General features: G+C 45.5%; 1 protein-coding gene across 6 annotated transcripts; it reads left to right on the top strand.

Annotated features, from left to right (window-relative positions):
- The first annotated feature begins 92,266 nt into the window (after positions 1–92,266).
- On the top strand, positions 92,267–220,243 carry Tox2 (TOX high mobility group box family member 2). 6 transcript variants are annotated; one of them, XM_021239065.2, is made up of 10 exons: positions 118,493–118,788; positions 118,946–119,062; positions 143,360–143,425; positions 174,372–174,617; positions 212,089–212,328; positions 213,810–214,037; positions 216,615–216,695; positions 217,409–217,804; positions 218,452–218,579; positions 219,288–220,243. In XM_021239065.2, exons 1-10 carry the CDS (start codon positions 118,657–118,659, stop codon positions 219,322–219,324), a joined length of 1,671 nt encoding a protein of 556 aa, XP_021094724.1. In that variant the 5' UTR covers positions 118,493–118,656; the 3' UTR covers positions 219,325–220,243. The 6 variants fall into 6 exon arrangements, with proteins under 6 accessions (XP_004858259.1, XP_012932557.1, XP_012932558.1 ...); XM_004858202.4 differs by lacking the exons at positions 118,493–118,788; positions 118,946–119,062 and adding an exon at positions 92,267–92,393; XM_013077103.3 differs by lacking the exons at positions 118,493–118,788; positions 118,946–119,062 and adding an exon at positions 92,908–92,966.
- The last annotated feature ends 15,013 nt before the right edge of the window (positions 220,244–235,256 follow it).

The raw sequence follows: 235,256 nt of genomic DNA, 5'->3' as shown, positions 1-235,256 counted from the left end.
TGTCAGTATAAGAAAATAGGGTGTTATCAAAGCTTTTGGTCTAAGAAATGGGAAAAGTAGAGGACCAACCCTTCCTGCATGGAGGAAATTCTAGGAGGAACCCACCTTGTGGTGTCAGAACCAGTAGGAACCAAGAGGTTAGTGTGGACGCAGTGTGTCTGAGGTGATCGTTAGATGTTAAGGTGAGGATTCCAGGTAGGGGACATCTGGGAATCCCACTGTGGAATCAGGAGGAGCTACAGGCCAGAGGAATAAATGTGAAACTCTTAGTGTCACTTTTCTCATTGCTGAGACAGAATACCTGACACCCACACCTTAATGGAGAAGTTTATCGTGGCTCACATTTACATTCCATAGTTGGCTGGTTCCCAGTCGGGATGGGATGGCAGAGGGGGATAGTGGAAGAGAAGCCGGTTATGTCACGGTGGCAGTGAAGGAGCGAGTGAAGAGTGGGGCCAGGAAGGGAGATACTCTTTTCCAGGCCATGCCTGGATCCATCACAGCAGCAACGCAATTCCTCTGGTGCAAATCTGTACCACTTAGAATTAACTAGAGGAGCAGATTTATTATAACATATTATTATAGAAAGGATTTACAAGTTAGGTGTATAATGGCTGCCTGTGGAATCGGGTGGGTGGAAGAATGTAAAGTGGCCACCTGCACACTGGAGAGCCTGAGAATCCAATTGAAAGTCAAAGACCTGTAGCTCACTGAAAAATCCAGTGAAAGTTCATTTTGGAAAGCCTGAAGGGTCTGCACTGGAAGCCTAAAGGAACTGGAGATGAACGTCCAAAGGCAGTGACAAACACTGGACCTCCGAGTCTGAAGAAGAAAAGGGAAGACTTTTTATTTTGTCCAGGCTACAAGTCTACCGGTTGGTGCCACCCACATCCATGGTGGGTCTTCCCTCCTTGGTTTGTGGCCTACGTGTCAGTCATCCACAGAAACACCCAGAGCTTTACTAATCTGGTAATCGTTCTTACTGAAATCAAGTTGACGAATCACAATTAACAGTCACATAATGTGTGTGAAAGTACTTAAGGCTTTTGAAACTAATTGTTAAATTCCTTTTCAAATAGTTTCATGAATTAACTCTCTCTAGGGGATAAAGAAATTCCTAAATTCTGAGTATTAACTTGAAAAAATCTATGCCATTTGAGAGGTGAAAAATAATGTCTCAATATTTTAATTTGCATAACTTGCATTTCCAGTGTGATTAGTTTCTTTTTAAATTTTTTATTGGCAGATAATTATGCATCTCTATAGGGTACAGTGTGATGTTTTAGAACATTTTTACTTTGTGTGTTGATCAACTCAAGATATTTAGGTTGACCATCACCTCAAACATATTATTTCCCGTGATGAGGACATTCAAATCCACTTTATTCTGAATCACGTGACATGGTATTATTGATAGCAATCATCCTTCTGTGTAATAGAACACCAAAACTAATTCTTCCTGTTTGGCTGTGAACTTGTTTCCCCAAGGAACTTCTTCATGTCTTTTGGCCAATTCTGCTTCATCTCCTGTGAACTGGAGGTCATGTTCTTGGTTTATTGGAAACAGTGACAGTGGGGTGTTGCCTTCACATTGATGGAGAAGAAATTTTAGGTATTATTAGGCAAATAGTTTCCCTGAATTTCATTTTGTGGTACTTCCTGATATATAGAAGGTTGGCATATTAATGTCAAATGTATTTGTGTTTCCCTTTTTGAGTTCTTTCTGCTCTTTACCCCTTTGGCTTGGAAACCCATTCTTCTCTTGAAACCAGAAAAACGTTAGTCTATATTTTATTCTAATTTTTATGGTTTAATTAAAATAATAACTCTTTGGTTCTTTTGAAATTTATTTTGATGTGTGGCATGAGGCCTTGAATTTTTTTTCCTGCCCCAAATTGTTAATGAATTGTTCCTGCATCATTTATTAAGCATTCCATAAAATTTCTCATTAATTTAAATGCCACTTGAATCAATATAAAATTCTTCCATACACTTAGGCCTGTTTCCAGGCTTTTTATTCTTTCATAGTTACGTCTGTTCTTCCACACTGTGTAGTTATTATAATTTTACAGCCCAGTTAATATCTGGTAGATAAAAATCTATTATTTATATTTTTGAAACATTCCTTTATTATTCACCATGTTAATTTTTCCATTCATACTTTAGACTGAAGGTTTTATAAATTTCAGAAAGTTGCCAGCCAAGCTTTAGTTGGAGTTGCATTAAGCTTACCTATGGCTTTGAGCAGAATCAATAGATTTGTAACATTGTTTTCCCACCTTTGAGTAGGGGGTACTCTGTAACTGTGGATCTTTTAAAAAATGCCTCTACATTTTTGAACTGGGTCTTTGAATTTGGGGGGTCTGATTTTTTTCAGTTCTTTATATATTCTAGATAGTAGTCTTTTGTCTAAGGTACAGCTGCTAAAAATTTTTTCCCACATTGTAGGTTGTCTCTTAGCTCTGTTGGTGGTTTCTCTTGCAGTGCAGCTTTTTAATAAGATGAGATCCCAGTTGTTGATTCTTTGTGCTAGTTCCCATACTGAGGTTTGTTCATAAAGTCTTTTCCTATGCCAGTGTCTTCAAGAGTTCTACCTAACTTATCTTCCAGCAAGTTTAGAGTTTCTGTTTTAATATTTAGATCTTTAATCCACTTTGATCTTAGTTTACTGCATGGTGATTGTATGGGTCTAGTTTTGATCTTTGGCAGGTTGAAATCCAGTTTTTTCAACACTATTTTTTAAATAGGCTATCTTTCCTCCAATGATGGTTGTTGGTTCCTTTGTCAAAGATGAGGTGGCTGAGTATGTCTGGAGTTGTTTCTGCATCTAATCTATTCCAGTGATCCTTGGGTCTGTTTCTTTGCCAGTACCATGTTGTTTTTATCAGACGCCCCCAAATTCAAAGAGCCAATTCAAAAATGGGCATCTGAAATGAACAGACATTTCTCAGACAAAGAAGTAAAAGCAGCAAATAAACATATGAAAAAATGTTCAACATCACTGGTCATTGGAGAGATGCAGATGAAAACAACACTGAGATTCTACCTCACCCTAGAAAGAGTGGCTATCAAGAAATCAACCAATAACAAATACTGGCGGGGGTGTGGAGAGAAAGGAACCCTTCTCCATTGGTGGTGGGAGTGTAGACTGGTGCAACCACTGTGGAAATCTGTATGGAGATACCTCAAAGAACTAGGGCTAGAGGTCCCATTTGACCCAGCTATTCCCCAGCTGGGGATCTTCCCCAAAGAATTAAAAGAATCATACCACAGCGATATATGGGCACCCATGTTGATAGTGGCACAATTTGTAATAGCTAAAGCTTGGAAACAGCCCAAGTGCCCACCAACTGGAAAATGGATAAAGAAAATGTGTTTTTTAAAAAAAATAAAATGGAGTACTATTCAGCCATAAAGAATGAGAAACTAGAGACATTTATAGCTAAATGGATGCATATTGAGGCCATCCTCTTAAGTGAAATAAATAGGACACACATGTGTAAATACTGAATAGTTTCTCTAGTACGAGAAACTGAAAGTGTAAATAAGGATTAAAATGAATAATTGATAATTTGAAATAGGAAGAAAAGGTCCAAATGGGTAGGGGAAGTGGGAGGGGAAGGGGAAAGGAAAGAAGGGAAAGGAACAATTCTAAGAAAAGGAAAAAATGGAAACAAAGATGTTGTAAATAGGGAAGGGAGCACGGGGAATGGGGAAAAAATAAGAACCAAGATACATCATGTACAGGTACAAGCTCCCAGTGATAACTGTAAACACATTGTATACCTTAAAATGTACCAATAAAAGAATTTAAGCAAAAAAAAAATGCCTCTACAAAATTTCCATGCTGCTTTAAATACTTCTGCTATATCTTTCTTTCTTTTTCCTTTTTTGCACCGGGGATCGAACTTGGGACCTTGCACTTTCAAGGGAGATGGCAGAACCACTGAGCTAAATCCCTGGCCCTAAAGCAGTGGGGAGAAATTTCTCTCTTTCTTTTTTTTTTTTTGGTACTGGGGATCGAACTCAGGTCCTTACGCTTATAAGGCAGGTGGCGGAACCACTGAGCTAAATCCCCGGCCTCTTCTGCTATATCTTAATGATTTTATTCCTAGATAGAACGTCTACCTACCTATCATCTGTCAATCAATCAATCTCTATCTATATCTGTGTTTTATCTGTATTTATCATTTATCCATCTGTCCTCTATTAGTCATCGATCATCTATCTGTCATCTATGCATGCCTACCTACCTATCCAGCTGTCATATCTATCAACCTGGCTGTCTGTCATCATCACAGTGGTTCCCAACTGGGTGCAATTGTGTCTCCCAGGGGACATTTGATGCTGTCTGGAGATAATTTTAGTTGTCACAGCTAGAGACAAGCTGCTGGTATCTAGTGAGTAGAGGCCAATGATGCTGTGAAACACCCCTGCACTGGAGAATTATCCCACCCCAAACGCCCGCAGTGCTGAGGTTCAGAAGCCACGTGTCTCCCCAGGCCTTGTCCTGCTGGGGCAGGTGTGTTGACCAGTAACCGAGGGAACTTGCTCAGTCCTCTTAGTGTCTGCCTTGGGCTCTGGGAAGTTGGGCCTCCCTCAAGAGGCTGCGTTCCTGACTTGCGTGGCGCCCAAGCACACAAAGTTGTGCAGTCCATTTCCGGTAACAGAAGTTAGCGAAGTGGTGGCTGAGGGGAGGGGTGGAGCCACGAGGGGACTTTTGGGGGATTATTTCAGGCACAGGGAGTTTGGATGTCAGATGGAGAATGTTTCTCCCAGAGGTTGGGAAGTAACTTCCACATCCATATTTTTGTATTTTCCTAAGCAATGGAGTCTAGCCAATTATTTCAACGTGGTGAAATACACATAATCTTAAAATTTTCCATTTTTACCATTTTAATTATCTATTTCAGTGGCATGAAACACATTCATATTGTCCAGCCATCACCACCATCCATCTCCAGAATTCTTTTGCGATGCAAAATCGAAACCTCTTAAACACTGACTCTTCATTTCTCCCTCCCCCATCCCCTGGCAACCAAGCTGCCATTCTACTTTCTGTTTCTATGATTTTTCTCTATTCTAGATAGCTCATATAAGTGGAATCATATAGTATTTGTCTTTTTGTGCTAACATAATGACCTCAAGGTTCGTTTATGTTGTAGTATATGTCAGAATTTCCTCCCTTTCGAAGGCTGAGTAGTATGCAGCTTGTTTATCCATTCCACCACTGATGGATGCTGGGGTTGCTTCTACTTTTTGGTTACTGTGAATAATGTTATGAACGTTGGTGTACAAATATCTCTTGGAGATCCTGCTTTCAGTTCTTTTACATATCTACTCAGAAATGGAATTTACCAGATATCACATGGTAATTTTAGTTTTAATTGTTTGAGAAACTACCATAGTGTTTTCCATAGTGACTGCACCACTTTATATTCCCACTTACATTGCACAAGGGCCCCCATTTCACCAATACTTGTGCACCTTGCTCTGCCTCTCTGTCTCTCTCTCTTACCCTAATAGGTGTGAAGTGGTATCCCATTGTAGTTTTGTTTTGCATTTTTCTGATGATTAATGATGGTGTGCCCCTTTCCAAGTGCCAGTTGGCCATTTGCATATCTTCTCTGGATAAATGTTTGTTCAAGTCCACTGTTCACTTTTTAATCTGGTGGTTTGTGTTTCTGTCGTTAGGGAGTGTGTTTTCAAACAGGACATTTCAAGTACCACACAGTATTGCTCATTCTGCATTTTTCCACTTCTATTTTTATCTTCATTTTAAGTGTTGCGTAGTGTTCTATGGTATGTGCGCACTTCTGTTCATCCAGTCTTATAGTGTGGGATCCTTAGGTGGTTTCCAGTTGTTTGCTGTGACAATGCTTCAGTGCACAACCTGCTGGTTTCTGTGTGTTTATTTTTTAACCAGTCATAATATTGTTTTTCAGTAGCCCATTTGAGTTCTGTAGAAAGATAATATTATCATGGACTGAATCCGATGCTTTGTTGCTTTCTCTCTCATGGTTGTGATTTTACATCTACTGTATTTCTGGTCCTTTCACCTTGCTTAGAAATTTTAGAACAATGGTAAATAGCAGCAGGAACAGTGACCCTTTTTGTTTGTTCCTGACATTAATGAGATGGTTTCCTGTCTGTCACTGTTAATGAAGATTTGGGCTTTTCAATTTGAGATAGATATTATTTATTATTTTAAGGTATTATCTCTTCATTTGGGTATTTTTTGATACCAGGGATTGAACTCAAGACCTTGCACTTGTAGGACAGGTGGGAGAACCACTGAGCTAAATCCCCAGACCCTATTTGTGTTTATTTAAATGAACTTTTACATTAATTTCAATAGTATTATGATTTGTTTTTATTCTTTGAATTATGATAGTAATAAACTTCTAGTATTAAAACAACCTTGCAGTTTTTTGGTGTATTACTCTTCTAATCTATTCCAAGATTATGTTGGCTTGTACTGTACTTTGTTTAGTAATTTTGCATATATGACATATAAGGCATAGTTGGCTTTTTCTGTGGGCAATCTTTTAGGTCACAGTAACAGGTTTTTTTTCCTTCTTAATAGGGCATTATTGAGATATAATTTGTGTGTAGTAAAGTGAACAAATTTTAGGTGTATGTCTTGATGAATTTTGGCAAATATGCACACCCTGGTGGCTATCATCAAAATCAAGATATGGCCTATTCTCAAGGATCTAGAAAATTCCCTCAGCCCCTTTTCCCTCATCCCAGCAACCACATTACTTTTTTTCTTATTTTTCGGTACCAGGGATCGAACTCGGGACCTTGCGCTTGCAAGGCAGGCTGTGGAACCACTGAGCTAAATCCCTGGCCCAGCAACCACATTTCTGATAGCTATCAGCAGAGAATAGTTTGTCTGTTCATGAACATCACATAGATGGGATCATACAGTTTGTGCTTCTCTGTGTTTGGCTTTTCTCACTCAACATAGCATTTTTTCAGTTCATTCAAAACATTATGTCAATAGTTTTTCTAGTTTTGTAAAACGCTAGATTTCATCTTTCTAAAATAATATTTTAATCTTTTAAAAAGAAAAATGTCCTGAAAGATTTTTTGTTAAACAAGTTATTTGCTCTGTGAAAGGCTGAACTCACCTATAAAATTATACGAAGCTGGAAGCCATTATAGAAGGCATTATAACAACTTTCTTTAAATTTTCCCTTTATTGTTTGTCTATTTGGGTAAACCAACTTTTCTTGAGGAAAGCTTGGTATGTAGTATTTTCTCAGAAAATCCATTTTGTTGAGGTTTGGAAAGTATAAGCAAGAGTTTTTAAATCCATGGTTTCTTTTTTGGCATTATATTAGGTATGTGTCTAAGGGTGGAAGCAAGGCTATTTCATGAACCAATTCAAAAATTTATTTAATCCTGCTGTTTTCTGACTGTTAAGATTATTAATCAATGATGTTTGCTTTTCACTATATTTTCCAGCTTCCTTTCCCTGGTTACTTTGAACTTTTATAAAAAACCAACTATTTGAAAGAATATCTACTTTATCTATTTCTATTCTTTTCTGATTGATCATAAAGACATTTAAGGTTGTGAATTTGCCTGTGTCTTAGTGACTTCTCTCATTTCTGGGACAAAACATCTGATACCCATAAATTAAAAGAGGAAAAGGGCCGGGGATATAGCTCAGCGGCACTGCACCTGCCTAGCAAGCACAAGGTCCTGAGTTCAATTCCCAGTACTGGTAAAAAAAATAAAGGAGGAAAGGTTTATTTTAGCTCACAGGTTTCAGCCTGTAGTTGGCTGGTTTCAAGGCAGGGTGGCATGGCTTAGGGACATGGCAGAGGAGAAATAGTCCATGGCTGGAAGAAGGCAGTGAGCAGCAGGCTTGCCTTCCCTCATCCCATCCAGGCTACCAGCCTTTTGATTGGTGCCACCCATACCCAGGTTGGGGCTTCCATTATCCACACCCTTAATCCTAGCATCACACCCATAATCCACATTCACACACTCTAACCTAGCCCCTTCAAAATTCCCTATGACTCATTGAGGCTTTAGGGGACATCTAGATGTCCTCAGCAGCCTGTAAACCTGGTTTGTCTCATTTCATGAGATTTCCTACATGATTTTCTTCTTTTCCCATTGTTTTATAATAGTTTGTTTGCTGTTTTGATTCTTGTGTGAATCTCACAGTCAACAAGCTCAGAAGTCCTAATTGCTTTTGGGTGCTTCAGTGTTAAGTATGAACAGAAAACCAAGAGGTACTTGGCATTTAAGAAAAGTCTCTGCTATGAAGAACAGAGGTCCAACAAACAAGCAAAGAAACAAAAGCAACTTGGAGGAGCTGGACTATGCAAGGAGAAGAAATCTTAAAAGCATTAACACTCTCAGAGAAATAATACAAGACAAAAAGGTGTGGCACTCATGAAATGAGTAAGAAATGGTAATAAACACAGAATGCAGAGAATATTAAAAACAACAGAAGTCCAAGGGCATGAAAAATGCTAAAAAGTGAAAAATTCAACAGAAGGATTAGATGAAGAAGTTGAGTCAGTACCTCAGAAATAGAATGATATATACAAAAAATATATAAACAGGACAGCAAAAGATAAGAAAATCAGAGACAGACTATGAGTTCCAACATCCAAATGATAGGTGAAGAATGAGAAGACACTGAAAATAAAAGAGAAAACACCATCAAAAAATAATTTAAGCCTGGGATTTAGCTCAGTGGTTTCGCTGCCTGCTGTGCAAGCGCAAGGACCAGAGTTCGATCCCCGGTACCAAAAAATAAAAATAAAAATAAAATAATAATAATTTAAGAAAAATTCCTAAAATTGAAGGATGTGGAATTCTAATGATGGGGCCCACCAAATGTTCAATAATATAGACCCATACCTTTGAAAATATATTTTTTAAAAGGACCATAAACCTGAAAAGTATGGCTTAGTTAGAAGAAAACTGATGCCAGAGATGGAAAATGTAAGTTAACTTGTGATATGCCTTTCGGGCCAGATGATACAAAAGGACCTCTGGCTGCACCTGATAACAGGATGTACTGGCATTGTGTCAAGAAAACAGACATTCCCCAAATGAAAAAATGTCATGCGGAAACAAAGCCTTCTAATTTTTCAAGTGTTTCAGATTTAGAGGAGGAAGAAAAAAAACACTACTTACCAAATAAGGAAGAGGGGTACACAAGAAACAAATAATCTAACATTTGTTCTTAGAGCCATATAATTTATGAAGCATTATTAACTTGTGTGTAATGAAAATTTTCAATTACTTTAACAATATCACAAGTGAAACATTATGACTCTCATTTCAAAGACAAGAATGAGGCTCAGAGAGGTTAAATGAATTATCTAGTTTAACAGAGTTTGCAGGTGGCAGAGTTGGGATTTAAATGGAGGTCTCTGATTCTCTTGACCTGTCCCTCGTGGTCACAAGATGGTTGAAGAATAGGATGAAAGTTTCGAGGTTGCAAGAAGCAAAGAGCAAAAGAAGACATGTTCTAGCAGAGTCGGTGCTGCCTTTGGTGACATTTCCCTAAGGCCCACACAGCAGCTTCTTCTTACACATCACTTGCCAGACATGCGATATAGCCACTCCTCTTGGCAAAGGAAGCTGGGAAATGTAGCATTTTAATTGGGCACATTGCTTCCCTGAGTGAAATCAAAGTTCTGTTAGTCAGACAGATTTGAGTAGGCAACTGGGAGTCTGTGGAAGCCAGGAGAAAAAGCAGCCAACACGTCCCTTTCCTTGGCTAGCTAGAAGCTGTTTACATGGGTGAATAAATTTCCTTTTTCTTGGCTTTGTTGATGTGAATTATTTTCTTGGACTGAAATCAAGTTTTCAATATCGTGTGTCTACTTAATATTTAAATACGACAAGTTACTTGCTTTTTTTCTCTTTATGACAAGATTGTTATGATGGTACCAATCCTGTTAAGGTTTAATCTGAGTTGTTCAGCTAATAAAAATGAAGTGATGGAACTTAGTGTCTTAAATAACCTGGAAGTAGCTTTTCTTTCTGTGCTATCTCCCTGGGCTCTTCTCCTTGCTTCCTATTCTTTTTCAACCAGCTTAATGCTGTTATCTCTCTGGGAACATCAGCTCATAGAACACCAGAGAGAACCCCTGGTTGAACAACTCATGTTGCAGATGGGGAAACTGAGGTCCAGGGAGCCAGGAAGGTCTGGGATAAGGAATATGTCTCTCCCATCCCCCAATTCTACCCCACTTTCTTGGAAAACCAAATGATCTTTATTCCCATTAGGGAATGTAGACTGAAAGCCATGAGGTAGGAAAGAGATTGGGAGCATTTGAGGATCCCCAAGCAGGCCAGTGTGGTGGAGACGGGGAGTGAGGAGGCAAAGGGGTGAGGGCAAGTCAAAACTGGAAGTGTTGTCAAGGACCATGGGACACCAAGCCGAGTGGGCTGTGGTGAGGATGGGGTGGTGGTTAGCAGGCAGTAAAGGCGAGGGTGTAATTTAGCTTAAAAGCTCAAAGGCTCCTCATGACTTCTTTGTGGAGACAGATAGGGGAGGGCAGGAGCCCTGGAGAGAAGGATAATCTGGATGAGGGCTGGGGAGTGGGCGGGCAGAGGCAGTGGAGTTGGACAAACAACCAGGTAGCCCTTCAAGGGTTTGGTGACAGATTGAGTGCAGGTGGTACCAGGAGGAGGTAAGAATGAGTCCTCGGGTTCTGCCTTCTTCACATAGGTAGATGGAAGAGCCCTTTGCTGAATTAGACAGGAGGAGCAGATTTGAACGAAAGATCCCAGATTTGCTTTTGCACTGAGGTTTCTGTGTTGTGTTCTCATGCAGATGTTTGCAAGGTAGCTAGATGTATTTTATGAGCCAGGCTTTTCTAGTATATGAATCGGCCATTGTTATATAGGAAAGTTATTGTTTTATACAAATGTCCTTTGTATTAGACCATTTTATACTAATTAGAGTGGCTTTTCTGTAATTTTTGAGAATGTTGGGATATATATATATATATATATAGTCTGCAAATAATCATATATTTGCCTCTTTCTGCCCAACAATTTTACCTCTTCTTATTTTTGGTACTGGGGATCAAACTTGGGTCCTTGTGCTTGCGAGGCAGGTGGTGGAACCACTGAGCTAAATCCCCAGACCACCTCTTACCTCTTACTTCTTTTTCTTGTTCTACCACATTGGCTGTAGTAGAGGCTCTTTTACAACTAGTTTTAAATGTGAAAATGATGCTATTATTTGAACTGCCATGAGGAAGATGACTTTGAGCAAAGGAAACTGAAGGCAGGGCACACAGCTAAAGGATTATGGCCAGGTTTAGGTGCGGTGTGATAGTATCTTTGAATAGGGTGATAACGGAGGGTATAGAAAGGAACAGAAATACCAACCCCTCCTACCCACACCCGGACAAGGGCTGTCTGGCCATAAAAGGTGATTGCAAAGCTCCAGACCTAAAGCACAGTGGTCTGGTCAACAGAAAATGAAGAACAGATAAACAGTCAATGTTAAAGTTGAGTACAGTGTGTTCAAAGAGAACAGAAAGGACATTTATCAAAATTCTTAGTTTATAGACAGTTCTAAAAAGATGGGTTCCAAAATTAACATATATATGAGGCATAATCTATTTTCTTCTAGAATATCTTATAACCGCTGCAATTAATGGAATGCAAGTGGACATCTAACATGTCATTTTGTTCTCCAATACACTGGTGACACGGGCAATGTTGCACAGTTATCCAGGGCTTGACATCCTTTAACATGCTAGATTACTTCATTTAATCTTATATTCCCAGGGCTCTCTCCCTTGCAATTCAATAAAAATCTATTTGCTTTTTGTTCTTTGAACACAATGTCCTCTGTTCCTTCTACTAAGCCTTTGTATGTGTGGTCTGTATTTGTTTCTCCTTTGAAATCCCACTCAGGTCCAAGGAAAGGCCTCTGTTTCACTGCAGGAAGGGAGACGTGGGGATAGCCATCGAGATCTCTGGAAGAACCCCAGCCAGTCAAAGGGACAGCACAGCCTCAGGTAGCCACTCTATTTGAGACTCTGTTAGCTGCTGGCCAAGGCTTTGCCACGGTCCCCAGCTTGAGGGAAGAAAAGAGAAATAAAATCCCTCTTTCTTCAGCCAAATGCAATTTCTTTTTGAATTTTCAGGTCCTCCCTGGGGAGAGTAACCAGTAGATTGTACCTCGGCCCATCTTTACCTGTCACTCTTCTTTGAGGCAGATGTCAAATCAGGTGTCTTATGATTTCAGGAGACCCAAGAATAGGAAGCTGGTGTCTGGGGGCTGTCACAAGGGGGATACCTCAAAACTCCAGATTCTAGACCCTCTGAGGTCCTCTTGGTGTGTGACTTAGGGTCTGGTGGAGCCTCCCCCTGGCTTTTCTGCCTTGTCAGTGTTCGTCACTCTTCTACGTGTGCCTTGAGTCATGTACTGTCAGGCCAGGCAATCACTGGGAATAGGGAGCCATCTGCTCTGCCTGCTCACCTGCAGTGCCATGTTTTGAGGCTGACACAGAGGGGTGGGGTACAGTGTGTGTTGGTTAAACTGAACCTACAAGTGGACCTCTTGCCTCGGCTCTTCAACCGTCACTCCATCACCGGTCATGCAGCTGCCTCCAAAGGAAGAAGAGGAGAAAACAATCCCAGGGGTCTTTGTGGGTTGAAGAGGTTTTGGAGCGCTTGCTTTGGAAGCTCAAACAAAACTCTCCCTGCTGTGGCCTGGATAAAGCATTCTGACAGCAAGCCTGGGTTTGCGTAAGACTGGGAACAAGGGAGAAAGGAGAGCAATGTTGTCACTTTAATTGCATTGGCATAAATATTTGATATTCAATAAATTAGATCTGGAGCAACAAAAACATTCTTGCAAATGGATTTTTTTACCTGGAGCCCAGCCCCATTAGCAGAGGAGTGGAGGACAGCCTGCCCCGGGGCCGCTAATTAACTCAAGTGGAGCAGAACTAAGCATTTTTGACAGCCTTCTTGGTCTGGAATTAACTGTCATCTCATAGGGAAAAAGAAACTGCATTGTCACATTATGGCTTTTCAGGAGGCTCCCAATGCCGCCTCTGGGCTGGTTTCGTTATGTTTCCCCTTCATGCCCTGCCATGTATTTTCATCATTAGAGACAAGTTTAAAAGCAACTAATGATATATTTTATAGCCACGCACCTGAATCACAGATTTCACCCAAAGAGGAGACATTAGCATGGTAATTCAATGTTTTTCCCCTTTTGGCACTTGTAATGAAACAAAATACAGTGGATGCTGTTATAAGTCACAACACTGTGATGTTTGAAGACAGCATAAGCAGGGGCTCTTTCTCCTCTCTGTATCAGCACTTGCTTATAATGAGCCACAGCTTAGCCCCTGTCTGTCTGGGCTATCTCCCAGGGCCCCACCCAGTGTTTACGAAAGTAACAATTGCTTCTGAGAAAAGGCAAAACCATTGGAGCCTGAAGCTCCTTCTAGAAGCTGCTGCACCTTGTTCTGTGGAAACGGATACAGTAGAAACTGAAGTTGTGTGGGCTTTGCCTTGCCAATGTGGATATGTTCATTTTTTTAAAATATAAGGTTGAAGGATCACTCAGCCAGACTCACTGCAGGCTGTGTGTGTGTGTGTGTGTGTGTGTGTGTGTGTGTGTGCAGGGCTGAGTCATACAGCAGGGTCTACACAGGTCAGACACATGGCTTCTCTCAGATTTTGTACTTCAAAATTTGTGTAATGACAACTCTCTGCCTTCATCACTCAATCTCAGCACCATCTCTCTTGTGTTCTCCCCTCTCCCTGGACCCTCCCTTCCTGCCACCCTGATCAACCTGCCCCAAGCTGGCCCTTAGTCCTAACCTGGACTCTTGCCTTGCCTGCCTCACTCCCCACACAGTTAAGGATCAACAGATGTGATCCTGTTCCTTCTCAGCTTGGAAGTCTCCCTGGGTTTCTTGGGGGGTTTTTTTTTTTTTTTTTTTTGGTACTGGGGATTGAACTCGGGTCCTTGCGCTTGCGGGGCAGGCGGCAGAACCACTGAGATAAATCCCTGGCCCTATAATAAATGGGTTTCTTATTGGTGCTCCAGCAAGGGGCCCCTGACCTTGGCTACTCACTGAAATCGCTGTTTGAGGCTGGCCTCGAACTAACAATCCTCCTTCCTGAACCTCCTGAGTGCTGGCATTACAGGCATATGCCACTGTATCCGGCTCAAGGAAAATCAGTTTTGGAATGGGAGTTCAAACTCCCTTGAGTGAATAGCCCGTAGCCTGCATCAGTGGCTCTGTTGCTGCCCCATGATAGGAAGATGCAAGAGCAGAAGTTGGCTGCCTTTATGACCCTGGGCCCAGTGAAGGTGCACCCAGTACAGCTGTGCACCTCTGTGGCTGCTGCCTGGCTTCCAGCACTTCAGGAGCGACTTATTGTTTGCTCCTCTCCCCAATATTTTATTGTACAATCATTTACCCGCAGTAAAATGCACAGATCTAAGTGTTCTGCTTGATGATGTTGTGTCTTTTTTTTGTTTTGTTTTAAAGAAGAGAGGTTTATCTTGGGTGACAATTGATGACTTTTTCTTTTAAACTTTTGGAATAAGTTTATATTTTCAGCCAGGCATGGTGGCACGTACCTGTAATCCCAGCACTTGGGAGGTTGAGGCAGGAGGATCACCTTGAGTTCCAGGCCAGCCTAAAGGATGTAGTGAGACCCTGACTTTAAAAAGTTTATATTTTAAAAAACACTGCAAATACAGCACAGTACAGAGATCCTATGTTCCCTACACTTGGTTTTACCTAATGTCAACATCTTGCCAGTACCATCAGATAGCTGTCAAAACTAAGGAACCAGTGCTGGGACGTGACTGTGAACAAAAACTTCGGACTTGAATTGAGTTTGACCAGCTTCTCCATTCATGTCCTCTTTGTCCAGGATCCCACAGTCCACCGAGTTGTCGGGTCCTCCTCTGGTCTCTGACAGTTTCTCAGGCTTTCCTATTAGTCAGGACTTCGATGGCCAGGTATTTCATCCCTCAATTTGGGTTTCTCTGCTATTTTGCATGTAATTAATTAGACTGAGGTTGTAGATTTGGGGGAAGGCAGCCAGAGAGGCAATCATCACATTACATTAGGGCACACATGATACCCACAGGACTTACTGCTGGTGATCATGACACTTAAATGCATATACAGCTGCTTTCTGCCACCCAAATCTAGATATAGAACACGTCCAGATTTCCTCTGTGCCCCTCTCCAGTATCTGCATCCCATCCCTGGATGCCCATTGTGCAGATTTCTATCACCATAAATTAAATGGAATGTGCCTGTGTTTGAACTGCATATAAGAGGAATCCTAAGCAGGGACTCTTATTTTGCCTGGCTGTGTTGTACAACATGACTTTTTTTTGAGGAAGGGTCTTGCTATGTAATTCAGGCTGTGCTTGAACTCATTGTGTAGCCCAGGCTGGCCTCAAAGTCATGGTGATCCTCCCGCCTCAGCCTTCTGAGTGCTGGGATTATAGGCACCTGCCACCAAGCCCGGCCCACAACAGTTTTTGAGATGAATCCATATTATTTCTGGTAGTGGTAGATTGCTTTTTCTGTGTTCACCCAGTATTGGGTTGTAGGACTACACACTGTGTATTTATGCATCCTGCCGCTGATGGACATTTGGGTTGTGTCCAGTCCGGGCTGTTATGGATTGAGCTACCATGGACATCCTGTGCTTCAGCTGGAGAGCCTAAATGGTTGGGGAAACTTTCACCTCATCTCTTCAGCTCTCGCTCCTGATGACTTTCTAAAAATACCTTTATTCACTCTCTCTACACATGGATGAGGGAAGAATAAAAGCCTCTAAAAGGAGCAGAGGAAAAAGCTCTTGCTATTTTGTGCATCAGCAAATCTCAGCTCAGCTCCAAGAGAGTTTGTAAATGTATCCACTTGTCTGTTTTTCTGGCTCCCGCTGGGGACACAGCCACATTCATTTCTTCCCTCCTCACTGATCTGAGCTTCTCAGCTCTATACTTTCTATCTTCCAGTCCGTTCCCTAAACACCAGCCTACCCCAGCTCATGCTATTAGGGCCCCTACAGCTTCCCTTTGTCTCAAGAGACACTTCAAACTCTCCTGCAAGTACCTCTGCCCTCCTGCCCAGCCTCCCCTACGTCCCCAGGAAGCGCTTCCCGTCCCCAGGAAGCGCTTCCCGGAGATCCTCCTGGCTGCTCCTTCTGTTGGAATGTGCAGTGTCACCTCTGTGGAGGCTTTTCCTGACCTCCCAGTTCCCTCCCCTCCTCACTACTGTTTTCTGCCTCTGGATATGCCTATTCTGGACACTTCACATACATGCTGCTTTTATGTACCATAGCATTTTCAAAGTTCCTCCATGGGATAGTAGAAATCAGTACTCATTCCTTTTTATGACTGGTGATAATGCATGGTATGGGTGGGTATACCATACTTTATCCATTCATCAGCTGACTGTTCCACTTTTTGGATTCTTATGAATGTGCTGCTGTGAATACTTGTGTACTTGTTTTTGTTTCAACATATGTTTTCACTTCTTTTGGCTATAAATGTAGGAGTGGAACTGCTCAACCACAAACTATCTCTGTGTTTAGATTTTTGAGGGGCTGCCAAACTCTTTTCCACAGCAGCTGCATGATTTTACATTTCCATCAGCAAGGTACAAGTGTTCCGATTTCTCCACATCCCTGCCAACACTTGCTGTTCTCTGTCTTCTTGACTATGGCCATCCTGGTGGATGAAGTCATATTTCACTGGGGTGTTAGTGTACATTTCCCTGGTGAATAATGATATTGAACACCTTTTTATGTGCTTCCTGGCCATTGGTATATCTTGGAGAAATGTCTAGTAAAATCACACACACACACACACACACACACACACACACATATATATATATATATATATATATATATATATATATATGTATGTATGTTTTCTTGTTTGTGCCCTGGATCTCTGTAATTGACAGGTTATGTCCACTTGCCCAGCCAGTGGCCATGCCCTAATCTCTTGCAATATATATAGATGTATATGCCATATATATCACACATCACACACACACATATATGACTTCTTGAGACAGGATCTCACTATGTAGTTCAGGCTAGTCTTGAACTCACAAAAATCCTCCTGCCTTAGCCTCTCTGGCATTACAAGCATGTGCCGCCATGCTCAGATCAACCATATATTTTTTTCTTAGTGGTTGCCTTGGGGATTATAATTAATACCTTAGCTTATAAGAATGTAGTTCAGATTAATGTCCACTTAATTTCAGTAGTATACAAAAGCTTTTGTGTTACTGTTTCCTCTTTCCTGCTCTATATTGTTTTTTTTAAAGAGTGCTCTATACTGTTTTTGTCTTTACAAACTATTTCTTTATATATTGTATGCATACTGGCACAATTTTATAATTATTATTTTATTTTGTTGACTTTTAAAACAAATAGGAGAAAAAAGTTAAAAACAAAAAGCCTCCCTAAAGGCACAGGAGTAATTATAAAAGGTGCCTTTATGGATGCCCTTCAATTTTCATGTTTATTCAAGGTGTTGCCTAGTGTCCTGTCGTTATAGTTTAAAAGGCTCCCTTAAACATTTCTGGTAGGCTAGGTCTGTTACCAACAAATTCCCTTAGTTTTTGTTTAAATAGGGGTTCTCAAGTTCTCTTTTTCTTTTTTGTCTGTTTGAGACAGGGTCTCTCTATGTAATTCAGGCTGGCCTTGAAGTCACTATGCAGCCCAGGCTGGCCTCAAATTTGCAGTGATCCTCTTTCCTCAGATTATAGGCTCTCTCAGATTATAGATCTCTTGCCTGAGATTATAGGCTCTCTTACATTTTTGAATGACAGTTTTGCTGGATATAGAATTCTTACATGACAATCTTTGCCCTCTGTGTTTCAAATACATCTTTCCTTTGACTTTGACCTCCACGGTTTTTTTTCCTTAATGTAGTGAGGTTTTACATTTATTACATGGTTCACAGTGGCCGTGAGGGTAGTGGTCAATATTTTTTGTATCCTCAGTTCCTCAGGCTGACATCTAGATCTAGGCTGTCCTATCAAAAAACCCTGGAGGATCTCGCTCCGGAAGAATAGAAGATAGCATTTTCTGATTGGTCCCAGGTGGAGGGCTTAAAAACTGTTTTTTTGCATGTTTTCTGTATCTCTGTGATTGACAGGCCATGCCACTTGCTCAGCTGTCAAGCTATGCCCTAATCTCCTGCCTCATTTCCTTCTGAGAAATGTAAATCCCCATAATTCCATATGGGATGCTGAGGGTGTTACAGTCTCTGCCTTCATATATCTACTTCTGGCTGTAAGGGGCTCTAGGTCCTACCTACTAAGGATTATGTTCTCTCCAACTACCTTGGGATATTGTGGCTCACTGCCTGGGTTGAAAAACCTGTCAGAAAACAATGAGGAAAGAGTTAGTGCCTATATGTGAAGAATTGTTGAGCTGGCTGTTCAATGGGAGAAACCTTGGTAAATTTGTCAGGAGAGTTGTGGGCTATAGTAGATCACCATCTGAAGCCTTGAATGGATAAACTTTATTATTATGTTTGGTATGCAGAGCCCAAATATGAGAAGGAGGAGATCAGAATATTTCTTGGTCTATTTTAAAAGGTGTACTATGACAGACCCATGAATTAGAAACATTAAGCTTTATTTCCATGCCTCCTGTGGTGAAGAAAGCATGGTGAAGAGGGATATTAGACTACCAAGACATAGTCATAGCCAGATTCCCCACATTATGGATCTAACTAAAAATAGAAGTTCCCATACCGATGCCCATTTAAGCTGTGGTGGATTAGGAGTCATTAGTGACTCTACTTACCTGCACCCAGAGCAGTACTGGAGTCTGGGTCCACTACCATCTCAGAAGATAGAAAAGGTCTGCCACGTAACATCTCCAATGGACTCATATTTAGCCTAGTTTGGGGGGTGTTTTGTGTCCTTATGAGGGCTATTGGCAATAACTGGAGCTAAGACTCAGATGCCTCTTGGGAAAGTTTTGCCAGAGTTTGCTTTAGGGTCTGGTTGGGTCTACCGACCTTTCCAGAGGACTGAGGTCTCCATGCAGAATGGAGATGGTACTTTATTCCTAAAGCCTTTGCCACCCCTTGAGTTATCTGAGAGGTTAAAAAAAAAGACCCATTGTTACTATGAAGGGACTAGGGTAATCCAAAATGGGGGACGATTTCTTTGAGGACCACATTTACTACCTCCATAGCCTTCTCTGAAAGAGTAGAGAAGGCCTCAGTCCAGCAAAGTTATCAACTAGGACCAACATCTGTTTAAATCCCCCACGTGGTAACATATGGCTAAAGTCTAATTGCCAGTCTGCCCCAGGGTAGGTCCCTCTCCTCCATACAGGTTCCAACAAAGGGGTGGTCTGGGCTTGCCAGGGTTATTGTAAGCACAGAGTGGGCAAGCTTTGCAGATCTGTTGGGTGGTCACTACTAGTCCTAGCTAGTCCTATGAAAATTTGAGTGATCATTTCCCAGGTAACATCTCTTTCCATATGGAAAAAAATGATGAAAGGTTTTTATAGCTTTCTACTGTGTCCCTTGAGGAAAGACCAGTTTGTTTTCAAATAGCACCCAAATCCATTTTTAGTTCTCCCTTGTCTCCTGGTGGGGGGGGGGCTGGACTGATGGTTCCTCAAGAACTGGGAATAAGACCAGGATACTGGGTCTCTCTGGGAAGCTAGCCTCTGGTGGAGTCCCCGGAGTCATTTGAAGGGAATAGAATTCATTTCCTGCTCTGCGGATTATAAGGAGGAGGTCAAGGAGACCACCCAGTGTGGTTGTTTTCATTAACAAATGGGAGAAAGCCATATCCCTTGAAAAACAGGTGGGCATCTGAGGACAGGATTGTCAATGATATAAATTTTGTCTGTCTTGCAGGCCTCTTTAAGTACTGTTGTTCTTGGGCCCTTCCAGAGATAAAGAGCCATAAAAACCTGAACATAAGGGATTTTACACCACTTTCCTTGCCTTTTGGAGAAAAGATCTAATTGAAGAATAGTATTATAATGTAGACTGACATTCTGTCTAATTTATACTGGACCCAAACGGTATTGAAATAGAAGGTAAGTTGTTATTTTTCAGATTTTCAGGATCAAATTGTTTCCCAATTTTAAGGGTACAGCACAAAGGCGAGATCGCTAGGACCTGCATGCTGTTTTCCCTGGTGTGTCATGGGCTTCCTGGCTGGCTTCACCAAAAATGTTACCAGGGTTCTAGCGTGTGGTGGGAGTCCTTCTAGAGATTCTTTCCAGGTTTTTGTCCTGAATAAAGAATTGGACAAGACAAGTGAAAAATGTAGTGATACTTTAATTTATTAAAGGTAGGAAAAGAAGGATCCTCTGTGGAGTGAGAATGAGCCACTGGGAAAGCTCACCGTGGCCAGTTTCTGACAACTTTTCAGGTGTTAATTTTATCAAGCGTCTTTTGTGTGCAGTGAGGCTCTGTTCATTTTCTTAATTTTTTTGTTTCTATTTCTCAGACTGGGTGAGCTCATATATCTTAAAGTTTTGTTTCTTTTTATATTTCCCTGCTCAAAAATTTTTTTCCCGCATTGTGGGTTGTCTCTTAGCTCTGCTGGTGGTTTCTCTTGGAGTGTGGAAGCTTTTTAATAAGATGAGATCCCAGCTGTTGATTCCCGTGCCACTGCGGTTTTGTTCATGAAGTCTTTTCCAGTGCCAATTTTCTGCAGGGTTTTTATCATGAATGGGTGTTGAATTGCTGGTTGTGTTATTGTCATTAGTTTCTTTCATGACGTTCTTGACTAATTCTGTATGTCTATATTTTTTGTTGTGTGTATTCACTGAAGTCTCTACTTGGGTTAGCTTTATTATCATCTATTGCTTACATAGAAATTTCCTTAAATCCCTGGAATCAGTAAGTTTCCCGAACTTTACCCAGAGGTTCTATGTGCATGTTTGGTCATGCCTTCAGTACTCAGCCAAACAGTTGACCTCTGGTTTAGTCTTTGCTTTGGACTTGGAGTGAGCCTCCGGGTCAGGGAGAGGTAGGTGCTTAGGGCCTTCTCTTCTCTTTCCACACTCCTGCACAAGCCTCCCTATATGTGGGACCCTTTTTTCAAAGCCCTATGCAATTTCATTCTTCAGCTATTTTAAGTTTTTTGGTTGGGTGTTACTTGCCCACATTGTTATCTCCCCTTGAGGCACCTACAATGTGAAATAATTCTGCCTATTGTTTTCAACAAAAGTCCCTAAATAGAAAAAAAAAGCCTTTTCACAATGGCAAACTCTGAGCCATGTCAAATAAATGCATGCCTTGCCAGTAGGGCTTTCCAGGGAGCTGGTAGACAAGTCAAATCCTGACAATTTTCCGACAGAATGGGGTTTTGAAAGAGCTCCAACTCTGCTCTGACTTCTTCAGTGGCTGCTAGGCACTTGGTTATCCCTGTGACTATGGGTTTTAGTTTTCAAGGGGCCCATAGGTTGAAGCACAGGGGATAGGAGTAGGGCAAGTTAAAATGCCACACAGGTCATTGTTCATATTGAGATTCAGTCTTTTTTGTTTTTAAATAAATGCCTCTTTGGATTCCTACAAGCTTTGGTTAATTTCTAGAGTTCTGAAGTAGTTGATTCTGAAAATTTTTGCTAGTGTCCTCATTGTTTTATGGAGGAAAGGATTTTGGGAGATTTTTCACTTTGGGATTTTTAGTATATGTACTGCCAAAGCAAGCACTCATTTTGGGATTTTTAAGATGATATTACTTCTGTACACACTGAGCATTTTCTTCTTGGTGATATCTCTTATAGTTTTGTGCTACTGTTAATATTTTCTAGCCAAATTCCACCATGAGTGGGCTTATAATTGAACAAAGTTGGGTTTACTGACTCCATGCGATGGGAAACTGCATACCCTAGGTCAGAGTGAGGCATCTCATGGGAGGTATAGCAGAGAACTTATTATAGGGGCTGGGCTTTATAAAATGATTTTGAGAAGGTTTTAAGAAAGTAGGGCTGATCTCTGAATTGGATGCTCTTTTGGAAGTGGAGCCAATTCTATGATTGGCTATTTTAATAAATCTTATTTAGATTGTGGGAGGAATGAAGTGAGATTGAAGCTATCATTGGTAAAGAAACAACAGTCACCCTTATTAGCTAGAATGGGGAGTGTAGTGGGTTGAATAATGGCTGTCAAAGAGATCAGACCCTAATCCTCAGGATCATAAGGTGACCTTATAGGAAAAAATGGTCTGCAACTGTGATAAAGTTAAGGACCCTGAGATTGGCACAGTTATCTAAATTATCTGGGTGGGCTCTATGTACACGGTATGATAAAAATATGTGTGTTTAAATTAAAAGCTATATCACCACTAAAACACCTCAAAACTACCCCTCACTTCAAACACACTTATTCCATCATTCTTGCCACTTTCTGAAGGAGCTTTTTCATAAGTGTGTTTAGCTAAGCTATCATGACTAATAGATTCAAAGCATTTACCATTTATGGTCATTTTAATTTTGGGAAAGAGCCAGAAGTCGCACAGTGCCAGATCTGGTGAATAAAGTGGATAAGGAGAATCTAGAATGTTTTTACATTCCTGTCTTTCAGTTGGATGGCACTAAGCAGAATTCACTAAATTTTTGATCATACCTGGTAAAGACACTTACAAAAGAGGCCTTCCAGAAATGTTTTCAGAAAGTGTCAAAAATGATGGGATAAGTGTGTTCAAAGAAAGGGGAAGTACTTTGAGGAGGGTTAATAGCAATGTGTTTTTTATTGTAATAATTTTTTTTTTTTGTATCAGGGATCGAACTCGGGTCCTTGCGCTTGCAAGGTAAGCGACGGAACCACTGAGCTAAATCCCCGGCCCTATAATAATTTTAAAAATTTAAACATTCACTGTATTTTTAGATCTCCCCTTGTACAATCTCAAGGGTCTTTATAAGACAGAGACAAAAAGAAACTTTACACTTTCTATCTTTCTTTCCTGGAGAACATGGTGTGAAGACAGAGCTGAGAAGGATTTGAAGACACTGTCATTGAAAGTGATCGGTCATTGTTCCACTGTCATTGGAGTGGTGTGGTCCCAGGCCAAGGAATGTTGGCAGCCATGGAACACAGAATCTGGAAGAGGCAAGGAGTAGACTTTTTTTTTTTGGTACCGGGGATCGAACTTGGGTCCTTGTCCTTGTGCAGCAGGCGGCAAAACCACTGAGCTAAATCCCTGGCCAAGGAGTAGACTCTCTCCTAGAGCTTCTGGAGGAATCACAGCTTTGTAGACAACTTGATTATGGCCTATGACACTGAATTCAGTCTCTGGCCTTTAGAGCTATATTGCTTTAAGGACCAAGTATATGGTAATTTGTAATACAGCCCAGGTAACTAACAAGGGTATGTTTGGTAATTTTTTTTTTTTGAGAAAGGGTCTTGCTATGTAGTTCAGGCTGGCCTTGAAGTCACTATGTAGCCCAGGCTGGCCTCCAACTTGCAGCGATCCTCCTGCCTCAGCCTCCCAAGTGTTGGGATTTCAAGTGTGCACCACTACACATGGCTTGTTTGGTCATTTTTAAAGCTTATAATGTCGTTATTTTTTGCCTAAGTTTATAAGTTATGGGTTGAACTGTGCTCCTCCTTCCCTGAAATTCATATATTGAAGTTCTAAGCCCCAGTACTTCAGAATATGGCCTTGTTTGGAAATGGAATTGTTTCAGTTGTATTTAGTTAACATAAGGTCAACAGAGTAGAACCCTAATCCAATATGATTGGTGTCCTTATACAAGAGAGGAAATTTGGACACCGAGATGCTCACACAGGGAGAACAACTTGTGAAATCAGAACAACAGAGTACAAGCCCAGGAAGCCCCAGAAACTAGGAGGCCTGGGACAGCCCCTCCCCATCCCTTCTAGAGAAAGCACGGCCTTGCAGATAACTGGATTGCAGCCTCCCAGCCCCCAGGACAGTACATTACATTTCTGTTACACGAGGCACTAAGTTTATAGTAGTTTGTCACGGTGTCCCTAAGAAATTAATGAGTTCAGATATGATCACAGAGCGGTCTAGCTTTTGTCTCACCCAGACATGGTCAGAGGGCCCTTGTTCGATGTTAGTGTTCTGTGACATTGTTTGTATCCAACAGGAAAACACTAGGGCCCAGGTGTGCGTGCCAGGCAAACTCCACACTATCAGGGGCTGCTTCTCTTTCTCACTACAGAGTCCTTACTCATCTGATAAATATTCTTTTCACATGGTCTTTAAGAGTTTAAACTCATTCCTTTTTTAAACATTTAAATTCTCAATACAGCTCACATTTATTTGGAAGCGGGGGTCGAGTGAGAGGTGTGTGACCGCAGGTGTGGGGCTTGAGGTTAGAAGTAGTTCCACTGGCTTTGCATCACACTGGAGGTCCTCACGGATCTGGGTTGTTGCCTGGTAGGTTGCACTGGTGTGAATATTTGTGTCCCCCTAAATGTGTGTGTTGAAATCGTCACTGCCGAGGTGTTGGTATTAGAAAGTGGGCCCTTTGGGAAGTGATCAGGTCATGGAGGAGATGCCCTCATGAATGGGAATAAAGACCCCCCAAAAGAGGCTTGAGAGATGTGGCGTCCCTTCTACCATGCAAAGATACTGTGAGCAGGTGCAGTATGATCTAGGAAGTGGGTGCTCAACAGGCCCCAAATCTGCCAGCATCTTGATCTTGGACTTCCCAGCTTCCAGAAGCCTGAGAAATAAATTTCTATTGTTCTAAGCCATCCAGTTTGTGGCCTTTTGTTCTGGCAGCTTGAATGGACTAAGACACAAGTGTAAGGCTGGCTTAGATCAATCATTTCTAATTCTGCCCAAGCCGGTTTGCACAGAGAACTAACCCCAGCACAACCATTCAGAGCATTCAAGGGGTGGGCCTTACTTTCTCCCTTATTGTTGTTGATGAAGGCAAAGTGCCAGGCCCTTGAAATGATAACATGTCACAGCTGTGAGTGCCTTTGCTACTGGGAGGCAGCTCATCAGCAGAAAGCCCTCCCAGAGCCCCATGTGCACCCGGCATCTTCTTGGTCTATTTGGATAAGTGCAGGCGGGGATCAATTATGGATGAGTCTCTATGGGAGATGAGTGAGTGTGCTGTTGTCTACTTTGAAACATTAATGGTATCTGATTAATACAGGAGATAGTCCTTTCTCCCTCAGCGCAGAGAGAGAGGCTCAGGTCTCTGCAGAAGCTCAGGGTGGGGCAGCAGCCCTGTGTCTCTGCTGCCAGGTTTGCCTCATAAGCTCTGCCCCTTTGCCAGATGAGGGTGCTGAGGGCCATCAAGTGTAAGCAATTTGCCCAAACAAGGAAAGGAAAGAGAAGAGTCAGCTCTGATATTATTTACAACTTTACAACTCTTTATTATGGAAAATGAAAAACATTTACAAAAATTGAGAGATTACTAGAATGTAACTATTCTCAAACATTTTGGTCTCGGGAATGCTTTATACTCTTAAATGATTATTTAGGACCTTAAGAAGCTTTTGTTTATATAGGCTACACCTATCGATAGTTAAAACTTAGATACATATATTTATTTATTGACACATTTAAAAATAACAATACTCCCATTGCCTGTCAACATAATATTTTATTTTGGACAGTTTATTTCTACTATAACCTTTTAGATAACAGTGATATATTATTCAGTAGACTTTTTTAAAATTTAATTTTATTGGTACATTTTAGGTATACAATATAATGACATTCATCATTGGAAATTAGTACCTTTACATAATCTCTCCTGGTTCTTATTTTTCCCCCATCCCCTGCCCTCCCTTCAACCTGTCCATCCCTCCCTATTTACAAAGACTTCGTTTCCATTTTCTCATATTAATTCCATTCTCTTTCCTTTCCCCTACCCCTCCCACTTCCCTTTTGCCCCTTTTCTTCCTAGTTCACATTATCTATTATACCTTTTAGTCCTTATTTACACTTTCAGTTTCTCACACTAGAGAAACTATTTGGTATTTACACATATGTGTTCTATTTATTTCACTTACGAGAATCGCCTCAATATACATCCATTTAGCTATAAATATCTTTAATTTCTCATTTTTTATGGCTGAGTAGTACTCCGTTTTAATAACAAAACCACATTTTCTTTATCCAGTCTCCAGTTGATGGGCATTTGGGCTATTTCCAAGTTTTACCTATTACAAACTGTGCTGCTATGAACATGGGTGCACATATATCACTGTGGTATGATTCTTTTAATTCTTTGGGGAAGATCCCCAGCAGGGGAATAGCAGGGTCAAATGGGACTTCCAGTCCTAGTTCTTTGAGGTATCTCCATACGGATTTCCACAGCGGTTGCACCAGTCGACACTTCCACCAGCAGTGGAGCAGTGTTCCTCTTTCCCCACAGCCCCGCTAGCATTTGTCATCCGTTGATTTCATGATAGCAGCCATTCTTTCTGAAGTGAGGTGGAATCTCAGCGTTGTTTTCATTTGCATCTCTCGAATGACCAGTGATGTCGAACATTTTTTCATATGTATTTGGTATTTCTACTTCTTTATCTGAGAAATGTCTGTTCATTTCAGATGCCCATTTTTGGATTGGGTCTTTCAATTTGGGAGGTCTGATTTTTTTAAGTTCTTTATAGATTCGAGATAGTAGACCTTTGTCTGAGGGACTGCTGGTGAAGACTTTTTCCCACATGGTGGGTTGTCTCTTCACTCTGTTGGTGGTTTCTCTTGCTGTGCAGCTTTTTAGTAAGACGAGATTCCACTTGTTGATTGTTTGTGCTAGTTCATGGGCAACTGAGGTTTTGTTCATAAAATCTGTTCCTACACTGATGTCTTCAAGAGTTCTACCTAACCTCTGTTCCAGGCTATTCAGCATTTCTGTTTTTAATATTTAGATCTTTAATCCATTTTGATATTAGTTTAGTGCATGGTGAGAGATATAGGTCTAGTTTTAATCTTTGGCAAGTTGAAACCCAATTTTTCCAGCACCATTTATTAAAGAGGCTATCTTTCCTCCAGTGAGGATGTTTGGCTCCTTTGTCAAAGATGAAGTGGCTGAGTATGTCTGGATTTGTTTCTGCATCTTCTAATCTGTTCCACTGGTCCTCAGGTCTATTTCTTTGCCAGCACCAAGCTGTTTTTTTATCACAGTAGCTTTGTAGTAGAGTTGAAGGTTGGGGATTGTGATACCCCCTGCCATGTGTCTGTTACCTAGAATTGATTTTGCTATTCTAGGTCTCTTCTTGTTCCAAATGAATTTTTGGATTGTTTTCTCAACGTCCATGAAGTATGCTGCTGGGATTTCAATTAGGATTGCATTGAATCTATAAAGAAGTTTTGGAAGTATGGCCATTTTCACTATGTTGATTCTTCCTACCCAGGAGCAGGGGATGTCTTTCCATTTTCTGATCATCTTCAATCTCTCTTTTCAGAGTGCTATAGTTTTCAGAGAAGAGGTCATTGATTTCTTTTGTTAGGTTGATTCCTAGGTATTTCAGCTTCTTGGATGCTATTGTAAAAGGAATTATTTGCCCTATTTCTGTCTCAGTGAGTCTGTTGTTCGTGTAGAGGAAAGTTATTGGTTTTTGTGTTTTGACCTTGTATCCAGCTACTCTACTGAATTTGGTTATTAAGTCTAGAAGACTTTTGGTGGAGTTCATGGGGTCTTCTATATAGAGTATCATGTCATCTGCAAATAATGACAATTTGACTTCTTCATTACCTATCTTTATTCCTTTTATTTCTTTCTCTTGTCTAATTGCTGTGGCTAATGTTTCCAAAACTATATTGAACAGGAGTGGTGATAGTGCACATCCTTGTCTTGTTCCTGATTTTAGTGTGAAGGATTTCAGTTTTTGACCATTTAGTATGATATTGGCTGTTGGTTTTTCATAGATGGCTTTTATCAGTTTGAGGTAGAGACCATCTATTCCAATTTTTTGTAGGGTTTTTATCATGAATGCATGTTGGATTTTGTCAAATGCTTTTTCTGCATCTACTGAGATGATCATATAGTTTTTGTCCTTGGCTGTATTGATATAGTGTATTGTATTTGTTGATTTGTGTATGTTGAACCATCCCTGCATCCCTGGGATGAATCACCCTTGGTCAGAGTGTATGATCTCCTTGATGATCTTCTGAATTCTATTTCCCAGTATCTTAGTAAGGATTTTTGCATCTATGTTCATTAGTGAGATTGGCCTATAGTTCTCTTTTTCAGTTGGGCCTTTCTCTGCTTTGGGGATCAAGGTGATGCTTGCTTCCAGGAATGAATTTGGGAGTATTGCTTCCCTTTCAATTTCATGGAAGAGTTTAAACAGTAGTGGCAGTAGTTCCTCTCTAAATGTCTTGTAGAATTCAGCAGTGAAGCCATGAGGACCCAGGCTTTTCTTAGTTGGTAAATTTTTAATTACCATTTTAGTTTCATTGATTGATATTGGGTTGTTTAGAGTTTTTAGGTCTTCTTCATTCAACTTTGGTAATTCATATGTATCTAGGAATCTGTCCATTTCTTCTGTGTTTTCCATCTTATTGGTGTATAGGTTCTTGAAATAGATATTGATGATCCTCTGGATTTCTGCTGGGTCTGTTGTAATTTTATCCTTTTCATTCCTAATTGCATGGATTTGGGCCTTTTCTTTCCTTTTCCTGATAAGGTTGACTGGCTCGGGTTTGTCAATTTTATTCATTCTTTCGAAGAACCAAGTCTTGGCTTCATTGATTTTTTTTGTATCGTTCTCTTAGTCTCCATTGCATTGATTTCTGCTCTGATCTTTATAATTTCCTCCCTTGTATGAGCTTTGGGTTTGTCCTGGTCTTCTTTTTCTAGAAGCTTGAGGTTCAGCATCAGGTTGTTTAATTGGCTCACTCTGTTTTCCTAATATGAGTATTCACTGCTGTGAATTTCCTTCGTAAGACTGCTTTCATTGTGTCCCATAGATTCTGATATGTTGTATTGTCATTGTCATTTAATTGAAGGAACTGTCTGATTTCTTCTTTAATTTCCTCTGTGACCCATTGGTTATTCAGAAGTGTGTTGTTCAATTTCCATGTGTTTATGAAATTTTTGGAGTTTCTTTTGCTATTGATCTCCAAATTCATCACATATGGTCTGATAATATACAGGGTATAACTTCATTTCCTTTGCATTTACTTAAATATGTTCTATGAGTGAATATGTGGTCTATATTGGAGACTGACCCATGTGCAGCTGAAAAGAATGTGTATTCTGATTTTGTGGGGTGAAACACTGTAAACATCTGTGAAGTTCATTTGTTCAAGAGTTTGATTGAGTTCTAGTATTTTGTTGCTTATTTTTTGTCTAGTTGATCTATTTGTGACAGTGGGGTATTGAGGTCCCCCACTACCATTGTATTAGTGCTTATATGATTTTTCATGCCCGTTAGTATTTGTTTTATATAGTTGGGCACACTAATGTTTGGTGCATAGATATTTATGATTGTTATCTCTTCCTCTTGGATTGTTCCCCTTACAAGGATGTAGTGTCCTTTGTCTCTCTTAATTAGTGTTGGTTTGAAATCCACTTGATCTGCAAAGAGGATAGTTACTCCTGCTTTTTTTCGGGTTCCTGTTGCATGGAGTATCATTTTTTACCCTTGAACTTTCAGTCTGTGAGTTTCTTTTTGAATTAAGTGTGTTTCTTGTATGCAGCATATTGTTGGATTTTGCTTCTTGACCCGTTGTGCTGGTTTATTTCTTTTGATTGGTGAATTGAGACCATTAACATTGATGGTTATAACTGATATGTATTGACTTATCATTGTCATGACTTTTTCTTTTTGTTGGATTCTCCCCCTTTGCGTTTAATTTCTTGTTGTGCCTGATGAATTCATTCTGCTGGGCTTCCTGGGGTTGTGGTCCTCATTGTCTGTTCCTAAGATATTGTCTAAAATTTTTTGGAGTGCTGGTTTGGTATTCATGAAGTTCCTAAGGTGCTCTTTGTCATGAAAGTATCTTATTTCTCCATCAATTTTGAAAGATAGTTTTGCAGGGTACATCAATCTGGGTTGGAGGCTGTTTTCCTTTAGGGTTTGGAATACATGACTCCAAGCTCTTCTTGCCTTGAGGGTTTGCATTGAGAAGTCTGCTGTGATTCTGATGGGCTTTCCTTTGTATGTGATTTGTTTCTCTTCTCTAACTGCTTGTAGAATTTTGTTCTTCTGTTGGGTTTCTGGAATCTTAACAATTATATGCCTATGCATAGATTTTTTTTCATCAAGGCTATTTGGAGTTCTATATGCCTCACTTATCTGTATGTCAAGTTCTTTTCCCCTCCTTGGGAAGTTTTCTGCTTTCCGTTCTGTAAACAGTTTTTTTATGTTGTTTGCACTCTCTCCTGTTTTTTCATTGACTCCAATCAGCCTTATGTTATTCTTCTTTGCATTGTCTAGAAGCTGCTGGATTGATTTCTCATGGTCAATTTAATTAATTAATTAATTTATTTATTTTTGGTACCAGGGATCGAACCCGGATCTTTGCGCTTGCAGGGCAGGCGGCGGAACCACTGAGCTAAATCCCTGGCCCCCTCATCGTCAATTTTAAAGCAATTTTTCTTTTCCTGGTCACTAATTGCAATGTTATCTTCTATATCTGAAATTCTGCTCTCACATTGGCTCATTCTGCTACATAGAATTTCAATGGAGTTTTTAATCTCCTGGAAATCTGTTTGTATCTGTTTTATGGATTCCATTTGTTTCCTATGTTGGGATTTCATCATGTTCCTCAGTTCCTCTATTTTTTTTATCTGTGTCCTCTCTAGATTTATTAATCATGTCTTGCACTATGGGCACAATGTCTGCTGTTATCTGAGAAATTATTTCTGATTTTATTTTTTCCAGATCCTCTTTTGTTGCCAGATCAGGGAGTCCAGGTGATTGAGTATCAGAGTGTTCCATCTTGTTTCCCTCTGGGGTTGCTGTAGGTGATCTGGAAGTCTGGTTTTGAGGCTTGTTTATGTGTCTTCTCATTTCCAGGGGATGGCGGGGGAGTGCTGCTGGCACCTGCATGGCTCACCTCCTCTATGCTGGGAGCGGTGCTACAGCTAGTAGATTCTATTTTTATTGTAGCATAATATGCGTAACAGATTTTATCATTTTGGGCACTTTTTTTTTGTACTGGAGATTGAACTTGGGACTTGCGCTTGCAAAGCGGGCAGCATAGCCAATGAGCTTAATCCCTGGCCCCTTTTTCAGGTACTTTTAAGTTTGTGGCATCAAGTATATTCACATTGTTGCTCAACCATTACCACCACCCATCTCTTTTCCCAACATCCCTTACTGAAACTCTGTGTCCATTCAATAAATCCCCATCCCTGACCTTCCCCTACTGCCAGCCCTTTGTAAACATTGTTTGATTTTGTTTCTATGATTTTCTATATTCTGTGTTTATCATGTAAGCGGAATATCTGGTATTTTTCCTTTTGCAAATGGCTCATTTCACTCATCATAATGTCCTCAGTGTTCATCCATAGTGTAGCTTGTGTCAGAATCTCCTTCCTTTTTAAGGCTGAATTGGATTCCATTGCTTGTATATCCTACATTTTGTTCATCCATTTATTTGTTGACAAAATTTGGGTGGCTTCCACATTTTGAATATTGTGATGCTACTATGAACATTAATATTCAAATATGTGTTTGAGTCCACACTTTCAGTTCTTGTGTGTAGATACCCAGAAGTGTCATTGCTGGTCATATGGCAATTCTATGCTTAGTTTGTTGAGGAACCACCATATTATTTTCCATAGTGACCATTTTACCATATTACATTTCCACCAACAGTGCACAAGAGTTCCAGCTTCTCTACATCCTCACCAACTTGTTGCTTTGTTTTTTTAAAAAACTATTCAAATGGGTCTTAAAATTTTAATAATAAAGAAATTATTATTTTCCCAAACCAAGAAAAAATAATGAGAAAAGGGGCATTGTTTTACATTTTGCAAATCTCATAGTGTCTATCTCAGTAGGCAGCTGGATTTGCCTGTCTGCTGCTGCTTTTCACTTGCTGTGTTCTCCAGGGCCATGTGGTCTCTGGAAAACTCCATAGTACCCTCGAGAGAAGCAGAGGGGAAAAAAGCAAATGGTGCATCAGTATTAGAATAGTTTTGCTTTGCCAAACTCAGCTTTGATTATCAACACAGGGTCTGTCAGTCTAGCTTCACATATACCCCTTACTTCCCTGCTCCCAAACCATCAATGATTACTGGTGCTGGGGTGGGTGCTTCCCTGCATCTGCTTCTCAGTTGTCCTAATGAATCTGCTTTACTGGCAGGTGTGAGTGTCTGGCTTCTTACTTGAGGAAACCAGGTCTCACGGATGTCCAGAGATCTTCTCCATTTCACACACTGGAAGTTGAGGGAACATGGGATAGAGCCTAGGTCTGAGCTTTAAGACAGAGTGTCTTCACTCTGACTTCAGATATGGGTGCTGTTGGGCTGCCTGTCTTTGTCCTACTGGACTTGGGGAAGGTTTCTCTTTTCTTCCCAGCCTTCTCCCCTGCATGTGGGTGACAAGGCCTTGTGTAGGCTGCTGGACAGAAAGCTGTGCTGGATGCTGCCTTTGGGCAGCATCATTTCTTTGGGCAAGAGCTGAGAAGCATATCCACTTCCCATCCTGAGCCCAGCCCTGGCTGTGGAAGAAGACAGCTGAAGGGTCCAGGCTGCCAGTGTTTTGCATATTCTGACCTGAGATGACTTAGAGATACCTCTGCTCACTGCAGAATCATGAGGTTCAGAGACGATGGGGCTCTAAGATCACCTAGCTCTGACTGCCAACCAAGAAGCCCCTTCGGAAATGCTCGACCCCAAGGTTGCCTGAACTCTGCCTGTTTACCTCCAGTGATAGGTACCCTACTATCTCCTTAGACCAGCCAGCCCATGGATGGTGCTTTCATTGTTAGGAAGCCCTGTACCCACTGAGTAACCTTCCAGGAACAACCTGGATTTCTGCCGAGGTGGGAAAACTCCAGCCTGGAAGGCAGAATTCCTGGGTATGAGATCAGGCTGGCTGTGGTTAAGCTCCATCTTCTTTGAGAGTTTCATTCTCCTGTGGGGAGGCCTCATTCCTGCTTCCTTTTGCCACTCACATTTTGATTTGTTATCTCATTTGGCTTCCTCTTCTGCAGGAGTAACCTTCAAGGGCTTAGAGAAGCGGAGGTCTTATGCAAGTGTGGACATCACCATCCCCTTCGGGGGCCGGTCTCACGCTGCCCGGCTAGCTGGCTACCTCTGGAAACACCCCGATTGGTTCCTGGCCCTCTCTGTGGAGCTTGACCCTGCATAGCCCTCCAAAGCTCTCCTGGACCCACAGGCCCTGCTGCCACCCCAGGTGCCACCCCAGCTGCTTCCTCCCTCTTCTGTGACACCCACCTCACCTGAACAAATGCTATCCTCTGATTTTACAAAGACTTAGGGACTGTGCAGTCCACAGGACTTTCCCTGCCCTGCATCTCAATTAACTTTCAGATAGTGAGGCACTGTGATAGAAAGAAGAGGAAGCAAAAAGGTTGGAATGACCTTCCTCCACTGGATAATTGAAGAAGAGCTGGGGCTCAGGCTGCCTTTTTGGTTTGAAAGGATATGGAGGTAACTAATCTGGCCCTGGCCTGAGAGTAATTCCAAGCTCTTTGGCTGGACTGCCCATCTCCATGGCAACTGTTGTTATTGGTAACTGAATAAGCATCTCTGAGAAGAGTGGCTAGAGCTGCTGATGGTTTTCCCTTTTAGTGGGAAGTGAGAGGAGCCAGACTCTTTGCTGATTGATCCTGAGTGCTAGGTTCTTTGCCTTATTTTGGGATCTTTCCTTGATAATGGACAAGCGGAAGCCATCCTTCTATTTCCCCCTGACCTCTGCTACCAAGGAGGGTGGGACAAACTGCCTAAGCATCTATTTTCGAGCTTCCCTGGAGAGGCTGAGAAATGCATTTAGGGACACTCAGCTAGCAATATCCAGAACTTGAGCCTGACCTATCTGATTTTGGAACCTGTGCTTTTTCTCTGAGATCATGCTGAAGCTTTATCAGCCCTCCCTCATGACACTATCAGTGGGCTTGATTATTTTCAGGGACAGGTAGCATCTCCCAGTGACTCGTGCTCTATAATGGCTGTTCTAGAAGCTGCCTCACTCAACACATCCTACAACAGGGTCAGTGGGGATATTTAGGGTTAGAATTTTTAGGTAAGAGGAGGCTCAGAGCCATGTAGGGAGTTGCTTACCCAGGCTATTGCCATGAACTCCCTGTTCTTCCTTCTGCATTCTCTCCCTCCTGGTGGGCGATGAACAGCCAAGCAGACCTGCCTGAGAGCCTGCAGGAGTGACCTCAGGGAGTGACCGTGTCCTGGGAGGACCGGTGGCCACTGCATTAATATTCCTCTCCCTCTCCCTCCCTCCCTTCTCATTCTTTTCCTCTCTCCTCCTTCTGAATACTTTTGTTTTGCAGAACATTTCAGGTCTATTTCCACTGCTTGATATTTTAGATAACTTCACAACAATTTTTGTTGGATTCAGAACTGATACTGCTGAGATTTTGAGAGGAGTTACATAAAGCTTACCACCTGTGAAGGCCCTGCCCCAGGGAAGCAAGAATAAACCCGGAGTTTGGCATCTGGCCATTTGGGTCCAAATTCTAGTGCCCTCCTTAAGAAAGACCCCCATCCTGACCTCTCAGGGGCTTTAGGCAGAACTGACTGCTCCCTGCATCTTAAGAATCCCCAACCCCACCTCCCCCGGCTTCTCCTCTTGCCCCTCGGCTGCTCCTTCCCAGTCCCCCTTGCTCTTTCTCCCCCACTTGACCTCCACATGTTGGAGTGGCCCCAGTTGTCCAGGGCCACATCCTCCCCACACCATGGCTTCGGTTGCCGCCCACATGCCAATGACTCTCAAGGGGAACTCCCAGCCCCCCGCCCGGCCCCGAGCTCCATCCTTGTCTGTATCTCTCTCTTTAGGCATTTTGTCATTGTGACTAACACACTCACCAAAATGTGTCTCTCTGCCCTTTTCCCATCCAAGATGCTGCATTGCAGAGACAGTGCTGCTCTCTCCTCAGCAGTCAAGGGAGAATGCCAAATGCATCCCTGACGCTCCCTCCCCCTCACCTGTACCTCATCTGCATCTCCCAAAGAGCCTCTAGATCCTTTTCATTTGGCTCCATCTCCACTGCTTTTGCCTTCACTCACCCACAGCTGCTGCTTGCCTGGTGGATTGCCTCAGCCTCCTGCTTCTAGTCTCTCTGCTTCCATTCTGCCCCTGATGATCTCTACTCTAGTCAGAATGCCCTTAAAATGCAAATCAGATCATACCACTCCGCTGCTTAGATCCTCTTCCAGGCACTTCCTCTCATCATGGACTCTGGTGGTTTAAAAATATGGCTGCAAATTATGCTCTCTGCCTTGAATCTAGACAGTGACCATTTCAATTTATAGAACATGGTAGTAATGATCCTGTGTGATTCCTGAGGCGAAGGCATCAATGAGCACGTAGCTTCCCTCTTGTTTGGTGAGACATCAACTTTTGGAGCCCTGAGTTATCATGTAAGATGTCTGATCACCCCATGGTGACTATGCTGTGAGGAAGCCCAAGCCACATGGGGAGCCCATAGATAGATGCTTTGAATGACAGCCACAGCTGACCCCGTGTTTTGAGTCACAGGAGCCCAGAAGCCACGCTGGGAATGAAGAAGATTCGACATGATTCTAGGCCTCCACCCTGGACACCAGGTCACTGCCAGTCACTCTGTCTTCCCAGACAGGACCCCAGAGGCTGAGGAGAGGCAGCAAACCATTCCTGCCTGCACTGTCTTTCTGCCCTACAGGAAGTGTGAGTACAGTAAAGTGGCTGGTGCTTGGTTGGCTGAGGCTGTAGTAGCACATAGCTGGACTGAGACCTAAGACTTGCAGGGCCCCACTGGCTGTCTTTGATCCAAGCACACACCCTAGGCCTCTTCGTTTGGGCCCTTTGTAGTGCTACCCCTCTGTCCTGAATGTTCTTCCCTCCTCAGCTGCCCACCAGACTCATCTTTCAATGTCCACTCAAACCTCACTTCCTCTGGGCACCTTTCCTAACCCTCCAGGCCAGGTCAGTCCCATGATAGGCTCCAATCACACACCCATGTTCTATGATGTGTCCTTGGGGACATTTGATCCATTCATTCTGATTCTTTCCACTAACTATGAGCTCCTGGAGGAGGGGTTCACAGCTGGTCCCCAGCCCCTAGCTGCCTGCCTGGCACACACTGGCAAGTAGTGAATGCTGGGTGAATGGAAGGCTGGACAAAGGTTCCATATTGCTGATGCTGTTTGGTGAGACTCTTTAGAAGTCAAGTGAGCTGTTGCTATGTTTCCACATTGCACAGTGCTCTCCTGATTAAACCTCTTATTGTGACCAGGCAGCAGAGAGGAAGGAAGGATCCGGGCCTGTGTAGGTTTCAGATGTTGGCGGCATTCAGGTGTGAGGGCGAGGAGAGTCTCCTTGGATAAGGGACGTGAAGATTGTGACTTTGAAGCCCTTTCTCTTATCCTGAGCAGGAAAAGGTGGGAATGGTCATGCAGGGTCGATATACCAGAAACAGGCTCTATGTTTTTTGTGTGTTTTGTTATTGTTATTATTCTTGCAGTATTGAGGATTGAACTGCACTACACCCCCAGCTCATTATTATTATTATTATTATTATTATTATTAATTATTTTAAGACAAGGTCTCAACTAAGTTTCTTGGGTTGAGCCTGAACTAGTTTGGGATCCTCCTGTTTCAGCTTCCTAGAATTCTGGGATTACAGGTGTTTGTCACTATGCGCACCTTCTATCTATTGTTTTTGTATGTAGCCATCCAGAATCAGCCCTTGTGGATGTGGGCAATGCCTGTCCTGACTGATGGAGAGTTTGGGTAAGGCTCATGCACCTTCTCTGGGCCCCATTTTCATACAGATGGTTTTGTTTGTTTGTTTGGTACTGGGGATCGACCTTGGGAACTCGCATTTATTTGTGCAGCAGGTGCAAGAAATACAGATGCTTTTGACGTGTGCGCCCAAGAGTCTTCCCTGGCTCCATGGCTGTGTGTAAAGACAGCCTGGCCACCAGGCAAGATGGTCCACACATGTCTCTGCAACCCAGGGAGAGTCGGCAGGGAGGATGGGATGTGTAATTAAGAAAAAAATAACAAATCACATCCTAGCACATTTAACTCCTAATCCCTTTGCAAGGATCTTTAGGCATCTCATTGACATATTTTAAGAGACATATTGCCGAGTTAGACATCAATTGACATCCTTATTAAATATCAATTAACACATTCCCTAACTTGATATTTAATTAGCTTGCTGCAGCTATTCTTTTAAAAGTCAATTAAGTGCTTGCAATATTCACGCACAGTGACTCCACTGACAGCGATTATGTACGCATTCCTCTCATAAGTCTGTTTCAGTGAATTGCAGGACACACTGATTCTGAATATATGGATCAGGCATCTCACTGACAATTTTAAAATCAATCATTATCTATCTAATGAGCCCTCTTCTCATTGATGATTGCTAATGAAAGACATGTTCTGCTCTTGGACTGTGATTTATTGCATTTTCATGATTGTAGAAAGTCTAAGTCAAACAAGCCAGGCCTCTGAGTTCAGGTAGAGGTGTGCTTTGTTTTGTTTTGTTTTGTTTTGTTTTGTTTTTCTCTAGTATCGGGGATCAAACTCAGGACCTTCCACTTACAAGGCAGGCGGGGCGCCACTGAGCTAAATCCCCGGTCCCTTATTTTTTAAAAATTATGATAAAAGGGGCCGGGATTTAGCTCACTGGTTCCGGCACCTGCTGCGCAAGCGCAAGGTCCTGAGTTCGCTCCCTGGTACCAAAAAAAAAAAAAAAAAGAAAAGAAAAATTATGATAAAATACACATAAAATTTACTATCTTAACCCTTTTAAAAATTCATGGCTCAGTAGAGTTAAGTACATTCTCCTTGTGCAACAAATCTCTGGAAATCTTTTTATCTTGTGAACCTCTGTCTTCATTAAACAGACTCCACCCTTCTTTCTGTGTCTATGAATTTGACTACTCGAGGTGCCTCATGTAAGTAAAAGCATACAGTCTTTGTTCTTCTCTGACTGATGTATTTCTCTTAGCATAATGTCCTTAACATGCACCCATGTTGTAGCATGAGTTAAGATTTTCTGTCTTTTTTAAGGCTAAAAAATATTCCCTGCAATGTTGATACCACAATTTGTTTACCATTCATCTGTCCACAGACACTTGGCTTGCTTCTACCATTTGCTATCATGAAAAATGCTGTTATGAACATGGATGCATAAATATCTTTTGGAGGCCCTGTATTTAGTTCTGGTTATACTCAGAAGTAGATCTGCTGGATCTATTTTTTTTCCATTAAGTTTATTGGTACATTTTAGGTATAAAAAATACAGTTACATTCATCATTGGGATCTTGTACCCCTACATGATGTATCTTGGTTCTTATTTTCTCCCCTTCCCCTGCCCTCCCTTCACCTTCTCCACCCTTCCCTATTTGCAAAGACTTTTTTTTTCCATTTTTTTCCTTTTCTCATATTTTTTCTTTTCCCTTCTTTCCTTTCCCCTATGCCTCCCACTTCCCCTACTCCTTTAGACCTTTTCTTCCTATTACACAATATCAATTATATATTTTAAAAATTACAATATCAAGATCTAGAAGACATTACCACAGATTTTACAGAATTTGAAAGGATATAGAAAGCATATTACAAAAATCTTTTTTGAAATAAATTGGACAACTTCTAAGAAGTACCTTGGAAGACAAATTAATGAAACTGTCTCTGGAGGAAATATAAAATTTGAATAGCACCTATTAAAGAAAGTATATTCCTAGCTTGAAAACCTACCTATATGACAACAACAGGCTCATATATATTTTCACTGATAAATTATATCAAACATTTAAAGCAGAAAGAAAAAGCCATATGACCCTGTCAGTAGTTGGAGAAAAAGTATTGGACTAAATTCTACAGCTGTTCATGGTAAAAGCTATCAGGAGACTAGAAGTAGTGCAGAACCTTCTGAACAGATAAAAGACATATACTCCATACTTCCAGGAAAAAATGCCTTATATGAATGGAGAAGATACAATGCTTTCTCCCTAAGGTGGGGAACAAGGGCAGATATGCCCACTCTTCATCTGTCCATTAAACTTTGAAGCATAGGCCCAAACCAAAATAGTCTGGCAATAAAATAACACAATGAGGATAGGATTGGCAAGGTAGAAGTAAAATCTTTATATGTAGATGAAATGATCATCTACAAAGGAAATACTAAGAAATCTCTAGGAGCCCCTAGAACTTTTATTTGAATTTAGCAAGATTAGAAAACACAAGGTATATATAAAAATTCAGGTGTATGTATACTTGCTATAAATGAAGAATTGGATATTGAAATTTAAAAGTTATGTAGGAGTACAAAGGACCTAGAAAAGTAAAAAGAAAAAGAAAACAGTGTTGGAAGACATTTAGCACCTAATTTTAAGACTTCCTCTAAAGCTACAGTAATCAAGGCAGTGTTGGTATAAGGAAAGGCATATAGATCGTTGGAATAAAACAGAGAATCTAGAAATAGAACCACACATATATGGTCCACTGAGTTTTGAAAGATTATTTAACATTAACATTTTATAGAACATAAACTCAATTCAAGAGCCGAGGAAAAGATAGTGTTTTCAGCAAATGGCACTAGAACACCTGGTATCCGTATATAAAAAATTAACTTCAACCTTTTATTTCCATACATAAAAATAACTTGAAAGGATCTATGAACCTAAATATGAAAGACTAAAACTATAAAACTTTAAGAAGAAATTATAAGGGAAAATGTTTATGAATTAAGGATAGGCAAGAATTTCCTTGGACATAAAAAACATGATGTATAAAAGAAAAAAATTGGTAAATGAGATTCCATCAAAATTTACAACTTTTTTTTTTTTTTGGTACCGGGGGATCAAACTCTGGTCCTTGAGCTTGAGCAGCAGGCAGCAAAACCACTGAGCTAAACCCCCGGCCCCCAAATTTACAACTTTAAATGGCATCATTAAGAAAATGAAAAGTAGTCCTTAAAGAGACCATATTTATAATGCATATAACCTATGACCAGAATATATAAAGAACTCTTAACAGCTCATTAATAGACAACCCAATTAAAAAGTAGACACAAGAAGATGATAAATAGCCAGTACAGCACAAAGAAAGATGTGCAACTCCTGAATCAGAAAAATACTAATATAGTACAATAACAAGACTGAATTATACACTCATTAGGGAGATGAAGTTCATGACTTTTTCTTTTTGTTAGATTCTCCCCCTTTACATTTAATTTCTTGTTGCAGCTGATGGATTCATTCTGCTGTGCTTCCTGGGGTTGTGATCCTCATTGTCTGTTCCTAGGATATTATCTAAACTTTTTTGGGGTGCTGCTTTGGTATTCATGAAGTTCCTAAGGTGCTCTTTGTCATGAAAGTATCTTATTTCTCCATCAATTTTGAAAGATAGTTTTTCAGGGTACACCAATCTGGGTTGGAGGCTGTTTTCCTTTAGGGCTTGGAATACATCACTCCAAGCTCTTCTTGCCTTGAGGGTTTGCATTGAGAAGTCTGCTGTGATTCTGATGGGCCTTCCTTTGTGTGTGATTTGTTTCTTCTCTTCTCTAACTGCTTGTAGAACTTTGTTCTTCTGTTGGGTTTCTGGAATCTCAACTATTATATGCCTATGCATAAATTTTTTTGATCAAGGCTATTTGGAGTTCTATATGTCTCACTTATCTCTATGTCAAGTTCTTTTCCCCTGCTTGGGAAGTTTTTTGCCATCACTTCTGTGAACAGTTTTTTTATGTTGTTTGCACTCTCTCCTGTTTCTTCATTGACTCCAATCAGTCTTATGTTATTCTTCTTTGCATGGTCTAGCAGCTGGTGGATTGATTTCTCGTGGTCCCTTAAAATTTTGAAGCAATTTTTCTTTTCCTGGTCACTAATTGCAATCTTATCTTCTATATCTGAAATTCTGTCCTCACATTGGTTCATTCTGCTATGTAGACTTTCAATGGAGTTTTTAATCTCCTGGAAATCTGTTTGTATTTGTTTTATGGATTCCATTTGTTTCCTATGTTGGGATTCCATCGTGTTCTATTTTTTTTACCTGTGTCCTCTCTAGATTTATTAATCATGTCTTGTACTATGGGCATAATCTCTGCTGTTATCTGAGAAATTATTTCTGATTTCATTTTTTCCAGATCCTCTTCTGTTGCCAGTTCAGTGAGTCCAGGTGGTTGAGTATCAGAGTGTTCCATCTCGTTTCCCTTTGGGGTTGCTGTAGGTGATCTGGAAGTCTGGTTTTGAGAGTTATTTACATGTCTTCTCATTTCAACAGGGTGGTGGTGGTGTGCTTTTGGAGCCTGCGTGGCTCTCCTCCTCTGGGCTGGGAGTGGTGGAACCTGCTGGATCTATTTTTAATTTTTTGAAGACATGCTTCATTTTGTGAAAGGAGGGAGAAAAGATTAGGATTCCTGGGTTGCATTATAGTGCAAGAAAAAGGAGCTAAGATCCCTACTTGTTGCAATCCTGGTCAGACCTCATTAGTTCTGCATTTATAGGCTGAGGAGAACAAGCAGTCATTGGAAGAGATTCCATCAAATGTAGTTAGGATGGCTTATGGCTAAAGGAAGTGGAGTGGCCTATTGGGCAAAGAGGAAGCTTACCTGGGGCATTATTGTTTTCAGTTGTCCAAGAGTGTCTTGTGGAGTGACTTAGAGTAACTTGTGTGGCTTTAAGACCATAACCTAGACCAGTCACCACACATTACAGGGTTTATAAGAGAAGGAACTTTGGGGGCAATTTCTAGAAGCAATGAGTTCTTGTCACCTAGAGGGTGCAAGCTGAAGATCATTTAACTGGAATACTCGGGAGGGGAGTTGAGCTAGGGAGGGACCCAGGTTCCCAAGAAGTTTATGCCCAGGTCTCTGTACTGACAGTTCCTTCTGTCTGGAAGGTTTTCATACTCTTCCTTCTCATCCTTCAAGTCTCAGCATTGATGTTACTTCCTCAGGTAGCATCAACATACTCAAGGTAGTTTTCTTCCTCTCCCACCCTATTATCTCTATTTCAGAGTTCTATCATGTTCCTTCACAGGATTTTTTTTTCCCTGTTTGAGATTATTAGTGTCTATTACTTGTTCAATGTCTTTATTCCTCAAAAGACTCCAGATGCAAGAGTAGAGACCAAGTTGTCTTGCCTGTTAACTGTATCTCCAGTGCCTGGCACATAGTAGGTCCTCAACAAGTATTTCTTGGTGGGATGGTTGGATGAGTCCAGAGATAGGTTGATGGATACAATAGGTTGATGAATGATGAAAGACTGGGTGGATAGGGTGGATGAGTGGACAGGTGAATGGATGGATGGGTGAATTGATGGGTGGGTGGATGAATGGGTGGATGGGTAGATGGCTTCCCATTCCCAGATTTTCAAATGCAAGAAACCCTCTGGTGCTCAGGACATCCTTCTATGTACTAGATTCTCTGCAGAGCACTGAGCTGTGTGGTTCTCAGCCAGTTCCTGTGGATAAGAATTATAACTTATCCTCAGGGAATCACTGTAGTGAGCTGATTAGGAGCTAATTACAAGAGGAAAGTTTTATGTTTTGACCCCAGAATTAACCACATGAACTCTGATGGAGAGGAACACCATGGGCTGGATAAATTCATCTAAATGTAGTTTAATACGCCCTTCCAGCATGTACACAGCTAATAAAAATGGATATTCTTCATGTGCAAATGTTCTCTGTGAATGTCACAGGGTCACAGCCAGCTTTCTTTATAGTGTGGCCCAGAGGCCTCTGGGACAGGTTCATGAGCTTTGTTTAAAATGTGGATTTCTGGGCCCACCCACTGAATGAGAACCCCAGAAGTGGAGCCCAGGAAAGGATGTTTCTGAATTCTGTTGTCAGGGGTTGGGCATCTGGGGAACCACTGAATGCAGACATCTCACAGATGATGAAACCAAGGGCAGAGAGGGACAGCAGCCCACCCAAAGTCACACAGCAAAAACAGGGCAGAGCTCAGATTGGGTCCTTCTCTTTCTTCTGCTGGACCAACAGGCTCTTCTTTATGGCAGGTGAGAGAATGTGATTTAGGATTAAAATAATTTTAGTGCTCCCAACCCTAAACTTATATTTAACAGCCCCAATTTTCTACAAATAGTGTTCATTAAATAATTAATGTTCCTGAAAATAGTCTGGGCTCCCTTATGCCTTTTTATTCCTAGAACATCAAACCCTTTCAGATCATAAAATTAATTAAGACTCTCAATGTCCCCGAGAGGTAGCCAGACACCCACAGAAACTTGGTAATTGGTTCTGAATACCAAGAGACATACTCTGCATTCTAGAATTTCCCTGATTTGAGGACAGGCTGGGGAACAAGGAGGGGATGGGACTGGAGAGAGAGACAAGCATGGGACCTGAAGGCTACCACACACCAGCAATGTGCACGATCCTTCGTCAGTTCTCACATGTCAGCTGCACAAACTCATCAGTGGGGAGAATCATTCCCATTTGCACATCAAGGCAGCGGTGTCTCAGAGCCCTGCTGATCTCTTCAGCATGTTCAACTCTGTCACTGACTCATCACATTCCCACACTCCGGGATTAGGGCAGTGATTTGTCTGTCCCGGGCTATTTCTATTTCTTTCCTCATGGCTTGGCCAGCCCTGGAGCAGCTTGGCTGAGAGACAGAGTCAGCATGGCTGGGATGTGCCAGGAAGGAAACAGAGGCTCTGCAGAGCTGGAGTCTGGAGTGAGCTCCCGGGAAGTGTCAGAGAATCTTCCTCAGAGTGCGTTGTTAGTGGTGGATCTGTTTTGTGCTGTTTATAAATGACCACCGCTCACATCCATCCAGACCTCCATCAGGGGTGTCCCACACAGCCACTACTGGCTGTCTGTTTGTTCATCCAACAAATATTTACCAAGTACCTACCATGTGCCAGCACCATCCCAGGAACTGGGGAAATAGCAGGCACTTGGAGGGTGATACAGACTCCAAATCAGCAAGCAAATTAATCAACAAATGACCTCTGTGACTTGTGGGATGAAGAAAGTTCACGCTGCTCTGGCCTGGGGTGTGGGGTGTTAAGGGGACTTTAGGTGGTGTGGTCAGGGGAGGCCTCTCTGAGGTTGCAGGAATGTGCTGAGGCTCAGAGGTGAGAGAATGCTGGATAGTGTATGGCACTAAAAGAAAAAGTTTGAGCTGGGTGTGGTGGTGCACACATATAATCCTAGTACTCTGGGAGGCTGAGGCAGGAGGATTGCAAGTTGTAGCCCAGCCTGGGCAATTTGATAACTTAAACCCTGTTTTAAACTAAAAAAAAGGGTTAGGGAAGTAGCTCAGTAAGAAGGCCCTGGGTTCGATCTTGTGGGAGTGTGAAGTAAGAACTGGGCACTGGAAGGGGGAATGAGAGGGTCCAGGCCAATAGGTCTCTGCCCAGCCTGTGGCCCAGCTGGCCTGGGGACTGACACTCATTGGATGGAGCCAAGATCTGGGCCAGGCCACATCTAGTGGTGACAGGGGACAAGAGGGCCTGGTGTGACACAGTTCCATAACCACATTTAGCAAGAGCTGAGAACAAATGGGCTCTATGGGCAGGGGCCAGGATCTGAGGGAACCACAGACCAAAGGTATGGCCAGCAGGGTGTGAGAGGAACCAGGCAGAAAGGAGGGTGGGTGGTGGCAGAGAGATCCTCCAGGTGGGAGTCTGGGGCGGGGATGCTTGGGATCAGGGACTGGGCCCTGGCCAGGCTGGGAGGGAGGAGAACTGGCTCGAGGCCCCGGTTCTTCCCTGAATGATGGGCAGCAGCATGTTGCGGCCCCTAACTTCCTGTTGTGGACTCCCTTCCCTCAGCTTGGCCTCCAGGGAGCCACACGGAAGAGCCCATTCGTGGTGAAACAATCTCACCACACTCTTAGAAGATTCAGAATTATTTCATTTTTCTTCCTATGGTATATGTTGAATAGTAGTTAATTCTTTAGCTAGGCATCCTGTTAAAGATTGTATTACAAAGGTCATGTTTAATACAGAAAGAGGCATTTTTTTATCCCATCCCTTGAATAGGAGATATGCACTATTAATTTATTTTGAATTAATTATGTAACACATGGCACAACTTGTGGACAAATACATCTTTGAATGAATGATGGATCTTGTTTGATTTGGGGAAATAAATGCATATGAAGATGTAGACTAACATTTAATTGTGTTCATCACTGAAATTGAGCCAAACAGTTTCCATGACCTGATATGAGAGGTTTTTGCTTTTTTTTTTTTTTTGGTATCAGGGATCGAACTCGGAACCTTGCACTTGCGAGGCAGGCTGCGAAACCACTAAGCTAAATCCCACGCCCCTGGTTTTTGCATTTTTGTGTCTAAGCCATTGGCTTATTGATTTTGAGGTTTTCTTTCAAATTGGCTGTAAATAGGAGTGAAGGCTTCAGGCTGGTGTTGGTACAACCTGCCTGTGGGATACACTGGTGCACTCGGCGGGAACCCAGATAGGTTTGATTCACCCTGTCTTTCCTCTCTGCCATGACCCGCACAGCATAGGGTCTGAAGCTGGGGAGAGCGGTGGGAGATGGAGAAAAGACGATGAGGAGACCCAGATTATTCTTGATAGCTGGGACCAGGTGGGGCCATAGCCTGATGAGCTAATGGCCGCCTAGTGTCCAGCACGCTGTTTATTTATAGTGTAGGAAGGCGGGGTCACTAGTGCCACGTGGCGCACGTGGCCTAGGCTGAACGTGATTGTCTTGTGATTGGGTCATGCATGGGAAAGGAGCAAGTGTACCTAATGTGACTGTGTCCTGGGGCTGTGCCATCCAGGATCTACAAACTTAGTCAAACAGACTGTGTCTGTTTTACTCTCTAATCTATGGAGAAGAAAGGGAGCAGGGACCAGGCGAAAGGCCATCTTTAGGCTCATCCCGCGGCACCTCTCTATCACTGGTTTTTGAGGTGCTTGGAAGCACAAGGGCATGCTTTATAAGGGCGCTGATCAGATGGCACCCACAAAAGGTGCCGTGAGGCCTGTGCAGTGAAGCATCATCGTGGCAGCAATGCTCATGAACTTGGATTTCAATTCCACTGTCCTCAAGCTTCTTGTTCTCAACCAATATTCTGCCACGGGTCTAAGGGAAACAAGGTATGAGTAAGAATGTGAGCAGCCTGAACTGTCGCAAGGCCCACTTCCTATAAACGGAAGTAGAAGTACAGCAGGGCTGATGTCTTAGGATGCTGTTAGCCGGCCCAGACTGTAGCAAGCACCTAATAAAGCTAAGGTGCCGATGGCGACTGATGCCAGAAAGAAGCAGCACGAGGTGCCGAGTGTGTCTGAGATTTTGTCCAGAGAGCGAGGGCTCTGGAGCCAAACTGCTGTGAGACCATGAGTGCTTACCCTTTTTGTGCTTCAGTCTCTTCATCTTAAGGTCCTGCCCTATATGTCTGTTGTGAGGTTGAATTGGCAAATTGTCATCCACAGTGGTAAGAGCTCAAAAAAGTTACTTTTCCAGAAGTCATCATCATCATTGGAAATGAAAGAGCTGAGCTATGAGAGATGAGTCAGCCCTAGGAGGGACAAGCGTTCCAGGCTGAAGGATGTGCAAAATGCCCATGGTAGGCAGGATTGGAGTGCATGAGAAGAGCTGAACAAGGCTAGTGGGGCAGAGTAATTTCCCATCAGCCGCCAGCATCTCCAAGGCTACCTGTGCTGTAACGGGGTGCTAGGAGAATGGGCTCCCTGGCAACCAGCAGCCTGCTTCACCACTGTGGGCTCCCAGTGCCACAGGGCTAAGGTGGGCCCTTTGAGAGACAATGGGAAGACAGCATGCGAGCCTGGCAGTGCAGAGCTCGGAGTGGACCTCAGTCTCCCGGCCAGCTTTCTGGGCCTGCTGCCACCTTGGGACAGAGACAGACTTATCGGCCACGTAGTCTGGGCTCTGGCTGTTATTTAATTTTAACAACCCCATGGGGGATGTGCAGTGACTGTCCCATACTATAGATGAGGAAGTGAGAGACGCTCTCCAAGACAATCATTGGCTATGGGAGGAGAGATGGGTTCAAGCCTAGAGTGTCTGTGTCTGGGATGAGTGGGAGGCTGCGCTTTCTGCTTTAGTTGCTCACTTAGGCCAGACTCCTTTGCACAGACAGATCTCTCTCTGAACCTTTGTCCCAGACAGCCGAGTGCCTCAGGGGAGACCCCTTGGGTCCCCAGTTGCCTCCAACCCAGCACACTCAGACCCCAGCTCCCTGATTTATCCCCTCTCCATCCTTTTCTTAAACACAGAGAGCTCTCAGCTGGGAACTTAGACTCTTAGGGGCCATCCAGATCTCTTGCTGTTCCTTCTCCTCTACACTCAGTGACTCCTTCAACAGACATTTATTGAGGACCTACTATGTGCTGGGCACTGTCCCAGGCTCAAAGGAGATGCTGGTGCTGTGTGTAACTTTTTCTGAGAATTAATCATTGGCAGAAGTTATCTGGGAATCACAATATTTATTCAACACAATACCCCATTCTTCCAGCTTTTCCAAACATCAGCATCTTCTGAGGACTCATTAGATGCTACGCTCTGAGTTCAAAGCTTCATGCTGGGATTTTGGCACCAGACATTTCCACAGAGGGGAGGCAGGTAGAGTGCAGGTCCCTTTCCCTACCCCATTCCCAGGCAGCGACTCAAATGAACAGCTTGGAGATACAGACCCATGCCATTTTAGGAGTGATATTCTATTAATCTTATTATTCTGCAACTGTCCCGCCTACCCTCGGTAATCTGTGGACATCATTCTGGGTCATTATTGGAAGATCTGTGTCATCTCCTCATCACTTTAGGAAAGTACAGAGTGGGTGATGAGAGACTGTCTCACCCCCTGGGTCTCCATAGAGATGGGGTCGCTGTACTCACTTTCAGGGGGAAGTGCAGCTGCACCTTGCTTGGGCTGAATGCTCAGAATTCTAGCACCAGCTTCTCCTTTAAGTATGAAACAGTGCTGAGCACATAGTAGGCCCTCAACAAATGTTTGTGAATGAATCACTAATCACCGAGTGTAGGAAAGGAGGAAAAGCAAGAGATCTAGATGACGTCCAAGAGTCTGAATTCTCAGTAGAATTCTTCAGCTGTTCAGCTTTTCCCTTAGGGAGAGATCCTTAAATAGTTCTAATCTTTCTCTTTGGAGACTGCAGCCAACATCTTTTTATAAACATTTTTCCACATGAAAGTTTTGTTTGTGTAGGTGGAGTCCTAGGACTCACATTACTGGGTCAAAGGGCAAGGGTATTTAAGATTCTTGGAGGTGCTGCTGCCAAATTACCCTCTGCTAGGATTGTAGCAAGTCATACTCCTCCACGTGGGTTGACACATAGCTGGGTCCAGAGCAGGGAAGCCGGGAGTGTGGGGAACACAGGGCTGCTTGGGAGGAAGGGACTGAGCCTGTCTTACAGAAGGGATTCTGGGACTGCTATGTGTTAAAGACAGGGCAGCAGAGTGGGTGGCACCATCTCCCATGCCAGAGAGACTCTGTTCCCATTCTCCTGTGGGCCTTATTCCACCCCGGGGGTGGGAAGGGACATCCAGGGCAAGGCCCACGGGTGCTTCCGTAAAGCTTGCACTTTGGCCCAGCCCTGGTAAAATCACATCCATTTCACAGATGAGGGAACTAAGGCTCAAGGCAGTGCCCTGATCATCCACAATTCCACTGCGTGGCTATAGAGATCTAAGGCTGGATCCTGGCCTGAGGACACCTGTGGGATGCAAGAGAGATGAGCACATGCTCCTGGGCTAGCAGCCTGGCCAGGGAATGCTGGAGCCTGAAGTAGTGGGTGATTCTGAAGGGGCCACTAACTCAGGTGTGTGAGCCTGGCTGTATTCCTCTTAGACTACAATGGTGGCATCTGTGAAATGGCTGGGTAGACTTAGGTCAGGGGTTACACAAGCAAATGCCTACATGGGACCCAGGAGACAAGCAAGTAGAGATGGCCAGTTCATGGATCTGACATTTAGGGGGAGGCAGGGCCCATGCCATGGGGAAAGGATGCCCTGGCTGAGGGGCCCAGAGCCATTTCTGCCAGTGTTGCCAGCACTTAGATGAAAGTGGAAATCCAGACTATCCTGTCCAAGGTGTCAAGGATCGTCAAGGTTGGTTCTTAGGGGCCTTATCAGGCCTCTTGAGACTTCCAATCTCTTGTCATTCTCAAGATCAAAGATCCCTAACCTTTCTGAGCTATGGACTTTTTCTCTGAGCAAATCTTTTAAATGCATAAAATAAAATACATTACCTTACAAAGGATTCCAATTACGCTGGAATACAGCTGTCAAAATACTAAAAACTACATTTTTGATAGAGTAATAAATATACTTCTTTATTAACGTACTAAATAACAGGAGCTAGGACTAGCCTAATTAGTATCATAATTTTGAAGCAGTGATGAGTGTAAATAATCTTTTGAGATAGCAGCAGTGACTGTAATGTGATATGAAAATATCTGTGATTTCTCTTGGCGACAAAGTCAAGGGCATAGCTAATATGGCTGTGGTTGGTTGTCGACATTCACAAGGGAAGGAAATGCTAAATTTCAGTTAGTAAAAGGACAGATGCATTTTGTTTTTCTTCCTTTAAGTTTATCAAGCTCCCCAGCTGCTGAGGTCCCTTGTCATTGATGGGGTTATGTGTGAGCAGGGAAGGGCTGGGACCCCCGCAAGTCTCAGCACAGGAAGGAGCTCGTGTCCCGTGTACCCTCCACAGCTGCACTGGGGGCCTTGGATGCCGATTCACTCCGCAGACCCTGGGCAGCCACGACAAAACCGAGCTCTGGGAAGGGCCTGCCTCTGCCCTTCCTCCCTGCAGCCCGGGTGAGTCACAAAATGTCCTTTCTCAGGAAGACCAAATATAAACATTTGGGGATTATCTTGAGAACAAGATGTTTGTTTACTTTTGAAAATTGCAGATATGGCAACGTGCTGAGGCCTACAACTGCAATTAATAGTAATTTAGGTCAATTTCTCCAGGGCAAAGCTGCGGCGTGGTGTAAAGAGGCCAAGACCAATCTTCTCCCTGTTTTGTGTTCAGGTAATGTCATGTTGTTTATTTCTTCTTAGTCATAGGGATTTTTATGGCTTTTATCTTCATTGTAAAAATTTCCAAACACTACATAAAGCAAAATTTCCCTCATTTTAACTCATTACTCAGAAAGAACCACTAATGAAGGATCAGAATATAAAATGTGAAGCTTGTTTTTCCTAGGCCTGCACTCATACACATTACCATTCGTGGAATCCTTTTTTTTTTTTAAACGGCCTTCTGCAACTATTATTTTTCACCAAATATGTTAAAAATATTATTTGTCTATATATCTGTCTTCTCAAGAATTTGAGTTTCCAAAGAGGAGACACTGTGCTTTATTAATCATTACACATCTATGACCTTATCAAATAATTTATACATGTTTGTCAAATTAACCAAATTAATGAGTACATGCATTTATTTTTAAAAAGTACAAATACTTTCATACGTCCATTAAACAATATTGTTTCGGGGTAGCTGAAAACTAAGTTTTAGGAAATTTTTCAACCATTAAAGGGTACTTGATTGTTTTTAGTTGTTTACTTATACCTATTCCATATCAACCACCCTTATATAAGTCTGTACATACTTCTTTATGTATTTTTTAGACTCAGAGAAAGGCTTATTCTGAAAATCATTGTCAAGTTTCTCCTTCCATAGGTTGAATCAAATTGTAACATATCACTGCAAAATCTTTTTTTCTGTTCTCCCTCTAAAGTTGAATAACTTATTTATTTATCAGATTGAAACATACTTTATTCAACAAAAATTCAACCCATTTAAAATATATCAAAGTGCCTGTATAATTCTTCATAATAACATTTGTGATAGGATTTTCTTCTTTTGAATACTTTAAATGATAATATATTTTGAGATAATTTAAGCTTCCAGAAAAGTTACTAGAAAAATACAAAGAACTTTCATAGTGCCCTTCACCCAGATTCCCAAATTGTTAACATTTTATCATGTTTGTGTTCTTTTGTGCTTGAGAACGCTCTCTGTCTCTCTCCCTCTCTCTCTCTCTCTCTCTCTCTCTCTCTGAATCTCTGGAGAGCAAACTGTAGACATAATATCCCATCATCTCCAAACACTTGCAGGGTGTACTTCCCCAAACCAAGCCCATTCTCTACACAGCCTTCACTCGACATAGATACAAACATCACCGTCCAATCCGCAGACTCCAGTCTACTGCCCCAACAGTAGGTCTTTTCTCTTCTGGTCCTGAATCTTCTCCAAGAAAATGCATTTAGTTCTTGTGTGTTTTCAGTTTCCTCCAAGCTGCACTAGTTCCTCCGCTTCCACTTATCTTTTGACTCCTCAGCAGTCTTAAAGGATAGGGCTTTATATTCTCCAGCACCACCCTCAACCCAGGTTCCTCTGACGTTTCCTCCCATCTACTGGCTACAGGCAGGTCGTGCTTCCTGAGGTGAGAGGGTCATGGAAATGACGTCATTCTTTTTTTTTGGTACCGGGGATCGAACTTGGATCCTTATGCTTGCGCAGCAGGCGGCAAGACCACTGAGCTAAATCCCCGGCCCAGAAGCTGTTCTTTTGTAACTCATTAGTGGGATATGCCGGTGACCCGTTCTACCCGGGGATGTTAAACCCGATCATCTGGCCATGTTGGTGCCTGCCAGGTTTACTCACCTTAACCTCAGCAGTTCCCTTTTGAAACTGATCAGTGTGTTGCAAGCAGGTGTTCTGAGCTGCAGCCAATATTCCATTCTTGCTAAACCTCCTCCAGGGACAACTCCTGCTAGATGGACCATTTTCATGATGATTGCCAAACGATGATTTTCTACTCTCATCCTTCCTTCTACAGTTAGTCAATAGTCTACTGTAAGGGAAAGCTTTTCCTTTTTCTTTTGTTTGTTTGGGGTTATTTTTGGTACCAGGGATCAAACTCAGGACCTTGCACTTGCAAGGCAGGCAGCAGAATCACTGAGCTAAATCCTCAGCCCGCCTTTTCCTTTTGTTTATGTAAATGGATGCATGTATTTATGTCAGTTGAAGCTCATAGATTCCCACTTTATAACCCATTTCTGTCGTTATCTATTTTGATGCTCAAATGGTCCCAGATTTAGCTAGTGAGGTGCTCTTCAAGAGTGGAGTAGCTCTTCTATCCTTTGGCACGACTCCATTGCTCACTGAGCATGTCCTTACTTTCAGGCACAGTGCAGTACCCTAGATTCATCTTCCTCTCTTGCATTTACTGTCTCAGCCATAGAATCAGTCATTTCTTTGAGGAGCCTTGGTCCATTTTCATGGGAGATGTTATTTAAAACCAAGGTCTGGGCACTCAATATGCTCATTGCACCTGCAATGTTATTGCTTCTGGGTATGTGTGTGTGTGCATGTGTGTGTGTGCACACAAACCTCCTCACAATTCTTCATCTGTAAGTTATTTCCATCATCCATTCACATATATGTTACCAAAGCATGAGCTCACGCCAATTTTGAGACAGGATCTTGCTGTGTAGTTCATTGCAGGCTGGCCTTGAACTCACAGCCACCCTCCTGCCTCAGCCTCCCGAGAGTGAGCTGGGAATGCAGGCCTGTGCCACTCGGCCTGGCATGGTTTCATTTTTAATTCCTTACCAGTGGTTTTCCTTCCTTTCCACACCGTTCTGCCCCTAAAGCAATTGATCAGTTACTGGTTTCTCCCATGTTTTTCTGTCTGATAAGACATATACTTAAATCTCTCTTTTTTGATTTGTTAGCTCCAGGGGAAAAAAGGGAAAAAAACCAAGTATATGATACTATATACCATTTTTTCTACTATAAAACATTATAAAATCTGTGAATTCATACTTCCCTCCCACTCCAATTTTGTTAGGATCTGATATTTTTACCACAGCCCACTACTGGCTTATTATTTCTTTTTTTACATTATATGCATTTTTAAAAGAATTATAAATTTCAATCAAAATTGAGTTTCACAATTATTGAAGTTTAATTATAGATTTAGAAGGATCTAAGACTTAGTTTTGGTCCTTCCCTTCAATTCTTTCCTCATTCCAGACTGCCTTGTGTTGAACTATTATTTTTGCTTTGTTTGGTAGTGAGGTTTAGCATTTATTAAGGTAAGAAATGAAGTATGCTCTGCAGAGCGAGAGTGGACCACTGAGAAAGAGAGGGCACCCTGGCCTGCTCATCTACCTTTCAAACATTTTTTTTTTTTGCATTACTGGGGATGAAACGTAGGCCTCCTCACTCAGACTGGTGAGCACTTCACCACTGAGCTACATGCCCACCCCTTCAACTCTCTTGATTATCTGGGCTTCATTATCAAAAACTACTTTCAAAATGTTGGTGGGTTTAATGGATTGTCTAGTCCTGAGCTTTGCGGATATTCTGCAGCAGAAGTGACAGGTCAATATGGAAAAAGAACGGGGCAGTCTTGCACTCACCCTTGTGGTGCTATCTTGGTTTTCCTGGGAGGTGCTTCCTTCTCAAATCCTTCATATTGAACATCTTCATCGGAGTGCATCTGGATTTTCATCTTTCTCGAATACTGTTTTTTGAATGCCATCTGCTCTTTCAATCTCATGTTCAGTTTTTTCCTTTATTATATGATGGATTATTTTGTGGTCACTTATTCTCACCTTTGAAAGATTTCACTCTGCATGTCTGTCTCCACTGTTTGTCACCCATAACAGTTACCTTCTTTTAAGTTGTGTCCGACTCTGACCTTTCCCTTTGTATCGTATATGATTTTCCTACAGCCTGTCTTTGATATTGTTGACTGTGTCAGTTCTGTCTTCACTGCTTCTTAGCTGTTTAATGGGCACCTGGTGATAATATACCAATTCATAATTTCTTTCCTTGGCTCTGCCATTCCCCTAATATTATTCTGTTAAATTATCATCTCATCTTTAGTTCCTTTGAGACTTTGATATACTTTTAGTCTAATTTTTTTTCTGCTTCCTGGGCTGTATCTTTTTCAAAACTGGGGTCTTTATTTTTAGCATGATCCATTTCTCCTTTCCTTTACTGTTTTTGCTTGAAATTTTCTATAGCTTTCCTGTTATTTTGTTATTATTATGGTGATTTTGGGTTATTTCTCTTTGAACCAGTGTAGTTTTATCGGGTCTATTGTTCACCCAGACAGACCACTGCAGTCTCCTGACCTTCTTTCTCTGACTACCTGGCTCTTACTTGTACCCCCATGATCTTGGCCTGAGTCTGCTCTTCCATGGCCTGGGAGGTGGGTGGGGAAGGAGGTGCAGGGGCCCTGGCTGATGGGAGTAAATGAAACTTATATGTCTTTCTCTACAGAGCACTGTCCTTGAAGCCCTGAAGGGGACCTGGGCACACCCCAGTAGAGGGTGGTGGGGAGGAGGGACACTCAATTTCATGTGGTCCCTAGATTCAGAGGGAGACTGCCTTTTGAGGACATGTCTTTGCCATAAGAACAGTCAGTTTGGGGCCATCTCTGCAACCATACTCTTCTGTCTTCTTGTGCCATGAAATTCCAGGGATGCTAGTTTCCCAGCATCCACAGAGAGGCCCGGGGGGGCATTCTCACACCTCACATCTCACCCTGGGTTACCTTTCCCTAGTGAGGTTTCCTTTTCTATTTTGTGATGACTTTGTCATTTGGTGTCTGTACTCTTAAAATAGTTCTACTTCCCTCTCAGCTAGAGGCAGCTTTCTCATGACTGGGACAAAAACCTGACACCCACAGCTTAAAGGAGAAGAAGTTTATTTTGGCTCATGGTTTCATGGGGTTCAGTGCATGGCCTGTTGGCTCCAAGACAGAAACACCATGGCTGAAAGGTTTGGCAGAGGAAAGCTGTTGAACCTATAGTGGCCAGCAGAGAGAGAGAGAGAGGGGAAGATATCAGGAGCAAGAACACACCTTTTCAGTTCACATCTCCATTGCTCCAACTAATCCAATCAGCACCACCACCTAATAGCACATTCAGCTATGAACTCATAGATGGATCAATCCACTAATGAGTTTAGCAGCCTCATGATCTAATCACCTTCTGAAAGTCACTTTCTGAACACATGAGATTTTGGGGGAACATTTTAGATCTAAACCAAAAAAGCAAGTATTATGGATTTGGCTGGTTTGGGCCAACTTTCTACTTTTTAGAGCAAGGAAAGATGTTCTGGACTAGCAAATTCCTCTGGGGGTAGTGGTACCCCCGGGGAACAATTGTGAAGTCTAAAGACATTTTTAGTTGCCACAATTGGGAAAGGTGCTCCTGGCATCTGATAGGTAGAAGCCAGAGATTCTGTTAAACATTCCACCCTGCCTAGGAAAGCACACAGCATTCTCTGGTCCCAAGTGTGAATAACAGTTAAGGAACCCTGTTTTAGATTGACATTCCCTGGGCTCTCTTTTGGGCTGTGCGTTCTCCCTGTCTCCATCTGCCAAATGGAGTGATGTTTTAAGGGCCTCTTGAATTCCATTCACCCAACATTTCACCATTGCGGAAATATCAAAAAGTAGTTCTCAGAATCTCCTTCCAACTTGGTCTAAAGTTTCTTTTCCCTGGAAGATACTTTTGAAAATTGGACTGCCGTGGTGGGTCTTGGATCAGCCTGTTTGTACTGCTATAATTAGGTACCTGAGACTGGGTCACTTGTATTTGTTCTAAATGTATTTGTTATAGTTCTGGAGGGTCCAAGATCAGGGCAAGGATGCATGTATCTAGGGGGGACCTTCTTGCCACATCCTCACAGGCAAAAGGGCCAAAGGACAGCAGTGAAGAGATGGAAGATGGAGTCCCTGGCTGCTCGCCTCAAGCCCTTTTCCCTAGTTCCATTCATGAAGGTGGAGCTCTCAGGCCCCAGTCACCTCTTAACACTGTCATGTGGATTTTGGAGGGACACAGAGACACCACAGCGCTCTCCATCCCTCACTTCAGAACTGCTCTCACATCCTTGGTCATTTAAAATGTATTTTTACTTGTCATTTTTCACTTTATTCAATTTTGGCAGAGGGACATTCGGTAAGCTTGCATTTACTTTATTATCTTCCTTGTGTATTTTAGATAATTTTAAAGAAAGATAATTCAGATGTTCCGTTTCATATTTCAGAAGTGGCTATGATTACTATGGGAGGCACATTTTCAAATAACTCTTTCCTAAGCATTATCTCATTTAATCTCTGGCAGCCTATTGAAATTGGTATTATTATGCCCATTTTGCAGTGGCTCTCACTCACCCGTGGCTGGTGAGTCGACATGGATTAGATCTGTTTGGGTCTAAATTTTGTGTCTTTTCCAGTACACTGCACTCCTCTTCAACAAATGAAATAATAACCTCCTTGTATCCCAGAGAGTGTATTTGTCAGAGAAATTGGATTCTACAAGACATTACTCACTATATCTCCTCTACCTAAGGGCATATTTAATTGAACTTAATTGGAACAACTACCCAGGGCTTTTAAATTTTATTATTATTTTTCTCTCTCACTGTTAAGCAACTGCAAAATCTCATCGTCATTAAAAGCAGGTGCTATAAGTCCAATTATATGTGAATGTGGTTTTTTTCTCTGCCTGCTGGAAATGGAAGAACTTGAACAGACGTATTGGCTCCCCATGGTTTGAATTTTCAACCTGTACTCATTTTCTGTTCCATGGTGGAACTGACCACTTCATTTGAGTTTTGCAGAGGCAAGGGCACTGTGATCCTTGTCTTGGCTGTGTGACCAACAGCAAGTTACTTGATTTCTCTAGGCTTTACCTGTGCCTGCTGGGAATGGCAAGTATAGGGTCATACACTCTTTCTGCCTTTATTTTTTTAGGTTCAAGTAATCCAGTTCTAGGAATTGACTCTAGGCTGTAGCTCTAGCCTGCCTGGGTTTTGATATATTCTTGGGTAGCACTTTTAAGTTTCATCTTTCCCCAGTTTGCTCACCTATCAAATAAACTTGTTAGGTAAGTTCAGTGGTTTTCAAATTGTGTTCCAAGGAACCCCAGGAATCATGGAGGGAAACAGAAAGATCAGCTCGTGCATTTCCAAAAGTGTTCTGTTAACAAACAAACACAACATTGCTCTGAGGTGTTCCTTCCCACACAGCCCCCCTGTGAGGAGGTTCCTCCAGGTGAACATTCTTAGAATTGACACTTAACTTCTTTAAGAATCATTTTGGCTTGATAGTGAAATGAAATCAACAAAGCCAGATCCCTTACCTTATTTAACATAAGACACTGGACATTTTGTATTGGAGCGGAGAGCCAGGCGTGGTGGCAGACACCTATAATCCCAGAACTCTGGGAGGCTGAGGTGGGAGGATTGCTACTTTGAGCCAGACTGGGCAACTTAGAGACTCAGTGTCACCCTGTCTTTAAAAATTAAGAAACAAAGGGGGTGGAGTTGGGTATGTAGCACAGTTTGAAGATCCTGGGTTCAACCCTCCACACTGGAAAGCAAAGTGCTGGTGTGGAGGATTGTCACCATGAGTATCACTGTGTCCTAGTGATGCCCTAAGGACATGGGTAGGTGCAATGGTTGCCAGCCCCTCTGATGACTGTCCTCATGTCTGCTTCTTCGATCTGTGTATTTGCCTTCAGTGCTTTCCCCTCCCCATGGCTCTCAGACTGTGTCACATTCTCGCTCCTCCTACGCCCTAAGAAGAAGGTCTCTTCACAGTGAGACTCACTTTTGCAGGGGTCCTCACCTTCCAGCCCCCCCCCCCCGGTCCCTGCAAGCCTGTAACCAGATACATAGTGGCCTCGGAATTTCTTCACGGGTTGTTCCCAAGGCACCTCAGAAGCATCAGGCTCTCCTGTTTCTCCCACGGTGGCTTCGTTTCCCATGGAGCTCAGTGTCTGCCCGAGACACCAGAACATCAGCCTGCCACACACCCTGGTTCTCCCATCTTCCTCAGCTTCTCCATTCGATTGGTCAGACCTCCTCTGCCCCCAAAACAGTTCAGTCAATTTCAACACACCTCTAATCTCTCCAGGCTTCAGCTTCCTCAGGAAGGGAGAAAAGGAACGAACAGAGAGAAAGAAAGGAAACACTGCCTGAGCCAGCACCTTTCCCCGGCTGTAACCACCTGATCAGGAATTTGGTATCAAACGGATGGGGTCGGATCCAACTCTGCTGCTTCTCAGCTTCGTGTCTTGGCAGAGTAATACATCCATCCCCTTTCTGAGCTTGTTTCCTCATCTCTACAATGGCAGTGACAGTCTGTGTTTGGGGGATGGATGGAGACAGTGGCACACAGCAAGCGTGTGATAGATCTTAGCCAGCTTGTTGTCTTTTCCTTTTTCTTTCCTTTCACGCCTTGTTGAGAGCTGTATTTTTCCACCCAGGCAACTGCTCTCCTGCTGCAAGTGCAGGCATTGTTTGGGAGCTGGGCTGAGGCGAGGTTGTGCGCTGCAAACTCATCCACTGTTGCTGCCCTACAAATGTCACGTTTATCCAAATAGCAATTTCAGGGCAGACTTCTTTTCTGATTTGTTGCTGCTTCTGAAAGATTAAATGGCAAGAACACTGAGGTGTCAGGAACATGATGGACTCGTTGCAGGAGCAGCCAGGTCTTCCTCGCCCCTAATGCTCTGAAAACCCCGAAGGGAGGGCTCAGGGCCCTCTTCCCCCAAAGCAAAGGGTCCCTGTTGGTCTGAACACCTGGGGATCCCGCGGGTCCTTGCTTGGGGAATAGATCCTCAAGCCTGACCGAGACTCCCTGGTATCTTTCCCCTCCCTCCACTTCCATCTGTAACCAGATGCCATAGGATAGGCTGACCATTCACTTAATTGTTCTTAGACTTAACTTTACTGTCATTTCCACGTGATAAAGTGCACCCATTTTAAGGGTTCAGTTCTATAAGCTGTGACAGAAGTTCACATTCATAAATCTACCACGACAGTCAAGATACAGAATATTTTAACTTTTCTTTTAAATCCAGAAATATTACAGCCACCCAGAAGATGCAGAGATCAATATTACAAAATTATGTTGACAAATCTATCAATAAGATTTAGCAGATGTTACATTTTGCCATATTTGCTTGGATTTGTCTTCATTTCTCACTCCTTTCCTCTCCCTCAGTTTATCCATGCTCCACTACAGAGAAATAAAAGAAAGTTCTTTTGAAGAATTGAAGCATAATAGGGACAGTTGGAGCCATCCACACTCCTACCCCCAGAGTTAACCACGGTCACTACCCATGTTTGAGAGGTAACACATCTGCCTCATGTTTCAAGACTTTTACTGCATTGTGTATGATCACGAATCGTGTACAATATTGCAGGGAAGGCTTTTAATATTTGTATCAAACAGTGCCTAGGATTTGTGTTGTTTTGCAGCATGATTTTACCCCCTACATGTGCTCTTTAAGGTTTATTCACTTTTTTACTAGTACAGTAGACTTTAAAGAAATTAAAAACAAAAAGACCTTTTACTTTAGTAGACCTTTTAATTTCTTTAGTTTCTTGCCTTAATAGTGTAAGAATGTTTAAAATTTATTCAATCTCCTACTGATAGGCATTTAGATTGTTTCCCAGGTTTCTTCCTAATCATGTTAGTGCTGTAGTGAATATCCTTGAGCCTGTGTACAAACATTATTGTAGTCCATGCACAGGAATTTACCTGAAAGGAGGATTATTGGGGCATAAAACCACAGAGCTTATAGATCTCCAAGTTTATGAGGCACTGTTATTCTGGAATCTCATTTTTCATCCTTTTCTCTTTGGAATCCTTGACCTTTTTCCCCTTTTACCAAAGGCAGTGAGTAAATTAGTCCAAAAATTTCAAATTTTTTTTGATCAATTCTCAGAAACATATTCTTCATCTATCTATATAAATGTGTTTATTTCCTTCTCTTTTGTATCAAACTTTTTGCTTATGTGTCCTTTTTTGTTTCCTTTTAAAATCTTTGAATAGGATTTTATTTAGGATTTGTATTTGCTTTTGACTAGCCTGGATAGATTTTCTCTGGTAATCCCCACACTGCACCTGGGTAGATTCAGCATTATCTTTCTAGAACTTTCTACGTGTCTATATATTTGAATAATGTGCAGAAAGACTTAGGAGGCTACAAAACAAACAGAAAACATTGATTACTTCAAGGCAGGACTGGAGGATGAGAGAGATTATTCATTTTTTATATACAAATCTCTTTTTAAACATTGGCAAACATTATGAATATCCAATAAAATTTATAAGTGACTACATTACCATGTAAAAAGATGCTTGACCTTGTTGATATCCAATGAAATGTAAATTAAAACAAACTTGAGACATCTCTTGCACATCAGATCAGGAGAAATTTACAATTTTATAATATCCAATTTGGTGATGGTGTTGGGAAAGATGCACTATTTCAAGAATTTTTTTTTAAAAAAAGGGAACTTGAGGACTAGATCATGTAACTAAAATTACCTTATGAGACATTTAAAACCCAGGCAGAAATGGGCAACTTGTTAGTCTTTGTGTATAGTGCACTCTCTAAAGAAATATTTTGTATACTTTTAAGAATACTTATGAAGAAATTTAAGATCAGACTTTATTTTGCATTAGGATTGCCTTCAGTTTTTCCATATTGTTATATTTTGCCTAAAATGCTGATTTCTCCTTTGCTTTATCAAGAGCTAGACTTGACCAGATATGTCAAGATTATTAAATATGCAGAGCTCCAAGGCTGCAGGTCTGTCAAGGTGACCTTGTAGCCCATGTGGATGGTTCCTATCCTCAAACCTACTCTGGAGAAGTCACAGACATGGGAGGAAATGTAGATTTGAGGAACCAAGAACTGTCAGAACCTATTGGACTGTCTGAAGGTAGCTTGAGCTGGAGTATGTGTGTTAGTGTGTGTTTGTGCAGTATGCACGCACACTCATGTTTGCTGGAGGGAGAAGGACACCCATAGGCAAGGGCGGGAAGGTAGGTTAGGGTGATGATTTTCAGTCCTGGTGCACATTAAATTCATCTTTGGAAGCTTTAAAAATATTCACATCATGTAACAATAATATGTAGAAGAATGTCCTTGTTCCTAGGAGATTCACTTTTAGCTACTAGAAATCTGAGACTCACTTTCACATATATCAGGAAAACAGAGGCCCCAAACAGAGAGGAGAGAATGGGAGGGAGCCAGTGTGGCGATTTTTGGTGTATCCAGGTGAAGACCTCAGTGGTGTTCATTGTACTATTTTTTTTTTCAACAGTTTTGTAAGTTCAATCCTTTTCTTTCCCCTTCCCCTTTCTTCTTTTTATTTTCTAAACTATAATGTTGAGAAAATCAGTATTCACCTCTAGGCCTCATTCTGGGTATTCAGAATGTGTTGGTCTATGACAGGATGGCGTTTAAAAAAAAGAAGTTCCACATGTGATTCTAATGCAGAACCAGAATTAAAACCCACTGGGTTGGTGGGAAGATTTTTTTTTTTTTGTACCAGGGATCGAACTTGGATCCCTGAGTTTGCGAGGCAGGCGGTGGAACCACTGAGGTAAATCCCTGGCCCCGGGAAGATTTTTAATTTTAAAAAGTTCTTCTCTTGCCTCTCCTGAAATGCCTTGGTACCACCTTTGACTTCTATTTCACTGTAGCAATTGCTCGGACCACCAGTGTACAAGGAATACACACAAGACAGCTCAGTGCTCTGCGGGGAGAGAGGAACTGATGCCAAATGAAATCCTGCCGGAGGACTTGTCGTCTGCAATACAGCAAAGAGGGGTGCTAATTGTTCCTCTGTGGTGTGTGAACTTCCTTACCCATTAGTCCTTTTTCATTTAACCCATATCTATCTGAAGGGATAACAGATGACAACTGGCCTTTTGGGTTTTATACATACTCTTCACCAAACAAGTAGCTGACCTCATCAAGGTAGCACAAACTTACCACCCCAAATAACCTAGCTAGCCACCTGAAATCACCTAGCTTGTGAAGGAAGACAATAAACAGTACATCCACCAGAGGCAGAATAATTGTGAAATGGATCCAGAATTTAAAATAAACATTATAAAAATAATTTGGCAAATAAGGAAAGATTCGAAGCACATGATGAAAAAGTAAGAAATCATTGAAAGGAACCAAGTGGAAATTTTTAAGTGTGAAAAGTGTAATAGCTGAAGTAAAGAACACAAGAGATAGATTGCAAGCAGGATGGAAATAGCTGAAGAATAAACTAATTAAATGGAGAAACAAGTTGAGGGATTCTTCCAAGAAGTAGCAGAAAATAGTGAAGAGGGAAAAAAACTATTCTTAAATGCTTTGAAATAGGGAAGACAGATGTAGAAGTGGCCATATTCAGAAAACAAGAACTGCAGAAGAAGAGAAAAATGGAGATCATGAAATATTTAAAGAAATAGTGAAGATTCAACTTTCTAAAGTTGAAAATAAGAGGCCCTGGCTTGAAAAGGCTTGCAGAACACCAAACAAAAGAAATAAGGAAAAACACACGTCCATGTTACAGCAATACATAGGAACATCAAAGAGAACTTAATGTTTTTGGAGATGAAGCAGACTGCCAACAAAAAACAATTGGACCAGTATTAAGAAGATACAAGAAATAGGTAAAAACTGAAAGTGTAAATAAGGACTAAAAGGTACAATAGATAATGTAAATAGGAAGAAAAGGGGCAAAGGTGAAGGGGGAGGGGAGGGGGAGGGGAAAGGAAAGAAGGGAATGGAATTAATATGAGAAAATGGAAACAAAAACAAAGTCTTTGTAAATGGAGAGGGATGGAGGGGTTGAAGGGAGGGCAGAGGAAGGGGGTAAAATAAGAACCAAGGGAGATTATGTAAAGGTGCAAATTTCCAATGATGAATGTCATTATATTGTACACCTAAAATGTACCAATAAAATAAAATTAAGAAAAAGAAATAAGTAAAACACGAAGGACTAGATATAAATATTATCATATTCAAGAAGTAAATAAAGGTTAATAAACTTGAGTAGGATCTTAAATTAATGACCACCAGCACAAGACAAAATATAAAAAACTTTAAACCAACAAAAGGAAATTCTCTCTATCAAAAGTAGCAGAGAAAAAGGAAACAACTAGAGATCCTTATAAATATAAATTGTGGGATATGTTTTGAAATAATAAAAATTATAATAAATGCAAATGAATTAAACTTGCTAATTGAATGCAGATATCTCAGATTATGTTTTAAAAATAATCAGTATTATATCTTTTAAAATAAGAAATAACAATAAAAAAGGCAAAGAATTTTGAAAAAAGTCAAAGACTATATTCCATGCAAATATCAAAAGATACCCTTTTTTTTGAGGGGGGGTACCGGGGATCGAATTCAAGACCTTACGCTTGTGAGGCAGGTGGCAGAACCATTGAGCTAAATCCCAGCTCAAAAGAGATATAGACTGGCAATCTTGACATGCAACATAATAATATTTAACATAAAAATATCATAATGACCACAGCAGGTGCATGTATAGTAAGAAAAAGAACTATGCAACAAAAATATAACCAATAGAAACCTATATTAATCTAAAAATGCACTCTAAAAATATTTCAAGCAACAGTAGACAGAGCCAGAGAGATGTTGATAATCCATTATTTGTAGTTGGATCTTTTATCATATTCCTCTCAGAACTGGACAGATTACGTAGTCTAAAAATAATCAGACATATTTAAAAAAAACTTCTCTTTGCTCCCAGTGTTCTGAAATTTCATAATGATATAGTTTAGTGTGGATCTATTTTTATCCATCTTACTGGGTACTTGTGGGCCTTTTCAATCTTGCAAGTCATATCCCACTGTGGGGAAATTTTTAGTATTGTTTTGTTGCAAATAAACTCCCCTATGTTTTTTCTGTTCTCTGTGGAGCTCTTTTTATTTGGGGATAACCACCTTCAGGATGATTCCTCTAGTTTTCTTATTTTCCTCTTTTCTTGGTTTTTGTCTTTTTTATCTACTTACTGGGAAATTTCCTCATCTATATCTTCCAAGCCTGCTGCTGACGTTTTAAGATTTCTCCTACCATATTTTTAACTTTAAGAGCTCTGTTTTGGTCTCAGAATATTGCTTTTCTTAAAATAGAATCCTGTTCCTATTTCATGTTTGCAGTACTTCATCCCTTTGAGGAAACTAATACTTTAAAAAGATATTTTCCTCTCCCTGAATCATATCTGTTTCTCTAAATACCCCTGTATTGATTCTAATTGCTGCTGTAAAACTTTAAGACAGTATATTATTTTAGAGTTCTGTAGGTGAGAAATTCAATATGGTTTCACTGAGATGACATTATGGTGTTGGAAGGACCATTTCCTTCTGGACGTTCTAGGAAAAATATTTTGTTGCCTTTTCCAGCTTTTAGAGGCCACCCACATTCTTTGTTTTCTAGCCCCTTTTCCACATATTCAGAGCTTCTAATGTCACATCTATCTCTATGACTCTTCTTTAGTTTTCACATCTCCTCCAGACCATGGCAAAATAAAGTTCTTGGCATTAAAGGATTCAAGTGATTAGACTGAGATCACTGGGAAATCCAAGATAATCTCCTCATCTAAGAGTCAGCCCATTAGCAACTTTAATTGTATTTGCAAATTTAAGCCTGGAAAAAAAAAATTTAAGCCTGAAAAAGTGTCATGTAACTGAACATTTTCACTGTTTCAGGGAATTAGGACGTGGATACTTTGAGGAGCTGTTTTTCTTCTGCCTACCATACTCCCCTTTTCGGTTTTGTTCTCCAATTTGCATGTTAAAAGCTTTCCTCAGATGTCTGAAGATCTTTAGCCATTTGCACGTATGTAAGAATGGGGGACTAAAAAGGTTATTGGAAGCTGGTGCTGTGACTGACCTTTCCTGTGGGCAATCCCATGTCAGTGTCTCAGTTCTTTGCTGTTGGGCTGGCAGGTTCCCCAGGGCAAACTTGTACAGTCTCCTGCCTGGAGGCAGAGGGCCTGGCCACCAGAGTTGTGTAAACTGAGTGAGAAGAGACTTGGGAATTTCAAGATCAGGGATGTGCATATTTGCTTCATTCCCTTGTGTCCCTCAGCTGTGATTGGTGTCCCTCAGGCAGGGACTAGACATTCTGTCTTCTGCCTAGGTGAGAAAATTTAGAGTGCAGTGCTGACTCTGAAACAGATTTTCAATCAATCCTTGAATGTTTAATCAAATCCTCACCACTATTTCTGGAGCTGTTGGATAACCATTGCTGAGTTATATGGGGACTCTTTCTGTAAATTGGATTGGTTCTTGGATTCATCCTTTCTTGGCTTAGAATTCAACTTCATTAGTTCTCAGCTAAGTGTCATTTATCTATCTGCTTTCCAGCTACCAAATTTTGTTGTTGCTTTTTTCCTATTGGTCATTGTTAGCAGATGCCTTATTTGTTATTAACCTCTTTCCTGTTGTTTTAAGGAGGTTTCTATAAAGCTGCAGAGCTCAATACTTGGGTTCGAGTCATATCTCTTAACTGGAAGTTGGCACATTTTTTCTATAGTTGTTGAGTCTATTGTGGGCCATGGAGCAGGGGAAATATCTTGTCCCATGGTGGGTGCCCACAATTTTTTCCCTTTTATAGGAGGTACATCAACTGCATGGAAGAGATGTCAAAATTATGGGAATAAGAGTATTTCTCCCTCCTTGGCTCCTCCTTTGATTCTCTCTGCTTCTTGGCAGCCATGATATGAGCAGCTATTTCTCCACCATGCCCCTGTACCATGCCATCCTGCCTTGGAAGCAACTGACTGGGTTGAAACATGAGCTCAAATAAAGTTCTCCTCCTTTTTGTTTGCCCATGGATGAGAGAAGTAACTAAGTCAGATTAGTATACCAGAGAAGTGGGGCCATTGATGTGATTATACCTGACCATATGGTTCAGAAGCCTTTGGACCTCTTTTGAGGGAAGAGTTTGGAAAGGTTTGGAGATGCTGGCTAGAAAAGCCCTAAAATGCCATAAGTGTGCTTGATGAGACATTCTAGTCAGAGCTCAGAAGACCAAAATGCTGATAAAAATGGAGATGATAAAGACCAGCTAAGGAGGTTTTAATTGAAAACAAGAACTCCATTGGTTGTGTACTCTACGTTACGTGTATTATGCTCTGGCAGAATTTGTCTACATTTTTCTCATGTCCTAAGAATTTTCAGGAGACTAAGACTAAGAGCAGTGGACTAATTAATCTGGTGGAGGAAATTTCAAGGCAGCCCAACATTTAGTTTGTAGCAGGGTCTGCTGTGAGAAACAAGAGCAAAAAGCCCATTTTAAAAGTTTTCAGTTTTGTCAGAAATAAAGAACCTACAAAGATAGAGCAGAGAGAGGGGTTGCTGAAAAGATTAGCATTAAAAACAAGGAAAGTACTTTACAACAGGACAATAGGAAATATGCCTTGAGGGAGGTATCCTCAAGGCAAAACCCCCACCCATACCCATGGAAGGCTCAAGGGTGAAACTCATCATTTGAGAAGAGAGCCCAAGACACCAGGTTAAAAGCAAGCACAAGGACCCGAGTTCCATCCCCGTACCAAAAAAACAAAAACAAAAACAAAACACTGAAGCAGCCTAGGAAATTTGTTCCCTGGGATGTAGTTCATGCTGCTCGACCATACAGGTCTCAGAGACCTATATATCCATGATTTAGGGGTGTCTAGCTACTGCTCAAATTGGCAGCCAGCCTTGGCATCATTTTCATGGTGCTGTCTTTACAAGCATGCAGCATGCAAGAGTTTTGCGGTCAGGAAGTATTCCACTCAGACTTCAGAAGAAGGCCTGGGAGGCCAGGCAGTGTACACCCCTGAGAGGGCCGTGTGTGAAGCTGTGACGGCGAAGCTGAATGTGCACTGGAGACCCCATGAACTTGGAGAAGCCAGTGATATGGAACATCTTAGGGAAGCCATGAGGAGTGAGAAAAGCCAGCCCAAGAGAGGGGTGATGAGAGCTGCAACCACCAGCAATGCTATAGGGGCAGGGCTGCCCCAAGCCCTTTGGAGCTGTCTGTGTTAAAGGCCATCAGTGTCACACTCCAACAGTTCTTTATTGAAGTTATTCTGTAGCAGTCAAAATAACCCTAAAATGATTTTTCCCAGTCTCAATGATTCTGTCTGAGCCTTCATGACATATTTGTTTGTGCACACATGTAAGCATGTTATTAACTTTCTTTTTTTTGTTTTTTTTTGGTACCAGGGATTGAACTCAGGACCTTGCACTTGTGAGGCAGGCACGGTGCCACTGAGCTAAGTCCCTGGCCCTTACCTTTCATTTAATATTGTAGCCGATATCACATATTCTTAAATATGGGACAACCCAGAACAAAAAAATGTCTCTGCCCTCTAATCGAGAGGATTAATATCCTCTAATTGAGGATAGTCTCAAAATTTTGTCCAATTTAAATATAAAACAAACTTTAGGGTATAACTGAAGTAGATGCTTATTTATAAATCTTATTAGAATAAGTTCATTACATATCACTTAAAATTATATATTATAAAAATTTGAATTTACTGCTTTCTTCCAGTCATATTCTAACAATTTTATTCAAACTCTTCACTACCATCTAGGACATCAGTGTTTCTGGCATTGACGGAGCCAATTTTTGGATCATCCAACACAATATTCAGGATTTGAGGCATTAAGATATGATCATGTCTGAACTTATATTTTTGCTACAGCAAATACTTTCATCCCAACCACAATAAACCATTATGTTTGGACAGGTTTTTGGTAGTTTAATTTGTCTTGGTGGTGGATGTGCATGATTTCCACAGACAACCATTTCCCGTATTGATTTTAAAGTGAGCTTTAAAAGGCTTGTTTACAAAGACATCTGACACTTGCAATTGTGAGGTGATACCTTCAGCAATAATTACTAAATCGGTGTCAGATTTCTTTGCCTTCCTTATTCACTAGCTCTGTCAGGTGACATCTTTAATCATCACAAACCAGCATTGAGATTGAGGTCATTTCAGGCTAATGTTTCTTCCCCATATAAGACTTTTGCTCAAACTAAAGAAATTGAGAATGCCTTTCCATAATAAGAGATTTCTGTAAGGAACCAGAATTAGGGCAGTTCTTTTCTGAGAGCTAAATTTTAGGAACATATATTTGAAATAAGTTCCACACTATATTGGTTTAATCTCTTGTTCCCTTTTCATCATGATCTTCTCATTTCTGGGTCCAACACTTTGATCCTGTAGCCAGTTGGTTCTAAGTGCTGTGGTTTTAAAAATCACTTCTGTACTGATGCCTCTTGGTTTTCTACCTCTAGTCTTGACATCACCCTTGATCTTTAGGTTACATATGTATCTGGTAATTCACCACCTCCAATTAATGTCTAACAGGTGTCTCAAACTTAAAACTCCCAATGCAGAATTCCAAAGCATTGATTGTTTTCCTCCCCTGCCCAGAAACTAGTCTTTCTCCAGTCTTCCCCTTCATAGTGAAGGGCTCAGTTGTCCACTTTTTTACTCAGGTTCGAACAATGAAGAGTCCTTCTACATTTTTTAATTTCCTTATCAACTCCCACCTAATCCATACCATGGTCAATTAGCTCTCCAAAATTACCATTGATTTGATTAGTTCTAACAATTTCTACCACTCTGATCCAAGCTACCAATCTCCCCCCTCTTCCCCCCCCCATAAAGGCCTTAAAACTCATCTCCCCATGTTCATTCTTGACCCCATGTAACTAATCTCCACACAACAGACAGAGGGATCCTTTTAAATCCTAAATCCTTAATTCAGATCTCTCCAGTGGATTCTCTTCACATGTAGAAAAAAATCCAAAGTCCTCATGGGGCCTAGAAGACTCCCTCTCAAGGCCTTTAATGTGCACACCAATCACCAAGAGACCTGCTGCATGCATATCCTGACCCTATAAATTGGGGATCAGGCCTTTGCATCCCACTGGCCCACAGAGTAGGTCTTTTAGAACCAGTCACACTGATTCCTGCTGGTCTAGTTTTCTTCCCACTGCTGTCTCCTCCTTCAACTCACACTACCTATCCTGGAATTCTTTTCCTTTCTCAAAAACATGCTCATTTCCTTATTAAAACATTTTTACCCGTGATTCTCTGTTTCTGGAACATTCTCCCTTCAGATAGCCACAGATAATCCTGTCATTTCACTTCGGTGTCTGCTTCAGTGTCATCATCCCAACTGTAACCCCCCAACCCATGCACTCTACAACCCTCATTCTGTATTCTTTTCTTCCTAGCACTCATCATTCCATGAATTATTCTATAATGTGCATAATTATTATTTATATTTTTCTTACTGGCTTATTGTCTGTATTTTCACCAGAAAGTGGGTCTCTTTATGGCCCAAACTGTTTTGTTCACACTTTATTCTCAGTGCCTAGCGCTAAGCTTGTGTTCCATAAATATTTGTTAAATGAATGAATGAACAAATGCTTTCTTTGGAAACACCAATTCTCCATATGGTGGATCACGTATTTGGTTCTCTACTCTCTGGTTTTCCATAATTTTCATTCTTTTTCTGCATTTCTGATACCTTCTCAGCATTGATTGTTTGAGGGGCTTTTATTTTACATTTTTTGTTACTTCTAGCACAGTTTAAAATTCTGCTATGTGTTATTCATTTTTATGTTATTAGTTTCTTGGAATAAAAACAACCTCAACCAGCCTTTCCTTTATCTCATAATACTGCATTATCATTTCTCCTCTCATTCTGTTTTGTACATTCCACACATTTTGTTTTTTATTTTACTAGTAAGTGTTTGCAATGTTCCTTAGGATCTACATTTTTAAAAACATATTTGGTACTTAAACTTTTCTTTTAGCAAATGAGTTTTTCAGGTTTTTTTTTTAAACAATATGGCAGAATGTTGAATTTGTGTCCCAACATCCACATGGCACCTCAAGACAAAGGACAGAGGCATAATTGGTCCAAGGCCTATAAAGATACCACTGTTCCATCGTTAGTGGCTGACCTAAGCAAACAGACTTCAGTGGTGACATGTAATAAAGATCACAGACTCTACAGAAAGTAAATCATATGAATGTGCCCTTCAAAGTTCATGTGCTGAAAGCTTAATCTGCAGATGTATGTGTTGATGGTATTGGGAGGTTGAGCTTCTAGAAGGTAAGTAGGTGTTTTGGCTTATGTTTAGATGTCCTCCCAAAGCCTTGAGAAGTCATAGGTGGGGCTTCTTCAGAGGTGGCTGTATCTGGAGTGTGTAATGCTGGGATTGATTCATGGAACTAGGATAAAAGGCACTAGGATTAAGAGTGTGTGATTACTGAATTAGTCCACTGATTGATTTGGCACCTGCCCTAAGGCAGGTAGCCTAGTTAGAATATAAAAGGGGCAGAAAGAACCTGCTATTGTTGCTTGCTGGTTGCTGCTTTACTGCTGGCTCCCTTCCCTGCCTTTCCTGCTTTGCCACAGACTGTTTCTTCTCTGCAGTGCCGTTCTGCTACCCTGCATTGGTGCCAACCAACTATGGACTCCAACTATGGACTGAAACCTCTACAAATTATGAGCTAAATAAATCTTTTCTCCTTTAACTTTGAATGTTGGGTGTTTTGTCTCAGCAACAAGAAAAGTAACTAAGACAGTAGGGTTGGATGATATCATGAGAATAGGGCCTCCATGATGGGATTTGTGGTTTCAGAAGATGAGGAACAGAGGCCTGAGCAAGCATGCTCTTTGTCTTACATATGCTCATTTGCCCTTTTTTTGTGTTATGAGCAGCATAAAGACCTTCACCAGATGGTGGCACCACGTTCTTGGGATTCCCAGTCTCCAGAACTATAAAAAATAAATTTTTGTTCTTTATAAGTTACTTAGTATGTAGTATTCTGTTTAGGAACAATGAACAGCCTAAAACACAGAATAATTTAGAAAAGACACAAAACAAACAGCAAAGAGTAACAACAAACTCTGGAGAGGGGAAAAGCCTAATGTCAAGAATTCCACATTATTGTATTTAAAAGGTGCACTTTTTCAAGAACAACAACAACATAAAAAATATAAGATATACAAAGATATGAAATATGGACCATGAGTAGAAAAAGAAAAGTAGAAGAAAAAGTAATTAATAGAAACTTCTCCAAGGAAGCCCAGATGTTGGACTTACTAGACAAAGACTTTCAATTTGCTATTTAAAATATATTTTAAGAACTAAGGAAATCATATTGAAAGAACTAAAGGAAATTATAAGAATATTGTCTCACAAATACAGAATATCAATAAAGAGAAGTTATAAAAAAAGAACTAAAGGAAACTCTGGAATTGAGTATACAATAACTAAAATGAAACATTCACTTAGAGGAGCTCACCAGAAGATGTGAACAGGTGGAAGAAGAATCAGCAGTCTTAATGATAGATCAGATGAGATTAGGAAGAAAGAAGATAATGAGAAAAAATATAAAGAGCCTCGGAGATCTAGGAGATATCATTAATAATGCTAAGATATATATAATATGAGTCCTAGGAAGAAGAGCGAGAAGGGAAAGAGAATATATTTGAAAAAAAGATAGCCCAAAATCCCTAAATTTGTTGAAAAACATTCATCTACACATCCAAGAAGCTCAGCAAACTAAGTAGGATAAACTCAAAAAGATCCACACCTAGACACAGTATAATTGAACTATTGAGATGCAAAGATGAAGAGTATCTTCAAAGCAGCAATAGAGAGGTGGCTTGCTATATGTAACAGATTATAAACTGTTAATAAGCTTAACAGCTGACTTTTCATCAGAGATCATGAAGACTGGAAGGAAGTGGGAGGGCATATTCAAACCATTGAAAGAAAAAAATCTATAAAACAAAAATTTTATATCCAGAAAAATTATCCTTAAAAATGGAGGCAACATTAAAACATTTCTAGGAAAATAAAAACTGAGACCATTTATTACTAGAAGACTTGCTCTATAAGAATAATGAAAGATGTCATTTCTTCAGGCTGAAATGATGGGACATTGGAGAATGACTCAAATCCACATAAAGAATTGCAGAGCACCAGTAAATGTAATGATATAGGTAAATACAAAAGGCAATATATTAATTTATTTCCCTGTAACTCTTTTCTCTTATTTGTCTTAAAAGACAACTTCTTGAAGCAAAAAGTATAGATCTATGCTGATTATCATACAAAGTATAAAGATGTAATTATGTAAGAAAAATAGCAGAGGGGACAAGAGGAAGGGAGTAAGGGGGAGAAGAGAAGGGTGTAAGAGCAGGTAATAGGGGGATGGATATGATCAAAATATTTCTATTGACCCCAAAAAATGTGAACCTAGGAGAGGGTGGAGCAAAGGGGTAGGGGTAAAAACAATCAAAGTATATTATGTATACGTATGATATTGCCAAAATGAAACCCACTAGTCTCATTGTAATTCTCAAGTAAGGAAATTACTAAGACATAAAGACATAACAAGGGAATATTAGAAAATACATATATTTAGCACAAAAGAAGACAATAATGAGGAATGAAAAAAATGATGTGACACATAGGCAAACAATGCTAGACATAAATCTGACCTTATCAGCAGTTATTAGAAATTACATGATCAAAGCTAAAAATGCTTATGCTTCAAAGGACACCATGAAGAAAATGAAAAACAATGCATAGTGTGAGAGAAATGTTTGCATATCGTATATCAGATAAGGGACTAGTATTTAGAATATATAAAGAACAAGTACAGCTTGACAATAACAAGACAAATAATCCAATTTAAAAAATTGTAAAAAGCATAGGAATAAGACTTTTCTCCAAAGAACATATGCAAATAGAAAATAAGTACAAAAAAAGATGCGCAACATCACAATCCATCAGAAAAGTACAAATCAAAACAATAGTGATATAGTACTTCAGACCCACTAGGATGGCTATAATAAAATTGATGGACACTAATCAGGGTTAGTGAGGATGTGGAAATTATACTGTTCATAGGAATGTAAACTGGTACAGCTTCTTTGAAAAACAGCCTGGCAGTTCTTCTTAAGGTTAAAGAGAGAGCTGCCATTTGACATAGCAATTCTCATCCCCCAAAATTAAAAACATATGTCTACATAAAAACTTGTACATGAATGTTCATAGCAACTCTATTCATAGTAGCCAAAAAATGGAAATAACCCAAGTGTCCATTAATTGATGCATCAATAAACAAAATGTGGCATAGCCATACAATGGAATATTATTTAGCCTTAAATAAGAATGAACTACTGATGCATACTACAACATGGATGAACCTTGAAAACATTATGCTAAATGAAAGAAATCAGACAGAAGTCCCATATTATATGATTCCATTGATGTAAAATGTCTGGAATAGGCACATCCATAGCTACAGAAGATGAGCTGTTGCCAGGGGCTTGAGGAAGAAGGAAATGCAAAGTGGTTGCTAATGGTTACAGGTCTTTTTTAGAGTGAGGAAAATGTTCTGGAATTTGATAGTGGTTGAACCACTTTCAGAATATACTAACAACTATTGAGACACACAATTTAAAAGAGTATTAGGGTATGTGAGTTATATCTCAATTTTTAAAAATAGGATGGAAACATGACTAGATCTTTGTAGTACAAGGAATCTCTTCCCAAGTCCTACATCTACCACCTGAATTTATCTAGGTGGCTATTCTGCCATCACCTTGAACCTCTTGGTCCTTGTATTAGGGTTCTCCAGAGAAACAGAACCAATAAAATATTGATATTGACACAGATATAGATATAGGTAGGTATATGTAGAGATACATAGATACAGAGAGGCTCTACCCCACCATCCTCCTTTTGTAACTTTTGGGAGCTCTAATCTTTACCCTCTCAGGTACTAATTAGGGCCTCATAACAAGAATCATCAGCCCTATTCCCTCCTGGCTGAAATGTCCAAGAGAGAATCTGTATAAAGAAATCGAGACTAGAGCCTGACCAGTCCAGGGATTGAGGATGTCCAGGACAGGGAGACTGGGGGACAGCTGCTGAGATGGAAAAGCTGGGAAGCCACAACTCTGTGGGTAGTGTGTGGCCCCTGAGAAGCTAGTCCCTGCCTACTCTGACCAGCATAGGCCCCGCTTTAGAGGCTAGGGTTCAAATCCAGTAATACAACTCTGCCCAAAAAACTTTTATTAGTTCAAGATCTTATGTTTTAGTTGAACGTGGACATCTTTCTAGACTATGATCTCCACCTGCCTGTCCAGCCTCCTGGGCAATTTCCTCCAGCTTTTCTTATCCTTTTCCTGGACACTTAACTGAATATTTCTGTCAACCTGAGCTTTTCCCTCATGCATTTACCATGGCACTCAGTATTATACAGCTGACCATGCAGTCTTATGATGCAAGGAGGCCTCTCTTGGAACCCCAGCTCTCCTACTGACTAACTTGGTGACCTTGGGAAAGTTACTGCACTTCCAGAGTCTTAATGTCCTTATGTGTCAAGATGAGGAATGAATTCATCTGTCTCACAGGATGGTCATGCAGTATAAATGGATAGAGTATGCGAAGAGCCTTAGAGGACCACTGTTGCTTGGTCCATATTTCCCTTTCTACTTCTGCCCTTTGGTTCGGTGGGCCACAAATAACTGCAGCTCACTTTCCTGGACACAGGTAATGGTGTGGAGCTCTCTGGGAACATCCAATTTGGGGTTAGAAGAAGAGGGCTCTTTAGGTTGGGGAAGTTTGGTAGATGGGTGGCAGAGTTGGTGGGGCCCACGTGGCCCAGAAAGCCCATGTGTATAAACAAATCCTGGAGAGAGCCCTGGAGGCATCTGGCTTTGAGATCTGGTTATTTCTGCAGCCAGCAGCAGCCCTATCCACAGTAAGCAAGCTCACCCACCAGTTATCTTTAATCTGTTGAAGCTAGTTTAAGATAGGTTTCAGATCCTTACATGAGATCACCTAATTTACCTCAGGTAAGATCATTTTTCTCCTCCATTCCTTCCCCTTCTCAGGCCCCTAACCACTCTGGATATGGATTTTTATTCTCTGCACAAGTCTTCCTATCAGATCAGAGGGAAATCATCATCCTGTGTGGTCTTCTTCGCGAGCTAGCTGGGGCTCCTGCCAGTGTTTGAGGATGTGTTGAGTAACTCTTCAGGCTCATGCAGTATCAACAGGGCATGGAGAGCCCTTGCTCAGGGAGTCAGGGCACTTAGGTAGGACACATCAGTGTGGCTGCCAGGATCGCTGCCAGCTTCCAGAGGAGGGCTAAATTGGGCCTTTTGTGAATCTCACTGGCTAAACACACCTTAATGTCAGCTCTTACCCACAAAATCCAAGTTTCTAGAAGTAGAGCCTGACAATCTGCATCTTTGGCAAGCATCTGGGTGACTCCAATTGACCAAAATGGAAATCTCTGCACCGAGTCTTTTATGATGCCCTGAGATAATAATTTTATTTCTTTAGATTCTAGAGCAGGGCCATTTGGGAGAAAGTTAGGACTAAAGCAAGCCAGTGAACTTAGTTTCCAATGATAATGGTCACAAAGTTCTCGTAATTACAAGACAACACAAGTGTCCCATAATTAGAGTCTGCAGTTCTGTTCCTGGGCATCAATTGTTCAGCAACAATGGCCATGCTGAGCTCTGGACCACCAGCAGCTCAGCTCCCCCTCCCTCACATTCCAATCTCATGAGAGAAGAATCCCGAGTTCTCAGAGCTTAACCCTCTCCTGCCAGGACCCCAAGGACCAGAACCAAGGCAGGCAGGCTCATGATCTGAGGCTGGGCATCCAGTGGGAGGAGGAGAAAGGATTACAGAGTGACTAAATATTTGGGGCAGCTTGCACTTTGCAACTACAACTGTATTTCTCGCTCAGATCTAACGAAGCATGACTTAGGGAGCTGAGGCACAGCCATACTCCTGGGGATTCTGATTGTCCTAGGATTCAAGAGGCACTGACCAAATCCTTACCTTTTCCAGGGAACAGATTTGACTACAAGAGCAGGAGGTTTTCTTTCCTACATGCATCAGTCCCTCAACCCATCACAATAGCCCTCTGCTTCCTCAGTGAGTTTTTAGGTGACTCAGCCGAAGAAGGCAGCATGGTGTGGTGACAAGAACACACATTTTGCCCTAAAATCCATGTCAGATCCTGGCTGCCAGTTGCTAGCTATTCGATCATAGAGAAGCTGTTTAATTTCCAAACTGCAGATTCTTTATAGAGTAAGGATAAGAATATCTACCCCTGGGCTGTGCATGGTAGCACAGGCTTATAATCTCAGCGCTCTGGGAAGCTGAGGTGGAAGGACTGCAAGTCCAAGCCCAGCCTGGGCAACTTGGTGGCTTAGCAAGACCCTGCATAAATAAGTAAGTAGGTAAGTAAATAAATAAATAAATAAGGCTGAGGATGTAGCTCAGTGCAAAGGCCCTGGATTTAAACCATGAGATGAAAAAGAAAGAAAGAAAAGCCACATGTAGATTATTTCCACTTTTTTCTTTTGTAGTATTCTGGGCATTGGAATTTCGAATTCAAGGTTTGGACCAATGGATGATACCTGGGATATCCATAAGAACCACCGTGGGGAGCTTTTACAAAATAAGGACCTAAGCATATTAGGTTAGACTCCATAAGGGCACAACTCAGGAATGGGTACTGCAGAAAGTCCTTGCGGTCTTTCTGATGCACACTGTTCAAATTCATGTGTGAGAGGCAAGAAAGATGCGGATGTGTGTGTGTGTGTGTGTTTCATGTGATTTTGCAGAGGCCTCAATTTAAATCATGCACACTGATACACTGGAGCACGTTAGTTAGCAGAGAGTGAGCCCAGACAAGTGCCCTGGACATATCTGTCCCCAGCTTCATGAAGAGATCAACTTTACTTGCACTATCTCATTTAATCCTAAATTTGTATTGCTGGCCCGGGCGATTACGCTGACCTCCAGCCCCATAAGCCCGCCAACCTGCCTGCTCTGTCCCTCCTTGGCTGGGAGAAGACATCTCCCGTGTGGTTTGTCCCAGCAGAGCTCTTGCTCTTTCCCTTAGCCTGCTCTATGCTCAATCTTAATGGCAACTCTAGTCTTAAGAGGTCTTAGCCATTTTGAAGATATCCTTAACCTTTCCCTTTCTCGCATACCTTACATCTTATTCAACAGCAAATGCCACTGTCTCTAGCCCTGCAAGATCTCCATAATCCAACAATTTTTCGCCATATTCATGGCTCCCACTGTATCCTGTCACTGTGATCTCTCTCCTGAATAATTGCCTTAGCTTCGTGATATTCCTGTTCTCACCATTGACTTACCACAGTCAAATGTCACCTTAATAAGAGTCATCTGAATACTCTACTCAACACATTCTGTTTCACTGTTTTATTTTTCTTTCCAGCACTTCTTACTAGGCCTTATCATTTTACTTATTTTGTTGTTTTCTTCTGTCTTCTTCTAGAATATAAGTTCATGTAAGGCATGGTTTTTATCTGTTTTATCAGTGCTGGATCCCCAGGGTTTAAAACAGTGCCAAGTGTATGATAGTCTCTGTGTCTCTCTCTCTCTGTCTCCCTGTCTCTCTCTCTCTCTCTCTCTCTCTGTCTTTGCCCCCCCAGTGAATCTTCACATATACATAGAATTTCTTCATTTTACAGACACAGAAATGGAGGCTCAGAGACATTTTTCCCAAGGTTGCAATGCAAGTAAAGACCAAAGATGAGTGCCAAAGCCAGGGCCAAACTACTCTAGGGATCATTTTTCTATATGTGGCAGAGGGGCCATGTTTTGCAACCTAGCTTAGCTCTTGCATTTGGATTTCAAATCAAGACTGCTATACTCAGAGATCACCGTGGAGACTCAAGTATTTTTGGTTTTTGTTTTTAAGAGACAGGGTCTTGCTCAGGCTGACTTCATACACCTGGGCTCTACTGATCCTCCTAACTCAGTCTCCCACGAGGCTGGACTGTACTACCACACCTGGCTTCAATTGCCATACTCGTCCTGCAGGAATCCAGGCAACTGTGGTCAGCACTGACATGATAAGGAGTTGAACCTCCATGGCTTTGGTGCTTGGTGTTCCCACTTGTGAGGAACCCCAAGGAGAAAAACACCCGATCCCTGAGAAGACCCATTTGCACAGATATTCACTGACTTGTTTATTTATTCGGTAGATTCCATGAGAATTGAAAGTGTGAGCTCTGAGGCCTGACATTAATAGGTCTGGAAGATGAGGAGAATCAGTAAAATACGTGGTCGAAGAGTGACCTGTGAAGTGGGCAGAAACCAGGAAAGTGTAGTGCCTGGAAATCCAGCAACAAAGCCTCTCCAGGAGGAGTCCTGGGAAGAAAACTAGGAGACTTTCTACATGAAGTCTCCACGGAAGGAAATAGAATGGGAGGCTAGTAAATGGAGGTGCAGCCTGGGTAGGGAGATTTAATAGAGCAAGGATGCCCATTCCTTTTACACGAGTCTTTAATTCTGTGTAATCCCAGGGAAAACACCTTATGTGAATCCATAGGAATTTAACAAAATTATCATAAATCTGAAACAATGGGTTTGAAAGAATAGAATGGAATTTCCTGAAAAACAGCCGGGAGTGGCAATTGTCCAACCCATTTACCAAAACATGTTTTGAAGGGCAAGTGTGAAAACTGGACAGAAGGGGTGGCGGAGGTGGGGGAATGACAAGGGGCTGTGGAGTGTGAGGACGGAGCCCAGGACGTTCAGCAGGGAATGAAGGTGGTGTTTCACATTTGGGGAGAAATGACGAATTGTTCATTAAATTGTGTCTAAATTGGGTAGCCATTTGGATAAAAAGTTAAGCTACAGACTGTTCTCTGTATTCCTTCAAAATAAACTTCAGATAGATCAAAAATGAAAAGAGAGGGCCGGGGATTTGGCTCAGTGGTTCTGGTGCCTGCCTTGCAAGCCAAGGTCCCGAGTTCAATCCCTGGTACCAAAAAAAAAAAAGAAAAGAAAAGAAAAGAGAAAAGGCAATCCATATAATAAAGAAAATAATCTTGACAAAAATGAAAGAAAAAGATCAACAGATTTAATTGCATAAGAGAAAACTTCTATAGAGAAAGGAAACCACGAAGTTAAAGGATACCTACTACTGTGAAAGAAAAAGAAGTGTTAAATATATATGAAAGTGTTAATGTCATTAATATGAATTTTGGAGTAGGAGTAAAATTGAGGGCTGAGTAATACTTTCGTGGGGAGAAGAAGAGTATTAGACTTCACCCACTCATCTACTTCCACCTTCCTGCAGGTTTCTGCCTCCCTGAACCCCACTAGGCCAAGCTGCTTCCTAAGTACCAGGAAATGAACCCCCCTTCACTTCTCCACCCAGGTGGCCTGCCCTGGACCCTCCCGCCCTCTCCTCTGCACCAGACAGGTGATGCGGGCCAGAAAGAGCCATGTGAGCTCCTTCCCTGTAAAGGGTAAGCTGGGCCTCTTGAGGCCATGGTGGGCTTCTGAGATGGAAGGTGGGCAGGGGCTTAGCTGGGTTGCTGAGGGTGTGGACAGAGAACTGGTGATTGAGAGTATCGGAAGAAAGGGGAGGTACAGAGGGAAGAAATGGGGCTGGGAGCCACAGGCAGCCAGCATAGGGGGTGAAGGGGATGTCTCCTTCCAGGCCTTGGAGCTGTCACTGCCCCTCCCAATCCTCCAAGTGCAGTGAGCTCCCTTTGGCCCTGAGAAAAGTTCCTCGAGTCCTTGTTTTCAGGAAATTATGTGATACATGAAAGTACATCTTGAGACATTAATTATCTGTTTCATTTATTTAACAAAAAAGATTTCTTATTTACTGCAAGCAACACTGTGCTAGGCACTGGGAACGCTGGGAAGGCTTCCATATATGTGTGTTCCTATGTTTTAAGGCAATGTGAGAAGGCTTAGATTTAAAGTGGAAAACCACAAGTAACGGTATTCCCTGCCAACTCTACCTACTGCACTGCCTTCCAGGGAGGTCAGAGAAGCCCTGGGTGTGAGTCTCCTAAATTTACTGAGCCTGCTGTGGGCCAGGCACTATGGCAGGGCTCAGAAGTACCATGCTGACTATGAGTGTACATTTACTAATTTAATATTAGGTCCAAACACAGGGTCACAACGCGTCCGAAATGAAACTGTGTTGGACTCCCATGGCCTATTTCAAAGCTGCTGAAATCCACTGAGTCTTTGGCATTTGGTTTCTGATGCTGATCCAAAAAAGAGCTGTACTCATGCTTTGGTGGGGGTGGGGGTGTCCTTAGCGTAAATGCAGTTGTGTAATCCACTGTCATGTTGTAAGAATCTCATTGAATTTTTTATGCAAAATATATTTTTGCCTGGGCCCAACTTCAAGACAAAGGGAAATTTAACACAGAGCAGAGTTGATAGTGTTTAAAACTATGTTAACAGATCTATACTTTGTTGCAGCATTGCTGCCCAATAATGGAAGAATATCTGACACATCAGGGCCAGCCAGGCCAAGACCTGCCCCGAGGGATGGGAATTGGGCCCCTTCTCCAAGCTGTCACAGAAAGAATTATCCCAGCCTAACGGCCACATGCCACTCTCTCAGGGCTTGGGAACAAAGTTAGGGTGTGATGTCCTACACTCTTTTTCTGGAATAGCATAGAAATCTGTGTGCTATTCATTCTGGAAAATCACCTTCTATGTGGGGAACCAGATGATTAATGTTGCCAAAGTTCTGCACCTGTTTGTTCCTTGTAAATGAGAGATACTGCACAAATGTCACTTCCCAAAGCCAAGCGAGGGTCAAGTGCAGCCACCACAGGGCAACACAGTCACTCACACCTTCCCCTTGTCTACCGCCTGCACACACAAGACATCGCCACATTCCTGTTAGAAACACAGGCAAAGTCCAGAGCAGAATGCAGGGTGAAAGGATGGCTGCACATGTTCTCAGCTATTGCCACAGATATGTGTTCCAAGGACCCAGTTTCCTGGTATTCGTCACATTTTGGGTTGGTGCATTGAAAATCTGTGCTGTGTGTCAAGTCTTGAGGAGGCATCTTGCTGGCCAGGAACTACATTTCCCAGCCCACCTTGTACCTAGCCATGTGATGAGTCTCATAGTGGGAGGGGGAACCAGAGGGAAGTATCACTTCTAAGCTCGGTTTATATGAAGCAGTGGAAACTTCCTCAACTCTCCTGGCCTTTACCTGCCTGCTGGATGCAAAGGACCTCAAGGCCCTGGAGGACAGTGGAGCCCATGATAGAGGAAGGCTGGATCCCTGAATCACCATGGGAAGAAAGCTGTCAACTAATGAGGAACACTTAGATTGGACTCTTCCATGATCAGGAAACATTTCTATTTTGAGGGTGAGGCACTGAGATATGAATTTACTTGTTACAGCAATATTAATATTATTCTAACAGATACATATTATCCACCTACTCACAAGCTCTCTGGCACAAGCTCCCTGGTTCCTTTCCTTTCAGACCTCCCTGACATAGACAAATGACATCTACCTGACCAGAGAAATTGGATCACTGATGTTACCAGTCCAGTCACTGAGTATTCATAACTCATGTGCTATGTACAAGGAGCTAGGCTAGGCAGCCTGGACACCACACAGAGTCACCTACCCTTCCTGGAGAAAATTTGGTCTGATTTTCCCCTCAAGTCCAGATGCTGGACGGAGATCTGAGACCTCATTCTGTCATCTGAGGATCCAGCCCATGCCATGATATCCTGGTCCTGGACTTCCTCTTCTTCAAAGACTTCACTGTGGGTGACATACCCTTGATATTGCAGAGATTGTCACCGCTTGGGACTGCCACTCTCCTCATCTTTAAGAAAAAAAGACCAACCCGAAGACCTCACCTTCCACCCTCAGTCCTCTTGCCTGTCCTCTAGCTGCTCCCCATGGAGACCTCCACAGCCCCAGTCTCTCTCTGTCGCATAGTCTTCTCTCCTCCTGCCTTCCTTCCTTTTTAATCTAGAATCAACCTGGAGACTGCAGGCTTCCATTTCTCCTTTGCAAATGCCTCCTCTGGCTTCTCTCTGGTTATGTCCAGGTCCTCTCTGCCATGTCCTGCATTCTCTATCAACAGACATCTATCATCAGGAGCCCTACACATAGCAGAACACTGTATCGCTCTGCTTTTGCTCTTGCTGTGTCTTTGGACAGAACCCCTACCTCGGTTCTGTTTGACAGAACTCTTGGCTTAGCCAGCTCTTGGTCATTCCTGAGACTTTGCTGTGAATGTCCTCATCCTGTCCTTCTGTACAACTTGTACCCTCCCTTCTTGCCTCCTGTAGACCTTGGGGCCTCTCCAAAGATACAACTCTACACTGCAGCATCTGCCCACACATCTGAACATAGCCCCTCTCAGGTAGGGACCACCTCTACATCTTGGCAGACTGCCCAAACCCTAGACCTGGCAGCAGAGGACCACAGACAATGGAATTAAAGAGGGAAACAGCTTTCATCTCAGAGTACTTGATGGGACAAAGCCAGATGGTCCTGAGGGAGACATTAATTCACGGCACATGGGGTTAGCAAATACTTTGTGAATACACGGGGCATGTTCCTGATCCCATGCCCACAGGACAGCTCCCAGAGCCTGAGTAAGATGCTGCCTGCCCTGGGCTCGGCTCTGAGGGAGAAGGGGGTCTGGAGCTGAGTCGTGTGCCTCAGATCTTGTCTAAGTAAGTGGGGCCTGCCTTTGGCACAAGTCTCTTGTCCTTGGATACAGAGGCCATTGCAGAGCTGGGGCAGCCATAACCCCTTTCTAGGATAGAGCCATCCTGCTTTGCTAACCCTTGGAGAAGCCATCTGCTCATCCACTGCTGTTACAGTTGCCATTTTAATAAGCGAGTTTAGGAGATTCCATTGAGACAGGGACCCTCATCCCTCTTCTGGGGGAAACCTCACAATTGGTGTTTTTCTTTGCAAGACAGGGAGTGGGGCCCTTTGCAGGGGTTTTTATACAGCAAGTAGCACAGAGAGAAAAAGGGGGAAAACAACCAACTTTGGTTCAAAGATGCCAATAATAGGGGATTTCTTTTCCTGATCTCCCCACGGAAGGTAGCCAACAGTAAAGGCACAATAGGGCCAGTGGCTGGCCTGCTCAGACAGGGGGACGTGTGCTCCTTTGTTAGGACGGACTGAATAGGATGTCCCTGCACCCAGACCTGGCCTCCCAGCTAACAAAGGGCCCTTTTGTCACCCTGGGCAAAGAGTGCTGCGGAGGTTGCCACAGCAACTCAGGGACACAGACTTAATGTGCAAATGACATTTCAGATGAGAAGCAGGCATTCAAAAATTCAAATTTTGTTATGTAGAGTGGTTTCCCTCTCTGGGTGTTTTAAAGAAAACACATAACGAATGAAAGAAAAATAAATAAGCCAACAATAAATATTCATCCAAGCCAAGAGACAGCACATTGCAGTTCAGTGCACTGGTCTCTCCTCACTGGATGAAAAATTTGGCTAAAAGGACTTGTTGGGGGCAATGTTAGGGGCCAAGGGTAAGTTATGTTTTTTTAATCCAGAAGGTAATTGGACACCATTAAAGAGAGTTTGAAAAGTCAAATCGTCTGAAATTCCTCCCTCCAGGAATGAGCACATCTCCGTTTCTGTGTTCATCTGCCCTGCTGGATGACTGACCGTGTGCCAGGCCAAGACCTCAGGCCCCTGCTGTCCATGGTGGAGGGTGTAGTGAGGGTCCCTTGTATGAGCAATCTCTGTGTGACTGTACCCAGCCTTTCGTGCGGGCCCAGGCAATCAGTCTTGCATCAGAGTAGTAACTGATGCTGCACAGGGAGAGAGGCGAGGAGGGCCTGATGGACAGGTGGATAATGGGACCCAGAATTTGCAGTAGCGGCACTTTGTTGCTATTTGCTGGATGACTTGAAGAAAGGAAGGAAGACACGGAGAGGACATCTCTGCATTTTTCAAAAGGAGAAAGCATGGTAAATACAGCAGGGTCCAGGCAAAAGTGGCAGGCACAGGTAAGTTTACACGATTATCCCCATTACATAGGAGGGACTTTCCCGCAGCACGTCATTGTGACAGCTTAATAAACAGTGTTGCAAGGATGCTGCAGCGAACACCTGTATGCCCAACACCTAAATTCCAAGCCTAATATTTCACTCTTCTGGCTTTGTGCACATTTCTTCACCTAGGCATTTCCTTATCCAGGCATCAAGCCATCTCACTTCGGGGGGAACTTTCAAACTGCAAATACCCTTTAAGTTCCCCTAAAATATGTAAGCATGCGTATCATTAAAGTCCAATGTTTGTTTCCATTTTTTCTTTTGATTTGAAATTTACTTGCAATAAATGTATAAATCTTAATGTACATTTTCTCACTTTTGATGATGCTTCTGCCTGTGTATTTCAGAAAACTTTATCAAGACATAGAATATTAAGATCACCCCAGAAAGTTCCCTCATGCCCCTTCCCAATCCCAACCCCCATCACACATACTGTTTTGTCATTTACTTTTCACTATTATCATTAAATAATTTTCCCACATTGCTTCCTAGTCTTAATGGTAATTCACTGTGCTGTTCACTCACTCAGTTGGTTCTTTAATCACCCATGGTCTTCACTGGCCCTGGCACTCGGCTCAGGACCTTGTCAGGAGATGACAAGTCCTTTGAGGCCAGAAGGTCTGGCTTGAATCTCAGGTCCATTGTTCTCTTGGAGAAGTCACCTAGCTTCTCTTTCCTGACTATAAACCGAGGATGATGACATTAGTGCCAAACTCCCAAGCTTGTGAACATATTTGTCTAGAGGTAGGACACAGCTGAATGGTTGCTGTCAAAGAACTTTCAAACCCCTTTTCTTAGGGCCATTAACTAAACTGCTGTCTCTGTTTAGCTTTAGCTGTTAAAAGTTCCACTTTAATGAATGTTTTTCAACCAGGACATTTAGGATTCTGTAGAATGTATTCCAGGGCCCCAGAGGTGACCGTAAAGTTGTAGAGCTTTATATTTTTATGTTTTTGTCCTGATGCTCCTGATATGTCTTGTAAACACCTGTTTACAAAGCTGCTAGCAGTTCAAGATCTATCCTTACCATAAGGACCTTTGTAAAAGTCTTCAAGGTGAAAAGTGGCAGGCAACTCTATTCTTATTCCCCTTTGTTTAAACATGTATATCACTGAGGCCACTGCAGATGACAGAGAATACAGGGCGATGGAGAACATTCAGGTGCAAGAGGGGTATCTGGGAACAAAGTGGAGTATCATTATTCTTAGAAGGGGGAAACAATAGCAGACATCTTCTTATAGAAATGAAATCACCTTAAGATCACAGATTCCTGAGTTCTGGCGGCTCACCCCTACTCAGAGCTGAAGTGGGGATGAGCCCAAGGTCAAGGACAAAAGACACTGATCACCTTCACCTATTTTACTTCCCTCACCCTACAGTGCCCAGCTCAGTGGCTTTACCTCTTTCAGGCAGCTCTCCTCTGTGTTCCCATTCTACTTTGTTCTCATTTATATTATGTCTATCCAGTCGTATTTAATTGATGTTTACCTGTCTCCACTCTTCAGCTGTAAGCACAAATTGTGTCTTGATCACAGTTGAATTTCTTAACCCTAGGATATGCTCAAGAACTTTTTTTATATATGAATTTAACCAGTATTTGCCCAACACTTTTGAAGTCCAGGTACTTTATAGGTATTATCTTTTCTTTTAAAGTTTTCATTTTATCCCTTCGACTGTAGAAGAGAATACAGAAAATAGAAATACAGAAGCTGGATGTGGTGGCTCCCACAAGCCGGGGTGGGATGGCTGCAAGTTTGAACTTAGTGGGGCAGCTTAGCAGATCCTGTCTCAAAATTAAAAATAAAAAGTTCTGAGGACATAGCTCAGTCCAAAAATCCCTGGGTTCAGTTCCCAGTACCACAAAAAAAGAGACACAGATTAAAAACATGGCCTAATAATAACAAACTTTGAATGTGCTTTATTAAAAAATAAGAGAAAAACAGTGGTAATAGATACAGTGTAGTAAAAAATAAGAACCAAGATGCATCATGTAAAGGTACAAGTTCCCAATGAGAAATGTAATTGTGTTGTATACCTACAATGTACCAATAAAAGAAGTTAAAATATAAAAAAAGATACAGTGTAGTTTTAAAAATGATAAGATAATACTAAAAACCTTCACATCAATACATTTGAAAAGTTAAAGAAAATTTAAAATTTTGCAGAGAAGTATAATTTACATTTACAGAGTAAAGATATAAGATATAATGACTCAATTATAATATAAGAAGTTGCATCAGTTATGAAAATTCTTCTCTGACTCATTAAGCAAAATAGTATAATCTTGTTGTATAAAACAGTTTGGCAGCAGCAACCCAAAGGAATTTTAGAACAATTTCAGTTACTAATACAGATGCAGGTGGGATTCAGCAGTGTATTAAATAATAAATTATGATTAAGTAGAACACTCAAGAATTATCTCAGGAATTCAGGTATGGTTCAATATTAATAACATCTACTAATACACTACATAATATTAATAGGTTAGCAGACAAAACCGAACAATTCTTTCAGTAGATGAGAAGAAAGTATTATAAACTATAACTAATTCATGCTAGAATAAATCTCTAGGCAGACCAGGAATAAAGAGCAACTTTATTAATTGGCAAAGAGTAACACCAAAAATTTACAATTAGTGTCTTCCTTAATGGCTAAATGAATAAAAGAAATATGTTCATTAAAGCAAGAAACAGACAAGAATTCCTGATACCATCAGTTCTATTTAACATTGGCTCTTGAGATGCTGGACAATGCAACAAGAAAAGATAAAGATTAATAATGATGTATGTTTGAATATTGCTAAGAGATTAGGTCTTAGATGTTCTCACCATTAAAATGTGATGAGAATGTAAGGTGGCTATACTAGTTACTTGAGCTTGATTTAATCATTTCACACTCTATGCATATATGAAACCATCATGTTGCACACTGTAAACATATTGACATGTACATTGTTTCCCATTTACTTATGAGAAGAAGAGACAGATACAAAAGTGCTGAATTATGATTCCTTTCATTGCCCTTCTGTGTCCTAATCTGAACAATTTGGGGTTTCTTCCTAAGGGTGTGTGTGTAGATAGGAATGTTCTCAAAAGCTCTACCTTGTCAAGAGGTGGGCACAAGGCATCCATGCTGTGTAAGCCTCTGTATTAATTGCCAGGGGCACCAAGATAGGGGAGCCATTGTCCTACCCCTACCGAAACTCATACAGCATGCGTGTTATTATAGTTGGGTGAAGTTGAGACTAGTAGTCTTGTGTGCAAACGGTCATTGGAACATGGAATCAGAGTTTTGGAGAAGTCTTCACCAAAGAAGTGTTACTAGATTTGAATCTTAAAGAATGAGTTTTTATAGCTGAAGGAAAGGAGAATAGGGCTAAATACTCCCAGACCTTAGAGCTCCCACCTGGGAATGACACATGTCATGTTTGCTTATGTTCCTTTAGCTAAAGCAAGTCATGGTGACACCTAAGTTAAAGTGGGAGGGAAGGTACAATTCTACCATGTGTCCATAAGGAGGAAGATTCACAATCAGACCTGAAATCTATGCTTTGGTAGTTAGCTTCTCTGCCACAATTGTTTTCAAGGGGTTGGTCACTTTGATTTACAGGCAACACATTCCCCAGGTAAAGGAACCACAGGTGGAATGGGGCTCATTTCCCTTGGGGACCCTGTGGGTAAGTAGACACATCTTGTACTAACTAGGTCTTTAATTTTCTGCAGTAGGGTGCCTTGCCATCTGGAGTCTTGCAGACATGGGAGGGACTGCCCCTTTTGGGATTAGCCAATTCCTAGAAATAGTACATCACTTGCTTGTGAGTGTACTTTTCAAAAGTAAACCGAACCATCCAGAACCTCCACCTCCAACCACCTTCTTTATTGGGCTCTCACACTCTGGGTCACTGTCTACCTGCCCCAATCACCCCAGAGTGGGTACCAGGCAACCAGGGACAGTCCCTAACCTCTGATCCACCGACAGATTCAAATTAGGCACTCCTAAACCTGCTCTGCCTGCCTGTTCCTTCCTGCGGAAGCCACAATAAAAGCTCTTACCCACAGTTCACTCCTCTCCCTCTGCCTCTTGGCTGACCCCCAGGGCTTCCCCATGTGGCCTCCCATGGATAATATGCCAACTTTCCTCTTGGGAACGGTGCATACCAAACTGTATTTTCCATGGCAGTCATCTTCTAATCTGTTGGCTTTACCACATGTAAATAACAATAAAACATTAAAACACACCTACATTTTGATTGTCAGCTATTTATGGCATAAGGAGCTAAAAAGTACAAGATATACAATCAGAGGCTCTGGGTCCCCAAACTGAGCCATTGCAGGCAGGGTGCAGCCAAGCTGACCTGAGTCAACTTGTGCACTGGTGAGACGGGAGACTCCCCTCTCAGATTCCTCTCAAGGTCACAATGAAGAGAAGAGTGGTCTCAACTCACCCTGAAGACAACACATGAAGCTATGGTATTTCTTTAGGGAAACCCAGTGGCCAACTTTCTATCTGACCAACTGCCAACCCAAAAAAGCAAGGCCAAGCTCTGAGGCCTGCATGGCATCCCTCTTGGACCTCACTATCAGACTTCTCAGATGCTTCTGTGGTGCTGACTGGCTCCTCAGGGAAGGGAGTAGGAATAGGGGACAGGCAGATTGATGGCTCCTGCAGCTGACAGACTCCAGGGATGCCTGGTGACTGCCTGTAGCTGACTCAGATGGACACTATTACACAGCTGTGGCCAGCATTGGTGAGACCAAGATGAGCAGTCGGAAGTGCTCCAGGTGAGATCCCCGGGTTTGGTTACAGTTCTGGCTCTGCTATTTTCTTAGGGGTGTTGAACTTCACTCATGGCTCATTCCTTTCATCTGTAAAATGACCACAGCAGTCTTATTTCCTGACTCAGACAGTCTTTTTGAAGACTGACCCCCCCCACCTGTGATAGATGTATCTACAAAATACGAAACAAACTAAAAAGTATAGCAAGCAGTTTAATGACAAAATATTGATATTCCTTCTAGATCAGGATGGAGACAAGGATTGCTGCTATTATTACTTCTTTTCAACAGCGTACTGGTGATACTAACCAGTGAAACAAGGCATGAAAACATATGAAATGTATAAGAATTGAAGAGAGAAAATAAACTCATTTTTACAGATGAAATAGAAAATGGTGTACTTTTAAAAGCTGAAGCATCTATAGATAAATTATTAGAATTAATAAGTGATTTTAGTGGTGTTGCTGGGTATAAGAGCATCATTTAAACATCAATTTCTATTAAATTCCAGATCTATATTGCTGAGTAACAGATCACCCCAAAACTCTGGCTTAAAATAATGATAATACTTATTATTTCTCATGGTTTCTGCACTTTTTGGATTCAGAAAAGGCTCAGCTGTGCATTTTAGTATTGCATGTGTTGCAGTCGAGAAATGGAAAGAACTGGAACAGGAGGGGTTGACTCAGCTGAGGGCTACTAGGTATCCTTTCCTCTTTATTCAATTTTAGGGTCCCTGCATACAGCTTCTCTGTGTGGGTCAGTTTGCACTTTTTTTTTTGGTACCGGAGATCAAACTCGGGTCCTTTTGCTTGAGAGGCAGGTGGTAAAATCACTGAGCTAAACTCCCAGCCCCATCAGTTTGTACTTCTTCAAAGTCTAGCAACCTAAGATTTCTTATGTAATGGTTTAGGGCTCCAGAGACAAGAATTCCAAGACATGGAGCCAAGCAGAAGCTGTGTCAATTTTTGTTTCTGGTTTCAGAAGTCACCCAGCAACATTTCTGCCACACTGTTAAAGACAATTCACTAAGATCAACCTTTCCCAAGGGGAAGGTTACTAGACCTCAACCTTTGGGAGGAGTGTCAAAAGATTTATGGACTTGCAAAACCACTGCACTGTACTGGCAACAAACAAATAATCATTTACAGTAACATAAAAACATAAAATACAGGCCAGGGATTTAGCTCAGTGGTCTCGCTGCCTGCTGCGCAAGTGCAAGGACCTGAATTCAATCCCCAGTACCAAAAAAAAAACAACAAAAAACCCCCCATAAAGTACCCAGGTCTAAATCTAAAAGATTTACATACACAACTATGAAATACCACTGAAAGGAGTATTTAAAAAATCTTAAATAAATGGAGGGACATACCATCTTCATGGATAAGAATTCATTTTGTAAATGCCAATTTTATAAAATTGATCTAAAGATTCAATGTGATAGCAATCAACATCCCAGTAATATTGTGTATGTTTAAGTAAACAAATAAGCTGATTTAAAAGTTTCTACAAAAGCACAAAGGTTTCTGATTTAAAGAGCAAGGCAGTCTTAAAGAACAAAGTGGATGGGCTTACACTATGGTACCTTAGGACATTATAAAACTATGGTGACCCAGACAGTGTGATAATGGCATAGGGAGAGAAAAATAGGCTAGCAGAATAAAACAGATTCAGAAACTGTCCCATGTCCCATATGGATTTCTCAATTTATTGACAAAGCACTGCAGAGAAGTGGGGTGTGTGTGTGCATGTTTTTTTCAATGAGTAGTAAGTACTGTTTGGTTGTTATCTAGATGGGAAAAAAGGAAAGGGGCCAATGGGAAATTATTTTTGATAAGGTATGGTACTTGTATCAGTCAGTGTTTACAGATACAAATTGAACACAAGATATACAAATATGTAAGAATTTACAAGATTGGCTTACAGTGGCCACCCACTGTAAGGAGTCAGATGAGGAATAGTGCAAAGAATCTATCTGCATACTGGAGACTGAAGGATTCAGTCAAAGGTCTAGAGCTCACTGCAGAGTCCAAATCAGGAGGCCAATGGGTCTGTGATGAAAAGCTGAACAGTCTGGGCTGGAAGCCAGGAGATGACATTGAAAGTGAAGGCAAAGACTGGAGCTCCTCGGAAGAAAGAGAAGCAGATCTGTCCTTCTTCATTTCCCCTTTATACCACCCAGGCAACAAGCCACCCTAGGGTGGGTCTTTCACACCCTAGAGTGTGGAATTGCTGAGCCAATTTATGTGAGTTTCTCTTACTCAAGTTGACACAATCAATCAGCCATGACAGTACTGTATTTCTAGACACAATGCTTGCTGAAGTTTATTTAGAAGTTCTTTCTGAGCTTTAATTTCCCTCTGTTGTCCCCAAAACTTCAGTGAAAGCCTGTTTCTGCACCTATCTTGTGTTCCTGAATTTTTATGATCAAAAATAGCTCTCGACCAGCACCGCTGAAGCCACCCAATAGTTGGGAGCTAAGTCCTAAGCTGGGTCCTGAATGGGCAAGAGGTTGAAGCTCTTTTCTCCAAATAGCATCTCATGTCCTATTGCCACACAAGAATCAGTTCTGGCTGACTTCTGTCTCCTGGCCATTCCCAGGCAGGCATCAGAGGCATTGAAAGACAGCAATCAGAGTGCAGTAGGTAAAGCAGTGAGTGGAAGTGAGGGAACGGTGACCACTGGTGTAGATAAATTCTTGTATGAAAAGGGGCCCTGCAACAGTCTAGCAGCCAGTAAGCATAGTGAGGAATTAGGGGGATTCCCTCTCTCCCCCTAGAGAGCCCTGTTCACGGTCACCTCCGTGGCCCATCATCGGAGCTATTCCATTTCCTTGTTTTTCTTACTCCAGGAGACAGTAAGCGAAGGCAGACTCTAGACCACCACTCAGAGCTTTGGGTTCTAAGCTATTCCCATGGTCCTCCCCTTCCCATCATCAAAGAGGAACAGCTCCTTCCTCTTTCTAGTGCTTTCTGTTCTGGATCTTTGGGGGCAGTGCAGCCCCACCTGGTACTCTTACTGATACAGCAAATCCTGCCTCAGTTTCCTTATACGTAAAATTAGAGGTTAAGCTTACTGATTCCCCCACCCCCACCCCAGGGCCCTCTCGCGGGGACCTGGGGCAGCCTGAACCAGGACAGAGGGCATCCTAAGCGCCGCTGGGCCGTGTCCTCCAGGTAAGGCAGCACCCAGCTCCTCAACTGTTGCTATCGTCACCTTCCTCTCTCCCCCGCCGCCACGCCGCCTGGGGGGTGGCGCCGCCCCAAAATTTAGGGCGGGGAAGCGTCCCACCTCTGGAGGGGGTGCCCTACCGGCTTCCCCCTTCTCTCCCTAGGTGGTGAAAGGTGGGACAGGAAAGGGCCGACTGGACAGGCGCGCATCCCGCGCCGGCCCTCAGCAGTGGGGCTCAGGGTTGGGAGACCCGCAGGCGGCCCGGCGGGGAAGAGCGACCTCCGCGCAGTGCCCGAGCCCCCTGCCCTCCGCGGCGCCCGCGGCCGGAACAATAGCGCAGGCGGGCGGGGGCGGGGCGGGGGCGGGGCGCTCCGCCGGGCACCGCCCCCGGCCCGCCCCCCGCGCTCGCACACCGGCTCGCACCCGGCTCCCACCGCCGCCCGCCCGGCACTGCCCGCGGGAGCCGCCGCCGCCGCGCCCGCCATGGACGTCCGCCTGTACCCCTCGGCGCCCGCGTTGGGCGCGCGGCCCGGGGCCGAGCCGGCCGGCCTGGCGCACCTGGACTACTACCACTGCGGCAAGGTAAGCGGAGCTCGGGGGATCGGGCGAGCCTGGGACCCTGGCCAGGAGCGCAGGGCAGGAGTCACCCGGCGCCTCGGGACGCGGGCGCTGTGGGGCGCACGCGGGGGGCGAGCACACGGGAGCCCCGCCGACGGGCACGTGCCGCTCTCAGACACCCTCGCGGGCACCCACACGCCCGATTCACTCGGATCACAGGCAGAAGTCGCCCGACAGCCACTCGCACGACGACACGGGAACACACTCACCCTGGTCCCTCACATTTCTCCACGAGCTGACACACAGGCACCCACTGTCACTGACACGGCTGTGCGCTACTTGCACTGTTTTAAACGTCCCACACGAGCACCCTGACAGGTCACACACAACGACGCAGTCGCTCGTCCACGGACACTGCCACGCCGCCACGTACGAGGCACCCATCCACACGCACTGCGCTGCCGCACACACCGTCACCTGCCCCTCGGCTGTCACACCCAGTCACAGCTGGGGACCGCCATACAAAGAAGTCGCTCCGACAGTCAAGCTCACCTTCCTCACACGCGCGCACGGTCGCACGCAGCCCGACCCTGGACGGTGAGGCCCCCGAGAGCCGCCCAACACGAGCTGTCACACCCGGGCCGGCGCCGGCTCCGCGCAGCCCTGCGCGCCCCACCCCGCCCCCACCCCGGCCGCCCTGGCCCAGCGTCGGGGTTTTAACTTCTCGGCGCCGCCACGCACTAATTGGGCAGTTTACTAATTGGCCGTCACGGCTCGGCGGGGCCTCGGATTCCGAATTGGATTGGCCATGGCCGCTCACGGCCTGTCCCCTCCCGGGCTGGGGCTGCACGGGGGACACCCCTCCCCCATGTTTCCACGATCGCCGCTCGCTCTCGCTCCCAGCCTGGTCCCTTTCGCTCGGTGCCTGGCGCGACCTTGCGCGCACGAGGTTCGGGTGCCTTGAACCCCAGAGGCCCCAAACCCGAGGCCTCTGACGAGCCCACCCGGGACGGTTAGGTGTCGCCGCGCGGTCGACTCCTCTCTCCCGGGAAGGGAACTTTCAAACTTAGTTAGGAAGCCAGACGGTCTGTGCGTCTGCGGGGCGGCGAGTTGGTCCGGGGCCGGCTTAGCCGAGCGCGGCTCTTCGTCACTAGGAGCCGGGATTGAGCCGCGCGCGTCGGTTTCCCCGCGGCGCCGCGTGGTGAGTTCGCGTCGGGTGGCTGGACCCGCGATCCTGTAGGCATCCCTCCCCTTCCCACAGACTTTTTGCCCAGGCCCATGTATGTGGATGGTGCGGGAGGGGGGCGCCAGGCTCGGATCGCCAGGCCTCCCGCGCTGGGCCTCGCCAAGTGTGTCCTCAGGCCTTTGGGGAGCCGCTTCTGGCAAAGCCCCCCGAAGTCCGCTGGAGAGGGATTCAGGGTGGGGCGGGGAGGGTCTGGGGCAACTAGGGCCTGGAGCGTCTTCGGGCGGAGGTGGACGGCAAGTGGGGTCTCACGGAGGGTCCAGTGACCCGCAAAGTTCAAAGTTAGAAGCCGGAAAGGGGTTTGGAGCCACGTAGAGAAAGCGGTTCTGGAGAGGCTTCCAGTCCGATGGACGGAAGATAGATTAAAAGTAGCAAGTGGAGCTTTCAGGAAGAAGGTTGGATGTGGGGACATCATTCTAAAATATGAAGTAGGCACGGTAGGTCGGTCCAGCCTCAGGTGTGGGGGAGTGTTGGGGGTTGGGGATTTGCCCGTGCCCACCCCCCATTGCTGGAGATAGAACTCAGGGCCTTCACACTGAGCTACATTCTCAGCCCTTTTGGTTAGCAACCCTCTCCACCTGTCGAACTCAGGACCTTGTGCTTGGGAGGCAGGTGCGGTGCCACCGAGCTAAATCCCCAGCCCAAGGGGTGGAGATGTGTACCTTAGAGTAGGGATTTGTACCTTAGAGTACAGGTAGGGAGGTGGGTGGGAGCTTAGCCCAGAGCTGTCCCTTTAGCATGGTCTTTCAGGGAACCCTGCAGGAGGGGGTTGTGCACCAAATGGGGTCTTGGGGAGGCAGGACTCTGGTCTCACTCCTGCTTTATTCTGAGGCTCTATAAACCTCTGACTCAGCACTAGAGCTAGTGTGAATCCAGCAGTGAGGGCCTGAGAGTCCTATGATCCTGTGATCTAGGACCGTTGGCACATCGCTGAGGATGTGTCCAATGGGGGAGGGGGTCGCTAGGCCACCAGGATATCTGAAAGGAAGGTCTGACCTTGTGGTTGGGTCCTTCAGGCTATGGCAAGGTGAGGCAGGGAGGCCACTTGGCTCAGCCAGGAGTCCTGTTGGCAGCAGATCCCAAGTGGGCTGTGGCCTTCAGTGGCGGTGACTGGGGTGGGAGTAGGGCACTGCTGTGACCAGGGCCTTCCCTTTTCTGGAGCTGGAAGCTAATGGTGAAGGGTGGAAGAGGAGGGAAATGCTCAGGCTCCACCCTTTCAGCTGGTCACTATCAGAGCTGGGAGGGGTATTGAGGCTCTAGGTGTAGCAGTGGTAACACTGGGGCCCATAGACTGGGCGGCACATCCAGCACGCAGTCCACACACTGGGGCCTCTGTCCCTGAAGCCCAGACAAGAGGCTTGTCCCCTAGGGATCCAGGCCTTAGGAACGCACAGGCAAACATTTGCCCAAGTGATGCTGGACAACCCTAGGGCAGTTGACCTGGAAGGGCTCTTGGCGACCATCCCCTTGGTGACAATCCCCTTGGTGACCGTTCCCTTAGCAATCCTCTACACAAAGATTCCCAGCCTCTTTAAACCAAAGTCATGAGTGGTGGTGATTCCTTTGGTGTCTTTTGTTTGAGAAAATACACAACAACAAAAAGCTGCTATGATTTCATTTTTGCTTTGAAATAGATGTGTATTTTATTAATCAATAATATTAGCATATATTAGAAAAATAGCTTACCAGATATGAGGCAGGCATATTAATTATTTAATGTAGTAACAGTGCTTAGTGAGCACAGGCCTTGTGGCCCTCTGACCCCAAGGATGTTTCCCCAGGCTGGAAACCATTGATCCCTTCTTTCTGCTTTAGGGGGCAACTTGAGTCATGGAGTAGTATGTTCATAGGTTGCATAGCAAGTGAAGAACAGAGCTGAGGCCTGATCCCAAATTCCTTGACTCCCATCTGGACATTAGTCTGGCCTCCTCACAAGTCTCTGTTGATATTTGGGAGTTGGGAGTTTGTGACAGTCTGCCTAACTGTAGTCATAGTTTCATTCAGATTATGGCAAGGTATTCTACCAGGCTAGGGGGCTGCTGGGGAGTTCCCCACTCAACTAAGGCAGAATTGTGTAAGCTGGCTATTGGAATCGGACAAACTTGGGTTTATAAAAAAACCACATTTTCTTTATCCAGTCTCCAGTTGATGGGCACTTGGGCTGTTTCCAAGTTTTAGCTATTACAAGCTGTGCTGCTATGAACATGGGTGCACATATATCACTGTGGTATGATTCTTTTAATTCTTTGGGGAAGATCCCCAGCAGTGGAATAGCTGGGTCAAATGGGACTTTCAGTCCTAGTTCTTTCAGGTATCTCTATACTGATATCCAAAGTGCTTGCACCAGTCTACACTCCCACCAGCAGTGGAGCAGGGCTCCTCTTTCCCCACAGCCCCGCCTGCATTTGGTGTTGGTTGATTTCATGATGCCAGCCATTCTTTCTCTCTCGTGTGAGGTGGAATCTCAGCGTTGTTTTCATTTGCATCTCTGGAATGACCAGTGATGTCGAACATTTTTTCATGTATTTATTTGCTATTTCTACTTCTTTGTCTGAGAAATGTCTGTTCATTTCAGATGCCCATTTTTGGATTGGGTCTTTACATTTGGGAGGTCTAATTTTTTTAAGTTCTTTATAGATTCTAGATTGTAGACCTTTGTCTGAGCAACAGCAGGTGAAAAGTTTTTCCCACATTGTGGGTTGTCTCTGTGCAGAAGCTTTTTTTTTTTTTTTTTGGTACCGGGGATCGAACTTAGGTCCTTGCACTTGCACAACAGGTGGCCAAACCACTGAGCTAAATCCCCGGCCCCAGAAGCTTTTTAATAAGAGATCCCACTTGTTGATTGTGCTAGTTCACGGGCAACTGAGGTTTTGTTCATAAAATCTTTTCCTAAGTAAGAACCTTCACTCCCACTCCCAGCAGTACTTTCTTACCTGATTTATGTACCGGGGATCGAACTCAGGTCCTTGCACTTGTGAGCCAGGCAGTGGAACAACTGAGTTAAATCCCCGGTTCTAGAATTTTAAATTCCAGTTCTAGAACTTTATATGCAACGTAAACATTTTTGGGTCTGGCTTCCTTATTTTATTGAACCTTTCTTCAAGATTCATCCATGGTTGTGTGTACCTGTAGTTTGCTCCATTTTATTGCTGAGTAATATTATATTGTAGGAGTACAGCACAATTGGTTTGTCCATTCACCTGCTGGTGGACTTTTGGGTTTGTTTCTATGTTGGGGTACTCTAAATAAAGCTCCTGTGAGCCTACTCATACATCTCTTCGAGGGCAGGGCAAGTCATTTAGTATCACTAAGCCTTGATATCCCTTGAGGATGTTGCCTACCTCTGAGGTTCCACAGGGTTAAGTGAGGTGATGTAGGCCAGGGCAGTTCTTGGCACATAGCAGCTACTAATTAGATGATGCCAGTTATCAACCATCGGGGACCCATTCTAATATGAGCCTTAGCATCTCTCTTCCAAACGTCCTTCATCCCTGGTCTAAATATCTTCTAAGGCCAAACTGGGTATCACCTTTTCCACGAAGTTCTCTGTGGCCAGCAACCTTCTTTCTTTTCCCAGGTGCCCCCGGAGACTCGAATGCTTAAATATATGGGCGAAATATATGGTATTATGATTGATACCAATACGACTTTGGAGAAATAAGAAGCAGAGAGGAGGGTTGGGGGAAGCCAAGGCCTGGGGCTGGTTTGCAGTTTTACATAGGGAGGCTGGGGAAGGTCTTCTGCTCTAGATCACTGTCTTGTACATTTATGGACACATTAGGAATTATCTGGTAAGCTTACAAAACAGATTTCCCCCTGAGATTCTGATTCATTTGGCCTGGGTTGGGGCCTTGATAATTTACATATCTACTGAGGCCTCCATCCCTTAAACCTAGACAAGAGGCTTGTCCCCAGCAGTGGTCCAGGGGCCTCAGTTTGTATAACAGAGGTTTGGTTGTTTGTGTGCAGGACTTTTGGGCTCCTGGCAGACAGGACCATGCCCAGGACCTGGCACAGTAACTACCCATAATTGTCCAGTAAATATATGCTGCTGGCCAAATGACTCCTCTACAGCTCTGGGTGCAGCATTGTGTGAGGATGAGTAGAAAAGCTTGGTTAGTTGGGGATTTAGCTCAGTGGCACCATGCCTGCCTTGCAAGCACAAGGTCCTGAGTTCTGATCCCTAGTACATCAAAAAAAAAAAAAAGAGAAAGAAAAAGAAAAAGGAAAGCTTGGTTAGTGAATGACTGGAGTCTCATTTTGATAAAAATCTATGAAGTGGGCCAGGGATTTAGCTCAGTGGTTCCACCACCTGCCTCGCAAGCGCAAGGACCCGAGTTCGATCCCTGGTACCCCCCCCCCCCCCGCAAAAAAAATCTATGAAGTGAAGGTTGCAGTTACTGCCTCACCTGGATTTGAAATATGGGAGCCCTGAACAGCATTCCTGGTGATGAGATTCCCACAGCTTCCTTCTACACAGGACAGGTGGCTGCAGGTGAGTCCCATGGAAGGAGCCCTGGGGTGGGTAGGCTGTGAGCTGAGATGGGTGGAATTAGGGCACTCTGGAAGGATGCCTGCATCTCCATTAGGAAACTATTCTTTACCTTCCATCTAAACATGTAACCCTCCCTCTCCTGCATGTCAGGAGCAGCAGGCCAGGCCAGGCCAGGCACTGCTCAACCACAGTTTGCTGGATGACCTTGTGCCCATTGGTGCTCTTTGGATCTCTGTTCCCCCAAGTGCAGAGGGAAAGCAAATCAGTGATCGTCAGCCTCAAAGGATGATGTTGTGTGGAGATGTAGTGAAATAAAGGCTGAGAATTTTGGAGGCTGAAAGTTCAGAGGACACAGAGCTGGCCCAGTGAGAGCTGCCCCTTGGCTGCATCCCCTTGGTGCCTCTTGGCACCAAGAGCAATGGGAGAGCAAGCAATTGCATCTCATACCAGGAGTGGAGGTCTGGGGGTTGGGGGCGGACTTGCTGCTTTTGTAACAGCCCTCTCCTGAAAATTCTGAAGGGGTCCCAGGAAAACTACACCTGCAGTGACCGACCTAAGGCTCTCCCACTGGGCCCTGCCTCTTGAAGTTTCCATTACTTTCCACTCTGCCTCTCAGGGACCAGGCCTTTAACCACATGCACCTCTACAGGGTGGGTGGGGATGTCTCCAAACCTTAGCAAGGAGATGGCCCACATCAGGAGGCACCCTGCATCAGGAGGCATAGTTTTTGGTGTTGGTTACCCACAGTCAACCTTGGTCTGAAAACATGGAGTGGAAAATTCCAGAAATAAACAGTAAGTTATAAATAAATTCTATCATAGTATATGTTATAATTGTTCTTATTTTTAGTTATTGTTTAGTTATTGTTGTACTGTGCTTAGTTTATAAATTAAACATTATCATAGGTATGTAAAGGGAAAACATTGTATATATAGGGTTTGGTACCTCCACTAGGGGTCTTAGGATAAGAACCCCCTTCAGATAAGAAGGGAGTGTTGTTTTCCTAGAACTGGCCTGGCATATAGGTGTTCAATATTTGATGCATAAACAAATGAATTTAGGGCTGGCTGTTGTCGTCTGTGCTTAAAGATCTTAGCATCTGTTTGGGCCCTAGAATCTGAAGACTTTGTGGAGAGCCCATGGAGTCCAGGGCAGGGCATGGCAGGGGCTTAGAGTCTTTGGATGACCTGCCATTCCTGGGCAGGTGGAACAGCTGGCAGGCAGCAAGAATAGCTGGGTCTGTGAACATAGGGTGAAGTTCCCAGCATCGCCCTCATCCCAGGAATCCCCTGCTGTGTGGCTGTCTGCCCCAAACCATTCGGTAGGGCATCTGGTTTGCTGCTCTGATTTCCTAGAGCTGGTCTCAGATATGAGGGCATCATGGATTCTGGGAGCCAGCACACCTGGGTTTGATGCTGCCTCACCATCATCAGTGCAGTCAGATTATTCAGGTGCTTTCATCTCCTCTGCAAAGTGTGCCCTTCAGTACCTCTCCATGCAGTCGCCTTGAGGGTTGGTGATCATGGTACAGAGCACTTGGTCCTAGCAGGAAAGGCTTCATTTCTATTCCCAGAGGGCAGCATACCTCAGAGTTAAAATCCTGAGGAGGCCTAACCCTGCACCACCCCAGGCTGCACTGCCCAGCTCTGTGCGGGGCACAGCCTGGCTGTCCTAATCTCAGGGCTTCCCCCTATGAGAGAAAGTAGGCTTTGGAAACTGGATGATTGGTTCACACCGCAGCTGCAGCGTTCACTGGCTTGCACTGGTGACCTGTGCACACCACTTCACCACTCTGGCTCTCAGTGTCCTGATGTGCACAGGGTCAGGGTGAAGTTTCTCCCCAAGATGCAGCTCCCTGAAACAGACACTGTGGTACCCCCCATGCACTCACTGCCTAACTGCAGGAATGTCAGGTGCTGGGCTCACACCTGCCCCACTGGGAACTGTTCTGTGGCAGGAACTACTCATCAAGGGTGATGGCAGCTGAGGACTGGATACCACAGGAGTCAAAGGCGTGGGCAGGGCCCTTGCATTATCTGGGACAACACTGAAGGCCCCCTCTCCCCTCGTAGAACCAATGGCTTTTGTGGACAACCAGATGATGGGCCATTTGTCTGCCCAAGCACGCTTCCCTTGCTCTCTTACAGGTGCACCCCACTCCACATCTTCCTCCCAAATACACCTTTCACAGACACCTCTCCATCTCAGAGTAAACTTGCAGGGAAACAATGTAAGACTCTCCCCAAGGTGAAGGAGACTTTCCCCAGAACCTATTCGGTCAGAGAAGGCTACCTGCCTACCTGTGTCAGAACCTGGACTACATGCTCTAGGCCAGCAGTACATCCTTGTACACCCTTATGTCCTAGGCCAAGGTGGGCAGATCCTCCTAGTTCTAGTCTAGAACTAAGTGGTTCCCAGACCAGCAAGCTGGGGATCACTCACTCATCAGCAGGGCAAGTTTCTGCTCCTACTGAACCAGGACTCCTGGGAGTGCAGTCCAGCAACCTGGGTTTCAGGTGCTCTCCGGGTGATTTTGTTCGGCTAGCATTTGAGAAGCAGTGTTTCCCTGGCACCTGAGAAAACCAAACACACACCATTAAACTTTCCCATCAGTAGAAGACCAAGAAACAGTTGTGGAGAATAGTCTGAATCTGGCAGCATGAAGCCTCCCATCCACTGCCGTCCTCCAGCTTTGAGGCACCTCTTAAAACCCAGCAGGCTGGGTGCAGCAGTGTTCTTTATGACCAGTGCTGCCACTGTTCCTGCTCCCATATGGGCAGCCTCCTCTCCTTGGCTGACACATCCTCAAACCACCTTTGGAACGGACAGCTGCTCACTCTCCATGGAGCACCCTCCCCCCACTCTGATTGCCCCCGACATAGTCCACCTGCTGTTTCCGTAAGACTCTGCTGGTGTGAAATCTTCCCACACACCAGACACTGTCACTGCTCCAGATTATTTGATGTTTAATTATTACTCTGCATTTTGAGCCAGTAGATAACAGAGTCACATAGCCTTTCATCTGGTAAGTAAAACTTTCCTGTCGAATGGCTGAGCTTTCAGAACAGGGCTGAATTTCTGACACCAAGCACTCAATAGGCACTCAATAAAAACTGGCCTAATGTCTGAGAAACCTAGCAGTAAACAGGTCATGAAACATCACAAATCCACAGTCTTCTTTCTTATTCTAGCAGACACCAGAAATCTCAGTTGTACAGTAACAAGCTGTAAGCATTGGAGTAATTGATCAAAATTTATTATCCCGTGTTATACAACATCTTTTCACTAAGATATAAAATTACAATTTACCACGACTCATTAAGTTAATAATCACCTACCATATGTTTTTACTGCTGCTCCCAAGCTGAGCTGAAAAATCATCCTGTAGGTTTGGATCCATGTGAATAAGATGACCGTCAACCGCATGGACACACAGGGCTGGACTGCTGGACAGAAAGCTCAGCCGCCCCTCCACCATCATCTTCTGGTTCACCTACACTGCACTTTCAGATCAGTGGTTCTCCACCGGGACAGAGTCTGGGGGTGAATTTGGTTGTCACGACTGAGGAGGGGGTGCTGATAACGTGAGGAGGGGAGGATGGGATGCTCCCGAACACTCCCCCTTGCTTCTACTGTTGATGCATTGGATCTTCTGGGGGGTCTGGGGCCCACAACTGGGCCTCCAGCCTTAGTTTTCGACTTCAGACATCATTTGCTGAAAAGGTGCCTTCATATTATAGCTAATTAAAACACGCTTATCTCGAAATTGGTCCTAATTTGTAAGGATGATGTAGAAACTTGTTGGAAATGAGTCTGACTCTGCAGTATAACCCAGGGTCAATCTCATGCATAAATTTTATTGTTTCATTGTGCTGTGTTTTGACTTGAGCTGAACTTTACAATGTGTTAGATGGACCCTGAGCCTTATGTTGCTCAACTGTCCTGGAAATATTTACTGAGTGCCTTCTGGATGCTTCTTACATCAGATTCTCCATCCTTTTTGTGTTCTCTACATCAGCCTGTGATGTAAGATAACTTTTATCAAAGCCAGATGGTGGCTTCCCATGGACTCTGGGGCTGATGGAAGCGCCTAGGCTCATATCTTGGCACTTGGAAGCTGTGTGACTTTGGACCTGTTACATAGCCTCCCTGGGTCCCACTTTCCCACATAACTTCAGTCACATCCCAGGTTGGTGGTGAGGCATCTGGAGATCCAGTCAGTGATCTCCTTTCTGCTGCCGGCTGTGTAGTTCCTCTGAGCCCTCCAGAGAACAAGTGCAGATTCCACCTCAGGAGTTGAAAACACCTGTTGTAAATGATAGAGCCTGGGGAGCTGTTGGCTCAGGACAGGTGCTGTGCTGCTCCTGGTAAGGACCGCTTCTCCTTTCCTGTATCTGTTCCTTGCGTTCTCATTGCTATTCCCACAGGGAGCCTTTAGGATCAATTACACATTCAGACTCACAAGACTAACAGAGTGACACTTGGCAACAATCTCAGTGCAAGATCTGGGACAGGAGCCACAGCTTGCCGGCAAGGTGCATGGAACGCTCCTCTCTGCAGTCCCTGCCGGTTCCCAGGGGAGCCAGTGCCGGGAGCTCTCTGTGAGGCCCTGCCCGCCCTGGGGCTCAGTTCAGGTACAGAGGAGTGAGACCCACAGCGGGTGGTCTGGAAACGCCCTGGCTGAGACAGCTCTGCTCTCCTAACAATCTCATAGGTTTACTTCAGGGCCTGTACAAGGGACAGGGAAGTTACAAATGTCGCTGCACTCAGGAAAGCCTGACGCATGTCTTCTTTATCAGATATTTATAATTTATATATAGTTCCTCCCCGCCAGTCCAGCTTAGCAGCTGGGGTCATTTGTCCCATAAGCCCAGTTGCTGGTTATGCTAGCCTGTCAACCAAGGTGGAATTCTCTTGTTATAAGGAATCAGGCGTGGTTACTGCATTCACCATCATGTTTCCCTTGGGTGGTACATTTCTGGTGTCTCTTCTGAAGGAGCCAATGAAGTTTTATAATATATTCCACACTGCACATTTTCTCATCAATCTTCCATAACACACACACACACACACACACACACACACACACACACACACACATATATATATACACTCTGGCCAAGAAGGATGCCTTGTCTTATGGGCCTGGGATTAAATCCTGGCTTTGCCGCTTCTTAGGAGTTAATTCACTTATTTGTTCCTTCTTCATTCATTCCTTCAGCCATCCAGAGGACATTCCCTTCCTGCTGTGTGAGACTTTGCAGTAGGCACCAGCAGGTGACTCAGACATGGTCCTTGCCCTGGAGGTGCTTCAGTCTTTCTAGAGACAAAGCGAACAGTTTCAAGTATGTGTGGTAAACATTTGGTAGAAGTAGCACTGGAGACTATGGGACCAACAAGCAGGCTGGTGACAGTCAGGAAAAGCTTCTCGGAAGAAGGAACACTGGTTGTGTTTGGAGGGGAGTGGGACCTGGCCACATGCAGATGGCAGTGAAAAGCATTCCAAGTAGAAGGAACAGCATGTGCGAAAGTGTAGGAAGGGATGAGAGCGTCAAGAGATGAGGCTGGAACATCCCGAATACCAGGGTCACCTGGAAAGCTGTTTCCCATTCTCTTCGAAATGGTGTTAATGGTGCTTATCTCTATGAAATTTAAATAAGGCAATAATGTATATTTAAGTACCTGGTATAGTTAACATTCATTCCCTTTCCAAATCTAGCTACAGATGCCTAAAAGCCAGATCGTGATTTTGACTGAAACGAGGATTTAAAAACACTGAAGGGACGTGGCTGCCTATGTGTACTGTGCAAGTTCATCCTCCAGTTGCTCTTCCAGGAGTTGCTTTGCATCCTGGCTGGAGCACCAATGTTGACACTCTACCCTGGTCACGTCTTACAGTGGCAGCAAAGCACATGCCCACACTACCTTAATGGCTCGCCACTCTGTCCACATGTCCCGTTGCTGCTTTGCCTTGCTTTTCTCAAAAGTGGCTGCTCCCACATACCAGGTAGGGAACCTCAGCCTTCAGTGGCATTTGGAGACATTTCCCATCCAGTGATCAAAAGTCATCCACCGCCAGGACGAGCCATGGAGCCTCCAGGGCCATGCTAGAGAGCTTTTGGATGCAGAATCTGGATCTGGCCTCTTTTCTGTGCAGAATTCCTCTGTGGCCCTCTGTTGTGGCTTGATGAGTCCTCACATCTTGTGTCCTCTCAGATTTCAGTTTCAAGTGTTCCAGTGCCCTGCCCTGGTGGGCCGATGGCCTCATAGTCCTCTGAGGGCCCGTAATTCCTCTTGGGGCCTGGCCCTGGCCTGCGTTTCCAGCCTCCCCTCTGCCATAGGGCCCCAGCCAAACAGATGTCAGCCTCCCCTCACTGCCTCCATCCAGCCCCTCTTGGTTCCCCGGTGCATGGAGGGGCAGTGGTGCTGCTCTCTCCCTGGGATGTTCTTCTTTCATTCCTCCCGAGCTGGCTGGTGTTCATCCTTCTGGTCTCAAATTTATTCTCACCTTCTCAGACTCTGACCCCTTTACACAGTTACCATTCTAATCTCTATCCTGGCCTTAATAAATTTAGTCTTAAAATATTTATACAAGTTTTTCTTTTGCTGATGTATACATTTTTTTTGGCAGACTCTATTTTCCAAAGGTGGCACTGTAACATCTCCTCGGCTGTGCTTCCAAGACTAATTCACTCACCCTCTCTGGGCCTCAGTTATCTCATTTGTGCATTGTTGCCAGGAGGATTGAACACACACACACATGTGAGGAACACAGTGTGAGGGCCTTACAAGTGTTGATAAAAAGGAATTTTCTTGTAGCAACAAGCTGGGTGCATCTCCCACGGAGCCCAGGGAGGAAAGATAGAAGGGAGTTGAGAGGGCTGACTTTAGAAATCCCGGTCAGGTTCTTATGGCTCAGAATCAGGGCTTGAATATCTGGGGCAAGGACTGGCAGACGCAGCCTGTGTTTGGTCCCCATCCCATCTTCTGGCCGGGGTGACCTTGCCTTTGGGAGGAGGGAGGCGTCCCTCCCAGTTGCTTGGGCTAGGGTATCTGGGGCACACTCAGCCTGGCCTTCAGAGATAACGAAATCTCTCCCCGGCCCATGGGAATGTTTCTGTTGAGCAAGCAGGACTTTTGGGTGGCTTCTGTCTTGCAGTGGTCACCTTTCCCTTTCAATTAAACTGCACGTTATGACCATGACATCATCTACTATCTCACCATGCAGGTTCAAAAGCATTGTTTCTTTTGGTGCTTTTCTTTCTTAATATTCAATGCCACAAAACTACTGTACCCGAGTTGGTGCCCCAGAGGTGACTTATTAATCTTTCTTTTTCCTTGAAACGATGTGTATTTACCTAGTCGTTGTGTTTACTGGTCATGTCCTTCTGTCATCCTCCTCCAGCCCCACCAGAACATCAGTTTCCTGAGGAGCCTCTGCTCCTTGCTCGTGGATACAGCTGTCAGAGCAGCGCTGACCACTGTGCCTCTGGTTGTGGCACCGACACAAAGACCAGCTGACTCCTACGTACGTCTCTTAGGTTTCTGGCCAAGGACTACCCCTTCAGGAGCTCTTCACTGCTGTCCTCCCTTGTCCTGCTGTCCTTGCCCCACCCAGCCCTTGTGACACTGTGGGCTCCAGTACAGCTGGGCTGTTCAGTGTACCCAGGAGATGGGGCTTAATAGTCCTGTCCTGGAGCTTGGAATGTAACTCAAGGGCAGTGGACATCGTAGAGAGGCATTGCACTTTGGCAGAAACGTGTGGCTGTTTTTGGGGGGAGGCATTGGGCAGAGGGCAGGAGTGGATGCAGGAGAGCAGTTAGGAGGTGACTTCTGTGGCCCAGGGGAGAATTGACAATGGCCAATATAGTTACATTAAAATATGTTTACATTAAAAATAAAGTAAAATAAAATACAATTCCATGTTTGGTCACATTAGCCATATATTAAGAGCTCTATAACCATATATGGGTATACTGTATTGAGCAGGGCAGACATAGAGCATTTTCCTGATTCCCAAAAGTTCCATTGGCCCACTTTGGCCTGAATGGTGGTGGTGGGTGGGGAGAGAAGAGAGGAGTGTGGGAGATATTAGGAGGTAGAATGTGTGAGTTCTGGGGATGGGTTAGATGTGTGGTGTGGAGGACGAGATGTCAGGGATAAGACTATGTTATTAGCCAGGCACGGTGGTGCAGCCTATATACAGTCTTAGTACTTTGAGGCTGAGGCACGAGGATCAAAAGTTCCAGTTCATCCTGGGCAACTTAGCAACTAAACTAGATCCTGCTTCAAAATAAAAAATGAAATGGGCTGGGGGTGTAGCTCAGTGCAAAGGCCCTGGGTTCAATCCCTAGTATTGCAAAAACCAAAACCAAAACCAAACCAAACAAAACAAAAACCAGGTTATTGGCTATGGGCAACATATCATGGCTGGGTCAAAAGGAGTGGGCATGGTGATTGCCTGATTCATGTTGGTGTGCCATTTTCCACCTTCACCTGCAGCAGTGCAAGAAGGTGCCCATTGTGTCATGTTCCCTTGGCTTGGCTCATCATCCTTTGAAAACCCTTTGCAGCATATACGCCTCTTGCCAAATCTGCCTTCATTTAAGGCCTGATGTGTGGACCATGAGGTCTTTGTGATTGGGGAATTATATGTATATCAGTGCAGATTTCAGCGAAAAGAGTTATGTTTGCCATTGTGGTACGAGCTGATGCTTTTTAAATGCCTGTGGTAATATCCTCAATCAGATGGCAAATAGAAAACAGGAAAGTTAGTAATAAAAAATGAATTAGAGCGATTAGTGAAAGGTGAGCTGCTTTCCTCCTCAGGCGACAGGCAGAATTGACGGAGCTTTGCAGGGCACCTCCTGTCCAAACACACGTCAGGATTACTGGAGCCCCTAGGGCTGGCCCTGGGGTCTGCTGGCACATAGAATGTGGTTATTGCAGTTAGTTTTGCAAAGGTCATGGGCATCCCCTTGGATGGGGGCTCACACCCTAAAGTGGGCTGAAGCAGGGTTTCTGAAGAGGGGGTGTTGCCCTCCCCCAGCTGCCAGCTCTGGGCGGGGCAGGGCAGGGCCTTCTTCCTCTGAAGCAGAGTCACCCTTGGGCCCAGCTCCTTCAGCACTGCTCCAAGGCCCTGGAGAATGCCATTGCTTCTCTTTCTGCCATCTGTCCCAGGGGTGCTTTGGGGGAGCCTTTCCTGGCTGGCTGATGTACATATGGCAGGGGGCCAGGAGGTGAGGGCCTTTTCAGAGGAAGCAGAGGTAAAGGCTGTACTTGACTGAAGCAAATGCTGGAGCATATTCCCCTATCATCAAAAAAGAAATAGAATTCTGTGGACTAAATAAGGTATGTGGGGTTAGAGCTCAAACTGGAAGGACAGGAGGCTTTGTGATTCACGCTTGCCATGAGTGCAAAAGGGGCCATGTAGGCCTCACAGGTGGCCTTCAGGTAGTTGATGTCCACGTGAGCTGGCTTGCCTCTGCAGTTGATGGTCAGGATTGGATAATGTCTCAGTCCATTTGGACTGTTAAAATACCAGATGGCTTATGAACAACAGAAAAATATTCTTCACAGTTCTGGAACCTGGGAAGCCCATGATCAAGGCACCAGCAGATTTGTTGTCTGGTGAGGGTCCTCTTCCTTATAGACAGCCACCTTCTTACTGTAGCCTCTTGTGGCAGAAGGGGTGAGCTAGCTCTCTGGGGTGTCTCTTTTTTTTTTTTTTGGTACCGGGGATCGACCTCAGGCCCTTGTGCTTGCATAGCAGGTGAAGAAACCACTGAGCTAAATCCCCGGCCCTGGGGTGTCTCTTATAAAGGCACTAATCCCAATTTTGCAGACTGTCCCCATGACCTAATCACCTCCCAAAGATCTCACCTCCAAATACCATCAGGATCTCAACCAAAGAATTTTGGGACACCCAAATATTCATATTGTAGCATGTAAGTTATATGGCATTAGTCACATGATCACCTCCACAGACAGGAAGGTTTGGCCAAAACCCATGTTAGTTCACTGATCCCTGGGTAGACTGGTAACTGTGTACTTCAAGCTAAGTGACTGGTAACTGGTAACTCTAGGCAACTGGTAACTGGAAACTGCATACTTCAAGCTAGGGCTTCTCAACTTGAATGTGCATGTGGATCCCATGGGGGTCTTGTTAAAATGCCGATTCTGATGCATTAGGTCTGGGGCCAGAGATTCTGAATTCCTCAAAAGGTCTGGATGATGCTGGTAAAAGGACCAGGCTTTGAGCACCAAGGCAGTTGTGTTAGGCTGAGTTGCCAGATGCAGAGCCTGAGAAAAGGATTCTAGTGAGAGAGACTCGGGGGGAAAATGGTCTCAGGAGAAGCAAGTGGAGGGCAAGACAGGTTTGGGGAGGGAGTCATCCTGATCCCATGGGAGCCCCGGAGTATGAATGATACCTTTGAGTGAGTTCCATCCTGAGGCCAGGCTGGGGACCTTTTTCCTCCCATCACTGGTCATGGTGTGGGCTGCTGGGAGGGGGATGGGTGATGCCCGCTGTGTTTCCTCTTGTCTGCCTGGGCAGTTCCCAGAAGAGGGGCAGGCGAGGGCACCAGAGTTACGGCCACTGGCAGTTGGCACACAGCCTGGACAGGTGGAACTCGGGCCCTCTGTCAGCATCTATACAAGGCCTCTGCCGAGAGTGGCCTTGAGGGTGTGGATCCAGAGGCAGAGCTCTATGTGGGCTGCTGTGTGACTCTGGGCAGACCTCTTCTCTTCTCTGGGCACAGCTCAGGCTGAAGCTCACAAGGTCTCGGTTGTGGTTAGCCCTTGGTCTTTGGTCCTTGTCCTGAGGCTGTCATGGAGCGTGCCATTCTCCTCCTAAGGAACCTCATCATGTAAAGCAGGACTGAGAAGGGGGAGGGACACTGTGGCCAAGGAACAAGCACAGACCTGTTGCGATGGGTACTGGCTCTGTGGAAGCGATGGGAGGACATGGAGCCCCAGACAGTGGGGTCTGGATCTTGTACTGGGGAGCTGTGTGTGCTTAACTGTACTGCTGTCCAGGATTCAGGTGACCTGGGCACCTTGCCCCTGTGGTGAGCCTTCGTGCCGGCCCCTCCACCCTCTGTGTCCCAGGCTGTGCGCTGGTGTGTCAGCGGTGACTGGAGGAAGAGCCAGATGGACATGGGCTTGGCTGAGGATGCAGCTCTCAGCGATCTCCAGTCATCTGCACTCTGCCCCACTCTTGAGTTTTCTCTCCCAGTGGAAGCTGGCCTTGTCCTGCTCTTTCTCCTGCATCTTCATGCAGGCCCTTCTCGTGGAGGATGTTATGAAAGGTGCAGTCACAAGTTGGAACTTGGCACAAGGTACTGATCTTGGTAGCTGCCAAGCTGGGTAGTGGGGCTCAGATGATAGTGTAAACAGCACTGGTGGGGTGCCCTGGGGTGGATGCTGTTTATCGAACACCTACTATGTGCTGGGTACTATATTAGGTGTCTTTTGTAAACTGTCTTACTCAATTCCCACAGCAGCCATGTAGATTATGTGTTAGTATGTCATAGATGACACCTGAAAGCTCAGAGAGGTTGAGAGACTTGCATAACATCACACAGCCTGTAAGGCACAGAGTGGATCATGGACCTGAAACTGCCTAGCTCTGAGGTCATGGTCTTCATTTGGCACCAAATGTCCTCACACATGCAGGATCTTCAGCTCCCTTGATGATTTTTTTCACCTGTATTCCCAATTTAGACTCAGACCAGCCCGCCTGGAAAGACTTGGCCCAGGATGTGCTATTCCCGCTGCAGAGACGGGGAGACCTGAGCACAGAGGCAAGTGCCCACCTTCTCTGGGTCAGGAGGGCTCAGCCCCAGGGGCCTGACTCCCTTTCCATGGCTGCTCTCCAAGTTCTGAGAGGCCTTTGTTGTTGTGTTCAGCTTGACATTGCATAGACCAGCCACATGTCTTTGGCTGTGAGCATATCATGGCAAATGTTCTATTAGTTCCTGCATCTGCTGTTTTTTTGGTGTCTGACAAGCCACCCCAAATCAGTGGCTTAATACAGCAGCCATGGCTCACAGTTCCAAGGGCTTTCTGGCAGGCTGGTGCTCTCGGCAGACGCTCTCTGGTATGTGTGGTCAGCCAGCTGCTGGCTGGGAGGTGGGTGGCCAGGATGGCTTCACTCACATGTCTGGCAGTTGGTGGCTCAGCTGTGCCAATTGCCCCCAGCGAGCTAGCTTGGCCTTGTCCCCCTGGGGCTCCCAGGCTTCCCAGTCAGCAAGAGGGCATGGAGCTTTTTAAGCTTCTGCTTGCATCACATTTGCTGTGGTCTGATTGGCCAAATAAAGTCACATAGCCAAGAACAGATTCAATGCATGGAATTGAATAGATCTATCAAGAAATAGATTCCCCCACTTGAGAGGAGCATCCACATCACAGTGCAGAGGATGTATAGACAGTGGTGGGACGATTTGTGGTCTTTGTCATTGACCACAGCTGCTGTCGCTCTTTTGGACAACACACATTTATTGAGCCCCTGCTGTGTGCCATGCACCGTGGCAGTGACTCTGGGTGAACAAGATAGAACTAATGCTGTACTTTTGTGGCCTCTACTGTATCCAGTGAGTAATCATGTGCTGAAACAGAGTGGAAGCAGGACAGGTCTGATGAGGGTCAGTAGGAGAACTGCAGGAAGACTAGGAGTTGCTAGGTGGTGGGGAAAGGGAAAGTATTCCAGACAAAAAGAATAGCACATGCAAAGGCCCTGTGGAAGGAGGGACCTGGCACATTGGAGCACTCAGTGAAGTGCCAGTGCCAGCAGCTGGGGCTGAGAAAGGAACTTTTGGATCACAGCTGTCCTTGAATAGCCCCGTGAGATGTAGTTTCAGGTAAGAGGTAGGGTGAGGCCTTCCCATGGGCAGCTCTACACGAGGCAGCTGGTTTTGTGGACTTGAGGAGAAGAAAGAGGTTAGGATTCAATGTGAGGCCTCAGGAAATCCCTATGGAAGAGGGGGATTTGAGCCCTGGAAAGGACAAGAGCAGGCAAGCTGGAGCAAGGGTGAGGGGCAGCGAGGAGCACCAGGGGCACAGGACTGTGGACGAGATGAGCTGGGGCTGTGTGCCGGATAAAGTGGCTTGAATTTGGTGCTTTGGGCCAGTGGCCTTGGAAGGTCCCCAGAAGGAAGGCCTGGGGGCCCAACTCTCCTCCCCAGCCCAAACCTTTAGCTCTTAGCTCTCAGCCAGCTCTTGTGTCCATGTGCCAGGCTGGGAGGGGAAGCCAGACATCAAGTCTGTGGGGAGCTGCCTGCTGACACCCATGTGCTGCCTTTGGGGTCCCCAGAGGCTCCAGTACGCTCTTCTAAGGCTTTGGGAAAGGCCTGGGGTTACAGAAAGCCAGGATCCTGATCTTAAATGAGCCAGAACAGATCAGAAAAACAGGATGAATCTGACAAACCTAAATTTGAAACTCAGCTCCTTGCTTATGTCCCCCCAAAACTCTGGAGAAGTTGCTACCTAGCCTGGAGTCTTGGTTTCTCGGTTGGAAATGGGGTCCAGTCCCATGATGCGAGCCAGGTGCAGAGGAGCCTGGGGGCGCTGAGTGAATTCTAGAGCCTTTGCCCATGTGCACAGTGGCTCCTGCCTGTGGGTGGCCAAGGACAATGTGGGGACCCCGCTGACTACACAGTGAGTGAAACAAACAATTCCCCTCCCAGGACCAGGATGGCAGAGGAGCTGTCTTCCCCAGAACAAACAGAAACCATGGCAACCAGAATGTGTCACATGGGCTGAGCCATCCCAGTGATGGCCAAGGGAAGGGCTCGTCTCACATTCAGGCACTCTGACTTCCCCCGCTGCAGGGTGCCACACAGGCACCCCTAGACCTTCCCTTTCTAGAAAATTCATTCCTGACTTTGGATTTCTGTTAGTTCCAAGTTGTCTTATTAATTTTAGTTTTAAAGACTTGCCCCAGGGCCGCCGGGATTTCGCTCAGTGGTTCTGCTGCCTGCCTTGCAAGCGCAAGGACCCGAGTTCAATCCCCCGTACCAAAAAAAAAAAAAAAAGACTTGCCCCAAAAAACATGTCTCGAATGAGATAAGATGAAGCAAAGTTCCTTGTCCTACTCCTCCTGTGTTGTCTCCTGATGGATATGCTGGGAGCAGTTGCCAGGATGATCTAGAGGTGAATGTGCTCTGGGAGGGATGGCCAGGGGCCTTTTCAGTCTTCAGACATCCAACAAGGAATGACATCCTTGACAGAGAGAGCCTCAGACCCTTCATCAGGTTCACAGCTAGTAAGTGGCCAAACTCAGATTTGACCTTATGTTTCATGCTCCAGAACTTGTTTCCACACTGCCTTTAGCTGGGGCTCAGCTGCCATTGTGCAGGGAAAAGAGCGTTTGTCAGCTCCCCATGTAGGGGTGGCCTGTGATGCCAGCTCCAGCACCAGGGGTCCAGGGGGTGGTGGAGGGCAGCTGAGGTGGGTTGAAGACTGGCAGGTTTGCAGCACTTGTGTTTCTCCCTTGTGGTTCCCTTGGGCACCTTGGCAGGAGTGGACTGGCCCTGGCCTCCAGAAATGCTCTTACCTTAGAAAGAAGTTGAAATGGGGCTTTACTTTCTATGTGTGCAGCCCTCCAGACTGGACCAGGACCCAGCTTGGGCAGACCTTCAGTGTCTATCAGAACTTCAGTGTCCTTATCTGTCAAACGAAGGAGATAGTGACAGGTTGATAGTGTAGCACAATGGTACCAAGCATGCATGGGAGGACACAGGACCTTCATTCCAATCCTGACTCTGATTGGTACTTGCTGTGCAAGACTAATAAGTTGCTTAACTTCTCCATGCTTAAGTTTCCTCCTCTGTAAAATAGAGATAATAATTGCACTTCATTTGTGGTAGAGTTTGTGCAGGGATTTCATCACATTGGGACAGGAGAAGCTGGGCAAAAACAAAGGATGAAACACAGTTCTAGTTCTTGTTAATTTCTAGGCAAAGCTGAAGTCATCCCATAGTCAACCCACGCACACTGTGCAGTGCCCAAAGTCCAGTTCTGCTGTGGGAACTGGGAAAGGGAGGGCATATGTGTGTGGGGTGAGGGGTGCAGATTAATAATAGGATAGATGCCAAGGACAATGAAGCATTCTATTAGAGTTTTTTTTCTCCAGTGGGAATTGAATGCACAGTGTCGTGCGTGCTAGGCAAGCACTCTGCAGCTGAGCTGCAGCCCCAGCCTCAGTGAGGCATTTTAACAAAATGAGGCTAGCATGTGGCACTGTACAGAAGTCCCACAAACGAGGACGTGCAGGGGGGCTGTGGGACAAGTCTACCTGCACATTCAGACAGGAGGATTCTGTCTTGTGTTTGTTATTAAATTTGAATTCTGACCCTACAGTTAGAAACAGTGTTCCCCAGAGGGTACTTAACCTCTCTGAGCCTGTCAACTCACCTGGAAAAAAAGGGCATTTAATCTTATCTTGCTAGGCTGTTTGAGGATTCAAAAGGAGACAGTGCCAGTGCCTGGCAAACAGTACGTGCTTCCTAAGTGCCTATAGAGTATCATGTGGGAAGTTTCTGTGATGAGGCCCGAAGATCCAGCCAGTGTTGCCACAGTGGAACTAATAGGGATTTTGCCCAGATGTTCTCCAGAGGTTTCCTTCTTTGCTGAAGGGACAGGGAGCCACGCCTTGTGGAAGATGAGGTTGGAGGGGCCCATTTCCTGGAGAGTGTGGGCCAGGGGTGTGTGGGGCTTGGGCCAACACAGAGGGATGGAGGCAGTGAGTCTGAGGGCTTGGCCAGGCTTCGTGACAAGGAGCCTTAAAAGAAAATAATTATGAGGACTTTCACCTTGAGGACAGTGGGGGCCCATGAAGGCTTTTAAATGGGAAGAGCAGGCGTGGAGTTGCTTTTTTTTTGGCAAGAAAATTACTGATTGGCCTGGAAAATGATGTCAGAAGGTGTTCTGGGGATCAACACCAGCAGGATGGGACCTGGCCAGGCCCCAGGGTGAGGAAGGGATGGCGTCGATTGCAGAGGATCAGGGCATCCTGTGTGTGTGGAGCGCACTCTGGTCACCATGCTCTGTGGAAGGAGGCACGTGGGATTCGGCACTGCAACATCCCAGTAGGCATGAGGATCCAGACAGGGCCCTGTAGACTCCCAAAGCGGCTTTAGTCACTTTCCTCGGGTGAGATTTGTTTAATGGAAGCTCGCAGCTTCTCAGCACTTACAGGTGCTGACGGGGCATCACAATATTGTGAAATGAAGCTGTGAAGCCGACTTCATTACCAGCTTACCTGGCGATGAAGCAGCGCCTTAGTTAGCACCGATGGTTGGGCATGACAGAGCTAAAATTGAACTTGGCAATTACCGCTCCTGAGTGGTTCTTGGTGCTGTGAAAGGAAGGTTCCATGGAAATCAACCCTGGTAATCACAGGGTGTAAAATTAGTCAGTTACTATTAAGGTTGCTCTGTCAGCATCAGCGTTTGCCTCAGGGTGAGGCAAGGGAGGGGGCAGGAACTGGCTTTGGGCTGTCGTGGGTTACCTTGTGTTCACCTGCTCCATGCTCTGTGTGTGTGTGTGTGTGTGTGTGTGTGTGTTCAAATTAGTGTCAGGGCAGAGGTTTAGGGGTGGCCGTTTGGCTGATGGGTCATTTCAAGGTATGTCCTTGATATTTGCATGAGTTGCACACTTTCTCAGCTTTGGAGTTTTCTCTAGACCCCTGATGAGGGGTCCTTAACAGCATCGTGCCCCTCTTGGGGACATCGTCCAGGGAACACTCAGCTCTTTGTGGACCCCTCCTTGGACCAGAAGAAGGAATAGTGTGATGAGGTGGAAGGTTTATGAAGCTTCACTGAATTGTCTTAATGACTGCAAAATGTTTGTCCCCATTTTGCAGATAGAAAATGAGAGGCTGGTGTGCTCCTAGCTGCTGACAGTGTCAGAGGAAAAAGTTCATACAGTTTGGTTGTCAAGTTGGCTTGGGGTGTGTGCACAGGCCCTCATGAATGCAAAGACAGAAGCTCAGATCAGTTCATTCCCTTGAGCCTCAGTTTTCTCATCTATAAAATGAGGATTTGTGCTGTGAAGATGTGAGAATTAAATGAGATTATTTAGCCTCCATAGAACCTCAGCATGGTGACTACTGTGCTTAACAGTGATGTTTCTGGGCCCCTTCATTTGTGCTGGCCACTGGGCCTCTGCATAGGTGACACTGCTTTGCACAGTAACCCTGAGAAAGAACTGTTTTTCCCATCTAGGGAATTCATTAGGAAACAGAGGCACGGAGAGCATATAATTTTATCCAAGTGTCTGGACAGGTGAGGGTAGGGCCAGTATTCAAATCCCGGCCCCAGAACCTGGCCACTGTCCCTGTCCCTCAGTCTGGGAACAGTTGAACTCTAAGAGACTCAGGCAGCCTGAATGAGCTACCTCTATAGCCAAGAAGAAAAAAGCATTAACGCTAAAATACCTTTTCCAGAATGCTGCATCTCCTCCACAGGAAGCTGAGTCATCTCTCTTTGCTTTGAAGCGTAACCATCGAGCCACCTCAGAATCTGAAAACTAAAACTAGAAAATGCTGAGGCCCTTCAAGCTGGAGGGGCCCTTCCCTGAAACAGCTGAGCAGAGGGTCCATAGAGATGAGACCTCCCCTCCAGCACACACCAGGTGTCTTGGCCCAAATGCTCAATGCAAACAGAGGAGCGCTGGGTCTGGAGTTAAGTCCCATGCCTGGAGTTCACCTTCCCCAGCTTCATTCTCCAGCCTGCCAGGTGTGTGCACCTGTCCCAGTCCTGCCTGCTGGTGCGCTCAGGGTGACAAGGCACAGTCCAGAAGCTCTTGGCCACCTACATGAACACAGTCCCAGGATGCTGTTCTCCCAGGTGAAGAACCAAGACCAGAATCTTCTGCCCCTGGGCTGAGCTCCTGCAGACAGACTCCTGAGCTGCTCATCCCTGGGGGAGTTCAGTGCTGGATGAACAGCGGGAGGACTTCTGTTCTTGCCCCAGATTGGCCCATTTCTGCCTCTTGAAAATCCTCCCTTCTGTATCCAGAGTCTCTGACACAAGATAGTTTGATTTAGGATTTTTCGACTTACAGTGGTATGAAAGTGATATGCATTCTGTAGAAGGCATACTTGGAGTAGACACACAGCTATTCTGATTCTCACTTTCAGTACAGTATTCAGTAAATTACATGACACTTTCAATACTTAATTACCAAATAGCCTTTGTCCGAGATGGTTTTGCCCACCTGTAGGTGAATGTAAGTGTTCTGAGCATGTTTAACGTAGCCTGGGGTACAATGTTTGGCAGGGTAGAGTGTCTTACGTGCATTTTTGACTTAGAATATTTTCTACTTAAAATGGGTCTCTCTGGTTCTAACCCCACTGTGAGTCAAAGTGCGGCTGTACACTTAACCTCTGCCTCTCCTTCAAATCCTAGCTTGAGCAGTGCCTTTTTCATGAAGCCCTCGCTCACCGCTCCAAGGGCCCTAGCTATGAGCACTGTTGCTGACACCATAATTTCTCATCTAGGGGACCAGGATGCCTCTGAAGGCAATGACAGTGTCCTGTTCATACGTTGTTAATGGTATCTGGAGACCTCCATGGAGCAGGGAGAAGGCAGAGGGTACAGAACATGCTTGTTGAGTGAATGAATGAGTGAATGACTGAATAAAAGACAATGGAAGGATCTTTACCTTCATGCTTTCTCTATGACAATCAGTTATTTCTTTAACTTTTCAGAATCTCTGACTTCTGATTAGCAAGTGTTACATTCAGCAAACAATATGGGCTCCATTTCACATCAATAAATGCCAGGCCTTTTTCATGGCTGCATAGCATTCCTCTGTACAGAGAACTGTGATCTATTTAACCAATCCCATATCAATGGATTTTATTATCATTTCCATGTTCTTATAAATAATGAGATAATAATATCCTTGTCCATATGAATTTGGACTTAGACATTTTTCCCATCCTAAGTTTATATAAATATTCTTCTACGACACTCATAGCTTTGTGCATATGCTTTTAAATCATGAGTATGTCTGAAATTTTCACCGATCTTTGTATCATGGTACAAAATCTGTACCTCATTTTTCTTCAACGAGCTCCCTGAGCTTGGGTTTGGCTGTGGACCTGCAGGTCATGTACACTTTCTGCTCGTTGAGCATAGACTGTGTGCCAGGTCTCATGCTGGGACCCAGAGATGAACAAGGCACATGGTCTCAGCCACTGAGGAGTTCAGAGCGCAGCAAGGAAGATGAATAGCAAACGTAGAAACAAGACCTGTCCCTTCAGACACACGGAAGCTCCAGGCTTGAGCAGTGTGCAGTGAAGAACAGTACAGGAGCAGCAGAGCTCAGCAGAGCTCTGGGAAGGATGAGGAGCAGGACATTGTTTGAGGGAAGAGCTGGGGAAAAGCATTTCAGGTGGAGGGAAGAGCACAGAAGGCTAAATAGGCACAGAAGCCAGGCCCCCTCTTACCTGGAGGCTTCTTAATCCCCCTCTCTGCAAGGCTCCCTTCTCCTACAGACACGCCAGAGAGCAGCCCCTTTTATCATATGGCATTTGTTGCCCCCTGGCGCTTCTTTTCACTTAGTTTTTATTGTTGTAAGTGATCTGTAATAGGAACGTTTCCCAGAACTCTTCTTGCTCAGTCCTGGATATAGTGACGCTTTCCCGGAGCCTTTGTTACTCCTGGCATGTCCAAATGTAAAATCGGTTTAACAGCACTCAGAACAGGACATGACACTTAATAGGTGCCCTTCTCCCCACTCTACAGATGAAGGAACTGAGGCTCAGGGAAGCCAGCTGTTCCATGAGTCAGAGCTATAATTTGAAATCAGTTCTCTTGTTCCAAATCCTGCATTCTTCACCAAACCCTCATTTAGTTGCATTCATATGAGGGCCAAGAAGGGATCCACTGTGGTATCCAAACGCCTGGGCCAGCACTGGCCCAAGCTCAATCTAGCCTTGTAGTGGGTGACCTTGGCCCTTGGTTTGCTGGCTTCAGAGGAGTAGGAAAGAACCAGGGGAGGCGCCTATGTTTTAGTTTTAAATTACAAATGTAATACATGCTTGTGCAAAAGAAAAAAATGAAACAAGATGAGAAAGAGAAAAGCAGCAACTGAAAATACCTCCATCTCCTGCTCCCTAGGGAAACAGCTGTTAACAGCGTGGTACCTTTTACAATGCATATGCAAACACCCACAGTTATTGTTTTTATAAAAGCCAGACCATGTCCTTGATTCCTTCTCTCAACCAGTTCCAACCCAGCACCTTACAGACCATCTTCATCTTAGCGCGTGCCATAGAACGAAGGTTATTCAGCCAGACCCTGGCATCAGACACTTAGCTTGCCTCCGATGCTCTGTAACAAGTAACATCCTCAAGCACACATCTGTGCTGAGTGCAGGTATTTCTGCAGGATGGATGCTCAGAAGTCTGATTGCCACATGAAACTGCATGCAGGTTTTGCTGGTTGACAGGTGCTGCCAAACTGCCTGCCGAAGGTCCTTCCAGAGCAGCACCCGCTCCCAAGCAGCGTGGGAGAGTGGGGACGACTCTGAAGCCACAAATGACGCAGAGCTGTTCTATATATCGGGGCTGCCTCCCCTTCTGCTCCCTGAGATCTGGTGTGGGGACTGCCACCAGGAGCTCCCAACACGCAGGCCCAATTTGGGATAGAAGATGGATTTTGATAAAAGAGGTTAAATAACAGGTTTTTCCATTTCACCTTGTAGGAATGGGATGGGGGGGCGGGTGTGCCGGGCCTCCAGCCAATAGAGGACCAAGAGTTGTCAGGAGGGCTTATAAAGCTTGCTATTTCTGGCATTTTTTCTCTTTCTCTGCTGATTATGCAGCAGAATCGCACAGAGGCTGTCGCAGGCGTGTTCTCTCGCTGCCTGGGCTTCTGTGGAATGAGAGTCGGGCTCCTTCTACTTGGAAGACGCTGGTGCATTGCAGGTGTGTTTCTGCAGAAGGTAAGCGGTGGTGTCCGCTGCCTCATAGGGTGGAGGTGGTCAGGTTGGCGCTGCAGGGTGAAGATGGATGATGCTGGGTGGGACAGAGACCTGGATTGGTGCCTGTTACATTCTAGAATGAAGATGCTTTGGAGGGTCCAGGACTTGCAGTTGGCAGCTCCTTCCTGAAAAAGAATCTTGGGGATGATTTGGATTGGCTCTACAGAGCAGGGTCAGCCTCTGGTCTTGGTGTCCAGAGGATTGTAAGTCCCCAGGGTGCCCCAAAGCATTCATTAATTCAGCACTTATGCAGGGGGCCTATCTGGGTGTACGGGGTGTCTGCCTGCCTCAGACCAGGACCTGTGAGAACTGTGATGGCCATAGTCCATGGTATGTAGGAGCCCGGAAGGCACCTGGGCCAGGGGGTAGGATGGGCCTTGCATGAAAGCAGGAGTCAGGAGGAATAAGTGGAACATCTCCAGGAACAAAGTCTAGGCTGTTCTTCCATTGGAATTTTGGAGATTGGGGATTTGAGAAAAATTCCTCCCCCCATTTGGTGTTTGCTACTTTTCCTTTTGTCAAGTATGTGTATTGAAAACTAACCAGTTGAGATCTCCATCCACTGACTGTTCTTTTGCAGAAGAAAGGACAGCAACAGGTGAGGAAGACACAGTCATAGCTTTGGGGCAGATATGTCCACATAATAAATAGAAGAGCTATTGCATGCAGACACCTAGCAGGAATGGCACTTTCCAGCTGTCCCTGGGGAGGCTGCTTGTGCTGTGCCCAGAGTTAGCTGAGTTAGGGGTGGGGCTCCTTGCTGTTGACAGCTCTGCACCCATCAGATCCGGAGGCCCGACCTCTTCTGGTGCTCTGATTTATCACAGTCATTGTTGGAAATCTGGCTCCATGCATGTGTGTCCCCAAAACAGAAGCTGCCTGGCCAGGCCTGCTCTTCTCGTTTGGAACTTCCAGGGAAACAGAGAGGGAGAGGGGGAGAGAGAGACAGAGAGAGACAGAGAGACCAAGAAATAGCAGCTTCTGTGTCTCCTGGAAGGATTCCCTCTTAATCCCCACTGGGTCTGAGAGCAAGCAAGAGGCAGCAGGCCCAGGGCTGCTAGGGAAGGTTTTGCAGTCATCCAGCTGGCCGGGAGGAAATGATTGTCAGGTTCTGCCTTCTGATCTCGGCTGTGTCACCAGTACAGCCTGTGACATGGGGCAAGCACCTTAAGCCTTCCGAGTCTCAGTCTTCTCATCCATAAAACAAGAACACTGATTCCTACTTCCCTGTGTTGTAAAGGTTGTCTGTACGTGCATGTAAGTGCACACACAGGTACACACCACCACACCCTTGGCCTAGTGAGTGGTAGGACCTTCGTACATGTTGAATGTATGAGTGAACAAATGACTGATGGCATCAGCTCTGCTCAGGAGGAAGTCTAGGCACACAGCAGGGTGTGTGTTTGTGTGTGCACCTGTGTGTGTGGCTGGGAGCTTTCCCAGTGCCTAGAGTTAAAGGCTCTGTTCTGCTCAGGGTGAGTTCACTGAAGGCCTTCCTGGCCATCTTGAAATGGATTGACCTTCAGTTTTAACACTTCCTGAGCAACTTACTGAAGATAGGCCAGCAGCTGTGTGTTAGTGGAGTCTTGGGAGAACAGCTGCCTAGTAAACCAGTATGTTCAGACCACACTTGATAACCTGTGTGGTGGGAGCCTGGGGTGGGGAGGATGCCCTAGGAGAGAAGGAGATGGCCCAGGGAGGGGGAGTGGCTAGAGAATTGCCATCCCGTGTAAGCTCCTTGCCTGGAGAACAGAAACTGGGCCCCATTTAAGACCTGGCTTTGAGATATCGTTGTTTCTTGGTGTCTGTGTGACCTTGGGCAGGTTACCTTACCTGTCAATCTACAAAGTGGCAGGTTGTTAGGGAGGATTACATGAGGCAAGATCTACAGTATGAAGCACATTGTTGGTGCTCCATAAATAACATGCTCTCCCTTCCTGGGGCAGGGACCCAGAGAAGGATTTTTTTAGTACTTGAGATGGAATCCATTGCCTTGCATACACTATGCAAATGCTCTACCACAGCCTTAGCTACATCTTCAGCTCTTTAAAAATTTTATTTGATACAGGATCTCCATAAGTTGCTGGCCTTGAATTTGTGATCCTCCTGTCTCAGCTTCCCAAGTAGCTATGACTACAGCCCACCATGCCTGGCTCCTGGGAGCTTTTAGTGAGGGCTTAGGGTGTCTGTTGCACATAAGGCTGGCATGTACCAGGCACCCACTAAACACTTATGGGAAGAAGGACAGTATCCAGTAACAAGGAGCCCAACTTATAGGGGTCCTCCTGCCGGTGTGTCATTGCTGGATGATCTCAGGCAAGTTTTTCACTCTCATCTGGCCACTGAGTCCCTTAGAAACATAATTCAGGCTGGTCCCCCAGCTCCTCTTGTTTTGCTGTGTTGAAAAGCAGGGGTGTGGGAGCCTCCAGTGGAGAGCAAACTCCATGCTCAAGATTAACATCCTTTCTGGGGCTTGAGGTGTCCCTGATGACTCCCCCTGCTGCCTTGTGCATTAACCAAGCAATGATTAATGAAATTAGGAGCAGAAGAAGGGTGCTATCCCAAGGAGGCAACTCAGGCACAGCCAGGGCAGCTCCCAGGGTCACCATCTCTGGCCAAAGGCCCGGTAAATGTTCACATCTGCAGTCAGTCACTAGTGAAGGCCTACAGAATCAAAGGTAGATCCACTAGCTTCTCCTATGCTCCAGGGAGCCATTTTCCAGGAGACCCTCAGGGTGTCCTCCTATTGGGTGTCATGGAGATGAGCAGTGGAGTAGGAATCAGTGGGTCTGGGTTTTTTAGTTTTACAGCCTGGATTTCTAGCTGTGTGCCTGTAGGCAGCTTGCTTACCTCTCTTTGAAGAACAACAGGGCCCTGGGAGCAGTAGCCCTTCAATGATGGAGCAGGAAGTTAGCACCCAAGGCAGTTTTGATTGGCTCATCCTTGTTTCTTTGGGCTCATCCCTAGGAGACAGTGCCTCTGAGTGGCTTCTCTTGGCCCACACTGGCTCACCCCCACCCCCTGCACCCCACCCCCCCACCCCCCCCGCATCTTGCCCATCCTAGTCATCATGACCGTTCACCCTTTGCTTAGGCCACAGATCTGGAGTCCTCCTGAGCCTTCTCCCTGCCTCAGTACCTGCACATGTGGTTGGCTGTACCTTCAGTGAACGACTGTGTCTCTTTGCTCCCCTATGACCTGTTGTCCAAATGATCTCATCAGCCCTTCTCCCAGCCTCCCTGCCTCCACCTTTCCCCTTAGAGTCTGTTTTCAAGCAGCCCTCCAGATCTCTGGGAGCTGCCTGAGGTGCCTGTCCTTCTCCTAGGCCTTTAAAGGCCTTCTGTTGGATGCCCCTATAACCTACCAGTTCTGTTTGAAACCTTTAGTACACCTTCCTGGAAGGCTGGGCATCAGAACTTTCTCATATTTACAGCCAGCAGGGTTCTGCCTCCTCCACAGTCATGCCCTCTCTCTCCCATTGTGCTTTCAAATCCCTCGATTATTCTTTGTCTGCAGACCCCTTTGTCTAGAGTGTGTTTCCTGTACCCCTCGGACTCCTGCTTATTCTCACAGGCATGGTCCTGATGTCACTGCTGTCTAGACGTCTTCTCTGATCACCCCCTCTGTCCATGTCCTGTCCTCTTACCCATGCTGTGATGCCCTGGAGGACACCCTCCCAGGGGTGATGCACCTTTATTCTCATGGCTGCTGAAAGACCAGAGAATAGAGTGTCTGCTTGGGAAGCACTCATGTAGGCAATAGATGCAAAGAACTTGCAAATTAAGGCTTTTTAGATCTAAATAGACTAGATTAGAATCCTCAGTTCATTGTTTGATTTGCTTGTGACCTTGGACAAGCCACCTAATTTCTCTGAGCTGCAAAGCCATGAGGATTTACAAGATGACACACATTGCAGGTTCCTTCTTCCACTTGCTGGACAGTAAATTCCTGGGTTCCCTTGGACCATTTAAATGGTCTTTTCCATTTGCTCCAAGGAGAGAAAACAGAGACTAGGCCCATTAACATGCCCCCCCCGCCCCCCACCCTGCACAGAGGAACTCTCCATACAACCCCAAACAGAAGCAAAAATAGCAGCTACACAGGACAATCTGAGAGGCGGAAGCCACAGGCCGAGCGGATGTCAGCTGCCTTGAGGCCCCACTGAGGTTCCTCAGATGTGCCTAACTATGCAGACCCCGAGCCTGCCCTCGCTGGCTCTGCCAACCACAGCATCAGATAAGGCTGTGGAAAAAACGCTGGCTTCCTCTCTGGGGAGGGGCAATCACAGGGCCATCTGTAGGGTAAGCTCGAGGCCCAGCTGCCTCCCTGGCCTCTCCTCCCCCTCCCCCTTGCCTGCTCTGCCCACCCTGCCATCCCCTTGCTGGCCAAGTCAGCACCAGCACATCCCCATGTTAGGGCCTTTGCACAGGCTGTTCGCTACATGGAACGCGCTCCCCCAACACTGCTTGGCTCACTCCCTCTTCTCCTTCTAGTCTTTGCCCAACTGTCACTTCTTTCAGGAAGCCCACCTTGACCACCTGTTTAAACTGGCATGTCCTCCTGATTTCCCTCACCTGCCGGACTCTTTCTTTCCTTAGTACTAATAACCTTCCAGCTACTGTGGAAACTACTTATTTACCATGAGTATTGTTTGTTTTCTCCAAAGTAAGAGCATAAGCTCCAGAGATCTTTATTTACTGATCCTTCCTAGGTGCCCTGAGCAGTACCTGATTCAAAGCAGATGCTCAAGAAATGTTTTCACTACTTGGACCTATGAGTGCGTGAATAAAAACTGGCTTAGCAATCAGAAAGAGTTCAAGCTGCATACAGCATGCTGCATGGGGTTGGGGGGGGGGTGTCTCAGGACTACAGAACCCAGAGACGGCCTCAGATTTCACTGGGATGCTGGTACCAGGATTCATCTTCCTTGGCCAGAAGCCCCTGCTGACTCTTAAGGTGACAGTTTTCTGGGGCCAGAGAAAGCAGTTTTCAGGAAGCTTATGGTGCCTTGTAGAAGGGATGCTTGCAGTAGTTAAGAGTTTGGCTTTGGAATCACACTATTCTGGTTTGAATTCCACCTCTTTCACTTCCTAGCCATGCGGCTGTCACCTCCATCTGTATTTTCTCTGTATTTCTGTTTCCTCACCTGTAAAGTGAATGAGCTTGTTCTGACCATACCTGAGCAATTAGATGTAAAGTGCCTAGCTCCAAGTAGATGGTCAGCAAATGGCTGCTTGTGAAACTTATTAATTGAGCATATTAGTCAGGTTAGGCAGAGTTATGGTGCAGAAATTAATAACTCCAACATCTCAGTTGCTTATCAGGATGAGGTTTTAGTTTTGTTCTTCCTACATGTCCTGTGACGATTAGGAATAGGGATTGCTCCACAAAGTCATGTGGAGTATAGCTTGGTCAGATCTTCACCATCTGGGCTTTTGCTCATTTGTAGACACTGCCTGAGGATCTCATGTTTGCTTCTCTGTGCTTCCACCGAGAAGAAACCACATCATTTCTGCTCATAGCTCATTGGCCTGAATTAGACCCCTGCCAAGGGAGACCCAGAGCAAGTGTCCCGTGTGCCAAGGAGGAGAAGAGAGGCTGATGTTGGGAACAGTAGTAAAGCCTGCCACTGTGGCCACATCCTTCCCTGTCCTCTGCAGGGAAGGGAAGGAAACTGAGGGAACTGTGGGGAAACTGAGACAGGTACTAGCCTCCTGGAATCGCGGTTGGCTGGATGATGCCTTCTTAATATATCCATGTCCTAATCCCTGAGACCTGTGTGTGTTACTTTATGTGGTAAAAGAGGCTTTGCAGTGGTGACTAAGTTAAGCATCTTGAGGCAGAGACTACTGTGGGTGGAGCCAGAGTCATTGCAGGGTCTTTATAAAAGGGATGAAGAAGGAATCCGAGCTAGAGGAGAGGGCAGTGTGCAGATGGAAGCAAGTTGAAGTGACGTGCTTTGAAGATGGAGGAAGGGGCCATATCCAAGGGCTACAGGGTCCACTAGAAGGTGGGAATGCAAGGAAACACATTTCCCTGGAGCCTCCTGGGCAGCTAGCCCTGGACAACAGCTATTTTCACTGTAATCTGTGAGAATGATTTTGAACTTCTGGCCTCCAGAAATGTAAGAGAAAACTTTGTATTATTTTAAACCACTGAGTTTGTGGTGATTTGCTACAGCAGCCATGGAAAATGAGTGCATCCCACTTCCCCTACTCCTTTAGACCTTTTCTTCCTATTTCACAATATCAATTATACATTTTGATCCTTATTTACAGCTTTAGTTTTTCACACCAGAAAAACTATTTGGTAGAGGAAGTAGGAGGGGTAGGGGAAAGGAAAGAAGGGAAAAGAAAAATATAAGAAAAGGAAATAAATAGAAACAAAGTCTTTGTAAACAGGGAAGGATGGAGGGGGTGAAGAGAGGGCAGGGGAATGGGGAAAAAATAAGAACCAAGATACATCATGTAAAGGTTCAAGATCCCAATGATGACTGTAACTGTATTATATACCTAAAATGTACCAATGAACTTAATGGAAAAAAAGAAAGAAAACTAGTACATCACCTTAAATCAGAGTACTTTGAAACCCAAGGCATAGAAGCCTTTACTGTCTGCTTGGACAGAGCAGGTCCCTTCCTTCTTGTTGTTATGGTCTTTACAATCCTCTGTAGGCACATTTGGGCACATTTAGAGCCCTCCCTTATCTCTCTCTCTCTCTCTCTCTCTCTCTCTCTCACACACACACACACACACACACACACACACACACACACACACCCTCACCCCTTCGTGGGTCTCTCAATGCTCAGGGCTGTCCTGGTGATGGTCATCCAGTGTCTGTAGGGCAGGAGAGGAGACTGACGGGAACACTGGTGTAAAGGACACCTGTGCTCTGGGCAAAGGGCCTGGCACTGTCAGGGAGTGACCCACTTGGCACGAGAGAGGAGGCCCAGAAGGAGGGTGAGGAATAAGGCCAGAGAATTCTGCAGGGACCAGAGCAAACAGGACCTTGGAACCAAGGTCATTGCCACTGAAGACAGTCGAGAGCCTTCAAAGGATTTTCAGCAGGGAAGTGACTTATGCAGGACTTATCACTGGATTCTCATGGTTTGTGATTTGGTAGAACAACTCAGTCTTTATCCTCCTTCCTTCTGAGAGTCAACTCTATGCCAACATCCCTTGGGTATGCTTTTTTGCAGGGTGTATTATAAACCCATTTTATAGATGAGAAAATGGAGAATCAAGTTGTGTGGAACCCTCCCTCCACATGGGTGCCTGAAGCATCTTTTAAAATAGAAACCAGGGCACGTTACTCTCCTACAAAATCCCTTCAGGAGCTTCCCCCTGAGTGCCTCAGTATGGAGTATCCCAAGGACCTCACGTTGTACCCTTGGACCCATCCCTCTGCTCCAGCTACCTCACCCTTCCCCACCTAGCAAGAGTGCTTTCTATTGGCTGACTCAGGGACTTTGCACCTGCTGCCTCCTGCCCCTTCTCATTGCCTGATGACCACTTCTTTTCTTTCAAGGTTCCTTCAGTTTAAGTGCCACCTCTAGACAGAACTTTTCTGTCTTTTACCTCTGCTCTTTCTTTGCTTCACAGCATTTACCACAATTTGTAGCTAGCTTTGTGCTTTTGCTTGTTTGTTGCCTGCCTTCCCCCATGGACTCTGAACCGTGCAGGGGTGTGAACCATGTCTGCCTGGATCCTTAGTGTATCCCAGTCCCATCTTCAGGGCACAAAGTAGGTACTCAGCCAACCTCTGCAGAAGAGGGAAGGATGGGTCCTGGGTGCTGACAATATTGAAGGCTCTGGACCTCTGAGGACAGCTGGATGGTCCTGAACCTTCCTCAGGGGTCTCAGCCACCTGAGCAGTACCATTCTGGCTGCACTGCCCTTGGCCAACTCCTGGTGCTGTCACATTCCCTGTAATGTGAAATGCTCTGCCTGGCATTTCAGCCTCCTGGAGGAATCCATGAGGGTATAGGGAAAGATGCCAGACCTAGGTTCAGATCCTAGGTTGACCACTTAACAGCTATGAGGCCTTGAGCAGTTCCCTTTACCTTTCTGAGCCTTAGTTTCCTCATCTGTACAACACACATACAGAGGGATGGTTTCCCAGTGTAGGAGACTGCTGCATGTATACCCAGCACTTGATTTAGGCTCAAAACTCATTATCCAAAATCCAGAAGGCTCTGCAACCAAAAGTTATTTTGTAAATACACTGTCAACTCAATTGGCCCTGAGCCTGGCCTGACCTGATGTGTGGCATTTTGTAACCCTAATGTGAATACCCTTCCTTCTTTTCGGCTTCAGATTTATGAATGTGTTGATGGCAGGGGTTGCCCTGGACCCTACTGAGCTATTACATAACTAGTGGCCTATGCACTTCATCACTTTTCTGAAATCCAAATAAATTCCAGATTCTGAAACTGCGAGGGCTCTGGATGAGGGCTATGGACGTGTGAGCAGCTGCTCATGTTCCTCCTAGGCTTGGGAGGGTCCACAGGAGCCTCTGACAGCTGCCAGCACCACCACAGCCCCTGCAGCCTCTTGTTTCCTCTTCGTTCCTTGGCAGTCCGCCTCTTCTCAGTCTCCCGGGGTTGACTTGGGTTCTGCTGGCTAGGACAGAGGTTAAAGCTGAGGGTAGGGGGGCCTAGGTATTCAGACATTTTTGTTATGAATTTAAAAGAGGAGAAAAAATTATGACTCATCAGAAAAAGGAATCAGAAGGAAGTGTGTGACCAAGGAGAGGAAATTAGGGTTTGTAATCTGGGTGAGTCACCCCGTTTCTGGCTCCTGAGTGATACTGTGCTCTTGGCGATGCTCATTCATCTCTAAGACTCTCAGTGCTGGATTATGCAAGACACACTGAGGGTGCTGTGATTTTACTCTGGCTCCCAACCTGCTCCCATTGTAGCCGTCAGAGTGAATTTGTTTTTCAGTCACTGCCATATTGTTTTATTTATTGCTTTACCCGTTGCTTCTTCCCTGCCCAGGCCCTGCTTGCAGTCCTGTTGCCTGGTCCCACCCTTGGATCATCACAGCCACTTCTGTCTGGCTTCTAGGCAGATCCAGCCTCATCTTCTCCAGCCCATTCTCCTCCTTGAAGAACATGGCTCACGTTCTGGGCTCCCCCCAACTCCCCAGCGTGACCCTGGGTGTCTTTCCGTCTCATCACCCATTGCCTCCCCACTCAATGAATGGGGCTTTTTCAGGCTCCAGGCCCTGGAGGATGCTCTTCCTACTGCTGTCTTCCTTCCAGCTGTGCCCTGTCTTCTCCTATGGCAGGGCCTTGGGAAAGCAGCCTCCTCTCTGAAGTCTTCCAACATGGCTCCTGCCCAGGCCCCTGTTTGTTGTCACTTACCTAGGAACTATTCTAATTCCTGTTCCTGTCACCGTCACTAGACCAAAAGCTTCAGGAGGACAGAGACTCTGTCCTGCACGTCACTGGTACCATCCCCACCATTCAAAACAAAAGACTATTTTCAGCAAGACTTGGTGTACTTGGGACAAACAGGCAGTGTAGTAAGTGGTGGCTCTCCAGCAGGCCCTTGAGCTCTTGACTGCTTCTAGCTGGCCCTCTGCCCAGTGGTGGCCACCATGTTGCTTTCGACTGAACTGGAAGCTATCTTGCATGGCAGCAATGGTGTGAAATATTCTAGTTTCATGATTGTAGATTTATTTCAGGTACATTTCCCCATTTGCTATTGAATCGAGTGTACATTTTCCTCTGTGCATTTCTTTCTTGGAATCTTGCCTCTCATGTGACTTTTCTGTTTGAATCTTATGTCTTTTTGTCTATCGGCATCTTGCTTTCTGTTTAATTTGGCGGAGCCATTTCTGCATCATATATATTAACTGTCTCATAGTTGGTGCTGATATTTTCTTAGTCTGATGTCCTTTTATTTCAGTTTTATTATGCTTCCTTCCACAGAAGATATTAATGCATATATATTTGAATCTGTCAATCTCTCTCCCTCTGTGATTGCTTCAAGGGCTGGCGAAATCATCCTGCCTCCACAGATCTGATAAACATTCTGTTCTTTTTTCTGATTGTTTCCTTCTAACATGACTTTTTGCACTTAACTCTTTAATCCACCTGGAGTGCCTTTGGTTGGGTTTCTTGCCATGGGTATCTAGTTCAGTGCTCTTAAACAGGCTAACCCAGTTGTCCTCATTCCGTTTATCAAATGATTGCTCTTTGTCTCTTTGTTTCTGAAAGGAGAGACAAACTGGAATGGTTGCTATGAGCATGGCTTTCAGCAGAGTTAATAGTCTGGCTTTGGCACTTGCAACCTGTGTGACCCATGAGGACATTGATTAAATGGAGCTCCTTTTCTCCTCTGTAAATTGGATATTAATATCTCCCTCCTGGGATTGTGGCAAGGATTGGGTGAGATACCATGTGTAAAGCATGTCACATGATACCTGGCATAAACCCAGTGCTCTCTTTAATCACAGTGTTTCCATACCTAGTTGAACCTTTCCATACTTATTGTTTCATTGACTTAAAGTTCTCATTTTATGTCACTACCACATTGCTTAATTGTTGCTTCACAGAATGTTTTACTTTCTGCCCAATCTGGGCATCCCTCTCATTACTCTGTGAATTTTGCTTTAAACTCTCACCTACGTTTGTTTGTTTTCAGTACATGTTGGTTCCTCCATCCCATTTTGTACTGTAACCCACCTTATTGACATGTAGACATTCTTCTTCCCCGCAAATGGACACCAGGTTTCTCGCCCTCCCAGCTGCATGGCCTCTGCTCACTCTGTTCCCTCTACTTGACAAGTGTGTGTCACATGCTTTTACCTGACCTCTCTCCACCTTAGTGCCTCATCACCCTGGAGTGTGTTCATGCTGCTGCCTGTATCCCCACTTGACCTTAGGCTTCCCTGGGGACCTGTTCTGTGTTCCAGGTATCCCAAGAGCCTGGCTGGGGACATCATAGATGCTTGGATCAGGTCTTGGGGAGTGGCCTTCTCTTTTAGGCACAGGCTCAGTGGACCCAAAAGTGTGATATGTATCTCCTGACATGTTGCTGTGGACTATCTACCAACAGTTGGCCTTGGCCTCCCTAGTGGAAGTCTCTGAGGCTCAGCTAGTTGACACCTTATGGTTTATCTTTAACTGGGTGGTTTGATTGTGAAGATGAATTAGAATAATTCAGTGGCTTGCGCTGTATCTTAGAATGCAGTTGGCGCCAGCTGTTTTCTGGGGGAGAAACGTGTATCAGGAAAGAGCCTCATGCTGCCCCTGGTTCTTCAGGAAAAAGTCCAGAGCCAGGCCTAAGGGCAGTGCGATCAACAACAGAGGGGTGGCCCTCAGCCTGGGAAGGCTTTTCAAGGGGAAAGGAAGCAACTGGCCTTTCTAAGGCCCAAAACTATGATGCATGCTGCCAGGCGGCAAGCACAACCCTACCAGTTCCATTCCCATTTTATTGGGCAGGAATCTGGGGATGAGATGAGACCTCTCCCCATGGGCATGTGGCAGCGAAGTTCAGAGCCTGGGCTCAAATCCAGATCTTTGAGCTTCCAGGCCTGTACCACACCACCATTCTCTCCACTCCCAGTCCAAAGCTGTTCTGCTATGACACCTAAAAACATATCAGCAGTGTTTACAATATCATTTCCTGTGTTGTCTGGTACCGACAGAAGGAAGTGAGCCTGGCACTTTGTCTATGTTAGGTTTTGGGGTTAGATTCAGAAATGCCAAGTTCAGGTGACCTAGAAAAACCTTTCTAGGTCAAATTACAATTTCAAAAGATTTTCTTCCTCTTCTTCTTTTAAACCGCCTCACGATCCAACACTGTCATTGACATATTTCCCTCCCAACAAAACAAGGCCTTTGTGGCATGATTGAGGCCTTGTTTTGTAGCTCTGGGGAGAAAATATCTTCCAGATCATCTGCTGCTCATTGTCTTAGTCACTCTGGCTGCCTGTGCCACAGTCACACCCGATGTGCACTCATGTGGCTTTTAGTTAATTGTCTTTGGCAGGAATCAGTTTTGGGACTTGTTCCCAAGTGCTCAGAGGATAGATAATTGTCAGTCACAAATACTGGCAGTGCTGAGCAACCCAGGGCTCTAGACCACTGACCAAAGCCCAGCCGGGCCTCTGGGGAGGAGCCTGGAGTTGGACAGCTCCATGCTGTGGGAGGGAGCAGGGCAGGACCACAGAAGTGCCTTAGCCTCTCATCCAGGGAGCAGGGACTCTGGAGGAGGCTGGGGCTCCCAGGTTCAGATCCTGGCTGTGCTACTTACCAGCTATGTGGCCTCACTTGACCTCAGTTTCCTCATCTATGAAATAGGAGCCTTTGTAATAGTAACTTACTTCAGAGGGTTATTGAGAGGAGGGGATGGGTTAATGTTCGTAAATCAATGGAAAGAGTGCCTGGCTTGTTCGCAAGCGCTGCATTGATGTGCAAGTTAGTTATGAATAAACGATCATAGCTGTCATGGATGCTATCCCAGCTCAGCCCGCTCCTGAGTCCCCTCTTCTGCCTACTCTTGGCTCCTGACAGCCGAGGCTCTCCCTAGGAATTGACTTGGGGGGAAAGAGGATGTTCTGTCAGCCTGGGCAGTCCAGACCCCAGGACTGGCCCTTTTGGGAATACAGTACTTGGCTCCCTGCCTCAATTTGGAGCATCTGCCCTGGGCTGTTCTGCCACCAGGGCTTCCCTTGGGACAGGCTGAACTTGTCCCTCTGCCCATCTTGGTTCCTTTGCCCCACCATTGCACTCCCCAATAAACTTCATACCAGTAGATTTCACCTTCTAAGTGTTTCCAGCCCTAAAACACCAGGCAACAATCCGGATGCTTTTTTTTTTTGGTACGGGGGATAGAACTTGGGTCCTTGCGCTTGCGCAGCAGGCGGTGAAACCACTGAGCTAAATCCCCAGCCCCTAGGATGCTGAATTAATTCTGATCTGCATTTTGAAACACATGTATTTCACGAGCTTTTATTTCCAGAAGCTCCAGGGGGAGTGACCTTGGGGTTCTCACCGCCCTGTGCACCGGTCTCTGGGTGTACATTCACACTCACTCTGGCTTTCCTGCCATCTCCGCCAGCTCTGAGAGGGTGGGGCTACCGCTCTTAGGGTAAAGAGCTGGAGGTCTGGCTCTGGACACAGCACAAAACTGACAACCAAGGAAACTACCAAGGGGCCCCTTTGTGCTCACCCATTCAGCTCCTCCAGGTACAGGTGAGGAGACTGAGTCCCAGAGACCAGAGGGCCTGGTTCAGGGCCTCAGTGAGCAGGAGCCCTTCTTTTCAACCCTCGGAGGAGGTGATGCCTTGGGTGGTAGCCATCAGCCTCGTCCTAGGAGTCAGAGGTAGGGCAATCAGTTATGTTGGCCCAACAAATGCCTTTGTAAGCATCCCCAGGAGGGGGGCAGCCAGTCTGGGTGGGGAGTGGCTATTAGTAATGACTTCCAGAAGGGGACAACGTGGGAGCTGAGTGGACTCCAGCTGTGTGAGAAAGAAAGAGAATGAATTTTGGTGGAGACATAACCCTGCATGGCCTGTATGGATGTGTGGGAGGGATGTGCAGGAAATATGAGGCATACAGGGAGCTTGGGTCATCTTGGAAGGCAGAAAGCTGGCAGAGGAAGGTTCTTAAGTGCCTTGCATGTTACAGTGAAGGATTTGAACTCTTCCCCAGTGAGGAGATGGGATTTGGCAGAGAGTGGGTTGGGCAGAACCATACTTGTCTGTCGTGGTCCCTGCTTGGTCCTCACTGCCTGACTTAGTTCGATCTCAGTAAATCACTGTGGGTCACATGAGTGCACCAATGAGGGAAGGGATGATGGTGCTGAAGAATGAAGGTGCTGTTGCAGTGTGGTGGGCAAGTGGGGACAGGGCTGTGGGTCTTCCCACCTCCCCATCTCCCGAGAGGCCCATTAGTGCCAGATTCGTCCAGCTGAGAATGCACTTGTTGGGATCTCCTGTGGCAGAAGCCAAGTGGAAGGCTGCAGAGTCAGGAGTCCAATCTGATGGCATCCTGGCCCTGGCCCTGGCCCTGGGAGGCCCTCATGGGGCCACACCCTGACCCACTTCCTGGAACAGCTCCCCACAGCCACATGCAGTGCCTGCAGCCCCCTTGGAACCATTCCCCTCACAGCGGCCAAATGAAAATGTTTGTTGAAAACAACATGTGCATAATTAAAGCTTAATGAGCGCTTGTCTGTTTGGAATGTGCAATTAAATTTATAATCGGGGATTGGAGTGAGCTCCAAATGGCTTTAAATGGAGCTGAGAAAGAGGATAATTTTTGCTATAAATCTGCAATGATGCAGTCAATGTGTGAGTTATCAGTGGTAGCACCAGGGAAGAAATTCAGGCCTGCCAGGCCACCATGCTGTGCTCACTTGGCCACCCTGTCAGGGGGCTTTTGGTAGCTGAGGTTGGCCACCGTGCTGTGGTGGGACCCACTAGTGACACTCAGTGGTGACCGTGGAGGTGGACCTACTCTGGGTTGGAGCTGTTGACTGAGCCAGCTATGGTGTGGAGTCCTGCTGCCCTGGCCCTGGCATGGCTTAGGCATACTATACGCTGATATAGGGCCAAGCTCTGGACTGGCACATGGCCTCTTACTTTGTTTTCTGCTTATTATACCACTCAGAGCATATAGTAGGGCCTCCTCCAGAATTTGCTGAATGAATTCTTCTTTATCAGACACTTACCTTAAACAAGTCACTGTCTATCTGTGAACCTCACTCTTCCCACGTCTACACAGAGAACCAGATTTGGCTGTTGCTGATGTCAGCTCTTCTGTGTCTGAGGTTCTGGTTCTGCAGCAGATGGTAACTGGGGCACCATCTAGACCAGCACTGTCCAACAGAGATGTAATGTGAACTACATAGGTGATTGTAAATTTCCTTGTAGCTATATTCAAAAAAGTTTTTAAAAACTGATGAAATTAACTTTAATATAGTTCAGTTAACCAAGTCTATGTAAAGTATCATTTTAACATGTAACCAGTAACACATAACATTTTTGATAAAATATTTTTACATTGTTGATGCTTTGTTGTAAGTCTGGTATATGTTTTACAAACACATCTCAGTGTGGAAGAGCCACACTCCAAGTGCCCCATGAAGAAGCACGGTCTGAGTCTGGTGGAAGGGCTCTGCATTCTCGTCTGTGAAGTGAGGACAGTGGCTCCTACCTTCCAAAGGAACAAGGAACCTGGTAGCACTCATCTGTGGTAGCTGTTGTGACCATGACTCTTGATGTTCTTCTTGATGAAAACAAGTAGCATCAACACCGATCAGTTGTGGGGACGAGGTCTACCTGAAGGGTAGATAAGGCTGCAGACCCAGGGTCATGAGGCCCCTGCTCTGGTCACACACGGTCAGGGTAGGAAGCCAGTGTGGGCTTTTGGGAGTCAGCATCCTGGACTTCAGATTCAGCCTGTGTACATCTTGGCTGTGCGGCCTTGGGCAGATTCCCTAAGCTCCCTGGGCCTTCATCATAGAGCTGGATTTCCCAGTGGGCAGAAAAAGAATGCCCCACATTATGGTCAGGAAAGCAGGAGCACCAATCGGAGAAAAAGCATTTTTGGAGAGAAACTGATGTGTGATACTGCAGGAACAAAGAACAAAACTCATCATCATGGAGAAAATAAGCCCTCAGTTGTACAGTCTTACAGACTTTGACTTATAGATTTTAGGTCAAATTCCGTACACTGGACAGATTGTCCAGGGATCTTTCCCATGCTTAAGACCTCAGAGACTTGAGAGAAGCCTCTAACTTCATCTCTGCACCAAAAGGAATTACAGCAAGGATTCAGGCCTAAAATAAGGAGTAGCTGACAATTATTGAATGCTTTCTTGCTACTATGAGGCAGTGCTCTAAGTACTTTCCATATTTTAGTTTATTTAATCCTAATGATGCTCATACCCATTCTCCAGCTGAGGAAAGTGAGACAAAATAACTTGGTTAAAAAAACAATCACACTGGGTAAAAGTGATAAGGCCAGGATTTGAACTCCAGCACCCCTGCCTCAGAGCCTGTGTTTGTAAGCCGTGTGCTGCCATTCTTCTCCAAGCTGTGATGGGCATGGGTCCATGTGGGCCATCGTGCCCTAGTCCAGGCTTTCTTCTCTCTGCACAGCCCTCTCTTCCCTCTCCCCACCCCAGCACCTCCTTGGTCCTGATGCATATCTTGTGAGACTTCCACATGCAACCACACTCTCAGCGGGGCCCAGCTTGCAGCTGCCATGTTCACTGCCTCTATCTTTTGAGCCACACTTTATCTGTGCAGAATGACGTTCTCACAGCCCATGTGGGGGCTGGTGGAAGCAGTGTGTGCCGCTTTGATTGTTTCCTCTTTAGATCTCTGTGAGGCGTATCTCTTGGTGTCTGTGATGGCAGAGCTGAAAGCTGTGCATCCTTGGTCTTTGATCTGTATCTCTGTGCAGAGGGGAGGAGCAGCAGCATCTTCAGAACAAATACTGCCTTGGTATCTGGGGTCAAGGCCAAGTTCAGCGCGGCCGGCTGACTGCTTTGGCAAGCTCCCAGCATCCTGAGTCTCACCTTGCTCGTCTCTACCACGTGACTGGTTGTGGCAGCTTTGGGATTTCTAGGGAGTTCCAATAAGAGGACTGGGCACAGTGCTGGGACCAAGCCTGGTATGGAGTAGGTACCCACTAGCCCATGCTTATAGGAATCTTAGGTGTCATCTCCCCTACTCCTTGCCCAGCCACTGCCTGTGTGTCCTACATTATGGATCTTTCCAAGTCACTGTTTTCAGAATCCTTCACTTGAAAGCCCTCCTCCTTGTTTCTTTTCCCATGTTCACCTTATTCTAGCCCTTGTCACATGTGTCAAAAAAGAGGCCATCATTCAGTGTCTGAAATATGAAGCTGAATTCATTGCCTCACTTTACAGAGCCAGTCTTTCTAAATCAAGCAAGAGCTGTTCTTTGCAAGGTTTGAGGAAGCATGGAGCTCTGGAATAGGAAGGACATTCAGAAGCAGGAGGTTCTGGGGCTGGCTGTCCTCAGCTGTGGACGTATGGCTATTGGAGTAAGACTATTATTGATCAGTTGACTTTCAGAGGATGAGTGTTTTCAAAACTGTCACTGACCGATCCCAAAACCAGTCTTGTGATAACTTGTCGGCAGCTTGGCCAAAAATTGACCTGTCTTTACTTCACAGATTTGTAGAATAGGAAGGAAGCTGGAGAATTATCAGCTTCTCCATAGGCATAGGGGCTCTGTGTCCTCATGATCCTGGTGTGCCTGGCAGCTGACGCCATGTCTGACATGCAGTAAGCACCCAATGGGTACCATTCAGCAAACGGCTGTTGCTTCTCTGTAATCACCAAATGAACCCCTTTGCTTTTCCCTCTTTTTGGTGCTTTGTGATTATTTAATCACATCTCTTCAACTTTCCAGGGGACAGCAACGAAATGTTTGAGATCCTGTTGCTTTGATACCACCACGACACAATAAGGGCATTGGCTGATTTCACTCTAAATTGGCATATTTAAATTAGATCTTAGATCCAGGACCATGAATGAGAATGAGTTGGGGGAAGACATGGGAGGGATGGGGTCAAGGCCAAGGGGCTGGATTGGACAGGATGGAGATGCTTCACCTTTCAGACTGAAGGAAAGGAAGCCAGTATGGGTGTGACATAGATAGCTGGGGAAGGTTGAGTGCCTAGGTTGAGTGCCAGTCGGGGTGGGGGGCTGATAAGAGGATATTAGCCTATCATACAATAACAGTAATAATAGATAACATTTGGGTACCTGTCAAAATAGTCAACTCTATTAAACATTTTGTTACAGATACTAACTCATATCTGATGTCTGATAACAGATGTCAGGAACCTTGAGAGGTAGGAATAATAGCAGCCATCATTACTCTTTTGTAAGTGAGGAAACTAAGGCAAAGAGAAGTTAAAGCCAAGATTATAGCCAACATGAGACGGAACCAAGGCTCAGATTCAGGAATCAATGCTGCTGCCCAGTCTATTATATAACACAAGTGAATCAAGTCTAAAGCTGATCATAGATGGGGACTTTCAGGTTGAACTCAAGAATATAAACAGATGAAGTTAATTTAATGATATATTTTATTTAACTCAATGTATTTATTGGGTGGAGTACTTAGCCAAGGAAAAAAAGGACCCGGGAAGAGTTGGATTTCAGTGAGCAGAGAAATGGAGGAGAGTTTTATGGGCTGATGCAGGATCAGTGTGTAAAGGAAAAGGGCCATGTAGGTTCTTCCAACATTGAGGACACTAGGAGCTGAAGCTTAGGTCTGGTTGTCATGGAGGCTCTGGATCCAGAGCTAAGAGATGTGAAGTGCCAGCAGAGTTTTGATCTGAGGAGTGAAGCAATTGCCCAAAGATCCCTAGTGATATGGAGGGCAGAAGACAGGTTGGTGGGGACCTGAACAAAGCTTTTAAGTGTGATTCCATCAGGGGAGGATAGGAAGAAAGGAGTCCAGAGCTGCCTAGGGTTACAGAGGTAAGACTGTGTGGAAGGTAACACCTTCTGCTATGATGAGAGTGCCGGAGAAAGAGCAAGTCTGTGCCCATGTCATGAGTTCAGTGTTGAATGTGTAGAATTTGAGGTACTCATAGGCCAGATGGGGAAGATGCCCAGAAGTAACTTGGCTAAAGGTGAGAATGTGAGCGTCAGTGACGTGTTGTGACCCTGAGAAGCTGTGACATTGTCCAGAGCAAGTGTATATGGAGTGAGAAAGAAACCCTAGACTCACTTATTTACCCATCTACTATCCCTCCCACCCGTTCCACCCATTCTATCCACGGAGGCAACCACCCATTCAGGCACCAATCCAGGCACCCCAAACCCATCCCTACATCTACTTGTTTATGTGCCTACAATCCCAGTCATCTTCCCATACACCCGTCTCTACACCTGCACTCAGCCATCCTATCTCATCTACCTGTTCATCCTTTCTGCCCATCCCAGCCATCCAATCCATATCTCTCAACCCCCGTCTACTCATCCACCATCTTGGATAGATGCTTGCATCCACCATCCATTCCTCCATCCCATTAGTGAACCAACTCATTAATAAGTGTAGGTTTATGTTGATTATATATTGCAATCATAATATTATAAGTGTTTGGGCTAAGTAGAATATATCATTGGATTAATTTTACCTGTTTTTATTTACTTTTAAAATTGTAGTTACTGGAATATTTCAAATTACACATGTGGCTTACATTTGTAACTTGCATTGTATTTCTATTGTACAGTGCTAATTTATACAACCCATTATCCATGTATCCATCCATCCATCCACACATCCACCCACCCATCCATCCATCATTCATGTATCTACCTACTTAGCAAGCCATCTGTCAACCCATCCATCTCAACCTCTATTCCCTTCCACCCTTTCATCCACCCCTTATCATATGTGTTCATCCCACAGATATTTAGTTTATATCCATCATAAGTCAGTGACTTTGGTTCAAAAGAATGATGAAACTGAGGCTGGAGCAGGAACTTCCCTGAGGTAAGACAGATAGAGCTGGGATTTGACTCTCTAAGATCAGGGCTCTTTACTTTTCATTGTGATTGTCTATTTGGAAAGTTTCCTTTCAAATAAAAAAAAATCCTTTGGAGGAACATGGTGTACTTAGATTAGGGAGTGGCTGTTGGAATAGGGGCCCAGGGGCCCCTCTCCGAGGGGACCATGCTGTGTGGGGAGAGACAGATCCTTTAGAAGTGTCTATGAGTGTGTCCCTGGTGGCCGTCATGAAAGGGTTATCCTTACACATTTGATATTTGCGAAAATGTGGGTTCTTTCAGATTCCAAAACTCATTTCCATGACAAAACTCTTGGGAAGAGAAGATGAAGGCCTGGCTTTTGCAGAACAATCTTCCAGCTGTAATGAGGACTGAAGATGGCAATGGGAAAAGGAATTATAATTAGAATATGAAGTGGGGAAAATTAATCTATTCCAGTCAGTGGTAAGAGGATGTTCTCCTGACGTTTCATGGCAATTCTTAGGCTGTTCTTTCTCCCCACACATTTTTTCCTTCACATTTTAAAGCATGCTGAAGGTTGTATGGTATTAAGATTTTTGGCTGAGGGACTGATACATTGTGAAATAGACACAGAATGTCACCCCCTGTGCCACTTTGCTGTTTGTCTCTCCACGCACATGGGATATATGTTTGTGTTCATATGTGTAAGTTGCATTTGACAGTCACAAGCACATGATGGATTTGCATATATCTGGCTTACTCTCCCTTCCTGCATGTGTTCCTGCTCGGAGTATTATGTACAGTCACTTACAGTGGCTGTGATTGTACACACTTGCGCTGGAGCTCTGTGCACATTACTTGTGTTGCTTTGTGTCATCCATGGATGTGGGACATATGTGACTGAGTATTCTCTGGAACACTGAGTTGGGTGTGAGATGGGCCCACATGAATGTGGGTTTGTGGGGCACATGTGTCCCTAGGCTTATGCACACTGCACGTGTCATACAGCTTTGTGTTCATGTCAGCATACACTGAGCAGTGGGTATGGAAGTGAGCGCTATCTTGTCTGTGTGCACAGGTAGGAGGAGGTGGCCTGCTGTGTTAGAGGGAAGACAATTTTATGACCATCTCCTTGGCTTTCAGGTTCTTTCCTCAGGAAGAGTCCCACACCAGGAGGGTTAAGGGAGGAAGCCCAGGCCTTCTTGCCCCAGAGGCCAAGCCAAAGGGAACCCCAGAGCCTGGAGTCCACTTCCCTCCTTCCTACCCCCACAAGGGCTTTACCACAGACAGCCCTGGCAGAAGTGGGCAGATTCCAGGCCCCTCTACTTCAAGGCTCCTCTCCACAGCTGCTAGGCCCAGCATGCTCCAGGGCACTGCACCAGGCATCCAGGGAGATCCGAATGGAGCCAGACAAAGACCCTGCTGGGAATCTCCCCCAACCAAGCTCTTCCTGAAAGCCAGAAGCAAGCTTTACTGGCACACGGCAGCTCTTTTTAGATGTTGGTTGAATGAATGAGTGAATATTAAGTGTCCTTGAGACATGCTGTGCTGACCTCATGGTACTCCACTCTTCCATCCCTTGCCTGCTCCCAGTGGCTCCATTTCCCAAATCCAAGCTTTTGCAGACAATCCCTCCCTCTCCTGAGCCTCAAACACACTGTCAAGCCTCGATTCGGTTATATGGAAGGATCTGGAAAAGTCTGGCTCTCTTTATCACTTGATCTGGTCTCTCCCCAGCTGTGTGATCATTGGCAACTACTCACCCTTGCTCTACCTGTTCCTGTGGTTTCAACAGGGAAAAGAATATTTTCTTCATTGGGCCATTGTGAGAATTAAATGAGATCTTTTATGTGAAGTATGTCACTCAGTGCCGGCTATATTCATTCATTCACTTGGTGTTTATCAGTTGCCTACAGTGCTTACCAGGGAACGAGGCAAACAGTGGCCTCTGCCTCTGTGGTGGCTCTGTTCTAGCCCACATTAATAAATGATAGCTATTATACAGGTTTGGGGGGATGTATTTCCTTCTGTTCCTTTGTTACATCTTGTATTTTTAATCTATTCCATAGTGTTAGCTTACTACTGATTTATCAAATATTTCAAATACCTGATTAAACAGTCTTCCTCCATTTCCATTTAATTATTTCTATTAGAATGCATTTATAAATTGTGTACAGTTTTTTAAAAAAGTTTCACTTTTATCAAAATAATAAACAGCTATGCTGACAAAGCAAATGGTACTCAAGAGCTTTTGTTGCAAGCTCCCCTACCCTGCCCAAATCATAGTCCCTTTCCTGATGCCAGCCTGATACCCCTCACTGACCTTCAGAGATGACCAGGACACAATTCCAGCCACCATGTTACTTCTACTCTGGGCTGATGGCAGATGTGGGACAATCTGTTATAAGAGGGACAGTGAGAGGAGGGACAGCACGGCAGGTCTCCTGGAGGAAGTGGCCTCTGAGGAGGGCCTCAAAGCATGTGCTGTGGGAGTCCTGCATTCAGGGTTCGTGCCCCGCCTCTAGACATGGCTCAGCCCTTTCTTCTGGTAATCCAGCACCAAAGAACACTGCCTGTGTTTGTCTCGGGGAGATAGCCACCAGAGCTGATTGGCTAGATGGGAAGACTGGCCTGGTAAGAGCGAATCTGAATTGTCTGCTTCATTCAGTTACTCAGGAGGCATTTATGGAGCATCTACTCCATGCAAGGCACTGTTCCAAGAACTTGGAAGGCATCAGTGTAAGGACAGACGAACATCCCTGGCTCCCAGGACTCTCTGGTTTAGTAGGGGAATCCAACTTTAAGGAATGAATATGATAAGTAAATGTTAGGAAAAGCTAGAAGGTATGGGGGAATAAAAGACAAAGTAAGGCAGGGCAGGTGGTAGTGGTGGAGGTGGACTCTCAGAGCCCCCCAGGGTGAAGCTGGCAGCTAAGTCCATTGTTGAACAAGGCCTCTGGCAGGAGGGCCATGGGCTGACATCTCCTGGATGGTTGTGGTAGTGTGGAGTTTTCCATTCTCCATGAGGACTGCTTGGCGATATTTACCAGAATTATAAATGCACGTACCGCTGGGTCCCACAGTTATACAAATCAATCCTACAGCTCACCTCATACCCTTGCACAAAGATGAATGTATGAAAATACTCACAACAACCATGTTGGAATTACAAAAGACTAGAAACAGGGCAACTGCCCATCTGCTCAGCCAGCTAAATGTGTATATAACACCTTTACTGTGAAATACTAGGTACTAGGAGAAAGAATTATGTTCTTCTGTACAGCACTTCCTCGATGTGTTGCTATAAGAAAAAGAAGGTGCAAAGCAGTGTGCATGGTATGCTGTCATTTGGGTGGAAGAAGTAACTAGAAAATGTGTCAGTGTAGACTGCCTTTGAGAGGATGCAGGGAAGCTGTAGGCATGGTGGCCTCTGGGGAGGGACCATGGGTGGCTGGCTAAGAGATGGCTAAGAGGTGGGATGAGAAGGATACTTTTCACTGTGTTGCCTTTTGTACTTCTGGAAGTTTTGACCATGGGAATATATCGTAATAATTGTTCAATTAAAACAAAGTGCCCACTTGTCCCCATCTGTTACAGCATTGGCTGCAAAATGGCTCAGGGCAGTATAATCCTCTGAATAATTGTCCCTGGTCCAGTGGGGGCCACCTTGCACAGAAAGTTACACCTCCCCGTGCCTCCTAAGGCCAGCTCACGCCCAGTGACTGATTTACCTGACTGCAGAAGGCCACCCCTTCCTCCATGCTGGGACTAACTGTGCGTGCTCCAAAGCTACCTGGGATCGGGCTGAAGTGAGTCTCCAGCTGAGACCACCTCCTTGCTTAGCTTCAGCTACTTCCAGGTCCTGCTTCCCTCTCAACCTTACAAGCTATTCCTAAGGAGCATGTCCTCAAAAATCACATGCATCAAACCCTTGCCTCAGGCTCTGCTTCTGGGATCCCTGTCCCAGACACCTAGCTCAAGGGAGGGAACCACCTGGAATCGAGTGAAATGTGGTCCATAGTGACACGTGAGTAAATCGCTCTAAATTGCAACATCCTATGAAGAAGGGACTATTCTCGTTATCCCTGGTGACCCATGAGGAACCTCAGACACCGACTCTGTCACACATCAAAGTAAACAGGGAGCTGGGGCCTGAGAGCAACATTTCTCACACTGTAACTGCTCCCTGCTGTGGCGAACTCTTCCTGATCCAGGCCCTGGCAGTTTCTTGAACCCATAACTGCAGTTCCTCTGCATGGTTTCTACCATAGTCCTCGCTGCCTGTGGCTACAAGTGGCTTGAGGACTGGAATGGAATAGGGGAGAGGGTAAAGAACTGGTGGGCATGTCCAGAGCAGGCTGTCATGGCCCCATTGCTCTGGGGAAAGCTGGTCCACAGAGGTTTGCAGCTCTAGCCAACTGCCTGACATCACTTTGGCTGAGAGGTCTTTGTGTACTTCCAGAGGTGGTGGCTCAGTGCCCCACGAGGTGGCCTGCAATGTCTATGGCCAAGGTGTGGAGGGACAAAGGGTTTCCTGTCTCCATCCTGCATGGGATTAATGGTGCTAACCTGAGCCCTTAGCGACCACAGGACGTGGGCTGTGCCTTCCACCCTGCAGGGAGCCCTGCTGAAACAGGGCCTCAGCACCCTGGGCTCAGAGTTTTACTTCTGCAGACCCTCAGTCCCATCCCTGCAGCGCAGTCTCCTGACCTCTGACTACTTCTCCTGGTGCTTCCCTGACAACATTTTAATCAGAGCCACTTCTCTTTCTGTTCTAGTTTGATGGTGACAGTGCCTACGTGGGGATGAGTGACGGAAACCCAGAGCTCCTATCAACTGGCCAGGTGGGTGCTTCTCCTCCCTGAGCCAGCGTCTGAGCTTTGGGCTGGCTGCTGCCGAGCTGCTGGGTAGAGGAAAGAGGGGTGCTGAGTTGGGGGGCGCAGCCCACAGCTGTCCTCATTCAGAGGTTCGAGAACATCAGTTGAGTCCTTCAAAGGGACAGTCAAACTGAGACTGCACTTTCTGTAAATCAACTAGACTCCTGTTGGCTTCAAACGCACATCATTGAGGACCTGAGGAAATTCAGCTTGTGTTTCCCACATTCCCCATGCTCAGGGTAAATTTCAGCATCCGTGAGTAGGCACGTCCCATGCTCCCTGTTGCTGCCTGCCTCTGGCACAGCACCCATGGGGGCACATTCTCAGGTGGATCTTGCCCGCCCAGGCAGGGTCTCTCACCCACCTGGAGGTAGTGGTCTGAGGCCACTGGGGAAGCTTGTAGACAGGGCCCAAAGGGAAGAGGGCAGAGGCGTCCCGCGAGGTCCTTCCTGGCAGTGAAGGGGGCCAAGTACTCCCTGGGCAAGGCTGTCCCGACTCCAGCCCAGCCCTTTGGGGGTCACAGATGCCACCTGGAATAAAATTTTCCACCAAGAGCTGATAATTAATATTCTTTCATCAAGTAGCATCTTCACCACAGGCCGGGATGCAGTGAGGGTCCTCACCGTAGGCTCTGACTCCAAGGAGGGTCCTCCCTGTAGTGTGGAACACAGAAGAAGGTCCTCACTATAGGCTGGGATGCTGAGGAGGGTCCTTGCTGTAGGCTGTGGCATCACAGAGGATGGTTTCCCGAGCCATTGGGGCCCACAAGGCAGTTCCAGCTCAGAGTGCTGGACAGGGGCTGAAGAGTTTTATAGCTGCTGAGAAACTCTGAGAGCTGGAAGACAGTTCTGGTCCTGGAGCCAACCACTGCTGTCTGTTGCTGAGGCAGCCCAAGTTGGGTGGCCCCTCAGCCTCAGGGTGGGGCCGTATTTTCTAGATGAGGAAACAGAAACCTATTAATTCACAGACATCTATGTGTCTTACTCTATGATGGGTCCTATGGGGCCACAGACAAGTAAGATGTGGGTCTGTGGCCCGTAGAGGGTAGTGTCAGTGGGGAACATACTGTCCCCAGTGGGACAGCTGCAAAGCACTTCACCCCTTTCCCTGCCATGGCAAAGATGTTCAGGCTGGGGCTACAACACCACGCCCCTTCCCTGGCCTGTCCCCGTGTGAGTTCCATGCTGCTGCTGCAAAGCTGCCTTTTCATTGCTTTGACCGTGTGTCAGCCTGCAAGACTGGTGGACCAGACCTCAGGTCCTGGAAGCACCCACTGATGTCATTTCATTGTCTATAATCAGCTTGGAAATGTGCACATCTCAAAAGACCGGAGCTCACCTCTGAACATCTCATCTTAGTCTTGTCTGATGCAATAGCATTTGTTACTGCATTGAGCCCTGGCTTTCAGAACCTTGCTGTGGTGAACTCAGTCCTGGCTCCATCTTAGTCACTTTCTTTGTCACTGGGACAAAACACCTGACACCGACAACTTAAAGGAGGAGAGGCTTATTTTGGTTCACGTTTCAGCCCATAGTCTGCAGGCTCTAAGGCAGGATGGCATGGCAGAGGGGCAAGGCAGAGGGGAGCTGCTCATGGCATGGCCAACAGGAAGCAGAAAGTGAAGGGGAGGCAGATAAACCCTTCTAGGCCACACCCCCGGTGACCTGCCTCCTCCAAACGGATCCCACCTACTAACAGCAAGTCCTGTGTTAGCCCCCATAATCCAGTCACCTCCCCAAATCCCTACCCATGAGCCCATGAGGCACTTGGGAGATACCTAGATATTAACCCTTCCAACTCTGGTGGAAAATGTTGGTACAGTCCTTCCACCTAGAAGGGAAAAAGGGACTCCAGGCTGTGTCTGCCCTAGACTTTGCTTGCAGGGGGAAACAGTGCTTGAGAAGAGAGTTGGAACAAATAAATGTCCTCTCCCCTCCCCCAAGCCCTTAACAATAACCCCTTCTGCTCACTGCCCCTGGCTTCATGGTTTGCAAAGCCTTTGTTGGTATTTATTTTAGTTGATCTTCACAGCAGCCTTGAAAATGAGTAGACATTACCACTAAGTCTATTTTATAGAGGAGGGACCTGAGGTTCGAGGATATTGACTGACTTGGCCCAGGTGGCCCGGCCGCGCTTACCTTGCCTGTCTGTGGAGAAGCCCTGTTCCCATCCCAGGGCGGCCACCCACTTACTTTGGCCTAAATGCCACTTTCTTGGAGGGTTCTTTGTGACCTCCACATCCAAATTAGGTCATGGCTCTATTATTCTCATGGTACCAGGTCATTTTAATTCATGATGGTTGTCACTGTCTCTGGACATCTACATATCTGTGTGATAGTGTGAGTAATGTCTGGTTTCCACACTAGACTGTGGCCTCCACGGAGGGATCATCTGATCTCTCTTATTCACTGTTGTGTATCCTAGTGGGGGTACAATGTCTAGCACATAGGAGGCATTGGGAAATATTTGTATGAGTGGACGTGGCCCCTTCTTTTTCTGAACCCTACTTTCCCTAACAGTGGAACAAGGTGTTGAACTTCCAGAGAGTTCCCCCAGATCTCTTATGCAGTTATTCAGAGGGGCTCCCTAACTTAAGACTTTCTGAAAAAGACCCCAGGATTCTCTGAAATTAACTAAATCTACCCTGGAACATGAGACAACCTTAATGTGAGCAAATTTAGCAGAAGCAATCCTTACTTCTTACAGTGTATCTATTTTGCTGCATGAAAAACACCTTAAAACACACTGATTTAAAACAGCAAATGTCATTGCTTGGTGGTTTGGTTAGTCAACTGGGTGGTTCTGGTCTTGCCTAGAATCACTTGAGTGGCAGAGGTGGGTTAAGTGTTCCCAGGGCAGGACGGGCAGAAGCTACAAGACCTCTTGAGTTCTTGGAACTGGCATATCTCTACTTCTGGCCTTTTCTATTGGTCAAAGCCAGACATCAATCTAGATTCAAGGACTAGGGGGAAACAGATTGCACCTCTTGATGGGAGAGGCTGCAAAGCATTGTGGGTTTTTCACAAACCACCATGAGTAGGAAACACAAGGGATGTAGTTCATACTGGTTTTGCTGAAGAATAACTCAGACTTATCCAGTGCCTGCAGCTTTTTGTAGCTCAGTGGAACTTTACTGGCCTCTAGGCTTTGAAGGCAAGAGTTCTCCTTGGAGTGTTTGCTTGAACTCACACACAGGTGAATACCCTTACAGTGTGTAGCCTTGTCATCTGCAGGAATTGTATTGTTCCAGTGGCTGAAGGACTAACATGAAGATGTGACCAAAATGAAGGTCTCATAGTCAACAGAGGATTCAGAAGCTAAGCGCTCTAAATGTCATAAAATGTTTTTTATCAGTACAGTTAAATACCAGTTTCACCCATCTGTCAAATGTGTATTGGGCACCTGTAATGTCCACCATCTTTATTTAGAAGCTGCAGCCTAGATTGAGGCTCCCATGGGTGTATATTGGCCAACTGTGTCCCTTTTTAAAACTTCTCAAACCAGCTCTTAAGAGCTTGAGGTTGCTTTTGCAAAACCTCCATTATTGGGTTTTTGCAAGTCTTCACAAAATTCCTGTGTAATTGCCTTAGCTTTCACCAATTATCACTCCCTCTTCCAAGGGACCTTGTGTTTCTTTTGGGCCAGACTTGCCTGGGTGGCCAGAGAATGAGATACATTTCTCAGGTGGGCTGCTGCCCCATTGGTCACCTTGGGGTCTGGAGGACCCGGCAAAGGACAGCTCTTCCCCTGTTGAGAGCAGGCCCTGTCCGGGAGTAACAGGGATTAGTATTTCCTGGTTCAGTGATGTAGGAAAAATGAGATTTTCTGGGAAGAGGGGAAGAGGAAAGGAAGGAGACTTGGGCCTCAGCAGACCTAGATTTGAATTCCAACTCTTCTTGCCCTAGCATTGGCCAGATGCCCATAGGCAGGTGATGTCTACTTCCTATTGGGGGAGGTGGGTAATGCTTGCCTCTTGGGATGGTAGGAACAGGAAATGAGGTGTGGGTTATGAATTCTTTTGGTGCTTTTCTAGATTCTCTTTGATAGCCAGCACACCCACATTCATGTCTGTGTTGACTGCTAACCACTCAAAGGTGCCCCTTCTTTGGAAAATTGGCCTCTGCCATATGGGAATGAAGAGGAGGAAGGAGATGTGGGTTGTGGTCTGAAAGCCAGCCTTACTTTCTCAAAGAGTGACCAAATCTGTGGCTTCCCAGGAGCTCCAGCTGAGATAACATCCTTGTTCTGTCCCTCCTGCCCAGATCTGCCCCACTCTGTCCCCTCTCCTGAGAGTCCTGCACTGCCACCTTCATAGGAATCCCCCACTCGGGTTCTACTTCAAGGGAATCTAAATTAAGAGAATATGCAAAGCACCAGTGTTCAGAAAAACTAGCTGTGACTTATTTTTATTGTTTTTATTACCATAAATAATGCTTTGGTCACACAAGATGAGTCTCCGGTCACCTCTGTGTCACTTTCTTCTGATGGGAATCCCCCTAGCCATTTTCACCCCCCAAATCCTGTTTGTTCCTACAGGGGCACTACAAATATCAGCTCCTCATTATGACTTCCTGGCTATGAGTAGAGTTTCCTATTCTCATGGCTCTAAATACAATTTCTACAAAAGATCTCAGAGTTTTTTCTAAGGATTGTTGAAAGAACTTGTATATGTGTGTGCTCAAGTGTACATGTGTATATATGAAAGAGAGAATTGGGAGGAGATTAATTGAGATTGAATGGGATGATCAGATTTGGAGTTTTAAAAGCTCCGGGTAGCATGAGTGGTCACAGGGAGACCAGGACAAACCAGGCCCTGGAGTACTGGTTGGAGTACTGGTTGGGAAGGTGTAATAGTCCTGGATTTTGGCAGAGGCCAAGATGGAGAGAGATAGATGATCTGAAACATTTTGGAAATAAAATTAGTAGATGTTGACAGTGATGGATGTAGAGTAAGAGAGAAATGGGGGAGTCATGGATGACTCCCAGTCTCCTAGCATGGGCCCGTTTTCCAGCCTGGGGTACCATGTCCTAAGTCAGGGAAGGGGCAGGGAGGTGCAGGCTCAATGGAGTAAGATTTGGACATGTGACATTTGAGGTCCTTGTTTAAATGGAGATTCCAAGCGAGTCGATAGTTGTCCAAGTCTGGAGCTCATGTGGGCAGTAAATTGGAAGTCCTCAGCTCACAGTGCCAAACCCCGGGTGTAGACGGGACTTGTGGAGACATAGGGAAGGGTCAGAAGAGTGAAGCTTCAGCTATTCCTAAATGCTGAGCCTAACATGTGAAGGCAAAGCAGGGGAGAGGAAGCTGTAAGAATGAGGGGTTTGGGAAGTAGGGGACACGGAATCTCAGAAAGCAAGGGCAGAGTGTTTCAAGCAGGGGTGGGGTCTGGGAAGCAAGGGCGTTGGAGCCATAGCCCTTCTCTACCAAACCAATTTTTCTTAAACAAATCGAAGATTGAAATGTTCTCAAGGAAGCTATAAAGGCACTAGCAAAACAGCCTCTAATATCATTTTAGGACTCAAAGCCTCAGAGAAAAGGCTGAAAAACTAGACTATAAACTGACTTAAAATAACTTGTATATCCAAACCATCATAAGTAAAGTAAAAAGAAAAGGAAAATTGGCAAGGACATTTTCAACTCACAGCATAGTTGAAGGGCTAACTTCTTTACTATGTAATTACGAGAAGTCAATTCCAACACCTGGTAGAAAAAAGGGAAAGAAATATGAACCAGGGGTTTATAGAGAAGGAAATACAGATGGATTTTAAATATCTGAGTAGATGTTCAAAATAGCTCACATGATAATTTAAAATTACCATTTTTACCCATCAGACTGACAAAAATCCAAAGGTTTGATAACACGCTATATCAGTTCTTGTGGGAAAATAGATTTGATAAATTTTTGTGAAAAGAATAAACTGTATAACAACTAAGGAGGACAAATTGTCCGCATCTACCAAAATTACAAATGCTCTGACCATTAAACCAGTAATTCCCCTTTTTCATGTGTGCACATATATCCCACGGATGAAAAATGACATATTCAATATTATTCATTTTGGTATTATTTATAATGACACTACATTGGAAACAATCTAAATCCCCAGCAGCAATACGGGACGAGTTAAATAAATTATATACACCTATCAGATAGACTACCATGCAGATCTAGTGAAATGAGGGAACCGAAGTGATATGGAAGTTCTTTGAGATGTGGTATATTATTTAAGGAAAAAAGCAAGATATAAAACAGCAAGTTTAGTATGTTACTGTTTATTTAGAAATGGTGATTATAAGACTGATTCCATATCCTTATATTTGATTAATGTAATTAGAAGGATACGTGGGAACTAGAAACAGTGGCTTTGTGCTTCGCATGTGTTTGTATGTGCATGTGGATATGTGCATGTATGTGTATGCACAGGCATACACATACAGAAGCTGGACAAGGACAAAAAAGAGACATTTCACTGTCTCAATATTTAGGAGTATATTAGTCAATTTTCCCTGACTAATAAAAATACCTGAGATAATCAACTTAAAAGGAGGAAACGCTTACTTTGTCTTGTGGTTCCAGAAGTTTCAGTCCATAGTCACTTAGCCATCTTGCTCTGGATCTATGGTAGCAGAGTACATCATGGTGGAAGCATGTGGCAGAAGAGGCCTGTTCACCTCATGGGATCTGGGAAGCAGAGAGAGGTAGGATGGGCCCCAGATGCCAATATGCCCTTCTGGGGCAAGCCCCCACCCCAACCCCATGATCTTCCTTCCTTCCACTATACCCACCTCCTAAAGGTTCCATCATCCCAGTAGTGCAGGATGTCAAGCAAGCCTTTAGCACACTGGCCTTCAAGGGATGTTCAAGATCCAAATCATACAAAGAGGGTTTTAAACCATGGGAATTTATTATAACTTCAGAAAGTTAAATAAAGTCTAAACAAGGAAGAAAGGGTCAATCAGGTCACATATTTCTGAGAGAATGAATGACATAAAACTTAAAATATGTCCAATAATTTTAATAAAAAGCCCATTTTGGAGCTCAGGAAGCAGTTTGGATGTGTAGAGGGCACAGTGCAGGTCCTAGGGGTGTGCATGGAGCTCTTCCAGCCCCGGGAGGGAGGCAGGTGAGGACATGTACACACTGAGTACAGAACACTCTTGTGAAGAATCTAGCTGTGGAGGACAAGGGCAAAGGCAGATGAGGACTTTAGAGAAGGGATTTTTTAAAAGATGAAAATCTAGAACGTTTAATCATCAAGGGAGGGTGTCCAGGAGAGCACACAAAGCTCGGGATCAGGAGAAGGAAAAGTGAATGGATGGTTTGTTTTCAGAGCAGGTGGGAGGGGGTGGGTGCTGCTCATAGGAGGAGCTTCTGGACCCAGCTGGGAGTGGGGTGAGGATGGGGGACAGAGAAAAGAAGTGTGGCTTTGTAGATGGGAGCAGGGGACATCAGCCCCCAGAGGCACCTGTCCTCTGTGGGAGAGTTGGTGGGCGGAGACTGGGTGAAAGTCGGAGCCCTGGGGGTCTGAGGAGAGGGCGCAGGGTCTGGCATGTCTGCTGTGGCGTGTAGGAGAGTGAGCTTGTGGCACAAGTGCTGTAAGGGCAGACCAGTGGGTTAACCCAGGATGAGGGATTTGCCAGGCAGGTGTAGCAGAAAGACACTCAAGCTTTTTTGCCCAAAAGAGACTGATGTGAAGGATGAAGAATCTAGTCTGGGTGCTGAGCAAAGGTTGGGGCGGGTGGGGGGGCTGCGCTCAGGGCTGGGAGAGTCCCATGCAACAGAGGGAAAAGCTGGGTGGGGAAAACACCTTAGTCAGAAGCAGGTGATTTTAATGGTGAGCAGCTGTGCACATTGACAGGCTCCCAGGTGTGTTCAGAGAGCAGAGAGCTGAGGCAGCAGACAAAAGAAGCTCCTGGGAGGTGAGGGACAGATATTCCAGCCTCCACATGGTGGCTGAGCGGAAGGGACCTGGGGGGAGGCTGGAGGTGGATGGATAGGAAGCCAGAGCATGGAGCTGAAGGCTGGGAGCATAGGGGCCACATGAGGGGCTCGGGGCTGACAGCTGAATGGGAGATGGATCCGGGGCTTATAGGGACATGGACAATGGCCTGGGTGGGGAGGGGAGAAGGAGATATGGTCAAATGGGTATCAGGAGGGTGGAAGGCATGTTCTAAGGTGCAGCTGGAAAATGGGAGACTTGGCTTTTTCTACAGTGAGAACGAGAGTGTTCCCAGGGACTGTTTGTAAGAGTCTTGAGGGATTACACTCGGGGTGCTCTCCAGGGAGCCCCAAGTCTCTAGAGTAGGGTGAACATATTCTATGAGTACGAGTACCCCTCCCGCTGCTGCTCCTTCAGTGTTTGTGGATGCTCTCCAGGACACCACTGGGGTACAGTTCTAGTGCCATAAAACCTGATAACCCACATTACAAAAGAGGCCCAAGTGCTTCACATCCACCCCCACACAGGAGACACACCGGAGCTTTGAACTCAGCAGTGAGTTCTTGCAAGTGCTCCGGAGTACCACCACCGTGTCTCCGCGGCAGCCTTCCTTCGCCTATCCCTGAGGATGCCTGGTCATCTCTCTCACTACTCAGATCAAGCATAGACCTAGGGTGGCCAGATAGCTCAATTGGGAGGCCAATAGACGGATCTGGCCAGCACTGTGGCCTTGAACTGGAGGCTTCCATCCTGTAAGACACAGCGAAGGATGTCCAGAATGTGTGTTGGGGCAGGGGCAGAAGCCGAGTCCAAGGTTCTCCCCATTCTTTTGCTTCTGTTGGTATCTTGCTGAACCTCAGTTTCCCTTTGTCAATAATCAGGAAAGACGATCTGTTGGGTTTTCCCAGGCCTAACTAATGATTATGTTGGTGATAATGAACGTTCATGGAAGCTGGATGTGGTGGCACATGCTTGTAATCCCAGCACTTGGGAGGCTGAGGCAGGAGGATCACCACGAGTTCAAGGCCAGCCTCGACTATATAGTGAGTTGAAGGTCAGCCTGAAGTACATAGTGAGACCCTGTCTCAAAAACAAACAGAAATTTACTGTGAACTTCTTGGGCTCAGGGACTGTAGCCAGATGGTTGGTCTCGTTTCCTCCTCACTTTGACTCCATCAGGTACTGCTGCTGTCCCATTGTACCAATGAGGAAACTGCAGTTCCAAGAGATAGATTTAGCTGAAGCTTCTGGAAACAGAACCATTCCCCAACAGATAGATTGGAACCTAGGAGAACCGCCTGCTTTTGTTGAAATCTAAGGTTCTAGGCTTGGTAACTCTGGCCTCTGAGTCTGCGTGCATTGTAAAGGGCAAAGATTACATGGCCTTTATTGCTTTAATTAAAACCTGGGTGAAGAGCTTGCGATTCATATTAAAATGAAATTGTGTTTTGGCCGCTGCAGTGCATGAAGGCAACAGCAGCGATTACTCCTAAGATTACAAACAATCAAAGAGAAAAGGCCTTTTGCGAGCATTTCCTATTAAAGCCACAAACATCACACTTTAAAAATAATTATGGTTGTGTTATCGGAACATGATTCATGAATTCTGAATAAATATGCAGGGCCTTAAAGGAAACTGCTTCAAGGGCATAGATTTTGTTCAAATCGGATGAAATGTAATATCATTTCACAGCTGGAGAATAAAATGCAAGGAGAGGAAGAACCCCATCGAATGGATATGGAGAGAACTGAGAAGATGTCACACTGAACTAATAAGCTGGCTCCTCTCTATCCTAAACACATGCTCAGAAAAAATGCATTTGTCTCTCTTGTTTTCATCGACAAAGAGAACTGCTGTGAAGGAGTTGGTGCTTACATCTCCTCGTCTTAATTTTTCGTCCCAGGGGCTAAAAATATATTTATTTTAAAGCTCTGGATTTCTGCTTGTGAGATGTTTAAATATCTGAAAGCATGGGCAGGAAGGTATTAGGGGATGGATTGGGGGCAGGACTTTGCTCTGCATTTATTGTGCCTCCCCTGTAATAAACACATTCTTCATACAATGCAGTGAATGTTTACAGCATATAGTTTTGTTTCCTTCCAACTATTATGAGAGAAATTGAATCCCAGGAAACGTTCACTCTCTCTAAATGGGATGGAAACAATGAGGATGGTGCAGGAGGGGGAGGGCCAGCAGTGGGTTAGAAATGCAATTTCAAGGATTTTCCTTTTAAAACGCCCCTCCCCCCAGCCACCTTGAATTTAGCATCCGCTATAGGGCCTGGCTCTTTGCTGGAGAAGGTCGACCCCTGATTGTATGCATCTGTCTCTTGATATGTGTGAGCTCATCCCATGACCAAAAATTAGAAATGAGGCCAGACATGGGAACATTTTCAGAATGGCATCAGGTTCTTAATTTCTGCAGGGCCAGGAGCCTGGGTGTGTTCCTCTTCAGCCTCTCTCCCTGTGTGCCTGTGGACGGGTCATGTGCCCTCTCTGGGCCCTGGTTTTTGCATCTGTGAATGAGCCCTGGCTGAGGGACTTTTCGGGTTGTGAGGAGACCTAGGGATTGGCCTAGGAGGGACAGCATTCTGTCTAAAAGGCCAGAGACTGACCTTCCCTCCTGGCTGAGGGGCAGTGTTTTTCGTCCCCTTTGATGGAAGGGGTCCTCAGAATGAATTTCCAGCCCACTGGGGCGACAGTAAAGAATTGCTATTGGTTGGATGGGGTATAAGGCTAATAATATAAGAATGTACACAACTTCTAGTCTTGACACTTCATGGCCAGGGAAGCTTGGACAAGTTAACCAACTTTTCTGAGACTCAGTGTCATTGTTAGAAGTCCCTTAGAGTGATACGGGGCAAAGTAGACAGGTACATTTATACCTAAAGTCCTTATTCCAGTCCTTGGTATGTGGCAGGTGGTAGTTAGCATGAGGTGCTATCAAAGTACCCACATTATAAAAAGTACACAGATGGAAGAACTGAAATCACCCATGTGGGGTGCAGTGGGCTTGGGAGTCAGAGGTAGCATCAGAAGTGAGCACAGGGGAGGCCACTCAGCTCTCTTAGCTAATGAAGATCAGAAGTTTAGGGGCGGAAGTGAAAAGATGCTGCCTAAGTTAGTTTTCTTGTCACTGGGACACAATGCCAAATTCTCAAACGTAAAGAAGGAGAAGCTCATTTTGGCTTATAGTTTTAGTCCATAGCTGGCCAGCTCTGAGGCAGGAGGGCATAGTGGAGGGGTCTGGGTGGAGGAGAGCTAGCTGCTCAGGGCATGGTGATCCAGAAGCAGAGACGTCAAAGGAGGAGCCAAGGAGGGAGACAGACCGCTCCACATCACAGCCCAGAGAACCTCATCTTCCAACTAGACCCTGCCTACTAGCAACAAGTCAGGCATAGCACCCCCTTAATGCAGTCAATTTCAAGAGCCCCACCTATAATTCCATGAGGCTTTGGGGACACATCTAGATACAAACCCTAAAAGATGCTGTTGGAACCACCTTGCTTTAAAATGTGTCAAGAAAGATCCCTATAAAATCACAAAACTAGTAAAACAAATGCCACTTGATCATTCCTAGCCTGTCAAAGACGCACAATCCTTCCCACTCTGCAGCCTCCACCATCTGACCATCCTAGTTTGTCCAGGCTCCTTGACTCACAGCTCATTACTGTTCCGAGGCCCTCCTGTGATCGACAGCCCATCGCTCCATTGCTCTATCTCTTGCATCCTCTAAGCCCGAGTCTGTGAAGGGGAAGATAGGCTTGGGAGTGAGGTGATAGCCTTGCCAGGCCTGGCATCCTCTTCCTGTCAGCTCCTGGAGGAGTACGGAGCCCTGGGAGCGCCAGTGAGAGTGGCGGCAGTCCTGTGCTCCATGTGTTCCTGCATCTGCTCTCTTCTGCCTGTGTGACCTTGACCAGATTACTTAGCCTCTCTTGGCCTTTGCTTCCCACCTCTGTAAAATGGGAATGTTAATGCCTATCTTGTAGGTTAGCTAAAAGACCCAGAAATGGGTATAAGGCAACTAGCTCAGCCTGTACTGTGATAGAGTTATTTTGTTAGATTTTGTGATTTAAGAAGAGAAATAGAATAACAAAGGAGCTAGGAGACTATTCATTCTATTTTCCATGAACATTTTTGCCCAGGATTAGGTTGGAATGAATGAGAGGAGATGAGGTTCATGTTCAGGACAGAGATCATCAAGCCAGGCCAGCACGGGTGCTTCAGAGGATGCATCTGTTTGCCAGGTGTTAAAGTGTGTGCCACACAAATGCCCAGGGACACTGCCTGCTGTCTGGATGTTGGTTTCAGGACTGCGGCAGCTAGATGGAGGTCTTTGAGAGGAGGGTGTGCCAGCCTGAGGAGGATGGGGCATGTCCACATGATTGACTCTTGACTCTGAGTGGGAAATGGTGGAGACCTTGCAGATCTTGCCTTGCACTGTGAAATGGGACCTTCCTCTTAAAAGTCCACAGGAAGGGCCGGGGATTTAGCTCAGTGGTTCCGTTGCCTGCCTCGCAAGGTCCTGAGTTCGATCCCTGGTACCAAAAAAAAAGAAGTCCACAGGAAAACCTCTAGGGGATGTTTGGACATGGCTCTGTGTTATTTTTGGCTATTGACTGTGCTGAGATGGTCCCCAGGCTGGGAGGATTGTAGCTAGTTGTTATAGTTATGTGCTCTGTGGACACTGGACAGTTGCTTTGTTCTCACTGCTCCTTTAATAAGCCATCGTTGGAGATAGCAATAAAAGTACAACAGAAGGAAAAAGAATGGGGAAGCATCTTAAAATTTATGAAATATTCCCCACAAAATGGAGACAATAAAAAAGCCAAGTTGACAAGGATCTGGAGAGAGAGATTGGGCCCCTCCAACAAAGGTCTGTAAATTGGTACAACCACTGTAGAAAATGATTTTGCAGTCTCAAAAGCTGAATGTGTTTCTCTGTGATCAGCATTTCAACTCTGTAAGTGCCTTCATGTGTTCCCCAAAAATATATGTCAAATATAGTTTTCATAAAAGCACCAAACTGGAGACAGTCCAAATGTCCATTATCAGTAGACTAGATAAATAGTGCAGAATAGTCTTACCCAGTAGAATACTATACAGCAATGCAATGAATGATTTGAACTGCATGCAGTAATGCAGATGAATCTCATAAACATTATGCTGAGTGAAAGAAACCAGACAGCCAAACAGAACATCTGTGTGTTCTGTCCATTTACACAAAGCACATGGACAGGCAAAGCTAATCAATGGTGATGGAAATTTGAAGTGTGGTTTCCCTGGTTGGGGAGTGGGGAGTGCAAAGGGGCTTTGAGCATCTTTGTGGGTGCTGGAAGGTTTTCTCTCATCCTTTGAGCTGGTTACACAAATGTGTTTGCTTTGTGAAAATGTATTGAGCTCTATGATTATCATCTGTGCACTTTTCGGTTGGTCTCCTCTGTTTCAATAAAGAGTAAGGAGATGATCAAGGTGTTGTGTTTGTACACGTGTCTCCATTTTTAGAGCTAGGCCATGGTGAGGAAGGGAAGGGATCTTGCCAGGTGTGGTCATGTGTATCATGTTTCCATCAAGTCACCAGGGTGCTGTGTTCCCACTGGGAGTGTGGATAGACTAGGCTTTTAGGCCTGAACAATTTATTTAACTTTCTGGGATGGTAAGAATTCCTTTAGCCTCATAATGGATGATGAACTGTGAAATTGCTCTGGCAGTGGCTTGTCCCAGGGAAGCAGGTAGCATGGGCTCCCCCGATCTGCTCAGTTCTGCAGGCTCCAGTCCATTTCTCAGAGGACAGAGTGTAGGAAGTGGTGGGAACATAAGCATGTCAAGGCACACACCTGTGTGTGTATGTATGGCTTTGGTGATGCTGTGCAGCACTAACAAGAAAATCTTTTTAATGGAATATTTGAATATGACTATGGGAAAGTTTAGGTGCACGAGCATGCGCATGCACACACACACACAGGTGCATTTTTACACAAATAAAAGCTAAGTACACCGTGTTCACTCACGTGCCCCTTTCCATACAGTAAGCATTGCTCTGTGACTCTGGACAAGCGACTTAACCTCTCAGGACCTCATTTTCCTCAGGGAAATGGGGATAATAATCCCACCCACTTCTTGGGGCTGTGGGTCTCATACAAATGGGATTTTTATTTGCATACATTTAATGCCTCTCTCCTATACTGTGGGTTTCATGGGAGCAGGTACCTGGCATATGATAAGAGCTGAGTGAATACCCCGTGAGGAAGGGAGGGAGGGAACAACTCTCACGCACCTGCTGCATATGCACTGACATTAGACATGTTCACAAGCTCATTTACACTTGTCTGCAGGCATGCGCAGTCACACATGTGGGCACATGCAGAGATGCATGTGTGCACCTCCCACAGACACTGAGACTCAGCGCTCGGGTTGGGGAAAGCAGTAGTTTGGGGACTCTGGACTGGAAGTCACAACACGAGTTCAGGTTCCGTGTGTGGCTCCAGATAATTCCAGTTTATCTTGTGACCTTGGCTAACATGTGTCTCCTCCTCCTGGAGGTCAAGGGTTCCCAGCTGGGATGTAACAGAACTGGAATTTGAACCATGGCCTATCTGGGTCAGAGTCTGTGTTGCTGATGCCTAAGGCCTTGCTGCCCACAGTGTGGACAAGCAGTGCCACCCCGAGCTTGTCAAGAACGAAGCCTCCAGTCCTACCCAGAATGCCTGAGGCAGACTGCATCTTAGCAGGCATCTAGCTAACTCGTATGCTCCTTACAGATGGAGATGCACTGGCAGGGTGCACTGCTATCCCCAAGCATTAAGGAATGGAACGAGAGAGCCAGTGCTCCGGATGCCTAAGCCGGGTGGGGCTCTGGCTCACACCCACCCTGAGGAGGAATCACAGACTGGCAAGGAGGCTCAGGGAGCTGCCTGAGAAGATGGAGCCAGCAGGAAGCTCAGCCTCACACACGAGGGACCCAGGTCCTCCTGTCTATAAAGAGGCGGAGTCACCCAGTCATTCAGAGTGAAGTCCAGGTGTCAGACTTGCCAGTTTCAAAAACAACACACATCAACCCTTTCATCGTTCCTGTGGGTCAGAGATCCAGGTGCGGCTTGGCTGGGTGCCCTTTGGCTCAAGATCTCCTTGGAGGCTGCATTCTCAGGGCTGTGTCGGCTCTGATCCTCAGCAAAAGGAAGATTCGCCCCAGGCTCCCTCAGTGGCTGTCCACCTCGGTTGCCCTGAGCTAGGCTGTGGCACTGGCATCCTGGCTCCTCCATGGTGTGGAGCTGTGTGTTAGCAAAGCTGCTGAAAAAGCAAGACAGACTGATGCAGGGGTGGGGCTTAGCCATCTTTTTACTAGTGACTCTCTGGGTCCCAGCACCACCCTGCCTTAGGCCAGGTGCTCAGTAAACGGTAGGGGAGCGCATGAGCCCTGAGTCACAGCACCCTGATGGAATATGTGGGGCATATTAATAGGAGCATGAGGTCTAGGCTGCAGGAGGAGCAGGCTCTGCTCCATTCTGCTCAAAGCAAGCTTTGTGTGCTGGGCCCAGTCCTTGGTGGCACCACCTGACAAAACAGGAAGATGTTGTGGAGGGCTTGCTGATGAGTGCCATTTGGGGAGACAGTGGCCTGAGCAGAGGGGCCAGCATCCCTGGGGGTGTGCAGTATCTGGGGCTGCAGTGGGCTTGTTATGGCTGGCGTCAGGTGAGGTTGCAGGGTCTGGGCTAGGAGGCCTCGGGGCCAGCTGGATGTCAGGGCCCTGCTGTGGAGGCAGCCAACGCCAGGAGGGTCTGAGTAGGGCAGTGTCCCAAACTGGGGCCTCAGCTGCTCTGGGAACTTCAGTGCCTGTGCCCATGGGCAGCCAGCTTGGTGCATTTTTAGGCTGTGCTGCTTCTGTAGCTTAAAAGGTAGAAGTGGAAAAGAAAAAAAGCTGCAAATCAACATAATTTTTCCAGAAGCTATTTTAACACACAAACAGAAGGAAAGCCTACTCATCAGTTTAGAAATGCTTTTAAAAAGCAGCTCTGCCTCACGTCTGTCTGTGTACCTGCAAACCAGTGGCCGGGCAAGAATAAATTTGCATTTCAAAATCCCATGGCCCAACTCTCTCCTTTTACAGGTGAGGTAACTGACTCAGAAAGGGGTAAAAACTTGGCCAAGGCCACACAGCCTGTCAGGGGCAGCAGGGGTCTCAAACCTTCACAAGAAGTTGATTTCTAAGATAAGGATGGAACCAGGTGACCCCCATGGACCAAGTTACAATTATTTCGTGGGGCAACAGCAGCTGTCAAGGGAAGGCAGCTTCAGAGCTTTGCTGACTTCTTTGCACTTGCAGAGAAGGTGGTGCTGAGTGGACTCTACCATTTTTACAACTTCCTTAGAAATATATTTGCTAAGCACCGTAAACAAGGCAGTCAAGCCCCTTGTCCTCATTCCATTGTGTATTCTCTTATTCAGCAAGTGTTTACTAAGGACCTATTATGTGCAAAGCACTGTCAGTGACCAAATGGTGGAATTTACATTCTAGTAAAGGGAACAGGCAGTTAATATGTTTGAAAGGTCAAGCGTATTGCTTGTTAGCAAGTAAGCGTCCCGTGGGGAGCAGGTAAGGGAGGCTCGGTGGGCCAGTACACCTGCAGGGGCTGTCATTGCAAACAGGGAGGTCAGGTGAGAAGGTGACATCTGAGCAAAACTTGAAGGGATGAGGGAGTAAGTTCCGGGGAAAACCATTCCCCTGGAAGGAATAAGCAGTGCAAAGGGCCTGTGGTGGGAGTGTGCTTGGGGTGTTTGAGGAACATGGCTGGAGTGGGATGCGGGCGAGGTTGAGTATGGGGAGCTAGGATGGCCAAGAACAGCTCCTGACCACATGGGGCATGGGCAGAGTGACCTAGGCCTGGATCAGGAGTGACTGTGTCTGAGCCAGGACTCCCTACCTCCTCTCCGAAGCCCCGAGCTCTGACCTGTGGGCAGGAGGAGAGCACCAGGCCTGCACGTGGCCTGGCCCCTGTTGCAATGACGAAAGGGAAGTCTCGGCAGCTCAGAACATCTGAGAGCCCGCGGAGGGCCCATTTTCAGGTTGATCCAGGGAAACACTGTGGATTGGGGAAAGTTTAGCCTATAGATCCAGCCAGTCCTGAGCTTAAATCCCATGTCTGGAAAAAAGCTGTGGTCCAATCTTAGAAATGTTAGCTTGGGACACCCATTTCCTAAGCATGATGTGACAGACAGAAATCATACAACAGGAAAACATTGATTCTTTAAACTTAAACGTTAAGACCCTTAACTTGGCAAAAAATAAAGAATAAAAGATCACAGAACAATATAAGAATAATATCTGTAGCATATAATAAAGCAAAGCACTCTGTCGAATACATAGAATCAGATGACAGAACAATGACAAAGGTAATATCAGTTTCAGAACAAGAAATACAAATGGTCCATAAAAATACGAGGAAGTATACAACCTCACTAACAAAGAAATGCAAATGAAAGGAACACAGTCTTTTCTCAATTAGGCTACATTTAAAAAACTTGGTAATTATTTGGTTACCTGGCATTTCTACCTCTAGAAATAGACTATGGAGACTCTTGGGCCAAGAGGTAAGAGTGAGGATATTTACCACAGTGTTTGCAAAGTGAAAAACTGAAGAAAACAACCAAATGTTCATCAGTAAGGGGTCAGTTAAATATATCAGCTAAATAATTAAATCACAGTTTTGGGTCTTTTTTTTATTTGTTTGTTTTGGTACCGGGGATCAAACTCAGGACCTTGCACTTATGAGGCAGGTGGCGGCATCACTGAGCTAAATCCCCAGCACCTAAATCAAAGTATTTTTACTTGGTTCCTATTCTATACCTAGCACCTAGATACATCTTCTTGTTTTGCAGGAAATACAAGCATACCACAGCGACATACGCACACCCATGTTTATAGCAGTACAGTTTGCAGTAGCTAAATCTTGGAAACATCCCAAATGCCCATTCACTGGTGACTGGATGAAGAAGATATATATATGTTTTTTATAAAATGGAGTACTAAGCCATAAAGAATGATAATCTAGAGACATTTATAGCTAAATAGATGGACCTGGAGAACATACTCTTAAGTGAAATAAATAGGACACATATGTGTAAATATGTATAATATTGTGAAATAGGAAGAAAAGTTTCAAAGGGAAGGGGAGCTAGGGAGGGGTGGGGGAAAGGAAAGAAAAAAATGAGAAAAGGAGGAAAAAAGAAAACAAAGCTTTTGTAAATAGGGAGGGATGGAGGGATGGAAGGGAGGGCAGAGGAATGGGAAAAAACAAGAACCAGGGTATATTTTGTACAGGTACAAATTCCCGATGACGAATGTGCTCATAATGCACACCTAAAATGTACCGATAAACTTCATGAATAAAAAATATATATATAATGTCACAAATAATTCCAAGGCTGGGGAAACAATAATTCTAGCTCAGTGGTAGAGTGCTTACCTAGTGTGCATGGTCTTGGGTTTGATCCTCAGCAACGCACACACAGACTCCCATCCATTGCCTCAGAAGTACAGGGCAGTGGTGGGAACAGACCAGCTCTGTTTGGAGGTTCAGGGATGGTCTCCGCAGCTGAGACCGAAAGGTGAGAAATTTCTGGGAAGTGCATGAGTGAGAAGAGCATCGTGGACAGAGGGAACAGCCCCTGCAAAGCCCCTGAGGTGGGAGTGCCCTGGAAGCCTTAGAAAATGGGGAAAACCAGAGTGAATTCTATGAAAAATTTTACCAGGTGGAGTTAAAGGGGCAGGAAAGATTTTGTTCAAGGACTATTAAAGTAGGAGTCAAGGTTATTGCAGTAGGGGAGAGAGGTTGAACACAACTCCTAAAAGGCAGATAGGCAATTACAGCCAGTGAACAGGGCAAAGGGATCATGGGTTGAAATTGCCTCAGCAGGATTCTTGGTGAACTAGGCCCAGAAGCTGGGAGACCATCGAGGAGGTGACTACGGCTGTCTGGAGGAGATGATGACACCTGGACCAGGGCTGTTGCCTGCAGAGGGATCAGAGTGGGTAGATTTGAATATACTGGCAGGTAGGGCCAGCAGGACTTCGTGGCTGATTGGAAGTGAGGGTTGAAGGGGAAAGAGGAATTGAACTTCACTCATAGGTTTCCAGCTTGAGCCACCAGTGAAGGGAAACATGTAAGGGGAATGAGGGGGCCACAAATTCAGTTCTTGTGTTAACTTAAGCCTTAAACCAAGGGTCAGCAAGCCATGACCTGGATGCCGTCTATGTCCTTCCACATGTTTTTTGGGAATAAAACTTTATCAGAACAAAGCTATGCTCATTAGTTTCAGTATCATTTACAGCTACTTTCATGCTACAACAGCAGACTTGAATAGTGTGACAGTAACTGTATGATCCTCAAAGCCAAAAATATTTATTATCTGGGCCTTTGCAGAAAAAGGTTGCGGAGCCTTCCTCTAGAACATCCAAGGGAAAGTGTGAAAGAGACAGTTGGATATGTAGTTATAAAAATGTCATTAAAAAACAACCCTGCCATTTGCTGGGAAAATGAGCTTCTCCCTCTGTGGAGTGGTGGGTGCTGGTTTAGGCTGCCTTGTCTCATTTGAATGCTATGGGCCCCAAGTAACCTCCAGCCTTGCCATTTAAGTTCTTCTGGGACTGCTGCTTCCCAAAGAACAAGGACACTCCCAAATGCACCTCCAGTCCTTCCTCTTTCCAGATCTCCCCCTCCCCTAAGATGAATCATCCTGGAAGCTGCCTGAATCTTGGAATGAGCCTGGTAGTTTCCTGAGCGAGGACACATGAGGGTTATTGTGTTTGTTCCCAGATACGCTTTTTGTAAACAGAGCTCATGTCTAATGTGATTGCCTACCATTGGCCCATTACAAAGCCTCTGTCTGTTCTGATTTAAGTGTGTCAGGGTGAGGAATGGCCATGAAGCATCTGTGGGAGGGCATTGGATACACTCCTGTACCCCTACTGCCCTGCTTGGATGCGTGGTTATAATAATGGCAAGGATCTCCCTGTAAAGAAAGGATTAAAAGATATCTCGTTCCCTCCCCTACCTCCTCCAGAATCCACAATCATTTTAATAGTATAGTTTCCCCTCTCCCGTTTGGTTTGTATATGGTATAGGCTTTTCTTTACTTATTTTTTCAAGAAGCATTTTTAGCTCAGGAAAATGACAGGCCGACCGGAAGGTATAATTGTACTGATTCTCAGAAGCGCTCTAACACTGCAGACCTGATGTGCTTCGAGACACAAATCAGAAAGATTCTATTAAACATCTCAGGGACGGAGGACACAAGGGTATTATCCAAGATGATTAATTTGACTAGGTCATTATGGACACAGACAAGCCTGGCAAAATTGCATTTCATTCCCCTCAGAATTCATAAAATCCCTGCACGTGTGATAAGAAGTTTCAGTGCTGGAAGCCCTGCTGTAGTTGACCAGGTTTGGGGTCTGGAGAGGATGCCATTTTCGTTGTTTGGGAAACACCGAATTGTATTGTAGTCCTTCAGCAGAAATGCTCTTACAGGGCATGGGTTTTCTTTGTAAAATAATAGAATGCCAGGTGGCTGGATAATTTATCATGAAAACCAGGACACTTTTTTTCTGATAACTGACATTGAACCTAGGGTCTCATATTTGCCACTGAGCCACATCCCAGCACTTGTAAAAAATTATTATTATTATTATTATTATTATTTATTTTGCAACAGGGTCTCATTGAGTTGCCTAGCTGTCCTCAAACTACAATTCTACCTCAGCCTCCCAAGTAGTTGGAATTACAGGCCTGTGCCTTCATGCCTGGCCAAACCAGGACACTTTGTAAAGTGAAAGAGAACACTATCAAATGTTACTCTGAGCTGAATATGGTGGCTCATATCTGTAACCTCAACTGCTCTGGAGCCTGAGGGAGGAGGATTGCAAGTTTGAGCCCAACCTGGGCAATTTAGTGAGTTAGTGAGATCCTGTCTCAAAATTGAAAAAAAAAATTTAAAAGGTCTAGAGATGTAGCTAGGTATAAAGGCCCCAGGTTCGATCCTCAGTACTGACTGAATGAATGAACAAACGAACAAACAAACATTAGCCTGGGGTATAGCAGGATCATCTTGGGCTCACTGTGGGTGCTGTATGTTGGGAAGGGTATGGCTGGTAGAGCCAACTTTGATGCATGTAGGCAGGGCTTCTTGTTCTATAGTGCTATCTAGGTGCTTTTAGAGAAGTCATTTTGTCCTTTTGAACCTCAGTTCCCTCATCTATAAAATGGAAACACTACATAAAGCTTATTCTGCTTCCCACCTGAGGTCTTTTTCTCCTTCCTTGGAAGTCATGGAAGGGTTCATGCTGACTTTCTGTGAATGTCTTTCCGTGTCTGTTTCCTTGTGGGACTTTTTTTAGCTGTTCTGTGGGTTGTTGGTAAATAAATAAACTGAGGAACAGGTAGTTTAGGTTTATGGCTAACAGTCCCTCTGCCAGCTAAGTGCAAGCTGGATCCCCAGGTTGGCCTAACTTATTCCCACAGATCAAACAATGGTGCTCACTGATTTTGGACTCTGCTTACTGCTTCCTATCTTACTGCCTTCTTGAGAGGAGTGTGTGAGGTTTGTGAAAGCATTTAGAACCCTGAGACCTGTGTCAACATAAAGTACAGTTACTGTGAGCCCCACTGGGGACCAGGAAACAGGGGCCCACCTTCCTCTCACCCTCTCCATCCCATCCTGCAGCTTTTTGAGCATTTTCAGCTATGAGAATCAAAACTTCAGCCTCCCAGCCTAGCCCCTGGCTCCTGGCCTCAGGACTACAGCAGGGATAGGAGCAGTCCACACTCATTTCCTCAGAAGCTCCTGGAGACTGGGACCAAGGCAGGAGAGGCAAGATCAAAGGAGTAGGGTCAAAGTCTCTTGCTCGCTTGGTACTGGGATGTCCTACCACTGCGTCCCTCTGACATGCAGCCCTCACATGCTGGCTCTGTTCCATGAGTCATGCTAAGCTGGGGATTCATTCTTCAGTGTACCTGTTGCAACCTTCTATACCTGTTGTTCTACCTGCTGCTGCTGAGATCCCCTTGCCTTATCAGGCTCCCATCCTAGTGAGACTCCTGAAGACGCCTTCAGCTAGCTGCTGTCCTGAGCATTCACTTGGCCCCTCAAAACTCATACTTCTGGGTCCTCCCAAGACATGTACGTGAAGATTGCTCACAACCTCTCCAATCTTTCTCCTCCCACAGTCTCCCAATGACTATCAAATACTATTTGGAGTCCTCCTAAACGTCTCAATTCTGAGAATATAAATTGTGTTCTGCTAGGAATGCCTTCCCACCAGGATTCATCAGGGAGTAAGGTGATACTTTTGTGCTCTACTCAGAGTCCAATAAGCTTTGGGAAAAGGTTGATTCACCTTCTACTACCTCAGTGAATTTTTACTTTTTTCTTATACAGCATTAGAGTAGGCAATGGAGATGGTAGTCCAATGTCAGTCTGGGAATCTTGTAGTAAGCATTAACTGAGCTAAAGTAGGAAAACATCAGGTAATGAAACAGGTATAATGATAATTTATAAATAGTTAACAACATAGCTTTGAAATAATGTGAAGCAACACACACAGAAACACGAGAGGTTGATAAAAATCACAATCGTGGTGGAAATTTTTAACATGCTTCTCTCAGAAACCAGTGGATGAAGTAGAAAAAGAAAAGTAATAGTTACTTAGAAGAGTTAAACAACAGAATTAACACAATAGAAGATATAGACATTAGCCTTATACTGTGTCACAAAGGAATTCTCAGTGGCCTATAAAGACTCAATGTATTTGTGATTCCTTTTTGGGTATCTTTTTTTGTTTTTTTCTCGTTGGTAATTACCTCTTTTGTTAGCCTTTCCAAAAAAATCTGTACCTTATTTTTCTTATTAAAATGTATTTTCTATTTTATTACTCTTTATCCTACTGATTTTTGGCTTACTTTGTTATCCTATTTCTACCTCGGAGAACTGAGTTCTGAGTTCATTCATTTTGCCTTTCTTGTCTTCTAATAAATTCATTTCACTAAAAAGCCTGCAAGCCTTCTATTGTTCAACTCTCATTGGTTTTATCAGGTAGTTTTCTTTTAATTTCAGTTGTGATTTCCTCATTAGCCCAAAAGTTGTTTAGAGGATTGCTCTTAAACTGTCCTAGTACTGGGAGGGTCTCCCTCCCTCCATTTTTCTCTATTTCCTCTTTCTGTCCTTGGTTTGTTTTTTATTTAGATCTTAAAATGTGTCTATTATTTCTACCAGTTGAAAAGGTGATTGTCTTTGTGGCTAGTACATGATTATGTTTTGTAAGTATTTTGTGGACGTTTGAAATGAATGTGTTAAATATCAAGACAAATCAAGAAGGTAATTGTTTTATTCAAATCTAGTATCCATATTCATCTCTACCCAATTGACTTGTCAATTTTTGATGAAATATGTTAAAGTGTCTCTTTGTTTATGGTTTTCTACATTTTATTATCCTATGGTTTATCAACCTACATAAAAGTTTATCTGTCATTTCTTCGAAGTGGATTTATTAACTTAAGTAGTCGTCTTGATTTCTTTAATGCTTTTTGCCCTGAGTTGTACTTAATTTGTTATTAGTTTCACTGCTTTATATTTGCCTAATGCATATGTTTACTTTTAGCCTTTCATGTTACTTTAGGTATGTCTATTATAAATGTTATATGCTGGATTTGTTTATTTTCATTAAATTAGTGATCTTTAATAAGGCAATTGAAATCACTCATAGTTATTGTGACTACTAATTTTTACTCCTTTAATACTGTCACTTTGAAAAAAGTTCTTTATTAGCATGTTTCACAGTTCATTCCTATTTTCTTTTCAGATTTTTGTTAGTTTGATCAAGTTCTATTTTTCCTTTTCTAAAATTCCTTTAATGGTGAATTTCTTTCTCTTAAAAATATAATAAGCAGTTAATAAGTTGGCAAAGCTTTAAGGCTTAAGATGAACATGGAAAAAATCAGTTGTGTTTCTGTAAACAATGAACAATCCAAAGTAGAAACTGAGAAAATAGTTCTACATACAGTAGCATCCAGGAGTATTAAATATGAAGGTATAAATGCAACCAAGGAGATAAAAGACTTATAAATTGAAACCTATAAAACATTGTTGAAAGAAACTAAAAAAGATTTAACTAGAAAATGGAAAGATATCCATGCTTGTGGACTGGAAAACTTACTATTGCTAAAATGGCCCTACTACCCAAGCAATCTGCAGATTCACTATAATCGCTATTAAATTTACACTGACCTTTAATGTAGAAATGAAAAAGCTGATCCACAAATTTATATGGAATTGCAAGGGACTCCAAACAGCACCAGTAATCTTGAAAAAGAATAAGTTAGAAGACTCACATTTCCCAAATTCTACAAAACTGTAATATAGTACTGGCATAACGATATGCAGACCACTGGCATAGAATGGAGAGTCCAGAAATAAACTCACACATCTATAGCCAATTGATTTTTGGCAAAGGTGCCAAGACCAATCATAGGAAAAGAACAGTCTCTTCACCAGATGGTGCTGGGATAAATGAATTGCCACATGCGACATAATGAAGTTGGACCCTACATTATGCTATACACAAAAGCTCATTCAAAATGGATCCATGACACAAATATCAGAGATAAAACAATAAAATTCTTAGAAGAAAACATGAGGGGTGACTCTTCATTACCTCAGATTTGGCAGTGGATTCTTGGGTATGACAGTAAAAGCATGTGCAACAAAAAAAATAGATAAATTAGACTTCATTAAAATTAAAAATCTTTGTGCATCAAAGGATGTTATCAAGAAAAGGAGAATGGGAAATATTTGCAAATTATGTATCATAAGGCCCTAGGACCTAAAATATATAAAGAACTTTTTTTAATGCAACAACAACAACAACAACAACAACAACAACAAAATACCCAATTAAAAATATGGGCAAAAGACTTGAATAGACATTTTCTCTAAAGAAGATACACAAGTGGCCAAGAAACACATGCAAAGATGTTCAACATCATTAATCTTTAAGAAAATACAAATCAAAGCTAAAGTAAGACACCACTTCACACCGCACTGGAATTGTTATAATGAAAAATAAAAGTAAACGGCAAGAGTGAGGATGTGAAGAAGTTGAACCCTCTCACATTGCTACTGGGATAAGCAGCCCCTGTGGCAAGCAGCTTGACAGTTAGTCCCTCAAAAAGTTAAACACAGAATTACCATGTAACCCAGCAGTTGCACCTCTAGGTTTATACCCACAAAGGACTGAAAACAGGGACTCAGACAATTATATGGACACATTCATAGCAGCACTATTCACAGTAGCCCAAAGATGGAAACAGCCCTAATACCTATCAGTGGATAAATACAGAAACTGTGATATATACATATGGTGGCATATTTTGTAACCATAAAAGGCATACATATTACATACCTCAAATATGTTATGGTTAAATGAATATTATGAACATTATACTAAGTAGAATATGGATGAACCTCAAAAACATTATGCTAAGTGAAAGAAGCCAGACACAAAAGGTCATATATTATATGATTCCATTTATATGAAAATATCCAGAATAGGTAAATCCACAGAAGCAGAGTGAAGATGGTGGCTACCAGCAGTTGACGGAGCAAGGGCAATAGGGAGAAACTATCTATGCTGTTTTCTTTGAGGGCGATAAAAACATTTAGGAGCTAAAGAGAGGTGGTGTTGCACAACATTATGGACAGCCACCAAATTGTTCTGTTTAAAACAGTTGGTTTTATGTTCTATTAAACATGAATAAATTTTTAAAGGTTAGGATAAATATAATTAAGCAGGTATGTTCTTGCAATACAAATAATGAGTCTATCTCTAACCTCCTCTGTTAAGGAAGAAATAGATTCTAGCTGAAATCCGCTGGATTGTTCCTTTGGGGTCAGTCTTGATAAGACAATCTTATACTTTTTCTATTTTAAGAATCTTTATTCAACAGTCACATTAAATCCCACAGTCACTTCATCAGCAACAGTTTTGGATTAATATAAATCACCACAGTTTTTCAGCTCACTGCTCTTTCTACAATTCCTCTCTCTGGTTCGCTTTTTATCCTCCAGGTTCCAGCTTTGACTGTTTTTCCAGAAGGGATTACTTAAAAGAATTTTTGTCTTGTTTTTTACCTTTTGTGGTCGAATTTTTGTTGAGCTTGCCATTTATTTTATTTTATTGCTGCAAATGAAAGAGTTTATTCTGATAGTTTGATAGAATGTCGACTCATCACTAGGCTTCTCATCCACCGGATGCTCTTCAGAGTCCCTCTTCTTCTCACCTTTGGCCCTTTTCTCTCCTTCCTTGAGCAGTTTCTCCCTTCCATGCTTTCAGATCTCAACTACCGGGATTCCATGAGAGGCTTAACCTTTCTCAGACCAAGAGCCAGCCCCAGATCATTTGGGTCAGTCCAGTGTTCTTCTCTTCATGGAACTGGTGCATGAAAAACAACTTGACAGTTTGGCCTCTTCCTGTGTTTTCATGAGGACACCAGTGGTAGAGAACAAAGAGGTGTCCTGGAGTAGCCAGTTTCTTGCTTAGAGGAAGTCTAAAATATGGATCTTGGAGGCATCTGACATAGCATGAGAAAATGTCAGGTTCAGAATCCCACATCCTGGATCTGAGTCTCACTGGCCTGGGATTGCCTTCCACTCTCTGGACTCTAGCTTCCTTTTTTGCAAGATGAAGATAGTAGGTACTTCTTTGGAGACACACACAGTTAAATAGGAAATGTGTATGGAAATGCTGGATGATATGGCTGGAACATAGTAGGGACTCAGCTGCAGGACAGGCTGATTTGTGTCCAGGTGTTTAGGATTTGATTGCACTTGGAAGAGGCATGTATGTGTTTGCGTGTTTGTTTTTAAGTATGCTAATTGCCTCTTTAAATGAATTGTCATAATTGTGCTATTTCAATATTTTGATACAACATATGCTCACTTTTTCAAAAGGCTTCTGGTTGATTGGGCTGGTTCCAGTGGATTGAGGTTTTGTTTTTTGACTGAAACTAATGCACTTGTGCAGTCACTTGACATTCATGGGGCACCTGCCCTGTGCCAGCACCTGTTCTGGGTGCTGGGGGACAGGAAAAGAAGTGGCATTCAATGCACATGAACAATAGGGAGCTGAGATACTTTACAGGCTATTAGGAAGACAGGTAGGGAACACGTTAGTGAGGTGTTTCCCCATTTTGTAGGCTGACTTACTGGACTGAACTTGCTGTGCAGCAGGCACTATTCTAGGCACTGATGAGCAGACACCTTCACTCCCGCCCTCACGGAACCTGGGATCAGGGAGGAGAGACACAAGCAAAGAGTAAATAGAGTAAAAAATCATTGCAGGTGTTATGAATAGGGGTGATGCACATGAAGGGTCTGTGGAGGGGGAGTCTTGGGTGGCATGGGGATTGGGAAGGCTTCCTGGAGGTGACTCTGAGCAGGAAGGTTATCAGGATGCTCTGCTTTCAAGGGCGATACCATACCCGAGGCTGATTCCCACTTAAATGGCAATCAGCCCCAGCCCATAATGATAGCAGGGGTGAAGACAGACATCACCTCACAGTGCACAGACCTGTGGTGTGTGAGTTAGGAGCATTCACCAGGGATGCAAGGCCAGTGAGCTGCTGTCCCCTGTCTATACCCAGGGGACCATTAATGTCTCAGTAATTCCAGGCAAGGACAAGGATGGCAGTCCTAACGCTGGGAGGGTTGACTGTGTGCCAGGTATAGCCCTAAGAAATTTACGTGTGTTAATTTCATTTACTCATTGCACAGCCTTGTAGATGCAGATTATCATTATCTTCCTCATAGATGAGGAAACCATCCTTCTTTCTCTTCACCACCGAATTCACCCACCTCTTCCATAATCGAGTCAATGTACCCACCCCAGGGGTAACCCTGAAGCTCAGTGTGATGTGGGTTTACAGCATCTGCTCCTAGGCCCTGGGTTCCCTCAGTGAACTCTCTTGAGCTCATACTTTGTGCCCTGACTTTGTGCCCGGTTCTGAGCTAAGCACTGGGACACAGCGAACAGAACTCACATCAAGCACTGAACAAATACACCCTAAGTCAGTTAACTATAAGTTAGATGAACGCTTTGAAGGAGAGATGCTAGGCCATCTTGGGTGTACCGTGAGGGGCAGGGGAGACATCTAATCCAGCCTGTCGGGGAGGGATGAGTAGCATCGAGCTTGAAGGGAGACCACTTGGTGGGCAAAGCAGCGAGGCCCTGGGCTCAGGCACAGTCACTGTGGTTAGAGGGGTGAGTGCCCAGGTCACATGAGGACTTACAGGGTCATATATGGGCCTTCAGACTTGGTCCTAAAGGCAGTGGGAACCAACCGAGTGTTTTAAGTATGGAGTGACATAGTGAGAGCATCCTCTTTATAAAGACCACTCTGGCTGCATGAAGGGAACCGACTGGACAAGAAGGGAAGAGAAGGATCAGAGAGGCCCATGGGAGACCAGTAAGAAGCTGTTGTTATTGTCCAGGTAGGAGATGAGGGTGGCCAGGGGTAAGCTAGCAGCAGTGGGGATGGAGAAAGAGGCACAGTTTTAAAGGTATTTTGGGGGTATTTCATTGGATGTGAGAGCTGTCTGAAGGTGAGTCTTGGGGTTGTGGAGGGCAGTGTCACTTATTACGAAGGGAAGACACAGGTGCGGGGCAGGGGAAGAAGCACTCTGGTCACCCAGTGTGGATACCAAGAAGGGTTGGGGTGCCCACTTGCGGAGCTGGTGAGGGACCAAGGCTGAGTGTGTACATGTACCACGAGGATGGGAATCAAAACTGAGACTGGTTAAGGTCCACCTGGGGACCTCACGGGGCAGGAAGAAAGGAGAGCCCAGAACTGGGCCCAAGAAGCTCCAGTGTGAGAACAGAGAAGGCCACTAGCTGTGAAGGTAGGTGTGGGTTTGCCGTCTGTGAGATGACCCCCCAGTAGCCCCACTGAGGGAACCAGCGAGCAAGAGGCCTGGGGCTCAGGCCTGGGGGGTAAGTGTTAGGGTGGCCAGACCCTTGCCCTTTCTGGGCCTGTTTCTATGGCTATAAAGGGCAGCCTAGGGTCTGCCCTGTGGAGTTGTTGTGAGCTTCATACACCGTGGCTAAGGAAAAAGGTATGAGCACCAAGCAGGCCTCCTGGGGCATGTGCCTCCTACCTTTGTCACTGCTGTACCCAAATCCACCATCTGCTCATGCTGTGCCCAGCAGACAGGAAGAGCCAGCCAGCCAGGAGCCAGGCACGGGTTAGACCCGGTGACAGATAGTTTAATATGCAAACTATCAAGCAATACAATGTACTAGAAGATGTTATTTTTTATATGCTATTGTGCTGTAGGGTTTTCTTCCTTCTCTATGGGGTTTTTTTGTTTCATTTCGTTTTGTTTTGTTTTTGAGACCTTTCCCCTGACACACCAGCCAGGAATGGTGGGGAACACTTGTTACTATAGCTACTTGGGAGCCTGAAGCAGGATTGCAAGTTCAAGGTCAGCCTGGGCAACTACTACAAATGCCTGGGAATATAGTTCAGTATTCCCTGGGTTCAATCCTAGTACTGCAGAAAAAAGAAAAACAAAGATTTGTCCTCATATCCACCAATACATTTGGTGTTCTTCATCAGCTCTGGAGTATTCCCAGCCATTATCTCTTCAGTTATTCCTCTGGCTTATTCCCTCACTCTTCTCCCTCATAGTGCTGGTTGAACAGATGTCTATTAGACATTTCACTTGTCTGCTGTGCTTGTGGCCTCTCTTTTCTGTGTTCTCTTTGTCACTCTGTGTTGAATTGTGGATTCATCTTCCAGTTCACACATCTCCCTTCTGCTGGATCTTATCTCTTCCCGAGATTATAAAAGGAAGACTAACTCCCCAGCCTAACATAACTGTGATACCCAAACCCTAAAAGGGTAGTAGGAGAGAGGAAAATTGAGGCCAATACCACTTGAGAACTTGGTGCAAAAATCCCAAACAAAATACCACCAAACAAAATCCAACACGGTATAAAAAGAATAATACATCACGACCCCATAGGGTTTATTCCAATGTTTAATGCAAAATTGTTTAATGTGAAAAAAACCAAAGTTATTTACCATATTAACTGAATTTGAGGAGAAGGGTTATTTGAAACTTTCAGTAGATTCAGGGGGAAAATTTTTGATAAAATTTAAAAATCCATACACAATTAAGATAAAAACACTTACCATGATAAACAAGGAATTCTGTCCACCTACTGAAGAATTCCTACTTTATGGTGAGATACTGAGGTTCCCATCAAGGGAATAAAAGCAAGCGTGTCAACTCTCACCACTTCTATTCAACATTGTCCTGCAGGGTCCTGGTCAGCACAGTGTGGTGGGGAAAAAGATAAACACATAAGAGCTGGAAAGAAGGTGTCCAGTGTGACTCCTAGTTTCCGGCTTGTGTTTCTGTAGGAATGTTTGTACTGTTTACCAAAACCAGAGCCACTAAGATTGGCCGCGTTTGGACTGACTGTTGGGAACACATGAGAGAAAATTGTCCAGCTCTCCAGAAAATCACAGTCAGGGAGTCAGGATACTTCAGCTCCTTCCCCAGCTCTTCTGCTCGCATTGGATGGCCTGCTGTCCTCCTTGGATCAGCATCTCTGAAAATTAGTGGCTTTAGAAAGATGGATCCCCAGTGGGCTGTAATGGCCAGATCTGGTAGGAAAACAGAGAGCAGGTGGGCAGGAGCCAGTCCTGCTCTCTAGGAGACGGACTCTGTGCAAAGGGCTTCTAGTGAGAGGGAACATCTGCTTGGGGTTGGATCAGGAGTCTGACCTAGGCAGGGGACAACTGAGACCCTTTTGAGATCGTCCTTTCTCTTTGCTAATGGGTTGTTAGGGTTACCCCTGATGCTTTTAAGTATGTTTTGAGACACTGACCCCCAACAACATGACCTTTTGATGTTTTAGACCTATAACAGCCAGAGCGAGAGCAACGAAGACTATGAGATCCCCCCGATAACACCGCCCACCCTCCCGGAGCCACCCCTCCTGCACCTGGGGGACCACGAAGCCAGCTACCACTCGCTGTGCCACGGCCTTGCGCCCAACAGTCTGCTCCCTGCCTACCCCTACCAAGCCATGGACCTCCCGGCCATCATGGTGTCCAACATGCTGGCCCAGGATGGCCACCTGCTGTCGAGCCAGCTGCCCACGGTGAGTCTCTGTGTCCTGCCGTGGTCCCGCTGGAAGGGGCGGAGGGTAGCAGGATGCCAGTGCTGTGATATGGAGCCATCACTCTTGTGCAGGGCTGGGGTTCCATTGCTTGCTCACAAGGGAGTCTGCAGAATATGGAATGGCGTGGAGGGAAACTCACCACACTGCCTACTTCTGAAGCTGTGCTCACAACACCTTGGAACTTGTTTTATGATTTGTTAACAGTATAATTTCAATTGTATTTATTTTATTTTTAACAGCTTTACTGAGCTATAATTCACACATTTAAAGTGTACAACCCAGTAGGTTTTTGTAGGTTTAGAATCATGTCAACATCTGTAAAAGTTTGGAACAGATTCATCACCCTCCAAAAGAAACCTGTGCCTGTAAGCATTGCTCCCAATCTGCCATCCACCGCCCCCAGCCCTAGGCAACCCCTGTTACTTTCCTCCTATATATTTGCCTGGTCTGGACATTTCATATAAGTGGAATCATACTTTTTAAGGGTTGTATCCTGCTTAAGCAGCCAGGGAAGAGGGTGACCACTGAGTTGAAGCTTGTGAGATAGGTAGAAGTTTTGCAGGCAAAGGCGGGAAGGGATCTTCCAGGCTCAGGGGCAGCATGAAGTAGAGAAGGCCAGGTGCTCACACAGTGCTTCAGTGCATTGGGTTCCTTCTTTTTATTGGGCTGGAGAGCAAGGACCTGAAGCCAAGGAGAGAGAGGGGAGGTAAAAGAGCTCAGCAGAGCCTGGATAATAAGGATCTTGAATCCCATGCTAAGGGGAGTGGTTTTTTTCTTTCTTTTTTTCTTCTTTTTTTTCACTCAGTGCTTCATTTCTTTTCTTCTTCAACTTTTCTTGTTTTAAAACTTTTAAAAAACTTTTGTTAGTCCATGTTTGCAGTACATGATGATTACACTCATGGAGGGGGTTGGTAAATGTACATTACACATCTTAATTCTTCTTTATGTCCCTTTCCCCTGCCCCTTCCCTCCTTCCATCACTTGGTCCTCTTGCCATTTGCAAAAGATCTATCTCTCTGTTTCCTATTATCTGTCTTTATTTTGCTCTTTAATTTTATTTATTTTTTGGGTTTCTCATATAAGAGAAATCATGTAATATTTAAGTTGTATGTCTTATTTGTTTCACTTAACATTATGCTCTTATAGTGAGATTATGTTTTAGCATGAATGGCTCATTCACACCATCAGAAACTATAGAAAATCAGTATACTTTTGGGGGGAGGCAGCAGGAGGTACAGTACAAAAATCTCCTGAAGGGAATGCTAGTACTTCCACTAGGTAACTGGGATTTGTGTGTATTGTTGCTTTCTTTCCTTCACTGTTAAATAGGGTATACTGGTCACAACTCTTACTTCTATTTGTAAATAACAGGAAACAAATTCACACTAACTTAAGAAAAAGACTAAAATATCCACGGATGGGATAGATAAAGGATTTCAGGTGTGATTTGACCCAGGAGCTCGAGCAGTGTCATTAGGGCCCAGCTGCATCCCTGTTTCTACATAGCAGGGCTGATGGCGGGAGCAGCCAGCGTACTTCCTGATGTCTCCAGCAGGTGGCCATTTGGGTGTTCAAAGGAGCACCATGACCAAGCATTGCTGGACGATCTCCTGTGTCCATGAGGAAGCAGTCCCCAGTTTTGTCAGCTTAGGTTGCAAACATGCTTGTGGCAGGGGGAAGAGCTGCTTATTCGCCTTTCCCATCAGAGTCACATGGTGTTGGGTGAATTGTGTTTACCTCTGCCACGGCTGCTTAGAAGCCACAGCCAAATTTGTGGCCCAGTGGTAGCAGATGCCTGGGACCTTTGAGCATGCTGTTTATATTCTAACCATCTTGACTGTGTTTTACTTCTTTCTTGTTTACTCTTCTTTTATTACCAACCCACAATTTTCTTGCTTAAAAGCCCTAGTGTACCCTGTGTATTTTTGTAAGCCACTCACATTTTTGTTTTGCTTTTCATTTTTGAAGGTAGTCAAGAAATAAACGGAGAGAAGGGAGGGAGGAAAGCAACTCAAGATCCACATTTTACAGTGATCTGTTCTCATGAAAGAGCTCAATGAAAATTGATGCTCTGTTTTTCGAAGAATATCTTCCGTTTGGGCCCACCAGTCACAAAGATTCTCACCTGCTTCTCCTAAAAGACCCCGTTCAGTCTCTGTGGTCAGTCTTTCTTCACCTTGCTAGAAGCTTTGTGCCTGCTTTGTGCCTTAGCTGCTTTTCCAGTTCATTTCCTAATAAAAACCTCACTCCTCAAAACCATCCCTGCTCACGATTTATGGTAGCACAGCAAGGGGAGGACCAGATGGACACCTTTGTCACGTCCTTTAAGAGCCACAGTACAGGGCTGAGGACGGTACAGTCCTGGGCCACCTGTTGCTGGCTCGTGGTGCTGGTGGCTAATGGCGAGCGTGGGGTAATGGTCAGCACATGGCCTTTGGAGTCCCCCTGACTCAGGTTAGATCCCGACTGCCTCTTGAGCTTCACTGCCTTTTCTTGGAATCATAGTGACCCCTCCTCAAGGTCATTGTAAAATGTATCTGAGATAATGTATGTAAAGTCTTTGCAAATGCCTGGCAGAGAGTAAACAATCAGGGAATATTTGCTATTGTTATTATTCATAATAAAAATGAGTTCTCACTATAACCAAATGGCAGTTTTCCCTTTAGTCTCATTTACCCAAAGGAACAGATTGCAAATATTCCCAGGTGCATTTGTAGGATCCCTGGGTATTTAATAGCTCTGATAATTACGAAGCATGTTATCTGCTAATCAAAGATGACCCCGCATCCCTCGGAGTGTTTTGCTGGGCTCTGTGCAGACAGGCACTTTGCAGTTATTTCCCAGATTTCCTTGTAACTAGTTCATGCTTAAGATGCTTCTCAACTGCTCATAGCCTTAATTCTCCCATTAGCCTGACTTTGCAAGGGTTCACTGCATTTTATTTTCGCTTGTTATGTTGTGAAAGATAAGCCAGACCCTGTTACTCAGGGGAGAGGTCCACACCAACTAGGAAAACCGGGTAAGAGCTTGTATGTACACCAGGCTCTCTGGGGAAAAGACAAGGGGCCCCCGAAGACAGAGTTGTTAGATGTGGGGGAGCTTCCAGAGGCAGGGGTGCATGGGCCCATGCTACGTGGGCAATACTGGGATTCATGTTCACACCTGCTAGGTGTCAAGCACTGGGCAGAGGGCTTTGCAAATTTTTTTTCACACAATGTTTCCACAATGGCGGGAGGCCAGAGGAATTAGGATCCCAAAGGGAAAGAGGCTCCCAGGAGGCAGGTGAGCATGTAGCAAATTCCTGCAAACTGTGGTTTACAGCAACAGATGTCCATTCTCTCCCAGATCTGAAGGTCAGGAATCAGTGCCCTGTGCTGAAATCAAAGTGCCAGAGGGCCATACTTCCTCCTGAGGCTTGGGGGAGAGTTTGACCCTGCCTCTTCTACCTCCTGGGGGTGGCTGGCCTTCCCTGGCTTGTGGCAGTGGCTGTGCCACTCCAGTCTCTGCCTCATTGTTATGGTTTGTGTCTAGATATACCTCGCCCCCGCCCCCCAAGCCTCATGCAGATATAAGGCTTTTTATTTTTTCATTTTTTGGTTCCAGGGATCAAACTCAAGGCCTTGCACTTGCAAGGCAGGCAGCACCACTGAACTAAAGCCCTGGCCGAGTCATAGGGCTTTTTCAGAGGTGGTTGAATCTATGGTGTGTGATGTTGGGATTAAGAGTGTGTGATTACTAAACCAGTCCACTGATTGGTTTGGCACCGCCCTAATCCTGATAGTCTGGATAAGATTAAGAGGGGCAGAAAGATGCTGTTAAGGTCCCTTGTTGCTTTTGCTACCATGTGGGAGCCATGAGCTGCTTCTCCCCTGTGACCCCTCTCTGCCATGTGCCACTCTGCCTTGGAGCCAGCTGATTATGGACTGAAACTTCTACAAACTGTGAGCTAAATACGCCCTTTCCTCCTTTAACTTTGGGTGTCAAATATTTTGTTTCAGCAATGAGAGAAAATTAACTAAAACACTCATCTTCATGTTGCTTTCTCTTCTGTCTGTAGAAGCTCCCTGTGCTTCTCATAAAAGGACACTTGTGATGGTATTTGTGGCTGATTCAGGATAAGACCCTTAACTTAGTCACCTCCACAAAGACCCATCATTGCAAATACAGTCGTATTTATAGCTTCCAGGGATAGGGTCTCATAGCTTTGATGGGCATGGGGCATCTTTCAACCTCCCACAGTGATCTTCAGCTGTGGGAACAGCCTCTATTGAGCAGCTGTTAGGTACCAGGCATTGCTCTGGGCTCAGGATTCAGAAGGTGCCTTCAGGAACTCCAAGGATAGATGGAGAGGTGAAAAACCCGTGCTTTGGTTTGAATATGGGTAGTGTCCCCAAAGTTCCTATGGGTCTTGGTCCCCAGAGTGGTGGTCTTGGGAGGTGCTGGGGACCTTTAAGAGGCACGTACTGGGAGGTGCTCAGGCCCTTGGGGGTTGTGCCCTCTGAAGGATTAGGGGACCCAGGTCTCTTCCTCTCTTTCTGTCTCCTGGCTTGAGATGTGCGTGCTTGCTCTCACTTGCTCTCCCACCATGAGGTACTGTACTCACCAAAGGTCCAAACCCATTGTGCTGCCCAACTTGAACTTGAGCCTCCAGAACCATGAGCCAGAATAAACTTCTCTTTTGTCATAGTACACAAAGCTGACTAATACAGCTGTTTCTATAGATACTGTCAGTGCTCTCCCAGGGTCTGCGTATAGTGCTTTGTGTGCTGGGAGAAACCTTTTAGAGCTCTCAAGGATACAAACAGCCTGCTGCAACACGCATGCCATGGGCTCCTCACCACTGTGTCTTGGCCCAGATGTTGGCTCACCACTTCCTAGCTGCGAGCACTGTCCTTTGCAGGGAGGTGCTATGGTAGAAGGAGCATAGAGTTGCTGGTGAGTCCAAAGACACCAAGTCTAATCAGTGCCTCCAGTGCTCTTCTGTGGAACAGGAGCATGAACAGGGCTGACTGAGGCTTTGTTTGCAAGGTGCTTAGCATAGCTGAGGATTAGCAGAGTAGCCCTTGGAAACTGCCATCAATGCTTCATCCAGGAAGTGATGGCCTGGCACAGAGTAGGTTCTGTAGCTACTTTGAGAATGAATTATTGTCATCCAGCTCTTAAGCAGCAAAACCAAAATTCACGTCCCCTACCACCCATCTCTCAGTTTCACCAAGTGATGCGGGCTGGCATGGCCAGGCTGCAGCCACAGGTGGCACAGAGGATGACCGGATGCCAGGGGCCTCCAGGTGCTATCTGCACAGACCAAGATGCACTGGAGATGTTGTCCCTGAAGAGGTAGGCAGGGCCAACGTGCTTGGTGGCCATCTAATCAGTGCCCAGCGCCCCCTGGCTAGGATCCTTGAGGCATGGGTTCCTTCTGGTCCCCTGCCGCATGTGCAGCTCAGCCTAGCAGACCTGTGTGGAGGCAGCCCCTCTCCTTTAAAGAGACAGCTGCTGGCAGGAATCCTGAACAGTACTGGAATCAGGCCCCTTTTACACAATTAAATATGCTCAAGGCTTCTCCCTTGACTTCGGCATATTAACTGATTAAACATTCATTTCCAAGACAAAAAGAGTCAATTTAGTATGAAAGATATATTTTGCCGGTTTAATTTAAAGCGCTGCACCTCCATCTGACCCCTATTTTCATAACTCAATAATTTTATCCTTTGTTGATTGTCTCATTTTGAGAGAGATATTGTATGTATAAATCAGTTTCTAAAATACCCAAAGAAACTGAAAGAGTGGAATTTATTAAGCAGCTTCTGTTAAGTCTGAAATCATTTCTTTTGGAGTCGTCCTTGGGCAATGTTGTTGCCTGTGGTTCTGACATACCCAAGGGAGTCTTGTCCTGGGAAGGGACGATGTGATATTCTCAGACAAGCTCCTGGGAATCTGCACCTTTTGTGAAACCAAAGAAACTCCCAGGAGAGCCCTGGCCAGGCGGAGGATGGGCCTATGGGGAATTGCATTCTGCTGGGATCCCTGCACTTGCCCGGATTCTGGCGATCCGGACTCCAGGCCTTTCCTAGGCTGATGAGCTCTTGGTCACCGGAGCTGAGTAGTCCAGTCTCAGGCCTCACTTAGCACAGAGATGGTACACCGATATCATTCCAGCATTCTCCTCCCAGCTTTGACTCTACTTGCTGTGGGACCTTGGACAAGTCACTTCTCTCCTAGCCTCAGTTTTCTCACTGTAAAATAGGGATAAGAGTCCCAGCTCTGGTGAACTTACAGACAACAAAAGGGGCAAACTTGCTCTGTCAGCTGGACAAGCACATGGGTTTGAGGTTCAATAGACCTCTCACTGCCATTGCACACATGCCCCTGGGTGGGAGGTGCAAACTAGATTCTTTGTGCTCTTTGTCCCTGCTCCAAAGCATCTTGCTAGGACTGATCCTTCCCCCAGCATACCCAGGGTGAGGGGCCAGGCCCAGGAACTCCCTCCCTAGGTGAAGGGCTTTTCCAGGCTAGAACAAGCTGGGAGTGGGGGAAAATACCTTCTTGCCTCTTGACCGGCTTGCTGTAGAGATGACTCCTGTGAAAGAGGCTAAAGCCCTGGGACATGGCTTGGGGCCTGGAAACAGAGTCCTTTAATAAACCTCCTAACACCCTCTCCCTGCTCTTCTGCTCAGTGCTATTCCCCTCCAATCTCCCTTGCTGCTGATCCCTTTTCTGCTTTTTCCCTCCTCCCTCGGAAGGCTGAGTCTACCCTTTTGGTTAACACAAGTTGAGGCACAGGGGAATTCCCCCTCCTCTAATTTGAAGCACAGGGACTAAGACCTCCCCCACCTTAACCTGTGGTTCTCTGAACTTCGGAGCCACAGGGGACAGTGGAAATCCCTTAGCCCTGCTAATTCTTTTTGTTATTCTTAATGAATTAATTTTTTGTTTTATAATTGTATCATTTAGATTTTGCTGTGTAAGAAACCATTCCAACACTTAATGGCTTAAAAGAACACTTAAAAAAATTTCTTATGTTTCTGAGGGTCAGCAGGTTCTTTGGGTCTGGACTGGGATTTTAGGTTTCTGCTTGCCTGGGCCCATGTGGTCCACCACTGTGTTTAGTAATTCTTTCATTTTGTTGACAGAGTTTGGGCGCCTTCAGCTTCATCTTGAAGTTTGCCCAGCCTGACCTGCTGGGTGTAGCCTTCCGTGTCAGGATGCTTCCGAGGCTGGTCTAGGGGGTGGACGTTGGAAAAGCAGGTCAGAGGCTGACACCATAGCTGGGCATGGGGGGCACAGCTGGGGGCTGGCAGGACAGGGCATCTTGGTTACACCAGGAGCTTTGTCAGGGCTAGGAAATTAAAAGCAATAGCAAAGTGACAGCTCTACTGCTTGTCAAAAAAAATGTGTGAGCAAGACTTAACTCTCCTTGGCACTGTGTCCAGGGGAAGGATCTATCACAGTAAAAGCAGAGGTTGCCGTGTTTCTGTCTAATTTCCTTCTGGGGCAGGAGGGGGCACTGATCTCCAAAATGGACCCCTGAGGGTCTGGAGTGGAGGTAACCAGAGGCGGGGAGGTTTCTTTGTATGTGTCAGAGTCCAGTGAAACTCCCTCCCCTTGGCTTTCAGTGGCAGTACGCAAAAGAGATACATCTTTTTACATTTTATAAAACTCAGAAAAATGTCTTCAAACAGCTTTGGCTCCCCTGCTATAATTATTTATTTTCAAACACTCCTGCAGGGGACTGCTCCATTTTCTTATCCTGCACTCCTTTTGCTCATAAATGAACCATCACTTCAATAAATCATTATGAAAACAGAGACTAACACCGGCTCTGAAAGGTTGAAAGATTTATGTAACACATTTATGTTTCCCATTTTCTCATTCTGGTACTCGGCTGCCAAAGCTAAGCTAATAAAAGCTGCTATTAATATTTCTTGTTGCCTAGCAACCCCAGAGCGGGAGTAATAGCTTGGGCTAGAAAAATAGATGACCGATAAGGAAAAATTCAATTCTTTTATTATCTCAGGGGAAATGGCCTTTTACTGGAACATTATGATGTACGAGTGTGAAGTTGAACACAAAAGATTTTTGTGTGTGTTTGTTTTTCTATTTTTAATGAACATTATTTTACCACCACTAACTCTTTTAGGGCACTTTTGTTTTCTTTTGCACCCCCTACTACCGCATCCTTCATGCTTAATTTAGCAGCTGTAGTAGTTAAGAATCTGTCAGCCTTTTTCAGGTTTAAAATGGTTTCAGGAAAGGTTTACAACTAGGTCATAAAAATTCACTCCCTGTTAAAACCCAGGCTAGTGATAAGCCAACACTCCTGATCACATTAGTGAAGAGATAAGATTCATGGTTTTCCCTAAAAGAAAGGTCAGAAAGGAACAAAACATGTTCTTTTCTGTGTCAAAGGCTTTTTTTGGAACCTGAGGACACTGTCTCTGCTAAGAACTATTTGCTGTAAAGCTTAGGGTGTATTCCAAGTGGGCAAGTGTGGGGCACAGACATTTATTGAGCACCTAGTGTCTACATAATTGGTGCCATTGCCTCCTCCCAACAGACCCCTAAAGTAGATACAGTTATTATTCCCAGCTTTCAGATGCAAAGCTGAGGTTTAGCAAGGTTAAGAGATTAGCCTTGTGTGCCAGGATGTTCCCCTCCTGTGTTTTCTGGTGTAGATTTCTCAACCTCAACACTGTTGACATTTGGGGTGAGATAATTCTCTGTTTGGGGGGACTGTTCTGTGTATTGTTGGATACTAGCACCATCCCTGGCTTCCACCCACCATTCCTAGCCTTTAGTAGCTCCCTCCTTGTCAGAATCAAAATGAGAAATAACTTAAATATTGGGGGACAAAATCGCCCCTGCTTGAGAACCACTGTGTGCCATTTCCTCTGCTTGGAGCATTCTTTCCCCTTGTCTTCCTCATGAACTCCTACTCCTGCCTTAGGGCCCGGTTCAGAAGTCATCTTCTCTCGGGGGCTCTTGGGACCCTCTAGACTGAGACTCGGGAGAGGTGCAGAGGAAGCGCCAAAAAACTCAGCCTCCAAGATACATAATGCTTCAGTATCATTGTTTTAAAGATCAGAATTAACACACACACACACAAAACCCATGATAAGCAACACATGACAACTTTACATAAAGGCAGATGCGCCTAAAGCCGTGGAAGTGTGTGGTTGTCCAATTCCATGCTCATCTGGAACAGCCTGTGCTGTGTACCTGGCTCTGGCTCCAGCACCTAGCAAGGGACTCAGCTAGGGCAGCCCTCAGGTTCTACCTAGCACTGAAAGAATGGGAAAAGAGAATTCCTTGTCCAAAGTCACACAGCTACAAAAAGGGCGGAGATGGAACTTGAACCCAGGCTACTTGCCCCACGCCCAGTGCTCTTGGCACCAGTCAGCCTGCGTCTGGGGTGACTCTTGGCTGCCTGCAGAGTGCCTCAGCCTTGGAAAACTTACAGATGCTGTGGGGTGTTCACAGTATGGGGGAGGGGGCCAGGAAAGCCGCCCCGATTTTAGCTCGGCGTCAACTCAGCTCTCCCTGTGGCTGTCTCATTGCAGCCTCACGTGCCGAGCCAGAGCCAGCACGGCCAGCTCAGCAGCAAGCGCGGCCTCATGAGCAGCACTGTGTGGCAGCCCTCAGAGCACGGCTCATGCACACGGGGCAGTGCCTTGCCTTGGCCTTTGCAGGACACAGACCTCTCATGGTTTGACCCTGTGTCCTTGGTGCCAAGACTGAACCCAGCAGGCTGTACTCTCGGTGTCTTCTCTGTGGCCTTCCAGGGAGTGAGGGAAGGTGAGCAATTGAGACCCACTCTATGTGTCCACCTCTGAGCTGAGCTTTTCACACTGATGAGTGATGGCAGCAAGCAGTGTGAAGTGCTCAGAGTTCAGAGGAAGAAATTCTGCAGGGCTCAGAGGAGAGTTGTGGCAGGGAGGGCTTCCTGGAGGTGGTGGCCTTGGGAACCAGAGGACACTGGCAAATCTAGAGAGGAGGAAACATTAGCCCTGCACAAGCCTCCTGTTCAGACTCAGTCTCCGCCCCTTCTGCTAGGATTCAGAAAACAGTTTGTGATGTTTTATGGTCACTGAGCCGCCCTCTGGAACTCTTCCTCTTCAACCCTGCCAGGCTGCTAATCGGAGCCATGACCCCAGCCTCAAAGAGAGCAAGGGCCAGGTGTTTAACTTCTGTTCTGGGCAGGATGCCAAGCCCTGCAGCATGTGAGCTCTGAGACCTGCTCTCCAGTCATGAGGGAGAATTCAGGAAAAATCACAGCAACATTCGTCAGCTGCAGCTTCGATATTACTCTGTATAATGACTCTTCTCCTCCGAGTGCATATTCACTACCATGTTTGGGAAAATGAGCTTTTAATGTACCGTCAGCGTTGCTGAGAAGCCATCTCTGGCTCCACAGAATGTCTGGAGCACATAAAACTTGGGATTTATTGGAGTCATTTTCCCCCTGCTCTGGCTGGATAATAAAAAGTCAGTCTCCTGAACTCTTTCTCTCATCTTGTGGCTTTGTCCATTTAGAACTCGGCAGAGTCTTTATAAAAGAGAGCAAGACAAAACTCATCTAAATATTAAAGCTCCAGGAGAGAGCATCTCCAGGAGAGAGCATCCATTCATGGGAAACTCCGAGCCACAGGTGTTTCCAGCTGTGGGAGGACTCATCACACATCTGGGTGGGCTGTGGCCAGGTGGCACCCAAGCCATAGTGCTTAACTGTGACTGGAGTCCTAGAGTCCTGCTGCCCGTGTTCCGCCTGGTGAGTGATCTTGGGCAAGTCACCCTCCCTCTCTGAGCCCCGAGTAAGACGGAGCTGATGTTGTCTACTTCACGGGGTCTCTGGGAAAATCCACTGTGCTAATGGATGTTCCTGATGCACAGCTTCAACTGTGGAGCATAACAGGTATCTAGGGTTTGTTGACTGATTATGTGAATGAATGAATGAATGAATGAAAACTGAGTGCCTGTGTACACACCTCCCAAGATAGAGTGCTGCCACGTCACTGTTGGAGAGTACGTAGAAGTGACCCTGGCATCTTGTCTGACAGTGCAGTCCACCTTTTCCAACTTTCCTGTCCACTTGGAAGGGAGACAGAATTATCCTTTTTCTAGATATGTACCTGAGACTCTGATGGGCAAGTGGTTTATCCAGAGACACACAGCCAGGAAGTGGTGGAGGCAGGATGGGAACCTTATTCCCTTGACCCCAAGTGTTCTGCAACCTCAGCACCATTCTTTGCCCCAGGGCTCGGGGGAAGTAGAGGGCATGACTCTCGCCCCTGCCTCCCAATCCTTTTTAGGGCTGGTCGATACTCTCAGCAAAGACAGGTGGGAAGGGCAAAAGTATCCCCCGCAGTGGCTCTTTATCCACACTCCTGGTGGCAAGGAAAAGAGGAAGGACACTGGGGTGGGTGGCAGGAACCTGTCCCTGGGGTCTGGGATGCAGGAGGCCTGAGAGATCATCCCCTATGAGGCATTCTTTGCTCCTCCTGTCACCCAGAAACTGACACCAAGGCTAACAGGCAGGAAGCCTGGGCCCACTTCCTGTCTCTGTGGTCACCAACGGACTGTGGGTGGCAACTCACTTTCCTCCAGCCTCACTTTCTTCATAGACAGAATGGACAAAGCCCGTTACTCAGGGAGTGGTGGAGCAGGTCATGGGTGTAGCTCTAAAGCTTTTCACAAATGGCCTGGGGGATGGCTCTTGTCCCTGGGATTGTGGGCCAGGGCTCTGGGTTATAACGGAGAGCCTCGGGGGCCTGGAAGTGGAGGAATCTCTGGGGTCAGAAAGTGTCTGTTACATGTGTAGCCAACTGTGTGACCTCAGCCAAACCGCTTAGCCTCTCTCTGTCAGTTTCCTCGTGGGGTTGTTAGGAGACATTCTAGATGGTATCCAGTTCTATGCGAGAGGTGTTTGCCAGGTCCCACAGGGAGCTCTGGAACATAAATTAGACCACAGAGAAGCCGTCATCTGTACATCCAAGGGAGGTGTGAGGGAGTCACTGCTCACAGGTTTGGAGTTGGATGAGCTGGGCCATAACTTCCTGGGCAGGAGGGTCTCCCTTAGCTGAGGACCGTTCTCAGGAAGAGGACAGCAAGACCCCTCAGCAGGCAGCACTGCCAGTGTGGATCTGGGTGGGGATCCATGACCATGTGACCAGTGCCACCAGGTATCTTGTGGGAGATGCAGATTCTCAGGTCTCTCCCAAACCCTGTGCATCAGAGATGCTGGCTGGGGCCCAAGAATCTTAAGCAGCTCTGCAGAACCATTGGTCTACATCATCCTAGGCTGTGACCTGAGTTCTCCACGGTTTACAGGACTCAGAACTGTTGCTTGTGATCTTGTTTGCTTTGAGGATTTTATCACATCTGTGACAGGTGTAGAGTTTTCCCCCAGAGAAGCTAGAAGACCCACACCTCTGCCTGTGGCTCGTGATTCTTCCCAGCCCTTCTTGCCCCTGTTGGCTCAGGTCTTGAGACAGACACTCTGGGACGAGAGCAGTCCCCAGCCTGTGACCAGAAAGACTCCAGGTCACCTTAAACTGTAGAGTGTCTTGTCCTGGTGAGGCTTTGTGGCAGGTGTGCACAAGGGCCTGAGCAGAGTCGGAAGCAAAGGGTAACAGAGAAGCAGAAGGGAACCTCAGGGCAGGGTGATCTCAGGGGCCTCTGTGCAGCCAAGAGGCCAGGTGTCACCAGAGGTCGGGTTCCACCAACTGCTCTTGTGGGACTCTGTGTGCTTGTTCAGTGAGGGCTGATCAGCATAGCCCACCCTTGGAGATCACCAGAGAACAGCATATGAGCAGTTGGAAGAAATGATCCAAGCTAGACATCCATAGCACTGGCAGCAACTGGGCCCTAAGAATCAGGTCCTGCTCAAAAGCACCAAGTGACAGCAAGGTTGTAAGCTCCCACGATAGTCACTACCCCATCCCACAGGGCCCTTCTGGGAACCCCAGTCCTTGGACTGCTACATTTTTGTACAGAAGACCCCCTTAACCCTTCCATTCATCTGCCCATGAACTTCACACATTCCTACAGATTAACTGCAGCCAGTAAATTGGCCTGGCCCTTTGTCATGTGCCCACTACGGTAACGCTGGTCACACAAAACTAAAGGTCTGTCTTCCCAGAACCCCCTGCAAAATTGCTCATAGACATGGCAGGGACAGGCTCACTTAGCCCCAGCACATGGTGGGGAGCCTGCCACCTAGGCAGGTATCCATAGCTCGGGTGATCAATGCCCAATCTATGACACTGGGGGCAAAACTGTCCTCTGGGAAAAAGAACTTGGCCTCTGCCATGACCTCTTAACCCCAGATGCTCCCTCTGCATCTCTGTGCCCACTGGCCTGCGGAGAGGGGCTGCTATGTGGCCAGAAATTATATCACCGGCTTTGGACTTGCAGAGACCTGGCTTTAAATCCAAGTTCCTCCAGCTACTTGCTGTGTTGAGCAAGGGCCCTCCTTCCAGAACTTTAGTTTTTGTATATGTAAAATGGATATATTAACAACCCTTACCTCATGAGCTGTTTTGGAAATTAAATGCTGTAATACTTATACAGTCCTCAGCACGGAAGCCGTAACAGCGCTGGTATTTGTCCCTAAGCACTTCTGTTTTACTTCCTGCTAACTTGTGTGGAGAACTCTATATCCGTTCTTGTTCCTCCAAGAAACCCCCCTGCTCAAGTATTAATAAATAAAATTTTTGCGCTCCCAGTCCCCTTTGTAGCCACACTGTCACCATGACACTGTCTGATCTGTGTCTGGCTCCTCTGGACACTGTCACCCACAGTGATCTCACATCCCTGACCACTCCCCCAGACCTGACATCTGGGCTTTCCTCCATTCTCACCGAGCAGAAGATCTTCCATCAACGTAGCCCGCCCGCCTCAGGAGTTGGTTTAGGGATCCTGGGTCTGACTGAGTATGAAGTTAATTTTCTTTAGTACATTTTTTTAAATTCTTAATTTTTTGGCTTACTCAGAGTTTTTGTGGAGTTTTATCAAAGGCCTATTCATTCTGAATTGAGACAGTTCTACAGTTTTTCTTCCTTGGTATTTCGAGATGATTAATTTATTAATAGAATCCCCCAAATTAACATGATCTATTTGGTTACAGGGTAGATAGTTGTAGACATATATAAACATATATACCTATAAACACTCATATGCATATTGTTTTAATATCAGGCTGCATTTAATTTGCTGTTTTACTAAGGATATTTCTTTTACATTTTATAGTAAAATGGGTCTGCAACTTTTAATAGCTAGCTTTCTCATACTTCTGTTTTGAGATCACATTGTCATCATAAAATGAACAGCTTATCACACTGAGATCTATACAATTATTATCATTCATTATATATAAATTCCTTTATTTTTGTACCCTTTGTACCTGTAATTATACCCCACCCTGTTCCTAAAGTTGGGTATTTGTAGTCTCTCTTTTTTCAAGCTCATCTCTATTTGTGACTTTGGTTTATCTACTTTATTTGTTTTATTCACAGAACTAACCATCAGAGTTATGTTTCAATTCTATTAATTTTCTTTCTCTTAATTTATTCATTTTCCCTTTAATGTTTATTAATCTCATCCTCTTTCTTTCTGTAGATGTTTACATTTTTCATTTTTCAGTCTTTAGTTCATTTACTTTTATTGTTTATTATTTAATAATAAAACATTTATGGCTGTGCATTTTTTCTGAGTATGGCTTTAACTGTATCCTATAAATTTTGAAATAAAATATTCTTACATCTTTTTCTTTTTTCTACCTAAAGCATAGATGTGTGGATTTTATAAAAGCGGAACCTGTTCATTGTAAATAAAAATTAAATACAAAGAAGCAGTGCAAGTCATTAAAACCCCACCAGCCCCAAATTACCACTATTAACTTAACCATTTGCTAAATATCTTTCAGTCATATCTTCACACATTAGAAACACAAAGGGGAACATAACAGGTGCCTTTCCCTGTACTTTCTAGTCTGTTCTATTGGATTTGTTCTATGGTCTGCCACTTTTCTGCCACAGTATATAGTATGGAATGGATGTATTTCCATGTTCATAACTATAGGTCATTATCTTCTTTTTAATGGCTGCATAGCATTCCGTTGTATAGCTATTTCATCTCAAACTTAACCTTTTACTAATGGACATTTGGGCTATTTCTGGTATTTTTCTATCGTGAGCTCTCTTGGGATGGGTTCCTTAGGAGATGTGGAAATGACCTTTTGAGGGTGGGGCCCTGGAGAGGGCATAAGAGAAATGTGTTAGGGGCAGGGGACCAAGTTCCCCTGAGCTGGGGCTGAGCCTCAGCCCAGTCCATAGGGAGCTCTGGAGCATGAATCACACCACAGAGCCCGACCCATTTTCAGGGAAAGGGGCCAGCCTTTCATACGCCCATGTTGGTTGGTCACTGACCACAGGGTGGGGTGTGGAGTAGCTTCCTGAGGCCAGGGCACCTGTGGATCAAGGTATGTTCTCTGGATAAGGTGAGACCTTCCCAACCAGCACTCTCAGTGGCACAGAAAAGGGGACTGGGCAGGGCTCTGAGAGCTTCTGCTATGCCAGTGAGTCTTCACTGAGACAGTTTTGTCCCCTAAAAGACATTCGTCAATATCTAGAGACATTCAAAACTAGAGAGGCTGGAGGCCACAGAGGATGGTGAACATCACACACTGCACAGGACAGCGTCCCACAAGAAAATATTATCTGGCCCCAAACATTAGCCCCAAGGTTGAGAAACCCTTTGCAACAAAGACAATCTTGAAATAAACAGCTTTTGTGAATTTATCTTTTCATATTTGTATCTTTATATCCTTATCTCCTTTGGAGCTTTGAAACTCCTTGAAATAGTTGTCTGACTTCCCTCCCAAATTCTCCCCTCCCGCCTCCTGGCTTTCATTCCAGTCCCTCGGTTCCACAGAAATTGCCCTCATTATGGGTTTTAAAGGCCTGCAGGTTGCTCTGTTTTACAGTCAGTTTTAACCTTTGTTTCATTTGCCCCTTATCAATCTTTGACACAATTAATTACTTTTTCAGCCTTCCTCAAACTCTTTCTTCCTTCCTGTCCAGGATAAACGCCTGCCTGGTTGTCTCTGGTCCCTCTGCTTAGTCTTCTGGGTTCCAAGACTCAGACCTCTGTCTTCTCCTTTCTTATCTACCCTCAGGCACTCACTGAGGCTGTGGCTTTAAATACCCTATCTGGGCTGATAACACCCACGTTGGCATCCGTCCACCTCCTTGGCTATGTATGTACCTTCATCTCTCCAGAACCGGAAGCGAGGGACTGACACTTCCTCTGCCCTGCTTCTCCACTGCTGTCCATCTCTGTATGAGGTAGCTCCCTCGTCTCTGTCCGGGTCAGCCCTTGGAGCTCTCCTGACTCCTCTATGTGTTGGTGAGGGAGCTCTCGGTGAGGACCAGCTCAGAACCTTGCAGCAGCTTCAGTTTCTCTCTCAGTAACAGCCTGCATCCTTGTCCTTTTGTTGTTGTTGTTGTTGTTGTTTTTGGTACCGGGGATCGAACTTGGGACCTTGCGCTTGTGAGGCAGTCGGCGGAACCACTGAGCGGAATCCCCAGACGTAACCTGTATGCTTATGCTGTTCCCCAAGACCCTGCACGACAGTACCCTCCCTCTGTCACTGCTTATGTGGCTCTGGCATCTTCCCCCAGCCCCTCATACCTCCTGGCCTTTTCAGGTTCCTGCCTGACCTCAGGCTCCATGAACTTCTGTTTCCTTTGCCTGGAATGCGCATCCCCGGGCATCTGTGTGCCACGTTCCCATGCCTCTTTTGAGTCTCAGAAGGTGACTCAGACATAACTTTCTCTGTGATGCCTTTCCTGGCCACCCTTTCTAAAACTGCATCCCATCCCCACCAGACACTGCTCACTCACCTTCCCTGATTTAGTTTCCTCTGTGTCACTTACAACTCTAAAATATGCCACATTTACTTATGAGCCCTGTGTAACTTACGTCTCCCTCGAGGGAACAAGGGCCCCTGAGAGCAGGGAGTGGTCAGCACATAAGTCAGTGCCTGGTACCAGCACCCAGTAACTATTTCTTAAAGTAGTTAGACACTCGAGTTCTGACCACGTTGTCGGGTATCGTACATTAAGAAGAGAAGGCAGCCAGGGCTTCCCTACTGGTGGCCAGGCACTGGGCTGGGCCTTCTTTATGTACCCTTCATTTTCTCCCAACCCTCGAGCCAGAGTGTGGCAAAGGAGCTGAGGTGGCGTCAGTCAGATTCCAAAACAGCCCATTGCCTTGAACAGCACCGCCAGATCCGGCAACATTTGGCCCTTGCCCGTGGAGACCAGCGCAGGGAATGCCTGGCTTCCTCTGCCTTCCTGACATTGTTTCAGAGGCCAGATCCCCTGAGACCCCTTTCACCGATTAATTTGTGACAGATTTGGCAGTGGGAGCCGCTCCGAACATCAAGTCCTGCCTGTGCCTGGGGTCCACTGTGTGACCTCAGGCCCGTTCCCTCCATCTTCTGTGGGGGAGACTGCTGGTCCCCATCCCGGGATCCACCTGGCCTGCCTGCCCTCAGCTCTTCTCTAAAAGAGTTTCGGAAGTTTTGCCTGCCCCTTCCTCCCCTCCCGGCACTTCAGGCTCAGCTTAGCCATCGAAGGCAGCAGGCAGCACTTGCCTCTTTCCTCGAGAGTTCATAAAAACATGTAAACACGGGTGAGGATCCAAAATATTGAGCGGCAAGGGAGTAAAACACGCCAGTGTTTGTTGTGTTAATTGAATATTCATGAGCTGACAGTTTAAATTACAGTTCACAACTGTTGCAGAGCCTGATGAATAATTTAAATGAGAGTGGCCAAAGAGATTTCAACACTGCATTAGCAAACTGCTCAGGATTGACTACAGAGAATTTATAATTAGCTCAGAATATCCTATAATAAATTCTTTGGAAAGATGGCTTTAATTAGTGCACATGTTATTTGGAATGTGGAACATGCAGCATTAAGGTGGAGGGGGTGGGTCACCCTTGCCTTCTGTTCCCCTGTCATGTGGGGTCGCCCCACCTGCCGGGAGTCTCGGAGCCATGCTGAGCTACCACCAGGCTCTACAGGTCCTGCCTCCTGAGTCCGTCCCCATACCACTGCCCCATCCTGGTTCCGGGACCCCGTGCCAGCAGGGCCAGTCACAGGCCTCTGGACTGGTCTGTCCCCTGCTGTCCCCTCCTTATCCCCAGTGAAGCAGCCAGTGGAGCTTTCTGAATACAGATCTGATTCCATTTCTCTCCTTCAGTGAGGGAGCCCAGAGAGACCAAGTGGCTGGTCAAGCTCATCCAGGTCCGCAGATGCATGAGGACAGGGAGTCATCAAAGGCTGAGGAGACAGCATGGGCACAAGCGAGCAGGCAGGAATGTTCCTTGTGGGCTGCTGGTGTGGAGCGGGATGAGGAGAGGCTTGGGGGAAGCAGGGACCTGGCTGTGGTTTCCTTCAGTGCTCGGGGCGGAGGATAGAGGGGCCAGGTTCCATTCAGAGGATGGGGCGAGCTGCCACTCTGGAGTTCAGAGATCCTGGCCTTCCTGGCTTATCCTTCATCATTTCCTACCTGCTTGCTGTGTGCCAGGTGTGGGCCTAGGCACCAGTGAGGTGACCCAGAGAAAGCCAGTGCTGTCCCCACCTTCATGGATGGAGCACAGGACCTGAATCATGTGCACACTTGTGTGAATGTATGATGGCAGCTGGGGCAACTCCCACGGAGAAGCAACAGGGTGTCACGAAAGGGGGCAGCAGGGACTGTGATTTAGGGGCAGAGGCAGGGCATTCGAGCTGAGGTTGAAAAGGGAGCAAGGCCTGGGGGTCAGACGGGCTGCCAGGCGGAGGGGCTGTGCCTCATCCCCTGGCGATCTGCCCCCCACCCCCACCCTTCATCCCTTGGTGGCAGAACCATGAGATCCTACCAGCCCGGGAGGTGCTGACTCTGACCGCAGCAGTTCCAGTGTGGTTTGTCATTGTTTGTGTGCAGAAATTCTCTCCCATTTCTTCAAAGATACAGAAAGATTAGACACAAAGATTAGTCAAACAAGACAGATAACTGATCTGACTCCTTGTATGGTGATAACAAGAACCGGGTCACTGGGGACAGTGTGGGAGGCCAGCCTGCTGCCCTCAGCAGGGCAAAGAGCTCGTAGATGGAGGCCAGACAGACCCGAGTTTGGATCCTGACCCTGCTCCCTATGATCTTATGAGCTACAGAGCAATTGACCTCACCTCTCTCAGACCTCCTCTCCTGTCTGTAAACTGGAAACAGCAGCATCAGCTCACTGGGTTGTTCAAAGGGTCACTTGCCACAGAAGGTGACGTGGCCCATGAGTGGCCTAGCCATACTGTGGTCAATCGGTGCACAGTGAAGGTCCCCATGGGTGTTATCATGCTGGGGACAGCACCCTCCGCTGTTGCACTTACCCTCTGCGTCCAGGAAGGGTCATTGATCTTGGCTCTCTCATTTCTTCCCCTCCCATTTACCCTGGCCTCTGCCTCCCCTGTGGCTAGAAAGCTGCTCTGGTTTGGGGCCCTGGTGGCCTCCACATTTCCAAAGCCGTGGGGCACCTGTCATCATACTCGTCTTCGGCTGTATTAGACAAGCTGAGATGAGTCCCTTGGTCCTGACCTCTCCCTCCTCTGCTCTCTCCACGGTCTTCCACGCCTTGCTCGAGCTACCCTTTCTTGGACTTAACTACAGGCCAGTCTCTCTCTTCTCTCTCCTCCTCTTCCTGTTCCTCCTCCCCCTTCTCTCTCTCTGTCTGTCTGTCTTTCTCTCTGCCTGATTCTCCACCTTTATGGCTGGGTACCTTGAGGTAACGGTTTAAAATCATCCCTCCCTCCTCTGGTATCTTTCTTACCATCTTATCCAGCTGGGTCTCAGATGGTGGCTTCATCGCTGCTCACCTGGCAGTCACTACTTGCTCATAGCAGCTAAGCTGGCTTTTCTACAGTACACTCTAGGTTCCCAGTGACCTCAAGATAATGGCTCATTCTTCACCTGGCATTCAGGGCCCACCAGGCTGGCCCCTTCCTGTTTCTCTACCTCCTCCTTCCCCATCCCTGTGTACCTCTCCCCGCTATCCTCCACTCCAGCCAGGCTGGGGCCTGCTCATCCTCTAATCTGCCCTGTCCCTCCATTTGCAGCCTCATGGCACATATCAATTTAGGGGTGGAGCTAGCTCTGTGGGGCAAGGGCCTCCTGGGTTCATCACTGTGAACCCCCAGTGCTCAGCACAGTGCCTGGCACATAGCTGCTGTAATGTCACAGACACATTCCTGAAAATCCCACCAAACCCTAAAGATGATGGGGTTACAGGAAAAACAGCTGGGGCAAACCACTCAAGGTTGACACAACTGTGTAAGCAGAGCACGAACAGAAAGCCATGACAAGTTATATGCTATACCAGCATAATTGAAAAATGTTACGTTTTTACTAAGAAACTCTTGGTAAGAAGCAGGAAGGCAGCTGGCTGGAAGGGGATGCTAAGAACCCCTTTCACTTCAGGGTTACAGAGACAAGGGCCAAACACGCAAAGACTGGGAGAAGCAAGCTGTCAGCACTTTCACCACAGAACATGTGGCCACTGGGAACCAGAAAGGGGCAGTGGGCGCCTGGAGGCAGGAGTGACCCAGGTTCTTCCCTGTCTGCTGAGCTGCATGGTGTAGTGCCCTCTGTGTCAGAGGCTGTTTCTTGGTAGCAGCAAATGTTTCTGTGCTGGAAGAATCTCGCATGCCTGACCAGCCTGAGGGGTGGCCTTGCCCGACCTCAGAGGGGAGAGAAGGGCTTCAAACCACGGGTGCATTGCATCTGCCCTGGAAGGGAGTGAGTTAGCGAGTGTGTGGCCCTGCACCGACAGGCTCAGCTCACACATCTGTCTGTCTTGCCGGAGGGGGTGGCCCTTCCCGAATGGCAAGGCCTACACTTGACTTCTTTGTGTCCAGGAACCTGTGGCTCATGGGCCGTCACAGTGCAGACACAGGGCTGTGGCTGTGCATGGATCTCAGTGCTTGCCCTGAAGAAACTTGAGAATGTACCACGCAGTGCCTAGGACTCACCTGAAGCCACTTGCTGGAGAAACGCCTGAGCAGCCCATTAAGAGACCATAGTTGTCCAGGAAAAGGAAATCTTGGCAGGAAGGGGTGAGCTGGGAAGGCTAGGAGGAGGGGCCATGTGTTTGATATGAAGGCTGCGTGGATGTGGAAGATGACAGGAGGAGGCTGGCACGTACTCACTCAGCGCACATTCACTGAAGAGCTAGGTGTCAGGTGCTGTCCTGGGCACCTGCAGTACTGTCAGTGAAGAAAACAAAGATCTTTCCCCAAGTGGAGTTTTCATCCTAGGAGGAAGAGTGAGGCAATAAACAACAAAGTAATAAATAAGTCATACAGCATGTTAGCAGGTGTTAAGTGCTTTGGAGGACAAAGAACAGCAGCCTCAAGGGCTTGGGAGTGCTGGCCAATGAGGCTGCATGGGGTGAGGGCAGCTTGCAGCTTGAGGTAACAGGGCCAGGAGGCCTCCGGGGAAAGGCGAGGCCTGAATGGGGGAGTGCACTGGGTGACTATCTCAGCGAGGGGGTAGGAGGTTTCCACTCAGATGCAATAGCTAGCTTAGCAGGGGTGTTGGGAGGATCATGCTGTAGGGGGGCTGCCCTGTCATTGGAGAATGTTTAGCAGCTTTCCTGGCCTCTGCTCAATGATGCCAATAGCAAATAGTACCCTGCCAGTTGTAACAACCAGAAGTATCCCCAAATGTCTCCGAGGGTGACAAATTGCCCCCAGATACAGAAGGGCACTGAGGCGGGAGCCTATTGGGATACTGAAGGAGTAGCAAGAGGTGCGTGTGCTGGGAAGGAGGGTGAGGGGAGCAGGAGGGGAAGAAGGCCAGAGAGGCATCAGGTGTGTGGGAAGGGTTGTTACAGAGGTCTGTGGCTTAGCAAGGACTTCGGCTTTTTCTTGGAATGAAGTAAGGACCCAGTGCAGGCTCCAAACAGGACGAAGGCCTGTGTCCCAGAGATGAGAAGCATCAGATCCATAGCCCCCATCCCAACCTGAACAGAAATCTCACACCCTCCATGGGCAATCCTAGACCTGGCAGCTCAGAAGCTTGTGTTTGCAAACCTGTCTTCAAAGACAAAACCAGCCCTGAAGGGGACAAATTGCTTTCCATTCACATCCCTCCCTGCTGGAGACTTCATATTCATAACAGGATGATCAGCATAACTAACCAGTGATGAGGCTGCTGCTTTAAAGGATAAATTAGTCTGACTCTTAACTCAATAATTAAAACTGCAATGGTGCTCGGCCTGCAGGGATAATGTACTATTATTATAGTCGTTTGTTTCAATTAAATGCTTACTGATTTTACAATAGCAGCTGGGCACCTGTACGCTATAGCTATTACTCTGAACAAGACATCTAAATTTCAGGAAAAATTTGTCAGCATGCAAAGGATCTCCCACCAAGCATGAAAGTTTATTAGGAATACTTAGCAACAAGGCTGCCGGGTGAGGGATAGGCACTGGGGACTGCTTTCTATTGGCTCTCTTTTCTTCTCTTTTGTGCTGGAACTTTTTTCCTAAAGGGGTAATTTTCAAATATTTGGCTCTGAAACCCTGAGTAGGTTTCAGAGGGCAGAGTGTCACTGGAACAGTTGGGATGGGGGCCTTTGGGTTTCCTGTATCACTGATTCCAGGGTATGATAGGCTGCGTAATGTACCTCCCCCACCCAGATGTCTGCATCCTAATCCCTAGGACCTGTGTAGATGTGATTAAGTTAAAGCTCATAAGAGAGAGTGTTCTGGATTATTTGGTGGACCCAATGATGTGATAATAGGACTCCGTGTAAGGGCGAGGCAGGAGGGCCCAAGACACAGAATGATTGATGTGACTGTGAACACCAAAAAAGAAAAGACCATGTGATATTGATATAGGGGGAGGAGATGTAACTCCAAAACCTGCTAGGTATCCGAAACACACGTTCGTGTTCTCTAAAATCGAAGAAATGAATTCTAGGAAAAATGGAGGTTAAGCGTAGGAAAATTTATTGAGAGAAAGAAAGCTTCTGTCTAAGAGAGACAGAAGGGGGACTGGAAAGTGGGTTGCCTGCTCACCCAACTTCTCAAAGGTGTTTTATGGGACAAAGCCATGAGGTGAGGCCGGTTCAAGGTGGGACAAAACTATAGGCAACTAGTAAGATTCAACAAGTACAGTTGCTTAGGTAATATTGATCCAATGGGAAACGCAAGGTGAGACAAAACTATGAGCAGCCAATAAGATTGTGATAAGTATTGTTGCTTAGGTAATATTAATTAAATGGGGATCCAAAGGGGAAACAAGTCACATAGCAAACCTACAAGGATGAGCAAGGATTTTCGGTGGAAGGGTTGGGTCAGGGATCTTTCTTGGAAGATCTTTGTCCCCCACCCAGGTGATTGATACCTATTAAGAATATCAATCAGTGCTATTCATCCTACATGGATATGGTAGTTTCTCTCCTTTTACAATGCTGGCCTTGACTGTCCTCCATGTTGGCTCCTCGTGGGCTGGCCCTGTCTAACCACCTACAAGATAACTAATTAACTTTACCTATCTGAAATAATATGGGTCACAAGCCAAGGAAGGAGGACATCACCTATCATGGAAAAGAAAAAAGAAAGGACACAGATTTTCCCAGGTGCCTCCTCAGGGAACTACCCCTCCCAACACCTTCACTATCCCAGTGCCACTGGTTGGACTTCTTAACCTCCAGTACTGAGGGATTTTGTTTATGTATTTTAAGGCACTAGTCTGTGGTCTTTTGTTACAGCTGCAATACAAAACTAACACACACAGTCTCTGTCACCCTCTTGCTAGGCTGAGATGTGGTGCTTGCACTAGGTAGGTGGCTCAGCTGCAGATTGTAGGACTTCCTACATAGGAAGTTGCCATTTTCTTAGCACTTGCAGACATTATCCCCTCCACCAACTCCTAGCCCCTGGATACCTCTTTATCCTCATCTCCCACTCTTCCAGGTACTTAATTTCTGCCAGGCCTGTGGGGAGCTAGCCAGGCTTGCCATGTGCTCTATGCTCATGCTCAGTGCCTTTGCATATACTGATCTTGCTCCTGACATACCCTCCATACCCTCCTTGTCTCCTGAAAACTTCCCCTTGAAGAGCCAGATCATAACTTTTTCTTGTGGAAAGGCTTTTTGGCTCTTCATATATTGGAGGGTCTTTTCTAGCACTCAACAGGACCCCAGGTGCACCTGGTTAGCTCCACTAGTAAAATTGTGGGTGGATCTCTTCCTTCTGCTCATCAGACTACATGCTCTAGATGGGATATTTTTGGTCTGATCTTTGGCTCCAGCATCTACCCCAGTATCTCAGACATAGTAGCCCTCAAGTGGATGGATGGATGCATGGTTGGATAGATGGATGGATGGATGGATGGATAGCAGGAACAGGCTTGGAGACTTCTGAAGAGTAGAAAAGTGAAATGACCCCAGAGATAGTTTTAATGATAACTTAAATTGAGGACATGAAAAAGAGGCTCAAAGCAGCAGTAGAAGCTCAGATTCAGAAGACAATGGCCAATTTCTAGATCTGTACCACCAGTCCAGGCTTCTCTGCTAGGTCTAGACTTCTTAGCTAGGCACAGCCCTGTGCCCTCTTCTTCTCCTTCCTGGACTGGCAGAGGGAACTTTGGCCTTGACTAATCCATCATGGATCCAAGTTTGATAGGCTGAATAATGGCTCCCCAAGGATGTCCACATCCTAATCCCCTGAACCTGTGATATGTTAACTTCCATAGATACCATGAGGCTCTCCAAACTTAGTACATCTCAGCCTGCGCTCATTAGCTTCCCTCTGCTCTTCTTCCTGGCTATGTGTCTGCCTCAGAGAGCTGCAGTACCCACCCCTTATCACCGTCTCATCCCCAGAGTCTTGCTTGGCTCTTGGACACTACTCTTTCCTACATGCCTCTCAGTCATCTTCCCTCAGGGCCTCTCACCTGGTAGACTTGGCCACTTGCACAAGCCATACCACGTCCCCTCTCCTGGACAGCTGCATGAACCTTTTTTACCTGCTCCACCCTCCATGTGTAGCCTGAGCGGTCTTTCCAGAGGGAAATCCTGAACACATATCTCCCCTGTTTAAATCCCTCTGATGGCTCCCCACTGGCCTGGAAGAAGCTTTCTACTGTCCAGCCCTGCTGACCTCTGAAGCCTTGGCAAAGCCACACAGTGCTGCCAGATGGACCTCAGCTCCAAGGCTTGGCACAGACTGTTCCCCCCTACCCGGACATTATCTCCTCTTCACAGCTTACCCCTGGCCAGCTGTGAGGCCCAGTTCAGAATCCACCCTTCTTCTCCAGACTGTGTGTACAGGTCTTGCTCCACTGCCCTCACTGTCCCCACACCAGACCTCTTGAATTGTGTTCTAGTTGCCCCTGTGCACTTTGACCCAGCATCCACACTTGGAATCTGGCCACGCTCAGCAAAGTTTCTGAAGGGCCGGTGGAAGGGGCAGCAAGCATCAAGGAGGGGCTGGCTTGTGCCCCATGCCTGGGAAGTTCAGAGACACTGACTGTGCTGGCAATGGGGCCAGCAAGGACCCCGAAAACAGACTCCAGATAGAGTCTCTGAGCTCTCAGGAACATCACCCACAGGGAGTAAAGGAACCAAGACTGGGCAGAGAAAGAACATAAGCCAAAATGCACTGCCCAGAAGCCTCAGCCATGGAGAGATCTGAAATGAGAATATTCCTTTTGAGATGTCCTCAGTTGAGTCAAGTCCTTTGAATACTACTTCACTGAGTGCAGACCACCCATTGGGAAGGACTGTAGCCAGTAGTTGGGGAACTGAGTCTTATGGTCCTTCAAGGGCCATGTGGCATGAACAGCGTGCCCTCCAGAGATCACAGCTGCACTCATTTCAGAGAGAGGCTGCAGTGTGATGCTGGGCAGGGCTTAGCTGAGGGAAAGCACCCGGGCAGGTGTTTGCTCAGGCATGCTGACAGCAGGGGAAGCAGGTGGTGGACAGCTAAAGTCACAGGCCCTGAGTGAATCTCAGACCTGCCATCTACAACTAAATGATCTTAGGCACATGGCTTCCCCTCTGAGCTCAGCTTCTTCCTCTGAAAAGTGCTTGTAACACACACCCTCCTCCCACAACTGGGGAAGAATTCAAGGTGATCAGTGGTAACTGCGAAGCGAAGGACAGTGCTTCTGCCATCATTTCTATCACCAAAACCTTCAACTAACGCAGAAGTTCACAGTCCAGCTCTTTCCGTATATAAAGTTTTATTGGCACACAGCCACAGCCATTCATTTGCATATCATCTGTGCCTGCTCTTCTGCTATGGCCACAGAGTTTCATAGTTATACAGATACCATCTGTCCTGCAAAGCCTGAAATATTTAATACCCAGCCCTTTATGGAAATTTGCCAGCTTGCAAAGTCCCAGCCCTGAGCCAGGCCGTATGCTGCTGTTTTCATCGTCAGTGGAGCCAGCGTCCCTCCTAGCTCCCGTCTCCTCTCCTATTTCGGAACCTTCTCTGTTTCTAACCTCTTCTGGGCCCGGGTGAGATAGGGTTCGGACTCACTCCTTGAGCAGGTTTGTGGGGATGAGGAATTGAAATGCCCCATCATGAATACCTGCTATGTTCCCGGCTCCGCCCTTCTTATTTGATCCTCACAGCTGCCCCTCCACGAAGCTTCATGATCACCCTGTGCCTCTGTCAGAGCAGTTGAGGTCTGTAAGGGTGCAGTAAGAGGGTCTCAGACCCAAAACAGGCAGAATTCTGGCTTCCCCACTGCCCAGCTACGTGATCCTGGGGAAGCCACTTGGCCCCTCTGAGTTTCGGTGTCTTTATTGTAAGTTGGGAAGAATGCAGTGTTTGCACGGTGCCTGGCTGTCCTGGGTGCTCACTAACTATAATATTAAGTATGATTACCTTTATTCCTGTTGTTACTTCCTCCTTAAACAAGCATGTTTGTGTGTGTTGGAAAGGGCAGTCTGCAACTGTCGAGGGATTATGCAATGTTAGCAGTGGCTTCTAGTCTCACTGTGGAGTCTGTTTGTGCTCAGAAATTAAGGACTTTTGGAACCCTCTCAAACCGAGGCAGGGGATTAAATGACAGAACACAGTGGAGAGGATCCACCTTCACCAGCAGGAAAAACCATTCCAAGTCCCTGGGCAGAGTGTGAGGCTGTGTTTAATGACACCTCATCCCCTCAGAGGAAGCTGGGCGGGGCATCAATTCTGTAGATCTGCAGGAGGCATTGGGGAGGAGGGCAGTATGATTTCTCACTCTGTCCCCACTGTGTGGGCTCACACTTGGCAGCTGGGATAGCTGTGGAAGATGCCACTGTCGTCCCACCGCCCTGAGAATCTATTATGCCCGCAAACCTAATTACTTTTGCAAGCTGCTGCCTCCTCACAGCTTCTCTGCCTCATCCTTTCTAGAGAGGCTGCAGATGTGACTCCTGGAAGTGCCGTATGTTTCCCTGCAGGAAGCCAGAGGCTGCTTCGTGTGGTTCCCGGGCATCTTCTGAATGGGAGGCAGGTGTCTCCCCATGTGCACAGATGCCCTGTGTCCACCAAGGCCCCTTGGTTGAGGGACTCCAAAAAGGTGGAGGCCAAGGAGGGGGAGGACAGCACGAGCAGGGAAGGTGTCTCTGAGGGGGGAAGCTTGGAGGCTGATGACACAGAGGGGAGGTCCCATCTAGAGAGTAGCCTACATGTCCCTAGCAACCCTGGGAAGGGGCTAGAGAATGACTGTGTGGGCCTTGGTGGGGTATTTTGCAAGGCCAATCCCCATCTGGCCAGAGGAGTGCTGAGAGACGCTCAGCAAGGAGAAGGCCTTTTATACCCCAGAAGGGTCACTGTGCTGGCCAGCATGGCCCCTGGACTCCAGGAAGCTACCCCAGAGGCTGGGAAGAGGCAGTGCTGTGGTCCAGGACCCTCAGAAGCAGACCTAACCCAGAGGCTTGGGTGCAAGTGGTCTGTCCAGAAAGCCCATGGAGGGAAGCAAAAGTGTGAGACTGGAAGGTGAGATGGCCAATAACAGATGAGCTCACAGGCTTTTACCACTGTAGGCCACAGAAAGCAGTTTTGCTGGGGACCCTCTGTGAGTCCTGGGGCATCCAACTCAGCTGTCCCATTGAGGGGAAAGACAGCAAGGGCTGTCCACAGACTCCTATCTCTCGCAGGTTGGGGTCCCTGTTGGAGCCCCACTAGCTCAGCAGGCAAAGGCTCCCTGGAAGGGGATTTGAGACTGGGGTGTCTGTGGAGGTTGGTTGCAGAGACAGCACCTCCAGAAAAGGGGCCACTGGAACCAGGATCTCCAGGGGAGGGGGCTGACCAGGGGTGTGGCTGGAGACTCGCCTCAGCCTTATCCCATGGGCACCCTAGAGTCAAGGTCACCACCGCACAAGACCCTTTGGCACCCTGGGTCGGCCAGCCATGGGGAGGTCTCCTGAAGGGTGGGTGTTGGAGTCGGGGTGCTTATAGCTTCTGAGGGCAGCTGCACTCGTATGAATACTTCTCTGGAGATGGGGACAGGGGCCAGTGTCCCCAGCGCCCCAGGGATGGGTACAGCAGCAGGGTAGAGGGCTGGGTTCAGTCACTACAGTGTCCACAGAAGTGCACATCCTCAAATAGCGGACCTCCTACTGGGGGCATATTCTTCACTTGAGGACATTAGGACAAACTTTGTTAAATGTCCCAGAAAGTCTGAGATGCTTGGTGGCCATAATGTGTCTACTGGTTTGATCTATTAACAATCAGTTATATGTTGTCTTCATGTGGGAGTCTGTCTCCCTAATTGACTGTGAGACTGAAGGGCAGTTGGGGACAGGCTGTCTGGTCCCCAGAGCTTAGTGTTGTGACAAAGCAGAGGTTCCTGGAAGGTCTAACAAGAGTTTGTAGAGAGTACATTTGTAGCTACAGTGGGAGTGAGGCTCTTCTGTGGAGAATTTGACATTCTTCCCAGGTGGCATCCTGGTCTGCTGCTCTGGCTTTAATTGTATTCAAGAGACCCATCAAGCATTTGCTTTTTTACATTCTGAATTTGAATTCATAATGTAAAGAAAAGTTATTGGACAACTGTACAAAATTTGCACTTCTAAAGAAAAGGCCTTTCAAAGATCATACACCAAAAACTGAGGGGAGTTTAACAAACTTTATTTACATAGTACATCCATGTGATGAGGAAAAGTCAAGATCAGGAAAGACTGCTTTCAGATAAAACAGATGATTATTGGATTTTAAAAATTCAGTGGTTAACAAAGCCATTACTATTACTGTTATTATTATTTAAATTGGATTTTTTGTTCTAAGAGGATCAAGAAGCCAAAGAAGAATTTTAAAGAGAGGAGTATTATGACCTAATTTACATATTTTAGAGGTGCAACAATGTCATGGGTGGAAGAGACACGGAGAAGATGAAGACCTGCTGCGGAGGAAGGGGCAGGACAGGAATGTACGGGAAAGGGGAAATGGAGGCTGGCTGGTGCCTGTTTCTGTGGGACGGGCAACTGCTGGGATGATGATGCCATTTGCTGCTTTGGTAAAGCTGGAGGAGGAACAGATCTAAGGAGAATTAAAGACTCCCTTTCAACATGTTTAGTCTGATATGCTTATGAGGCATCCAGGTGAAGATGTCTATTAGGCAATGAATGTAGACTCTGGAGCCCAGGCCAAAGATTAGGGCATCACTCTCATTGCTGGAGACATTTCACGGTGCTTAACGTGCCCAATTAAGTCATGTGGATGTGGGCCATTTCCCTATCCCAGACTTCTCAGAATCCATCCCATTTAAGTTCTATGCTAGGCTTTGAAGATCCCTTGTGATGATTTCTATTACGTTTTTTTAAAATTTAGATCTGCTTTTGAAGAAATAAATATTGCTGATGCAAGTTCAGCTCCCTTTGCATCAATCTCTTTTTCTCAGAAGGAAATAACTACTATTTTGTAAAGCTATTTTTATGCTTCTACTACATTATGCAGGGTGTGTGTGTGTGTGTGTGTGTGTGTGTGTGTGTGTAGAGAGAGAGAGAGATCCATCTATGGATAATAATATGAGGTGGAATGCAACTGATCAACTGATGCACTTAATAATGATATTACAGGTTTTAAACATCTACCGAAAAGTACTGGACTATGTATGCTCTCCACACTCATGCTGTTTTTGAGTTCATCTACATTGGTGGCTATGGCTCTAGGTCATTCACTTTGACTCTAAACAGAATTCCCTTATGTAACTATACCACAAACTTTTACTGTTTCCTAGTTGCTGCACATTTAAATTCTAGTTTTTCTAGGATTTAAAAAACGCTGTAATGATCATCTTTGTTGTAAGGTCTAATTTTCAAAGGTAACATCATGACTCTCATACAAAAATGAAAACATGTCAAAAAAACATTTTAACTTGTTATTGATGAGGAAGCCAGGAAGATATTACAATCAGTTCAAAGGAGAATCTAAATAATAGACATGTACATAAGCAATCAAGAATGTTGAAGTAAATTGGCTAATCAATGCAAAACTAGTTAATATCTGTAGAGCTTTAAAATGTAATGTTTGGAATGCGTTCTACAGTGTGATCAATTGATTAAATCTTTATGAAACAAAATGTATGCGCATGTTATAGACAAGAAACTGTTGCATTCCGCCTGACATCCATTAGGATAGCTTACCAAAAAGAGAGGAAAGACAAGTGTTTGTAGGGACATGGAGAAATTGGAACTCTTGTATGCTATTGGTGGGAATGATTTTTCAAAAATTAAAAATAGAACTACCAAGCTGGGCATGGCGGCACATACCTGTAATCTCAGGACTTTGAGAGACTGAGGCAAAGGGGTCAGAATTTTGAGCCCAGCCTGGGCAACGTAGCAACTTAGTAAGACCCTGTCTCAAAATTAAAAAACAAAAGGATTAGGAATGAGCTCACTCTGAAGGCCCTGTGTTTAATCTCCTGCATGGCCCAAAAAAAGGAGGAGGAGAAGGAAGAGGAGGAGGAGGAGGAGGAGGAGGAGGAGGAGGAGGAGGAGGAGGAAGCAAGGGGGGATTGTGTGTGAGAGAGAGGAGAAGTAAGAGAAAGAAGAAGGAGGAGGGGAAAGGAAGAGGAAGAAGGAGGGGAGGAAGAGGAGGAGGAAGAGAGAGAGGGAAGGGGGGAGGGATGGAGAAATTACCAAGATGGGCCTTGTGGTGTGTTCCTGTAATCTCAGCACTCTGGGAGGCTGATCCAGAAGGATGGAGAGTTCATGACCAGCCTGGATGACATAACAAGACCCTGTCTCTAAAAAAAAAGAGAGAACTACCGTATGAGCCATCTGTTCTATTTCTGGATACATAACCAAAAGAATTGGAAGCAGGGTCTCCAAGAGATATTTGTACATCCATGTTCATGGAAACATTATTCTCAATACCCAAAAGATGGAAGGCACCCGAGTGTCCATGATAGATGAGTGGATAAGCAAAGTGTGGGACATCCATATAATAGAATATTATTCAGCCTTAAAGAGGGAAGGATATTCTGACTCTTCCTACTACATGGATGAGCTTTAAGGGCATTACACTAAGTGAAACAAGCCAATCACAAAAAGACAAATAGTGTATGATTCCACTTATATAATGTACCTAGAGTAGTCAAATTCATAGAGACAGAAAATAGAACAGTGGATTCCAGGAGCATGGACAAGGGTGGAACAAGGAGTTACTATTTAATAGGTATAGAGTTCCAGCTTTGCAAGATGAAAAGAATTTTGTGGATGGATGATAGTGATGGTTGCACAACAGTGTGAATATATTTAATGCCACTGAACTGTACAGTTAAAAATGGATATGATGGGGCAGGGGATTTAGCTCAGTGGTTCTGGAGCCTGCCTTGTAAGCACAAGGTCCTGAGTTCGATCCCCAGTACCAAGAAAAAAATGGATATGATGGAAAATTTCGTGTTGTGTGTATTTTACCATAACTGTTAATGATGAAATAATCAGTTCCATTAGTATCATTTTTCAACAACTTACAAAGTTGTAAAATAGCTACTCAAAGACAAGGGTGACATATAACCCTGAGAGCCAGTAGACAACACCAAACAACACTCTTGCCCCTTTCAGAGTCTTTCACAGTTTGTCCTGCAGTATATACGACTGCTTGTACCTGTGGAAAGGCCCTTTATAGTAAATGTCTTACAGTACAATTATTAGGGCACAGGATGTGTGCATCTTCAACATCCTAGGCACTGTCAAATTATTTGCTAAAGTGGTGAGCTCTCCAAGCTTACACTCCCAACAGAAGTAGAAGCAGAAACCTAGGGCTGGGGATGTAGCTCAGTGGTTCCGCCGCCTCCCTTGCAAGCGCAAGGTCCAGAGTTCAATCCCTGGTACCAAAAAAAAAAAAAAAAAAAAAAAAAAAACCAAGCAGCAGAAACCTAGATGTGCCAATGAACCTATGAAAAGGCATTCAGCTTCATTAGTAATCAGAGCAGTGCAAATTAAAATGATTTTGAGAGCATTTCACCCTTAGCAGATTTGTAAAAATTTAAAAATCTGACATTATCAAGTGTTGACTAAATATTAAATTACTGAGTCAGGAACACCTGGTTGGAGAATTCTGAAGTAGGCAACTGGAAATAAAAATAAAACAAGTCGTAACACAGAGCCCTGAGGCTGGTTTGCCCTTGAGGAAATAATGTCAATTTCTCAGTTTAAGGAAGGAGCTGGCTGTAATGGCACACACTTGTGATCCCAGCGACACAGGAAGATCACAAATTTGAGGCCAGCCTGGGAAAATTAATGAGACTCTGTCTCAAAATAACATAAAAAGGGCTGGGGATGTAGCTCAGTGGGAGAGCACTTGCCTAGCATGTTCGAGGCCCCAGGTTCAATCCCCAGCACCACAAAAAAACAAATAACAACAACAAAATCACCTTAAACCAGGTACAGTGGTGCTCTCCTGTAATCTCAGCACTCAGGAGGCTAAAGCAGGAGGGTGGAGAGTTGGGGATGAGCCTTATCTGCATAGCGAAACCCAATCTTAAGCAAACAAAAAAGACTTTAGGAAAGAAGAGTGTGTACATGTTAGGGTGGGAAGAAAAATGTTAGACAATAGATTTTAAAATCTCCCACCCTTTAAAACAGTACACTTTAAGTGAGGATTTTTAGGTCTCTTTGTGATTAATATAATAATAAAATATATATGGCATGAGATAGTAAAAGACAGGGTTAGAAACTGACATTTACCTGTACGCTGTTTGCAAGCGACACACTTAAAATGAGGCAGGACAAAAATAAACCAGTGGGAAAAATGATAATGGCAGCAAATAAAGTAGGATTTAAGACAGAAACATTAATTGAGGCAAAAAGGCTTATTTGTTATGAACAAGGGGAGTCATAAACAACATTCTGGGGCATTTAAGGGATAAATAACTTCACATCGATATATATAAAGAAAACCTGCTGGAATTCTGTAGAGAAACTAATAAGAACACAGTAGAGACAGCAAGCTTTAACTCTGTTTTCTTGAGATTTTACAGTGAGAGTAGTCAAAACAGTATATTGAATAGATATATAGAGAAATTTGTATGTGACAGAGTAAACATTATTTCAGATATACATGCAAACTTTATAAAAATTGGTCATATCTTAAGCCGTAATGGAAGCTTCAATATATTCCAAAAAGATAAAAGTCTGGGAGTCATGTCTCTGAACCACAATAATGAAAAGATACAAGAAATAAAATACTCTTCCAAATAACTTTAAAAAAAGAAAGTCAAATCTTCCATTGTAGAATATTTTAAAAATATTTATATGGTGCAGTTAAAATTCTCCTCAGGGGAAGAACCTTTGTTGAAGAGCATAACTTCTAAACCTCAGCACTGTTGACATCTAGGGGTTCCAAATTCTTCACTCGTGGGCAAGGGCACACTGTAGGGTGTTTAACAGTGTCCTTGGCCCTGCCCACTGGATTCTAGGTGCACCTTTCAAGCTGTGAAAGCCAAAAATGTCCTCAGGCATCATCCAATATCCCCTGCATGCAAAATTACTCCTGTTTGAATCCCTGACCTAGTTGCCTTGATACTAAAAACAAAATGTGCAAAGAAATAAACTACTTAATTTGAAAAAGCTACGTTAAAAAGTATGTATGTATGATACCTGAGGTCACCATTAGTAAAGAGGAAACAGAATTCAATGAACAGGCAGAGAAGTTGTTGAATTGATTTTTTTTTAAAATATAAGAATTGGTCCTTTTGATAGCTGAAACATTTAAACTTTTGAAAAGAAAAAATTTACAAAGTGACATGCATTCACAATGTTACAATTTTGAATGGGGATTTAACTACAAAAACCATAGACTGAATTAAAAAGTCACAATTATAGGAATTAAAATCTAGGTGAAGAGCTGGGTGATGTGGTTCAATGGTTGTTTTAGTTACTTTTCTCTAGTTGCTAAGACAAAATACCTAACACCCAAAGTTGAAGGAGGAAAGGTTTTTTGTAGCTCACAGTTTGTAGAGGTTTCAGTTCATAGTCACCTGGCTCCAAGGCATGGTGGCATGGCAGAGGGGCATCACAGAGGAGAAACAGTTGATGGCAGGCAGAAGGCAGCAAAGCAGTGAAGGAGTGAAGAAAGAGCAAATGATAGGCAGTAACAATAGCAGCTCCTGCCTGCCCACCCTTAGGGCACTTAGCACTCAAGCCCAAGGAGGGGTACCCTTAATCCTCACATTGTGCTGTGAATCCATCCCAGCATAACATATTTAATCCCGGCCTCACACACCCTAGATCCAGCCACCTCTGAAAAGCCCCACCTATGACCACATGAGGCTTTAGGGGACCTCTAGATTCAAGCCATAACAAAGCACTTGCCGACCTGCACAAAACCCTGAGTTCTAGTCCCAGCAATGTTTTAAAAATGTAGATGAGATGGATAATTTTTTTGGAAACTAAAATAGATGTGTAAGTCATGGAAGATATTGTTAAAATAAAAAAAGACTGGACTTCAGATGGTTTTCTGTCTAAACTCTGACATTTCTCTAAGGAAAATATGATTTATATGTTATTTATACTCTTCCAGGGCATAAAGAAAAAAAGAAACATCTGAGTTCTTTTTATTAAGCTGGTCAAAACAAAAACACCAGCGTTTGACAAAGATAACTCCAATAAATAAAAACTGAGAGATGCAAAAAAGACAGTTTCTCAGAAATAAAGACATGCCAGACAAATATAAAGAAACATATAGGCAAAGGCAGCAATATTAATACCACACTTCACTGAATTCACTTGGCAAAGTGAGACCAAAAAGTAAGACATGTTATAATAATAAAAAACTCAATCTGTGATGAAGATATAATGGCTAGGCTTCTATTTGCAATAAAAAAACCACTAACATCAAATTCTCAAAACAACAATTTTAAGAGTTATAAGGAGAATTTCATGGAAACAGAAAAGTTGGAGTAACCTAGACAAGCCTGTGTCTGATTAAGGAACCAAAATTAAGAAATGAGGGCCGGCAGATTTAGCTCAGTGGTTTCACCGCCTGCTGCACAAGCGCAAGGACCTGAGTTCAATCCCCGGTACCAAAAGAAAAAAGAAAAAGAAAGAAAGGAATGTAAATAATATAACCATTGCTGATCAAATACATAGTATACTGCTATATTAATCTGCCAACATAGCCTTCCCTTTAGGCCTGTAAGTCCTGTGGAATATGTATAAAATTTAATTACATTTGGGTTCCAAAAAAAACTTAACAAATTCTCAAAAGTACAAATAGTACATTCCACGTTCTTTGATCATTTTTGTTAATAAAAATTAGAAACAAAGAGAACAGAAACAAAATAAAATTAACTACTTAGAAATTCCAGAACTCTTAAGTAACTCTTGGGAGAAAGAGAAATTAAAAAGGAAATATCTGGGCCGGGGATTTAGCTCAGTGGTTTTGCTGCCTGCTGCGCAAGTGCAAGGACCAGAGTTCGATCCCTGGTACCAAAACAAAAATAAATAAATAAATAAAATAAAAATAAAAAGGAAATACCTGTACATAAAAAAGAACAATACCAAAATCTTAAATGATGAAGTCTTAAATGATGAAATCTGAAATGCTAAAGTCATACTCTGAGGAAAATTCACAGCCTGAAACTTATTACCAAAAATGAAAGAGGAAAATAAGTGAATTTAAAATGTAACTCAAAATTGAGGGGGAAGAGCCAGGAATGTAGCTGAGTGGCACTGTGCCTGTCTGGCAAGCACAAGGGTCCTGAGTTTGATCCCTGGTACCAGAAAATAGAAAAAAAAGAAAAAAGAAAAAAAATTGAGGGGGAAGCAATAATAACAAACTATTAAAAAGCAGAGGGAGAGATTAATAAACATAAAATGCATATTAAGAATTAGAAAACAGAAGCAGAAGGGTTAGAGATCTGATTCTTTGCTTGAGAAAAGAAACAACATACATGGAATTGAAAGCTCATTGGCTTGCTAAGTGAACAAAAAGTGAGAAGCAAATGCAGACATGTAACATAAGTTAAAAGGGGGAAATAGCCACAGATGCAGAGGAAATAAAAGTCATTATAAGAGTATGAAAATTAGTAAGCCTTGCTGAATTGTGTGTGAAAAATTGTGTATATGAGAAATGTTTATGTGTAAAACCAGTAGCTTTTTTATAGTATTCCAAAAATAGCCAGTTAGAAAATAGAATGGGGAATAGAGTTACCAAGAAAACTACTGACCTAAAAGTACTAAACTTTATAAAAAGATTTATTTATTCAATGTATTTAACAAATGCTGATACAATATAGGGCTTACTGTATGTCAGGTACATTTGATCTTTAACAACCTTAGAAGGTAGGTTTGATTATATCCACATGTTACAGGTAAATAAACTGAGGTGCAGAAATGATAAACAACTTAACCAAAGTCATCCAGCTGGTAAAGGGCAGAACCAGGATTCAAAACGTAGTTGGGGGCTGGGGATTTAGCTCAGTGGCGCTGTGCCTGCCTGGCAAGCACAAGGTCCTAAGTTCCATTTCCAGTACTGGAAAAAACAATGTAGGTGGCCTCCAGCATCTGTGCTCTTTGCTATGACGTTGCATAGTGAATGGATGCAGAGATGTGTTCCATCAGGGAAGCTAATACTATATGGTATATGATGCTCTATTCACAGCTGGGCTGAGCTCCCTGGCAAGGGCTAGCATGCCAATTGTCTGTCCAAGGTAAATAACACCAGAAAGGCAAAGTGTCAGGGAGCCCTGATCTCTCACAGGTGCTCCAAATCATGCAGCCATCAAAGTGAAATGGAGACTCTGCACATCAGGGACTCCTCAGGAGCCACAGTTCAGCAGGGAGCCAGGCCACCTGCCACTTGTCATCAGCAGGCCCCTCCTCTGAGTCCAGATGTGATGGTGTGGCAGGTCAGACCCTTCTGAAACTAATACCCTGTCCTATCCTCCTCTCTTAGATCCAGGAGATGGTTCACTCAGAGGTTGCTGCCTATGACTCAGGTCGGCCAGGTTCCCTGTTGGGACGCCCAGCGATGCTGGCCAGCCACATGAGCGCCCTCAGCCAATCCCAGCTCATCTCCCAGATGGGCATCCGGAGCGGCATTGCCCACAGCTCCCCATCACCCCCAGGGAGCAAATCAGCCACCCCCTCACCCTCCAGTTCGACTCAGGAGGAAGATTCGGAAGCTCATTTCAAGGTATTTGGGATGGACAGGCAATGCCTTAAGATACCATCTGGTCAGGAGGGGCTGGGCCTATGGGGACATGGTCATCACCTCCCTCTGGAAAAGCCTAGAAAGGCGCTTCTGCCCTTTGCTGGAAACCACGAAGGAAGAGAATCAGCAGGTGGAACAAGTGGCTGTCAGCAAATAGCATGGGGCCTGGGACACTGGACTTCAGCTGCCACATCTGCGGAGGCCCTCACCACTGTGGATGCGGAGGCTGGCAGAGGCCTGTGGCATAGCCATGGCACCTGTGCCAGGAGACCCTGAACTCCTGGATGGGGGAGGTGTGTGTTTCCTCCGAATGATGGTTCAGCCTTACCCAGGATAACTTGACCTGTATCATAGGCCAGGCAGGGCTGGATCTTATTTTATTTTTTAACAAACATATCTAAAATATTTCCTGTGGCCCAGGAAGTTCTCATAGCAATCCTACATGGTAAGCATTGTTATTATCTCCATTTAGCAAGTGGGAAAACTGAGGCATCAAGGTTAAGTAACATACCCAGTGCCTCACAGCCAGGATTCAAACCCAGGTGGCTGCAGTTGCTGTCTGGTACATGTACCCTTACTCACGTGCAAGGCCTGATCTGCCATTCTCCCACTAATTATAAGACACGTTCAGTCTTTCTTTGCCAAGGCCTCACCATGGTGCTGACAAACAGTGGAGGAAACCGAGCTTCCATAATCAAGGACAACCTTTGGTGATGATTTGTGATCACCAGGGGGAGAATAGTTAAAAAATATACAGCCAGAACTCGGAAACAGGCCCCAAGGGGCTGCACATTCTTACAATGTCACACTCAAGCACAGCCCACCGGACCCAGGCAGGAGCGCCTGTTTCTCTAGAATCAGCTTTCGACACATTCATTGTTGACAAGGGGCTCTTACAGCTCTGTGAAGGAAGATGTTAACTTGGAAAAAACTAATAGAAAAAGCAGAAGAAAAATAGTTTTTAAAAATTAAAATGTGATAGACACACAAATGATTTTCTGCCGACCCAGCAGAAAAGATTTAAAGTCCCACTGGTGATGGTTTTATTGCTGTATAGGACATTATCCAGTTTTCTGTGCAATTCAGTGATCTCGATCATGCAGTCTTTGAGGAGCTGTAAAGACTTTTCCTCCTGAATTTCTCTGAGTCAGTATCATACTCACACAGATTCTCTTCAGTGGGTTACATACCCAGGCCGCCTGCGCAGGGTGTGTGTATCTTTCTGTCCGTGTGTGTCTGTGTGTGCCTACATGTCTGTCTCCATCTGTTTATTCATTGTCCCCCAGCAAGTGAGTGTTGGCCTGCAGTGCAGCCTAGGCTGCAGTGTGGGAGCCCAGATGGGGCCACCCTGTCTCCACCTGGGTGTGAGCAGGGCTTGCCAGGCCCAGGGTGGGGCTGCTGAAGAAAGCCCCGCTGGGCCTGAGGCTGGGCTTCTGGTTTTCTGACTCCTCTTACTTGGACAGATCTCGGGAGAGAAGAGACCCTCAGCCGACCCAGGAAAAAAGGCCAAGAACCCAAAGAAGAAGAAGAAGAAGGATCCCAATGAGCCACAGAAGCCTGTGTCTGCCTATGCACTCTTCTTCAGAGACACTCAGGCCGCCATCAAGGGGCAGAACCCCAGTGCTACCTTCGGAGATGTTTCCAAAATCGTGGCCTCCATGTGGGACAGCTTGGGAGAGGAGCAGAAGCAGGTGAGCCTCGATCCCAGGGCTTTGGGGTGCTGCTGCCCCAGGGAGACTCCGGAGGTGCAAAACTGGGAAGGTAGCAGGTTTGGGCCAGAGCAATGGATCACTGATTGATTTGAAATGCTTCCTTTAGCATACTCCAAAATTTAAAGAATTTTCAGAACGTGGCATCGTGCCAGTAGATTATTTGGGAGGTGGTCCCCAAATCTGGTGCAGGTGGGGAGGTGAGACAGAGAAAGGAAGGCGCCAATGAAGAGCACAGTGTCAGAGAATTCCCGCTGCGAGCGGGTGAAGCACAGTCCCCCAGGGAACCCCTGGCTGAGAAGTGGCTCAGCTGAGCTGCAAGGGGCCAGGTGTGCACCAGCTTTTGTCAGTCGCTACTTGAGAGCTGCTGTAGCACTCAGGCCTCCACGCTCCTGGCAGACGAGGCTCCTGCCCCCAGAGCGAGCCCTCTGGAGGAGGGACAGCACTCTTGGCCTCTGGAAGCTTTGTGTGCTGGCTCTGCAGCGGGGAGGGCCAGGGCACCACCAGCTTCTGCTATCAGACCTAGAAAGGCCGTTACCTTCCTTTTTTAATGGCCATCCATTCCCCTTCCTTTGTGTGTGTGTTGGGGGGAGGGGTCCTCTCCTTTTGAACATGCTCTTGGGCGATGGAGATCTCAGGTGCTTTATCCCTGGAGGTCCTCTTTCCAGATGCTGCTCTGACCCCATCCAGTGCAGTCCAGGACCGAGCACAAGTTGGAGAGTCTGATCTTCTGTGATGGTCCCAGTTTTGATGTTTTTTTCTGGTGCTGGGCATCAAACTCAGAGCTTTGCACATGCTCGGCACATGCTCTACTACTGAGCTGCATCCCCAACCCTGTTTCTGAATTTTCTAAATTTTTCTGTTGATCTTTCTGCTGTTTTCTTTTAATCCAAGAACTTATTATATATTTATTTCCATCCAGAAACTTGGTATATCTCTACTAATGCATCATAAATGGCATGTTTTTCTTTATTTTTCTAGCAGATTGTTGTTGATATACTTTAAATGCTAACAGTTTGTCACTATTCATCTGGCTGAGCTATATTATAGTTTCTGGTAAATTTTCAATAAATCTCTAGGCTTTTGGATGTACAATATATACATACACACCTATATATATACATATATTTATATCTATAAATATACACATCTGTACATATACAGGGGTGTATGTATATATGTATATCCTCTACAAATAATGATGATGATATAGTGACAGTATTTTTCCTTATTCTTGTCTCCTCATTTCCCATTTTTATGTTTCTAATTTTATTTTCTTTTCCCAGTTATAGTGATTAGGACTATTAGAAAAAGATGTTACCAAATGGTGGGTAGAATGGTCTTCTATTATTTATCATGTTTCACTATTAAGCATGACTATTAGTTTTGTGTCAGTTAAATTTCATTGAGAAATTTTATTTATGTTCCTAGTTTACTAATAATATACTAACAGTCAAAGGAGATGTTGTTAAGAAAATTACAGGAAAGAAACAAAAAAGGCCCATTTCACTCAACAAGTTTAGAGCCTTCTGATTGATGGGAAAGTTTTTCCAAATTATCAGAGAGCAGACAATTCCAGAACTTAGAAAAGGGACACAAGCCTTTCACAAGCCTTTACCCATCACTAAGACATACTGAAGCTACCTATACAGTTTTGAATGAGTAACAAGAAATCCCAAAACTTAATGGCTTAAAGCAGCAACCAATTATTCAAATCATGATTTTGACAGTCCTTGAGCTGTGCTGGGCGCAACCAGATGTTTCTGCTGCTGCTCTTGGCGGGATTCACCCGCATGCCTGCAGTCAGCTGCAGTGGAGGAGGCTGCTGTGCTTCAGGAGTTGTCACGGCTGTCAGCTGGAGCTGGGAGCAAACTGGGCCATATGTGTCTCATCCCCCGGTGCACTGGCCAGGCGTGTTCACATGGCAACTCAGAGTTTCAAGCACAGCAAGAGGCAACCTCTGTGTGTAAGCACTTTCAGGTCCCTGCCTGCATCACATTTATTCTTGTCCTCTTGGCCAAAGCAAGACCCAAGGCCAAGCCTCAAGGCATTGGGGGAGGGCTCTACCCAAAGGCATGAACAGAAGGAGTGGAAACAGATGAGGCCATTCCTACAATAACATACAAACCTAGGTCTAAAATCCTAATAACAATCCTAGCAAATACGAGTCCAGGTTGAGATACTCTGAACAAGTAGGGCTTATGCCAGAAGGCAAAGATGGTACAGCATTAAGTCTTCACTGTGCTGGGTCAGAAGAGGGGGCTTTGAAGGACCTTGTCTTTCTATAGTCAGTTGTGCGGATATGACCCGGCAGCCCAGAAGGATGAAGTGTGCTGTCTGAGAGCGCACAGCAGCATGGCTGAGGGACTGGCATATAGCCTGGCCTCTGCCCTCCCTGTGCAGTGCTCCCAGAGAGGGGCCAGTGGGTGACTGACCCAGCCCCTCATCCCACCACCCTTGTGCATGTGTGGCCTGGAATCCCCGCCTTCTCATCCAGGCCCTGCACCATGACTCCTCTATGACATTCTCCCCAGTGTGGCTGTGTCTTGGATTTTTCAGGCCTACAAGAGGAAGACTGAAGCAGCGAAGAAGGAGTATCTGAAAGCTCTGGCAGCCTACAGGGCTAGCCTCGTCTCCAAGGTAACAGAATCCCTAGGCAACGCCCCAGTGCAATGACCACTTGAGACATGGAGCAAGAGCTGAGGCCCAAGGAATGGCCAGCAGCACAGGCCTTAGAAAGCTCCCAATCACAGTGCACCTACGTGCGCCAGGCCCATGCTGGGCACTTTATGCGCATCTCATTTCACCAAATTCTTCCAAGAACCCAGCACTCAACTCACAGGAGTTCAACAACTTGCCTGAAAATACCCAGTTAAGTGGTTGTAGGGTTCAAACCCAGTTTTGCCAGTCTTCACTGCTGACCACACTACCTTTCCCTCTGCCCACACCAGCAAAGCAGGGACTAGGAGTGACTGTAACTGTGGTCCAAGGGGGTCGCCCTAGAAGCTGTGACAGAGGAGGTGGCACCCGAGTTGGGCCACAAAGTGACAAGCAACATAAAGGCCCACCGTCAAGGAAACAGCACACGCAGGGGTGCAGAGGCTGAGCAGGAGCATGGAGAGCAGCTTGGCTGCTGGTGCTGGCTTCCCTGACAGCGGAGGGCCGTGGGACCCCGAGGCGGGGCTGGCTGCCTGGTCAGAGCCAGGAGCACTAAGGACCCTGTGTGCTCATCTCTGCATAGCCCGCCGCTCTCCCCTGGGGGTCCAGGCAGCGGGGTACAAAGCCACCTGGGCTCACAGCCCAGGTCTGCTTATCCCCTTTCTCCAGAGTGACTGGTTTCCATCTTCCTCCAGAGCCCCCCGGAACAAGGCGAGGCCAAGAGCGCTCAGGGGAATCCGCCAGCCAAAATGCTCCCGCCCAAGCAGCCCATGTACGCCATGCCCGGCCTGGCCTCCTTCCTGACGCCCTCTGACCTGCAGGCCTTCCGCAGCGGGGCCGCCCCCGCCAGCCTCGCCCGGTCACTGGGCTCCAAGTCGCTGCTGCCAGGCCTCAGCGCGTCCTCGCCGCCACCACCCTCCTTCCCGCTCAGCCCCCCGCTACACCAGCAGCTGCCGCTGCCCCCCCACGCTCAGGGCGCCCTCCTCAGCCCGCCTGTCAGCATGTCCCCGGCCCCCCAGCCTCCTGTCCTGCCGGCCCCCATGGCACTCCAGGTGCAGCTGGCGATGAGCCCTTCGCCTCCAGGCCCGCAGGTAAGCGGGGCTGAGCGGGGAGAGCCTTCTGTGAACCCACAGAGAGGGAAGGCGGCTGTGGTTTCAGTACCGGCCCTGCCACTCATCTGTAGCACAGAACCTCTCTGAGCACCAGTTCCCACGTCTCAGAAGTGGGTCTAGCACATCTGACCTGTGAGGCACTGCCCGTAGTCAACCGTCGGTGAGTTGCCAGGTAGATAGGGTATTCCAGGCCTCCTGTCGTTCTCTGTGCACTTCAGCCTCCCAGCCTGAGGTGCCTGGCTCTCCCCAAACCTTGGAGACCTCATCCCAAGTGATTGTTCCACAGAGGCTTTTCCAGGGTGTGGTCAGCCCCACAACCCCATATTACAGATTGGCAGACCGAGGCCCAGAGAAGAAAGACCCTGAAAACAAAGTCAGTCCCTGATTTAGCTAAGATGAGGACTGAAATTCTTTGTTTTGTTTTTAGAGTACTAGGGGTGGAACCTAGGGCCTCAGGTTACATTGTTCGTAAAAAGAGGAGGAAGCCTGGGAGGCAGAGTGGAGATTCCGAGTGACCCTGAGGAAGTGTCACCCAGAGGGGACGCCGTCAGACACACAGGCCCCCCACCCAGCTGCCCGAGACAGGCCGCCCTCACCCCTCCTCTCACCGTCCGCTCCCTTTGCAGGACTTCCCCCACATCTCTGAGTTCCCCAGCGGCTCAGGGTCGCGCTCGCCTGGCCCGACCAACCCCACAGGCAGCGGGGGCTGGGACAGCAGCTACCCCGGCGGGGAGTGTGGCATCAGCACTTGCAGGTCAGTCCCCTGGCCCCATGAGTCCTGCCTTTGTCCCACCTGTCCTCACAGGGGGAGTGGGGACAGGGATGTGAGGGGATGGGGAGATGCTCGGAGGAATGTGAAGCAGACCTGAGAACCCCACCCGCAGGACTCTGAGCATCTGCAGGGGCTGCCACAGAGCAAAGCAGGGTCCTGGGAGGGCTCAGACGCCTGGTGCCCAGCCTGCTTGGGAAACTGAGGCCAGTCATCATTCTTGCTTTTTCTCCTTGCATCCTGTTTTTTCACAAATGCTTCCCTGTGACATTCACATAGGTCCTAGGTCTCAGGCCAGGTTCTCTAGAAGCGGAGTTTGAAGCAGCAAGAGTTACGGTGCCCTCAATGATGTGTGGGGGGCGCTTGCAGGAGCAGAGGCTGAGGACGGCAGGACAGGGCAGTCCCCGTTCGAAAGTAGAAACAGTGCCGCCTGTGATTCTGCTTGGAATGAGCAAGGAAAACCGACATGATTCCTAGCCTTGAGAGTGGAATGGGCTCTGACAGACACAGCTGCCTTCCCCAGGTTCCAGTTCCAGCAGGATGTGTGGTTCTGCTCAGGGGACAGTCAGGATGCCTTGGCCACAATCCCTCATCCTGCCGCACAGGCGAGGGGTGAAGGAAGGGCCTGAGCGCAGGGCCATTCTCCAGGCCCCAGGGGCTCCCCAGGCTCTGACACCCTCCTCTCTCCTACAGCTTGCTCCCCAGGGACAAATCGCTCTACCTCACCTAATCCACCTCCCCGCTGCTCCCCGAGGCTTGCTGGACGGGCGCTGCTCAGAGCCTGAAGGGCTGACCACAGGAGAGAGGCCATGACAGGAGGCAGGGGGACCGGCCAGTGAGAGCAGTGACACGTCAACACCCGGCCCAGGGCTGAGTCTCTGCCTCGACCTCCCACTAGACTCTGCAGAAGCAGCCCACCGCCCACCGCCAGCCCAAAGAACATGCAGGAATCCTCACCCTCTCGCCTCCTTGCTCCAGGGTAGCTGCGGACCCTACTCCTCGCCTGCACACAGCTCCCTCTGTCTGGACGTCGGGCCCCCGCTCAGTGAGCCCTGGAGGGGTCGTTTATGGACAGAAACCCACCCCAGCTGCTTGGCCAGGGCACCAGCCCAGCCACAGGCGTGCAAATACGGTTTCCCAGTGTGCCCACAAGATTCCAAATCTACGGACTGTGGGTGCCATGTACATAGTTGACTAAGTGTTTTAGGACTGTGCCGAAGACATCTGTAAGATTATTTCGTGGGGAGGGGGGGAGTAGTTTCCTTTAAGGTAAAAAGCATTTTGTATGACCCTTAGCACATTTTTTAAGTTTCATCTTAAGGGAGACATGTGCACAAGCAGCTGACAAACCGCTTCTTCATCTGCACAGCGAGAACCGGCAGTTTACAGCCACACTCGGAGGCATTGCTCTTTATTATTTTTTAAACCATGTATGTGTCCATCTATTTAAAATTGCCAACAATGATTTTCGTCCATTTATGAAGCAAACTGGAGAACAGAGTTGCAGTTTACCCTAATGTGTGCGTGGCTTGGGGTTTGGTTCTTGACGTTGTTTGCAGCTGTTTTCTAGCCCAGCAATTGTCTATCTTGGTGCCCAGTGCTTCTCTCGGATCTCTTTATAATAAAATGTCCTGAAAAGTTGCAGACAAGTCTGGATCTTCTTGCACTTTGTAAGCCAGGCCAGGACCCCTAACGTGGCAGGTGGGGATGGCTTTTGCCACGACACAGAGCGCCTCGTGAGGACAGACTCGGGTAAAAGGACAACACTTAATGCGGTTCATGGTACATAATAAGTGTTCAATAAACATGTTTCGAGTGTGTGGAGGATATCGCAGGTAGCAGTGTGGACATAGGAGGCTCTCAAGCCTTCCGTGTAAAATTTGTCCCTCCAGAAACTGGAAAGTGTCAGTAAAATCCCTATTGCCCAAAAGAGTATCCCAAATTGTAAGCGTGCTCTAGAAAAGACCGGCATTTTAATATGCACAACCAGAATTTTTATGAGACGTCAATGTGGGGCTGGGAGTGTAGCTCAGTGGTAGAGCACTTGTGTAGCATTCGTGAGGTCCTGGGTTCAATCCCTAGCGCTTATAAACAAAAGACTAGAATGAAATAGAGCTGTTTACACAACTGGAAATCTAACATAATATTTGGGGGAAAAGGTGAGATTATGATGCAGACGCACAGCGCTCTTGCGATGATGAAAAGGTTATGCACAGAGAGCCACCACTTGGAGGTGGGGACAATCAGCAGCAGGTGACAGGGGTGAGCACTGCTTCAGTAGTCCCCCTGGGTGGGCCCTACCAGCTGATGGAAGTGAATGGCGCCAGCCCAAGGGGCAGGGGGACTTCTTCAAACCTGAATGTAGGAAGCATCATAGACCTGGGACTCCTTAAACCTAATTTTCCAGAAGATATTAGGTGGCTGTCGTTTAAAAAAAGAAAAAAGGAAAAGGAAAAAGTAATAATTATGTGACTGCTTTCTATCTGGAAAAGTAACAGTTTCCTGGCAGGGAGAAGTCATTGAGAAGCTGCAGCTGTCCCTTTTGAGATAGGGCAGGTGTCCTGCTCCCAGCCGGGCCCACGACCTAGACTCAGGAGCCCCACATGCCCGGTGGCTCTCGGGGCCTCTAGTCCTCCGATCATGGCAGCCCACTCCTTCCAGATGGCGACCTGGGAGTGGGGCAGAGCCACGAGCAGTTTCCTCACTGGAGGGCAAATTGTAATCCACTTTGGAAAAAGAAAACCCCAAACAAACAAAAACAGCATGCTGTCACATCAGCAGCAGCACCGCAATGTGGAGCGTAAATATTTCATGTGGTTACAGTTTCCTTTCCTATGCGGAGCTTGTCAGTAACACAGTGATGGCTGAGACGGTTTCATGTTCCACTCTTGCTTTTACAGTGGCGAGAGCAGCAGCATCAGACTCATGCAGACAGCCCCAAACAATAAGAGTGTGAGGCCACCAGCCTCTGTTCAGGCGGAGGCTCTTGCCCCCACCTCATTGCTGTCCCCGGTGCTCGGGATCACTTGGAAGCATCCACATCTCCAGCCTGGCCTCCAGCTGCCCAGGCCACGGAGGGACCCCCACACGGTCTAGACAGCTGCCTGCAGATATCAGGGGGCTGTCACATGGGTGTGACCAATGGCCCCAGAGAATGGAATGGCGGCCAGTGAATCAATGAGACTGGCTGATGTACAAATCTGATGTTGACTTCATGGAGCAGACCCAATTCTCCTTTTCTATGTGGGCCGTCATCACTGAATACCACAGACCAGGGCTGATAAACAGCAGAAATCTCCTTCTCACAGTGCTGGAGGTGGCAAGTCCAAGATCAAGGCACTGGGAGATTTTGTGTCTGCTCAGAATTCATCGATATCTATCTTCTTGCTGTGTCCTCATATGGTAGAAGGTGAAGGAGCTCCCCTGGGCCACTTTTATAAGGCCATGGATCGCAATCAAGAGGGTTCATTCTCATGACTGAATTATCTTTCCAGGCTCCACCTCCAATATCCCACCCCACTGTGGATTAGGATCTCAACACATGAATGGGGGGTGCCTGGCTGGGAATCCAGGCACCAACCCCAGAGCTGCCCACACTGATGACCAAACAGTAGAGAAGCCCCTTCTATGGTGCCCTCCCCTCTCTGTGGGATCAGGCAGGAGCAGGTTTGCAGTGATATCATCCTCCCTTAGCTCTTCCCCCTGCCCGGCCCAACCCCTTTGCTCCACTTCTAAGTATTTGGATGTAGCATGTGTGTATGTGTTTGTGTTGTCCACATGTGTGATGTGTACATTTCTGTGTTCATGGTGTGATGTTTGTGCTCCATGTGCACAGATGCATGTACACATACCACATAAACACACATGGATAGCACATGAATGCACCCCACAAACCACATGCACATGTGTTTCTCATACACACAGGTTGTTCAATAGCAACTACACACATGTGAATGTGTGTATGCACATCATATGCATGCACACTGTTTTCAGACATGCAAGTCCACTGCATAAACACACATAATAAATGCACACAAACATCCCCTGAACAGATAAGCGCATCTTGCACACACATGCCCATCACATGCACACACACAAGCCACAGCTGTGCATACTTGTGTAGAGCACATGCATGTACCTACATCAGTTAGCATGGAAATTATCTGAGAGTCTGAAAGAACTCACATGCAAAGAAGATCTGATATGCTATTATAATCGATTCAGGTTTTTTAAAAAAATTGCTCAACACATCAGTTATTACTCAGCTCTGCTTCTCAAATTGCTCAAAACTAATACCCTGAAACCCACCAGATGCTGGCGGGTAGTCATTCCAAGAGTGACAGGCGGCACACACGGAGGTTGGGGGTGAGGCTTTTGGACACATCCTGCCTCTGAGAATGTTGACCCCACGAATCCTATGACCTTGGGCAGGATCCAGCTTCTCTGTCTCCTCATACGCAGTTTGGGGATAACAGCCTCTTCAAAGGGTTGTAGTAGCAGTGAGTTAGTATATGTCGTGTGCATAGAATAGCACTATCATGGCTATTATACTATTTGGTTAAGTTTCCGGCATTGTGTCCCATTCAAAATGTGCGGACCATGCTGTCACACCAACTCCTGTATCTCAGCAGCTTTCCCCAGTAGAAGTTTGTTCCTGGCTCACTCGGGTGCTGGGTGTTTTCAGCCAGCCCTCCCTCAAGCTGTCTAATGGCATTGCTGCCCTTCAGGCCTCGAAGTCCCCCTGCTCCCCCACAGCCAGCCAGGCAGTAGTAAGTAAGCAGAGCACCACGCAGGAGGTCAGGGGACCATGGCCTGGAGCCGGTGCACATCAGTGCTTCCCATCTTCTGATGGGGGTGGGGGTGACAGTGCACAGGGCTGGGCGATGGAAACGTCTAGAAGTGTGGCCGGAGGAGAGTGCAAACTTGTGCACCTCAAAGCAAATGCTGCTACCATACATTACGCAACGCATTTTCAGATGAAGAACCTGTTGGCTAGAGAGGTCAAGGTACTTGCTGGAAGTCACATCGCTTATGTGGAGCTGAGAATTAAAATGATATCTGTCAGACCCCGAGTCTAGCCTCTGTCCATGTTTCTTACGCTTGTGCCTAAGAAGCCACACCCACTGAAGCTGAGCACTCGGCCACTGAAGCTGTGGGACTTGACGCACAAAAGCCCCAGATCTTTCCTTTGCACACCACCCCACGGGCTTCAGCAGCAAGCCTTCAACAGATGAAGGACAGAGGATAGCACCTCCTAGAGGCTGGCACCCAAAGCCAGCAGCAATGACAAGGGCAGCAGAAGGGAGACAGCACAATGGGCAGAAGCAGATAGGAGAATTCCAGGACCTTGGTAGCCTGGGGACATTCGGTGCAGGGTCAAAGGGTCCACTCCACACCAACTGCCCCTCTGGCATTGACACAACCATTTCAGTTCAGTGTGCATCAGTAGCCAAGCGAAGTATCACACGCCTGTACTCCTAGCACTTCTGGAGGCTAAGAAAGGAAGACTACAAGTACAAGCTCAGCTTGGTCAACTTAGTGGGACCCTGTCTCAATACAAAAAATTTTAAAAGGGCTGGGGGTGTACTCAATGGTAGAATGTCCTGGGTTCAATCCCCAGTAGCACCAAAAAAAGTGTGGTAGGAAATGTGACATTAGGGAAGAATTTTTTCCAGCCTGCTTATAATTTTTTTCCTATGTTTCAACATGTATAGAGGACATATGTGAGTTATTAGACACATTTCTTTCTGTAAAATGGCTTCCACTCCAGTGACGAGGACCCGATGAGCTGTTGCAATCCTTCGAATGAAAGAAAAGGGAAACACTGAAGTATTAAGCACAGTTAGGGAGGGACGGCTTGGTTTAGAGTGTGAATTCCAGCAAGGCAGGACGAGAGAGGCTTTATGCACAGTGGAGGTTGCACAACACTGGGGAAGAAGCAGAGCCCGTGGGTGGCTCCAGGACCAGCATTCCCCTTCCTGGTGGGGACACTTGTGAGGCTTTCTCCTTGGAGATTTCGTTTTCCCCCCGTGAAACACAGTGATAGTGAGAACTGCAGCTCAGCCTAGTGTTTAAGTGAGAAAATGGTGGTACAATTAGACCAGCATTGTCTGCACATCTTTCTCTGGGCTTTGCGTTCCTTGCCTGCTAAGGGGCACGCTCTTACACATTTCACGGAACAGCTGTTCGGGTTGTAAAGGATGGTATGTGTGGAGGTGCCTGGCTCATAACAACTCATATTTTTGTTCACTATTAGGCAATCGCTTTGTTCGTTTGTTTGTTTGTTTGTTAAGAACCTGGACTGAAAATCAGAGTCTGGTGTGCCTCTTGATCTCTGTGGCCTCCATTCACTCTGCATGCAAGGATGAAGCTGTACCTTTCCCTTCTCCTTCAGCGCTGCTCCTGCTTCCAGAAGGCACACCACCCACTGCCCACCTGCCCGTCTCTGCCCACTGGCCTTCCCAGCTTGACCTGCTACGGTAGAGCCACGCTCTCAGTGGAGGAAGGCTGCCCTCTAGAGGTTCCTATTAGATACAGAAAGAAGTTAGTTGCCATTTGTTCAATAAACATTTTATGAGCTCCTCTTAAGTAAGCACAAGACACTATGCTTGATGCTATGACACAGTGATGAGGAGGAAACCAGGCAGGTCCTGCCCCCTTTGACTCACTAGTAAGGTGAAAAATAAACATTAACCAAATACACAAACTAACCAAATTCCACAAATACACAAAGACTTCAGCTCATTCAGATGCTCAGAAGGGCCAAATACATGCTGGGATCAAAGAGCAGGCAGTCTTGTAGCTTGGGAGGCCATGGGAAGCAAAGGCCTCTTTCTCCAGGCAGGTCCCAGCTATCACTTGATGCTTACTTCTATTGGCATTAAGCAAAGTCCTTTGCTTTCTCTCCTCTGTATCTGGGTCCACCTATGCCTCTTTCTTGCTTTGCTTTCTTGTGCTGGAGTGCATCTCCCAGTAGCTTTCTATGAAATGCATGTGGGGAATATACTTGCAGCTCTGCATGCGTGCCCATCCTGCCTCAGGCTGTTCAGTGATTTTGCTGGATTAAGCTTTTTAGGCTGATAATAACTCTGCGAATGTCAAAGGCACCACCTCATTGCCTTCTAGTTTTCAGCATGGCTGTTGAAGAGTTGAATGCTATTTCTTTGTCAGTTATTTATTTTCCCCATTGGTACCTTTTAGCTTATTGCTCTGTCCATTATGTCTTGAAGCTGCACAGCAACAAGCACGTAGGTGGGTCTTCTCTCACTGTGCTGTCACCACTGGAACCTTCCCATGTGACAGTGCCTCTCCCTTCCCACTGCTTCTGTCTTACCGCAAGACCATCTTTTGGAATTTAGAAACCAAGAATTTATCTTGTTTGCACTCTGTGATGATTCTCATCACTAAGTGTAAGAGCATGAGGAACAAAGCCCAGCAGTTAGCCCCTCTGCACTTGTGTCTACACTGGGGGGAGCGGGAGGTTGTGTCTGAGCTCCTCCACCTGGCTGCCTCAGGCTGGCTCTAGGCCGAAGACTTCACTCCCAGCCTGCCCCAGCACTCCCGGGATGAAGTCAGTGTGTGTGTCTGCTGGGGCTGTCCGAAGGGAACACCACAGGCTGCGGCTGAAACAACAGGAACTTGTTTTCTCACACCTTTGGAGGCGGGAAGTTCAAGAGCAAGGAGCTGGCCGGGTCGGTACTTTTGAAGCCTCTCTGGTTGGGTTGCAGGTGACACCTTCTCACCATGTCCTTACATGGCTGTCCCTCAGTCCAGACACACTCCTGATGTCTCTCTGTGTCTTCAGAATTTCCTCTTATGAGGAAACCAAGCAGACTAGATCCTGACTCACCCATTTAACCGAACAACCTCCCTAAAAGCCTTATCTCCAAATGCAGTTATGCATTCTGAGGCTATGGGGGTTAGAACTTCAACGTGTAGATTTTGGGGAGGACAATTAGATCCATACCAGATGGGGTGCACAGGAATGATTAGAAATGTGTGAATCAGCCCAACCACTGGGTCACAGGCCAGGCAAAAGAGAACAGACACAAGTCAAGTCAGGACCAACAGACCCTGTGTGGGTCATAAAGTCACCCATGTCCTCTGGGAGCAGCTGGCAATCAGAATGTGCCACACCTCTCCTCCAGCTCATCACTGGCCCTCCAGGGAATCCATGCATCTTGCCAGGTGCCATGCACACTGCTGGAGCAGAAATGACACCAGTGGGTCAGATGTAGAGCCCCCCACAGCCCTAGCATGATGTTGGGCCACTCCATGTAGCATTGCTCCTGCCTGTCTTCCTGAATCCCTAAGCCTCCCTCAGCGTTTTCCCCCTAGACCCAGTGGCTCTAATCCACGACATGTTATTAATGTAAATGGAGTCAAGAAACTAAGCACAAATGGAGCTGCAGATTCAAACGGTGTCAGGGTCAGGCAGGAAACATGAACAAGGGAAGCAGACAGGATAGTATTCCAGAGAGGTGAGGACTGTGTTGAAGTGGGGAGTGACTGCCCTGCCAATGAGCATTTAAATTTGGTGTGCTTTCCAACAGCCCCCTGGATACACACTCCGCAAGTTTGTCACCCAAACACGGCTTCTACACATTCTGTTTGTGCCCTTCACTGAGCAGGTGGCTAAGAGTGGGCTTTGGAATAGAAATACAGACACATATTTGAGTTTCAGCTTATCTGGGTAACACAGTCTTGTCTCAAATTCTAGAGCCGTTGTGCGGAAGATAAAAAATAAAGCGTGTAACGTGCTTAGGGCAGGCCCTGGAACATAATAAGAGCTTAAAATTAATAGTTGGGTTGAATCAGAAAATAATGATGGTGATTATTAAAAAACAACAACAGAAAGCCCTCTTCTAGAGCGAATTTATCACAAAGCTCATGTGTGGAGCAGCGGCGCCTCTTAGTGGTCAAATTAAGAACTGCAGTACAGTGTAACGAAGGTTAGTCACCAAGTCAGACATGGGTTTGAATCCAGTTCTGACATAAGCAAGCAACACCCGTCATTACCTCCATGGTTGGCTTCCATATTCAACTTCAACCATTATAGCCCCAAGGAGTGGCTCCCATAATTTAAGGACCAGTGACTTTTCTGATCCTCCTGCCTCAGGCTCCCAGAGTGCTGGGATCCCAGGTGTGCACCTGTAATATTTGGATGGAATTTCACTGGAGCAAAATCTTCTCTTGGGTTATGTATTGCTCTATCCAGACTTCACTTTTAAATCAAGAGGGCTCTGGAAGGGTCATTTGCCCGAAAGACCAGGTGAGGGTGAATTTACCTCTTTTTTTCCTCCATAGATAGGAGGGGCCTGGGGTCACTCGGCCTGGGGGCCACTCTGTTGTCATTGCCTCCACCTGGCTCCCCCTCTGCCCACCTGCTTGCTGGACTGCAGAGCTGACTTCCTACATCCTCAGAGGCCAGGGGAGGATGAGGAGACCACAAAGTAAGGACAGCCTAAGAAGATGGAGAGACCCTACCCCCCACACACACGCTGGCTGTGCTGTCCCCAGGAGGCAGAGGACCAAAATTTCCCCATCGTATAATCACCCAGAACCCCAAACTTTTCCTTTGAAGTCCTTAGTTCCTTTTTAATTTAATTTAATTTTACTTTATTTTATTTATTTCTTTTTTGGTACTGGGGGTGAAACTCAGGGGTGCTCAACCACTGAGATATATCCCCAGCCTTTCTCTTTTTTATCTTGAGACAGAGTTTCACTAAGTTGCCCAAATGTGACTCAAACTTGTGATCCTCCTGCCTCAGCCTTCCTCAGTGCAGGGATTACGGGCATGCACTACTGTGCCCAGCTTGGATTGATGAGTTTTGACAAATGCATGTGTCACCACTACTCCAGTTAAGAAACACAACATTCCCATCACCCCAGAAATTCCCTCACACTCCTTCCAACCTAACCCTAAGCAGCCCCAAGCAGCAATTGTGCTGCTTTTCTGTCACTCTGATTTGGCCTTTTCTAGAATTAATTTCATATAAATAGAAGCATCCATAGGTATTTTATGTATTTGCTTCTTTCACTTAATGCAATGGGTTTTAAATTAGTCCATGTTTCTGCCTGTGAATCCTTAATTTGTTCCTTGTTATTCCTGAGTAGGACTCCACTGTAATGGATAGAGCACAGTTTGTTGATAGTCATATGTGCTGTTTCTGGTTTTTGGCAACGATGCCTAAAGCTGCTATGAACATTCTCGAACAAGTCTCTCTGGACATATGTTTTCATTTATTTTGGGTAAATACGTGGGAGTGAGAATACTGGATCATAGGGTAGATATGTTTAACTTCAGAAAAAACTGCCAAACTGTCTTCCAAAGTGAGTACAGACAATCTGGCTAACTAATTTTAACTACTCATCTGATAAGCCAGAATCGACTACCAACTGACCTGCTCCCAGACAAATACCATGTGACTAATTAACTCCGTTTCAGGGGCCTGGAGTGGCTCCCAGAGACAGGTGCAGTGCTGAGCAGAAGCCAAGGATAAAGTGTGGGAAGGTTGCCTGGAAGAATGGCCAGCCACCGGCCTCCTGCTCCGGCTCCCCGTGCAGGCTTCTGAGGCCAAAGAACTGAGAGGCCAGGCCCCAGCATTCTGATGAGAGAAAAATTCTTAGATGTCCTGAATTTAACAAGGGAAGTTAAATCAGTGAACAGCTGGGGGTGGGAGAAGGCAAAAAACAAACACTATTTCACCTTCTTGAGCATACTTTGAACCTTGACTTAAATCCCTCCCCCAAGGCCAGCCACCAGGGCAGAGTCTCCTCTTAGCTTGTAAACTTTCCAGACTGCTAGCCCTGCCAATCCAAAAGCAGCAGTTACTACAGGTGGACACCCTCCTAACCCCAAAGTCTCCCTGCTTTGTGTTATCCCGCTCCTCTTATGGCTCGCCAGCACAGGTTCCGTGTAAACAACCTGTGTTTCCCTCCCCAAGTTGTACAAAGACACTCTTAGCTCCAGGCCCAGGGGTGTATTTCCAAGTGTTACCCAGCCCTCCTGCTGGGAGCTGCAGGAATTGTCTGAAGACCTGGTCCTTTTTCTGGCTGGTATCTATAAAAGATCCGTAAACCCTTTCACTTCAAAAACTCCATATCTCCCAGAGTTTGGAGTTAACTGCAGTTTGAGGAATTCCTCAGCAAAGGGCTGCTTCAGTCCCTCACAGAAGTCCCTGTGGAAAGAACATGCCAGGGGCATCCGGATGCTGCAAGGAGCCAGGGATGGGAGAAGGGGGAAGACGGGGTCTCTCTAGGCCCAGCCAGAGTGTGGTCCTCAGGTATGAGGATGTGAAGCCCCCAGGTGCACCACAGATCTGAGAGAGGAAGTCATCCTCTACCCCATGGGAAGTGGAAAATCCTGTCAATAGCAGCCCAGCCCTGGCCTGAGGTCAGTTATCTATGGCTGGATCATTAAGTGCCCCAAAACTTAGGGCTTAAAAGTCATTCATTCTGTCTCATTGTTCTGTGGGTCGACAGAATGGTTCTGCTCCCTGTTGCTGTAGTAGCTCTAGGAAAGCTGGAGCTGAAATATCCAAGATTGCTTCTCTCCCATCTCAGGGCTCAGCTAGGATATGGGGAAAGAATATGTAGGGATTGACTGCATGGGTGTCTCTCCACCTCTGCAACCTGTGTGTGGGGCCAGCTTGGGCTTCCTCACAGCATGGTGGTCCTAGGGGCATTGGATTTCTTCCACAGTATAGCGGGTTGAATTCTGCTTCCCTCCCAACATTCATGTGCAACTCAAACCTCGGAATGTGGCCTTACTTGAGATAGGATCCCTGTCACCGTAACTAGGTTAGACGAGGTCTTACTGGATGAGGGTGGCCCTAAATCCAATGAGTCTTATCAGGACACACAGTAGAGGACACACAGATATGCAGGGAGAAGGTCATGTGAAGAGGGAGGCCGTGATGGATGCTACACGAGCTGAGGGTCCTCGGGGAGGAACCCACCTGCTGATACCTTGCTTTCAGACTTCCAGCCTCCAGAACTGTGAGAAATCAAATTTCTGCTGTTTTAAGCCACCCAGTTGGTGGGAACTTGCTAGAGTGGCCCCAGGAAACGAACACACATGGCAACTGAGCTCCAATGTTGTGCCCAGATCGCGAGGTCCCCGAAGACCACCAAGGAACCGATTCCGATGTAAACACACAAGGGTCGTTTATTCAAGCTCGAGCAGGGACTCTCATCCGACACCGACGCAGCGGGTCAAGATTGAGAGCCCCGACTCTAAAACACCAGGGGTTTTTATAGAGGTTACAGCAAGGCGCAGGGTTTCAAAAAGGGCGTGGGGTTTCAAATCACACGCAAATCACACAATTGGCTAGCATTTAGCAAGTTTTGAAAGTTTAAACCTAATTGGCTGGGCCTTGCGCTCTGAACTGCAAACGGCTGCTCAAGTCATCGAAAAGAACATCTGGGATACTGGGGTATTGGGGTAACTACTGATTAGCTGTTGCAGGCCATCGAGAAGAGCATCTGGGACATTGGGGCAGCTACCGATTAGCTGTCGCTAGGCGAGTTGCTAGGGGACTGCTAAACATTATCACAGGCAGGTGGCCAAAGTGCATCTTGTGGTTTTTCTCGGAACTAGGATTTATGTCCAGGCCACCTTTACTCTAAAATGGGGCCAAAACTTTAAAATGGAGTCACTCAGGTCTCACGGATGAGGCCAAAGATGCAAGATCAAGTTCAGGACTGATGCTGTGCCACCCACCACAAGCTCCTGGCCAACTGACACTGAATGACCAGTTTGCATTTGGTGCGGGTGGGGAGTGGGGGAGGGGGCTGCTTTTCTGTTGTAAGATGGAGTGGAATGCCTGGCCTCCAACCACTAGAGGTCAGTAGCAGCCCCCTGGTGAAAAGTAAAAATATGGCACGGTATGGTTTATATCAGGATGATCCTCTAAAGCCTCATGCACTCAGACGTGGGGCTTGTGGAATAGGATTGGAGTACAGGGGATCTAGCCAGCTCTGGCTTGGTGTTAGGAGGTAGGGTCTGGTCAGAAGAGGTGGTCATTGAGGAAGTGACCTGGAAGAGTCCCTGTCCCTGGCTCCTCCTTTTGCTCTCTGCTTCCCAGTTGCCTTGATATGAACAGCTCTCCTTCCCCTTGCCCCTCTGACATGCTGTTTCTTCTTTGGAGCTGGTCTACCATGGACTAAATCATGAGCCAAAATAAACCTTCCCTCCATTAGGTTGCAGGTGTCAGATATTTTGTCCCAGCGGCCAGAACATGACTAAGACACCCAGAGATTGTCCAGTGTGCCCTGGAAGGAACACACCACCCCAATCCCACCCACAGGGGTAGAGAGGCATTTGGTTAAAGGAAGGCACAGGACCAGCCTAGATTTCAGGGGAGGAGACCACAGAAGCATGTAGATACCAGGTGGTTCACTACTCAGCTTCACTTGAGATTTGCAGGACCCTCCTGCTGGGATCTCCCCAGGACTTTGATCCTATGGCTGCATCTGAAGAAGTGAGCCACAGTCGGTGTAAGAAGCTGTAACCTGAGCCAAGTGTCAAGTGCTACCCGTGACTCTGGGAGCTTTGGCATATTTGTTGTGGACACGAGTGGGAGATTTCAAACCACCACACAACTCCCCATAGCATGTGAGAGAAGTGGAGAAATGGTCTGAAGCCCCAAGGCTTGCCCTTGGTGATTTTTGGAATCAGGCAGGCAAGACATGAATGTACCAGTGTACAGGTTTCGCACTGCAAAAAAGGATGCTTCATCCAACAACAATATGGGCAACATATACTAACTCACATGACTGGCAGAGGTAGATTCTTGGACTCCCACCTGAGTCCCAGAGCAGCATAGTAGAGCTCTCTCCTGCCTAAATCCATAGCCCCAACCATGTCACGTGCTTTCAAGACCAGGTCCACTCTGTGCCTCACCTGATCTCCGGACTCCGAGTCTGACACAGTGACCTCAGCATAGCACACTGCACCCCAGCAGCTGCATCCTGGCAGCTGGGGGTGTGGGCACCTGTGTGTACAGCTGAGCTTCGGGGGAAGCAGCTTAGGATTTTCCTGATGTCTTGCATGTTGCCTACCATCTGGACACTGATCAAAAAGGACAGCTCTTTGACTGCTTGCTGTTTTTATTGATGAGGTTTCACATCTACACCTCTGTAGCCAATGCCCAGATTAACATAGAGCATTTCCATCACCCCTGAAGGTTCCCAAGTACCTTTCTTTGCATGTAATTCTGCCCTCCTCCTGCTTCCACTTCTGCTAACCATGCTTCTGATTTTTGTTGCCATAAATCTAGGGTGCTTGTTCTACAAATTTATATAAACATTATTATCTTTTGTATCTTTTTTAGCCTCATTTTTAAAGATTCATTCCTGCAGTTGTGTATATCAACCATGGGTACTTTTTATTGGCGTGAACTACGATAAAAACATGTCTGACTTATGAAGTTACTGTGAGCAAGCTGGATACTGCTGCTCACACCGCATGCTAGAGCCCCTCTTCCTTGTCCTCCTGCTTCCCCTTTCTGGCCTGGACTGCTGTCGCCCAGTGTACCAGGAGGGAATGTCCCACCTTTATCCAGCAGTCCCCAGGGGTGCCTCCGATAGTTCAGGTTATGAAATGACACACTGACTTAAAAATTACTGGAGGAAGAGATGCCTTTCTCTGATTTGCACCCTGGCATGGCTGGCAGTGGCTACCAGCACCATGATAGACAGGCAGTGATGGCAAAAGGTCTCCACTTTCACAACCTAGAGTCCTTAAAGGGCTGTCTCGGCCTTGACGTCCATTGCTCCAACTGAAATGGCCACAACACATCCAGGACAGTCATGCCCAGCTTCTCGTGGAGGGGATGAGACTGCTTCCTGCTGGACCACTGGTGTCCAGGTTCTTTACCCTGCCCTCCAAGACCTCCAAGTTCTTCCCTATCATATCCGTCAGACTTTGTTCCACTGTGGTCCCTCCCGTCTCCCACCCCAGTCCCCACCCCGCCTGCAGGTACCTTGGGCACTTCTAGGACCAGGGTGCTACAGAGCACACAGCTACGGGACCAACAGCTCTGAGGCCACTTCCAACCTCAGCATCCTCGTTTGCACGGTGGGCTCCATGGTGGTTTATTTATCCTGGCTTGTTGGGAGGGTCTGTGATTTGAACCCTCCAAAAGATCATGGGTTGGAAACTTAATGCCCCAATTCATATGTTCATGGAATTGGAAGCCGGGCTTTGGGAGATAATTAGGGTTACATGAAATCATGAGAGCCTCATGTTCGCATTAGTAGCCTTGTAAGAGAGGGGTGGGAGTATAGCGCAGTTCGAGAGTGCTTGCCTAGTGTGAGTGGGGCCCTGGGTTGGATGCCCAGCACCACAGAAAAACAAAGGTAAAGAGAGGCAGAGGGACCTGGGCTGATACACTCGCCCCACCTCACCATGTGTTATCCTTCACTGTGTTATAAGCCCAGCACAATATCTTGACTTCCCAGCCTCAGAACTGTGAGCTAACTATACCTTTATTCTCTATAAAATACCCAGACTGTGGTACTCAGGGACGGCAACAGAAAACAGACTGAGGCGGTGGGAGGGGAAAATGAGGTCATGGGGTGAAGCCTGCGGCACAGTGCCTGACACATGGTTAGGGTGTCGGGGAAGATCACCATCGAGTCGAGCTGAGTCCTAGTAGAGATGCCAGCAGTAGCAATAGTTTAGAGGGGGCCCATTACCTTGGGTGAAAACATATGTAGGTCCTCTGTCTTAGCTCATTTGTCCAGCTACAAGTTGAACATCCTTAATTAGAGAACATGAAATCCAAAAGGCCCCAAAATCTGAAGCTTTTTGAGTGCCAACATGTTGCCCAAAAGTGGAAAATTCCACACTTGACTTCATGTCACAGTAAAAAATGCAGATGCACACACACACACACACACAAAACCTGCATAAAATTACCTCTGGCCTATGTATAGGAGATGTATACGAAATATAAATTAATTTCACATTCAACTTGAGTCCCTTCTCCAAGATCAGAAGTGTTGAGGATTTTGGAATATTTGCATATACATAAGGATATGTGGGATGGGACCCAAGCTGAAACACAAAATTTGCTTATGTTTCTTATATAGCCTGAAGCTAATTCTACATAATTTTTTTTTTTTTTTTTTTTGGTACCGGGGATCGATCTTGGGACCTTGAGCTTGCGAAGCAGGCAGAGGAACCACTGAGCTAAATCCCTGGCCCTCTACATAATATTTTTAGTAATTTTTCATGATGTAGAATTTTCCACTTGTGGCATTGGCGAAGCCCGACCGACCTGCAATGCTGCTTGACAAAGTTCCAGCTGGGGAAAGGAGGGTGGAACACATGGCACCCTCATGTTTTATTTTTTCTTGCCCTAATGTTTACAATTGTTACTCTGGTCACAGGAGTCATTGTATTTGTGACTAACAACATATTCTCCATGAGGCAAATTGGCAATGTGGTATTGAAATCTGATCTGGCTCAAAAGTCCCAAATTCCTGTTTCTCTCAGTTCTGTTGTCACACCCACTTCTAAAGAAACCCCTCCTAAAACTCCCTCTGTTTTCCTGCTACTGTAACTCCTTTCTTCTATTGATGACTTTCTTTTTACTAAAGGGGTCTTATAAAGAGATTGAAAGGACAGATTTTAGATGTAAGACACAGTGGGAA

The sequence above is a fragment of the Heterocephalus glaber genome, unplaced genomic scaffold, assembly GCF_053883595.1.
Source record: "Heterocephalus glaber isolate CG9 unplaced genomic scaffold, H.glaber_assembly_v1.0 deba00001673, whole genome shotgun sequence".
Classification (NCBI taxonomy): Eukaryota; Metazoa; Chordata; class Mammalia; order Rodentia; family Bathyergidae; genus Heterocephalus; species Heterocephalus glaber.
Note: the sequence above shows the minus strand (reverse complement) of the source record. Positions and strands in the feature narration are given on the sequence as shown.

Coding starts and splice junctions, on each gene's coding strand:
- Tox2 (XM_021239065.2), top strand. CDS start 118,657: ATGACGCAGAGCTGTTCTATATATCGGGGCTGCCTCCCCTTCTGCTCC. Junction 174,618..212,088: donor TGTCGAGCCAGCTGCCCACG/GTGAGTCTCTGT, acceptor CTCCTCTCTTAG/ATCCAGGAGATGGTTCACTC. Junction 214,038..216,614: donor TGGGAGAGGAGCAGAAGCAG/GTGAGCCTCGAT, acceptor TGGATTTTTCAG/GCCTACAAGAGGAAGACTGA.